General features: G+C 43.9%; 10 protein-coding genes and 3 long non-coding RNA genes across 28 annotated transcripts; 8 read left to right on the top strand and 5 right to left on the bottom strand.

Moving 5' to 3' along the window:
* Positions 1 to 3035: 3035 nt before the first annotated feature.
* Positions 3036 to 27834, top strand: CPB2 (carboxypeptidase B2). Its single transcript, XM_080999237.1, has 11 exons — positions 3036 to 3175; positions 8345 to 8420; positions 11395 to 11519; positions 11943 to 12051; positions 13191 to 13292; positions 15633 to 15737; positions 19518 to 19628; positions 22160 to 22250; positions 24391 to 24593; positions 27347 to 27431; positions 27526 to 27834. The coding sequence occupies exons 1-11, from the start codon at positions 3096 to 3098 to the stop codon at positions 27708 to 27710; spliced, it is 1272 nt and encodes a 423-aa protein (XP_080855363.1). The 5' UTR covers positions 3036 to 3095; the 3' UTR covers positions 27711 to 27834.
* Positions 27835 to 29420: 1586 nt separating this feature from the next.
* ZC3H13 (zinc finger CCCH-type containing 13) lies at positions 29421 to 79008 on the bottom strand. 4 transcript variants are annotated; one of them, XM_080998909.1, is made up of 20 exons: positions 78781 to 79008; positions 66436 to 66561; positions 64700 to 64809; positions 57755 to 57866; positions 53326 to 53434; positions 52244 to 52383; positions 49289 to 49446; positions 47005 to 47205; positions 45442 to 45612; positions 43386 to 43720; positions 41907 to 42374; positions 40605 to 40787; positions 38909 to 39392; positions 38442 to 38545; positions 36499 to 37506; positions 35105 to 35599; positions 33732 to 33881; positions 31881 to 32081; positions 30819 to 30982; positions 29421 to 30043 (listed from the first exon to the last, which is right to left on the bottom strand). In XM_080998909.1, the coding sequence occupies exons 2-20, from the start codon at positions 66550 to 66552 to the stop codon at positions 29876 to 29878; spliced, it is 4878 nt and encodes a 1625-aa protein (XP_080855035.1). In that variant the 5' UTR covers positions 66553 to 66561; positions 78781 to 79008; the 3' UTR covers positions 29421 to 29875. The 4 variants fall into 4 exon arrangements, with proteins under 4 accessions (XP_080855035.1, XP_080855036.1, XP_080855037.1 ...); XM_080998910.1 differs by having other exon boundaries at positions 66436 to 66558; XM_080998911.1 differs by lacking the exons at positions 64700 to 64809; positions 66436 to 66561.
* Positions 79009 to 79109: 101 nt separating this feature from the next.
* On the top strand, positions 79110 to 97786 carry DNAJC18 (DnaJ heat shock protein family (Hsp40) member C18). 3 transcript variants are annotated; one of them, XM_080999253.1, is made up of 8 exons: positions 79110 to 79215; positions 81801 to 81987; positions 85038 to 85183; positions 88109 to 88294; positions 89529 to 89641; positions 91191 to 91300; positions 93071 to 93243; positions 96715 to 97786. In XM_080999253.1, exons 2-8 carry the CDS (start codon positions 81845 to 81847, stop codon positions 96852 to 96854), a joined length of 1011 nt encoding a protein of 336 aa, XP_080855379.1. In that variant the 5' UTR covers positions 79110 to 79215; positions 81801 to 81844; the 3' UTR covers positions 96855 to 97786. The 3 variants fall into 3 exon arrangements, with proteins under 3 accessions (XP_080855379.1, XP_080855377.1, XP_080855378.1); XM_080999251.1 differs by lacking the exon at positions 79110 to 79215 and adding an exon at positions 80096 to 80282; XM_080999252.1 differs by lacking the exon at positions 79110 to 79215 and adding an exon at positions 80096 to 80362.
* Positions 97787 to 101294: 3508 nt separating this feature from the next.
* On the top strand, positions 101295 to 111483 carry SPATA24 (spermatogenesis associated 24). The gene is made up of 6 exons (XM_080999408.1): positions 101295 to 101450; positions 104498 to 104563; positions 105235 to 105365; positions 107533 to 107603; positions 108708 to 108810; positions 109970 to 111483. The coding sequence occupies exons 1-6, from the start codon at positions 101370 to 101372 to the stop codon at positions 110058 to 110060; spliced, it is 543 nt and encodes a 180-aa protein (XP_080855534.1). The 5' UTR covers positions 101295 to 101369; the 3' UTR covers positions 110061 to 111483.
* Positions 111484 to 122721: 11238 nt separating this feature from the next.
* On the top strand, positions 122722 to 128024 carry PROB1 (proline rich basic protein 1). Its single transcript, XM_080999446.1, has one exon. It carries the CDS (start codon positions 123030 to 123032, stop codon positions 127521 to 127523), a length of 4494 nt encoding a protein of 1497 aa, XP_080855572.1. The 5' UTR covers positions 122722 to 123029; the 3' UTR covers positions 127524 to 128024.
* A 1498-nt stretch (positions 128025 to 129522) lies between these two features.
* Positions 129523 to 143318, bottom strand: LOC308473647. 2 transcript variants are annotated; one of them, XR_013984133.1, is made up of 3 exons: positions 143164 to 143318; positions 131523 to 131786; positions 129523 to 129820 (listed from the first exon to the last, which is right to left on the bottom strand). It is a non-coding gene; the product is annotated as an uncharacterized lncRNA (long non-coding RNA). The 2 variants fall into 2 exon arrangements; XR_013984134.1 differs by having other exon boundaries at positions 143116 to 143312.
* A 62-nt stretch (positions 143319 to 143380) lies between these two features.
* LRRC63 (leucine rich repeat containing 63) lies at positions 143381 to 159693 on the top strand. Of its 3 annotated transcripts, none has more exons than XM_080999157.1 (10): positions 143381 to 143479; positions 146341 to 146454; positions 147710 to 148195; positions 151070 to 151216; positions 154907 to 155100; positions 156435 to 156533; positions 156968 to 157104; positions 157684 to 157767; positions 158390 to 158629; positions 159422 to 159693. In XM_080999157.1, exons 1-10 carry the CDS (start codon positions 143404 to 143406, stop codon positions 159621 to 159623), a joined length of 1779 nt encoding a protein of 592 aa, XP_080855283.1. In that variant the 5' UTR covers positions 143381 to 143403; the 3' UTR covers positions 159624 to 159693. The 3 variants fall into 3 exon arrangements, with proteins under 3 accessions (XP_080855283.1, XP_080855285.1, XP_080855284.1); XM_080999158.1 differs by having other exon boundaries at positions 143410 to 143543; XM_080999159.1 differs by lacking the exon at positions 146341 to 146454 and having other exon boundaries at positions 143389 to 143479.
* Positions 159694 to 161614: 1921 nt separating this feature from the next.
* On the bottom strand, positions 161615 to 175765 carry ESD (esterase D). 2 transcript variants are annotated; one of them, XM_080999334.1, is made up of 9 exons: positions 175614 to 175765; positions 172846 to 172921; positions 171666 to 171754; positions 168928 to 169026; positions 167269 to 167393; positions 166449 to 166568; positions 165466 to 165564; positions 163789 to 163956; positions 161615 to 161828 (listed from the first exon to the last, which is right to left on the bottom strand). In XM_080999334.1, the coding sequence occupies exons 2-9, from the start codon at positions 172911 to 172913 to the stop codon at positions 161748 to 161750; spliced, it is 849 nt and encodes a 282-aa protein (XP_080855460.1). In that variant the 5' UTR covers positions 172914 to 172921; positions 175614 to 175765; the 3' UTR covers positions 161615 to 161747. The 2 variants fall into 2 exon arrangements, with proteins under 2 accessions (XP_080855460.1, XP_080855461.1); XM_080999335.1 differs by lacking the exons at positions 171666 to 171754; positions 175614 to 175765.
* A 133-nt stretch (positions 175766 to 175898) lies between these two features.
* NHLRC3 (NHL repeat containing 3) lies at positions 175899 to 192984 on the top strand. Of its 5 annotated transcripts, none has more exons than XM_080999273.1 (8): positions 175899 to 176044; positions 179582 to 179689; positions 180149 to 180295; positions 186011 to 186161; positions 186808 to 187008; positions 188561 to 188652; positions 190128 to 190240; positions 191960 to 192984. In XM_080999273.1, the coding sequence occupies exons 1-8, from the start codon at positions 175937 to 175939 to the stop codon at positions 192186 to 192188; spliced, it is 1149 nt and encodes a 382-aa protein (XP_080855399.1). In that variant the 5' UTR covers positions 175899 to 175936; the 3' UTR covers positions 192189 to 192984. The 5 variants fall into 5 exon arrangements, with proteins under 5 accessions (XP_080855399.1, XP_080855398.1, XP_080855401.1 ...); XM_080999272.1 differs by having other exon boundaries at positions 175899 to 176056; XM_080999275.1 differs by lacking the exon at positions 179582 to 179689.
* LOC308473752 lies at positions 190247 to 267265 on the bottom strand. The gene is made up of 3 exons (XR_013984283.1): positions 266287 to 267265; positions 193417 to 193560; positions 190247 to 190796 (listed from the first exon to the last, which is right to left on the bottom strand). It is a non-coding gene; the product is annotated as an uncharacterized lncRNA (long non-coding RNA).
* LHFPL6 (LHFPL tetraspan subfamily member 6) lies at positions 195448 to 226263 on the bottom strand. 2 transcript variants are annotated; one of them, XR_013984106.1, is made up of 5 exons: positions 226108 to 226263; positions 222828 to 223460; positions 201004 to 201102; positions 196848 to 197992; positions 195448 to 196801 (listed from the first exon to the last, which is right to left on the bottom strand). XR_013984106.1 is itself a non-coding variant. In XM_080999390.1 (4 exons), exons 2-4 carry the CDS (start codon positions 223222 to 223224, stop codon positions 197874 to 197876), a joined length of 615 nt encoding a protein of 204 aa, XP_080855516.1. In that variant the 5' UTR covers positions 223225 to 223460; positions 226108 to 226263; the 3' UTR covers positions 195448 to 197873. The 2 variants fall into 2 exon arrangements, 1 of the variants encoding a protein (XP_080855516.1); XM_080999390.1 differs by having other exon boundaries at positions 195448 to 197992.
* Positions 226763 to 231252, top strand: LOC308473687. The gene is made up of 3 exons (XR_013984198.1): positions 226763 to 226887; positions 227403 to 227595; positions 228849 to 231252. It is a non-coding gene; the product is annotated as an uncharacterized lncRNA (long non-coding RNA).
* COG6 (component of oligomeric golgi complex 6) lies at positions 235772 to 271223 on the top strand. 2 transcript variants are annotated; one of them, XM_080999131.1, is made up of 20 exons: positions 235931 to 236127; positions 237299 to 237442; positions 238862 to 238933; positions 240569 to 240627; positions 242990 to 243101; positions 244231 to 244313; positions 244502 to 244572; positions 246691 to 246784; positions 249580 to 249708; positions 249800 to 249891; positions 250907 to 250971; positions 252209 to 252300; positions 253588 to 253705; positions 257186 to 257317; positions 260512 to 260679; positions 264293 to 264400; positions 265639 to 265692; positions 267273 to 267352; positions 268260 to 268440; positions 271049 to 271223. In XM_080999131.1, the coding sequence occupies exons 1-19, from the start codon at positions 235960 to 235962 to the stop codon at positions 268405 to 268407; spliced, it is 1989 nt and encodes a 662-aa protein (XP_080855257.1). In that variant the 5' UTR covers positions 235931 to 235959; the 3' UTR covers positions 268408 to 268440; positions 271049 to 271223. The 2 variants fall into 2 exon arrangements, with proteins under 2 accessions (XP_080855258.1, XP_080855257.1); XM_080999132.1 differs by lacking the exon at positions 271049 to 271223 and having other exon boundaries at positions 235772 to 236127; positions 268260 to 270110.
* Positions 271224 to 285593: the final 14370 nt, after the last annotated feature.

The following is a 285593-nucleotide window of genomic DNA, read 5'->3' as shown; positions in this document are numbered from 1 at the left end:
GCCCCATTGATATGGTGGACAAACTGCCCCAGAAGGAGCATGATATGTCTGTCTCCCATCAGAGGTACTACCCCTCCCCTGGCACCCATAACCCCCTCTTTGGATGAAGGGTGGCATATAAATTTAATTTGTCATCATCTAGTCTCCAGTGTGGTGTAGTGGTTAAGAGCGGTAGTCTCCTAATCTGGGGAACCGGGTTCGCGTCTCCGCTCTTCCACATGCAGCTGCTGGGTGACCTTGGGCCAGTCACACTTCTTTGAAGTCTCTCAGCCCCACTCACCTCACAGAGTGTTTGTTGTGGGGGAGGAAGGGAAAGGAGAATGTTAGCCGCTTTGAGACTCCTGAAGGGGAGTGAAAGGCGGGATATCAAATCCAAACTCTTCTTCTTCTTCTTCTTCTTCTCCAAAGAAATCATGATGAATGTGAAATAAACAGGTTGTCTAATGGGACGCGGGTGGCACTGTGGTCTAAACCACTAGGCCTCTTGGACCTGCCGTTCGGAAGGTTGGCGGTTCGAATCCGCTCGACGGAGTGAGCTCTCGTTGCTCTGTCCCAGCTCCTGCCAACCTAGCAGTTCGAAAGCACACCAGTGCAAGTAGATAAACAGGTACCGCTCTGGTTCCATCTGTTGCATCAGAAGCAGCTTAGTCATGCTGGCCACATGACCCGGAAAGCTGTCTGTGGACAAATGCCGGCTCCCTCGGCCTGAAAGCGAGATGAGCGCCACAACCCCATAGTCGCCTTTGACTGGACTTATGTGGCCAGGGGTCCTTTACCTTTTACCTTTACCAAACAGGTTGTCTAGAAGCACCCCATGAAAGCATTATGGGTGAAACCCTCTGGGCATGACAACTGAGCTATGTCTTGGTTGGTGCTGCTGCTGTTTGCCTCTTGCCATGCTCTGATCCTCACAGAGTGAAGATCAGGACTCTGCTGTCCTTTTCCGTTATGCTAACTTTTGCTGCCACACAGAGGCACTGTGGAGGAAAAGGCAGGGGAAGTTCTACCAGCAAAACAAGCTTATAAGTTAGAGGAGTTGAGTGCTAGCTGTTGGGAGTTTGTTACCGGGGTGGGGGGAATCGTATTTCTGAAAGGGGTAAACCACAGTTCCCAGAATTTCTTTGTGGGGCAAACTGCTTTAAATGTGCAGTGGCGTGCGGTGAAATTTTTCGTAGGGAAACAGTTAGGGCCAGAGGTGCCACCATGTGAGGGCAATTGTGGGGGGCAGATGACGGGATGTGGGCATTGCAGCTCTCTCCCCAAATTTGGGAAGGAGGTGCCAGGCCTCTGATAGGATGCTTGAGCCCTGCTGCCTCCTTCTTAAAGCAGGGCTAATATGTTATGTGCCAGCCACAGCAGTGGGAGTCACTGGACCTCGCTCGTACCAGGTGGCACTCGAAAACGGACGTTTGTGGCGCCGGCACATAGACCAGCTTAGGCACAGGGTTGGGGACTTGGACACTACCACAGTGCCTCCAACTGCGCTCGTGGCTCCGGAACAGACACTTACAGATGGCGAGGCTCCACCTACACTTCTCTCGCAAACTGCAGGCATGGAGACGAACCAAGCCGCTTCAGAGGGTCTGCCGGACTTCCCACAGACTCAGACCACTGCCATGCCTGACATTCCGCCAACTCCACTCGTGGAGGTTCCACCCACAGCGGCGGATCCAGGGGACTTGGTTTCAACGCCATGTAGGATCGCACCACAGCCTCAGCAAGAATCGGGCGGCCCCCCGGACCTGGGTACCGGTCCCCGGCAGTCTGGCAGAGTTTCCAAGCGCCCAACTTATTTAAAGGACTATGTTGTTGGACATGTAATACTGTCGGTCTAATGGAAGTAGGTGAAATGTAACCGATATGCTTTTGTGCCTAATTGAACCATTACGTGTAGTGCTGTATATAAGGAAACCATTACGATTGTAACTAATGCCTTATCTCAGTGGGGAGGGGTGTTATGTACGGAAGTTCTCACCCTGGGCCAGCAGGGGGATACTGTAGATAGTTTTCGCTCAGGTCCACATATGCAAATAAGGGACTGAAAGTGACGTTCAGTGATTGGATAGTTACAGAAAATGGTTACTATTGCGTTCTAGTGGAGCTCTATATAAGCAGGCTGGCTGAACCCTTCAGTTCAGTTTTGTTCTGGCCTGTGAATAAACAAGAGCTGTTTGAAGAATCACTGTGTCGTCTGATATGTTCACCCACAACTTAACAGAATATATGAGTCCTGGTCTGTACTATGATGTGCTGTACATTTTGTAAAACGCTTTACGAGACGATATCATTGTTAATTGTTTTTCCATCACAAAAAACCCTACTAAGAGGGTATGGAGTTATGCAACCCCCGAGCCAAGGAGATAAGTAACTATAAAACCTTTCAGAGACATCTGAAAGCAACCCTGTTATAGGGAAGGTTTTTAAATGCTGAATGTGTTGTTATATTTTTACACATGTTGGGACCCACCCAGAGTGGCTGGAGCAACTCAGTCAGATAGTCAGGGTATAAATAGTAAAATTATCATCATTATTAAATAGGACACCCCTATTTTCACTGGAGAAATGTTGGAGGGTGTGTGTGTTGTATCCAACATTAGTCATGCTCAGAGTAGACCCATTGAAATGAATGGACAGGGCTTAGATCCTTAGGGCTAACTGGGTATATTTTAAGTAATCATACCCTCCAACATGTCTTGAGTAAACTGTGATTGGATATAACCGTATACATTCCTATATATTAATTTTTACTTATTGTCATCCACCATGGAGGCCTGAAAGATTGCGTGTAAACATTTAAAATAAATGTTTGATTCCAGGCCAAATCAACAAAGCATAACACCTCAACTGGTTGGGGAGTTAAATGAGAACTGGGAATCCCCTTGGCAACTGCTTAGACCCTCACACAGACGATCACTTTACATTTAGAAAATTGTCATTGTAAAGGAATCCACTCTGACTCAGTCACACAGGGGATGGGAGCAGTGAAGATTACTAAGAGCGATAACATTAAATTTTAACCATTCTTTCAACAGAGACTTTAGAAAATCAACAACGCATGTCCTGAACCTCCACTGTCTCGCTCCGTTTCTTTGCAAATGGCGGCTCTGAAGTTTTTCCTTTTAATTTGTATAATATCCACCTTTGGCCAAAAGAAGAATGTTGCTGCTCTTCAAAGGTAAGTATTTGTTTTCTAATGAGAGAGATGGGAAAACTCCACATAGAATAGAAGCATATTGTCCAATGGTTGAACCTAACATGAGACAGATATCCAAATATGCTTATTACTTTTTAACCGAGATATATAGACCAGTGTAGAATGTAGCAAAACGTCTCTTTTGGATTCTTAGCTGTTACTCATTACATGAAGTATTTGGCACGGTCAAATTACAAATGGACTTGTATACTGTAATGTGGCACACTGAGACTAATAGCTAAACCCAAGACCTATACTCAAAGCAAGTCCCATTGAGATCAATGGAACTTACTTCCAAGTAATTGGGCATGGGATTGTGTCCCAAAATAAGGAACCGTTATTTTCATTTTACCAAAATCTTAAAATAATGACTCCCATGTGTAAACAGAACCCATTTCTGTGAGAGCAATGAGTCATTTGGGTTAGGGCTCATTTTGTCTAAGTCTTGTTATGCTTTTCAGAAGCAAAGACAGATATATTTATTTGAGAGCCGAAACATAAAAGAGAGAAACATAAAAAGAGAAACATAAAAAAAATGCCAGGAAAGATTAAACCATACAAATCTTCAGCTCTTTCCAATGTACAAGTTTAGGATAATGTTTTGACACTCCGTGGACTTCAGAAAACTTCATGGACTTTGATAAACTCAAACATTGCATTTCACTAGACTTTGAGGAAAACTGAACATCATCATCATTATTGAATATATACGGTATATTATTATTATTGAATATATATAGCCCAATACCTGAGGGGTCTTAGGGCGGTTCACAGAATAAAATCGAAACACATAATCAAAATAAAAACAACCACCCAATAGCCTCCCCTCCAAAAGTACACATTTTAAAAGGGCATAGGATATATTCTCCCCATAAAAGCAGACAAAATTCTCCCACAAGACAAGTATGCCTCTTCCCCAAGATCGTACAGCACGAGAACGATCATATAATGCACAGACACTAAAATCACAGTCTCATAGGTTTACAGTGCAACGCTGGGCATGTTTACTTGGAAGTCAATCCCACTTCGATGTGAGTTACTCCCAGGTAAGTCAATCTGGGAGGAGGACTCCAGTGTAGCGCTATTGCAATCCCTCAGTCTGAGCAAGCATTTCCCCTCCCCCCCATGTGCTGTTCTGGGGGGGGGTCTCCCACCTCACCCCCTGAGTATGTGGGGGGCAGTGGGGGGCAAGAGGGAGGGGGAGGCCCCATTGAGCCAGCGGGAGTCCTTGTTCAGGCTTCTACTAGTGGGATACAGTTTAATCTGGCTCTGTCCATACTTCAGTTTAATGTGGTTGTGAACCGCTTATGCCTCCTTTAATTTCCTCTTCTCCATGTGGCCTCTTCCTCCAACTACAGTGGTACCTCAGGTTACAGATGCTTCGGGTTACAGACGCTTCAGGTTACAGACTCTGCTAACCCAAAAATAGTATCTCGGGTTAAGAACTTTGCTTCAGGATGAGAACAGAAATCGGGCGGCGGCAGCGGGAAGCCCCATTAGCTAAAGTGGTGTCTCAGGTTAAGAACAATTTCAAGTTAAGAACGGACCTCCGGAATGAATTAAGTTCTTAACCCGAGGTACCACTGTACTGCTGTTCCACACTTTTGCCTCCCTAAATCTGTGGTCTAAACCGCTGAGCCTCTTGGGCTTGCCGATCGGAAGGTCAGCTGTTCGAATCCCCACGAAGGGGTGAGCTCCCGTTGCTCTGTCCCAGCTCCTGCCAACCTAGCAGTTCGAAAGCACACCAGTACAAGTAGATAAATAGGTACCACTGCGGCGGGAAGGTAGACGGCGTTTCCGTGCACTCTGGTTTCCGTCACGGTGTTCTGTTGCACCAGAAGCAGTTTAGTCCTGCTGGCCACATGACCCGGAAAGCTGTCTGTGGACAAACGTTGGCTCCCTCGGCCTGAAAGCAAGATGAACGCCGCAACCCCAGAGTTGCCTTTGACTGGACTTAACCATCCAGGGGTCCTTTACCTTACCTTTACTTACCTTATGCTGTATGTAGTTGATGTAGCTTTCTTATTCAGATTTTCAAAGCGGAGCAAATCTCCACATGGACATGCTGTGGAATTGAAAAAGGCACAATCCGCATTTACCCAAAGTATGGACATGTCCTTAGTCCAATTGGTCCTGGTTTGTAGCAGAGTTGATTTGATTTAAATCACGATTTAAAGCACTAGTCAGTAAGACTTTATTTAAATCTTCTTCTTTTTACATTAAAAAATTGCATTATAAAGGAAAGAATAGACAGAGTAAACGAGAATATTTGGAAGTCTTTTTAAAGTTTATTCTTAGAAATCTTTTTTTTTCTTTTTCTTTCTTTTTACAAAATTGTATTTGTATGAACATAAATGACAATATGTTACTATATTTGTACAGAAGAATTGTATAATATTATGTATTTGCTTTTTCTTTTCTTTTCTTCTTTTTTCCCTTTCCCCCCTTCATTTCAGCTTTTGTATTGAATATTGCTATATATATAGGCTTTTCTTTTTTTAATTGAAACTAATAAAGATTATTTTTTTAAAAAAATTCAGGAAGACTCATACTTGCTGGTATAATCTTAATATTTAAAACCAGATGAAGGTTTCATTTTTGGAATAATACATTTTCAGAGTAGTTTTTACAGTTATATCAAAAATTACTGATTTGGTTATAGTATTAGAAATACATAGACCGATAATTATGGAATTATTGTGAGGTTTAGTAAGTTAACTGTTTATATTTGGACAACTTTTCTGCTGTACTTTATTGGAAGAAGAAAAATAATCATTTCCTTATTAACAATTTAAACAGTTTATTTAACTAAGACAATAACATTATATCATGTGTATCCATGTTCGTTAACTGATGTGGTTAAACAATAAAACAAACAAACTGACTTTAGCATACATGAAAAACTTAAAACAAATCCTTATTTCCTGACGGACTAAAATGTAACTTAAATAGAAAACTGTTTTTAGAAAGATTTTTGCTCCAAAAGCATTTTATTTTTAAAAAAATCCAATTTAAATAAAAAGAATAACAATCTGATATATTTATTTATTTATAATCATTGTTTTTTTATCCACCCTGGTTTCTAATAATCATTTTTAGTTTTGGGCTTTGGGCCTGCTATTCGTGTGTCGGGCTGTGTTTTGCAGTGATTGCCCAAGAGCAAGGTTGGCAGAGTTACTCACTGTGTACTAAATGAGGGACAGAGAGTACAAGGGATTTAAAATTAAAATTAAACCTCCTCCAAGCACTTTTAGAATGGTCTAGCTCACAGGTGTAAGTGACTCACTTCAGGACTGCAGTATCAAACAGCAGCTGGACCTGTGAATAGCTCATTCGCACATCCGAATGCCACAAGCAGAACTTTTCCATCACCTCAAAAGCAGAGCACAAGTTTGTTAAATCCCATCAAAGTCAGTGCACCTTGGCTGTGTAGAAGCAGGCTGGCCTTTTAGCTTCAGTTGATATTCCAATTAAAATCGCCATGCTAACATACCCTCCAACATTTCTCCAATGATAATAGGGACATCCTATTCCATAATAATAACAATAATTTTATTATTTATACCCTGCCCCATCTGAGTGGATTGTCCCAGCCTCTCAGGCTTCCAGCTTATATAAAAACATAATAAAACTATACAGGGCTGGCTTCAGATGTCTTCTGAAGGTAGTTTAGTTACTTATCTCCTAGGCTCAGGGATTGCATAACTCCATACTCTCCAACATTTCTGCTATGAAAATAGGGACATCCTAAGGAAAAGCAGGATGTTCCGGGATCAAATCAGAAACCAGAATGGCTTCTGTAAATCCAGGACTGTCCCTGGAAAATAGGGACACTTGGAGGGTCTGTACTAATTATTATTATTATTTATTAAGTTTCTATACTACCTGTTATGTACTGAAGTTCTCGCCCTGGGCCAGCAGGGGAATACTGTAGATAGTTTTCACTCAGGTCCACATATGCAAATAAGGGATTGAAAGTGACATTCAGTGATTGGATAGTTACAGAAAGTGGTTACAGTTGCTTTGTAGTTTTGCTCTATATAAGCAGGCTGACTGAACCCTTCAGTTCAGTTCTGTTCTGGCCTGTGAATAAACTAGAGCTGTTTGAAGAATCGTTGTGTCGTCTGATATGTTCACCTACAACTTAACACTACCCTTCATCCCAAGATCACAGGGCAGTTTACAATATAAAACCACAAAAATACGTAACAATCAATAACAATATCATCCCACCCCCAGCTTTAAAGATCTTATGTGTTTAGGGCAGGCATAGGCATATTCGGCCCTCCAGATGTTTTGGGACTACAACTCCCATGATTGCTGAACACTGGTCCTGTTAGCGAGGGATAATGGGAATTGTAGTCCCGAAACATCTGGAAGGCCGAGTTTGCCTATGCCTGGTTTAGGGTGTTAAAACACCAGTGCAAGTAGATCAATAGGTACTGCTGTGACGGGAAGGTAAACGGCGTTTCCATGCACTCTGGTTTCCGTCACGGTGTCCCATTGTGCCAGAAGTGGTTTAGTCCTGCTGGCCACATGACCCGGAAAGCTGTCTGTAGACAAACGCCGCCTCCCTCAGCCTGAAAGCGAGATGAGCGCCGCAACCCCATAGTCGCTAAAAAGATAGCATATCAAACAGGCATGTTTTAAGAACCCAGCTTTTGTTGTGCCCTTCTTGCCCCTACCTGGCTAGCGTCGATGCTTGGGCCCACCCGCCTGACAGCCATCACCAGTGTCTGTGGATTGTGAGGCTTCTTGAAAACGCGCTGGGTGGTTTTAAGAACTCATAAAAGCATCGCTGGCACACTTTTTTTTTAGTTCTACTCATATTAGGGGTCTGGTGGTTCCTTTGCATGTCTTCAGTGCTTCTCTACTACCAATACAGTGGTACCTCTGGTTGCGAACGGGATCTGTTCCGGAGCCCGTTCACAACATGAGCAGGTCACAACCCGCGTCTGTGCGGGTCGCGATTTGCCGCTTCTGCGCATGCCTGTGCCGTCATTTTGCGCATTTGCACGAGCGGCAAAACCCGGAAATAACCCTTTCCAGTACTTCCCGGTCGCCACGGGACGTATCCTGAAAGGACGTAATATGAAGCGGACGTAACAAGAGGTATGACTGTAATCCCCTTTCCCCCTCTCTCTCTTCCAGTGATCATGTTTTGTGGGCTCTTCCACATTCGGACAGACATGTTGAGTTCCTTCAGAATTTGACCACTACTTTTAAGGTAACTGCTTCTGGGGGGAAGCCATTGCAATTAGTGGGTGGTGTTATCCAACATTCCTGTTCTGCTCTTGCAAAAGAGACTTCCACAGATCAAAGTGGTAAGGGAGTGTGTGATTCATCCTGTTTCAATTTTTATTTCAAAGAACGCAATTATTTTCACCACTGGGCCTGAATACAAAGGACATCTTAAACCAGGAGTTGCACAATATTGCTTCACGGAGAGCCTGCATTCTACATTCCATGTAATTGTCGTGATAGAGGCATGGTATTCACATGCTGACACAATCATCATGCTGACACAATCTTCCCTACATGCTTCAGGGCTGTCCGTATATTTACTATTGATGTGCCAGTCAGAAGGTCGGCGGTTCAAATCCCTGCGACGGGATGAGCTCCCAGCTCCTGCCAACCTAGCAGTTTGAAAGCACGCCAGCGCGAGTCAATAAATACCGTATTTTCCCGTGTATAAGACGCTCCCGTGTATAAGACGACCCCTATTTTTTTAAACTCAGAGTTAAAAAATTGTTTAGCTTTTGGGGGGATGGGGGAGGTCACTTCTGCCAATCGCTCACCCGCCTGCCTGTCACTGCCAGTCGCTTGCCACAGCCACTGCCGATTGCACACCTCACCGCAGCCACCAATTGTCTGCCCACTTGCTGCAGCCGCCAATTGCCTCCCCAATTGCCGAAGCCACAGCCAGTCACCAGCAGGCCTTGCCGCAGCCGCCAATCACCCGCCCAATCGCCGCTGCCAATCTCCTGCTTGCTTCTGCCATTAATTGCACGTCCCCCCTCCTCTACATTCACTATCTGTGTATAAGACACCCAATTTTTGCCTAACTTTTTTTTAGCAAAAAGCATTGTCTTATACATGGAAAAATACAGTAGGTACCGCTGCGACAGGAAGGTAAACAGTGTTTCCATGCACTCTGGCTTGCGTCACGGTGTTCCGTTGCACCAGAATCGGTTTAGTCATGCTGGCCACATAACCCGGAAAACTGTCTGTGGACAAACGTCGGCTCCCTTGGCCTGAAGCAAGATGAGTGCTGCAACCCCATAGTCGCCTTTGACTGGACTTAACCATCCACGGGTCTTTTATCTGACCTTTTTACCTCATTCAATTAAACAGTATTTGTTGCCATTATATATATCTCAACATCAGCCAGCTGTTTTTGAGGGGTTTTGGGGGGAGTTTTGTTTTTTTTAAATAAATTTTTATTAAAGATTTAAACAAAACATATTATCCAATAATATCACATCCTTAATTTTTCCCCATTTTCCTCCCTTCCCCCACCCTCCCATAAAGGACCCCCCCACCCGACTCCCCTCAGTTCCAGTCTTTGGTTTCTCTGTGAATACTGTTCTCTGCATGTTACAAAATTGTATAAATCCTTAAATTGTCTAACTGATTATTGTCAGTAAAGAGTTTGTGAGTGTTTATTCAAAACCTGCCAAGGAGTCCAATTCACTTTGTTGCATCATCAAATACTTTGTAAAGGTTCCCATTCATCTTTGAAGTCACAGTTGTCCTTGTCCCGTAGCTTATGTGTCAATTTTGCCAGTTCTGCTTAATCCGTCAATTTCTCTTGCCATGATTCTTTAGTTGGGATTTCTTCGTTCTTCCAACCTTGTGCTATTAAAACTCTTGCAGCCGTTGTTGCATACATGAAGATATTTTTCAGCTTTTTTGGCAGGTCTTTTCCCACAATCCCTAACAAAAATGCTTCACATTTTTTTACAAATGTTAGATGGAACATTTTCTTCAATTCATTGTTTAATTAAAAAAAAAATGATTGCATTGCAATCCCACCACATATGATAAAATGTCCCCTCCTTTTCTTTACACTTCCAACATATATTTGAACTAGTTTTGTACATTTTCCCTAACTGCACTGGTGTCAAATACCATCTATACATCATCTTCATATATTTCTCCTTCAATCTGTAAAGGGGGGAGTTAAACAAATTGCACCCAGGGCTACTGGGAGGTGGTGAAATTCATGATGTCAACAACAGGCATCAGCCAATCCGCAAAATGTGCAGCTGACATTTGCTGCAAACATTTCCCTCGGCTCAGCTCAGCTCTGGAGAGCATGGCAGGGGGCAACTGCCTATGCAATGACTCTGAATTCCAGTTGCTCTGAATCACAAGTGGGGAGAGTGGTTTTGTGCGCAGGAGAACCTACTTTCAGGCTTCACGCAGGCATCCAGTTGGCCCTTGTGAGAACAGGATGCTGGACTTGATAGGCCACCAATCCAGTAGAACTCCTCATTAGAGTACAGCGGTACCTCAATTCTCAAACGCCTTGGTACTCAGACAGCTTGGAACGCAAACACTGCAAACCCGGAAGTAAGTGTCCCGGTTTGCGAACCTTTTTCGGAAGCCGAACATGCGCCGTTTCGGGTGTTACGCTTCCGGTTTGAGTGCCACACTTCCATTTTGAGTGTTATCAACTCATTTTTGAGTTTTTGCTATTTTTGCTATTTATTTCGCGGTTCATTTATTTGTTTTGTCTATTTTTGCTATTTATTTCGCGGTTTAGTTTTTGCGGCTCTTTTTTGTTTTGTTTTTGTGACTGTGTGGAACCCAGTTCAGCTACTGATAGATTGGATCACTGCAGTACATTGTTTATTGCTTTCATTTTATGGATCAGTGGTCTCGCTAGATAGTAAAATTAATGTTAAATTGCTGTTTTAGGGGTTGTTTTTAAAAGTCTGGAACGGATTAATCCATTTTGCATTACTTTCTATGGGAAAGCATGCCTCAGTTTTGGAACGCTTTGGTTTTGGAACGGACTTTTGGAACAGATTAAGTTTGAGAACCAAGGTACCACTGTCTTGTTCTTAGACAGTCTGGGGAAACACTTTCAGAAACACAAGAGTTTTTCTACCTGTTACCATTTGCCATTGTGATTCCTTTTAATTAATCCATCATTTATTTCAATTTTGTTTAAATGTTTTTGTAAACGTGAATAGATTGTGCTGTGGCAGCCAGATTCCCCCAGGAACATTATGAAGAGCAAAGAGGTGCATTTCTACGTCAATGTGTCCGATGTCGGCGATGTGAAAGCAGCGCTTAACCAATCAACCGTTCCGTACAAGTAATAATAATAATAATAATAATAATTTATTATTTGTACCCCGCCCATCTGGCTGGGTTTCCCCAGCCACTCTGGGCGGCTTCCAACAAAGATGAAAAATACACTAAAATGTCACATATTGAAAACTTCCCTGAACAGGGCTGCCTTCAGATGTCTTCTGAATGTCAGGTAGTTGTTCTTCTCTTTGACATCTGGTGGGAGGGTGTTCCAGAGGGCGGGCGCCACTACCAAGAAGGCCCTCTGCCTGGTTTCCTGTAACTTGGCTTCTCGCAGTGAGGGAACCGCCAGAAGGCCCTCAGCGCTGGACCTCAGTGTCCGGGCAGAATGATGGGGTGGGAGACTCTTATTTCCTGCTATTCATGCACGAAACAAAAGAGAATCTAACCATTTTGTTAAACGGTACGCTCTCTCTTTCTTGTTCAGAGTTTTGCTGGAAGACGTTCAAAAAATGGTTGAGACACAAACTGTCAACGACACCGTCTCCCCACGGAGCTCTTTATCGTATTATGAACAATATCACTCTCTAAAAGAAGTAAGGCATTCTCGTTGTTTCTCTTCTTTATTATAAATATAGTTCTGTTGATTTCTGATATACATATAACAAACATTTCAGAAAAAGGAAAAAGTAATAATAATAATAATAATTGTTATGTACTGAAGTTCTCACCCTGGGCCAGCAGGGGGATACTGTTGATAGTTCAGGTCCACATATGCAAATAAGGGATCGAAAGTGACGTTCAGTGATTGGATAGTTACAGAAAGTTGTTACAATTACGTTGTTCTGGAGCTCTATATAAGCAGGCTGGCTGAACCCTTCAGTTCAGTTCTGTTCTGGCCTGTGAATAAACAAGAGCTGTTTGCAGAATCGCTGTGTCGTCTGATATGTTCACCCACAACTTAACAATAATAATAAAAAAATTATTTATACCCCGCCCATCTGGCTGGGTTTCCCCAGCCACTCTGGGCGGCTTCCAACAAAATATTAAAATACAATAGTCCTTCAGACATTAAAAGCTTCCCTAAACAGGGAATTCCAACTTATCCTCTCTCCTCAACCACACACTTCTAGGATGGACCAGTTTATTTAAGTTTTCCAAAGTCCAGTCTGTAATTTTCATGGTTGCCATTCTTCAGGGTTATCTGGAAGTATTTTATTGAAAGGTACCATATTTCGACAAAATGGTCTACATCATTTATATAATTCAATGCATTTATTTGTTTGCATTTATATACCATCTTTATCTCCCAAGGATCAAGGTGGTTCTCCTTCTCCCCATTTCGTCCTCACCTAACCTAGAGGTTATCTTAAGAAATGGAGACTGGGTCACCCTGTGAACTTCATGGCTGAGTGGAGATTCGAACCCTGCTCTCCCAAGTCCTAGTCCAACGCTCTAACCATTATGCCACACTGACTCTTCGAACTCATTGTTAATTTTTCTCACACAGCAAAGGCATTCTTATTGTTGCTTGTTATTATTCTGTCCTATCTCAAACAGGCTGGTGGGCTCAGACACTTAACAGAAACTTAAACCTTAAAATATTGCACCTAGCCTGGTCTCAAGAAATGGCCAGTTCTAGGTATGAGAAAGCAAATGGGGTATGCTTTACTTTCATATTTAAAATAGGCATCGATGTTGATTTTTTAAAAAAATTCTACTTATTCCATTTTAGATATACTCCTGGATGTCAGAAATAGCTGCACGACATTCGGATATCCTCCAAAAAATACACATTGGGGATTCTTATGAGAAACGACCGCTCTATATTTTGAAGGTACGCTTTGTCAAGAGCTCCCCACCTGTACCAGAGGCCTTGCGTGGATTCCCTTTTGAACCCTGAGAGAGTTAGAAGAATCTCTGGAGTCAGGCTTGTGGAATTTATCTACCATGAGGCGGAGTGAGGCAGCTGCCTTGGGCGGCAGATACTGAAGAGCAGGGACTAGACAGAGCTGTTTGTGCCATGTGTCCTGGCCTACACTAGCCTTATTGCCCCCATCCTGTTCCATCATCAGTGTAAAGGTAAAGGGTAAAGGGTCCATTAGGTCCAGTCGTGGCCGACTCTGGGGTTGCGTGCTCATCTCGCTTTACTGGCCGAGGGAGCCGGCGTACAGCTTCCGGATCATGTGGCCAGCATGACTAAGCCGCTTCTGGTGAACCAGAGCAGTGCATGGAAACGCCGTTTACCTTCCCGCCAGAGCGGTACCTATTTATCTACTTGCACTTCATGCTTTTGAACTGCTAGGTTGGCAGGAGCAGGGACCGAGCAACGGGAGCTCACCCCGTCGCGGGGATTCGAACCGCCAACCTTCTGATCGGCAAGTCCTAGGCTCTGTGGTTTAACCCACAGTGCCACCCGTGTCCCATCATCAGTGTAGTAAGGTTGAATTCCCAGTCTGACTGTCTTTTGTAAATTGAGTTGGGTGAAGGAAGGAGGAGGTAACAAGAACAAGATTCAGGGACCAGGGTAGCACCTGAGAAATGTGTTTTCAGGATTCGCCGTATTCCGGTGAGTGTAATTTGTCCTGTCCGTCTTCAATGCTGAATTTTAAATTGATGGAATTTGCCCTGGGACCTGACGGTGAAGGGTGAGTATCATTTTGTAGTACAGTGGTACCTCGGGTTAAGAACTTAATTCGTTCTGGAGGTCTGTTCTTAACCTGAAACTGTTCTTAACCTGAGGTACCACTTTAACTAATGGGGCCTACTGCTGCCGCACAATTTCTGTTCTCATCCTGAAGCAAAGTTCTTAACCCAAGGTAATATTTCTGGGTTAGCGGAGTTTGTAACCTGAAGCATCTGTAACCCAAGGTACCACTGTGGTAGTAATATCAAATATTCAGACAGAACTACTTTCTCCACTGAGGTAGGAAAAGTCTGTACAGTATAGGAAAGCACTTTGAGAAAAGGTTGAGAGGATTGTATTATAGTAACATTTTATAAACAGAGACTTGAGGCGGGGGGGATATAGAACACTTTTCACCTTGACAAATGTGCTTTGAATCCTAGAACTGTAGAGGGATCACAAGGGTCATCTAATCCAACCCCCGTCACGCAGGAATCTTTTGCCCAACGTGGGACTCGAACCCGCAACCTTGAGATTAGGAGTCTCATGCTCTACTGACGGAGCTATCCCAGTCGTTTGAAATAACGTTCAATTAGTTCAAATAGAGGGATTTAATATGCTTATGATACGGGGTGGCAGATGTTCTTTAACTATAACTGAACAGTGATCTAGGCTGCAATCATAAGAGAACGCTGACTGGGAAATAAGTCTCATTGAACTCAATAGTGGGGATTCATAGAATTGTGCTACAGGTGTCTCACACACAAGTACCATATTTTTCACTCTATAAGACGCACCAGACCACAAGACGCACCTCGTTTTTGGAGGAGGAAAACAAGAAAAAAAATATTCTGAATCTCAGAAGCCAGAACAGCAAGAGGGATCACTGTGCAGTGAAAGCAGCAATCCCTCTTGCTGTTCTGGCTTCTGTGATAGCTGCGCAGCCTGCATTCGCTCCATAAGACGCACACACATTCCCCCTTACTTTTTAGGAGGGAAAAAGTGAGTCTTATAGAGCAAAAAATACGGTATTTTGACTGTAAAATCGGTGGACAATGCAGATTTTTCACACTGTTGTTATGCATCGTTTTACTTTATTTTTATAGCGTGGAGATTCCAAACTATGCTAGTTGTTGTGAAATGATAACCAGCAGGTGGTGTGATTTTTATGGATGACATTTCCCAGGGATTTCTTTAGAAAATTCTAGATTCAGGTAGGTAGCCGTGTTGGTCTGACGCAGTCGAAATATATATAAAAAATTAAATAAATTGTCCAGTAGCTCCTTAGAGACCAACTAAATTTGTTCTTGGTATAAGCTTTCGTGTGCATGCACACTTCTTCAGATACTTCAGATATCGGAAGAAGTGTGCAAGCACACGAAAGCTTATACCCAGAACAAACGTAGTTGGTCTCTAAGGTGCTACTGGACAATTTATTTTATTTTATTTTTATATTTAGAAAATTCTTCAGGAAAAGGATATGACCAGGAAACTTGGTACCATCTAGAAAACCCTATACAACCGAACTTTCTGTTTCTATTCTCTTACTAGCTTTCTAACAGAGACAGAACTCCAAAGAATGCCATTTGGATTGATTGTGGCATCCATGCCAGAGAATGGGTTGCTCCTGCCTTTTGTCTCTGGTTCATAGGACACGTAAGTACATGTCATATTTCCCCCAAACAGACTTTATTTAGACGTACATGGAACACCCATTCGTGTATATGGTCCCATACAGACTGTCATAGGTAAAATACAAAGAGGCCCTGCTCAGAGGAGGAGCAACCTGACCCTGTACCCGGAGCGGCGCTCGTCCCAGGAGGCGTGGCACGGGTTCCGGGAGCGTGACACGCCGCGCGCCCCAGGAGGTGCCGCCGATCGGGGGTCGGTATTTTGTCCCTCCCCCCTTTGGAATGGCACCTGGGGCAGTCCACCACCCCCCGCCCCTGCCTCAGAACTTCCCTGGCCCTGCTTCCAAAGAGCTTACAGTATAAAATAAATGGAGGGGAGGGGAGGGACAAGGGTAGAATAGGAAGGATGCTGACAAATGAAATTCCACTTACTTAAAACACTTGATTAAGTTATTGATGAGGATTAAGTGGTCAAGCCCAAAGCCTTTGTTAGGGACTTTCTGCCTCTCCTACGGTCTCTCAGTCAAGTGCATGCCTTCTAACATTTCTCTGATAAAAATAAGGTAAAAGGGACCCTCACCATTAGGTCCAGTCGTGACCGACTCTGGGGTTGTGGCGCTCATCTTGCTTTATTGGCAGAGGGAGCCGGCGTATAGCTTCTGGGTCATGTGGCCAGCATGACTAAGCCGCTTCTGGCAAACCAGAGCAGCGCACGGAAATGCCGTTTACCTTCCCGACAGAGTGGTACCTATTTATCTACTTGCACTTTGACGTGCTTTTGAACTGCTAGGTTGGCAGGAGCAGGGACCGAGCAACGGGAGCTCACTCCGTCGTGGAGATTCAAACCGCCGACCTTCTAATCGGCAAGTCCTAGGCTCTGTGGTTTAACCCACAGCCCCACCCGCGTCCCTTAAAAATAGGGACATCCCTAATAATAATAATAATAATAATAATAATAATAATAATAAATCCTTTATACCCTGTCCATCTGGCAGGGTTGCCCCAGCCACTCTGAGCTGCTTCCAACAGATATAAAAACATTAAACATTAAAAAAATACTTCCAGGACTGTCTTCAGATGTTTTCTTTTTTTTTTTTTTTTTTAATAATCTTTATTAAATTTTCAAAAGGTTACAAGAAACAAAACAGAAACACAGAAGAAAACACACACAAAAAGAAACAACATAAAAAATTCCACCTTTTAGATCTCATTTTCAATTACTTCTTTTCAAGACTTCCCCACGCCTCCTCTTATTGTATTCCAACTTCAATTGTTTGTTCAAACAAGTTTTTATCCTTAATGTCCTAATCATAATTTGTTAGTTTACTTAACCATCATTTATTAATATGATTCTTTATAATAAGTTTAGACCTTAATTCATTATTATCCATCAATTTAATTTGTTTAACAGTTTTTAAGATATGTACCTTAATCATATATAAAAAAAGAAAAAAGAAATATAGCAACAAGTAAAAAGATACCTTTCCTAAGATTGTCCCTGGTTCCCATCCACAGATTCCCCATTCTTATAATAATACAAAACATATAAATTTACACTACAAAGTAAAAATCAAACCCCCTTTGGACTCCTAAACCCCACTCTTCTCTTCCCGGTTTCAATCCCAAATCAAAGTCCAATTAGTCCATCTTTTTAGCCTGGTGACCTTACGTCCGAGGCTCTCGAATCTCTCTCAGTCCCTTTCAACCGGCTTCTTCGAAGATCTTTCATATTGGACACCCCAAATCGAAGAGATACCTTCTCAATGCTGACCATATTTCTTCCAGCCAGGCTTACTTGTTTAAAGGTGGAGCTCCAACTCTGTTTCTTAAGTCTATATGTCCCAAATAGTCCAGTTTTCATCTTAGTCACGTTCGAATTCTTCTTAGCAGGTCTCCGGCTCTCTTTCATCTTCTGTAACTTTTCAACCATCCCTTCTTTCTGTTCCTCCTGTTCAGCTGATGTCTTAATCTTTGATTTCTTTTCTTGTCTAGCTGCCTGTGTTTTGAGCATCAAGTCCCTTTCCAGCTCAGTAAATATATTTTCTGTTAACTTCGGTTCTGTAGGACTTGTAGACAAAACATGGCCTTGCTCGATCTTCTCTTGCAGCTTTCCCATGAGAAAGGTAAGCTCTTGCAAATCGGCTCGTATTTCCCGACCTAGCTCCATTCTTGTAATATCCTAGAATCCCCTCTAGAGGGATTCTGGTTACTTAGTATTCTTTTCCCTTCCGATCCAAAAGTCAGATTTGTTTGTAACAGTCTTTCTTTACTTTCAATATTTTGTAGCAATATCACCGGTTAAAATTTAAGCTTTGTTTTTCCTGTCTTTGACAGCTAGTTTGACAGCTGTCAAAAGTTCTCTAAATCCTCGCAGGCTCTTTTCACGGGTTACTCCCGGGCTTGAGAAAGGTGGTACCTAATCCAAACAATTAAACTCTTGTCCTCCGGAACTTTAACTTAGTCCAAATCTGTGGAATTTATATCTTTAATCCAATCACCACAATTCTTCTCACAACCTTAGCTGACAGATCCTTGCTTCAAACTGTTTACAATAAGGGGGAGGCGGACTTCCCTTTTTTTCACCTCCCTCACTCGTACCGAATCCAAAATCAAATTATTTGTAATCCAATTTCCAAATTACTCACAGGTTGTTGTTCTTGATTTTGAGTCCAAATTTTAGTAGGAAGAAGTCAGCGCTCTCCGACAAATGGCATGCGGCTTCGCTCGGCAGGGGAAGCAGAAGACTCACAGCACCACGCCACTCCCCGGCACCCGTTCCGTAGCCTTTAAAAAGGCTCCTTCACGCGTCGGGAGGGCGCTAACGGTGCCCGCCGAGTCACCATGTCCACGAGCTCCTATGCCCGTGGTTTTTGAGGGTCCCCGTGTCGCCGGCACGGCAAGACCCAGCCCCTGTCAAGCCGATTCCCTCCGGAGCTCGGAGGGAATCCGCCATTAGCCGATCGCGCTAACCCGGAAGTGCCCAGATGTTTTCTAAAGGTTGTATAGTTACACATCTCCTTGGCTCAGGGGCTACATAACTCCACACCCTCCAACATTTCTGCTATGAAAACAGGGGCATCCTAAGGAAAAGCAGGATGTTCCAGGATCAAATTTAAAATCGGGACAGCTTTTGTAAACCCGGAATGGCTTATGTAAATCCAGGACTGTCCCTGGAAAATAGGGGCACTTATAGGGTCTGCAAGTGCCCCCCTTGGTGGGCTTATCTGGTAGCAGCAATTGTGCTCTGGGAAGTATTGTGTAGCTTGCTCTACCCACCATTTTAATTTCCCACAATGCTCCTATAATATAGCCTCATTGTGAGGTGGTAAGAATTCGCCTCTACACCACCTTGTTTGTTACCCAGGTGAGGAACAACCACCCTTTGAATAAACCACAGAACCAAGGAAACTATTTTCAAGTCCAGCATCTGGATTAAGGGACCCAGTGTTTATTATATAGCTATTGCAGTAGGACAGAGCTCACTCAACTCAACGTGCCAGTTGAGAAGGCCTGCCCCAAGGCGCTTCAGAAGAAAAGCTTATATACCGTATTTTTCGTCCCATAGGGCGCTCCGGCCCATAGGACGCACCTAGTTTTTTTGGGGTGAAATAAAGGGGGGGGGAATTTCCTTTATTTCCCCCCCCAAAAAAAAAATATAGTCCGGCCCCCCACAAGGTCTGAGGGACAGTGGACCGGCCCCCTGCTGAAAAAGTTTGCTGCCCCCTGACTTAGAGAGCTTGAGTGGGTGGAGGTTTTGTCATATTTCGACACTTCCCATCAAATCTCATTCTTTCGTTCTCTGTAGGCCACTCAGTTTCTACAGCGAGATCAGGCCATGGCAAGACTTCTGCGGCACGTTGATTTCTATGTCATGCCAGTAATGAATGTGGACGGTTATGAGTACACATGGACTACTGTAAGTACACGTTTTATAGAAGAATTGTGGGGTTTGGTTTGGAGCATCGCAAAGCTCAAGAAGACCATGAAATGGCTAGCTCTTCCTAGTCCTTCCACCTGAAAAGATCCAGTGGGGAGCAGGATAAGTTCACAATCTTAACGCAAAATGAAATGCATGCTCTTAAGAATGCTTTCTTCCGCATTGTTGGGTAAACTAACCTTTTATTTAAAAAATATAGAATATAAAATGTACCCTGGTTTCATATAATATCATGTATACATAATTAAGATTAGATTGGCTTTTCTTTCTTTTTTCTAAACTACCGAGCTTTAAATCTGATGGTGACAACCCATAGCGTTGAGGGTGTTCTGACTTCACGGAACCATTCATGTTGTTGTTTAGTCGTGTCTGACTCTTCGTGACCCCATGGACCAGAGCACGCCAGACACTCCTGTCTTCCACGGCCTCCCGCAGTTTGGCCAAACTCATGCTGGTAGCTTCGAGAACACTGTCCAACCATCTCGTCCTCTGTCGTCCCCTTCTTCTTGTGCCCTCCATCTTTCTCAACATCAGGGTCTTTTCCAGGGAGTTTTCTCTTCTTATGAGGTGGCTAAAGTACTGGAGCATTAGCTTCAGGATCTGTCCTTCCAGTGAGCACTCAGGGCTGATTTCCTTAAGAATGGATAGGTTTGATCTTCTTGCAGTCCATGGGACTCTCAAGAGTCTCCTCCAGCACCAGAATTGAAAAGCATCAATTCTTTGGCGATCAGCCTTCTTTATGGTCCAGCTCTCACTTCCATACATCACTACTGGGAAAACCATCGCTTTAACTATATGGACTTTTGTTGGCAAGGTGATGTCTCTGCTTTTTAAGATGGGAACCATTCATAGCCATCTGAAATGTTGGGCATGAGTGATGTTACCCACCCACCCTGTTTCTTGTTCCTTTTCCTCAAGCATTGAGTTGTATCCAGCAGAGCAGACCCATTGAACTTAATGGACCTGAATTAGTCATGTTTGTTAATCTCAATGAATCTATTCAGAGTATGACTAACATTGGCTACAACCCACTGATTTAATCTTCTGCGTATAATTTCTATAGGAATATTGACTGACGTGTTCTGAAGGCCAAAGTATTTTGGACAGGAAAGGTGCACTTGGTTGGCAACCTCTTTCCCCCCCTCCTGGTTATAAAATAATAATGTCTGTCTCATCTAGAAGGATTCCCATCTGTTTTCATCTTTGGCATTCTCCAAGATCAGCCACACTGAATAATTTTAAGTTCTTCGTCTTGTAGCCCTGTGTAGAGAACAGCATGTGCACAGGACAGCTGGAGATCTTTTAGTTGGATAGGCATTCATCCCTCCATTGGAGGACAAACTTTTTCTATCCAGATTTCCTTCCATGCCAAGGGGAAAGGAGGAAACAAGTTTAATTGTTACCACACAAAGTGAGAATCTCCTCAGTGTCTCCCTGCAAAATTCAATAGCATTCTTCTTCTTAACAAGACGTTTCCTTTTCTTGTCATTAAGACGTTGGCTTATTTTCCCACTTATCTCCCTTTGCTTATCAAGTTGATGACCTTTCCTAGTTGGAAAAATAGTTATCGACACAGAGCTCTTTCTAAGAAGCATACTCAGATTGGAAACAAGATTGTAGCCTTGGTTATAGTGTCCAAAGGTCACTCCCGTCTGCGTCCACAAGCAAGATTTGAGCAAGAAGGGTGGATATTATCCATCATAATAATCCATTTATTCATCTCACATCTGCACGGGATTTATGAGGGCATTTTACCTTCTAGGGAGTTATTAAAGTGGATCAAGAGAAAGAGAGTCAGACCTGATCCCCTTTCCAGATGCTGTGATTGGTTTAATAACATACATTAAAGACTGATGGTATCAGCCTTAAAATACTTTTGTTTTTTTGTAAGATATTTATTAAGGCTTTTTGAAATATTACAACAAAAATGAAAAAGAAAAAAGAAAAATACAAAATAAAAACAGTTAAAAACACACATGTTTTCAATTACTTATTTTCCTTAAGCTTATTTCCCGGACCTCCTCGTACCTCCCTATTTTATATTCCACTTCAATTTATTGGTTCAGCAAATCCTTACCATTAGATTTTAACCCATTTATAACCCTTTTTTCATATTCTCTTAAAGCATTACAGCTAGAAACCGCTTAATTACTATCCAACATCATTCTATCATTCATTAATTTTACAATATTTCTGTAAATAGTCTTTAAATTTCTTCCAATCTTCTTCCACCGACTCTTCTCCCTGGTCTCGGATTCTGCCTGTCATTTCTGCCAATTCCATATAGTCCATCACCTTCATCTGCCATTCTTCCAAAGTGGGTAGATCTTGTGTCTTCCAATACTTTGCAATAAGTATTCTTGCTGCTGTTGTAGCATACATAAAAAAAGTTCTGTCCTTCTTTGGCACCAATTGGCCGACAATGCCCAGAAGAAAGGCCTCTGGTTTCTTCAAGAAGAAGCCTTAAAATACTTTTGAATCCTTTTTTAATGGGGTACATTTGTATACAGAATCGAATGTGGAGAAAAAGCCGTTCCTTGCATGGCGACAACAGATGCACTGGTACAGACTTGAACAGAAATTTTGATGCGGGCTGGTGTGGTAAGATGAATTTGTGTGTTTTTTTTAAAGACACCTTTTCTGAATATGTATTTTGTCCTTAAACCAACAATCCTCTCCACCTACCTGGGAGTAAATCCCGCTGAACTCAGTGTGACAAACCTCTGAGTAGATGTGTCTCGTATTTCACTGAATCTTCAGCTGGGGCTGAGTATAAAACCAGATTGGGAAAACATTGCTATGTTTAACCGCCATATGACATGTGAATTCTATATTGATGGTCTAGCTCCATAATAATATATATATTATTTATATGTCAACCCTCCGACTGGGTTGCCCCAGCCACTCTGGGCGGCTCCTAACAAAATATTGAAAACACAATAAAACTTCAAATATTAAAAAACTTCCCTGTACAGAGCTGCCTTCAGATGTGTCGTTGTTTATCTGTTTGACATCTGATGGGAGGGCATTCCACAGGGCAGGCAGGTCTACCGAGAAGACCCTCTGCCTGCTTCCCTGTAACTTCACTTCTCTAAAGATTGCCCTTTCAAGAGTTGCGAAGTTGTGTACTCTAATGGGCACAGATCTCACCAGGTTATACAGGTGAAATAAAGTTTTGTGGATGTGCAAGTTTAATCAGACAAGCCATTAGTAATCTGGATTCCATCATAGTTCCAGTCTGGCATCTATACATTTCTCCTTTATTGTCCTAAAAAGCATACTACTAGAGAACCTTTCTGAGCTGGAAGTATCTAAATAGCTTTGTGAGAAGAAGAAATCAAAAAGGAAATGTTAAGGATTACTCTGGAGGTCGTGAATGAGGAAGATTTCCTTGCCTCGGTGTATTTGGCAGATGTATGAGGCCCATATCTGTACAAGTTTGGAGCTCTCTTTCCACCTATCCTTATCTCCCAGGGTGTTAACTGAAGTTCTCACGGCCTTGATGGCCAAACCTCAAGTCGATTAGGAAAGTATGTCTTTCCAATTATGGGGGAAGTGGATCAAGAAAAGTTTTTTCTCCCTCTCTCGTACCATTAGAACTAGGTTTGGTTGGAGGATTTGGGACAGTCAAAAGAGAGAACTTCTTGATGCAGTACATAAACTACAGAACTTGCTCCCACTGCAGGCAGCGATGGCCATCAGCTTGAATGACTTTGAAAGAGGATTACCGTATTTTTTGCTCTTTAAGACTCACTTTTACCCTCCTAAAAAGTAAGGGGAAATGTGTGTGCATCTTATGGAGCAAATGCAGGCTGCGCAGCTATCCCGGAAGCCAGAACAGCAAGAGGAATCGCTGCTTTCACTGCGCAGCAATCCCTCTTGCTGTTCTGGCTTCTGAGATTCAGAATATTTTTCTTCTTGTTTTCCTCCTCCAAAAACTAGGTGCGTCTTATGGTCTGGTGTGTCTTATAGAGCGAAAAATACAGTATACAAATTCATGGCGGATAGGGTTGTCACTGGCTACAAACCGTGATGATTAGGTTCCACCTCCACTGTTGGAGCCAATGTGCTTCTGAATACCAGTTGCAAGAAACCATCAAAGGGGAGATGGATGTTGCATTCAGATTCTGCTTGTGAGCTTCTATGAGAACAGGATGATTTGCTGATGCCCTGATCCAGGAGATTCTTGTGCCCTCACGTGTTTGCCTACATTTGGATAAGCTGCTCAGCAGATCTTCACCTTTACCCACAATGTTCAAATTGTTATTAAATATACTGGGTGCTGTGAGTTCTCCCAGGTCTATGAGATTCTGGATTAGTAGTTGCCTTTCTGCTTAAAACTTGCATTCCCATAAATCGGCTAAGCAAGATTTCCCATCTATTTATACTACAGGAATATATAAAATGTTATGTATGAAACAGCCACCAGTACTATACAGGTAGAAATATCAAGAGGGTTTTTATAGACTATTGGCAGCTTGCAATCTCTGCATTCCAGTCTTCCTGAAAAAGAAGTCACATATAGGATTGGACCTTTCACATATTATGGTCATATATCCCATTACTGAACAAATAATTGAATAATACTGCAGTAGCAATGTATGAATCCAGTAATGTTTCAATATTTAATTAAGTTTTTGATTTTATAGTATAAATAAAAATACCCCTTATTTGGTTACTCATTGGATTCATACATTTTAAAGGAAATCGTTTTAAATCAGCTCCTTTTGTTTTTTTAAAGGCATAGGTGCATCTGATGATGCCTGTGATGAGACATACTGTGGACCTTATCCTGAGTCTGAACCGGAAGTAAAAGCTGTGGCTAATTTTCTCAGGAAGCATAAGAATCATATTAAGGCATATATAACAATGCACTCTTACTCCCAGATGGTTCTGTTTCCATATTCTTATACAAGAAATAAAACTAAAGATCATGATGAGATGGTAAGTAGCCTACTATTCACGTTTTATGTAGCCCTAGAGACCTGTCAGGGACGCGGGTGGCGCTGTGGGTTAAACCACTGAGCCTAGGACTTGCCGATCAGAAGGTCGGCGGTTCGAATCTCTGTGACGGGGTGAGCTCCCGTTGCTCAGTCCCTGCTCCTGCCAACCTAGCAGTTCGAAAGCACAAAAAGTGCAAGTAGATAAATAGGTACCACTCTGGCGGGAAGGTAAACGGCGTTTCCGTGCGCTGCTCTGGTTCGCCAGAAGCGGCTTAGTCATGCTGGCCACATGACCCGGAAGCTGTACGCCGGCTCCCTCAGCCAATAAAGTGAGGTGAGCACCGCAACCCCAGAGTCGGCCACGACTGGACCTAATGGTCAGGGGTCCCTTTACCTGTTTAGAGACCTGTCATGGTCCTGTTTTTGAACTTGGGATTCCCCACCCCCCAAGAGAGAGATTTCCTTCATAAATTGCTAAACGCTGGCAGTTTCTACTCACAGGCTCGGTTCAAATGTAACGCCAAACAAGGATTTGACATCACGAGAAGGTGCAGCAGAGAGCATCTTCATGTGCTCCCTCCTCCTTCCCATCTAGCTTCCCATTTCATCAAACCATAGTTTGCGTACAAACCAGAATTAACCATTGTTTGGGGATCCTAGATTAAAAACCAACCACTTTCCTGTTTTCAGACAAAATAGCAAATTAGCTGGCAGGAACTTCTGGCGTCCTTTCCCTTGCATGTGGAGGCAGCACGTGACGTTACTCATTCTAAGGACAAGTCATGGTTTGTCATTACATCTGAATTGAGCCACAGTGTCTGAATAGATAAAGCTGCTTTATATTCCGGTTGTCGACTCTTACTAAGGGATCTGAGAGACTCTGACCATTCTGTGCTGTGCATTATTTGAGATCCTTAAGACTCAGAACCACATTTGTGAAGCACAAAATATTCAACGTAAAACAGTATTTTGGAAAAAGCTCAATTCTTGGAAGACTAGAACGCCAGACTATTCCTACGGGTGTAAATAGGTAGGTAGGCATATTGAAGCTTTAAGCCAGGGGTAGGCAAATTAAGGCCCAGGGCCTGGATCCGGCCCAACTGGTTTCTAAATCTGGCCCATGGACAGTCCGGGAATCAGCGTTTTTTTACATGAGTAGAATGTGTCCTTTTATTTAAAATGCATCTCTGGGTTATTTGTGGGGCATAGGAATTTGTTCATTCCTCCTCCCCCCCCCAAAATAGTCCGGCCCCCCACAAGGTCTGAGGGATAGTGGACCGGCCCCCTGCTGAAAAAGTTTGCTGATCCCTGCTTTAAGCCACACTGTGCAATGAATGGAGTATGGCTAGGAGAGATAATCTAGGCCAGTGTTTCCCAAACTGGGGTCTCCAGCTGTTTTAGGACTACAATTCCCATCATCCCTGACCACTGGTCCTTCTACCTAGGGATGATGGGAGTTGTAGTCCAAAAACAGCAGGAGACCTAAGTTTCGGAAACCCTGATCTAGGTGATCTAGGTCCAACATCTGACCGACAACCATTGGCTACCCTGTCTAGAATTACTACTTCCCCACATTCAAGTAGAATTAATTTATGGAAACATGCATAAAATATTATACCTTATATTCAGTATTGAAGTGGTCAGGAACATTTAATTGCACGGATTAGCAAAACTAGAATTATAGCAAATGAAGTCTGAGAGCTGGTTTGCCTTTCCACCATGAAGTTTCTCAACCCATGGGATGAAAAGGAATTAGGGGGACCCAGTAGCAAATATTTGGATTGAATGCTTTTGTCAGTATTTATTTTGTTGTGGATCACTTCAGAATCCAAAGGAGGAAATAAAAAGCTTTCTGGAAAGATAAGCGGATTGGATCACCAGGTTACAAATGCACGGAACTTGAACTTGCTTATAAAAACATCTTGCAGAATTAACTACAGCTGGCCTCTGCCCTTATGGTAATATAAAGGTTCTTCCAAGGATTTGCAGAGAGCACTATCGCTAAAATCTGCTTGCTTAGCTAACATGGCTTTACTGACATAAAGCAAATATAGATTGCTTTTGTATATGTCATACCTAAGAGTGTTTCTCTGTATAATTAAGGAGACTTCATTCTGGATTCTGGAAGTGTTGGGTTTTTTTACAACAAATACATTTAATGTTGTTTTGTTTTCTTCAAACCTGGCAGCATTGAACAGTACTGGCTTTTGATTTAGTCAGGTTTCTTTTCCTTTTAGCTAAAAGAAAGTGTACATAAATTGCTTGTTAGGCTTTAAGGTTTTGTGTTCTAAAACATTATTTCCTTCGCAATATAAGCAAGCACTGATTGAGATGATGGGTGTATAGATGCTCACAAGAACAGAGTGCACCAATTCTGTAGCACATATTTTAAAGAGTAAAGAATGAATATTACTGCATATATAATGGCCAATAAATGGGACAAGAATAGAACAGCATGATTATGACATAACATAGAACTGAGATTTCTATGCAAGTTTTCCTAGAGCATTTTTTTCCTAAGTTTGCTTCTCCTATTTTACTTTATTTTCAAACTGTGCACTAAAGAAGGGTCAGATATTTTTTCTTGTGTTACAACTGTGTGAATGCTTTAGAATCCTTGGCTTAGCCACATCGCTGTATATCTGCTTGTTTAAGTGTCTTAACTATGTCTGTAGCTTAAACATAAATCTACATAAATTAGTGCAATTAACATTTTTTTCTTAGGCTAATTAACGTTTTTCCTTCCTTTTTTAGCAACTTCTGGCAAGCAACGTAGCCAATACCATTAAAAGTAAACATAGAAACCGCTATGTTGCAGGCCCTGGTGCACAAACAATCTGTAAGTACCTAAAATGCTACAGTAAGAACGTAAAGATTTTAGTATCTTTGTGAACAGGACATGAATAATAAGTATTTCTGACTTCTTTCCACAGATTTAGCTCCAGGAGGTTCAGACGACTGGGCTTATGACCTTGGTATAAAGTATTCTTTCACTTTTGAGCTTCGGGACAGAGGAACATATGGATTTTTGCTTCCTCAGAGTTTAATTAAACCAACTTGCTCTGAAGCGCTTACTGGAGTCAAAGTAATAGCTGATCATGTTATTAAAAACATGTGAAACCCCCTGTATTCAATTTGGCACCGCACGGTACAGTATCAGCTAACTTACCTGGCCCATAGGGCAGCCTAATTCAAGTTGCTTGGTATTCTCCTTTCAGTGAAAATTAAACTCTGACCATGTACTTATCCTGTCTTTTATTGCAATACTAATAGCATGCCTAGTACTTGTTAACTTCTCCACATGGCTTTATAAATCAACCAGAAGACAAACTGTCAGGTTCCAAATGCCCATTCTCCAAGGAAAAACGTTAGAAGATGCCAATCTGGAAATGCGTTAATAGCATGTATATTGCTATTCATAGCACATTCATAGAAGATAGCTAAATGTAATCTCCATGTAGAGGCATGTGACCAAGAATGAATCACCGCTATGTTCTCTTTGGAAACATCCAGTCTTCTGGCCAGCCACTACTGGAAATAGAACACTGGGTTAGATGGTAAGAGCTGTTCAATAGTGGAATAGATTCCCTTGGAAGCTGGTGGTTTTTAAGCAGAGATTGGATGGTTATCCACCACAGATGCTTTAGCTGAGATTCCTGCATTGCAGAGGGTTGGACTCGATGACCCTCAAGGTCTCTTCCAAGTGTACAATTCTTTGATCCTCATCTTGTGCAGCAAGGCAGTTTTTATATTACATCAAAAGACAACTCTGAGAATATGCAGGTGTAAGATGAAGAAGTTTATGGGCTTTGTTCCCTGAAGCTCACTTGCATTACATACACTATGCCGTTTTTGGCACAATCCCCTTTTTGTCACAAAATTGGTTCCATCCATTGTCTGGCAATCATATAATGTTGGTAAAGAAAGGTAAAGGGACCCCTGACCATTAGGTCCAGTCATGGCTGACTCGGGTTGCGGCGCTCATCTCGCTTTATAGGCCGAGGGAGCTGGTGTTTGTCCACAGTCAGTTTTTCCGGGTCACGTGGCCAGCATGACTAAGCCGCTTCTGGCGAACCAGAGCAGCGCACAGAAACGCCGTTTACCTTCCCGCCGGAGTGGTACCTATTTATCTACTTGCACTCTGACGTGCTTTCGAACTGCTAGGTTGGCAGAAGCAGGGACCAAGAAATGGGAGCTCACCCCGTCGTGGGGATTCGAACCGCCGACCTTCTGATCAGCAAGTCCTAGGCTCTGTGGTTTAACCCACAGCGCCACCCGCATCCCCATGTTGGTAATGTTGGTATGTACTGCTAAAACCTAAAACATCAGCACTTCAGCCAGCAAAATAGGGAGACGTAGTCATAAGCAACAACTCCGTGTGATTTAACTTAAACCCCACAAGGGAGGTTACATTTGTACTGCACCCTTGATCCCATTTAATCATTCTGAATGTTTCCATTCACTTCAGTAGAACAGGGTTCTCCCTTTTAGACTGTTTTGCGGAGATGTATTTCTATATTTTTAGTATATAAACTAATTTCATTATATGGGAATTGTTATTCTCAGGTTAATCTACATTGTACTTTGAGTATTCTGAAGCAAGGGGTTATTTCTTACTCAACCCTTGTTCCCTGGAACAGGTGTTTCTCCTACTAGTCAAGCAAACAATTTACCTTTGGTTGGGGAAGTGTTTCCACTTAGGAAGACGGAAGCAATGGTTATAAAAGCAATGCATTCATCTGTAAAAAGAGCTATCACATTATTAGCTTCTGTGTTGCTGAAGCTAAATTATGCTAGCCCAAAAATGAAGGTAACAGTACAATGTTCACACATTGAGAAAACAAGATTTTATGTGGTTGTATTTTTGACATGAATGCTACAGACTAAACGAGCTTTGCACTAAATGTAAAAAACCTCATTGATAAGAAAATTTTGCAGAAGAAACTTTGTACACAAGCCTTTTTAAAAAATCTCGTTTTTTCTTAAAAATTTAATAGCAGGTGACAAAACAAGTCTCCAAAAATGGACATCTTCACACACTTAAATACAAGTGAGTTCTTAAATAAGATCTGTAGTTAGATGTACTAAAAACATGCAGTGAACCAAACAGAAAGGTCTTCGAACTGTTGTACAAACAACCTTCTTCGTTATCTCATCTCGTAATGAACACTGTACGTATGGAAAGTGTTTTCCTCTTCTAGCACAAACATACTTCTTCACAGGAATAAAGATGGAAACATCAACTATTATCAAACAGTGAAAAGGCCAGAGACACCGACCAGCTCAGGACATGCAGATTTCTGGGATATACGGTTGTGGAAGCTTAGTGTCCTCTGTCTTTTCTTGTCCAGAAACTTGGCGAACAGTCTTGCGTTTAAACAACCGTAGACTCAACCGCAGTAACTCGTTGTCTACCACTGGAGGATTTGTGTAGGTTTGTTTGGTTGTGCCCTGTTTGAATGGAGAACAATTGCCAAGTTAGTCACAGCTGCATGGTGGGTTCAGACACTGTCACTCTATGAACTTAAAGATGCTACACAACTAGTGCTAATGAACAGTGCCTGGTTTATTGGAAGAACGTTTAGCAGTATGTCTGGAAAATGTTAATTTCCACAGGTATCTAGAATTATTTCAGGGGAGAAGAGCATCTCAAAACAGCCACAAAAGTGAGAAGTCATCAGGTCTTAAAAGCCTCTAGTGTTCAGTCATCAATTACCATATTTTTCGCTCTATAAGATGCAACAGACCATAAGACGCACCCAGTTTTTGGAGGAGGAAAACAAGAAAAAAAAAATTCTGAATCCCAGAAGCCAGAACAGCAAGAGGGATTGCTGCGAAGCAAAAGCAGCGATCCGGCTTGCTGTTCTGGCTTCTGGGACAGCTGCGCAGCCTGCACTCGCTCCATAAGACGCACACACATTTCCCCTTACTTTTTAGGAGGGAAAAAGTGAGTCTTATAGAGCAAAAATACGGTAAATTTCTGCCACTTTTTAAAAGGAAAAAAATTGGTAGCTGGACAAGTACCAAACCCATTTGCAGAAGGAGCCTAACTTAGGTGGCTTACAAAACAAGGGAAGGGTACAGATGCATATAAAGATGGTTGGTTTAGATGCATATAAAGATGATTCCATAGAAACAAGTCTCAAAGTTAAAAGATCAAGTCACTTTGCAATTACTGAGTGTTTAAAATGTGTTTGTGATGCGGTGGCCTTTTAGGTGCACTTGCCTTTTCATTTTTGACTAGCTGCTTGCGGATTGCGGAGTCTCTCCTAAAGCACAGGGCCTTGCAACAGGGACCAAGATTACACAGCAGGCCAGATCGCTCTTCCTTTCGCAGCAGGGCAGCCATGTTCAGGGCCCCAAATTCATGCTCAAATAAGTTCTCGGCATCTACAGAAAAGCAACATAAAGAATATAATATTAAGAAAACGTTGGTAAAATGATGGATAAGACACCAATATACAGCTGTACTATGTCAAGAGAAGAGTGTGTGTAACTAAAGTGAATGATGGAGTACCAAATTTGATTACTAGGGTCATCAGGAGACCACGGTAACTTATGAGTGGCCCACATCCCAAGAGTTTCTCTGATCCTTTATTTCCCCCTCAGCTAAGTGAACGGTGGCTTTTCACTCCTATGCAGAAAATTAAAGTGTTGCACTTGGGGATACTTTACAGTGAGAGTAAATATTACCTTCCATATCGCTTACAAGGATCTTGGATGGTTTGTGTGCAACATTTCAATATTTCAGCGGAGCAGCAACACATACACAAATCCCCTTACGCACGTCATACTTATTGGGCATGTTGCTACTTGAATGGACATTTCAAACGGCTGATTTGATACAGCCTATACAAAACTAAGGATGCGGGTGGCGCTGTGGGTTAAATCACAGAGCCTAAGACTTGCCGATCAGAAGGTCGGTGGTTTGAATCCTCGCAATGGGGTGAGCTCCCGTTGCTTGGTCCCTGCTCCTGCCAACCTAGCAGTTCGAAAGCACGTCAAAGTGCAAGTAGATAAATAGGTACCGCTCTGGCGGGAAGGTAAAGAGCGTTTCCGTGCGCTGCTCTGGTTCGCCAGAAGCGGCTTAGTCATGCTGGCCACATGACCCGGAAGCTGTACACCGGCTCCCTCAGCCAATAAAGCGAGATGAGCGCCGCAACCCCAGAGTCAGTCACAACTGGACCTAATGGTCAGGGGTCCCTTTACCTTTAACTATACAAAACTAACAAAATCCTTGGATGTTTTTCTAGCTTCATTTGGACACATCCAGCAAGCCAATTATTACCTTTAGGCTTCTCTATTGTTCTCTGGCATGTTTCTTTAATTTTGGTGAAGAGTGAAGGGCCGGCGAGTTGTTTGGAAATGCCGACTCTCAACATAACAGCGCCGGGAGTAAATTTCAGAAGAGCAGCTCCGGGCTCTCGCGGCTCTTTGGGCTGCTTTGGCATTAGACTAGACCAGTCTACATCTATTACATCCACAGGATCTGAAAACACACACAAAAAAGAAGTTATTCCTCCGCTCAACAGTACATATAAGGCAGAGCTGAAAAAAATTATGGTCTCTCACTTATTACCATACAATGGATACCACAGTCATTTAAATGGCTAGAATTCTGGAATTCACAGGACATCTATTTCTGAATAAACTACCGTATTTTTCGCTCCATAAGACACACCTTTTTCCTCCTAAAAAGGAAGGGGGAATGTCTGTGCGTCTTATGGAGCGAATGTGTGGTCGATCGCTGGCTCCCTTTCTGGCCCCGGTCCCTTGCCCAGGCCTCCATTGCTGAATGTCCTGCAGGCAGAGGCTGTTTGTTTCCCCAGTGACATGTGACTGGCTGATTAGATTATCTGTCTGGAAACTATAGAAACAGATCCCTTTCCTTTCCTAAAGAACCTGCAGAACTGTGAGTTGAACCCCATAAAAACAGGATTTTTTTCCCTTTGCAAAGGAAGCTCAACAACTTTGAGCTGATCCTCAAAAAATGGGCTTTTCCCCTTTGCAAAAGAAGCTGCACAACTGTGAGCTGCTCCCCCCAAAAACAGGGCTTTCCCACTTTCCTCCTCTAAAAACTAGGTGCGTCTTATGGAGCGAAAAATACGGTAAGTGACAGTTGCCAGCTACTCTCTAGCAAAGGGGGATGGAAGAGGAGAAGAGAGGAATCTCTTGAGTTTCTTCCTTGATGAGAAACATTGAGAGAGACTTTCCTTCATTCTGGCCCTGGCAAGACTTAATAATTGGACAGAAGTTAAACAGTAAAGTTTGGGGTTTTAAAAAAATATCATGGCACATTTTTAACTCTTTCCAAGTCACTTGGCTATTAAGCCTATTTCTTATTATCTTATTGGTTGCATTTATATCCCATCTTTTCTCCAAGGAGCTCAAGGTGGCATACAGAGTTTTACCCCTCATCATCTCTACAGCAACCCTGTGATGCAGATTAGGAGGCGAGGCGGTGACTGGCTCAAGTGGGATGTGGCTGGGTTCAGACATCGCAACCAATGATGGTTTATTAGACTGGGAACAAGTCCTGCATCCATATTTATTCATTACATTCATACACCAGCTTTACCTTCCAAGGATCTCAAGGTGGTCATATGGTTCTCCTCCACATTTGATCCTCGCAACCACCCTATGAGGTAGGAGATGGTCACTGGATCAAAGTCACCCAGTGAGCTTCATGGCAGAGTGGGGATTCAAACCTTGCTCTTAAAGGTCCTAGTCCAATACTCTAACCTCTACGCCACAATGGCTCCTTTCCTTTCCCCTCCCATCATGTTCCCAGCTTTGGTGCTGAAGTCATGACTTCTTAAAACTATGGTTTCCCATGATCTGGACCAGGAAGCTGTACTTTAAGAGCTGTTTACAAACCAGAAACTGATATGTTATTCTGTTATTTGGATGGGATACAAAACTTAAGAGAACAGGAAAATTTCTCTCCCCTTTCCCGTGACTAACAGAAGTGGAATTAAGCAAAATCACAAAATGAAGGCCACTCATTTAATGTGTATAAATTAGGCAGGCTGCAGAGTACAGATTATCTATACATAGAAGCTGTGTAGACATAAAGCAAAAGGGTTGAATTTATTTCAATTCACACAGGCCTGAAATAAAAGGAATTGCTAAAACTCACCTGGCATCTTCTCCTCGTCCTGTTGGTCCTCCCTCTTTTCAGCATCACCGGCCAAAATTTCATCCAGTTCATCATCACTAATTGGCTCATATTCTCCAGCACCAGATCCCATTGACTGCATATCATCTATTTTGACTTCATCATCTCCACCTACAGAAGAACAGTACCAAAAGATATCTATTTGAACTTTCAAGCTCACCTATACCAACATCAATGAAATGCAGACCTTCCATGGCTTGGATTCTAATGTCTGAGAGTCCGGTTCAATTTATCGAAAAGTGATCCCACTAAAGCTGCCTATCTCTCTCTCCCCACCCCCCACAAAATGCTCCAGAGTCTTGGGCCCCTCTTTGAAATGGCATGGGATGTGGGTGGCTGAAGCACAAAGGGCAAAAACCAGAGATCACCCCTCGGTGTGAGCAGATAGCAGTTTTTGGATCCAAACCAAATGTGAGCTGCATATTATATTTGGGAAGACTTTTTAAAACCCATTTGGTTAAGAGTTTTAACAAGAAACTTTCCATACTAAATACACATCTTTGTTGTCATTTTAAGTGCCAACTGAACATGCTGCAGGAGATGAGATTAGGATCCCCTACTGTTCTTGTTAGGGACGCAGGTGGCGCTGTGGATTAAACCACAGAGCCTAGGACTTGCCGATCAGAAGGTCGGCGGTTTGAATCCCCGCGACGGGGTGAGCTCCCGTTGCTCGGTCCCTGCTCCTGCCAACCTAGCAGTTCGAAAGCACATCAAAGTGCAAGTAGATAGATAGGTACCGCTCTGGCGGAAAGGTAAACGGCGTTTCCGTGCGCTGCTCTGGTTTGCCAGAAGTGGCTTAGTCATGCTGGCCACATGACCCGGAAGCTGTACGCCGCTCCCTCGGCCAATAAAGCGAGATGTGCGCCACAACCCCAGAGTTGGTCATGACTGGACCTAATGGTCAGGGGTCCCTTTACCTTTACCTTACTGTTCTTGTTAGCAGGGAAACAGTGTTTGGGGAGAAATATGTTGCAACCTTTTTCTCCTGTCTTTCCCTTGGCATAAACTCCTCAGTGCAATTGGCTCCAGGAGGCAGGGCACAGAGGATGTAGATAATGTCCATGTCCCTCCCCAATCCTATTAGAGCAACTGTGTGTGTGAGAGAGAGAGAATGAATGAGAATGATTTGCATTGGAGGTCATGGAAGAAGAGTCAAACACACTCTTCTAGAGGAATCTACACTGTTCAGGGCTCTGGCTACACTGCTGAGATGGTGTTGTGAAGTGGACCCAAGATCAGAACCCTCAAACAAGAAGATGATGAAACACTCAATTCTCCATCAAGAAGATTCATTCAGGTATTTGGACAGCAAAAACAGACCGATAATACATCACCTTCTAAATGTTCCACTTTCTCAGCTTCAACCCCATCTTCGAATCCTTGCAAAGGTCCCAAGTCTTTATCTAGCCTTTCCTTCTCGAGGGAGGTAGAGTCCAAATAGATCACCTCAAATTCTGGATGCTCCTTGCCCGGTTTTGTTTCACTGTGCTTGGACAACTCTGCTTGAGAGGAAATATTGGCACCTCGATCTCTCTCAGGATTCTCCAGGAGTAGCCTCTCCTTCTCACGATCTGTATCCCTTCGCTTTTCCCGCTGTCTTTCTCGTTCGCGAATTCTGTCCCGCTCTCTGTTCCTTAGCCAGTCTTTGGCTGTATCTCGGTCCCAGTCTCTCTGCCTCGCCTCTCGTCGGTCCCGTTCACGATCGTGCTCATGCCTGTCTCTCTCCTGCACCCTTTCCCTGCTGTCAAAGGACCCAGATCTGGAATGACCTTGACGATCTGATTCAGGAGAACTTCGCCTGGAACTGTGGCTCCTTGAATCCTGTCGATCTGGATAAAAGTGTTAAGCAGATGCATGACTGTGTTGTACATGGACTACACACCTAACAGAGCTTGGCTGAGAATAAACCATGTTCCGCCAGCTCTCTTCTTGCTCTTCCCCTTTGAAGGTGATATTCTGGTTTGTTAGAACACAGTTTCCCCTGATGTCCACGCTAGGAAACTGTGGTTTAAGTGCTGCTTTACAAACTAGGGTATGATCCTATGTTCCCAGACCCCCATCCCTACAATTCACTGTTTCTTTGGCAGACAGGAAAAACTCCCTCAGCAAATGACTCAATCTGGGAAGGGTTCCTGGAAAGCAGAAAGTCTGGATGCTTCTGCTCTGAAGATGCACCGTTACACCTTCCCACATTTTTGTCCAAATGAAATATTGATCCCCAACCAGCAAGGGCAGAATCTATTTGTGATAGTACCGCCTTAGAATACAGGCAAAGGTGACGCTACTAAGGATCTAAGCAGTTGCCATTGAACATCTAAAGATGTTCCACAGTTAGAAAAGGCATCATGGTTTGTTTATTGTTTTATGATGCCATTTTAAACTGAAAGCCGCCACGGGAACTTCTTGAGTCCAAATTCACGCAATTAATGAAGATAATAACGAAGTCTACAAATCAATTTCAAAACTTAAAGAGGGCGTCGCATCAGGAAAATCATAAACCAACAACCAACCTTCAAACAATGAAAGGGAATTGTTTTATGAGGCTAAAGATTATGAAATGCAGACAACACTTGGGTAAGCGGAAGCCAGCAACTTTCCTGATCCTCTCCCCATTGCAGCCTCTCCCTGGTGTTGACTGATGCTTAGCAAAGGTCTGAGGTATTATGAGAATCTGAGGAAAAAGCGGGCAGAGGCAGCTTGTGCAAGCAAAGAACACAAGTGGAACTACCTGAAGAGGTGCTGCGGCTGGGAACCCCTCGTTTTAGTTGATCAATTCTCGACTTGCGCTCTCCGGCAATTTCTAGACACCTCCTCTCTCTCTCTCTGTCGCCGGCGCTGCTATGCAGGATCTTCTTAAGGCCGGTCTGGTCATCTCCGCTACGATGTGCAGAATCATTGGAGGGCGAGCGAAGTCGACTGGAGGTACGGCTCCGATTGCTACAAAGACTGCTGCTTCTCTTCTCTTCCGTAGGTTTATGGTGAGGGGGCTCCTCAACCACGTGAGGAGGCTCCACGGCTTCAGTCCTTGCGCGATGGCTAGTTCTGTGGGGCTCATCAGAACTTCTCTCCAGAATACTTTCCCCACGCTCTGGAACGTCCTCATCCGACCAGTCGCTAAACGTTGTGTCCTCTCTCTTGGGCGCAGCTTCTACGACCACAGATTTCTCAGGCACTGCTTCCACCAGCTCCTCTCTGGTGGTTACCGGTGGTGTCCTTGGGCCTTTTTTCTTTTTCTGGTGTGGGCCGCTGTCCTCATCAGAAGCCTCAGAATCTCCTTTAGATCTTTTGCGCTTCTTTTCAGTGCTCTTCTTTTTCTGCGCTTTCTTGGGAGAAAAGACCTGGGCTTTCTCTGGAGCCGGCTCGCTAACAAAGCGCTCCAGCGCAACGTCATCTTCTTTCTTCTTCTTCGTGGCCTTCTTCTGTATTTTAACTTTTTTCTTATCTTCGTGCGCATGGTCAGCAGCCTCTCGTTCTTCAGAAGCCCGGTTGCTTATGTTTTCTTGCACACGGCTCCTTGAACTTTCGTTGGTCTCCCGCTGCTCTCGCTGTTTGTCCCCAGAAGAGGAACTCCGCTCCTTGAAATCACTTTCCTCATAGTGTCTGGAGCTGTCCTTTCTCTCCGGCTTTCGGTCGCTGTCTTTCCACCGGCTCTGCTTGTCTTCTGAAAGGTGCATAGGACTAAGTGAGCGCGATTCCTGAGGTCGAACAACCTGGCTCAGTAATCTGCGTTTTTCGTCTGTGAAAGATGAAAAATATGTCATGACACTTCTTTTCTCAACAGGCCCTTACATCTGATTGTCTCGCTTAGGTCACAACTAAGTGGCCTGCACATATCCAACATTAAGGGACACAATTCCTTGTACGTCCGTTGCCGGTTACATTTTTAAATGCCCATTTTTTTAAAAATAACAACCACAAGCACATTTGACATGAAAGATGCTCATAAGAAAACCGCCATCAATACATATACTCCGTTTCCTTATCCTATAAATACCACCTGAAAGTAAAGAAGGATACTCTAGAATATCTTTGGCCAGACTGCACATTTAACATCAGTGATGTACTTTTGGTGAAAATGTTTCCGACTTTTTAAACCAGAACATTTCCTGTTTCATAAGCTAATCTGCAAAGAATGGATAACAATTTCAATTACAGCATGAGGAAAGTCTGGCAGTTTCAAAATTATTAGCTTTGTTTACTAAATACAAGTACATTAAACATGGTAAATTAGATTAAGTTCTAATTTTTGGAGTTTTGTGCTCGCACAGCCAACAGTCAAGGAGAACTTGCAGACTGACATGTTAGTCGCCACTGTTAATTAACTCAGCCTTCATTGTTTTTTCAAGTTCCACTCATGTTTTTAGCTAATCTGCAAAAGCTCTGACATTTTCACATCTTTATGATCATGGTAAAGTGCCTCAAAAATGGGCAGGGGAAGGTAAGTATTAGAAATAGGACGGACTTTGAAATGTAAAATGCAAGATAAATGCTTCACTTAAGAAAGCAAATCTCTGCAGGAATGATAGCCTTGCACATACAACTCAGCAATAAAATACTTACAGACATACAAAGGCATATACTTTTAAGTCATCCTTTGCTATCTCAGCTTGCGAAATGAAAGCAGTTACTTCTAATCTGCATCTAGCACGGGGACTGCATGCTTTCACTTACTCTGATCATCTCCACTGTTATAGGCATCGCTATCAGGTGAATGCTCACGGCGGCGCTTAGGTGATTTACGAGGGCTGGGGCTACTTTCATTTCTGTGACGTTTTCTATATCAGGCCAAAAAAACACAATCAAATTTAATGCACTTCTAAGAAATCTCTCATCTTTCACCATAAAAACAAACAGAACTGTAACAAATTGCAGCGAATTGCACTACATGACCTATGGGGGTCCCTTCCAACTATACCATTCTATGAGATAAAATTTTTACAAGGGATCAGTGAAGTGTGCGCTAGTCTTCTTTGAAAAAAAAAAATTTTAACCATATGGCATATGAACCTTCAATGTATCCCCAATCAATTATCCTTTTGCAGGCCTAACCATAGAGGCATTTAGTCCTTTTGCCGTCTGGTGCTGCCAAACTGGCCATTCTAAATATCAGTTCATTTTCTTTTAAAAACCAAACTTACTTTGACTTCCTCTCTTCGCGGCTATCTCGTGTGGCCCTTTCTTCCCGGATGTCTTCTCTTTTGTCTCTGCGTTCTTCTCTTCCTCTCTCCTTGTCCTCCCACTCTCTCTGGCGCTCCCTTTCCTTCTCTCTTTCACGCCCTCTCTCTCGTTCTCGTTCACGCTCTCGTTCCCTTTCCCTTTCTCGCTCCCGTTCTCGCTCCCTCTCTCTTTCCCTCTCCCTCTCCCTTTCTCTGTCGTGATCCCTGTCCCGTTCCCTGTCTTTATTATCCCTTTCTCTCTCGCGTTCTCGCTCACGGGCACGTTCACGTTCAGCTTCTCTCTCGCGCTCCCTTTCTCGCTCGCGTTCGCGCTCTCTCTCCCTCTCCCTCTGTCTTTCATCTCTTCGGTCTTCACCCCTATCTCCCCTTCGCTCTTCTAATCTTTCATCACGTTCGACGTCATCGTTCCTTCCCTGGTGTCGTACTGGCGAGCTTGGTCTCGGATCTGAAATGATAAAACAGGTTTCGTTTCCCTGCGTAAACAGACAGACTTCAACATCCAGCTAATTATTTGTGTATTCCTGCAGAAGGGAACCTCCAGCCCATGAGTCTGGCAGGCTTCCCCACTGGTCACATAAGGGCACTTTGGCCAAGCCAAAGCGCCTTACATCTACCCTACACCTGACACTGGATTTGCAGGCACCACTGATCAGCCAAATGGTGGTGCTTCTAATACTTTGGGCTTCTAATATTGGCCCAAGTTACCAAACTAGTTAACAACTAATATGTTTGCTGAAGTAGCAGGACCACAGTCAGTCCATTTCCTTCCTCCCCCCCCAAAAAAAGTTTTATTAACAATTTTCAAGATAAAATACAGTAAAAATCAAACTAATCTACAGAATAAGAATATTTAAAAAGCCAAAAGATAAAAAAGCAAGAGGAAAGAGGAAAAAAATACTTGTAAGGCCCTTCAGCATATTTCTATCATGTATACCCTGTCATTTATCCACATTTATCCCTTCACGGCCTAGGACCCTCATACCTACAGGACCGCCTCTCCCAGTATGCTCCACGGAGAGCCTCAAGGTCCATAAATAGCAACACCCTAGAAGTCCCGGGCCCTAAGGAAGTTAGATTAGCCTCAACCAGAGCCAGGGCCTTTTCAATACTGGCTCCAGCCTGGTGGTACGCTCTGCCTCATGAGACCAGGGCCCTGCAGGATCTGATTTCTTTCCGCAGGGCCCGTAAGACAAAATTGTTCTGCCTGGCCTTTGGCTTGGAGCCAATTTGATTCCCTCCCCCTCCTTCTTTTTTCTTTTTCCTTTCTCCTCCTGTGATGCATTTTAATATTTTAATGTTTCAATATTTTAATGTTGTATTTTAATCTTGTTTTTAAGTTGTATTCATTCAACTTTTATTATATTATTGCTTGTTAGCCCGGCCTTGGCTGGGGAGGACGGGGTATAAATTATTATTATTATTATTATTATTATTATTATTATTATTATACAGAGGTGATAGACTCTTCCACCTGGGAGCCTACTTCTTCTCTCAGTCTCTCACCCTGGGGAGACGCTTTCTACCTGCGTTTCTTTCAAGCAGGGAGCCCATTTCCCTCTTTATTCAATTGTTAACAGTCACTCTCCCCGCTGCATAACTGTCCTTGGGAAACTGTTCTGCTTTAGCTACTTACTGATAAAGTATAAACAGTACCTACCTCTCTCTCTGTTGTCGCGCTTGTCCCTTTCCCCATGCCTTCTTTCAAAGGAAGAATCCCTCGTGTGCTCACGGTTTTCGTAGCGATCCCTGTCGGGATAACTGCTCCGAGATTCCCAGCTGTCGTGGTAGCTGCTGCTGGTGTTGTGGCTGTCAACCTGAGAGCCCCTTGCTCCTCGACTACCTAATGAAAACAGACATGTAGAAAAGCACAGGGAGGTGGCCTGCTGCCGTGCTGAACGGTTACAGGATCGCTAAAACCTTTTTTTATAATCTAAAAATGTTTGTAATTCGTTTTGACTTAAAAATACATGTACAGTGGTGCCTCGCAAGACGAAATTAATCCGTTCCGCGAGTCTCTTCGTCTAGCGGTTTTTTCGTCTTGCAAAGCAACCCTATTAGCGGCTTAGCGGATTAGCGCTATTAGCGGTTTAGCGGCTATTAAAGGCTTAGCGGCTAAAAGGCTATGAGCGGCTTAGAAAAGGGGGGGGAGCGAAAAAAATCTCAAGACTCGCAAGACATTTTCGTCTTGCGAAGCAAGCCCATAGGGAAATTCGTCCTGCGAAGCGCATCGAAAAACGGAAAACCCTTTCGTCTAGCGGGTTTTTCGTCTTGCGAGGCATTCGTCTTGCGGGGCACCACTGTATGGTGAGAGCCAGTGTTGCGCCGGCGGACTCAGCAGTTACTTCCCCTTCCTCTCCTTTGCACTGTAGCCTCCTGTGACTCTCTAAATATGGTGCAGTGTCTTGCAACCCTCTGAAATGGATCTGGAGTCCGGGACAGGAAAGGAGGGAGGAGACGACAGAGCAAGCCTATTTACATGAGCGGAAGTCTGCTGCACAAGTGAGACAACCTTGTTGAGTTTCACTACCAGACTTTTATTTTCTCAGTAGGTACACTGGTGAATTAAAATTGTATCCCCTAAACTTGATAGTTTACCTGCTGGGTAAGAAATCTGGGGCAATCATGTGAAGCAGAGGTGGAAGGGATCGGAGTGGCGATGTAGAAAAATAAAGTCTAACATTAGATCCCTTAACACATAAAAGCAAATGCTTATTAAAAAGGCAACAATCAAGTGGATCTCTAGCTTCCCATTACCCACCTGCTCCTTAGTATTTCATAACTCTTTGGAATACCCACAAGGTTGCAGATAAATTAAACAGGATGGTGTCTGCAGTTCGTAAATGGGGCAGAAGGCCGACAGGATTTTAATGGTGAAAGGAGATTTAGTGAAGGAAAACAGTTCAACTTTAATGAAATTTGCCTCTGAATCATGCAACAAAAACCCAGCATTTCATTATACCTTTGTCCGATAATTCAGGTCCTCTTCCTCTACTTCTTCCAGAAGTTCTAGATTCATTTCTACTCTCGCTTCTCGAGTCTGTCCTCGTTTCGGAACGAGAGCTCTCTTCTCTGCCATGGGTTCTTCCATAGCTGCGTGATTCCTCCAAATACTGCTCTTCCTTTTTATGGGAGTCTCGGCACTCGCGGTCTCTGTAGTCATGGGTGTCCCGCGCAGAACGCAGGTCCCTCTGATCGCGGCCTTCTTTATTGTCTCTGCTACAGCCCCTTGTGTCCCGCGAGTCCCGGGTGTCTCGAGATTCTCTTAAATCCCTACGGTCTCTGTTATCCCTGGTTTCTCTTCGATCCCGCCCGTCCCGCCCATCCCTCGATTCTCGATCGTCTCTGTGATCGCGGGGAGTGCTCTGTTCTTGGTCGTAGTCACGTTCCTCTTGAGTGTCTCTCTCTCTTCCCCTTTTTCCTCTCGTCTCTGAAAGTGAATTTAGCACACCTGCAGTTGAACAGTCAATTGCACAAACAGTCCTAATATCAAACTGCAATCTATTAAAACTACAAGAAACGCTGGAAGCAGAGTGACATTTTTAAAGGGTGATGGTGGTCCCCATCCAAAGCCTTAAACGAAAAGTCACACAAATGCTCTTCCTCTCTTTTGGAGGGGGCTAATGTGTATTTTGTTCAATACTCCAGGCAAAGCTTGATATATGTCTAATGCAATCAATCAAGCTGTTGTGGCAAAACACATTTTAAACAAACTTAAAAACAAAGAATACTGCATTCCATCTCCCTAATTCTGCAACACACTGAGCTCTGCTCACAGCAGTTTTACATTATGGTTTCCAAAGATTGCTGATTTGTACAAAGTTTTTGTTTTATCATTTTGCACTCATCCTGCTTCTCTTCTGCCATTCTACTCTTCTGCCACTTCAGAGAAGTCATTCTGAATCTGCTCAGGCTTTCACCAGTGTGACTAATTTAGACCCATCAGCCTCCTATCTTTAACCAGTTATCAATAATAAAAAAGTGCTTTCCATTTATGGCATTCCTACTGAATTTCCACAGGCGTTTTTGCATAGACAAGAGTTGCCAAAGGCTTTTGAAAAATCAGGGTATAAAATGTTCACTGATCACATGATTGATAACACCCTCAAATAATTCTAGAAAGGTGATGAGCAGTAACTTCCCTTTGCAGCAGCATATTTGTTTTCTTCCTCAGTAAGCTCTTTTATTCTAAAAGATTTACTAATGGTTTATTATTAACTCCCAGGACAGGAGTTAGATCAACAACCCCATTAACTTTATTCTCAATAAGCTTGATGATGCTAGTAATGCTGTCTTTTGTAGTTAATACAGCAGCCAGCAATGCAATATTTGAGTTTAACAACTCTTGGGAGAAATAATGCCTGGCCTCTTGTAACTTAAAAAAATTGTTCTTACAAACTACAAATAAAAAGTTTGCTTTTATTCTTATCCCTATTCATACCATCCCTCCTTTCGTGGCGTCGATCATGTGACTGTGAAATCCGTTCACGATCGTGCGACTGTGAAATCCGTTCACGATCATGCCGGCTTCTCTCCCGGACTGGTGAACGATGCCTTGAAGGGGTCTGTTTTTGCTGAGAAGGTGAGGTTCGGTGAGGATAAGGAGACGAGGAACGGCCTACATGTGGGGAAGCGGTCCTTTTGTAAGAGGGAGAAGGAGTTCTTTTGTGACGTGGCGAAGGAGAACGTCTCTGAATGGAAGAACCTGACTGAGATGAGGAAGAGTGATGTCTTGAGGACACAGGAGAATGGTGTTGAGTTGGTGGTGAGGCAGACCTGCAGACATAGAAATCGGGGAAAAATCTGTGGAATGAACATCCTGAGCCTTATACAGTGGTACCTCGGGTTACATACACTTCAGGTTACAGACTCCGCTAACCCAGAAATAATACCTCGGGTAAAGAACTTTGCTTCAGGATGAGAACAGAAATCGTGCTCCAGCAGTGCAGTGGCTCCATTAGCTAAAGTGGTGCTTCAGGTTAAGAACAGTTTCAGGTTAGGAACAGACCTCCGGAACGAATTAAGTACTTAACCCGAGGTACCACTGTACAACATTTTTTCAACTGATGAAAATGAATCCAATACAACTAGCCTAAATTTACAAAATATTTCTCTCTGATCACGAAATAATATTTACATATAATTTCATAACAATGCTGCCCGTCAATTTGCAATTAGCTTACACTGCGACCAAAATGGTAATGTTGCGGACTCAGAAAGGCAAGTAATTTTCTGACAATCATTTTATGCAATATGTATTAACATCAATGTGAGATCCAAAAACAACCATAGTATGTAACAATATGATTTCAGATGTGATGTTCTACTTTGATCCTGAGTAACATGACCAATAATGCAGAGACTTAGGATTGATCACTTTAAGCTACTAGCTTCTTGCTAAAATCGCAGCTAATGCATTCAAACAGCTTGCATTATCTAAGTATAGATAGGGATTGCAGTAGAACCTCGGTTTTTGAGCGTCTCAGAGGTCGAATGTTTCAGCTTTCGAATGCCGAAAATCTGGAAGTAATTGCTTCCGTTTTTGAACGCGCCTTGGAAGTCAAACAGCTTCCGAGGCGTGTTTCTCCATTTTCTCAATGGATTCTGAGGACTGTCCATTCAGCCTCCATTGTTGAACGTTTTGGAAGTCGAACGGTCTTCCAGAACGGATAACATTCAACAACCGAGGTACCACTGTATTTTTAATTCTGTCTAGCAATGAGTCTACATGAGAAACAAATTGCAGACTTCTATCTGGAATGGAGTTAATATAACACTTATGGAGTACAGTTAATGTCTAAGCGGGAGAGATGACGCTCCATTTTCTGACCTTTTTAGAAGCGTTTGAAAAGTCTCAGGGTATTATTGTTGTACTAATCCCATGGCTTTTTCTCAGCCTAACTAGCTATTGTAGGAAGGGGGACAGAGGACCTTCAACACCCCATGTTGCAGCAAAAACTTTTTAGATATCATTTTTTCAGGCTTTTCTGCAAATTGGGGTGTCTTGGGCCATTTGAGTATCAAATGTACCACACACTGTGTGTAACAACCATTTTGTTGTACATTTAACATCCCACATATGAAGATGCATATATGTTATTTCTAGACTGTTAACCAGAGCTGAAATTTTTCTAGATTTCAGGTTTCTAGACAGTGTATAGGTATCAATTTTAATATCAATCATCAAGAGTGAGTCAATCCTAAGCACATTCACACATTATTATACAAAGCTACCACTCTGCAAGCAGAGATGTATGTCCCTCGTTGCCACAGGATTTCCCCACAATCCCCTGGTTGAAATTTAAATCAAATATGTGAAAAAGCGGTGGAACGCCTAAGCCCCAGGATTCCAATCTGTTTGGTGGCTTGGTCAGTAAAAGGTAAACATGTCCCAGGTTTAGTAGATGTAAAAGTGTCCCATTTTCAGTAATCAGAGTATCTTGGGCTACACAAGTTCGGTATTTCAACAAACATATCTATATAAGTAATTATTCTACCTGCAAGATGGCGAAATGGAATGCTTATGGCTGCTGGATTTAGCTGGAGCCCAAGATGTCTGCCTTCTCCTTGTGGTAGGAGAATATTCTCTTGAAGGAGAAGAATTACTACCAGACTGTTCTTCTGGACTAGGCGAACGTCTCTGTCTATGAGAACTTTCTGAGGGATCTCTGAGGAATAGACAAACAGCAATAGGTACATGGTATCATCAACAACAACATCACCTTGACATCACCTTGCCAACAAAGGTCCGTATAGTTAAAGCTATGGTTTCCCCAGTAGTGATGTATGGAAGTGAGAGCTGGACCATAAAGAAGGCTGATCGCCGAAGAATTGATGCTTTTGAATTATGGTGCTGGAGGAGACTCTTGAGAGTCCCAGGGACTGCAAGAAGATCAAACCTCTCCATTCTTAAGGAAATCAGCCCTGAGTGCTCACTGGAAGGACAGATCCTGAAGCTGAGGCTCCAATACTTTGGCCACCTCATGAGAAGAGAAGACTCCTTGGAAAAGACCCTGATGTTGGGAAAGATGGAGGGCACAAGGAGAAGGGGACGGCAGAGGACAAGATGGCTGGACAGTGTTCTCGAGGCTACCAGCATGAGTTTGACCAAACTGCGGGAGGCAGTGGAAGACAGGAGTGCCTGGCGTGCTCTGGTCCATGGTGTCACGAAGAGTCAGACACGACTAAACGACTAAACAACAACAACATCATCATCAACAACAACAACGACATGGAGACTGCTTGCGGCTTTGGTCAGCATGTCTTAGGCTAGAGATGAACTTGCACCCTTCTCAGAGCTTTCTTCAGTCCTTCAATAATGCACTGGTGAGAGCTGTTAGACCTGGCAGGTATCTATGGAGTTGCTATCCAGTTTGAGGGATGGCGGCACTAAGTAGCTGCTGGCAACCTCCTGAAAATGTTCTCCCTCTGAGGTCCTCCAAGTTCCACTATGCCAACCACCTGTGGGCCACCCAAGGTTTGATGTCATCAGTACAGTGATGTCCTAGCTGATGAGGTCTGGTATTTTTGCTGCTCTCTCGAAGCAGCCATGGGAGACTATGAACAAGCCAAGTGACGCTCAGTTCCCATCCAACTGTAAATAAAGAAGGGAACCAGGAAGAGATGCCATATGTGCTGCAAATGGTCATCACTTAGCTAAGGTGGACCCTGCTGAAGACTGCCTTCCATTTCTGGATTTCAGGTGTCGTTTGCTCACTTTCAGATCGCAACAAGTAAGTTCCAAAACTTGTAGTGTATCATGTGATCAGGGAAAGGTAAACAGACTACAAATCAAAAGCCTTAAGTGGTGGCAAGCTGGACATAAGCCCTTGAGTGTTTAGGAGTCTACGAGTTACAGATAGGTAGCCGTGTTGGTCTGCCATAGTCAAAATAAAAAAAATCCTTCCAGTAGCACCTTTAAGACCAACTAAGTTAGTTCTTGGTATGAGCTTTCGTGTGCAAGCACACTTCTTCAGATACATAGGAGTAATTCGTAGGAGTCTACGAATTACAGATGTAGCAAAATTAGACAAACAACTATACACAAACATTAAGAATACCTTTGTTTCTCTTTTTTCTCTTTATTGTGTCTTTCAAAGTCACGGCCTCGCTCTTTCACCTCCCTTGGCTTCTCTTCTAACCGCTCTTTCGCTTTGTGTTTCTCCTTATGTTTCTTTCCTTGTGCCGTGTCTTCTTGTATTGGCGGTGGAGGACTAGGCGTACGAGGACCTTTCTTTTTACTGTGGTTAGTTTTGGAACTCCTAAAACAGGTTGAGGAAAGAAGTGTTGGAAGGGTTAATCGCCGTGCCTTTAATCACAAAATGCTACCTGAATTAAGAGCTGCACTCCAGAAGGCTGGGGGAAAGTTACCTAAAGTTTCAAAGCAATTACCACCACCATAATATATTCTCACTCCAAGTCTGCCATAGTCATTGAAAGGGAGGACTGCTGCTCACAATGTGGTTGCCATGCAGAAGCCTCATGCAACTGGCTCTGAATGATGGTTGCTCTACAGCAGTGTTGGGCCTCCAGCTGTTTTTGGACTACAATTCCCATCATCCTTGACCACTGGTCTTGCTAGTGAGGGATGATGGGAGTTGTAGTCCAAAAACAGCTGGAGGCCCAAGGTTGGGGAACACTGCTCTACAGCAAGAGCTGTTTCCCAGCATCAACTTGCTACACGCGATTAAGGCTAATCCATCTGGTGAATCTGAGCACACAAAAGCTTGTCCAGGGCCCCCAAGAGGCTGCTACAGTTGCACAGAGCTGCACTGGCATTGCAGCTAAAAAATGAGCAAAAATGTCATTGGGTCCCCTAATAATGTAAACTGATATTGAGTGATTGTTCCTTTACTGAAGGTACATATTCAAATTGGAACAGAATCAAGTACAGTGGGACCTCTGGTTGCGAATGGGATCCGTTCCGGAGGTCCTGCTGCATCCCAAGGAATCTGCAACCGAAGGACTGCTTCTGCGCATGGCGCATAAAGCGCTTTTGCGCACACGGCGAAACCTGGAAAAATACTTCCGGGTTTGCCGGGTTTGCATCCCGAAGTTTACGTATCCAGAGGGATACGTAAGCAGAGGAACGACAGTACAGAGTAACAAAGTATTATTCCAAAGAATAGAAGCAGAAAGCATACCAGATTTGATATAATAATAATAATAATAATAATAATAATAATAAATTTTATATCCCGCCCATCTGGCTGGGTTTCCCCAGCCACTCTGGGCAGCTTACAACATATATAAAAACACAACAAAACATCAAACTTTTTTAAAAAAAATATCCTATACAAGCATCAAACAAACCAACAGAAACCAATAATAACAGAAACCAATAAATCAACAGAATCCAATAATGATAACAAAAAATAATAAAGTTTACAGTTACACTCAATTAAAATAACCGCCTACCTCAACTAAACATTTAACCAATACCAACCCAACAAAAACAAAACAGGAGCCAAAATTAGAACCATTGAAAACAACATTTTAGACAGTTGCCCCAACCCAAGAGTTGATTATTTACATTTCATCATTGTTCAAAAAGATCATAAAGCAGATTAAGATACAGAAACATCAATCCATTAGATTACATAATTATCCCGTGTCATCTCTAATGTTTTGATTATAATTCCCAACATTTCTTTCCTTTGAAGCCAAGAGAAATTATTTTATTTTTACGAATAATTTTACATTTATTTCTCATGAACTGTTTAAACAACAGTTGACATGAAACTTGGTTTTGTTACTTCATCCTTGGTTAAGAGCAGTGAAACGATCATTTAAACTGCTGAGAGAAATCTCAACCCACTGAGAATCTGCAGGGAGACCTGTCTGCCACCTTGCAAGCAGAAAGGTTAGAGGTGGCGAAGTTGCTTTAGGCATGCTTTGGTTGGTGCAGACAATGAAAATCACACTTCGTGAACACACTGCAAAGCAGGGTTCTGTAGCTTGGTTTGCAGTCAATCTGAATTATGGCTGAGATACCTAGGAATAATTCTTAACTTTGAAATGAACTATGCTTGCATGTTATGTCAGCAAAAGGTCATCCCATTCTATCCACAACATTTACAACAATTCAAGGTATTTATTACTGCAGATGTTATTTGAAGCTTCACAAATTTCAAATAACATAAATGTTATTTATTCATGTCATAAGAATTATCTACCACTTGACTGTAGAAAAAAACACAAAGCATTTCCCCCCCTCTAATACTCAGGGAGCTCTGGCTAGGATAAACAACCAGCACCATCCGTCCCATTCAACAAATTTTAGGCCACACCACCACTCAAGGAATAACACATGTTTTCTTTTACCAAACATGCATATATACTAACCTCTGTTGGTCCAAGAGGGGTGAAGAAACTGCAGAAGTCTTTTTCTCCCTCTTAGCGGTTGAGGAGGAAGATTTGGGGCTTGATCGCAGTTTTGGAGATTTGCTAGATTTTCTGGGTGAAGGTGAGGATAATTTTGACCCAACAGCCTCTGGAGAAATCTTAACAAAGGGAAACAATAAATTTGTTAATGCCCCAATTTGCTTTACATTGCTACGAGTCCAGCAACAAAAAGTCGCAATGTGGAATGCTTCTGTTCAGATTTTCTGCTCCATTTCTTTCTTTCCTCTTCCAGTCAGGCTGTGTTCAGCAAACTTTGGGGTTTAATCTGCAAATACCTTCCTCTTGGGTGGGACACAGGTGGCGCTGTGGGTTAAACCGCAGAGCCTAGGGCTTGCCAATCAGAAGGTCAGCGGTTCGAATCCCCATGACGGGGTGAGCTCCCGTTGCTCGGTCCCTGCTCCTGCCCACCTAGCAGTTCAAAAGCACGTCAAAGTGCAAGTAGATAAATAGGTACTGCTCCAGTGGGAAGGTAAACGGTGTTTCCGTGCGCTGCTCTGGTTTGCCAGAAGCGGCTTAGTCATGCTGGCCACATGACCCAGAAGCTGTACACCGGCTCCCTCGGCCAATAAAGCAAGATGAGCGCTGCAACCCCAGAGTCGGTCACGACTGGACCTAATGGTCAGGGGTCCCTTTACCCTTTACCTTCCTCTTGTTTACGGGTGGGTGTTAGTTTGGGCTACAGGCACTTCATAAACTTATTTGGTATTGGGTCCAAAAAGCAGGGCTGGGCAACTTGTGGTATTCTAGATATTGCTGAACTATATCCCCCATCATCCCTGACCACCAACCAAGCTGGCTAGCGCTGATGTTTCTTGAAATCCAACATCAAGGGGCACAGGTTCCCCACTGCTAATCTAGATCACCCCCAACTACTGGTTTAACAAAGAGAGCTCTGTGTGGTCTGACTGCACCTCATTTCACTCATGTTCCAGTGCGGAGTGCTTGCGGCTCCAGCCACTCAATTTCATTCATTCCCCACTGCCCCATCAAAGAATCAGTCAGTATTCCATGTTCATTAAGTATCTCATTCACCATTTGCCAGTTTTCTTCAACTTTTCTTCATTTGCATCCCACCCTTTTTATTTTGAGGAGGAATGGCCACATGTGTGCTCAATCCCAGCTGCATTAAATTATCATTGTCTCCACAGATGTCTCTGGGCATTTCACGCCTTCATCCCTATGGACATTTAAAAACAGCTTCTCAGTGTGAACTAGAAGTGATATACCCAGGCAGAGAGGTGGTTCTTTATGTACACGTAACTGTTTCTGTCTTCCAAGTCTGTCTTCTAATTCCTGTCCCTTCTAGTTTCCCGCACCCCCTCAATCTCTCAACAACATGCCATTGTTTTGTGCCCCCACCCCTTTCGAGTTCATTCCCCTAAATATTCTTTTGTATTTGTGTCTCAGGGTTACTCCAACTCTGATTCTTGCTCTCTGGCTCACAAGTGCTGTGGTTTTGGCTACGTAAACACAGATACAAAGACAACTTGATTGGGATATACACACATGTTGTGAAGACGTTTATCAAAGGATCGCTGAAGGTTGAGATCACAGAAATCATTCAAAATTATTATTTGTATCAATTATCCACCCTTCAGTGCAAGAACCCAGGGTGGGTTACAGCATTAAAGCACAATATTAAAAACAATTTAATAAAAATGAAGTACGAAATGACAAAAAGGATAAAGAGTGGTGCACTGGTTGCTAATTTGCTACCAGGCCAAATTCAAGGTGTTACTATTAGTAGATAAGGGACGCGGGTGGTGCTGTGGGTTAAACCACAGAGCCTAGGACTTGCCAATCAGAAGGTCGGCGGTTCGAATCCCTGCAACGGGGTGAGCTCCCGTTGCTCGGTCCCTGCTCCTGCCAACTTATCAGTTTGAAAGCACGTCAAAGTGCAAGTAGATAAATAGGTACCGCTCCGGTGGGAAGGTAAACGGCATTTCTGTGCGCTGCTCTGGTTAGCCAGAAGCGGCATAGTCATGCTGGCCACATGACCCAGAAGCTGTATGCCGGCTCCCTCGGCCAATAAAGTGAGATGAGCGCCGCAACCCCAGAGTCGGTCACGACTGGATCCAATGGTCAGGGTCCTTATTAGTAGATAAAGCCCTGAACAACTTGGTTTTATTTACGAAAACTGCCTTACCCCATATGGGCTCACTCAACCACTTTGATTGGCAGAACTATTAACAGGTGCCACACAAAACCCGCTCCTATTTGGTGCCTGCTAAAAATATTTTTTTGACATGTCTACCCTGATGTCTAGAAAGTTGATATGAGCCTTAATCTGTTTTTAGTCTATTATTCTAGCTTTTTTGTCTTATACTATTATTATTTTTTTGTCTTATACTATTATTATAACTTAGTGATAACTTTATTGTTTTTTGTAAACTGCTTTGACTTTTTTCTTTACATTCAAGTGTTTTACACATTTTATGAAATAAATAAAAACAAATTGTTGTGACTCCACATTTATTTGTGGAGCTAAAAGGAAGCTCAAGAGCCCGTAGCACACAGTGTATGCCATTATAAGCAACAAATGCGTCACTAATTACCGTATTTTTTGCTCCATAAGACTCACTTTTTCCCTCCTAAAAAGTAAGGGGAAATGTGTGTGCGTCTTATGGAGCGAATGCAGGCTGCGCAGCTATCCCAGAAGCCAGAACAGCAAGATGGATGGCTGCTTTCACTGCACAGCGATCCCTCTTGCTGTTCTGGCTTCTGAGATTCAGAATATTTTTTTTCTTGTTTTCCTCCTCCAAAAACTAGGTGCGTCTTATGGTCTGGTGCGTCTTATAGAGCGAAAAATACGGTACTATTATCCTGAAGGCTTGTTCAAATCTTAATTCTTAAACTTTTATTGGCTGTGTGGTGTTTTATTTTTGAGATACAAACCTCCTTTTTAATTACTATCTCTTCCCTTTTCTCCATGTTTTCTTCTTCAAGCTTCATTAACTCTCTCTGGATCTTCTGACGCTTCATTTCCAAAGAAAGCTCGTGGTCATAATCGTAGTTAACGTCTCCGTTATCAGAATCTTAATTTATTAGAGCAAACAAAAGAAGTCAGTGAAATGGTGTCCTTGACATTCTCTATATTAAAAACATGTCAACTATAGGATGACTATAATTTAATGCAATCTTGGGTCCCCGGCTGCTATTGGACTACAACATCTCTGACTACTGGTCCTGCTAACTAAGGATGGTGAGAGATATAGTCCAACATCAGCCGGGGAGCCAAGTTGAGGAACACTGATTTAATGGATAAGGATATTAGGGTTCAGGGTGATCAACGTAACATTACTAGGAATCAGGAAGACACTGATTTTTAGAACTGAAATTATTCAGTGATGTCAGTGGCCTAAACTATGTTACCCTGAAAGGTAATTCATTAAATTACCTATTTTTAAATAATGCTTTCCCCAAAGAGTTCCGGGTAGCATAATTGGTTATTCATCTCACTTTTATCCTATGAACAACACTTGTCTTAGTCTAACACAAGGAGATTTAGACAGGGGAAAAGGTGGGCAGAAAAATGTGCCATCACCAATGCTTCTCCACTCCATCAGAACTGCTTTTTCCTGTGCTAAAGGGACCGTTCGACTATTATTAAATGTTCCTTTATATAATACATGGTCTGATCGTTCTGAAAGCCTTATTGTTACATTCATTTCTCTCTCCATTGAACAGCGATTTTTTGCTCTCCATCTGGACTCTGTTATGTAATGCTTCCACAGTACATATTTTTTAATGTATTTTGAAAAGAGAGATTTTAAAACTAGACAAACCAATACACTTTTCTGGCATGCCATGTATCCAATCTTGTCCAGTCTATTTTTTTATTTAAAAACTACTCAGGATTCAAAAGCTACTAAAAGTAATTTTATTTCAGGAGATATATTTATTAAGAATTCAAGTTCTTTGCAGTTCTCTCCATTTTTTATTTTGGCTCCATGAATCTAGTAGGCCATGGCACCTACCGTCTCTGTTTGTTTCCCAGTCGGGATTTTCTTCTTCACTTTCTGGAGTTCTCTCCTTGGTAATTTTAATATCTTCCTTCCCCCTGTGCCTCCCCCTGGAGGACTCTTTCTACAGAGGAAAACAAAACAGGCAAATTCAAACAAAACAGACCTTTAGAACTGTGGGCGTGTGTTGTTTTGTTTCATACTACGTTATGTATTTTTGTGTTTTTATATTATAAGCTGCCCTGTCATCCTTGGATAAAAGGTGGTATAGAAATTCAAATAAATAAATAGTAAGTCAGTTGATTTTTAAAAAGAATAGTTGGAAGCAGGTACATTTAGCGGGGGGGCTGGGGTATTCCCCCCACTTCATGATTCTAATTGTTTTTTTCATGAAAACATTCAAGAAGGGTTTGCTTTTCCCCAGTTCCATATATTAAAAAAAGGTTGAAAACTCAGACTTATAGAACATACTCTTCCCTCTAGTATGCCGTGTGTGTCAAGGAATACCTACAACAAGAACTCAAAAAAGAGAAAGGCTTAGTTCAGATATAACGCTTAGAATTCTAAAAGCAGGCACGGAGCTTGGGGATTGAACAATTAGGAAATAAAACAAGGCTGTTGATATTGGTTCTGAATTAAGAGTTTCCTTAGCATCCAAACTCAGGAAACTGATTGGTTCAAATGTCAGTTTATTCACAAATAAAAATATGGGTGGGATCCAACTAACCAGCCGTGCAAGTGGAAGCCCACAAAAGGACCTCCTCTAGTGTAAACAGGGCTTCCCTCCCCTCACACACACACCCTGAAACCAGCTCAGGAATTTCTGTGCTGTCTCCTGTGGTGGGATTTCAGGTCATCAAAATAGAGCTACTGAACCAGCTGTATGAAAAGCTCACTAGTCATAAGGGTGCAAGTTACTCAGCCAGATGTCTGGAAATGTTAGAGCTTAATTTCCAGTAGGGCTTGTGTGGGAGACAAAATACAGGCCTTAAAACAGAGAGGAGTAGCTACTGGATAGGTAGAAAGCAGGGGTGAGCTGAATCACTAAGGCAGCTCTGCAACGAGGGTGCGGGATGTAGAGATCTTACGGTATATCCACACCATTAAGCCCTTGTGGGCATATAGTAACTGTCCAGGAAAGGGCCCGAGGAAGTTAAGAGGACAGCTGTATCTTCATTTCCAACCCTTAATTTCTAAAACAACTGGAGGCTCCATTTTGCATTTACACATTCACCAGGTGAATGCTATTCACTTTTCAGACCTATGCTTGCTTGCTAATTTATTTAGCAAAGGCCACGTTTGGAAAAATGCCTCAGTGTGATGAACAGCACAGAATCAGCATTAAGATTACATTCATAAAACAAATGCAAGATACTTCAGCAGAACAAATTAATACATGAGCATAGATGGATCGTTCCCTGGCAAATGCTAAGTTTTAAACAACTACCCTATAAGACTGGTGCAAGTATGCAAAAGACCACAATGTTAATCAGGGGGGAAAGCATTGGCTTCAGGGACACAAAAATACTCCAGAGTATATTTTAATTGTATAAACAAGAGGCAAGGTGGGGTGATATATTCCTTTCTTCCATATCAAACAAGAGGTGGTAATCACTCCCCTGCAACCAAGTGGAAGGAGAAGATGCATTTCTGAATATTTAACCTCCCGAAACGCAAAAACTGTGCTCAGCTCCTGGGCAGGAAGGTACAGGTAAGAGATTCCCTTACCTGTCCCCCAAGCATGCTGCATTCATTACTGCAGCAAACTGGACTAGGAGGCTTAATCTGCAAAAGGCTTGTCTCTTTGCCCTTTCTACAACAGTCACCACCTTAAAAAGCCTGGGTCTTCAGGATCCAGAGGGAAGGATCCAGTGTTTGGCTCTGAATGTGATAGGGCCAGAAACTGGGGTGTTGAATGGGGGAAATCAGGGGCGGGGAATATTGCCCATTAACACACACATACACCCCAACAACTTTCTGCATGGCTATGAAATATCGCAGATTGGTTAGGGAGAACGAGTAGGCTGAAAGCCATATAATCATATACTGCCTCTATCTTGTTGGCTGATCAGTACTGTGATGTCAAGCAATATTCATAAACACTAAAACTGCTCAGGATTTGCCATGCATGGTCATGGGTCGACAATCAGATTTTAAAATGCCCCATTTTCAGCTTAGTTACTGACCAGGATGCCTTGGTTTATGTTTGGACCAATTGTCAGAGAACTAATAATTTCAATACCCTCATGGGTTAGTCAGCTCCAAGCATTTTAATATATACAAGTAATGATATAAACAAACCACTCACACGTGGAACCTGAAAATGAAGTTTTCCTTCCGAATCGGCCAGTTATTCCATCCAAAATGCAAGATTTCCCCACACTGCTTCAATTTAGAACTTCTATAAACAATCCAATCAAGTGTTGTTACTTATTTCAGCCATTTCTTTTAAAAAGAAAAGCTGGTTATTGTTATGGGTTTGGGGAGTCTTGACTGGGGCAAATTACTACGATTTTGTCTGACAAAATCTGATGTGAAATTAGGGGACATACTAAAAAGCACTTGGCAGTCCTAGAGTCTCTCACCAGACTTGGAAATGTGAGCTTCATGAGCATTTTAGACATTCATGAGCATTTGACAGTGATGTGGAGCATTTTACATTATTTTCCCTTGGTCAACCATATTTTAGGATCCTGAAAAGTATTTACATTCTGAACCACTCAAGTCTTAGGGTAGCGTCCAATGAAGTTGTCCCACTAGTGCAAGGATATCCACCTCTGCCACAGAACTTCTTCCCCCTGTGCCCACCCACAATCTGTTCCAGGAGTTCCCTCAACAGTGTGGAGCTCATTTGCAGTGGGCGAGTCAGGAAGAGGAAGTCCCATTGTACAGTCCTTGTGTTTTAATGGGATGACTTCACTGGATACAATCCAATATTTGGGGGGATTGAGTTAACCCTTTGAAGAACTCATTTCATTTAAAATAATTAAGGCTGTAAAAAAACAGCTTAAGAAGCCATTAGAAGACTGGTCTCTTAGAGAATCTGAAAGGCAACAGGAGCTTTATATCTCTCTCTTAAGCAATGCACATTCTAACTAGAGCTTTCAGCTACCAACGTTGTCACACGAAGTAAAGATTCCAGGCCCCAGAAATCCATGTCTGTACAGACTGCATAAATATCGCAGTTCTCAATTTTTGTACAAAGAAAGAAAAAAATGGATTTTTGTTCTGGTTTATATCCAATTTAGCACAGAGGAACCTTTCTCAAATAAACTACTATGACTTTCGTCTAGTAGTAAATACCACAGAAAATTTAAGATTGTGTTCTACTGAAACCCTAATGAGTTTAACTTGTATATATGCTGAAGCAATTTTGGCTAGGTTTTAATATAATATTAAACATACCATCTTTTTCAATTGGGCAGAGGTGAAAATCTTAAGGTGAGTTTTCACCACTGTTGTGCAAATGTTCCCTTGCACGAGGCTTTCTCATACCTTCCTCCAATGGAGCTAAAAAAAACTGTCCTGTGGTTTGGGGAATTGCTTGGAAAAGTCTGATGTAGCACACACAAAATTGGCAGAAACTGGGTCCAGGCTTCTTATGCAAGTGAACTTCCAACCCTCAGGAGACGATTGGTTGTCACAGGAGGCAAGCTCAGTGGAGAAGAGAGGTGGAAAAATCCCTGTTATATGCACACACTTCCGCTCATGTATGTGTGGGCCGAATCCATAATCTACATTGAGAAGTTAAGGCCAAGATTAAAAAAAACATTTAAGAAGTCCTGCCTCTGGTGCACCCAATGGCTTGGACTTGCTCAGTGAATTTTTTCCTATGAAGAGGAAAATCTCATGTTATGTCATAAACTGCTTTGCCCTATGTCAAAAGGGGTTTGTTTTCGGCATGGGCCAGGCAGGGCCAGTGTGATGTGGTGGTGTTGTTTGAGAACACAAACACAACCCTGCTTGGGAATACAGAACTAGTTGTTAGGGTCAATGGATCCTGACCAGGGAATTCTAAACACATCTTAGGTAACTGGGGTTAAGTCACATAGAGGAGGGAGAAAGGTTGTTTTCTGCTGCTCCAGAGAAGCGGACACGGAGCAATGGATCCAAACTACAAGAAAGAAGATTCCACCTAAACATTAGGAAGAACTTCCTGACAGTAAGAGCTGTTCGACAGTGGAATTTGCTGCCAAGGAGTGTGGTGGAGTCTCCTTCTTTGGAGGTCTTTAAGCAGAGGCTTGACAACCATATGTCAGGAGTGCTCTGATGGTGTTTCCTGCTTGGCAGGGGGTTGGACTCGATGGCCCTTGTGGTCTCTTCCAACTCTATGATTCTATGATTCTAAGTGCAACACAGTGCTCGGTTTTGTTCCACATTAGGAAATCATGCATCCCAAAACAACTGAAGAAAGCAAGGAGATATATGAACATCCCATGCTCACCCTGACAGGAGAAGATTGCTCTTCTGTATTATGCTTCTGTGGTTCAGCTTCAATTTCTTGACGCTTATTCTTCATTCTTTCCCGAAGATCCCCTGTAGGCCTTTCGGGTGACCTATACAATACAGACAGAAAATATAACTGCTTCTACATCCTTTTTAAAAATACAGTTTACAGGTTTGAGATCTGCAGTTTTATAATACAGTTGTGCTTTGCCATCATGTTTCCTGTCTTCACTCAGCTCCTGCCATGTAATATGCTATACAAGAACGTCCAACCCTAAATAAATTGCCATTAAAGCTACCCAGTATGAAGAAGGCTTGCCTAACCCTTTTAAACAAGTTTAACTGTTGTTCGGGAACCGCACAAAAAGTATGAACTACCATAATCCAAGGAAGTCCCCTGCCCTAGAAAATCATCCCTTACCTAAAGGAAATAAAATTAAAAGTTTGCCTAAAAGTTTCCTTATGTCTTCCAGTGTATATTAGCAATTCACTTTCATGAGACCAAATGCTTGATTAGGCTGAGATGTAAATGTCATTCTACTGCAAACAACTTGATTTTTATGGTCGCCAACCTTTTTGGGCCATTGGGCACACTTGGAATTTTTAGAAAGTGCCGAGGCCACCAGCCACAAGATGGCCACTGAGGGAGGGGGGGTGGCATAACATAAAACGGCTGCAACATCTAAAAGAGCAGCAAAAGAGACAGGACTACACAAATGGTACAGTCATGCCCCCACATCAACCACCCCATCAATGGGCTGGAAAGGCACCTCCATCAGCCCCCACCACATTCACTCACAGAGAAAATCTTGTTATACCTCTCCTCTGTTCAGAACATACGGGAGGAAGGCTAGGTATCCAATCCTAGCATCCAATGAAATGCGAGCATGTTTACTCCATGTAAAAGAGGTCGAACCAGTGCAAACAAGAGCTAAGCAGGACAAGCAAGCTGTCTTTTGTGCACTGTGGACTTTGGATGTGTATTTACTGAGATCAATCACAGGTGCCATAGGAGGCTCTGGTGGGCACACTGGCATCCATGGGCTCTCTCCTGGTAACCCTTTTTGTAGTTTTAAATAATATTTTTTTCAGAAAATACATAACAAGCTAACAATCTCCCAGCCTGCCCCAGGGCAATTCAAAATACATGATATATACAGAACACCAGATCTAACTTAATACAAGTAAACCGCTGAAGGTTAACTCTGAACATAGTAGATCTTACTTGGAACCTTAACAAAATGAAGGAAATTCCAGATTAAAAACAACAACAAAAATCTGTCAGCATGATTCCTGCATACTCTTAGCTGAACTGACATTTTCCCATGACTAGGATATGCCAAACTTTATCCAGTCACTGCTTTCCAACAACCAAATGAGCCATCTTGTAATTATGTGCAATAATGAATTCAGGAGACATTAAGAGATAGTTTAAACTTGTAAGAGGTGCTATAATGCCTTTTAGATCAATCAAAAAGGAGGCACAAAAGCAAGTCAACTATAAACCAAGCACCCTAAAATTTGAGTTATTTTCTGAAGACTATCTTACCAGAAAACTGGAGTTATACAGCACACTACCCCAGTATTCCTATGAAAATCTGAACATGCCTAATGCAGATAAAGTTATGTGCAATATCCAGTTATGTGGAGTGGGGCTGGGACATAAGAAGAAAAGCATGAAATTCCACTGGACTAGTGAAAGCTTTGAGGATGCTTGAAGTAGCTCTTACAATCCTGGTCTGCATTTATTCTTCTACATGACAGAAGAGTATGGTACTCTCTAGGTGTCATTGGAAAATAGAGTTGGGAGTCCAACAATGTCTGCAGGGCACCACAATCAGCTTTTGCTGATTGTTCTACATTTCCCAAAGTTGAAAAAAGTTCTGATTTGAATCTGAAGCAATACAAGGGTCAATATTTCTTCACCCTGTGCTAACTACTCAGCCCAGCTCATTCTAAGTACATGCTCAATTTGAGACGATATATCTAGCTATGAAAATAAAAGAAAATAAAGCAAACATGACTGAATAAGTTGTTAACTTGTGAAGATGAATCTCAAGGGAAGAAACCTTGGCATCTTGCATTTATTTTCATCATATCTTAACTAAAGTTTATAATAAAATATTATCACTCAAAAGACGAAATGGGTTGATTTTGGGGGGAAAGGGAGGAAAATACATCCCATTCTCCTGAGCTTAAATATTTAGTTTATTTAGGAAGTCTTAACTGTAAGGAAACTAGAAACAGGTTTCAAAGAGCTTCCTCTTTGCACATTACTCTTTGCACATTACTCTTTCAGGTGGACACCTCAAGTGCGCACCTAAAAATGTAAACTGTGAATGTGAAAAACAGGTGTTCAAAACTACACATGTAATACGCATACACTCAGGGGAGACCAAGGGTTGGCTATGGCTTCCTGTTGAGCAGATACTCTTGAAGCAAACCTGGGGTGGTGGTTGTGACATAGAAAATATTACTTCCCATTCTTTAAGGTGAATCAGAATGTATTTCTCATTTTAATTTTTTTAGCTAACTCCGCAAGTAATACTGTAAACAAAGGAGGTCACTAATTAAATCTAATATTGGTAACAAATTTACCATGTGATTTTAGGCAAGCCCTTATTCTCTCAGTCCCGTCACCCATCTTAGTAAGAATTATTGTGTTCATGTATAAGAAAGAGCCAGCTACTTTGAATACTGTACTTAAAATATGCTACAAAATGTTGTTTGGATTTAGCTCAGCTTAAAATCCTACAGAGGCAAAGAGAGTCTTAAATCTGAAGAGGCTAAGGATTTAATTCAGCAGAAAATTCTAGAACCTTAGATGTTCCAACAATATTTATGGAAACAAGCTCCATTTCAATGTCCGAATACTTATTTCATCCATAAGTAACAGGTGCCTTCTGATGCTATGTCAAAAGGATTCTTTTTATGGTTTAAGTTCTAATATAAAATATGAAACCAGAAAAACCACATACCTAAAAAATCTTGCTATTCTCCATATTCAATTTTTAACAAATCAAAATTAGAAGTAAAGAGCCTCAGGAATTGAGCTATAAAGGAAGCATATCTGGAGAATCAAAATTCATGAAAAGAAATTCATTTCTACTTCCTCTTTATAAAAAAAATATATTCAAGTAATGTAGGTAAAGGTAAAGGACCCCGGACGGTTAAGTCCAGTCAAATTCGACTATGCAATGAAAGTTTTTCCAGATATCTGTAATTTTAGAAGGTGTTGGATTACTTTAGTACTTTGTGTGAATTGCAAGTATTCAAGAAGGACACATTCTGCAATCCAGAGAATAGTATGTTACTCTTTATATAAAAACTTTACTCTCTTTAAGAACGGGTAGGTAGCCATGTTGGTCTGCCATAGTCAAAACAAAATTAAAAAAATTCCTTCTAGTAGCACCTTAGAGACCAACTAAGTTTGTTATTGGTATGAGCTTTTTTATTTTGTTTCTCTTTATTTTTTTATTTTTTTGTTTCTCTTTAAGAAGTAATTGTTCATTCAAATAGAACCCTTATACAACTGCCTTAGAGCTAGTATGAAACTTGTAATTTGGGGGGGAGGAATGAAAATGAGGACTGTACCCATATTGAAAACTAAGTAATATACAGTACCTGAAAACACTATAAAATAGTCCAACCATCTCCTACATAGACAATGTTCAGTGCTTTCAGAGAGCTTTCTGTATATTTTATATGTTCTGAGAAGCAGGGCTTTTTTTTCAACTGGAACTCAATTCCAGCACCTCTCAAGGTGGGCGCCATTGCCATTATAAGAGAACATGGGAGGCATTCATAGTGAGTTCTGACTCCTCTTTTTCTAGAAAAATAGCACTACTGAAAAGTATATTGTTTCAGCCCCAGGGAAACAGTATTTTATACCTAGAACACACTTGCGTCAGATTTTTACACGTAAGTTAAGCAGTAAACTCCTACTTTGCAGTTACTGGGGGTATTTCAAAAGGCATTGTGCCCATCAGCAATAGTCCCAACAATTTCTTTTATCCAAAAGGAAATCTAGTCATGGCGCAATCCTCCTCAAGAAAGTGATATGAATCCCTTAGTACTTTCCTACATGCAGCCTAATGCTACACACATATCCACACATACACTAAAATCACAAATACGCTCTCAAAGTAACAAGTATCCAGTTTTAATTATTTCTTTAAAGGTTTATGGTTTATTCCAGTTCATACTGGCTTTGGCTATGATTCTAAGAAATACATTTTATTTGACTTGGAAACAGTTTTTCTCGGAAGGAGTGGAACTTCCATGTAAATGGAGAGGTAAATGGATTTAATAAAACATGTGGTTTTTAGTAAGCAGAGTTGTTCAACTGTTCCGTGTTTGAAGGACAACAACTTTCCTTGAATATATTGATGGTTGTGCTCCTCTATGTGCAATTCCCCTTTCCTTATGTCTGCAAAGAACACCACTATAGAAATTTCAACTGTGAACAGACATCCTTGCTCTAACTTGACAAAACACAGTATTTTACAATATTATGCTTCAGGTCTAGAAGGCGAACAAGAGGGAGGAGAATTTGTTCTGGAGAAGGTAGCCTGCAACCCTGCTCCTGATCTCTCAACTGTTGTCAAGAGATCATCTGTGTTACATCTGCACTTGGGATAGGTCCCCTTGCAAGTGTATAGAGAGCACAGAAATCTACTGATTTCAAAGACTCTTCCTCTCCGCTAGTTTAGTAAGCATATTTGTACATGAAATTTATGAGTAACTATTTGGCAAAGCTAGGGACGCGGGCGGCGCTGTGGGTTAAAACCACAGAGCCTAGGACTTGCCGATCAGAAGGTCGGCGGTTCGAATCCCCGTGACGGGGTGAGCTCCCGTTGCTTGGTCCCTGCTCCTGCCAATCTAGCAGTTCGAAAGCACGTCAAAATGCAAGTAGATAAATAGGTACCGCTCCAGCGGGAAGATAAACGGTGTTTCTGTGTGCTGCTTTGGTTCGCCGGAAACGGCTTAGTCATGCTGGCCACATGACCCGGAAGCTGTACACCGGCTCCCTCGGCCAATAAAGCGAGATGAGCACCACAACCCCAGAGTCGGTCATGACTGGACCTAATGGTCAGGGGTCCCTTTACCCTTTATTTGGCAAAGCTACTTTGCGCGCACGCACACACATGCACACACACACAACTTTTTTTAAAAAACCACTGATAAATACACATTTAGGTTATATTTAAAAGAAAATTCAGTTTTATGTTACCAAATCAGAACCAAAACAAAATGTGGCCTGGATTAATTAAACAATTTAGCACCCTACTCAGCCCTATTCTCTTTCCTCTCTCTGCCTGTCACTCCCATTTCAGGACTCTACTTTTTCACTCCCTGCCTCCTATTTCACAGCTCTCACTCATTCTCTGTTCTCTGTCATCTCTCTGCTCTTACTGGTCTTGCTGCCACATAGGAACCTCTGCTCCCATCCTCCTCCTGCATCCTTCCCGTAAGCTGCCTCTCCTTTCGAGCTCTCCTCTGCTCCCTAGGCTCTCTCCCTCCCCCTTCATTTCTTGTTCTTCCATTGCCACTGTCCTCTCGGCTGTCTTCTCTTCTGAGCTCCTGTCATTTCAGCTTAACAGCACCAGGAAGAATTAAATGCCTCTCTGAGTTGCACATGCAATTGCTGTTCATTGCTCCACACCTCTCCCTCGTGTAACTGCAGGCATGCACAATCTTCCTGGGTTTTTTTTTATTTGCGGGGGGAGATTTACCCCCTATGGTTTTGTAAAAATATTTAATGGCGCCTTGGGATTCGCCTGGTGGTCCCACATTGGCTACAAAGCTGAAGGCATGCTACGACGGAGTATATCAGTGATATATCGTCACTATGTATAATCAAGACTAGCAAATGAATTTACACAAAGAAATCTACTGTGGGGTGAGGAAATAATATTTTAATCTTCTGTTTGGTTTCGTTCTCCTTTCATCACTGGTGCCCTGAATCTATAATACCTACAGAGTAGTTGTTTGCTGGCTGAGTACATCTTAACATCTTTTAGTCTGCAATCAACAAAAGCATTTAAAAATGGGAAGCAAGTCCTCATAGCAATTCCATGCTCGTGTGAGAGTAATAAATGTCAATCATAACCTTGTGCTTCACATCACAGCTATCCTTCATTCTGTCTCTTTTATAATAAAAAATAAATGATTCCTAAAAGCATCACGAGACATACAATTTCTCAGCAATCGTTGACGTTGCAATCCTATACATGTCTATGCAACTGTAGGTTCCACTGCATTAAAAAGGCCTTACTCCTAGGTAGCTGTGTATAGGATTATAGCCTAAATCTCCTACAGAAGATCTTTAACTGCACAGTATTAAATCTTAATTGTAAATTAATTCCATATACTAGATATTCAATCTTAAGCATTTTAGCTTTAAAAAATGCTACATAAAGTGAAAACACAGGCAACTGTAGCTCTTCAGGAGTTACAAATCAAAACAATATTTTCACTTACAGCAGTATTTTTAATCCTGCCTTCTGGTGGTAGAGACACAGTTATGAAAGCACAGTTTTGGCACAAAGGTATGCTACATTGTGATTGCACAGTAAACCGTTTTACTGTCTAGCTAATAATAATGATTGTGGTGACGTCATAGGTTGAGATTTTTAGTGTTGTATTAAGCAGCTACAATACAAAATTTGAGCAAATCAGAAGCTGCAGTAACATTATGCAACCATACATTTATTAGGGTTTCCATTCCCATTTGACATCAGGTAAAATTGTTCAAGCAAAAATTAATATGCAACAAGAACATTTTATCAATCTGAAGTTACACTCAAAAGGCAAGGCATAATCACACTTCCAAATTAATTGTATTTTTAATAAAGCCATATTGCTGCATTGTAAGTTTTAAAGAACTACAAGAAAACAGCTTTTGCAAGCATGTGAATATAAAGCTGAGTTCTTCATTTACCTTCTGTAACTGCTGCTAAAGCCTTTACCTCGTGGTGAAGGGCCATGTACGAATCTACATGTGTTCCCATAGAGGCAGTTGCCAGTCTTCAGCCAGTTACGGCACTGTGTCTAAGAGACAGACATTACTGGGTGAATTTCAAACTAATTTTGGAAGTAGTGCTTGTGTGAAAATTCACAAAACAAATAATTCCACATATTATTCCCACCCAACAGTAACTTGATGAAAATCAATAGTCTTAGATCTGATAGTGATCCTTTATGAGACTTTGGATTATCCCAAGACATTTCAAAATGCATTTTCATTAACTACACTGCCTCGCCACATCTCTTCACCAACTAAGGGTCAAAATCGCACTTTACCTTGATACGTAATGCAGGTGAAGACATTTCTTTTCTCCAGGCCCTTAAATGCTTTTCAGCATTTTTAACAACCTTAGTTCATTTTATCAGCCAGTGTTTTAATATTGTTTATTGGTGTTGTTTAATCTGATAGGGATTTCTGCTTTTATATATGTGTCTGTGTGCACACGCACAATTGCAGAGATTTGTTCTTAAGTTGTTGACGTATGTAGTTTAGTCATGATTTTGTACTCCAAAGTTGCTTAGCTGTATGGTGCTTATCTCATCTAAATAGTAGGAGGCCTCATAACAGGCTTTTTAAATAGGTGACTCATAAATTTAATGTGTACTACCTCAGATGTGAAGTGTGCATGTAAACACTTTCTTGTGTGTGTGTGTCTCTTTTTCTGATGACCAATCATCTACTTTAAAAAAAGCAAGTACAATTCATCCATGCACACATCACATCCTACAGGGTATGGGTACATTTTGAACAAAAAAGCAAAAATAAATAAATGGTCCTCAATAATTATAGCACTCAACAGATCTGAGAAACGGCACTGAGAACAAATTGCCGTCTTGCCACACCCCACAGAAGGGTCCTTCAACCGTTAACTCCCTGCATAATTCAGACTATAGGCCACAGGAATAAACAAGGTGCATTACATCAAGGGAACCTGCAGAGGAGGAATGTCTAAATGGTTGCAGCCATGAAGCCAAGCTGCACTAAACAGGGCAAGACAACACCACCACTACCTTAACAAGCCTGTAGCCAATCTCGCTTGGGGGAAATGTCTTCTCTATTCCACACATGGATACCGTATCATGAAATCAAAAGTTATCCACAGATTCTCCCCAGGAAATATCATAAGAGAGCGCAAGCCAATTTGGATTTAGCATTCCTTGCTTAGTAAATCATAATTTATTAAGCCGGGGAAAGCATCAGCTCCACATGGCCATCCGCTCTCATCACATGGTGTTGCAAATGGGGTAGATTCTGGTTTAAGACCCTGATCCTAACATTAAAACCACAGTGCCCATTTTGGATGCAATGAGGATCTGTAAGTTAGTTTAATCAGGGCAGCGGCACCAAAGTTGGCACATGGAGAAATGAGCATGTGGGCCCAACACTCCTTCCCATCTCCCTGAACCGTATTTAGAAAGCCAACAATGTTACTTCGGAACATGGCTCTGTCCATTCCACCCAGCCTCATCTCTGGTTGTGCCATGCTCCAATGCCCCCAGCATAATCATCCACAAGGCATCCAACTGCAATAAGAAAGCCTTCATAAACATAAACTCCCACAACTGAGGGAAGTGAAACACTATTCCCAAACATGTCTGCTCTACGAGAGGAGGGGCTACATTAAATACAAATAATACTTTTCAACTCACCTCTGCAGTACTTCCAGTGCTGGGTCCAAGTCTTTCAAATACACTGGGTCTTCTGGATGTGCTATCAGATATGGTCTTGGTATTTTCCACTGTGACCTTCCTTCTAATTTTTGACATTTTGTACTACTTCAACCAAAAAAAAAAGCAACACTGTAAAATTCTCAAGCTGATCTATTGCAACTGAACTCATAGAAAAAAATCATCTTCAGGAGTTTCTGCAGAAATCAAAGCAACAAATACTGGATTGTATTCAAGATGAATTATTATGATTTTTATTTCATACTAGTTATGACCAGGGCCCATGTTTATGCTATGTTTTGGCTTCTTTACCCTTCCTTCACTATCATCTCAAATAATATCAAGTCTAAGTGGCACCTAAAACAGACTTATAAAGCTAGACTTTTCCCCTTTCCTAAACAATAATTATATCTGTAGCAGCAACCAAAAGTATTGCTGGCATCAGATACCAACATGCCTAGAAAAAATAACGCCAAATAGATCAGTCTTCATGTCACAGTAGTTTTTCTGAATCTGTAAACAATAGCAAACAAATCAATACCAATGTTCGTAATGTAATCCACTGTTCTGGGTGGCTTCTTTCAGAGATAAGATGGGCTGCTTCTCCTTTGAGCTACATGATCCATTACCAGCAAGAGTTCAGGGGGTAAGCATTGGGACAGATGTCAGATCCCAGCCAAAAATACAAACGTGGAACCTACTTGTGCTCAAATGTAAGACCTATTTAGCAGCCAACTGGGATACTAATACAATTTAGACCCATTTGTAAGATGAACTGTGTTCTTGATCTGTGTAATTCAAGCCAAGTGGCACTCATCTTTTTCCAAGTATAATAATCACATCAAAAGTTTGCATATTTTCTCACTATTTAAGTTAAGTTCTGGTGCATGCTAATTTATAGGACTGGTTTTTCCAGGGAAAAGGCTTTCATTTTATAATCTTAATAACTGAAATTGCAAATCCAGCATGCAACCAACACATCTGTTCCACTGATGGGAAAATTGCAGCTCAGGGAGCAGGATGGCAAAGGAGCAACTGTTTTCAAAATGAGAACTCATTAAGTGAATAGCATAAGGAATACTTAACAATAAATTGGAACAATCCCTTTGTCAGGAGGGAAGATGAAATGAACACCAACATTTCAGGCCCAAGATGGCAATTTTCTCACTGAGGTAAGGGGCATCTACTGTGAATGAAGCTTGTCCTCCATGCACACAATATTTGTGTGGGAAGTACCGTAATTGCAGGTGAATGTAGTACAGTGGTACCTCGCAAGAAGAATGCCTCTCAAGACGAAAAACTCGCAAGACGAAAGAGTTTTTGGTTTTTTGAGTTGCTTCGCGAGACGAATTTCCCTATGGGCTTGCTTCGCAAGACGGAAACGTCTTTCAAGTTTGTTTCCTTTTTCTTAAAACCGTTACAGTAATACAGGGTGCATTGCTTGAAGAGGTGCAGTTGCGACTTGACTTCGGGGAGCAACTCATAGCACGTGGTGTGGTAGCCTTTTTTGAGGTTTTTGAAGATTTTTTTGAAAAAATTGAAACCGTGCTTCGCAAGACGAAAAAACTCGCAAGACGAAAAAACTCGCAGAACGAATTAATTTCGTCTTGCGAGGCACCACTGTATTATACAAAGGGCATTGCTATCGGTGAACCTGTTGTTGGATATCATACCATGCCAGTATCAGCACAGCAAATATGTATTCGTCTCTCACAAGTCAATGGCTGTGTTTGCCTCCTGCAACAGTCTCTTGCTACCCCGCTCTCCCATCTTCCTTCCAATGCCTTCTCCAACCAGTGAAACAGAAGCAACCTTGATTACAGAATGTGAGTAGTGAGAAGACAGATTAACCACTGGTCCTGGTTCAGACAACATACTACAGTGGTACCTCTAGTTGCTTTCTGCTCTTGTTACGGACTTTCAGCTTACAAAAGCGGCAACCCCAGAAGTGTTTACTTCTGGGTTCGCCACGCGTGCATGTGCAGAAGCGATCTGCGCACTTCACGCAGGCGCAGAAGCGCTCGATCGTGCCGCACACATGCACGGAAGAGGCACTCTAGTTGCAGACTTTTTGGGGTGCAAACTGCACCCCGAGACGGATTAAGTCCGCAACTAGAGGTACCACTGTACATTCAATTCTTGGCTTACCTGGCCAAAAAAGGACTGGGTAGGAGTAAAGCAACTGCAAGCATAGACCATTCATGCAATCTTGCTAAGCCAAGGTTCAACTCGGTATGTCATGTGAACCAGACCATTTACAGTGGACCCTCTAGTTACGTACCGCTCTGGATACATAACTTTCATTATGATACGAATGCGGCAAACCCGGAAGTGTATACTTCCGGGTTTCACCGAGCAGCATGCACATAAGTGCTCTGCGCGCTTCACGCATTTGCGCAGAAGCGGTGCCTCTGCCTACGTACTTTTTGGGTTGCGGACAGACCACCGGAACGAATACTGGAGGGTATTTATTTTGATAGGCAGTCATTTAAGCCCTATATATACAGAATCTATCACAGTTTGAAATTAGCGGGTGCTAGTCACATTTTGCGACTGGCAACCGGCCTTTTGCGACTTGATGGAGATATCCAGGAGCCACTTTTGACAACTAGCATCTCCACCTGCCTGGCCGGTTGATTCAGGGAGTTTGCAGGGCAGCGTGGCAGCAAAAGACACGTCTTTGTTTTTTGCTGCTGCTGCCACCAGGTGAATCAGCTGTTTGGCGGGGTAAAGCAGAGCAAAAGACTCATCTTTTGCTGCCGCGCTACCCTCCAGACCCTGATTCACTGGGTGAATTCACACTGCTAGGTGAATCAGGCAGACCAGACACCCCTGTGGATATTTTCACCCCCTCCCATTGCAAGAATCTCCTGATGTTTTCAGAAAGGAGGGGGCGGAAACTGCTCTTTGCTTCTTCCGCTCCTGCCTGACTCTGTGTGGAGTCTGAGTGTTATCCCTGTAGAGATTAGATGGCTGAGTGAGAGCTGTAACACTCGTGCAAGCCAGTAGCTCTTTAGTTTTAGTTTGCAATAGCTATTAGAAAATAAAAGAAGTTACGCTTCACAGCTTTCTTCCGTGATGTTCATACTCTGCTGAGTTTGGTGCTCACAACTCACAGTTGTGGGTCCAGTGCACTTAGACCTGATTTCCAGGAGTGAAAGGTCTCTGGAAGTGCTTCAGTTCACCTAGCCCAGTCGGGGCAGATCCAGATATTGAGCCCAGTCGCTGGCATCGGCTCAAAGGTGTACTGACAATCCACCCCCACCTCCGATTCACCCAGCAGCCAATGAATGAAGGAATTGCTGCTGCAGAGCTACTGAGTGAGCAAGATGTTTGTCAGGGTAGAGCAGTAGCAAAAGACCCTGCAGACCCCGATTCACTAAAAATTCACCCAGCAGTAATTTTTTATTGCCGCAGGGCTGCCTGGTCTGGAAGGGGGCGGGGGAGGGGAAGTGCCGTGACATTTTATTTTGGCACCCACAACCTAGGTTCCAGGAGCCGCATGGCCCCTAGCATTCCTATCCCATCCTCTAACACTGGAATCTATAGCAAGATAGCAAATGTGGCCTCCTCCCGATGTTGTTTGGCTATAACGCCCACCATCTATTACCTATGCTAGCTGATGCTGATGGGAGTTGTGGTCAGGGCTTCTTTTTCAGCTGGAACTCACAGGAACATTGCTCTGGCACCTCTCAGGTGGGTGCCATTGCCATTATGAAAGAACAAGGGAGGTGTCTATGGTGAGTTTTGGCACCTCTTTTTCTAGAAAAACAGCACTGGTTGTAGTCCAACATCTGAAGGGCATCACACTGTCTATCCCTCACTCGTAATGTATAGTAGAGGATCTCATTTTAGAACAACAGGGTAGGTTCCAGGTATTTCCCAGAATATACATTTGCCGGAAGATTTTTCAGGGGGGAAATGAAGGCATTCTAGTCATCTTAAAAAATAATAATACACAATATTGATTTTAAATTTGATTTGTATTGTAACCTCTCCTGTTATCTAACCTGACTTTATGCTCATTAAGTTGCTATGCTATTTATGAAATAAATACATGGAGGATACATGGAAAGGTACAGTTTGCTTTCCTATGTCATGATGCATCCTCCAAACGCAGCTTTGACTCAAATGTGCAAAGCAGTAACATAGGCCCCACACTTCAATATTCCAACCACCTTTGCTTGCCCCAAATTTTAATGGTTTGGTGTAGAACAGTCCCATTGTCAGAACTTACTGGGGATCGGTGGGCCTTAAACAATATGTACTCAATTTCAGTGGTCTCTGTGGTCTGAAAATACCATCACCAGCTGTCAAGCCAACACAGGATTCTGGGCATCATCCAGTCAAGTCTCACAAATTCCTACAAGGTTTGGAGCTCCTTCCAAAACAATTTGTTTGCCATCACAGAATTGTAGATTTGGAAGGGAACCTTAGGGTCGCCTAGCTCAACCCCCTGCAATGCAGGAATTTCAATAATCCTAAAATAGTGGCACTTATCTTTTTTAAAAAAATAAAATTGGTCCATCACAACTTCAATAGGCTGCTTATTTTATTTATATCCCAACCTTCAACAAATTATCAAGGCAACTTATAATATGGATGGGGAACCTGGGGCTCTCAGCTTACAGTTTAAATATGCCATTTTCAACAAGATGAAAAATAGAAAGATCACTTCATGAATCAACACTACTTCATTTTCCAACTTTCTGGAGAAATATTATTCTACCCTGGGGCCCTGCAACCAAATGGTGCAGTGGATGTTGGCAGCGTTTCCCCCTCCATTTTTCACCTTTGGATTTTGGGTGAACACACAGGTGACCAGCTACATTAAATTATTTGGATTGTTCAACGATTTATGTGGACACCCGCCCCCCCTTTAATCTCTGGGGACATTTAAGAATACCGGTTGCTTTTCTGTGTGGACCAGAAAGTGACTTACATATACAATAAGATGGTTCTTTCTACCTAATCAAAGTGTGTGTGTGTTTGTAGATACAGTGGACACACAGGTTGCGAACGTGATCTGTGTGGGATGCATGTTAGCAACCCGCAGTATTCGCAACCCGCGATTTAGCGCTTTTGCGCATGCGCCGAAACCCGGAAGTAACCTGTTCCAGGACTTCCGGGTTTCGGTGGTCCATAACCCGAAAAAACGCAACCTGAAGCATCTATAACCCAAGGTATGACTGTAAAGGTAAAGGGACCCCTGACCATTAGGTCCAGTCGTGACCGACTCTGGGGTTGCGGCGCTCATCTTGCTTTATTGGCCGAGGGAGCCGGCGTTTGTTTGCAGACAGCTTCCGGGTCATGTGGCCAGCATGACTAAGCCACTTCTGGCGAACCAGAGCAGCACACGGAAACGCCGTTTACCTTCCCGCTGGAATGGTACCTATTTATCTACTTGCACTTTGATGTGCTTTCGAACTGCTAGGTGGGCAGGAGCTGGGACCGAACAACGGGAGCTCACCCCGTCGCGGGGATTTGAACCACCAACCTTCTGATCGGCAAGTCCTAGGCTCTGTGGTTTAACCCAAAGCGCCACCCGTGTCCCCATGACTGTACAGATATGTAAATAATATAATCTGTCTTACTGTATCAGCAATCTATTTCCCCCTCACTCAGTCAACATTCAATGTTAAGAGGCTGGCAGGCTGGGGAGAGAGGACTATACACCCTTATAATTTTTCCAGCAGATATTTTTGTACTTGTGCATATGTTCGTGGTTACCCCTAAGGTGACAAGCAAGCAAGAGAAGTGCCATCAGTATGGTTCTGGCTGCAAAAGTACAAGTAAGCTTTCATTACTATCAGTATAAGGTTATTAAAAAAAAAACCCAAAAATATGGGATTCTCAAGCAAGTACAGTGGTACCTCGGGTTAAGTACTTAATTCGTTTCGGAGGTCTGTTCTTAACCTGAAACTGTTCTTAACCTGAAGTACCACTTTCGCTAATGGGGCCTCCTGTTGCCGCCGTGCCACAGGAGCACAATTTCTGTTCTTATCCTGAAGAAAAGTTCTTAACCTGAAGCACTATTTCTGGGTTAGCAGAATCTGTAACCTGAAGCGTATGTAACCCGAGGTACCAGTTTTAAAAATTCCTTGGTCTAGAGACCTGAAATTTGTTGGCTGCCAGAAAATAATATTATGTTTCTTGTTTTACTATTGTTTTAACAATAGCTACCTTTTTTCTTGTTTTACTGTTGTTTTAACAATAGCTACCACAGCGCTGTATACTAGTTAGTTCAATTCTGAATACAAGTTCAAACTATGACTGGATAAAATTGATTCCGACTGGACACTGTTCAATGTTCTACAAGTGGACTTCCACTTGCACAACAGAAATTCTTCTTCCATTCCTCCCTTTTCAGCACCCCCTCCCATCTTAATATGCTCAGGGGAATCTCCTAACACTCTGGAACAAATCTGGGGGGCACATGGGGGCTGGCGAATTCATTCTACCAATTGTGTCTTTTCCACTGACAAGACAGACACTGCTGCATATCACCCATTAGGGTTACACACATAAAACATAGAACTGGCAAGTATATCTCACATACAGATTACTTAAAATGTGCCTGTCTGTTTTAAAAAATACTGCTGACATACTTATTTAAACAACTGCTAGAGACAATATCAGATTATTTTCAACTGCATTTTTTCCTTATCTCCCTTTCATCATATCCAAAGACTGTTTCACAAAACTAGGTATTTAATCACCATAACTAATTACAAAACAGCCTCTGCAGACATGAAGAGTACATGTGTATAAAAAAATAGGTCATGTAGTGTTTTTTGCATGCATCCAGCTGGATCGTGGTGCTAGTCTTTGAAGGCAGTTATAGATCTAAATTTTCTCAACACTCTAACGAAAGTACAATTCCCAGAATTATTGGGGGGAGGGGGAACCATAATAGGCAAACATAAAACATAAACTGTGTTGCATATATATGTTCAGAAAGCACCTCTTACATGAGAATTGCATGTAATGCATGGGGCCAGGAGCTTGAAGACAATTTCAAATCCTAGGTCAATATGTAAAATGTACAAAAATATGAAATCCATGGGAGAGGGGAAAATGGGTCCTCTTTTTAGTAGGGGGTGGAAATTTTGGGACTAAATCTATACAATAATTTCTTATCAAACCTAAACTTATTTTACTGTTTTAACACAAAATGCATTGTGTATAACTTAACTGCATCCTTTAGTGTATTTACGAACTACACAGAGCAATCCTATACATGCTTACTCAGCAGTGAGACCCACTCTATATACTGTACCTTACTATTGGGTACGCTTGCATGGTGTGTAAGGATAATTTGTTTCAGGGGAGCAAGGAACTACAACAAGGAAGGGGTTAAGTCAAATGGACTGCAGACATAGGATACATGCATTTAGTATCTCTAAACTAGGGACTCAGCTACAGTGGTAAAGAGAAAACGCTTTATATGCATTATAATACTGTGAAACCAGATGGCGCTGATGTCTTTCGTCAACGGGATTTCTGTTATGAAATTTACAACGTGTTTAACTTAATCACTTTTTTTATGTGTCTAGATCCAACCTAGATCAAAAGTCACCAGAAGAAGGCAAGAAGCAATTCACAAGTAATGAAGGTCCTATATACTCCTCTCATAAAGACGGCAGAATCTTATAGGTGCAGAATGTATCTCAGATTTGAATTTTGTGTATGTTTTCGGTATACACAGGAATTATAAATCTCTGACGCTTTATGCAGATTGTCTGGTGGTGGTGTTTTTTATTTATTAAATTTCTAAACCACCCTTCATCCAAAGACTGAAGGGCAGCATAAAATATAAAAACACAAAAACACATATCATAATAGCAAACAATAGCAATACTCGCCCTCCATCAGTTTCAAAGATCTTTTATGAAAATCTTCATACTACATATTCCAAAAGAAAAAAATATGCAGATGACGGGGTTATCACTATTCCCCCAAAATTCCAGTTATTCTTTCGGGGGGGGGGGGATTTAAGTCTTTGGGAAAGAAACCAATTTTTCCCACCCATAATTTCCCCCCCTTTGCTTTCACAATGCCATCTGGGGCATCAGGATCAAATTTCTAAGAATTTCAGCAACCAAATAGACTCCTCTTTTCTATTTCCACCACCTCGTGGACTCGCCATGTGATAACACTTACTTCCTTTTCTATGAAAAATGCAACAGTCTCACATTCACTGTCCTAGAGAATGGTATTTTCATACTTCCTACCTTAATGGCACACTTCATCCACCTATTTTCTTGTGAGAATTCCCTTCATGTGCAAACAGTTCTAGGGAACACATTTTGGGGTGCATTCCCAGTTCACACAACGCACCTCTAGAAATGCCAACATATATGTTATCAAGGAAAATTGGCATTGGTGGTGGTTGATCTGTATTTCAGGCAATTTGTGCACTAATACTGAACTTCTCACCAAGAAACTTCCAGAGTCTCCTAGGAACACAGTTAGTATTCTTCATACCAGCTTCTACTCAGAGTTTCTACTCACTGATAGGACAAAAACAGGACCAACCTCACATGCTTCAACTGTGGGCTAATACTGTATTTTTCGCTCTATAAGACGCACCAGACCGCAAGACGCACCTAGTTTTTGGAGGAGGAAAACAAGAAAAAAAATATTCTGAATCTCAGAAGCCAGAACAGCAAGAGGGATCGCTGTGCAGTGAAAGCAGCGATCCGCCTTGCTGTTCTGGCTTCTGGTATAGCTGCGCAGCCTGCATTCGCTCCATAAGACGCACACACATTTCCCCTTACTTTTTAGGAGGGAAAAAGTGAGTCTTATAGAGCAAAAAATACGGTATATCCAAAACAGCCAATTCCCTCACACTGCAGTTACATTTTACTGCAATTTTTATTACATTCATAATATTTATTAGACCTATATGCCACCCTTCTTCGTAAGATCTCAGGGCAGTTCAGATAATATGAATGTGAAGGGTACCTTAAAAAAAACCTAACCCTTTGCAACTCCTCTGTATCCTGTTTGTGGTTTTCTATGGATGTTTTAAGGGTAACTATTGAATTTAGCTCTTTTGAAATAAAAGACTGCCAGCAAGATGCATGGTAATAAGGAGCTTTCCTTATTATTATTACAGCCTAAATATTGGGGCAAACCATTTGTATTTGCTTGTTACCAAAGTCAGAACTATGATCCACAGCAACATCTTATAAAAAGAAACATTGTTAACTTTATATCCAAATTTCAGTAGGACTGAGTATGGGTTTTTAGTAAAATTGGATGGTAGAATAGCAGCAACTTAAGAAAGGGAGTTGGTGTAGAACATGCACCAACTGAATAAAGCACTCTTTGAATAGAGTCAAATAACTTAAGACTGCAATTTTACATACTTACCGAGAAGTAAGTCTCACTGAACTAAGTGGGATTTCTGAGTAAGCATACACAAAACTGCAGTTCCATACACTTACCTGGAGTAAACCTCACTTAACACAGTGAGACTTGATTTCAAGAAAACATGTACTAGCTTGTGCTGCACAGTTCTAAATCTTTCTGATAAAGTGATCAGATCGAAAGAAAGCAGGGAATTTCAGCTTCCCACACCAAAATAAAAAACATTATATCTGACAAAATTTCATTTTCTATATAAATATTAAAAGGCATGGAATCCCTGCTATCCTCCTTTGCCTCTGAGCATTCAAAAACAAGGAAATCAGAGGGTAACGAGCAAACATTACATTTAACTTTTTACCACTGCTTAGTCTACAAAGCTAAAAATAAGTACTACTTGATCACAAAACTAATGTTACAGTTCTGTGTACACCGACTTGAAAATATGTCAGAACTGATTTAGTAGTCCTAGCAATATATCTTTACTCAGAGGAGATGAATGCCACTATAGCTATGGTGGAAGAATAGTGGTAGATAAACCTTTTCATAAAAACAGCATCACGTGTTTTCCCAAATATGCATACTCAGAAAAAAGTCCCACTGAAAACAGTGGGGCTTCCTTTCAAGTTCATTTGGTTTAGATCTGTCAGTGTCCTGCTAACGTGTTCCAGCGAACGAACCTCTCAGTGGATTCAATGCTGAAATTGATGGTATATATTTTGGAGTACGGAATCTTTTGGCCCAGAGTGCCAGATTTTTACCTCCCCACACCCCTGTGGGGCAACTTTCACAAGAGGGCATGACCACCACCTGACAGAATGTGACTCACCTGCCTGTCAAAGTAGGCCCTTGGAGTGTGGTGGAAGGAGAATGGCGGGCCAAGACTGGCCCACAGGCCAGAGGTTCCACACCCCTGCTATTCTAACCCTCTTCTAAATAATGCTGTGCCATAAATCCATGAAAACAGATTACAGAGTGCAAAATTAAATGAGGAAAACTGTTTCCTTCATATTCTGTGACCTAGCTGGCCACTGTCAGAGATGCAATGCTGCACAGAAAAACCCACTGAATCAAGCAGGTTTCTTGGGTTCAGGGAGGCAAAGGAACCCATGCCTCTGGGTTCAAAGATCTACTTCAGCGTTCAGTTTTCCACACAGTTTTTTACCTGCCTGCCCATCACCAGATTCAGAGTACAAGTTTATCTTAATTCCCACCCAATATATTTGCAAAAACAAACATATACCCATCACTAAGCATCATGTGATGCAGGGTACCAAATTCTAGAGCACAACTGAACTTTTAAAAAAATTGTTTGCAGTGAATAAACTCTGCACATTCATGGTGTGAGGACTTCAGAGAAGTTATTTAATTTAGGGGTTTATATCCCATCTCTCAACAACTTGTGGCATTCTGGATGAAATGTTCAGAACATAAGGGCTTTCATAACCACTGTAGCCTGCACAGACCACTCCCAATACTATCTCATACTACACTTATGGCAACAAAAGATTTCTTAATGTACTTTAACGTACAATAGTATTGAAAGTGATTTTCAATCTTGTCCCTCCTTTTTCCATTGCTAGAACTTCAGCTGATTATTAGTTTCATGCAAACACCCATATATGCTGCAATTTTCACAGCAGTCAGTGTCAGTCACAGCAGTCACCTGCTTCTCAATTAACACCCAAGACTTCTTTCCCACTCTTGTCTTTTGCTTCCATCTTCACCACTTGTCCTGTGGGCTTATTCAAGGTCAAAATAGCCCCTGTCCTCATGTTGAAGAGGAGTCGGCATTATTTGTCACCTCACTTGGCTGCTATTTCCTTGTCAACTCACAGCAAGATCCTATACTGGTGCTTTGCCACCAGTGTTAGAAACTCAGATATTTAGACTGGATGCCAAATGACTCCTTAAGCCAGGGTTACAGTCGCCAAAATGGGAAGCCTAGTTGTTACTTGGGAGGCCAGATGGCCCGAAAGTCGTATTTTTCCATATGACTTTTTGGTTCCTGAAATTCATTGATTGTGCAGGTCAAACAGTATTCTACAGGATGTGTTGCTAAGTGTGTGAAAACAGTCAAGATCCAAGGATCCCCAGGCACCCCACACCTCCAGACAGGGGAAGACGCCAGGTGCGATCCTGGCACCCACAGGCATCTTCACTTGGTCGCAAGGTGCAAAATGTGCCTGGGGAATTTCAAAAGCTGCTTGCTGCCTCCCCAAGGCGGGATGTGTAAAATTGGCTAAAATAAGTGAATACAGTCATACCTTGGGATACATATGCTTCAGGATAAGTATTTTAGGGTTGCGCTCCGCGGCGACCCAGAAGTAATGGAGCGCATTACTTTCGGGTTTTGCCGCTTGCGCATGCGCAGAGGGTCAAAATGACGCCATGCACGCTCATCTTACGTTCTGTTCAGGATGCGAACGGGGCTCCGGAACGGATCCCGTTCGCATCCCGAGGTACCACCGTACAGTGGAACCTCGGGATGCGAATGGGATCCGTGCGGGAAGCACATTCACAACCCACACTGTTCGCAACCTGCAGCGCTGCATCTGCGCGCGCACGGGTCACGATTTGGCACTTCTGCGCATGCGCAAAGTGCGATTCTACGCATGCGCGAGCGCCGAAACCCGGAAGCAACCCGTTCCGGTACTTCTGGGTTTGGTGTGGTGCACAACCCGAAACTGCGTAACCGGAAGCATCAGTAACCCGAGGTACCACTGTAAATAGAAGTGGACGGGATAACTGCTGGGCGGGGATGATTACTGCTGCTCCTTCATAAGAGTTGGAAGGGACCAACCAGGAACCTTTTGCCCCATATGGGTCTCGAACCCTCGAGATTAAGAGTCTCCTTGCTCTACCAACTGAGTTACCTCAGGCCTACAAAATATAAAAATGAGGGTGAAATAACTGGCCCTCCCCTCCCCCCCCCCCACGGCCCAAACGACTCACCTGCTTCCTCCGCCCCCGACCTGCTCCTCCTCCCCGCCGCCGCCGCCGCCGCACAGGGCGGAGAGGGGGGGAGAGGGCGAGGGGGGAGTCCGTCCTCCCGGGCCTAAGAGCCGCGCCACACGGGGAGGAAAGCGGGGAGCAGGCCTTGCTCCGGCTGCCGCCGCTTCAGCAGCAGCAGCAGCAGCACCACGACGGCGACGGCGGCGCCCTCTTCCCCTTCACGGCCCTGTTCGCCTGAGGGGGGGAAAAAACACCACAGCGCAGGAAGCCCACTGCCGCCCTCCCCCAACGGATTCGTTTCCCCCCTCCCCACTGCGCCTGCGCGACCAACCACGGCCGCTCCTCCTCTCGCGGGGCCTCGCTTCTGCCGCAATGGATACCGGAAACGGAAACCCCTCCCTCCGCCATCGTTTCCCTCAGAGAGCCTAACGGAAGGTGCATTATAGAGGCTTTTCGTTTATTATCGGGTTAGATCTTGAGGCGATTTGCGCAGCAGATAAAAGAAGTCGGCGGATAAGCGAGAGGAACAGGTTCCTCAGCGTCATAACGGCTGACTGCTTTCCGTTATTTTCTTTAAAATTCGAAAGCACTCGAGCTGTACGCCCGGGAGGGTCTTCTCTGACCTCTGGATGACTCCAGTGCCCGTCTATGCGGAATATACGGGAGTCGTAGCCAACCCAAACCCGTTCCTCTCTATGCGTCACACAGCCTCAGCTTCCGGTATTTGATCGGAAGTCGCGGCGCTCTAGGGAACGGCGAGAGGTGCGCCGCTCTAGCCTGCGGAAGCTTCTGTGGCGAAAAGCCTCCGAAGCGCCAGTTAGGCTTTGCAATGGCGATTTCCTAGAAGAAATTCGCGTTAAGATACATTATATGTATATTAAGATACGTTAAGATATATATATATATATATATATATATATATATATATATATATATAAAGATACATATTATATATATATATATATGTATATTAAGGTACATTATATATATATATATATATATACACACACACACACACACACACATTATATATATATTAAGATACATTATACGTTAAGATATATATATATATATGTATATATATATATATAAAGATACTATATATATATATATATATATATATATATATATATAAAGATACATTATATATGAATATTAAGATACATTATATATATATATATATATATATATATATATGTATACACACACACACATTTTATATATATTAAGATACATTATACGTTAAGATACATTATATAAATATTTTTTAAAAAATAATCCCCGTGGTGTAAATTTCTCCTCGCGAGGAGGACGGGTTTATGGGGGGGGGATAGCGAGGTGTAAGGCATCCATTCATATGCGAGGACTACAACACCCAGGTTGCCCTGCGGTGGGGATCCTGCGCCACGTGATCTTTCCGGGGTCGTTCCCCCCCCCCCCGTCCTCCCTCTCCATCAGCTGGAAAATGGCAGTGCTGAGCCCTGGGGAGCGCTGGGCTGAAGGTAACGAACCCTTCAAGCTGGTGGTGCCATCGCCTCAGAGCCTGGGCAGGCTGAGATTCAGGCTGAGAATCGGCCTTAAGGTGGGAGATCGGCATATGGGGCGTGGGATCTCAGATCGCCTCCGCAAAGAAAGCCCGCTGGCCTTTTAAAAAGGGCTGACCAGCGTGAGGGGTTGCTTCCTTTTGCGTGGCAGAAGCTCTCTCCAGATGCATCCCTCAAATGCATGAATTGCCATCCTTAGTTGGTAGAGAGGAAGAGGAAAGTGCTGGAAGAGGTCCAGTAGCTCTGGGGCATTTCTGTGCCAAGCTTAATTGTATATAAAACAGGGGCTTGGGTGCTGCTTGAGCTTTGCACACAAAATGTTCCCCACTCCTTGCAGTATCTTTCCCTGCCCGTGTGTGTGCCTGTGTGCTTAACATGCGTATCTGCTGCATCACACCGCTATGATTTGTTTTTATTCTATATTAAGGTGACTTTCCCTTGTTCTTTTCCCCAGTAGATTAACGCAGCTCCCTGTTTGGTGGTTCTCGGATCATTGAGGGCTGGAGTGAAGGGTAGACCATAGGGTCAAAGGGGGCAACAGGAAGAGGAGATGGGGTGTGAGAATTGAAGTTATCTTCAGTTTGGGGGTTTCAAGGCCAACTATGGAAAGCATAAAGGAAGAAACTAGTGGAGTGAAAACTGGATTTTAGTGGCATACCCTTTTGTTTACCATTCTATGTCAGCATTCTGTGCCATTGTGCAGATTGCAAACATGCTGCCTTCATTTACCACTTTAAATAATGAAGTCCCACACTTACTATTATTATTTCATTTCTATTTATATACCACAAACTCATATAAAGTACATCGGTGGCATAAAATACATCATGGTGGCAACTTATGTATATGAAAGAGCCATCATGGGCCAAGCACCACAGGCAGAAGTTTTGTTCTTTATTCCCCAGAGGAGCCAACAAGATTTTCGGTTCACTTTATGTGAATTGGGCCCTCCAACCCACCCTCAAAAGAGGCACCACATGCTTAGTGTGCTCTTGCAGGTGGAATGGAAGACCCAAAAATAAATGGCCACAAATGTCATAAAATGTGTGACAGATGAAATGTGAATGGGTGAAGCTTTGTTCCTGTGTTACCATACTATTGAAAAACCTATCAAGTTGAATTTCTGCCTGCCACACAATTACTGAAGGCACAATAACCCTGCTTTCCCCCAATTTGAACCCTAAACCCAAATCTAGTCTGCAAGCCTGTATGCACTTGCCTGGGAGCAAACTCCATTAAACACAAGACTTAAACATCTGAGCAGATATGTTTACCATTGTACTGCAATTTAACTATACTGTTCGGTAAATTCTTAATGCTTTTCTGGTCTTTAGCTCCTGCGGAACAGGGACCACACTTAAGCATCTTTGCAAAGTTTTCACATTCTGCATTTGCCATGGGGGTGGGACTCTTTAACATCCACCTTCACTTACTGTGTAGTAGCATTTGAGGAAAATTAACTGTCTTTCTTTGCAGCATTGATTGACGAGCTCAGAAGAAATGCATGTACATCGGAGGAAATGAGAGACAACTTTGATTACTGTGGGTGTAGTGACTGTAAGAGGATAAAAAAGGAACATCTCTGTGACAGTGGCAGGAGTCAGTCAGCGTCTGGGGAAGGGAGCATGACCTACACAAAAGAACAGCTACTTGGGGTACAAAGGTAAATAGAAAACCCTTCTGCCTAAAATACTAGGCTCACAGCCTGTCCATCTAGTTAATGGGTAAATCAATTTAGCTGATCCACAGAAGCCAGATTTATTATGAGAAACTGCTAATAGGTTTTTTTTTAAAGGCTATTTTAATTCTAGTATTTTGCTGTACAAGTCTGTTCCGTCCCATTCTTGCATCAACCTGTAATTAAAAAAAACCCTCATACAAAAACAATGTAAATATGTATTTTATCCAATACATTTGCATTTTTAAATGTATTCCTTTACACATTTTGGTACTTCTTGGAGCCAAAAACCTGATCATAAAATTCAAAGAAATGTGAAATTTGAAGGACACATTGCCATCTGTATATAAACCTGGGAGGTGCAAATTAGGACAGTTTTCTTATAATTCAGACTGAATGGTTTTTTCCGCCATTCAGTAAGTCTTATTCCCAGATAACTATGCATAGGATTGCAGCCTATGCACACTTCCTACCCTGAATACACTGAGACTTAAGCTTGTTTACTTTGATGTTAGGTTTGTGCTATAGGTTGCATTGCCGATCGCATGGTCGGCGGTTCGAATCCCCGCGGCGGGGTGCGCTCCCGTTGTTCGGTCCCAGCGCCTGCCAACCTAGCAGTTCGAAAGCACCCCCAGGTGCAAGTAGATAAATAGGGACCGCTTACCAGCGGGAAGGTAAACGGCGTTTCCGTGTGCTGCGCTGGCTCGCCAGATGCAGCTTGTCACGCTGGCCACGTGACCCAGAAGTGTCTGCGGACAGCGCTGGCTCCCAGCCTCTAGAGTGAGATGAGCGCACAACCCTAGAGTCTCTCAAGACTGGCCCGTACGGGCAGGGGTACCTTTACCTTTACCTTTTATAGGTTGCATTACTGCCTTTGAAACCAACAACAAATTAGTTTGTTACTTACTTATCTCATTAGCCATACAGGCACTATCACAGTAACAGTGTGTTGTGATAGTTGATCAAATGCTTGCCCATGTGCTTTCTTCCTAGATGAAGTGGTGGGTATACATTCTTCCACCAAACTGCCACCTGGCTATCATTTAGCTAGGAATTGTAACAGTGGACACTATGATGTGGTACCCACAGGTGCCATATAGGCAGCTGCTGATCTAAATAAGACATTCCATACACATCAGACTTAACTTTGGCTATTTCTGGTGCCAAATAAAGACTGGTGGACTCATTTTTTCATTACAGACTTCCTTCAATGGTTGTATTAACCATTCTTTCAAAGATCTGTAATATCTTGAAGTCAAACCATCTGGTCCTGGAGATTTACCTAACTGCATGTTCTGAATAGCCCCTTCCACCTCCTGGTCCGTTATTTTGTAATTCAACATTAATTGTTTTTCCTGAGAGATTTTGTGTAGTCCATTTATTTTCAAAAATCGATCAACGTCCATTTCTTTCTGCTTCTCCTGTGTATAAAGTTGTTTAAAGTACCTCTGGAAGCACTTCCTAATCTCCGCTGGGTTCTGTATATTTTTTCCTTCCACTTCCAAATTCGTAATAGTATTGAGTTTTTGTCTTTTCTTCATTTGCCAGGCCAATAATTTCCCACATTTATTTGCCAATTCAAATGTCTTTTGCCTCATCTGTTTAATCTTCCATTTTATTTCCTGATTCATCAGCTTCGCATATTGTACTTGATATAACTTTATCTCTTTCAGAATCTCCTGTGACTTTGGTTTTGCACTCAGTTTCTTCTCTCCTTCCTCTATCTTTCCCAAGATTTTATCCTTTTTTTCATTCTGAGTTCTCTTCTTAATTGCATTCTGTTGTACAGTGGTGCCCCGCAAGACGAATGCCTCGCAAGACGGAAAACCCGCTAGACGAAAGGGTTTTCCGTTTTTGAGTTGCTTCGCAGGACGAATTTCCCTATGGGCTTGCTTCGCAAGACGAAAATGTCTTGCAAGTCTTGAGATTTTTTTTTCGCTTTTCGCCCCCTTTATCTAACCTGCTAAGCCTTTAATAGCCTTTAATAGCCTTTTAGCAGCTAATCCGCTAAGCCTTTAAGCCTTTAATAGCCGCTAAACCGCTAATAGCGCTAATCCGTTAAGCCGCTAATAGGGTTGCTTCGCAAGACGAAAAAACCGCTAGACGAAGACTCTCGCGGAACGGATTAATTTCGTCTTGCGAGGCACCACTGTATTAGGAATCCTCTCATAACCGCTTTGCTTGCATCCCAAATTACTCTTTTTTCCACTGTAGTATTCATGTTTATCTCAAAGTAATCTCTTAGAGTTTTTTGGGCCTTCTTGGTCACCTCTTCATTCCTAAACAAAGTGTCATTCATCATCCATCTAAAGGAGCCCATTGGCATCAGTTTCATTTCCATCTTCACCGCATTATGGTCAGAACAAGTTTTGGGGCAAATCTCCGGTTTGCTGATCTTCAGAGCCAATCCCCTGGTTACCCAGGGGTTACAAGCACTATCACAGTAACAGTGTGTTGTGATAGTTGATCAAATGTTTGCCCATGTGCTTTCTTCCTAGATGAAATGGTGGGTATACATTCTTCCACCAAACTGCCACCTGGCTATCATTTAGCTAGGAATTGTAACAGTGGACCCTATGATGTGGTACCCACAGGTGCTGTATAGGCAGCTGCTGATCGAAATAAGACATTCCATACACATCAGACTTAACTTTGGCTATTTCTGGTGCCAAATAAAGACTGGTGGACTCAGCATCAATGAAACAGATTCATAGTAAAGTATAACTATTCCAATAGAATAGGCTATTGAAATAGCTTCTCCATTGGTGCAGAAGTCTGAAACATGCATCTGCTTCTACTTTTTCTTTACAGTGTTTGAGGTCATGCTTGGGTATCTAGTATACGGTTACCAGATTTTTTTCAATGAATCCGGGGACACTTATTATTCGCTACATACATGTGAATGCTGAGAAAGCTGTAAATCCAAGAACTGTCCCCAGGAAACGGGGACGTCTAGTAACCTTAATCTAGTAAGAAGCTTTCTGTAAGTCCTATGAGGAAAGATCTGTATGTAAAGGGTTGTGCTTCTTTTGTAGAATAAAGAACAGTAAGAATTACTATGAGATTCTAGGTGTTGGGAGAGATGCCAAAGACGAAGAATTGAAAAAAGCATACCGAAAACTTGCCCTGAAATTTCATCCGGACAAGAACTGTGCACCAGGAGCAACAGATGCATTTAAAGGTTTGTAGATCACCACAATAAAGCTGCACCATCACGGCCTAGGACCCTCGTACCTACAGGACCGCCTCTCCTGGTATGCCCCACGGAGAGCCTCAAGGTCCATAAATAGCAACACCCTAGTGGTCCCGGGCCCTAAGGAAGTTAGATTGGCTTCAACCAGAGCCAGGGCCTTTTCAACACTGGCTCCGGCCTGGTGGAACGCTCTGCCTCATGAGACCAGGGCCCTGCAGGATCTGATTTCTTTCCGCAGGGCCTGTAAGACAGAGTTGTTCCACCTGGCCTTTGGCTTGGAGCCAATTTGATTCCTTCCCTCTCTTTCTTTTTTCTTTTCCTTCTCCTCCTGCGATGAGGCTACATTTTAATATTTTAATGTTCCATTATTTTAATGTTGTATTTTATTTTTGTTTTTAAGTTGTAATCATTCATCTTGTTTTTATTATTGCTTGTAAGCCGCTCTGAGCCCGGCCTTGGCTGGGGAGGGCGGGGTATAAGTAAAAAATTATTATTATTATTATTAGTTAATAATGACAGTTATCTATTAGCAGGTGTTGCGTTTTTTTAAATTTGCTAATATATAGCACAAAAGGTTCTGTTGAAACAGCAAACCATAAAGCTCGTAGATGACATGTTTGATTTGTTCCTCTGCATATAATAGATATGTCTAAAAAAAATCTATTTGCTTTAGGTGATTCATATGTTAAATTCATTGCCAAAGGTAAAAGCAGATATTATTTCAGCAAGGATTTCTGCTTAAGCCCATCAAATGCTTTTTCTGCATTGAAGAATATTGCAAAGACATATTCCATTCTTTTACATAATCAGTTATACTTAAGATCCTGCCTATAATAAACAATACATTTTCTTTCAATATAAATCCCATCTAATTAATTGAAATGTATTTTGCTATAATCTTCTGAAGCCTTGTAGCAAATCCTGTGGTTATGATCTTGCAGTTTTAATTAATGAGGTAATAAACAAGGGGGTATAAGAAGTACTCAGATAATGGATCATTTTCTAAAATACATACCATCTTACTAATTTCTGAGGACTCCGCAGGAGAGCAATTAAGGCTCATCAGCTCCTATGTGAGTTTGGGTTTTCTGATATGTTTCATACTAGTATGTTCTGGTTGACATTCTACACTGCCGAAGTGAATGTTCTCTTCTAGTCTTCCATTGCTGTTCCCCCTAAGTTCGATCCAGAGAGTTGTTGGAGAAACTGGACATGTAGGAAGGGGTTAAGGGGTGAGATAAGCCAACTGATGCAGGGTCAGCCAAGCCAGTTGCTATGGCAATGGCCCAGTGCTATTTATATGAATGATTAAGGCACACCAACTCATTAGGTCCAAGGTCTTGTGCTGTATTTCACGCTGAGTTGTGAAATGAGTTAGTCTTTTGATTAGTCAGAGTCTGTGTTACGTCTTAAACTACTGGAACAACAGAAATTCTTTATACAGTGGTACCTTGGGTTACATACGCTTCAGGTTACAGACTCCGCTAACCCAGAAATAGTACCTCAGGTTAAGAACTTTGCTTCAGGATGAGAACAGAAATCGTGCTCCGGCGGCGCGGCGGCAGCAGGAGGCCCCATTAGCTAAAGTGGTGCTTCAGGTTAAGAACGGACCTCCGGAATGAATTAAGTACTTAACCCGAGGTACCACTGTACTTGTCTGTATCTTTATCTGCCAGAGCCAAAGCCTGCAAGCTGTGTTTATCTCCACACAGTGGCGGAGAGCAGGTGGGGGCGTGGCTGGCGTGCGCCCGTGGGGGCGTGGCACGTGTCCCAGAGGCGTGGCACACCATGCCTGTGGGGGCATGGTGCCCAGCGGGGGCGGGGGCGGCAGCCATGATGGTACCCCACTGGGATCACGCCGCTGGGGGCGGTGCGCTCCCCCTGCCCCCCTCTTCCTCCGCCAGTGTATCCACATCCAGAATGTTTTGCTGAGCCTTGTCTTCTACAGCAGTAAACTATTTTGGACCTAGCAGTTTGAAAGCACGTCAAAGTGCAAGTAGATAAATAGGTACCACTCTGGCGGGAAGGTAAACGGCGTTTCCGTGCGCTGCTCTGGTTTGCCAGAAGTGGCTTAGTCATGCTGGCCACATGACCCGGAAGCTGTACGCCGGCTCCCTCGGCCAGTAAAGCGAGATGAGCGCCGCAACCCCAGAGTCGGCCACGACTGGACCTAATGGTCAGGGGTCCCTTTACCTTTTTACCTGCTTCCATGTGGCGACTGCAACTGGGGGCAATTTCCACTGCGTGGGTATCTCACCTCAGATTCCCAGCAAGGGTTCCACAAACTGCTGCAGAAGTTTCCTCAGTTCTGCAAAACAGATTGGGTGGGTGTGCTCAGAGAGGAGAGAAAAGGGAGGTCCAATTGTATGAGGCTTTGAGGCTGTCTCCTTATACTTTATGGGATGCGGGTGGCGCTGTGGGTTAAACTACAGAGCCTAGGACTTGCCGATCAGAAGGTCGGTGGTTTGAATCCCCGCAACGGGGTGAGCTCCCGTTGCTCGGTCCCTGCTCCAGCCAACCTAGCAGTTCGAAAGCACGTCAAAGTGCAAGTAGATAAATAGGTACTGCTCCGGCGGGAAGGTAAACGGTGTTTCCGTGCGCTGCTCTGGTTCACCAGAAGTGGCTTAGTCATGCTGGCCACATGACTGTATGCCGGCTCCCTCGGCCAATAAAACGAGATGAGCGCCGCAACCCCAGAGTCGTCCGCAACTGGACCTAATGGTCAGGGGTCCCTTTACTTTACCTTTACCTTATACTTTAATGAAAAGGTATTTGCCCAGGTAGTTAGTTATATGTTAAAGTGTTTCTAAAACACTTAGCGCATTGCAGTCCTTTGCAAGTTGGGCATTAGGCTAGATTGCAGACATTGTGATAAGTGACAAGAATGCAACATTTTCTTCTTCCATCCTGCAGCAATAGGCACTGCTTTTGCAGTTTTGAGCAACCCTGAAAAGAGATTACAATATGATCAATTTGGAGATGAACAGGAGACTTGTTATACCAATCTTCCCAAGCATTATAACTATTACAGAGAGTTTGAAGCAGACATCACACCAGAAGAAATATTTAATATGTTTTTTGGAGGCAACTTCCCAACAGGTGAGTGCTACAAAAACCATTATTAACTGATGCTTCACAAAACTCCAGGCAGCCGGTAAATAAAAGCCCTGTAACAAAAGTTCAAGTAACTGCATTTTTTGTTCTCCTTTGCCAATGACATTCCAGAAATTCTGCAACTGCAGTCATTTGAGGTGTCCGGTTAATACCTAGACAGATATTACTCTTGAAGATTCTACATATGTTCTTAATAAATAGATTCTTACTTCAGCTCTGAGAAATTTGTATATACCCAGAGATAACCAGACTTTTATGACATAATACCTGGTTTATTTCCAAAACTGGGATTATCTAGAGCAGCCTTTTTCACAACCTTGGGTCCACAGTTGTTAGCTTTTATGGAAATTAAAACTAATACTTCAGAAACTGATCCTTGCTCCCCAAACCCTCATACCTATGGGCCTGGGCCAAGCTAGATCCGTGGTTAGGCAAAGAATCATGGATATAGAGAGACAACAGGACTGTACAAGGGTCCCCGATTATAAAATCATAGAAAACGGGAGCTACGTAGTCGCTCCAGCAGCATATCTCTATTTCCTCACATCCAGAAACGCAAGAAGGGCTTTTACTCTTGCTAGAAGCTCAGCCTGGCCCTCACCAGTTCTGGAAGGCTCCTATAGAAGGGTCCCGTACGCACAGAGACTTTGCGCCTGCCCATTAGGGGAAATAGGAAGCCCCAAACATGTATTTTTTAGATGTCCTTTTTATGTTGAGATTCGTAGAGACACCATTGATCCTTTGCTGAAGAGGCTCGCCGATCTTTCAGACAAGTCTAAACTTAATTCTCTCCTCTCAGGCAAAGATCACAAGACGACCTGGCTGGTAGCCAGATTCTGCGCCCAGATTTGTAGGCACAGATCATCCTCTAGAATAAAATAGATTACTTAGGGAAATGCTGAAGTTGCCCTTTGGGGCACCTCAGGGTCAAATTTTTTTTATGGTAGCCCAAATCTCAGTTGTACAGATATATGTATATATCTCAATTTTAACTCATGAGCTATTGCTGCAATCTGCTCCGATTGTATGTTTTATCTTTATGAACGCTGTTTTCATTGTGTTAAGTGAGCTGGTCTTTGACCGTAATAAATTATCTCACTCTGAAACTCATATTTTTATGACAAGGGCAAGTAGCTATTCTTCTCTCCCATTTAAATAGGACATGCATTACTCTTAAATAAGTAAACAAAGCCCATTGTTTTTTTTTAAAAAACAACAGGAAATATCCACATGTTTTCAAATTCATCAATGGATCCCCCATGTTATCAGCCACGGAACAGGCATGATAGGACTTGGACAGAGGAAGAGGAGGAGGAAGAAACTAGACCACAGGTACTTGGGAGCAGGGAGCCGTTAAGAGCACCCACAAAACACTTCTACCTGTTTCTTTTCCTTAGGAAAGAATCTGGCGTTGCTTTTGATTTCCCGGCATTTAAGAGGAAGTGATACTTACCGTATTTTTCGCCCTATAGGACGCACTTTTCCCCCTCCAAAAATGAAGGGGAAATGTGTGTGCGTCCTATGGGGCAAATGCAGGCTTTCGCTGAAGCCTGGAGAGCGAGAGGGGTTGGCGTGCACCTTCCCGCCGGGCTCCCAAGGCTTGCGGACAGCAGCCTGCAGCCCGAAACCCGGGGAGCGCAGAGGAGCGTGCCCCGGGCTTCGGGCAGATATCCGCAAGCCTGGGGAGACCGCGGGAGTTCCCGCCGGGCTCCCAAGGCTTGCGGATAGCAGCCTGTTCTGGGAACTTGGGTCGGGGGAAGCTCGGGCTTCCCCCGCGCCTGGGGGGGAAATAAAAAAAAAATATTTATTTCCCCCCCAAAAAACTAGGTGCGCCCTATGGGCCGGCGCGCCCTATGGGGCGAAAAATACGGTAATTGTTGCAGTTCTTAATTGTAAGTTGCTCTTCAAGAACATTTGCTGGCAAAGAATTTGAACAGCTTTTGCCAGGAACAGAGAGACAGGGACTCCAATTCCTATGTGGATGCAAATTTCACTTAACAGCATGGGGCACACTTCGGAGAAAAGATAAAACTGAAAATTAACCTTATTTGTGGGCGTTTGGGGAGTGAAATATTAGGTGGGGGAATGTGCAAGGATTGTGTGGCATGAAGTGACAAAGGGCCAAGGTAAGCTTCTCTAGAATGGGAAGAGGTTATGGAGCCAAAAGGCATATTTATTGAGCTGGGGAGTGGGCATATTGACCTCTGTTCGTGAAAAGCACTTTGTTGCAGCAGGAGCTTTGTCTATGCGGGGCTGGGGGGAGAGATTCTGCAAATTCCTCCTTGCTCTGGAGCAGATTTGGGGGTGGGTTCTGCAGGAGGAAGGGGAATGAATCGCTGAAAATTGTTAGGTGAGTGATACTGCTGGGTATAACCCACCTTGACCATCAGGGATTTACTTACAGGAAGGAGGAAACACAGAGAATTACATTGAAGAAAAACAATTGAACACATTTAGGAGAATCCTTGCACCACTAATTTAATAAAGCCATCAAGATCTTCAGCATTAAGTAGAAATGAACATTTACATGACAAAAAGCTAGTCTTAGGCGGTAGTTGTTGTGATGACCTATTTAAGGCAGCATTGTGTATATAAAAATCAAATTAAAAAAAGGAGCAAGCATGTGTTATTTCTTTATAGCCCTCAAAGGAATAAGCAAGCTGCTCTCCCCTTCCCATATTATTTGTATTAAAGAGCCTTGATCGATAGATAGGTGTCTATCAATACTTTACTTGGGCTAATTTAAACCACAACCAGTTTTGCTTAAAAGACTAATAGCTAGCTGTTCTGCCTTATCTGGAGGCTACTTTTTACGCTTATTATTTTGATTTTCTTAAATCCCTTGCTTATATGTTTCACTAATGATGGTTTTCATTTCCAGAATTCATACTCTGCATTTATCCAGTTACTGCCAGTTTTTATTATAATAGTTGTGTCAATAGTAACTCAACTGATGGCAACTAACCCACCCTACAGCCTCTTCTTCAAGTCGTAAGTCCTGATGTTTTTCTTTGCTCTTCTGGGAGAATTGACTTGTCCAATATAGAGATTAACATGTGATCTGTTATCTATTAATACCAGGAAAATTGAGAAGCTGATTAAAGCTTTTTTTGCTGTGGAAAAGGCAGCCCCCACAGCCATATATTCAAGCACAGCCTTTTCAAACAGGGTGATTAATTTCCATCTTGAAAGATATAGGTCATAGCTGTAATGCAACAACTATATATTTCCTTTTAGCACTTTACAGAGAATCAGTTATCCTTTTTATAAATGAGGACTTTATGAAAGCTGAATAAATACTAAATGCACTCCTGAGAGCCACACTGTCAAGAACTACAGTGGTACCTCGGGTTAAGTACTTAATTTGTTCCGGAGGTCCGTACTTACCTGAAACTGTTCTTAACCTGAAGCATCACTTTAGCTAATGGGGCCTCCTGCTGCTGCCGCGCCGCCAGAGCACAATTTCTGTTCTCATCCTGAAGCAAAGTTCTTAACCCAAGGCACTATTTCTGGGTTAGCAGAGTCTGTAACCTGAAGCGTATGTAACCCGAGGTACCACTGTACTTGAAATAAAAGCAAACTGGAACATTCTGATACCGCAGGATAGTTTAAAACCTGTTCATAGTTGCTTGATTTCTTCATCATGTTCATGCCCAGTTTAAATAAAGTTTCAATAAAACCAGTAGAAAAAAGCTTCGGTCTCAACTGGTGAGTTAGACATTACTTGGAAAAATAGAGACTAAGGCATGTGGAAAACTGTTGGCTGTTTTAAAAGCTTGTGTGCTAGATTTTAGACAAAGGAACTAGCATTAAAGGTGGAATTTAATAAATATTTATGGTTGTGTCTAGCATTGCTTGAGGAGAAGGCAAGCTTGTGAAACAGATCTTTCCCCTGTCTCTCCCAACCCACCTTCCCAGTTTTAAGTGGGATGGAGAAGTCTGCAAAACGTGATGGAGTCGGTCCTACAGGGCCGCAATGGAATGGGGAAATTGTTCAAAGGTGGGCAGAGAAATCTTGCAATTAGCTATTGCAAGACACCTCTGCCTTATTTTCAAGTGATTTCCCACCGGCAACAGCTCTGCAGTCCTGTAAGATACAGCTTTATTTTATATTTGGTGGCTGCCTTTTGCCCATGCAACATTCAATACAATTCTTAGCTGATATAACAATAAATAGTGTGAAGAATCGTTTTAATTTACATCACTCAGTCTTCCTTATTGGCAGTATTCAACCAAGTTGTTCTGTTAGCACACGGGCTTCTAATTGTGCAACACAACTTCCCCACCCTCTCCCCTCCCCAAAATCTGTTCTGGGGATTTCTCCAATCCCCCGGAGCAGATTTGGATGTTCTGTTTCACAAATGGAAATCCTTGCACTCAGAGAATTTAGTTGGATGCCACACATTATGTCACATCCTGACAGGTTTGCTTTATTTTTCAGATCCTTCTGTACATTTCAGAAATGAGTTGGTCATAATACTGACCAGTTCAAAGAGCTGCAATTCTTTTGGATTATATTAGCATCTATGTGGATTCTATAATAGCTGGACAGGACTCCAGGAATTACAGGATCCTATAGATGAAAGGATATGCAAAAATTGCATATTCTCAGAACAGAGAAAGAATATGCAATTTACTTTGAGAACATTTCTAGTTTTAGAAGACAGGCAGTTTCAAATACCAATGTTAATATGGCAAAACCGTATTTCCTTTTCTTTTTCAAGTGGTTAAAATGCTTTCATTGTTTGCTTCCTCTTTCAGGAATCTTGGGCACACGATTGTTAGAGAAACACAGAATCTACAGGTGCCTTACTACGTTGACAAAAACTTTGAGCATAACTATAACGCCGAAGAGCTTGAAGAGCTTGAAAAACACATTGAAAAAGATTATATCGATTATATCCAGACTAGCTGCAGGAAAGAAAAACAACAAAGTAGGTTGTGTTTTGTTCATTCTTAAGCACCCCACGTGTGTGCGTTGGTTTAAAATCTCGACAACGAACTCTGACAATGTCAAAGAGCGTTCGTGGTGTGCCAAAGCCAGGTGCACAAAAATGGCTAGCATCCCTAAGGAGAGAAGTGGATCTCAAACTCCACGCTAGTTTAGAGCTGGCTGATAGCATGGAAGCAATACCATTGGAAAATTCTCTACTGTGTCCTGCTGAACTAGCCCACAGTGGTTTCTGTTTTCTCTGTATTCCACTACGTCGTACCGTGTTTTTCGCTCCATAAGGCGCACCTGACCATTAGGCGCACCTAGTTTTTAGAGGGGGGATTCAAGAAAAAAAATTTTTTTTAAGGGAGCGCTGAGCAGAGCCTGTCTGCATCCCAGGCTCTGCTCAGTGCTCCCTTTCACGAGCCGCGTGGAGCGTGTGTGTGCCTCTTGGGGGCTTTTCCCCGAGGAAGGAGACGGGCAGCCCATCACTGACATGCCCCCAAGAGCCACACACACACTCCACGCGGCTCGTGAAAGGGAGCGCGGCTCTGGGGGCTTTTGTGGGACGTGGGGGAAGTGAGAGAGCCTCGCTTCTACGAGGTGGGGGAATTCCCCAACTTCCAGCAAAAGCCCACAGGAGCCACACACCCTTTAAGGAGTGCGCAGCTCCTGCGGGCTTTTCTACGAGGAGGGAGAAGGGACTGACGCGGCCAGTCAGTCCCTTCTCCCTCCTGGGGAAACGCCCGCAAGAGCCGCGCGGAGCTTGTGTGCGGCTCTTGGGGGCTTTTCCCGCCTGCCTCCCCCCCTGCATTCGCTCCATAAGACGCACACACACTTCCCCTTACTTTTTTGGAGGGGAAAAGTGCGTCTTATGGAGCGAAAAATATGGCAATTGGTTGTGCGTGGGTTGGAAGAGGCTGCAGTAGGTATTCAGCAGTGCAGGGCATAAATCAATACAGAATCCAGACCAAATGTTTTGCTCAAGCAGAAGGGTACTTCCCACTTGCACAGAAAGGCTAGCCTCACTCCAGATTTCCCCATCCTGCTGCAGCTCCCCCACCCCACCCAGTGCCCAATTGCACACCATTTTGGAGGGTTCTTTGATCCTCAGGAGTGACTGGAAAAGTCCTCAGGAGTGATTTTTACAACAGAGTTCTGCTCATTTATCCTTGGATCCAACAAAATCAGTGTGAGTGGCAGCCACTCTCAGCTAGTGATGCTGATTCAGTGTTCAGTAAGATCATGCATTCAGTTTTAAGAGTTGTGTATCATGTAACATATTTATATGATTTGGAATTGATCCGAAATTCAGAATACCACCCCACCCCCCATAAAATGGAGTTATACTGCCATTTTTTAAATTTAATCTTTAAAAAAAAAAAACCACCAAAACCGATTTTTATTTTTGTAGTTATTGTTTCCTAAAGGATTTTACACGTGCTCCAGGGTATGTTTAAAGGTAAAGGACCCTCACAGTTAAGTCCAGTCGCGAATGACTCTGGGGTTGTGGCGCTCATCTCGCTTTACTGGCCAAGGGAGCTGGCGTTTTTCCGGGTCATGTGGCCAGCATGACTAAGCTGCTTCTGGCGAAACCAGAGCAGTGCACGGAAACGCTGTTTACCTTCCTGCCAGAGCGGTAGCTATTTATCTACTTGCACTTTTTTGGCATGCTTTTGAACTGCTAGGTTGGCAGGAGCTGGGACCGAGCAACGGGAGCTCACCCCGTTGCTCGAACCGCCGACCTTCCAATCGGCAAGCCCTAGGCTCAGTGGTTTAGACCACAGCGCCACCCACGTCCCTTAGGGTATGTTTAATCAACTTATTAAATATTCTATTGTTCCTCAGTCACTACCAGTATATTTAATTTTGTCTACAAAGTTTATAGCAGACTGCAATCCTATACAGAATTACCCGTATTTTTCGCTCTATAACACCCACCAGACCATCACACGCACGTAGTTTTTAAAGGAGGAAAACAAGAAAAAAAATATTCTAAACGAAACAGTGGATGTATGATTTTTGTGGTTCATGCTGTGGCCACAGACATGTGATCTGACAGTGAGTTTGGAGTAGCCCAATGCAAAAATCCTGAGGATCCATGTGGATCCATGCTTTGTAACCACGTTTTTGCACCACTGCGACCCCAGGCAACAGTGGGTGCATAATTTTTTTTGGTGCAAGATGTAGCCATGGACATGCTATGTGATCTGATGGTGAATTTGGGGTGACCCAGTGCAAAAATCCTGAGGATCCATGTGGATCTGTGCTTTGTAACCACGTTTTAAGTGGGGAGGGAAGGAAAAACACTCAAGGGACAAGGAGCATGCATGGGGTGTGTGGAGAAGGATGCTGCTAATAATGCTATTTAGCGAGCTGAGTGGGGAGGAGAGAGGGACAGAGAGCCTGCTTGCTTTAAAGGAGCCAACCAGACAGGTTGTCCTCTCCCGCTTTGCTCCTTTAAAGCAAGCAGGCTCTCTGTCCCTCTCTCCTCCCCACTCAGCGGCTCTTCTCCCGCTGTGCTGTTTCAAAGTGAGCCATGGAGGAGGGAAGGAAGGGGAACCATGGATCCTCTGCTCACGACTGCAGCAAATCCCCCCACCATCCGTAGGCATTCGCTCCATAACACGCACAGACATTTCCCCTTCCTTTCTAGGAGAAAAAAAGTGAGTGTTATGGTGCAAAAAATACGGTACCTGGGCGTAAGCCACTTAAACTAAATGCTACTTCCTTCTGAGTAGACAGGCTTATGGATGTTTATCTTTATAAAGTAAGGGTTTATAAAAAGTCCATTGGGAAATGGTGTAAAGTTTTATTTTTTAAATCCTGTAGGAAAATTTCTGAATGATACTATAGAGTCCACAGGTGTTTACAAGTCACTCTTATATATCCTACATAGAAAGTGGTACGATCATCAGTGCCACTGACTGAGTTCTTCAGTTTCATAGACATAAATCTCCAATATTAACTATAGTCATATATGTGCACTATAATCATCATCATCAGTTTTTTCTGTATTGGAAGTAGGCATGATGTCATCACATTTAAAATGAAAATTAGTGAATTATCAACTTTGCAAAACTATCCTAAATTGTATGCAGCAGGTTGCATAGGATCTAAGACTTCAGTTATACAGGGTGATTCATAATGATGTATACAGTTGCCATTTATAGTCAATGGAAACTGATATATGCTCCGCCGGGGAGTCAAGTTCCAGTGAGCTTATTTCTCATTGATTGCTCTGAAACATTCCGTAAATATGTTTAAAATGTGTTATTTAGTTGCACCAACAAGTGCACATATTCTTGGTACTGCCGAAACTTAAGCCCTTGTCACCAAAACCGAAAAGCTGAACAGATCTAATGATGTTATGCCATCTTTTGAGTTGTATCTTGTTCTCCCAGTGATCTTCAACACCATTTTTTAAGCCAAAAGTGTTGCTACCCAGGCTGTTCCTTTTCTTTCTTCTTAGAATCTGAGCTATCGAATTTGGCGAAGCTGTACAGAGATGAGCGGCTGAAACAGAAAGCAGAATCTGTGAAACTTGAGAACTGTGAAAAGCTCTCCAATCTCATAGGACTACAAAGGAGTCGTCAGTGGGCAGAGGCATGAAGGGAGCGGCACTAACAGGCCACGTGTGCTACTGCGAGGAATTTCTTCTTGGTTCTGTTTTCCTTTTTAAATGAAGAGGAAAAGCATAACGTAAAGACTTAATACTTAGTATCCTCATCCTCATCATCATCATGTACATGGAGATGAATGAACTGAGCCCCAAGAGGCAACACTTGCTGTAAGATATACAGTATATTTGGTTCCAAGGCCCAGTAGTGTTTCAGTGTTAATGATTCCTTGGCAATTTAATTGCATTCGGCAGCTGTCTTCATCTGATCCTTTGCTGCCATTCGGGGGCCTTGCAGATGTTTCCTGGGAACATACCCCCCTCATTCTCACTGGTGTTGCCATAAGCATAGCGCCCACAAAACCAGATCAGTCACTCCCTGAACGTCTGACATTGTCATTTCCATGTTCCTCTGAAGCTGCTGTTTATCACACTTTCAGCAGAGAAGGGACAAAATTTGGTTTTGATATATATCTACTCTGTTTCAACAGAGCTTGCAGTGAAGGCAGCCTCAAGGATGTAACCCTATTTTTAAACAGTCTCGTAGTAAACAGAAATACCTGGGCTTCATGTTTTGGTCCTCAGGGTGACCTTGGGGCATTCAGATTTGGGGCGCTATGATTTTTGTATGTCCATGGAACAGCTACAATTGCACTCCGCTGAGTTTCATATGCTGGGATCTTGGAATCTTTCATGTAACAGGAGGTGGAAGAGTTAACGATTGATCACAGCAGCTATATTAACAGTTCTATAGAGTTATTTTACACATCCTTCACCAACAGCACTATATAGAAACACCTATATACATGTTCAGATTTGTAGCAGATTGCAGCTGCACTGCGACATACCCTTATTGAAATAACAGTTTCAATTCCTAAGAGGCATTATTAAATAAAAACCGCTTAATTTGTAAAGCTTTTTTAAATACAGGCATGTTTTCTTTATTCTGGAAAGCTATTTCTTATTGGGGTCAAGGTATCTGATCTCAGTCCTGGTACTTAAAACGCCTGTGAAAAGAGATTAAATGAAACTAATGGAATTTGAATTAATTTAAAAGACGTAGACAGCCTATTAACACAAAAAGTTAATTTGGCAGGAGGTTCCTGCTTAATAATTTCGTTTGCTCATGAGCTAAAAGGTACTTGAAGAGGATAACATTTTTTAAGAGTGTGGGCTTTTATCTGTTCTGAATATTCTGGTTACTTGCTAAAGGGATATAATTAAGCCTAGTGCGTTCCAGAAGTTTTGGTCCACAACTCACATCGCTGATCATTGCCCATGATGACTGGGGCTGATGAGAGTTGTAACCCAAAACATCTGCTGGCATGTGCTTATCCAACATCGTGGCTGAGGTTGCAGTCCTACTGGAAATAAGCTTCACTGAAACTCAGTCAGAACTTAGTGGGACTTCTGAGTAGATGTGTACAGCTTAGGGTTGTAGCGGTCATTTATGACAAAGTGGTGCCTCCACTGTTCTCCAATTAAACCAGATTGTTGAATGATACGCATACATTTTGGCATATAGTTTATCCCTTCCCTTTATGTCAGTGATTCACCTAACACCCAGGGACAATTATGTCCTAGCCGTGCTTGCTTGCACAGATTCCCAGGTAACGTGTACCTGGGAATATTTCTAAGTTATATTTTGGAGCTAATGATACTTTTAGGTAGCAAATGACCCCAAAATTTGGCCAGAGTTGCAAAAGGCCTCTGCTTTATTAATACCGTATATACTCGAGTATAAGCCGACTTTTTCGGCACATTTTTTATGTTCTTCCTCCACCGCTGCCGCCACCACCAGGTTTGTGGTGTGGAGAACCAGCTTATACTTGAGTCAATAAGTTTTCCCAAAATTAGGTACCTCCGCATATACTCGGTTCGGCTTATACTCGTGTATATACGGTAATAACATTTTAGAAATGACTTGGTTGGCAAACTGAAAGAAAGCTAACACCCTGATTTATATTGTATACAAATTTAACAGTGCATTATTTGTTTGTCCCTGTTAGGCTACAAGTAAATCTGTAGTCAGTTGTAGCATCAGTTAAAGACTTGGTTTACCCTTATAATTAAATGTACTTCATGTGCATGGTATTTGAAGAGTTTACTGGTTTTTTTTAACTTCACATTGAGCACAATCTTCTATTTATTTATTTATGTATGTATTTATTTGTTGTGGTTTTGGTGAGATTAATTTTTCTGACTGTAAATATGGCAATATGGTAACTGTATATGACTTCATTGAATCTTGATTGTACAGTTCATTTTTCATAAACCATGTAGGTGTGTATTGTACACCAGATGACTAGTAAATAAGGTATGCTTTCCTTTAAGTCCTGAGTGAGAAATCAGGAAATTTATTGGAGTGATTAGTGGATTTGCAGTCAACAGTTTTCTGTTATTTTGGCCTCAGCCCTTGAGCAATTTCACTAGGACTATTGCAGTGTTTGAAGATTTCACCATTAGTTTCGGAAACAAAAATTTCAGTATGTTGTTTTTTTTAATAAAAAAAACCCAAAAAGAAGTAATTTACAAATGTATTGCATTGTTCAGCCATGAAAATGACAACTTCCGCTGTGTTGTATGGAAATAAGAAATGAAATAAAAGATTATGAGTATCAAAGCTCACTTACATGCAGGACATGATCTTTATTTCAAATTGATCTTTGCTTTGATGCACATAGAGAGCTATAAGCCAAGCTAGAGGCCTTGTGCCTACTGTTTCTTTCCAGAATCAGTGTGTTTTTACATGAGTAGAATGTGTTCTTTTATTTAAAATGCATCTCTGGGTTATTTGTGGGGCATAGGAATTCATTCATTATTATTTTTCAAAATATAGTCCGACACCCCACAAGGTCTGAGGGACAGTGGACCGGTCCCCTGCTGAAAAAGTTTGCTGACCCCTGCCCAAGGTTGTAAGCACATTCCTAAGCGTCTACATATGAAAGAAGGCGTACCTTGCTGTTCTGAGATGTACCTTCATCTGTTCCTTTCCCCCTCAGGTAGAAAGGAATGCAAAGAGATCACATGCAGTCGGGGCTGATGAATAGGTAATGAAGGAAAAACCATACATGGTATAATTAGTATTGTGTTGTATCTTTGGAGGAGGTTTATGCATATGTATTGCTTTAATAGATAACAGCTATGTATATTAAGGGATGCGGGTGGTGCTGTGGGTTAAACCACAGAGCCTAGGACTTGCCGATCAGAAGGTCGGTGGTTCAAATCCCCGCGACGGGGTGAGCTCCCGTTGCTCGGTCCCTGCTCCTGCCAACCTAGCAGTTTGAAAGCACGTCAATGTGCAAGTAGATAAATAGGTACCACTCTGGCGGGAAGGTAAACGGCGTTTCTGTGAGCTGCTCTGGTTCGCCAGAAGCGGCTTAGTCCTACTGGCCACATGACCCTGAAGCTGTACGCTGGCTGCCTCAGCCAATAAAGCGAGATGAGCGCTGCAACCCCAGAGTCGGCCACGACTGGACCTAATGGTCAGGGGTCCCTTTACCTTTTTATGTATATTAAGCAGGCCCCACCCTTTCGGGGCTTTGCTCAGCTTTTGGAGAGTGATCCCACTGAGCCTTTGGTTTCAAGTTAGGTAATTAAGGACAACAAACCTATGGCAGATTTCTTTTTAACTTGCTTTGTAACCACAGAAAGTCACAAGAGTGCCGGAAAAAATGAAACGACACATTGTTTATCTCTATGCCAACATAGTGCTTTACCTTATGAGTACCATTTAAAAGTAAAAAAAAAACATGGAGGAGGATCTGAAGAAGACTGTCCCATGGTAGGAGCTGTGCAAGAGATGAATAATTTGGTACTGGAGTTCTGGATAGTTACAGGTCAGCAAGGAAAGCAAAAGTGAAAATTGTTGCAGTAACCAACACTGTATTATCACAAAACATGGTTATTTATTTGGGTTGTGTGTTTTTTTAACCGCCCTTCATCACAAAGCAGATTTTGAACTACAAGTGTGCAGAAACGTCCAGGTGGCTTTTTGCAACATTTGCAAAAGGAGAAGCAAGACAACTTGGCAACTGACAGACTTTTTAATAATTCCTACCTTCCCCAAAGATGACAAGGTAAAAACAAGGCTGGATATACATGATCAGCAGGATGGCAGCTTCGTGGATGAGTGGGGATTTGAACCCTGGTCTCACAGGTCCTACTCCAACGCTCAAACCGTTACACCACACACACTCTCTGTGTGTGTCTTTTTGTGTATGTTTGTCCATCCATCTCTAAGCCTGCATTAGGGGAATTACGGTTTTTTCTCTCTCGGCGCCTGCATTAGGGGAATTACGGTGCTCGCTTTGCGGGCTCTAGATAGAACAGCAGCTCTGGCCCCGCCCCTCCCTTGTTCTGATGCGACTGGGCGAAAGGGGCGGGCGAAGAAGTCTCGCGAGGGCGAAGCTCCCGTGATTCACGTTCGGCGCCGCTGCGTGATTGGCTGGAGGGGGGAAGCGCGCGCGCTTCCAACGGCCGGTGAAGGAGGGGGGGGAAAAAACAAAATGGCGTCGTCCGTGGCCTTCCAGCAGCTGCGAGACCTGATCGAGACGCAGGAGGCTCTGCTGGAGAGGCTGAGGCGACAGGTGGGGCTGGAGGCGCCCGGGGCGGCCGCGCCGTCTCTTCTCCCTCCAGTCAAGGGTTGTGGGAAGGGGCGCGCTGGTTCCCTTCGGCGGTCGCCGGCCACCGAGCTGGGCAGCAGCCTGGGGGAAACGTTGGCGAAAAGCCTCGCGGATGTAGCCCTCTGGGCCTACCCAACACTCTGCGCACACAAATCCCTATTATTAGTATTAGTATTAGTATTTGTATTAGTTTAGACACTGAGCAAGAACACTGCCACTGCTGCACGTCCTGCTTCTCGCCATTAGTCAATGGCATGGTAGTTTCATAAAACCCTATGTGTTCAAAGGCAGTAATTAAAAATTATTATTATTATATTATTATTATATATTAATAATATATTATTATTAGCAGTAGTAGTTTAGACACTGAGCAAGAACACTGCCACTGCTGCACATCCTGCTTCTCGCCATTAGTCAATGGCATGGTAGTTTCATAAAACCCTATGTGTTCAAAGGCAGTAATTAAAAATAATAATAATTATTATATATTAATCATATATTATTATTATTAGCAGTAGTAGTTTAGACACTGAGCAAGAACACTGCCACTGCTGCACGTCCTGCTTCTCGCCATTAGTCAATGGCATGGTAGTTTCATAAAACCCTATGTGTTCAAAGGCAGTAATTACAGTGGTACCTCGGGTTAAGTACTTAATTCGTTCCGGAGGTCCGTTCTTAACCTGAAGCACCACTTTAGCTAATGGGGCCTCCTGCTGCTGCCGCGCTGCCAGAGCCTGATTTCTGTTCTCATCCTGAAGCAAAGTTCTTAACCTGAAGCACTATTTCTAGGTTAGCGGAGTCTAACCTGAAGCGTATGTAACCCGAGGTACCACTGTAATAATAATAATAATACTAAATTTTATTTATCCCCGGCCAGAGCGGGCTCGGGGCGGCTAGCACCAGTAAAATCAGAGTAAAAACATAATAGGAAAAAAAACCAACCAATTTAAAATACAGGTTAAAATGCAATTTAAAATGCTGCCTCATTTTAAAAGTAGCCCATAGATCAGAACCATAAGGGGAGGGAAACATAAGGGTCCGACTGAGTCCAAACCAAAGGCCAGGTGGAACAGCTCTGTCTTGCAGGCCCTGCGGAAAGATGTCAAGTCCCGCAGGGCCCTAGTCTCTTGTGACAGAGCGTTCCACCAAGTCGGGGGCCAGTGCTGAAAAGGCTCTGGCCCTAGCTGAGACCAATCTAAACACCTTGCGACTTGGGACCTCCAAAATGTTGTCATTTGTGGACCTTAAGGTCCTCTGCTTGGCATACCAGGAGAGGCAGTCCCGTGGGTAAGCTGCTGAATACCAGTTTCTGGGAGTGCGAACAATGGAGGATTATTTATTTCGTGCCCTTTCTGCTGAAAACAGGATTCTGGATTAGATAGGAGTTTTAGTCTGATCCAGCAGAACATAGGGAATTAAACATAGTGCGTGTGTTTGTATCTCCAGATAGAACCTCCAGCCTCAAAGGCAGTGTACCTTTAAAGACCAGTTGCTGGAGGGCAGGGATGACCATGTGGGTTTTCTAGCGCCATATAGCTGGCTGCTGTTGGAAACCGGATGGAAGGCTAAATGGACATTTGGTCTAATTCTGCAGGGTTTTTCATTATTCCATGTGTGCCATCATGGCTCTGAAATGGAAGCAATTGCCTCCAAGAACACAATGAGATTATATCTCTGGTTTTATTTAAGGTGGTTGCCAAATTAAGATTTCAGCCAGGACCCTCAACATGATGTAAGGTAAAGGTAAAGAGACCCCTGATCATTAGGTCTAGTCGTGACCGACTCGGGTTGCGGCGCTCATCTCGCTTTATTGGCCAAGGGAGCCGGCATACAGTTTCCGGGTCATGTGGCCAGCATGACTAAGCCGCTTCTGGCGAACCAGAGCAGCGCACAGAAACGCCGTTTACCTTCCTGCCGGAGCAGTACCTATTTATCTACATGCACTTTGACATGCTTTCGAACTGCTCAGTTGGCAGGAGCAGGGACCGAGTAACGGGAGCTCACCCCGTTGTGGGGATTTGAACCGCCAACCTTCTGATCGGCAAGTCCTAGGCTCTGTGGTTTAACCCACAGCGCCACCCGCGTATCTAAAATAAAGCACACCAGTCATATGTGTGTAGTGCTTGTTGTAGGAACCTCAAGGTAAATACTGCAATGCATTCTATGTAAGGCTGCCCTTAGGCCTAGTGTAGAAGCTCCAGCTAGGGCAGACTGCTGCGACTAGGCTTCTGCAGTTGGATGGCCAGCAGCATGTGATACTGCTGTTAAAACATCTACACTGGCTGCCCATATGCTACTGGAGCAGGTTAAGGATTTTGGATTGATACACAGAGCCCTGAACAACTTGGATCCAGGACTGCCAGAGCCTTTATATCCTAGCTTTGCCCAGTTACCAAGAACACCCCTATAGGAGCTCAACTCACTCAGAAGTTGGGCATTTAGTATTGCTGGTCCCATTCTGTGGAACACTCTTCAAGCAGAGATTTGGCAGGCAACCTCACTTTTAAAGACTTTTCTATACCGACAAGCCTATGCAGTTGATTAAAAATTATGAAACTGCATCAGTGGCTGACATATAAGTACTTTTGTAAATAAAATTGTAGTTAGTCGTAAAATGAGCAGAAGCTGTAATGCAATAACCATAAAACAGAGTGAGCCTATCTAGATAAAGATATACCTAGAGAGGTGAAGGTTTGGAAAAACAAACAAATGAAACCGTGCCCCCCCAACCGTTTTTCTGTTTGTTGTTGTTGTTGTTGGTTTGGTTGCTTCCAAAATGGGGACAGAAAAATAGGGTGGGGTGGGTTTTCCACATTTTTTTCTTTTTTCTGCATGCTTTCACATCTCTAGATATGCCTAAGCCCACTGCAATCAGTAGACATAGATTGACCGAACTCAGCATAGGATCAGACTGCAAAAATAACTAATATACATTCAGCATTTCCCCCCCCCCCAAGAGTAATTCTCTTACACAAACAACTAATCTAGAAAATGTAACATTCTTTTAACAGATAGCAATGCAGAAAGAGAACTCTGTAAGCAAGGTGGAATATGAGGCTACTATAAGGAAACTGCAGGTATGTGGCCTTCCTTTAATAATTTATTTCTGATATTTTTACTCTTTCTTTTGTTAAACATAATCAAGGCAGCAGTAGAGATTGCACATTCTCAAAGATTTGTGCAAGTTCCCCTGTAGACTCATGTCTTGTGACAATGTCGATTTTTAATATCAGAAGTTAGTATCTGAATATTTGAGAGTGAGGGGACTCGAGTGGTGCTGTGGTCTAAGCCACTGAGCCTCTTGGGCTTGCTGATCGGAAGGTCAGCGGTTCAAATCGGCGCAACTGGGTGAGCTTCCATTCCTCTGTCCCAGCTTCTGCCAAACTAGCAGTTCAAAAACATACCAATGCTAGTAGATAAATAGATAGTGCTGTAGCGTTTCCATGTGCTCTGGCACTCATCACGGTGTCCCGTTGTGCCAGAAGCGGTTTAGTCATGCTGGCCACATAACCCAGAAAGCTGTCTGTGGACAAACACCGGCTCCTTCGGCCTGAAGCGAGATGAGCACCGCAGCCCATAGTCAAAGTTTGACTGGACTTAACCAGCCGGGGTCCTTTTACTTTACACCAGAGTTGCGGCATATTTTCTTTGCCTACTGATGCAGTTGAATATTTCCTTTTTTATAATGTTGGTTTACCTGTTAGGCAATCTAACAACTTAGATTTTTCAACTGTATTCTAATTTACAGAAGGAAGAGGAAGAACATGCAAAGACAAAGAGTAATCTAGCTATGGAATCCGAACAGCTGGAATTCGCCCTTGGGGAGATTGATGTTCTGTCAAAGCAACTTGAAAGGGAGAAACAAGCTTTTGACACTGCGTATGCTTGTAGATTGGTGTGGGAGTCTCTGTGAAGAGAACAGGCTCAAGTTTTGTTGTCTAAAAAGGGGAGTTGGTGAAAGAGGGAGAGCCAGTGTGGTGTAGTGGTTAAGAGTGGTGGACTCGTAATCTGGGGAACCGGGTTCGAGTCTCCGCTCCTCCACATGCAGCTGCTGGGTGACCTTGGGCCAGTTACACTTCTCTGAAGTCTCTCAGCCCCACTCACCTCACAGAGTGTTTGTTGTGGGGGAGGAAGGGAAAGGAGAATGTTGGCCGCTTTGAGACTCCTGAAGGGGAGTGAAAGGCGGGAAATCAAATCCAAACTCTTCTTCTTCTTCTTCAAATGATAGTTACAGTTCCCCAGAAGACCACTGACTAGCCAGTTCCCAAGGGACCAGCAGCTGCCTCTCCCCCAACCTCTGAACAGCCATGCACGTGCAAGAAAGGAACAGTAGCGGCTCTGGAGAAAGGCAGCTCTGTCTCGTTCTGCTCTTGACCACTTCGGGCAGTTCAGAGGCTGGAAGGAACGAGAAATCTGTATCCTAGCACCTGTTTTAACAACTGACCAGCTGCTCCCTGAGTCTTCATTCTCCATTATAAGCAGGTGCTAAGATTTAGCAACTGCTGGATAAGACCAGAGTATACAGCAGCAGGCTACGTGAGCCAGTAGCCTGACTGAGCTGGAAGTAGGGTTAGTATTGTTGGGCGTGCCAGAATTTTCCAAGCTAAGAGGCTTGTTTGCTGCAATGCTAAGCATGTTTTCTCGTAATTACGCCCTTGTAAACATGCTTAGAATTGCAGTCATACTGCGTGCTAGCCCTAGAGCAGTGTCCTCTACCATGATGTTTCGTTCAGTTCCCGTTTTTTTATTCCCACCACCCAACCCATCAGCATTCTGTGCTCACTGAGAATATTCAAAATAAAATAAAATAAAAATTCCTTCCAGTAGCACCTTAGAGACCAACTACGCTTGTTATTGGTATGAGCTTTCATGTGCATGCTACTGGAAGGAAATTTTTTTACATTTTGTTTTGACTATGGCAGACCAACATGAGAATATTCAGTCCACATTGTACTGTTTGGGGTTTCCCCCCCTTAGGGCTGGCTGTCTATTTTTACTTCTGTAAATGTTAGTACTCCCTCAAGCCTCATGTGTGTGGATGGTTATTTCTGTGATGTTTTGGTTATACAAGGAACGGATCCACACTCTGAGAGTGAGTTCAGTATAAAAGAGAAAGTTTGGATCTTGTGAAGTGGTGTATGTGGATCTTTTCAAGTCACTGCAACAACATAACAGAAGCTTAAAGGGGATCAGTGCAACGTACACACTTAAACGTACAGTGTGACGCGGCAGCTAAAAAAGCCAATGCAATTCTGGGCTGCATCAATAGGAGTATAGCATCTAGATCAAGGGAAGTAATAGTGCCACTGTATTCTGCTCTGGTCAGACCTCACCTGGAGTACTGTGTCCAGTTCTGGGCACCACAGTTCAAGAAGGACACTGACAAACTGGAACATGTCCAGAGGAGGGCAACCAAAATGGTCAAAGGCCTGGAAACGATGCCTTGTGAGGAACGGCTAAGGGAGCTGGGCATGTTTAGCCTGGAGAAGAGGAGGTTAAGGGGTGATATGATAGCCATGTTCAAATATATAAAAGGATGTCACATAGAGGAGGGAGAAAGGTTGTTTTCTGCTGCTCCAGAGAAGCGGACACGGAGCAATGGATCCAAACTACAAGAAAGAAGATTCCACCTAAACATTAGGAAGAACTTCCTGACAGTAAGAGCTGTTCGACAGTGGAATTTGCTGCCAAGGAGTGTGGTGGAGTCTCCTTCTTTGGAGGTCTTTAAGCAGAGGCTTGACAACCATATGTCAGGAGTGCTCTGATGGTGTTCCCTGCTTGGCAGGGGGTTGGACTCGATGGCCCTTGTGGTCTCTTCCAACTCTATGATTCTATGATTCTATGAAATCTGTAGCCTAACTAGCACTGTTTTACAGATCGGTCAGCTCCATAATTACAAAGGTCAAGTTTCCAAAGGTGCATAAGGGGCATGTATGACTTGCTCCTGATCATCTTATCTGACAGATAACAACATTTGAACTACTTATTCCAGCTGTATTTAAAGGTATTGACATGTGTGACTAAAATAATATTCCTTCTGTTGTAGACTTTCTCGGGTAAAAAGCAAAGTGCGGAAGGAATCGATCCAAAAAGACAAGCTGTTGAGCAAATGCGCTGGTAAATTCACGAGATTATTTTATTGTCTCAGACTGAGGATTACTTGAGAAATTAACCCTTTTAGGCACTTAGCCAGTGTGGTGTAGTGGTTAAGAGACTCGTAAGCTGGTGAACCGGGTTCGCGTCTCCGCTCCTCCACATGCAGCTGCTAGCAGGGTGACCTTGGGCCAGTCACACTTCTCTGAAGTCTCTCAGCCCCACTCACCTCACAGAGTGTTTGTTGTGGGGGAGGAAGGGAAAGGAGAATGTGAGCCGCTTTGAGACTCCTTTGGGTAGTGATAAAGCAGGATATCAAATCCAAACTCCTCCTCTTCTTCTTCTTAAAAGGAATGCCTAAAAGCCTAATTCCTCAAGTAAAAATGTATACTTAAAAATGTTGGCAAGCAGGCAAGCTTGAAAACAGGTACACTATAGATAGATACAGTAGTACCTCTGGTTACGTACTTAATTCGTTCCGGAGGTCCGTTCTTAACCTGAAACTGTTCTTAACCTGGAGCACCACTTTAGCTAATGGGGCCTCCTGCTGCCGCGGCACTGCCGGAGCACGATTTCTGTTCTCATCCTGAAGCAAAGTTCTTAACCTGAGGTACTATTTCTGGGTTGGCGGAGTCTGTAACCTGAAGCGTATGTAACCCGAGGTACCACTGTATAGATATAGATATAGATACAGATACAGATATGTTTGGCAGCAGCTCCCTATCGTCCTGCGCTCAGGGGCATAGATGCATTTGCCTCCACTTTCTCTGCACCTTGTGTATTCTGTCAATGTCATGGGCCCCTCAGTAGGTCTGGATCTGGTTAGTGCCTAGATGGGTGACTACCCTCAGGCACTTAAACTGCCTTGGGTTTCATGCTGGAAGAAAGGCAGGATATAAATGTAAGAAAATAAATATGTCTATTTTTTTCATCCTGGGCACAGAATTCAGTTTCTAGAGCATGTAGTACCTATAGCACTACCTATTTGGGTTGACTATAACCGAACCGGGGTAATACAGTTTGAGACTTTGCTGGGAATTCTGTGTACATAGCTTTGTTTTGTGCCCTTTGATTTTGATATTTAGAAAGCAAAAGCACAAATCAGTGATTTCCAAATTCCTCCTACAGAAATTGAGACCCATATTCAAAAACAGGAAGATGTTCTGAACTACAAAGAAAATGAGATCAGGGAGCTGCAGAACTTCATCAACAACCAGAAGCAAACATTAAAGTAAGTATATGTTTTTATCGAAGACACTTTTACTAGATTCTTTGAAAATACGTAGGTAACTGAGTTAACTATTTCCCTTTTATTATTACTATTATTATTATTAAATTTATATATCGCCCTTCAGGAGATCCCAGGGTGGTTCACAAAATGCAATACAAGATAAAACACAAGTAAATAATTAAAACAAAACAAAACAATACCCTCCTTCCCACAGATACATTTAAAGGCTGTAGGATCCAAGTATTTCTTTTCATTTTTAATCACAATTTTCCTCCACCTGATGCTTCCTCAGATCTTGGGGTGTGGTGTGAAATAGAGAATATTGCTTACTGAGACATTTACACCCTTCCTTTGGAATCACTGTCTAAATAGATATTTTTACAGTTATCCTCAAACTTGTTTCGTGCTTGTGGTGTCCCCTCCTTTTTTGTTTGTGTGTATGCTTTCCTCCATTGCTTCTTCAAAGGTCCAGTTTGAATATCCCAATAAAATTCAAGGCAGAAGCTTTCACATCCATTAAAAAAAAATTAATGGTAGTTTAGCATTATGTCTGAACTCTAAACTGTGGTTAATTTTAATTGTGGTTTGTGGAAATAAACCAACTTCATAAGCCAGCTTTGTTGGTTTCTTCCCCTGGGGTATTTTCCTGCTTTCTTAACTGTTCCATTCTTTCTGGGTTGCCGTGCTGCTAGCGATTGCTTAGTACTGTAGCTGTGGTAAATGCTGATTATAGAAACCAGTGATCTGTTTGATAAGGCATGTGTTTCTAATGGAGTAGGTGGAAGCAGTAACTCATTTGAAGACCCCTTGGCAAAGAATGGGTGGTATCTAGCTAAGTTTTACTCAGAGTAGGTTCATTGAAATTAATGAACATTAATCCACCAGTCCATTAATTTCAGTGGGTCTACTATAAATAAATTTCGTTGAATACCACCCGGTGAAATTATCATAGGAAGTCCAACATTCTGTTATTCTTTATCAATTGGTTGTATATTGAAAGGATTGTTCAGGAGTCAGCACACACATAATAGTGTTGCATTTATTTTCCTGATATTTCACACGTGCCACAGATCAGTAAGTACTTAGATGTCTATTTTCACAAAGAAAATTGCATTCTTACAATATGCTTTCTGGTTTTTGTTGTTGTTTTGTTTTGCAGGAAACAAGCATCTGAATTCAAGATACAAAAACAACAGGAAAGTTACATAGCAAAAGTGCTTGGGAGAAAGAACAAGAAGGATTTGAAATAACCGTAGAAGCATTCCCTCAAGTCACTTGATTCTAATCTTACTCTTAGATGTGTTGAAATAAAAAATGAACTTCTAAGTTTTTCCACCAAGAAATTACTCTGCCGGTAATTTAAGTGAGATATTCACCTCTAAATGCCAACTTTCCCTACTTCATTCTGTCCAGTGGGACCAATGTATGAACTACTGTACATCTTTAGGTGGACAAAGACTACTGCATTGGATTCTGTATATTTAAGCATAAGGCACCATCTTTTTCACCCGGATATGAAAGGCAGTCAAGACCCCAATGATCTTTAAAGCATCTGTGGGTTTTAATAAAATCACTACTACATAGTGTAGTAATTCAATAACTATGTATTTATGGTACTTTAATTTGTTGTTCCTGGTGTGGGTGGGACTATGAGGTTACCATTGCAGCCATGTACATGTCTACTCAGAAGTAGGTCACACTGAGTTCAAAAGATGCGAAGGTAAGCGAGTAAAGAATTGCAGGAGCTCATTTCTAAGCTAGCACATGCCATTCAAGGCTGTCTATCATTTCCCCTCTTTAGCTGTTTAGAAACATTTTCAAGGAAAGTGGCAACAAATGGAAGAGAACAACAAATAGCTTCAAACAATTAAAAGGCTGCCACGTGGTATGTCTTCTCAAAGCCACACTCTTCTTTCCCAGTCCTGGTTTTAATTTAAGATGAGGCTGCAGAGGGGGAGTCTTTGCAGATGCAGTTGGAAGCTTACGCCTTAGCTGCAAAGATTCCTCCCAAAAATGGGTCTTGAATTCAGCGCTGAATTTGCAGCAAGGATTGGATGGGAGCTCTAGCCAGTGGAACCAGGAGTAAATTAGGACCCCTATTGCACCTGATGGGGCCAGAGGTAACCCACGTCTGTGCTAGATACTCATTGGCGAGGGAAAGACTCTTGTGTACATGCGCCAGGGCATTTGTATCACATATTCCAGGATTGTGCTGCAGGCTGCAATCCTGAACACCGTTGCTAGGAAATAATTCTTACTGAACTCTCTTGAACATCTGAGTTCCATGCATAAGATTGCACCAATCTTTATCGCTTCTCTTTGGCCCTTTCTGTATGATCTTTTAAAAACATACAGTTGTTAGTTCTTCTTTTATCCCCTTAAACTGGTGCTTCTTTTGTAAAGAACATTTATTTTCCAAACACTAAAGTACAATGTTTTGTACCTGGGATTATACACTGCCAACTCTAGGATTGGTATATATCCTTTGCTGTTGTCCTTGTAAACTTAACCTGTTTATGTGGGTATTGTAGGAACCAATTACTGTGATGTTAAGTGATAAGTAAACTTTTTAGTTTGAAAACTCAACTATGAAACTTAGTGCTGTGTCTGTATTTGTATAGCAAATTCTTACCTTTCCGAAAGCAAAATAAATACCCACTTATCTTCTCTGAAGTACACTGACTGGATTTCTTGTTTTTCTACAACCTTTAAAGCCCTAAACGGCCTAGGTCCAGTATATCTGAAGGAGCGTCTCCACCCCCACCGTTCTACCCGGACACGTGAGGTCCAGCGCCGAGGGCCTTCTGGCGGTTCCCTCGCTGCGAGAAGCCAAGTTACAGGGAACCAGGCAGAGGGCCTTCTCGGTAGTGGCGCCCTCCCTGTGGAATGCCCTCCCACCAGATGTCAAAGAGAAAAATAACTACCAGACTTTTAGAAGACATCTGAAGGCAGCGCTGTTTAGGGAAGCTTTTAATGTTTGATGTATTGCAGTGTTTTAATATATATATATATTTTGGAAGCTGCCCAGAGTGGCTGGGGAAGCCCAGCCAGATGGGCGGGGTATAAATAATAAATTATTATTATTATTATTATTATTATTATTATTATTATTAGAAGAAGAAGAAGATTAAAAAAATAATAGAAGAGAGAGAAAATAGATGAAGTACTGAATTGTATTAGTCCTTCCTTAGCCTGCTAACCACATGTACTTGTATGTTTCAGGATACATTTATTTATTTATCTTTAATACGGTCAATGACCAGCAAGGTTTCAGGATACATTCAAAAACATTTGCAGTGTCTGAAGACCCTCTCATGTAGTTAATTTGAACATATCCAGCTGCCACTCACTTGTGTTCAGTGGGATTCTTGACTTTGTTATCACCCAGTTTGCCTTAAAGGGAAGATTTCTTTTTAAAAATATATTAAATTGTTACTGTTAGGTCACCAACCTGGTGCTAAATAGGAGCTACTGAAGGGCAATTCCCTAAGGCATGTAACTGAAGTCTCAGTAGTCTGTTCTTATTGTTTTTGTCTAGCAGTCAGTAGGAGTAGAGTTCCATACTACTGATTTTGCCAAAAAAATTACAATCTTTGGTTTTAATTTTTGTTTGCTGTTTGATTTTATAGAAAAGATAATAGATTACAGGGGAGCCCATGCAAAAGCAAGACTACGACGTTACCTAATTCATACTGTGGCAGGTGGGATTTCATATGATGGCATTGGTCAGGTGTTGACAGTACTATGTAAAGGATAACGTGATTGAGGTAACACTTTATTCATAAGAGGAATACTGTAGCAGCTACGCTGGGCTATGTGTAAAAAAACAGACATCTAGCCAGACACAAAGATTAGGAACATTAAACTGTTAATTACTTGCAAGAAAGGGGTTTTTCCCCAGCTGTGGACTGAGCTCATCAGTTGTTTTAAGGCTGGGCAGCACTGGCTTTTATTTAAGTAGTTTCTGTACCACCATTTCACACATACAAATTGTATCTCAAACAATACCCTGTTAATTTTCTGGTTCTGGTGGGGCTACCTTGCCTACAACTCCTGGATTTCCTATTTCTTACTGTTGTTGTTGTTTAGTCGTGTCCGACTCTTCGTGACCCCATGGACCAGAGCACGCCAGGCACTCCTGTCTTCCGCTGCCTCCCTCAGTTTGGTCAAATTCATGCTGGTAGCTTCAAGAACACTGTCCAACCATCTCGTTCTCTGCCGTCCCCTTCTCCTTGTGCCCTCCATCTTTCCCAACATCAGGGTCTTCTCCAGGGAGTCTTCTCTTCTCATGAGGTGGCCAAAGTATTGGAGCCTAAGCTTCAGGATCTGTCCTTCCAGTGAGCACTCAGGGCTGATTTCCTAGTGCCCTGTATATTTGCAGAGAAACAGTTTGGTTATGAATGCCTGGTTACTTTTTAACACAGGTTATGGCCCCATACCTGGTGAGGCTATAGAGTCAAAAATTCTCTTAGAAGATGGGTAAATTCAAAACGGGAATGAACTACAGCTGCTTGGTTCAGCCTCCGCTGGCTGATGTCCCAGACCTAGCGAATGCCTGGCATTTGGCACTGACTCCATCTGGAATGCCTACAGTAACGGGGAATCGACCCTCACAATTCATTTGGGTCTTGTACACTTGCACCTTTACGAATATCTGTGTGGGACTTTTCATAGTGTATGTTTTTGAGCCCAGCTTTTGGCAGCATGCCTTGAACAATATAGGCACAAGGTTGTTGGCATCCGTCTGTCTTGGGAATGCATCTTTGGGGCTGAAGTCAAGCTGTTGGAAGGTTGCAGCGCCTGCTGTGGCTGGAGAGACCGATACGGGAGAGACATGTTTCATTGCAAGTGGGACAGATGAAGGCGTTCAGTTTTGCTGCTACAGGTGCACCATGGCGTTCCTTCTCTCTGCATTCCTCCCAGCAGTCATTCCTCCTCTGTCACTGCTGTGGATACACAACCTGAGACTCCAGGCACTATGATCGCCTTGCAAGGGATTCCCACACGGGGTTGATGCTGTCAGCATTCATGTCAAGTTTGCAAACACCTTTGTAACAAATAAATAGCTCACATTTTGCTTTCAGTTTAAAGGGTTAATTGACACGCGACTTTTTCTGATTTTTATTTTTTAAATTCCCAAGACTTTAAATTTAGCTCCATTGGTGAACCGATCTGACCTAGTGTATCCAGTAGCTTACAGTCTTGGCATGCCTCCAGTGGATTAACACCTCCTGCTGTGACTTTGCTGATCTTTTTAAATAAATAAATTGGTTTACTGTAGTTTTCAGCAAGATCAGGTCCTTGCAGCTTATTCTGTACATTTTTGATCTATCTGTAATGTCTTTGTTTGTGCTCCAGTTAAAGAATGGTTTTCTTTTGAACAGAAAAAAAGACAGGGGACTTTATTTATTTGACTTTTTTTTATTTTGTGGATGTGGAATCTGGAAGGTTATTTTAGACTCTTTTAGAATCTAAACACAGCTCATAGCTAAGAATTAAAACAGGTTTGGCACCCTCTTTGGGAACAGACAGACTGGACCCCTCTACTGCGAATCGGCCAGCTCAGTCTGTGTTAGATATACTTCAGCTACCTTGGCAACATTTCAGTTTTGTGATGATGTTTGGGGAGTTGGATCGATGAAGCCTTCTGACATTTAGACACTGAAATATTCACAAGAACGCACGCTGCACTAATAGTAGGAGTGCTTCCAATGGTAATTTTAACCTTAATTTAGCAGCTGCTTGTCAATAAAGAGGTTTTGTTGTTGGTGCTGTTGGAGTAAACTTCAACGCTCGGGAGTTATTTCGGTTGGCCCTGAAATAAATAGGTGCTTTACGTGCATAGTATGAGCTACTTGAGACAATGGGAAATGAAAAATTAAATGATGCAAGGAAAGCACCTTTTTTTTAAAAAAAATAATATTTATTAATTTTTCAACAGTTTAAACACAACACTACAGAAAACCAAAAAAAAACAATACAACAATACAATACAATACAAAAAACACCACAAAACACTAACACAAACAACTAACAAAACAAAACAAAAACCATTTAAAACACAATCCAATTTCAATATCTTATCTTTCATTCACTTATTTCCACGACCTCCTCACACCTCCCTTTTTGTATTCCACTTCTATTAATTGTTTCAGCAATTCCTTTCCATCTTCCTCTGTTTTCTATCCTATAATTATCTTAACACATTCTAACCTTATTTTTCCCTTTAATACTCTATTAATCTATCTATACTTAATTCCTTATAACATTTCTACTAAAGCCATATAACTTCATTCCAACATTTTTCTAACATTCATTAATTTTACAGTATTTCTGTAAATAGTCTTTAAACTTTTTCCAGTCTTCTTCCACCGATTCTTCTCCCTGGTCTCGGATTCTGCCAGTCATTTCTGCCAGTTCCATATAGTCCATCAACTTCATCTGCCATTCTTCCCGGGTGGGTAAATCTTGTGTCTTCGCGATGAGTATTCTTGCTGCTGTTGTTGCATACATAAAAAAAGTTCTATCCTTCTTTGGCACCAGTTGGCCGACCATGCAAGGAAAGCATCTTTTTAAAGTGTGTTTAGTGGAGCTTACTTGGGCTCATGGGACTTGCTAGGGCTGGTGGAATTTGTAAATCAGCAACATCTGGAGGGACAAAGGTTCCCCACTCCTTTATATAATGAGATTATGGAAGTCTCCAGAACTGAGCTCTAAAAGTCTGCATTCATTTAGGGCTGAGGGCTTTCGAAACCTTAAGTCATTGAGATCCATTTCACACACACACACACACAGAAAAACAATTTAAAACACATCTGAATATTTGGTCTGCAATGCAGTTTGATTTAGTCCACGCTGGTCTATTTAACAGAGGAAGATATGCAATGATAGAAAAGGAGAAATGAGGCAGTTCACAAAGATAAGAATTTTATGTGGGGCAAAAGTCAAGTTCAGCTTTGATACCACAGCAGTACTCTCACTCCTTGTGAAATGTGCAAAGATTATTCTCTAGGGACAGGCTTTCCAGCTCCAAAATCTACCAGCTGATGTAGTGGCAGCTAGTGGGGGCAGGGAGGAAGGCAAATAAGCTGAACATATTGATGGAAGTCATGAAAGCAGAGAGATAAAGAGCCACCTGATATTCAAGCACAGCAGTTGACCTCAGAAATACACATTTTAGGTGCCCAGATATTTTCCCAACGGGACCTGCTTGATTTGCAGGCAGTGATTACTTAAAGAACCCATTTATTTCAACGTAATCTTCTGCCATGCAAGTATGTTTAGGATAGTAAGGTAAAGGTAAAGGGACCCCTGAGCATTAGGTCCAGTCGTGGCCGACTCTGGAGTTTCGGCGCTCATCTCGCTTTATTGGCTGAGGGAGCCAGCATATAGCTTCCAGGTCATGTGGCCAGCATGACTAAGCCTCTTCTGGCGAACCAGAGCAGCGCACGGAAACGCCGTTTACCTTCCCGCTGGAGCGGTACCTATTTATCTACTTGCACTTGGACGTGCTTTCGAACTGCTAGGTTGGCAGGAGCTAGGTTAGGATTGTAGCCTGTGCATTAAAAAAATACATCCCAAGGGTGCATACCCACAGAGCATCAGAACTGCTCATGAGTTAAGTCCTCCAATCAGCTTTGTGAGGAGGCATGCTGAGCTCACTCTTATGAGTAGAGATCTGGTGGTAAGTACTTTTCTGTGGCTTGAAATTGAGCCCTCATCACACTAGATTTCGTGCACATTCAATGAAGCTGAATGTTCAGGACAGATAAGGTACATATTCGTGCAGTGCATAGTTCAGGAGGCAGTGAATCCTCTTTAAAAGAGGATTAGACAAATTCATTGTGACGAGGGCTATCAATGGCTACTAAGCCATGGCGGTTGTTATGTACTGAAGTTCTCACCCTGGGCCAGCAGGGGGATACTGTAGATAGTTTTCACTCAGGTCCACATATGCAAATAAGGAACTGAAAGTGACATTCAGTGACTGGATAGTTACAGAAAGTTGTTACTGTTGCATTGTAGTGGAGCTCTATATAAGCAGGCTGGCTGAACCCTTCAGTTTGAAGAATCGCTGTGTCGTCTGATATGTTCACCCACAACTTAACACTTGTCTGCCTCCACAGTTGGAGGCAACAGTGCTTTCGGATACCAGTTGCTGGAAACCACGCTTGTGTTCGTGTTTCGCTTGCAGCGTTTCCCACAGGCTTCCGGTACTGATCCCTTACTTTTGAGGCTGCTGGTCCCTTATTTTCAAATCTGTAAGTTGACAGCTATGCTGAGAAGAGGAAGCTGGACTAGATGGGCAGATAAAGATGTTGGACTTTTTGGAGCTGGCCGACCTTACCGGAAGAATCCGCGATCAGAAAGAGGAGAAAAATCAAGAAGATTGGAAGAAATTTAAGGAATATCCAGCTAAATATTATAATATAAGTGGAAATACCTGCAAGTATTAAATTGGCTTAGGATTAAAGTATGTTGAATTGTATAATACTATGGATCGAGATTATGATGAAAAGAAAGGAAGTTAGTAATTTGAACTAGTTAATTATATTAGAAAGTGAATATTGGGAAATTGCTAAAATGAGACTTAATGAAAATCAGTTAGGAAGGATTCAAGGAAGTCACTTAAAAATGGAAATTAATTTGGATTCTGATTGGAAGAAATTTTATATATTTGTTTGTTTTCTTTTTATATGTTTTGTTTTTTGTGTTGTGTTGTTTTTGTTATAAATTTGGAAAATTAATAAAAAAATTGAAATAGTAGTAGTAATAATAATAATAATAATAATAATAATAATAAAGATGGGCCATTTATTGGCCTGCTCCTGCAGGCTTGTTTTATGCTCTTATGAGGTTCTGTGCCAGCCTTTCAGATGCATCCACTGCCATCGCACCTAGCCTGAATGGCAGATTATCTGGGATTATGTGGGGGAGTTTTGTAGCATAAAACATCTGGATGGCACTAAACTGGAGAAGGGTACTTCAAAATAACTTGAAAGACTGGTTAGGCATCATTTCAGGGGGAAGAGGACTCATTGTTTTTTGAGCAGCAGAGTGTAGTCCACTTGACTTGGCCACCTTGTCTCGGGAGAATAATTAAAATTAACTATTATTTTTAACAAGTATACTCGATGGTAAAAAACAGTAAAGGTAAAGGACCCCGACAGTTAAGTCCAGTCGCGAACGACTCTGGGGTTGTGGCACTCATCTCGCTTTATTGGCTGAGGGAGCTGGCATTTGTCCGCAAACAGTTTTTCCGGGTCATGTGGCCAGCATGACTAAGCCGCTTCTGGAAACCAGAGCAGTGCATGGAAACGCCGTTTACCTTGCCGTTGCGGGGATTTGAACCGCCGGCCTTCTGAACAGCAGGCCCAAGAGGCTCAGTGGTTTAGACCACAGCGCCACCCGCGTCCCTGTATACTAGATTAAGGTGACCAGATTTTTTTCAATGAATCCGGGGACACTTTTCAATTTCAATAGGAATGATAGGGTTTTGTCAGAGGACTGATTTGTAAATCCGGGGACTGTCTCCGGGAAACAGGGACGTCTGGTAACCTTATACTAGGTGGTATGGGTGGATAAATACACTATTTCTTAGAATGGCTTGAATTAGCTAGGATTGGTCGCAATTCCTGTTGTTTTACCCTCCATGAACACTGCATGGCATCCAGGGAATTAGGGTTGCTAGCCAGCCCTTATTTCACGATTTCAAACAATAAAGCCATATTGCAGTAGGTAATCATGACTGGGGGCTGAAAAGCCAGTAAGTTTCAGCACTAACACAATAAAGAGGCTTTTTCGTGTGTGTCCTATTTGGCTGTACCCATGTTTGCCATGCCAAATTTCCTCCTAGTCTGACTGATTAGTTAGGCCTGTATTTCTGAAATTGATAACTGCAGTTTTGTGAGAGACGGAGCAGCAGCAGGGGTAAAAACTCACTCCAAATTAAGTAATTATGTTTCATAGAACTGAGGTATTCTGGAGTAGGAGACAACTTTTATAAGATAAAACCCCATCGGAAATAAGATATTCTGGCCATCCTCCTAACAGGCACACTATTCCCACCACATAATTGTTTCAGAGTTGAACCCTGGGAAAAAACCCCACTGTTAAACTCAGTTTCCAGGCAGTGTTGGCTCAAATTAAACCCTAGTAGGAAAAGGAGAGAGAAACTGCAGGAGGTTGCTGTTTCAAACAATTGATAGTCTGTAATTTTTGTATGTTTCAAGGGTGAGCTTCAAGTTTGGGAAGATGCTACTTGCAAGCATTTTGGTCCCTGCTTTGATAAGTCACTTTCGTTTGGAAGGATGCTTGCTGTGTATATAAAGGTAAAGGGACCCCTGGTCATTAGGTCCAGTCGTGACCGACTCTGGGGTTGCGGCGCTCATCTCGCTTTATTGGCCGAGGGAGCCGGCGTACAGCTTCCGGGTCATGTGGCCAGCATGACTAAGCCACTTTTGGTGAACCAGAGCAGTGCACGGAAACACCGTTTACCTTCCCGCCGGAGCGGTACCTATTTATCTACTTGCACTTTGATGTGCTTTCGAACTGCTAGGTTGGCAGGAGCAGGGACCGAGTAACGGGAACTCACCCCGTTGCGGGGATTCGAACCGCCAACCTTCTAATCGGCAAGTCCTAGGTTCTGTGGTTTAACCCACAGTGAACACAGTAAATAAAAGCCAGAATCAAGAATTTTAAAAATCAATAAAAAGAGATGAGAAAAACAAACAATAAAACTGAGGTTTTAAAAGCCATTAAATTAATAATAACATTATCACCAAATCAGGGCATCACTGTCACAATTACGTTAATATGTGTCGTATATATATTAGTATTAATCACTGTGAAGAAGAAACAGCCATTTTTCCCTCTCCTGTGCATTCTTTTTTTCTTTTCTGTTTTTTTGCAGCTAGTGACAGTTGTAATACATTCAGAAGAGACAAATTTGGAGCTATGAGAATATGAAATCATTAGGCGACTAGGACCTTAATAAAATTTGACCTTGATTTGTTGGCAGTTCATGCAATTCAAAATGAGCTTTTTCCTCATAGGAAAGTTAGAAAATGTCCCTCTAGGGCTGGACTAATCCTAAGAATATTACACTGACATCTAGAGATCTTAAAGATTTAGCCCTGTGTTGGAGGGCTTTGTGGGATAATGACAGCACCTTGAATGGTGCACAGAAGGTTACAGGAAGTCAGTAAAAATATAGCGGTGCTTATATAATGCTGTTGTCAGGCAGACAGCTGCATTTTGTGCCAAGCCTGGGCTCTGAGCAGTCCCAAAGGGCAGATCATGTAGACCACACTGCAAGTGTCTATCGCCAAGGTTGTAATTATGTGAACGATTTTCGCAAGATCCATATCTGCAAACTAGCCAAAGCCTTCCCAGAGAAGATACCGTGTGTGAAAAGCTCTGTCGCCCATCTCCGTTATTTCAGTCTAAGGGGCAGCTATGGATTAAGTGGGACACCAATCCTAAAAGGGGGCTGGCTGTATGACTTGTCTGCAATTCATCTCAGACCCCTTATCTATCTAGTTTTGTTAAGTTGTGGGTGAACATATCAGACTACACAGCGATTCTTCAAACAGCTCTTGTTTATTCACAGGCCAGGCCAGAACTGAACTGAACTGAAGGGTTTCAGTCAGCCTGCTTATATAGAGCTCCAGAACAACGTAACTGTAACAATTTTCTAAAACTATCCAATCACTGAACGTCACTTTCGATCCCTTATATGCATAACTATCTACAGTATCCCCCTGCTGGCCCAGGGTGAGAACTTCAGTACATAACAAGTTTGTCTTTCAATTAGCAGATTGCTTCCCTTGATTAGAAGTGCAACCCAAAATAATTTTCCAGTGGTATCCTGACTTACCCCACAAAAGCTAAACAAGTTCTGCAGGGCAAATGTGTGCGGTGATTGGAAATGCAAAATGATAGGTGCAAACTTCATTCCTATTGGGTTACACCTCAAGAACAGAGCTATTGAAAACTGCTCCTAGGACCACACAGTCCCTTCGCACTTCAATCAGTTAGAGGTAAATGGGAAGGGGTGGAGAGATTTTCCAGCAGCAAATGGCCAGTTTCTGCTGTTGTTATTATTATTATATATTAAATTTCTATACCACCCTTCATCCGAAGATCACAGAGCAGTTTATAATATAAAAACACATAATCACATACCATAATAACAAACGAAAACAGTAATCCCTCCACACACAGTATTGTTGTGCTATCAGCTTCAGGCTTTGAAAGGAGACAGAGTTAAGGAGTAGAGATGAATGGAGGAGACAGAAATGGAAGTCCGAAGCAAGCAGCAATAATCACCACTGCAATAATAATAATAATAATAATAATAATAATAATAATAATAATTTATTTATACCCGCCCATCTGGCTGGGTTTTCCCAGCCACTCTGGGTGGCTTCCAACAGAACACTAAAATACAATAACCTATTAAACATTAAAAGCTTCCCTAAACAGGGCTGCCTTCAGATGTCTTCTAAAGGTTTGGTAGTTATTTTTCTCTTTGACATCTGGTAGGAGGGCGTTCCACAGGGCGGGTGCCACTACCGAGAAGGCCCTCTGCCTGGTTCCCTGTAACTTGGCTTCTCGTAGCAAGGGTACCGCCAGAAGGCCCTCGGCGATGGACCTCAGTGTCTGGGCAGAACGATGGAAGTGGAGACGCTCCTTCAGGTATACAGGACTGAGGCCATTCAGGGCTTTCAAGGTCAGCACCAACACTTTGAATTGCACTCAGAAACGTACTGGGAGCCAGTGTAGGTCTTTCAAGACCGGTGTTATATGGTCTCAGCGGCCGCTCCCAGTCGCCAGTCTAGCTAGAAGACTGGAGGCACAGCAAACATCCCAACCACTCCGGAAGCAGTAGATGTTGCCAGTCCAGCTATGCTGCCGTGCAAGCAAAGGTATTAAATCAAGGGTAGCCAACATGGTGCCTTCTATTTGTTGAACTACAAATCCCATCATCCCTGACCATTGGCCATGCTGCCTGGCACTCATGGGAATTGCAGTCTAACAACACCTGGCAGGCAATGCATTGGTTGTCCTTGGTCTAAGTCAGGGTTTCCCAAACTTGGGTTGCCAGCTGATTTTGGACTACAATTCCCATCATCCCTGACCACTGTTCCTGCTAGCTAGGGATGGTGGGAATTGTAGTCCAAAAAACAGCTGAAGACCCAAGTTTGGGAAACCCTGGTCTGAGTGAAAGCTGTTGCCTTAAAGTGGGAATGTTGCGTTGCTTTTGAACCCCTCCGTCAACAGTATTAACAACTGTTAGAACTGCAGCCTTTAATCGAATACGTGGGAAACTCTTGCTTTAATTAATGTTAAATTATTTTAAGTTACAAGTAGGTAGCTGTGCTGGTCTGCCGTAGTCGAAACAAAATAAAAAAAATCCTTCCAGTAGCACCTTAGAGACCAACTAAGTTTGTTATTAGTATGAGCTTTCGTGTGCATGCACACTTCTTCAGATACCATGTTTAAATTATTTTAAATATGTGTACTTATAGAAGTTGCAGAGGGCAAGAAATCCCAGAATATGCTTTCCTCCTCCTCTCTCACATAGGAAGAAATGTGCCTTCTAAGATGGCACTAGCCCCAGCATAGACATGTCCTACCTAATTTCCTTCAAGATCGGTGTATTACGCATATGCAATTGTATTTGTTTTTAAGTGATGAATTTATTCAGCCATTTAGGTGATTAAAGGACTAAAAATTATTTTATCAGACGACAGCTGTAGCAACCATGCTAACACGCTTGGATTTTTAATCTTTATTTTTATTTCTCTAATGTCGCTGGTGCCTCCTGGAGTACTTTGTTCTGCAAGCCATAACGCATTTTGAAACTAGCTGCTCTGTATCTCAACTTCTGGCTGAGTTGCTCTGGAGAGAAGGAAAGCAAATATAGCCCTGATATTTTGTTTTCTGTTTACTGATGCTTGTGTTTTTATAGCACGCTGCATGTGTGTGTTTCTATTTTCTTCGGCATGCCTCCCTCAAACAGGCACATGACATAACCAGAGGTTTCGCTTTTTTATCATGACTGGATTAAACAGGGAGAGGATGGAATATGAGCTTCTCCCAGAAGATCAAGTTCGCAAGTGTGAGTGGGAACAGACCCAGCTGCAACATCGATAAAACAGGATCCAGACTCCCATTGTTCCAGCTCAGATCTGAATGGTTTATGCAGCATAAAAATGTTCCCCTGCGTGACGAGAAACAGTCAACTTTCTCCTGAACCTGATGGTCCGGACGGAGAACAAATCAACAACTACAGCTGCAGACTCCATTCTCCTCCAGAGAAAGACTGCCACGTTCCGAGCAATTCCAAAGGAGACCGCACCTCAGACACGTCTAGTTCTTCTTACCGTTCAGCGCCGGGTTCAGAGGAAGCGGAGAGTTTCAAGGACTGTGTCGAATTCTTTGAAGAAGCCGGAGATTGTCTTGAGGAGTGCACTTACTGCGACTCAGAACATGAGCAAGGAAGCGTAACAGCAACGCCAGTCCTTCCTGCAGCTCAGACAAGCCCTGCTGATAGGATTTCCAAGGTTACAGCCAGCCAACTCCATGGGACTTTGAATAGTTCCAGCGACGTCTTACGAGAGGGCCTGTGCGGCACAAAAGGGAATACTTATGCCGCTACATCTGGAGGATCTCGATCCCGTTTTCCTTTACGCAGGAGCGAGACATTTGGGGAGTCGCTGCCAGTCCAAGAGGCGAGAGCACCGAGCCTGCAGGCAGACCCCAAGGGTACTATAAAAGATCAAACCTGCAGAGACAAACTCTGCTCCAGTGGGAAGGAAAAGCAACAGGTTCAGATGTCAATCAAAGCTAAGAATAGCTTAGACCCAGTGTGCAGTGGTAGAATGGGGCTAGTCACACGGAGGCTGCAGCCAGGAGACAGCAGAACGAAGTATTTGGATCATCCTGCACAATTCAGTTCCGACAAATCCAAGGAAATGTTACCCAGTGCACGCAAGCCGAAGAAAAGCAGCCTTGGCAGCCGAGTGCATGATCCTGTAAGTAGCAAACCAGCATGCCCCAAATATTTTGTTGAAAATCCCTGTGTTTTGAGTGACTCTGATGAGGCTGATAACGAAGTAGAGAAGCTTACTGCTCTGTCCTTCCAGAGTCTCTCATGCCCACAAGGCAGCTACCTAGATATGTATAGTTCCAGTAACAGGACATCCTCCAGCCTGTCCAATTCCTTGCCAGAAGATAGTAATGGAATGAACAGGTGGCCATTATGCAGTGATCAGAGGAAAACAGTGGTGGTCGGCCACGCGAAAGGAAGCTGGCTATTCCCAACAGCCAGCAAAGCCCCAGATGCAGGACTGCTCAGTGGCGTCTTGGGGAAGGAGCACGCTGAGTGCATCGATGTCGCCCTAGAGAATGCTGATGGCAAAAAGAGCCTCTCTAAAAAGAGAATGGTGCCCAAGCGTCAGATCCAGTTAAGACGGAAGGAGAAGAAGGAGGCAGGTTTCTGTGCTGCTGGGGACTGTGCTGCCCTCCAGCCATTCACACAACCACGAAAAGAGTCGTGTGTGAAAGCGAGAAACATCAGCGATGAGTTTAGGCTGAATTATAAGCAATTTCTGAAAGCCGCCTCTTTGAACAATGCTTACAGCAAAACGAGGATGGCTTCCAGCCTGGTGAAAAACGTTTTGGCTAAAAAAATGCAGTACGAACACAGGATTAAAATGGAACAAGCGTCTGTCCGGGGGAGCTCAACCTCTTCTGTCCCTTCGTCCATAAGCACTGACCTCCCAGGGGACAGTTTAGAAGGCAAGTCAAGTTCTCTGTCTAAGTCGGACTGCAGTTTTTCAACGGAGGATGTTCAGAGCCATTCCACCAGTGAGAGGTCAGAGCCCATCACAGTGAATAAAGACGGCGTGGACGCCTTGAGGCCAACGAAAGGAGTTGTGCTCAACGAGCAACTAAGGGAGAATGTCTGCAAACTGAAAGATACATTTAACGAGCTGAACGAGAGACTGAAGTATCAAGAAGTCACTCAGCTGAAAAGACTCCCCATTTTGGCAGATGGGTGTGTGAATGTAATAGAGTCAAGCAACACCAGGAAGCAGGCCGCTGGGGTAAGGAAAGAATACAGGAGAGCCCGGGCTGTGTTTGAGTCCATGGAGGCTGATACGGAAAGCTTGGCTGCAGTTCCGAAATTTGCAAAGCCACAAAAGCCATGGCCAAATCTGAAGCAGCGAGCCATTCGTCAGAGCAAGCACACACAGTCAAAGGAAGAAAAATTCCCCCTGAAACCGAAAAGCCTTGTGGTACCCAAAGATACTCCCAGTAACATCTTCACATCCAAAACCAAAGAAATGAAACTCATCCCTCAGATCAAGAATGAGCATAATGTTCCAAATGCTTCTAGGCACAAATCTTTGGACAGAGTTTCCAATGAGCGGAGGCTGCCTACATTTCAGAGCATGAAACTTTCATCTGTGGCTTTTCCAGCTTCTGTCAAATCACACAGTGGTGAAAAATCAAATCCCCCCAAAACACCTCACACAGGGGAGACAATTCAAACGGAAAGCAAAGAGAAGGCCAGAATACATCAGCCCAGAGGTGTAAGGAAATTAGTGAAGGACACATATACTCTTGGCTTTAAATCTTCAGACAGCTCCAGTGTAGACCAGGCACCCTATTCTGAAAGCAAAAGTGAGAACAGCTTAATTGTGCTACCAAAGGAGCCCCCAGCTGTTTCACCTCTGTTCATACGCTGCACATCAATATGTCGGAAAGATGATATGCAAACAGCAAACAATGCACAGGAGAATAAGCAAGACCAAATGGGGGACATTGATGTGTCAACGCTTTCTCTACGTGATCAGAGCACAAGGAGCAAGGAGTCCACTGATAATTCTAATCCCACAGTACAGACACACGAAAATGTACCTGTATGTCATCCAGAAAGCAAATGTTCTTCAGTGGGTGAACCTGCAGTGCACATTACTACAATTCAGTCCAAGAAACTTGTTGAAAATAAAGAATTTCCGATGCAAGTTGAAAACAAACAAGTGCCTTATGAGCGGAGTGAATTAAATGTCAGGCCTTCGTCTACAACTGCCAAGAAAGAATCTCAGCTTAATATTAAAGTCAATAGTTCTCTCTCCAAACAGTCACACAAAACTGAAACTGACTATTTTCCAGCTTCTAGTTGCTCCAGACTGGATGAAAGGACCATGAAAGATTCAGTGCCACAGTCTAAACATAGTTTGTTGAGAGAAAGCCGAGATGCTGCTTCATCAGAGTCTCTTAGGATCCCATCTTCTACCTATGTACGGGAAATCACAAGGAGAGATAATGGCTGTGGAACCACAAGCTATATTAATGACCCTTACAAAACCCAGGAAGCTGAGTTGCCCTATCAGAAACATTTATCCAGCGAGTTCTTCTCAGTGGCTTCCAATAACCTTCTGAAAGATGAAAATATGTTTCCAGAATCTGGATCATCTCATGGAAGCTGTAGGTACCCACAAGCCATCAGGCCTCCAGTGACAAGCACCCAAAATATTCACACACAGACTCAAGAAAATAGTAATTTTACAGATGGTAGATATGACTCTACAGTACAGGAAGACACCAGACCCTTGGACAAGCACAACAGAATACAGTCTGATTGTGTGATTTCAAACAGTCCACTAGCACCAACAGAGTACACTGAAGGAATCAAGGTGATATCAAACTCCTCTTTTACTCCATCAACCTCTTATGGAAAGCTCCACGACCCAGGGTGTGACTACTCCAACAAACATCAGGCAACAAATGAACAGTATTTTTCAGCTACCCAGGCTGACAACACAAATTACTTAACGATTCCTGTGAAAACCCATCAATCTGAAGCAACCGTTAAACACCCAGTGCCTTTGAACACGGACAACAACTCTTTCACCTCCAATGTCTCCTTCCAGCCGAGTGGAGAAGCATCGGGAAATAAAATAAGCCACGAACTTTTCCCACCAAAACAAATGGAGACGAAGGCACCCTCCGACAACGTGCTATACAGTCACCCAAGCCATGGGCAACTCCCCCTAAGACTTGAAGAGTCTCCTAGCTTCACAAGAAGAAATGAAGGAATTTCGCCATCTGGTAAGAGTGCCCCAAGCCCAACAAGGCACTTTCATCCTGCTGCTGCTGCTGCTGCAGCTCCTCCTCCTCTACAGGGACACAGAAAAATGTTGGTTGATCCAGAGAGTGGGAAATGCTACTATGTGGAACCGCCGAGGCAGCCTCAATTAAAGATGCTTTATGACCCAGAAACAGGGCAGTATATTGAGGTCCTGATACCCCCAGTCCCACTATCGTCACACAGCGGGCTTTACCAGTCTCCTTTCTCACCAGTGGTCATGAATCCAGGAGGTTATGGACCACCTTATATGTCATACTCTGGGTTTCCTGGGTTCCCCCCTCCCCCTCCAGCAATGCCCCCCGCCAACCTGGATCTTCAAGACCAACAACCCGCTCAAGAAAATGCAAACCTCAACGAAAATTACAGCCATTTTTCGAAGAGCGACGTTCCTCCAGCTACCCAAACCGCCGATGGCAACTACATGGAGAGTTTGTACTATATTCCCACTGGAATGAATTCAAGTCCTAATCCAAACCAAACTTTATTTTCCCCACCTTCAAGTTCTGGTCCTTCTGGAACTGAAAAGGGGCCCTTCCTTAGGATGTGAAGGGCAGCGTGACAAGGGCAACTGGGAAAACTGTTTTTGTATTTCAGATAATTCTGTTCTTTTTTTTTTTTTAAAAAAAAAGGTCAAACCCAACCTCCTTTCCTGGAATCTGTGAAAAAGGAATGAAAGGGAGAGGGAAAGCTTGGTTTCTTTTAGTTCAGTTTATTCTGCTGTTTGGGCTCTGAAGGACCCAAAAGAGATAATGGGGCTCCAAAAGTTTACAGTGCACCTCACTGGCGTAGTAAATTTGATTTTAATGTAAACATCCCTGGCAGTAAAGGGCCATATTCTGGTGCTAATTGAAGCCAATGGGAGTTAGGTGTTGACTTCAACGGGACCAGGATTCAGCCTGTGAGGTTGTCCTCCTCTGCAACTATCAAGTTTGTTCCTTAAGGCGTGCTATAAGGTATATGATTGTAATGCTAAGTCTATTTCCTGAGGAGTCCGGTTAGCCAAAGCTCTTGACTCTTCTGTAGAAATTAAATGTTCATCCAAACTTTTTGAGATTTGATACTTTTGTATATTTATGCACGAATCATGAATTCAGGCTTCCTTAAATTTTCATGGTACCTCACTTCACTTTTGCCATCAGAGCCCAGTCGACACTAGCATGTTTCTATCAGCGTAAATGTTTTGAAGATGAGGGGGTGGAGATATGTGTAGGCAGCTGGGAACGGCAGACATGGCTTGTCCTCAGAGCTTCACATTTTGCTAGAGCTGTGCGCTGAAGAGGCTGGCTGCATCCTTGGCTTGGTAAGTGTCAAAACAAAACAAAACATATTTGCTAGCCGTCAAGTGGGCCAGATGGAAAAGGAAGACAGCATTTTTAAATATTTGTCTCGAAGAGGGCATTTCAGCAGGTGCCGATTGTCATGCAAGCTACACCTTCTGAAATTCCCTCTTCTGCACAGCTATTAAAAATGGCCTCTTTGGGGCCACATCCATTTAAAGCACCATTGTACCTCTTTAGCTTCTCCCAAAGAATCCTGGGTTTGTTATGGGTGCAGGCAAATGTCTCTTTGTGAGGGGTCTCCTAGCAGCTCCAAGCACCCTTAAACAACAGTTTCTGTAGTTCTTTGGTGGAAGCAAAGTGCTTTAAATGCATGTGGAGATGCGACATTTGTATATGACCAGCCTTGTCACCCTCAGTACTCAGAAGGCAAGCTAGGCCCTTCCATGCAATATATGAGAGTGTTTAATGGAACAGAAGAAGGGAGCAGGAGCACACAGAGTGTTTCACTGTCAACCATGGTTGACAGACTAAAATATATATTTTGTGGACGAACCTGCGTACACCCTCTCAAAGTGTCTGGTGAGTGCCTGGATGGGAGATGTATGGAAAATTTATATGTGCATCTTGAGTTACTTCGTGGGAGAAAGGTGAAATAAAAGTGTAATCTATTCTTTAAAAGTAAAAAAGTTCAGCACATTTAATTCCTAAACCTAATTTATCAAATACTGGTTTAGTCAGTGTGAGTAAGTCAGTGAATAAGTGTGCAAGCCAGAGCAAAAATCACTGCTGCTTTGCTCCTTCCCTGGTCCTGTTGCTACGGCACTACCTAGAGGTAAGCTATGGTTTAGCTTAGCATTATTGGGAAACCTGAGCTTGTTATTTGTCTCTTCCAGAAAATCCATGAATGGTAAGCCAAGGAGAAAACCTTGGTTACAGTTTGTGGTTTTCTAGGAACGAGGCAAACCGTGAGCTCTGGTTTGTGCGTAACCCTAAGCCAAACCGTGGCTTAGCTTCAGGGAGCACAGCAGCAAGGGGACTGAGGGAGGTGAGACGCAGTCGTGATTTTCACTCCGGATACCCACACACTTCCTTATTCACACTAAAGCCATAGTTTGGCTTAGCATTAAATCCGAACTGGACCCTCGTCAAGAAGACTCCGCTGAGGAGCAAGCTGTTGATGTCTGTTTGGTATTAGTCTGCTAATTTGCACAACTGAAAAGTATTTCACAAGTTAACCACAATTGTTCCAGAGACTTCAGAAAAGAGTTTGGGATTATTAATGCTTTCATTGTCAAGTTACATCCGGGAAAGTGATGGCTTTGAAATGGAGTTAGACAAAGGCTAGCAGTGGCTACTAGGGGCTACCATCTGGTTGGCCACTGGGAGAATAGGTAGTTGGATGGGATGGACCATTGGCCGGTCTTGTCTTACGTTTTTGTAAAGGGTCCCTGGGGTGAGCTGCATGATTGTGAAGCCACAAGCCTACAGGCTACTGTTTTCGTTCTCTCTGCAGGTGCTGCTGTCTGTTCTTGCTGTTATCTCCTGCCCAAAACAGGGAACCAAGCTGCAAAAATTAGGGTAGGGTCCAATTAGGATCAGGATTTCGCTTGCTTTCCTCCCTATGTGGTAGATCCAGCGGGCCTGTATTTTTCACTCCATAAGACACACTTTTTTCCTCCTAAAAAGTAAGGGGAAATGTCTGTGCATCTTATGGAGCAAATGTGTGGTCCCTGGAGCCGAATTACCCAGGGGCAAAAAGTAGATCATGCTTTTTTTTTTTTTTTTAGAAAGAAGGAAGGGGGTGTTGAAACAAAGCCGCTGAGCAGCTGATCAGCAAGCGATCGGAGGGAGATTAGGGAGGCTAGCGATAAAGGAGGCTGCCTGGGAGGGGGGAGGTAAAAGCACATGGATCCTCAGGATTTTTGCATTGGGTCACCCCAAATTCACCATCAGATCACATAGCATGTCCATGGCTACAGCCGGCACCAAAAAACCCACGCATCCACTGTTTCGTGGGGCCGCAATGGCGCAAAAACGTGGTTACAAAGCACGGATCCACATGGCTGCTCAGGATTTTTGCATTGGGTCAACCCAAATTCATCATCAGATCACGTAGCATGTCTGTGGCCACAGCATGAACCACAAAAATCAAACATCCACTGCTCAGAATATTTTTTTCTTGTTTTCCTCCTCTATAAACTAGGTGTCTTATGGTCAGGTGCATCTTATGGAGCAAAAAATACTGTAACCTCTCTCCCCTCTTTGCTGCTTAGGGGTTTCCAAGTCCCAACGCTGACAGCATCCTTGTGCTTTTAAGAGACTTTCACGAGGTCTGGCTTCTCTAATTCTAACACAGCAGCAATGGCAGAAACTCTACAATGAGCAGGGTTTTTCCTGCTCTGCGCCTCTTTTATGCAGAGCTCCCTCACCTATGCAGTTGTCACCTTGTGTTCCACGCCTGCTCCTTTTGCTTTTACCTGCATTATGAAATTCATTTCTTTGTGTCTTTGGGGTAGGGGTGGGGCAGACATTTGATGCAGTTCACATTTCAAGGCAAATTGACCCAGATCACGCTTTCCAAAACAATATGCAAACGGAAATACAGCCGTCCTTCGAAATTCGCAGCAGTGCAGTTCAGTTCTCCAGCTAAGTAATGTGTAAAGGTAAAGGTAAAGGGACCCCTGACCATTAGGTCCAGTCGTGGCTGACTCTGGGGTTGCGGCGCTCATCTCGCTTTATTGGCCGAGGGAGCCAGCATGACTAAGCCGCTTCTGGCAAACCAGAGCAGCGCAGGGAAACGCCGTTTACCTTCCCGCCAGAGCGGTACCTATTTATCTACTTGCACTGGTGTGCTTTCAAACTGCTAGGTTGGCAGGAGCAGGGACAGAGCAACGGGAGCTCACCCCGTTGCGGGGATTCGAACCGCCGACCTTCTGATCGGCAAGTCCTAGGCTCTGTGGTTTAACCCACAGCGCCACCCGCGTCCCCCAAGTAATGTGTACAGCAGTGCATATACTGAGGTAACACGTGCGTAAATATGCACATATTTGCCAAAATAAAAAATTGCATTGCATTCAGGAAAATATAAATATTGGCACTAATATGCTGATGAATTTTCATAGATCCAAAGAATTGTAGGACTGGAAGGGACCAGGAGCATCACCACGATGACTTCTTAGATAACAAAAACACAGAACCAATGTGGGAATTTGGGGAACTGAGCTTAAGAATGGGGAAATGAGAAACTGAGAGAAACCAAAACTTACAGATGCAGCTGCCCCAAGTTAAGGGGCATGTGAGCAGAGCCAGGCAGAAAGTGGCAACCCTCCTTGTCCATCCACATGCTTCCTCCCTCACGCAAAGACACTCTACCGATGGCTCAGTTTCTTTCTCGCACGGCTTTATGACTCTCAAAACTGCAGGGTGGGCAGGAATGTAACAGCTGAAGCTCTTCCCAGCATCAACGGTGACCGCGGTGAGGGGGAAACGGCAGCTGTTATGTTTCTGCCAGTCATGAAGACACGAGAGACCTGCCAAAAGAAAAAAAACGAGAATCTCTTACCCTTGTTGAACTTTGTTGCTTTTTTGCATTGCCTGTTCTTTGTTCCTCTATGTGACTCCATTATCGCTCATTCCTCCTTTAAGTCCTTGCATAGGAACCAACTCCTAGGGGCTGAGGTACCTTCTCCCCCCCCCCACCAATAAAACATCTGAGGGGGGTCCCCAAACGTGATGGTGTTGTAAACAAAAATTGCCCTTTTCCCTTATGGGGTATCCAAGAGGCCATATAGAGTCCTTACGTAGGTTCCCTATTGGTAGGAGAAAATAACAGAGGCCAACCAGAGAATATTGAGAAGCAAAGCTGCTAGTAAGCTTGATCTTTGTTGATCTGTTGCAACAGGGTGCTCCTCTCACCCGCAGGAAAGGAGGAGGAACCCAGAACAGTGGTGCACAAGGCCTTATAAAGACTTTTGAAATTGCCACCCTGTAGCCTAAGACCACCCCCCAGATACATCATACCTACATCACAGAAAAGGTGGTCTAAAACAGAAATTTGAATGTTGTTTTTCCTGTTTGCCAGGTTATCTGATTGCCTTTCCTGATAGTATGTCACCCATTAAAATGCTGATTACTCATTTCCTGAGACAATGGGAAGGCTCCCTGACTCCCCCCTCCCTCCTTCCAGGGAAAACAATTGGTCAGTTTGGGAATCAAAATGGTTTCAGGTTGGTCTTCCTGTGCTGATCTATGTACGTGCTTGGTTGGTACGCTTATGAACATTACCATATATCTAAGACCTCAAAATTCCTATCACAATGGGCGTTGCCATTCAAATGACGTATGTGCACTGTGTAATGTGATCGATTATGCGAAGCGGGGCCCCATATTTTATTCAAGTTGGCACTGTTGGGTCCTTATTTCTCCTCCTATTTCCTACTCAGTCCTGTTTGCTCCTTCAGCATCTCTGGCCTCCAGTACAGGAAAGGATAACCTGTGCCCCAGCCCTCCATATATTGTTGGACTACAACTCCCATCATTCCTTTCCCTTGGCCATATTGACTGAGGTTGATGAGAGTTGGAGTCCATCTGCTTCTGGTGTCATGGCAAGGAAAATGCTGCCGGTTGTGTGGTTTCCCAAATGCAATGGCAGGGAAAGCTGCGCCTGACAGAACTTCCACTTCTATAAACTATTTTGCTTTTTTCCACAACACCCCTGTGAGGCGGGCTGTTATGTCTCACACCATTATAGGTGTTGTGGGGAGACTGAGGCCGGGTGAGAGGGCTGCCTTTGGCCCCGTATTTACTGTATTGGCCCAAATATAAGCCGCACATGAATATAATCCACACCTTTGAAATTCAAGTCGGAAAAAGAGAAAAAGACAATAACCGAATATAAACCGCTCCCTTAAAATTCCGCAGGCACTCACACCCGTTCCGTTTTACTGTATGTCTGTTTCAGCAGTGATACCATAAAAGCCAATTTTTGTAAGGTCGAGAATTTAAGCTGCACTTTAACTATTCATAGTCAGAATTTGGGGGAATAATGTGAGGCTTATATTCCGGCCAATACAGTATTTAAGACATTTTAGCACCACCCTTCAGTTTTAACAAAAGTCCTAGGGTTCTTTGCTCAGTTATAAAAACAGTATCAAGGTGTTTGGGTGAGAGGGATGTGCTTAAATATATAAAATGTAGCAGAACAGAAAAATCTGATCAGTGGTTTAGAAAACAAATCAGCAAAACCATCATAACTGATCAGATTTAAAGCCAGTTTAAGATGGCATGCTGGGGGAATTTGACCCAAAATTCAAATTCACTTCAAAAATCCAGTGCACTTCTTACTTGGAATAGAAGGGCTGGACAGGGGGCAGTGTGTTTTTGTGTGCAAGTAAGTAATCCTAGTTGGATTTAATGAACAAGCATGCCTTAAAAATTGGATGGGGTGTGTTAAGTCTGCATTTCTTTACTGGCTTCTCTAGAGCATGGACTGGGTTCCCACAGCTGCACAGCTTGCATGTGAAGTTTTGTCTGAGGAGGTTTATTCAGGGAGTAAGACTTCTTAGATACATGCATGACAATTTAAAATACATGAATCCAGGTCATACTATTGCCAGGTGAAGCCTAATTCTCTGAGATGACTGGCCAATGTTCAGTTTGGGGGCTTTAAAAAAGGTAAAGGTAAAGGTACCCCTGCCTGTACGGGCCAGTCGTGTCCGACTCTGGGGTTGTGCGCCCATCTCACTTAAGAGGCCGGGGGCCAGCACTGTCTGAAGACGCTTCCGGGACACGTGGCCAGCGTGACAAGCTGCATCTGGCGAGCCAGCGCAGCACACGGAAACGCCGTTTACCTTCCCGCTAGTAAGCGGTCCCTATTTATCTACTTGCACCCGAGGGTGCTTTCGAACTGCTAGTTTGGCAGGCGCTGGGACCGAGCAATGGGAGCGCACCCTGCCACGGGGATTCGAACCGCCGACCTGACGATCGGCAAGTCCTAGGTGCTGAGGTTTTACCCACAGCGCCACCCGCGTCCCCTTGGGGGCTTTACTTCCAGGTAAATGCAGGAAAGGTAGAGGAAATTCAGCTCTGCAGCGAGGGAAAGCCTTCGTTACAAAGCAAATCCTATGAATGGCTGCTCAGAAAAGCACACTTATTTTAATGGGACCTACTCTCAGGTAAGGGTGGCGCTGTGGGTTAAACCACAGAGCCTAGGACTTGCCGATCAGAAGGTCGGCAGTTCGAATCCCCGCAACGGGGTGAGCTCCTGTTGCTCGGTCCCTGCTCCTGCCAACCTAGCAGTTCGAAAGCATGTCAAAGTGCAAGTAGATAAATAGGTACCACTCCGGCGGGAAGGTAAACGGCATTTCCGTGCGCTGCTCTGGTTTGCCAGAAGCGGCTTAGTCATGCTGGCCACATGACTCGGAAGCTGTATGCCAGCTCTCTTGGCCAATAAAGCGAGATCAGCGCCGCAACCCCAGAGTCAGTCACGACCGAACCTTAATGGTCAGGGGTCCCTTTACCTTTTTACTCTCAGGTAACTATGCACAGGACGACATCTTTAATAGTTCAGTGTGGATTTGGAAGTGTAGACATTTAGTTGGTTTTTGAAAAAAGAATTGTAAAATGGAAAGACTTCACAAACTAAAAGAGCGGGGGTGGAACATTTTGTTTCGGAACTACAGGTATATGTTGCTTCCGTGTGTGAGAAGCTATGGAGTTTCTTCAAACTTCATTATCCATCAAAGGGGCAAAAAGAACAGCTACCACCCATATTATGTTCTGAGAATGGTGAAACCTCCTCAGAAATCCTGTTGATTTTGATTTCAGGCAAGTTGACATTAAGAGGCACAGAGAGGTGAATTAGAGCTGCAGAGAAGGTGAATTAAAGCGAGGAGAGTAAAAAGAGGAGACAGAAAGGCAATACCAGCAGGTACAAAGGAAGCAGAAGGTGAGAAGAAGAAAGGCTAGAAATGTTTGAGAAGGTAAAGAGAATATGGAAGAAGACATGAGGAAAGGGGCAATAGGCTGGTGATAGAAAGGATAGCAAAAGAAAATGAGATGAGAGCAAGTACTGTAACAACGGAAAAAAGAACTGAGAATTTTGCAGCGAAGCAAAGAGAAGGCAGGAGGCCAGAAATCAAAGAGAGGATGCAATTATTAAACAGGTTAAAACATGTTTGACAAACAAAATAAATGAAATATGACTTCACTTGTACTGGAAAAAAAATAGCACACTAATATTTTAGTGTGTGACAGGTGGTGAGGTGCTAGCACTATTATGCAGAAATTAAATGGATCCCAAACTAATGAGCCAAGGTCAAAGGTGGGGTTTTTTTTAATCCTCTTTCCTTAGCCCCTTCGCCTCCATTCTTTCTCTTCCCCAGCGGTCATCTCGAAATTCATCAGCACTAGATTAACACCAGAGGTGGCATTAGAAGCTGAATGTCACTTAATAACAATTATTTGTCCTTAATAACAAGTAAAAATTAGATAATAATTTAAAACAGCCTTCTGAGATGTAAGAGTGCAACTACTGCATATATCAGGCTTGCTAATAATAATAATAATTTATTATTTATACCCCACCCATCTGGCTGGGTCCCCCCAGCCACTCTGGGCGGCTTCCAACAAAACACTAAAATACAATAACCTATTAAACATTAAAAGCTTCCCTAAACAGGGCTGCCTTCAGATGTCTTCTAAAAGTCGGGTAGTTGTTGTTGTCTTTGACATCTGGTGGGAGGGCGTTCCACAGGGCGGGTGCCACTACCGAGAAGGCCCTCTGCCTGGTTCCCTGTAACTTGGCTTCTCGCAGCGAGGGAACAGCCAGAAGGCCCTCAGCGCTGGACCTCAGTGTCCAGGCAGAATGATGGAGGTGGAGACACTCCTTCAGGTAAACTGGACTGAGGCTGTTTAGGGCACCAACACTTTGAATTGTGCTCAGAAACGTACTGGGAGCCAGTGTAGGTCTTTCAAGACTGGTGTTATATGGTCTCGGCGGCCACTCCCAGTCACCAGTCTAGCTGCCGCATTCTAGATTAATTGTAGTTTCTGGGTCACCTTCAAAGGTAGCCCCACATAGAGCGCATTGCAGTAGTCCAAGCGAGAGATAACCAGAGCATGCACCACTCTGGCGAGACAGTCCGCGGGCAGATAGGGTCTCAGCCTGTGTACCAGATGGAGCTGATAAACAGCTGCCCTGGACACAGAACTGACCTGCGCCTCCATGGACAGCTGCAAGTCAAAAATGACTCCCAGGCTGTGCACCTGGTCCTTCAGGGGCACAGTTACCCCATTCAGGACCAGGGAGTCCTCCACACCATCCCACCCCCTGTCCCCCAAAAACAGTACTTCTATCTTGTCAGGATTCAACCTCAATCTGTTAGCTGCCATCCATCCTCCAACCGCCTCCTTGCGGACTAAGCGAATGGAAATATTAAGTGTTTTTGCAACCCCAAAAGGAGCCAGAGAAGGGAGGAAAACCCAAACCCCACCCCAAAATGACCAGGCTTGATCTTAAGGAAAGTTAGATGGCTTGGAGCCAAAGTAGGTACCATTCACACCATTAGCAACTGGTGTGAATGGCTCTTCAACAGGAAATAGTCAGAGAAGGACCCCCCCCCCATGGGAAGGAGGCAGCCTTAACCCTTTGTCCCCTATTGTAGTCCTGATCCATTTGCTTATTGGCACTGGAATAAAAGCTCTCATGTACCCTAATGGATGGTCTGTTTTTCATGCAACTCAAGTAGTGAAGGTGGCTCAGAGGTGCCACTGGGAGCTATCTTCTGTATCTCACTGCCCATACACAATCTCCTGTTGATTCAGGATTCATGGATACTAAACCTGCATGGGGAATGGGCAGCAAGCTCCCCTCTCCTGCCCCTCTGCAAGAGGCGAACTTTGGTAATAGGGTGCCCAGAGCACATGCAACATTTGGTGCACCCCCTAAATATTTATTATTTTCACAATAATTCCTTTTGGTACAGTTGCTTTTCATGGATATTCTTGGTAGGTACCATATAAATATAGGTATTATTATTATTATTATTCACCCCCTTGGCTCATTACCCTGTGCAGGAGAATCGTCCGCGCCCCCCAAAATCTGGTGCTGCCCCAGCCATCTACACAAATTCCTTGGAAAGTCTGTAAAGGACCCCAAGTGCATACAACTTTATGCATGGAACGCTCAGTGCACAACACGATGAGGAAACTTGCCTTCCTGTATTGACAGTTGTGTGTGCAAAACCCCTTTGTTTGTATGCTTGCATGCTGCAGGGAGCAACCTTCCACAGAGAGTAGGTCAGAGATGTATCTATGGATACTGGAAGGACTGAGAGGGGCTAATGTTATTCTCCAGGAGGCTGGGGGAAACCTGCCAAGGCCTGCATATCAGTTGGCTGAAGAAGGCAGAAGAGCAAGCCAGGCTAGGTTTTGTTTCCTTGTTTTTATTTTTCCAGACCAGCTGGCAGCCCTGAGGTAGGAGGCACAGTCCGTTCAACTCGCTTTAGAACAAGTAGCAGAATCTCTGGGAACTTCGTGTTCTGCGTAGTTAAGTCAATGGGGTGTTTTAGAGCTCTGGAGTGCATTGTGCTGTCAGCATGGACCCGAAAACAGCATGAGGGTGCATGGCGGCGCCGGCTTCGCACTGCAGGCTGTGTGTTGGATGGTTCCTTAATGAGGATAAATACTTGCAACCTGCTCTTCAGTCCCCAGGAATTCCAGAGCAGCTTATGGTTAGGTAAAAGTAAAGGGACCCCTGACCATTAGGTCCAGTCGTGGCCGACTCTGGGGTTGCAGCGCTCATCTTGCTTTATTGGCCGAGGGAGCAGGCGTACAGCTTCCGGGTCATGTGGCCAGCATGACTAAGCCGCTTCCGGCGAACTAGAGCAGCGCACGGAAACGCCGTTTACCTTCCCGCCAGAGCAGTACTTATTTATCTACTTGCACTTTGACGTGCTTTCAAACTGCTAGGCTGGCAGAAGCAGGGACCGAACAACGGGAGCTCCCGCCGTAGCAGGGATTCGAACCCCCAACCTTCTGATCGGCAAGTCCTAGGCTCTGTGGTTTAACCCACAGCGCCACCCGCATCCCTAGATTGAGGCATACTAATAATCAGTTAATTGTTATCCCGTTCTTCTGCTAAAAGTAAGCAGAGCAGTATAAGGCATGATCATAAAACTAGGTAGAATAACCAGTAAAATTGCTGATAACAATCCTTTATCCAAGATAGCTGGATGAATTTTTCTCAATTCTTTCATGGACTAAGACAGTAATAGAAAATATATGCAGGATCAAACCAAGAGCTAAGATTAAATTAGGCAGAGGGAGCCCATAAATTGGGAGTGGGAGGCGTCACAAGAGCAATTTCAGGGATAATCCGACAAATAGGTCTGGCTGCTGTTATGGTCCGAGAAAAGAAAGCAGTGCAACACATTTTCCAGGTCCCAACAGCTAAGTGACTGTCTCTCTTGCTGTGTCCTGGAAGTTGAGCTTTGCCAAGATGCTAATATACATGGATTGCTATTGAGTATAAGAGGGAGTAAGGAAACCTAGCCCTGATCTTCTAGTTTAACCTTTCTGTAATAATTCTTACATGCCCGCCAACATTTCTCTAATAAAAATAGCAGCGTCCTATTCCATCATTCATCATCATTTTACTATATATACCCTCCCATTTCACTAGGTTGCCCCAGCCACTCTGGGCGGAGTCCAACATATATAAAAACATTTAAAAAGGAACATTTAAAAACTTCCCTATACAGGGCTGTCTTCAGATGGTTTGGGGGTCAGGTAACTCCATACCCACCAACATTTCTCCGATGAAAATAGGGACATCCTAAGGCAAAGCAGGACATTCTGGGATCAAATCAGAAACCAAGACAGTTTCTGTAAATCCAGGACAGTCCCTGGAAAATAGGGACACTTGTAGGGTTTGTTATTAGCTGTGTATTCTCAGTACAGTTGAGATATGTTTTGAATGTATTTTCTACTTTACTATGGGCTTCCTTCAGCCCCCAACCACTAGTTTAGCTAAACACTGAATGGAACATGCTAAGTTTCTCAAATGTTACAGGCTGCATCTCTTTCTTTGCAATGCCTTTTAGCATCACTCTTTACATTTCTTCTGTATCGCTCTCTGTGTATACACAGATACATATGCATGTATAATTCTGCCAACTAAGAACATACTTTATGCATCTGATGGACTCTAGTCCACAAAAGCTAATACACTGCTGTAAGAAATCTATTAAGCTGCAGTCCTAACCCTACTTACCTGTGAGTAAGCCCCACCTAATTCAATGGGACTTACTTTTCTAACTAGATATGGTTAGGATTGTGCCGTTGGTCTTTCATGTGCTGCAAGAGTCTTATTTGTACTTTCTCAAGTGTTAATTGAACCTATTTATTTATATTTTGTTTGCGGTGCAGAAACCATTTTTTAAAAATTGTTACAGATATTTTTGGTAGGTTTTGAATGGGGTCATGTACTTTGGGAAGTGGAGCTGGGATACCGACTGTGAAGAACAGGAAAGTGAATAAAGCATATCATTTTGTAGTACTGTATTTAAATGATAGGCCCTCATAGTTTTTTGGGATAGCATCTAATGGAATTCGTTCTTCCTCTTAAGTGTTTTACTGCATGGCTGAACAGTAGCAGGTTGTTTTACAATGCTGGGATATAATTAACAAGCTCAGTGTTTGTTCGGAGGATTGTCATATCTGTGATATGCAAAAAATATATATTGTAGTGACATGCAACGTTTATAAGATTTCTTATGTTTCTACATCTTTTATTTGTCCTGGATAAAGGTCATAAGACCCAAAGTAAAGCAGGTATTTTATATAAAAACAGAAAAGTCTATTTTTAAGCTTGAATGGAGACTGTAGTCTGACAATAAAGAATTTATATTGTTTTAGGCTACCAACTCAGCTGTTTTCTATGGACAAAAAAAATCATGCTTGGAGCCTATGTGAACTTAGGGTTGTGCCACAAGCATTCACCACTTTCAATTATTAGGTCAAAATAAATAATTGTAGTTTTCCGTCTATAAGACGCCCCCATGTATAAGACGCCTCCTATTTTTGGGGACTCCGATTTAAGAAAATGGGGGGAGATGGCCAAGAGTTGACCTTTTTTTTTTTGGAGTGGATTGCCCACAATTTTTGAGCTTTTTTTTGGGGGGGGATTGTCAAAAATCGCTCACCTGCAGCCATCAATCGACCACGCTATTGCCACAGAGCCAGTCTATCGCAAACAGCCCTTCACACAGCCACCAATCACCTGCCCCATTGCTGCTGAAAATCTTGTGGCTGCAACCAGTCACCCAATCCCCCTCTGCACTACCCATGTATAAGACGAGGGCAAATTTTAAAGCTAATTTTTAAAGAAAAAACCCTAGTCTTATACGCGGAAAAGTACGGTATTTTCTACCCAAATACACCAGCAGTACAATCCTATACGTGTCTACTCAGAAGTCTAATGGAGTTCAATTGAACTTTCTCCCAAGTAAGTAAATATATAGGCATTGTAGCCACAGTAACCTGAAAGACAAAAATGGGGGTTTGAGAAGGGACAGTTGCAGGGGAGTGAGAAATATCCCTATTTTCACCTGAGGATGTTGGAGGGTGTGCTGTCAGTTAATGTGACCTGGTTGCTCTTTCACAGATTTGAACAAGGGAAAAGGAAAGTCGCGTGTAGAATCCAGGCCATGTTTGCTTGTTATACACGATGGAGCTGAGAAGAGCACTTCTTTAAGACCTAACCACTAATAAACCTAAAAATGACTGCAGCAGCAAACTTTGTGCTTGTGCCAGAATTAACAAAACTGCACATATCTGGCGCAAGGGTTGTGCTTGCTGATGGGTTGGGTTTACAACCTGCATTCCTATGCTGATGTCTGTCCTAAGATCAGATGCTCCTGGCCTTGATAGATCTGATTAATGGAATAAGCAGCAGGAGGGAGGACCAAGCCACCCATTTACTATAAATACGTCTTTCAGTTCTGTGCTTGGGATTTTGCACAACTAAAAGCAGCCTCGCACCACACCCCGCCCAAAATGCAGTGAAATCAAGCAGGGCAGAAGAGGGGTTTAACCTTTTTGCACCAGGCTGGTCTCCAGCTGAAAATCATGCTAGCCAGTTATTTGCTCCGAAAGATGCCAATACAGTGGTACCTTGGGTTAAATACTTAATTCGTTCCGGAGGTCCGTACTTAACCTGAAACTGTTCTTAACCTGAAGCACCATGTTAGCTAATGGGGCCTCCTGCTGCTGCTGTGCCGCCAGAGCACAATTTCTGTTCTCATCCTGAAGCAAAGTTCTTAACCTGAAGCACTATTTCTGGGTTAGCGGAGTCTGTAACCTGAAGCGTATGTAACCTGAAACGTATGTAACCCGAGGTACCACTGTAACAGCAAACTGTGTGTGTGTGTGTTTGTGTGTAGCCAGGACTTTTGCTGGGGGGCGTGCAGACATTTTGGGGGGGGGGGCAGAATCTCAGTTAGCTATGCATTTTATTGATTTTTATTTATTGGGGCTGCCCCCCCCCCCCCGCTACGCCCATGTGTGTGAGTTAATTTTCAGCAGGGAAAGTTGTGTGTTTGGATTAGGACCACTGTGACAGTTTTGGAAAAAGGGGCTTTAAAATGCATTTAAAGTAACGTAGTTTGAGTATCTGGCTCCTCCACACCCTCTACTGTCCTGAGTCCCCTTACTGCATATGAAACATAATATTTGTACTACTAAACTTGGCTGTGCATTTATTTACTCTCTCTCTCTCTCTCTCTCTCTCTCTCTCTCTCTCTCTCCCTCCCCTGTCATGCATGATTCATTCCCAGACTGAAATGAAGAAGGAAGATAGATCTCAGGGTGTGGGAGAGGCTGGGTATAAATAAATTCAATTAGCCTTGTTCAAATGTTATGTAGGGTTAAGGCATATGAGTAAGGGAACTTTGGAGCCGAAGGTTCACTGTAGCTGCTATTGTGTTGGCTGCCGTCCCTCTGGAAAGAAGTGTTCAATGAGCTTTCAGTCCGGCAAATTTGTTGGAATAAATGCAAGTTTCTTTAAATACTTAAAGAATAAACTCATGAGAAGGGAACCAGACTGAAGTTTTTCAGAAGTGATATTTAAAACTATGTCATCATCCAGCCTTGTAGATGAACCCACAAAAACTACTACCCTGGGAGCGGGGGAATGGTTGGCAGAGGACGGATAGAGAATTCTGTCCCATCTGCAGTAAACCACGGCATTTCTATAGCAGACACAAAGGAAGAATCGAGCTCTGCTGCACCTTCACCAGTAAAGGTACCCCTGACCATTAGGTCCAGTCGCGGACGACTCTGGGGTTGCGGCGCTCATCTCGCTTTATTGGCCGAGGGAGCCGGCATACAGCTTCCGGGTCATGTGGCCAGCATGACTAAGCCGCTTCTGGCGAACCAGAGCAGCACACGGAAACACCGTTTACCTTCCCGCTGGAGCGGTACCTATTTATCTACTTGCACTTTGATGTGCTTCCGAACTGCTAGGTTAGCAGGAGCAGGGACCGAGCAACGGGAGCTCACCCCACCGCGGGGATTCGAACCGCCAACCTTCTTATCGGCAAACCCTAGGCTCTGTGGTTTAACCCACAGTGCCACCCGCGTCCCTACCTTCACCAGTAGGGTTGGACAAACCTGCCAAAACATTCAGTTTTCCCAACTGTAAGTTCAGTTTTCTACACCAGCTGGCAATTCATTTATTTTCTTTAAGGCCAGTGGTAGTTGTGTTTACTATGGCAGGCTGTGACCTCTTGTGAGAAACATGCTTCCCTCTGCCACAGTTTGTCGCTCCTACAAATTGTACTGGCTGTTCGCTTCGCTTACCCAATCCCTGGGGTGTGTCGGTACACATGCACATTCTCTGTAACTTGCCTTCTCTGTACCACAGGTTGTCCAAGTTTCAGCCAGTGGCCCCATCAAATCTCTTGACTGCTAATGAACCCCAGCTGTGCCATCTCTTACATGTAGTGGCAAACGATTCCTCAGCATAGAATGGTTCCTCCATCAATTGTATTGATTCCTCCCCTTGTAGTCCTTTGTAGAATGGAATGGTCATTCTCTAGCCAATCAGAAGGTGGCTCCCACCTTGTTTGTTAGGACTCGTCTCCAAGGATGCCAAGCGACCTTCCTCAGGTGTTGTCTCTGACAGGTCCAGTGAGTCCAGCAAAACATCTATGTCTTGGCCATGGTAGGAAAAACAAAAATGGCGGCCGAGAGGTCATTAACAAGTTATTAATTACATGAGCAGCTGTGTAAGTTACTATTCTTACAGTTGGAAAAGCTTGAAACAGACTTGTTGTTGTTGTTATTGTTGTTTAGTCATTTAGTCATGTCCAACTCTTCGTGACCCCATGGACCAGAGCACACCAAGCACTCCTGTCTTCCACTGCCTCCCGCAGTTTGGTCAAACTCATGCTGGTAGCTTCGAGAACACTGTCCAACCATCTTGTCCTCTGTCATCCCCTTCTCCTTGTGCCCTCCATCTTTCCCAACATCAGGGTCTTTTCCAGGGAGTCTTCTCTTCTCATGAGGTGGCCAAAGTATTGGAGCCTCAGCTTCAGGATCTGTCCTTCCAGTGAGCATTCAGGGCTGATTTCCTTAAGAATGGAGAGGTTTGATCTTCTTGCAGTCCATGGGACTCTCAAGAGCCTCCTCCAGCACCATAATTCAAAAGCATCAATTCTTCGGCGATCAGCCTTCTTTAAGGTCCAGCTCTCACTTCCATACATCACTACTGGGAAAACCATAGCTTTAACTATACGGACCTTGATCGGCAAGATGATGTCTCTGCTTTTTTCCATCACCACAAAAAGCAGAGACTAGTTGTATAGGCTTCCTAAGGCAAGGTAGCATTATGAGGCAGTTTTCTGCCAGCTGTAGGTTGATGTACAATATCAACTTAGGGCAAATTATTATGAGTTGACTTACACATTGGTTGACCACCACGCACAATAAAAAAAATGAGAATTTGTAACCAAATTGATTATTCAGAATATCAGCCTGCCAAGCAGCCTTTACAAAGCCTGAATGGAGAACTTATGGACTTTCAGATGCCATTGGACTACATAATCTCTAGCCACTGGTCATGCTTGCTGAGTTGGAGTCCAGTGGCAGCTGAAGAACCACAGGTTACATATTGCTGTTTTACAGAGACACACTAAACATAATGAACCTACTAGGCACATCCAAATGTACAGATGTACGGAAGCGTTTCTCAGCAGAACTGCCTCAAAACTTGAATGGATTTTCTTTGGATGGGTATGTGCTCTGAAATAGATGGATATATAAAAGCTAACCTGCACTTAGCATCTGTGATGAGCTGCTAATTCGAGCAATAGGGAATCTAGAGTCTTCTCCAAACATATGCAAACATTACAATCTTCTCACTGCAAAACCTGCATTGCTAACACAAGCCGAGGAACGACCAGCTGTGACAATCAGCCCATTTCATTTTCAAATTACATCCTTTGGTCCATTAATTAATCCTGAACTCTGGGAGCTAAGGATTTACAGGTGAAACTCAGAAATTTAGAATATCGTGGAAAAGTTCATTTATTTCAGTAATTCAACTTAAAAGGTGAAACTAATGTATGAGATAGACTCATGTCATGCAAAGCGAGATATGTCAAGCCTTTATTTGTTATAATTGTGATGATCATGGCGTACAGTTGATGAAAACCCCAAATTAACAATCTTAGATAATTAGAATATTAAATGAAATCAGCAAAACAAGGATTGCAAATAGAGCAATATTGGACCTCTGAGAAGTAGAAGCATGCATATGTACTCAGTACTTGGTTTGGGCCCCTTTTGCATCAATTACTGTTTCAATGCAGTGTGGCATGGATGCTATCAGCCTGTGGCACTGCTGAGGTGTTATGGAAGACCAGGATGCTTCAATAGCAGCCTTCAGCTCTTCTGCATTGCTCGGTCTCATGTCTGTCATCTTTCTCTTGGCAATGCCCCATAGATTCTCTATGGGGTTCAGGTCAGGCGAGTTTGCTGGCCAATCAAGCACAGTAATCCCATGGGCATTGAACCGGGTTTGGGTACTTTTGGCAGTGTGGGCAGGTGCCGAAGTCCTGCTGGAAAATGAAGTCAGCATCCCCATAAAGATCGTCTGCGGAAGGAAGCATGAAGTGCTTCAAAATCTCCTGGTAGACGGCAGCATTGACCCTGGACTTAATGAAGCACAGTGGACCAACACCAGCTGATGACATGGCTCCCCAAATCTTTTCCGATGAGAGCAGCTTTTGCATCTCATTTGGAAACCAAGGACCCAGATTCTGGAGGAAGAATGGGGAGGCACACAATGCCAGATGCTTGAAGTCCAGTGTGAAGTTTCCACAATCTGTGTTGATTTGGGGAGCCATGTCGTCAGCTGACACTACAGTAAAATGGAACTCGCATGCCTACAATGAGACGTGCAACTGCCGCAGGGATTTTTTTTTTTAAAGAAGGTAACAAGTTTGCAGCTGCAGTTCAAAGCATTTTACAATATATTTGCCAATGTAACATCCATGCTGCACGCACTGGGGTTACTTCTAAAGGATAGACTGGTTGTTCACACTGGGAAAATGAAATTGGGGAACATATTCTGCCAGTTCAGGGTGGAGGAATGAAAACACCAGTGGCACAAGGGATCAGCACACCTGGCTGGTAACTAGAAGATTGGTGGTTCGAGTCCACCCAGGGCAGGATCCCTTCCAACTCTAGTGTTTGATGATTTTACATTCTCTCACACACAGAGAGAGGGATGGAAAATCAATTATTTTAAACCAATCTAAAGTTTCACCCCAATTTTTCTGTGTAAGTGCTGCAGGGATGTGGATGCAGCGGCATCAAAGAGTGTCCACATAGCAGATAGTTTATGCTAAGGTTGTTTTTAAAAAATAATAATTTGGTGCTAGGTTGAAAGTTGTGGACATGTGTCCTATAAGGAAGAAAATCTGGAGCGGTACTGAGTACAGAATGTTTGAAGAAAGCTAAGCTTTTGCGTCTCTGCATTCTCATTTTTAAGAACAAAGTACACTCACGTTTCTCACGCAGTTTTACAACAGGATTATAAATCCAGGTCCATGTCTGAACCTAAGTTGCTTCGGAGACCTTTGTCCCCAAAGGGGAAGACTGAACGGGCTGGACCAAGCAGAAAAGGCCGTAAAGGTAATGTGGCACAATGGGTAACCTAGGATTGGGCATACCATTGATTAACCATGGTCTATTCAATGGTTTGAGGGACGCGGGTGGCGCTGTGGGTTAAACCACAGAGCCTAGGACTTGCCGATCAGAAGGTCGGCAGTTCGAATCCCCGCGACGGGGTGAGCTCCCGTTGCTCGGTCCCTGCTCCTGCCAACCTAGCAGTTCGAAAGCATGTCAAAGTGCAAGTAGATAAATAGGTACCGCTCTGGCGGGAAGGTAAACGGTATTTCCGTGCGCTGCTCTGATTCGCCAGAAGCGGCTTAGTCATGCTGGCCACATGACCTGGAAGCTGTATACCGACTCCCTCGGCCAGTAAAGCGAGATGAGCGCTGCAACCCCAGGGGCGGCCACGACTGGACCTAATGGTCAGGGGTCCCTTTACCTTTTATTCACTGGTTTACAACTTGAAACTTGGGAAGTGCTCTTCTGGGCATCTATGCCAAGAATGAGTCCACTGTGATCAGTGGAGCTCATTTCTTAGTATGGAAGGAGGGGTGTCTGAGAAGAGAGTTCTCCCACCACTATAGTGCCTTCTCTCCAAAAACACTCAAGGAAGGCACAAAGCACATACTGCTCAACTGTCCTGATTTAAGTGGGACATCCCGGAATTACAGAAGCCATCCCTGCTTCTGACTGAATCCTAGAATGTCCCATTTTTGGGTTCAGCACTCTGGTGCAAGTTAGCGGGCTCGTGCCAGAGCACTGAACCCAAAAGTGCTCATTTTCTGGTCTTGCGCCACAGCACTGGACAAAAATGAAAATGTTTGTTTTCTGGTCTCATGCTCCGGTCCAAGCTTGCCGGCTCCTGTGACAGCTTGGGACCGAAAAAATTAAGTGTCCCAATTTGGATCAGCCAGATGTTGGAGGATATAAAAGCAGGACTGAAGAGAGTGGCTTGAGCCCCGACAGAGGCCTAGACGGTTGCATTTGGGCCCATGAGCCTGATATTCCCTATCTATGCTTTAACCCAGCACTCTTAACAAACTGCAATTTCCCAGAGAGTGCCATTTTCTGGTTTGCCTCAGGCAGCAAAATGTCTTGGGCCAGCCCTGCTTTTCACTTCTTCAAAAGGCATTGCAAATTACTGTCTTTTATTAATAAGGAAGCAAAATTCCCTCTCCACACCCAAGGCTGAGTTAATTCTATTTAGGAAACATTAGTTTGCACTTTAAATAGCCTGACTTTTCTTTTTGTGTACATCTGTCCTATTTCATTACAGGTGCTCATGAGGAAGATACAAAATTCAAAGGAAAACATGGCACTGATTATGGCCAGCTTCATTTGCCTGAGAAGAGCCAAGCAATTTGTTTGAGTTTTCCGGACTTTGGTTCTGAAATCCAAGTTCCAGCGAATATTGAGAGAACCTTTATTATTCCTTCACACCCTAGTGGTCCTCCTAGCTTCCCATTGCAAAAACGTCGTGTACCCTTAAGGATGCAAATGCCATTTCTAGGAGATTACCGGCTGCTTTTACGAAGAGATTTTATATTGAAAGGTCTGGCTATAGTCGCCACTCTTCATGTCAAATGCTTGGACGTTGAAACTACAAGGCCAATTATTTCTCGACTTAACTATGAAGCACTCACGAGTGAGCTGATTGCTAGGGAAAGGAGAGGCCCAAGAGAACTCCATTCTATACTTCTCACAAATGCAGATCTGCCTTTTCCTGAACCACCAAGAAAATCTGAGAGACAAATGGAATTAGGTACAGTACTGTATGCTACAGTTTTATGAATTCTGGCTTGTTTTACACACTCACATTTCTGCATATTCTTTCTCTGCTGTTTTCAATTAATGCCATCCCCAAAGGTCTGTTTCTGTTCTCCAATGCATAGCTGAAAATTTGAGTGGCAACACTGAATTTTACTCTAAGAGAATGTCAGAACTGATATTTTTTTAAAAAAGTGAAAAGGAAAACTCTGTACATTTTCATGCTTACATTGGATTTGATCAGGACTTTCAGGGCCTTCAAATCTCCCACTTACCCACTTAGTCTCTCTCTCTCTCTCTCTCTCTCTCTCTCTCTCTCTCTCTCTATATTCCTGTTTAAATCTTTCCCACACACAATTCAGACTGCATTTTAGCACAAAACTCTGCTGTTTTTCAGCATGGTAACGAACGATACAAGCTTGTTGTAGTAATGAAAACTCTAATCAGTTAGGTGTGTAAGAGATCTCCTGCTTGGAGATTTCTTACAGTGCAGCCCTAAGGAGTCTGGAAAGTACCGTAAATCCCATTAGGTTCAAAATGGGACTTTCTGGAATGGTAAAAGCGAACATTTTTAAGTAATCATAGGTTGTATGAGGTCTGTTTAATTGTAAATCAACATTGTAAGCGACTATAGCATGCGCTTTCGTAACGTGTAACGTGCCAGGGGAAAACTTGATTTTTGGATCAGTGATGTAAATCAGTTGTGAAAAGGAAGCAGAGATAGTTTCACACCTCTGTAAATCCGTGGAAGAACCTCCACCGGCAATAAACGAGGCCAGGTTGGAGGTCATGCCTCTCCTCAAAATGTGCAGAGATAAAGCAGAAATGCTGAGCCGAAGGCATGCCAGGACTTTTAGTGGCACAGTGGAACTTCCCCACCTTCTCCTATCCCCATGGGACCCATAAATCTGCTAGGTGGGGAATCAGAAAGAGGAAAACTGAGAGCAGCCAGAGAGCAAAGAGGAGAAGATGAATTGTCAGAACGCTTTCCGTCCTGCTTGGAAAATGAGCTGTTGAAGGGGGTAGAGATAAGAGCGTGCTGCCCTTTTAAGGCAGCATCAAAACAAAGAGTGGGGGCCCCTCACACTTATAGCAAATAGGAAAGGAACAAAAAAATTAGAGACATTGGAATCAGAGTCTGCAAGGGCGGGGAGACATAGTAGCAAGTCTGTATCAAGAGTTTGGTGGAACAGAAGGGTGTAAGGAAAGTAGGGGTGGGAATCAGGATGAAGGGAGGGGGGTTATTGTTTTGCTGGTTTGATTTACTTATTTACTTCTTTTTATCCTGTATTTTAGGGACGCGGGTGGCGCTGTGGGTAAAACCTCAGTGCCTAGGACTTGCTGATCGTAAGGTCGGCAGTTCGAATCCCCGCGACGGGGTGAGCTCCCGTCGTTCGGTCCCAGCTCCTGCCAACCTAGCAGTTCGAAAGCACCCCTAAGTGCAAGTAGATAAATAGGGACCGCTTTATAGCGGGAAGGTAAACGGCGTTTCCATGTGCGGCGCTGGTGCTGGCTCGCCAGATGCAGCTTCGTCACGCTGGCCACGTGACCCAGAAGTGTCTTCGGACAGTGCCGGCTCCCGGCCTCTTGAGCGAGATGAGTGCGCAACCCTAGAGTCGGTCACGACTGGCCCTGACGGGCAGGGGTACCTTTACCTTTATCCTGTATTTTATTCTGTGAACCGCCCTGAGCTCTTATGATGATAGGCAGTACATAAATCTAATTAATAATAATACCAATAATAATAGATAAGCTCTGATGAGAAGGGTGTCTGAGCTCTTGTAGCAACTGTTCCACTGAAGTAAAAGTATTAGTGCTCTGAGGATTCTCTACGAACAGTCAATAAAATATTAGGCTGGATCTACACAGATATAAAAAATGCTTTGAAAATGCTTTAAAAAAAATTTGCACGCTCACCAGTGCCATCTAGTGTCACATTTGTATAATGCACTTAAAATGCACTTAAAATGTTATAGCTGAGTCCTCAATCTGCTTTCCTGATGATTTAAATTAACCTGCCCTGTAGCAGAATATAGAAGGGTACATACATTCAGTTTGGTACACAGAGAGCAGGATTTCAGACCTTCCAAGTGTCCCTATTTTCCAGGGACAGTCCTGGATTTACAGAAGATGTCCCAGTTTCTGATTTGATCCCCAAATGTCCTGCTTTTCCATAAGATGTCTGTTATAGGAATTCTAAGGTCTTATATATATAAAATAAATGTACATAAATGTACGGGACGCAGGTGGTGATGTGGGTTAAACCACAGAGCCTAGGACTTGCCGATCAGAGGGTCAGCGGTTCGAATCCCTGCAACAGGGTGAGCTCCCGTTGCTCGGTCCCTGCTCCTGCCAACCTAGCAGTTTGAAAGCACGTGAAAGTGCAAGTAGATAAATAGGTAGATAAGTGGCTTAGTCATGCTGGCCACATGACCCGGAAGCTGTACACCAGCTCCCTCGGCCTGTAAAGCAAGATGAGCACCGCAACCCCAGAGTCGGCCACAACTGGACCTAACCTTTACCTAGGATGTCCCTATTTTCATTGGAGGAATGTTGGAGGATATGGGATTCAGTTTAAACCTTGGACAAGGGCTTCCACTTGCGCCATAATAGAGTTTGCCCCCCACCCAAGCTTCCTAAAGATAGACCCCAGAACAGCATGTGGTAGGGGGGATAATTCCATGTGGGAACCAGACAGAACATTTGTAATAGTGCAACACTGAAGTCCACCCCCCAAGTGTTTTAAAAGCCTAAACAACAACCAACACACACATCCCAAGAGACATTGTTGTTTTGCAAGGGAAGATCTGAAGATATTTATCTCCATATAAACGGAATCCACTCTAACTTGACTCACGATGTTTTTCAGAAAGGTTACTGGAGGAGAGACTGGCGGAGAGACTGGGAGAAAGACTGGGGGAAAGACTGGAAGAAAGACTGTCTCTCCCTGCAGAGGAAAAAGAATTGCTCATTGAGGAGGTAAAACAGAAAAAAAAGAAAAGAGTGACTTATGCAGGTAGAAACCATTTTTATATACTCGTGTGTATGTGTGTGTGTCCTTTAAAAAGAACCGTTACTGTTATTAATCTAAAAGCCTTGATGCAGCACACACACAAATATAAAATAAGGGAATAAACAAGCTTTACTGGAAACAGTTGATGATAGAAGTGATCAGTGCATAGCTGTCAACTTTCAGATTTGAAAATAAGGGATCAGCAGCCTCGAAAATAAGGGATAAGCAGCCTCACCTGTCCTGGGGACAGTCTACGGGATATCTAACAATCTGGGATAGCAGCGGGAAGCAGCGGGAAACGGCGCTAGAATAAGGGAATTTCCAGCAAAAAAGGGAAGGTTGACAGCTATGGATCAGTGAGCTGTCTTAATCAAATTTTAAACATCATGACAATTCATTAGTTCAGAATCTACAAGCATTTTACTAAAGGTTGCAGCTGCTGCTGCAAACAAGACAGAATTATATGCCATCTAGCAAATAAGCTACTTTCAAATATATGCTGTGTGTCCTTGCATTCTTATGTAATGTGAGATGCAAATCTTTAATTTGGGGGTGAATGTTCTAGGCAATCCAATTAGTAGGGAAGTAAACTTTCCATCACAAGCCCTCTGTAAAGACACAATACTTTTTTCTACTAAGTCCAGGCATCCACAACCATACTCGTCGGCTTACATTCTGCATATTTATTTCATTAAACATAGCATACACAATTGTATTAATGAAATAAATCATGAGCTTTATGTTGCTAAAGCAGTAAAATAATGAGGTTTGGTAAGAAAGTAAGTTTCCCATATATTTCAGTTCCTTTCCAAATTTCCACATGTTTTTCCCCTGAGGGGAAACCCAGGATGAGAACAATGGCTTCAAAATGCCCAGAATACAGAGCCTAGGACTTATCAATCAGAAGGTCGGTGGTTCGAATCCCCGCGACGGGGTGAGCTCCCATTGCTCGGTCCCTGCTCCTGCCAACCTAGCAGTTCGAAAGCACGTCAAAGTGCAAGTAGATAAATAGGTACCGCTCCGGCGGGAAGGTAAACAGCGTTTCCGTGCGCTGCTCTGGTTCGCCAGAAGTGGCTTAGTCATGCTGGCCACATGACCCGGAAGCTGTACGCCGGCTCCCTTGGCTAATAAAGCGAGATGAGCGCCGCAACCCCAGAGTCGGTCACGACTGGACCTAATGGTCAGGGGTCCCTTTACCTTTAATTCAGTCTCTCACATGATTAGGAAATCACTCCTTGGCCACTTTCCCCTTGCCTGGTGCTGCTGTGCCCCACTTGTTGGAGTGGAAGATCTGCTATAAATCCTGCAGGGAGTTTCATATGAAGAGCAGGCTCCCTGCTTCAGATCCTTTACCCCAATAGACTGACAGTGGCAGAACCAAGCATTGAGGACATGATGGAGTAGATGCACAAGTCTAATCGTTATGAGACTGAACCCCCAAACATGCCTTACTGCTTAGTCAATGCTGTAAAAAGGTAAAGATAAAGGACCCCTGACAGTTAAGTCCAGTCGAAGACTACTCTGGGGTTGCGGCGCTCATCTCGCTTTACAGGCCAAGAGAGCCGTTGTTTGTCCACAGGCAGTTTTTCTGGGTCATGGGGCCAGCATGACTAAGCTGCTTCTGGCGCAACGGAGCACTGAAACCAGAGCAGCGCACGGAAACGCCATTTACCTTCCCACCAGAGCAGTACCTATTTATCTACTTGCACTTTTTGGCGTGCTTTCAAACTGCTATGTTGGCAGGAGCTGGGACCGAGCAACGGGAGCTCACTCCGTCGCAGGGATTCAAACCGCCGACCTTCTGATCGGCAAGCCCAAGAGGCTCAGTGGTTTAGACCACAGCGCCACCCGCATCCCTAGTCAATGCTGTACATCTACATCTCATGAATGGGGTGTTATCACATTCATTGCTTTTTCAGCTGATTAGTACCAAATGCCACACTTCTGATAGCATAAACAGAAGCTGGTCAGCCCAGTCAGCTAGTCGCAAGGCACAACTTTGGCCGACCCAGGTATTGCTAAACTGTGTGCTGGATTACTAAGAGATCAGCCTGTTATCAGGGGTGGGTTAAGGAAAAAACAGCTTGAAGTGAAGAAGCGGCAAAGACCATTAAGAGAGCAGAGGAGTTGGGTTCAACTAAGTCCTATTCAGAGTAGACCTGTTGAAATTAATGGATGGAGGTTAGACATGTCCATTAACTTCAGTGAATCTGCTCTCAGCAGGGCTAGTGTTGAATATCACCCAAAATGATTTAATCTGTGCTATATATAGGGCTGTAACATGCTATGACTGAAAGCTGGAGGAGCAAATGACAGCATTTGTTATTTCTTATGCTATCTAATGCCTGTTACATTGTTCACAATCTAGTCATCCTGGACAATTGGCCATGCTGCCTGATGCTGATGGGATGTGTACTCCTACCAGAACAGTTGCTTTAAAGAGATGCTACTGTCCTTCTCATGGGACGTGGGTGGCGCTGTGGGTTAAACCACAGAGCCTAGGACTTGCCGATCAGAAGGTCGGCAGTTCGAATCCCCGCCACAGGGTGAGCTCCCGTTGCTCGGTCCCTGCTCCTGCCAACCTAGCAGTTCGAAAGCACATCAAAGTGCAAGTAGATAAATAGGTACCACTCTGGCGGGAAGGTAAATGGCATTTCCCTGCGCTGATCTGGTTCGCCAGAAGCGGCTTAGTCATGCTGGCCATATGACTGGCTCCCTCAGCCAATAAAGCGAGATGAGTGCCGCAACTCCAGAGTTGGTCACTACTGGACCTAGTGGTCAGGGGTCCCTTTACCTTTTTACTGTCCTTCTCACTTAACAACCTGCACAATGTTTATTGCATTCTCTTTTTTTCAATTGAATTTGTATACCAAATTACAATCTTGATTCGCTGAATATCAGATATTTAAATACTTCAACTATAACGAAGATTGAGAAGCTAGAGCAGGGGTCACCAACCTAAGGCGCATGGGCCGGAACCGGCCCGTGGAGATTGTCTGACCATCCCATGAGCTGCCCCCGAACTGAGCACACTGCACTAAACCAGCGCAGCGCAGCATGGTGACTCACTTCCACGGCGCCAGAAACTGTGTCTACACACACACAGTCGCCGAAAATCGCGTCTGTGCAGACGCAGAAAATCGCAGGCACACGCATGATCTGGCCCACGGAGGGATCTCCACGGGACCGATCCAGCCCAGGCAAGATAAACCTTGCTGACCCCTGAGCTAGAGGGTTATATGAAGATCCTTCCCTGTCAATATGTTCAAAAAAGGTAAATGAATCTGATTCAGAATTCTGAGATTTAGCCTTTCCTTAGACCACACGTCTGTGTCTGGTCAAGTGTTTTGACAAAGCGGTGTTTCAGACATTGCTGAACCAACAAATGTATCCCTATCGTGTTTTATGACTTCCCTGATGTGAGCTGGAACTGGTCTGTGACCGAAATAATAAATGCATTCATTGCTGAACCATGTCTCACACATTAAAGTGTAAGAAGACTTTCAATAACGGGCAATAACTAATCTGGCGGCCACTAGTAACATTAAGGCTATGTTTTTGCACGTGACTGAGGGGTTGACATCGTTATCTAAAGAGAGAAGAGCCAAAGAGGAGCCAGAAACATGTTTTGTCCAGTGATATTTGATATTAAACACCCAGGTTAACCATTTTGCATTCCCACCACATATGCAGGAGCGAGATTTATTCCAGAACTAGAACCTGAGCTGGATTATGAACCTGAGCTGGATTATGATGACTCACTTATCTCCGGTATGGGAAGCGAGCCAAAATTAAATCTAGAAGAGGAAGAGACTGAATCGATGTCAGCAGCTTACATGGCGGTACTCTCTTGCCTAATGCATAGAAGAACTGGGCTTAGTCTTAAGGTAATTTCCCTAAAAGTATGGCTGTGTTGCCTTTGACAGTCTTTTCTCTGAGGCACTTACTGGGGCCTCCAGTGGGATTTCCATTTTATCACCATAACAGTCCAAGAGAGGTTAAGCCAAAGGTCACCTTGGGAGCTCTATGGTACACTGAGGATTTGAGTCTTCCCAATCAACCACAAATTTATAGGCTACAAAGAGCTACAGAGTGATTTGCTAGACTTCTTTACCCTGTTCTTTATAGAAAGACTGAGAGTAAAAGTGCTGTTCACACAAAACTCCCAAGTCTGTAGAGCGGAGGTAGGGACCTGGTGCCATCCAGATGTTGCCGAACTCCAGATCCCATCAGTCCTGCCAAAAAGACCAGTGCTCAGGGAAGAAGGGAGCTGTAGTCCAACAACATCTGGAGGGCTAAACGGTCCCCATCCCTATTGTAGAGACTGTGTGAAGTAGTGTGTGCAAGACTATGGGTGCCTGTCTTATCTCTGAAACCACTTCAGATCAACGTTTTACATTCAGTAACAGGGTTGGCCCTATATGAGTAGTCAAATGTGCATGATCACATTGTCAGTTTGAACATGGTTTCCACCGATAAGGAAGGTCTAATCCCTGGTAGATAGTACATCCATAGGCTGCATTCCAGCATATCTTTTAAAGCATTGTTGTTGTTGTTTAGTCGTTTAGTCGTGTCCGACTCTTCGTGACCCCATGGACCAGAGCACGCCAGGCACTCCTGTCTTTCACTGCCTCCCGCAGTTTGGTCAAACTCATGCTGGTAGCTTCGAGAACACTGTCCAGCCATCTCGTCCTCTGTCGTCCCCTTCTCCTTGTGCCCTCCATCTTTCCCAACATCAGGGTCTTTTCCAGGGAGTCTTCTCTTCTCATGAGGTGGCCAAAGTACTGGAGTCGCAGCTTCAGGATCTGTCCTTCCAGTGAGCACTCAGGGCTGATTTCCTTCAGAATGGATAGGTTGGATCTTCGTGCAGTCCATGGGACTCTCAAGAGTCTCCTCCAGCACCATAATTCAAAAGCATCAATTCTTCAGCGATCAGCCTTCTTTATGGTCCAGCTCTCATTTCCATACATCGCTACTGGGAAAACCATAGCTTTTAAAGCATAGGTGTATATTATTTTGAATCAAATATGCTGCAGATACCTCCAAAACTGTTCCATCCAATGTATGGAGCGGTTTCCAAGGATGGAAATAGACATGTATTAGTCTGTTCCCTGTTGCTGCTGTAAGCTGCTGTAAGAAAGCAGCTCTTTCTTACAGCAGATTATTTATAGAAAATATAAATCTCATGTGGGTTCCCTGCCCCTTTCTGTTTTCTCCATAGGCATTTTTTCTGTTTCAACTTCCAGACCTCTCACCTTTGGCCGGCTTTTTGCTGTACCTTAACCTGTCGTTTAACTACTTGTACTTCTTTCCTACAGAGGTAAGTGTGACGGTGGGACATAACAAACAAGCAAACAAACAAAATCCTGCCTTGTTTTTATGCAAGTAGCAGGGAAGACATGGCTGCATGCATTATGTGGTGGTTTGACGGGAGATTGCAACTATCTGAGAGGGTTCTAATCCCATTTCGGCTCATTTTCTGACAGCAGCAGCAACAGGAGAGAAGCTATGCACCTGCAATTTTATCAACATGCCCCAGCATACTGAACGTTCACAAAGAACCAGAGTTTATTTGTGACATGCAACCCAAGGTTATTTATCTTTCCTCCTAAGCTGTCCGTTCCCCAGTCACTCTTCAAGTCTCTCAACGCCTTTGCTCTCCACTTAGAAGATCAAGCACCCAGCCTTGGCTTTGTCCCCAGTTTTCTTCATTTTATTACATTTGCCCATTCAATTTTCTTTTTGATCCCACAGGTATTTTATCTTAAACACTTAGAAGTGCTAAAGCTCCGAAACAACCCCATCAAATTCATCCCAGAAGATATCTGCCGAATGAAGAATCTTAAATTATTGGTTATGTCCTTCAATTTGCTGACTACTCTTCCAGCTGGGTACAGTAGTAGTGCTTTTAATATCACAAAAAGCACAAAAATCACCTGAAAAATACAGCGGTGTGATTCATAAACACCAGCACACTTAGGGCACTCTGTGACATCACAGAGACTACTCCAGTAATTTTTAAAACTCTATTCTCCTTAACCCCTTCACATACTGACTCGCATTTGACTGCAAATCTTCCACACTAAAGTCCACTTCTTCACATGTAACCACGTGCATCAGTCTATTTGCACCTAAAGTAGACTATCGTCCACAAAAGCTTTCACCATAACAAAATTATTTGAGGTGCCACCAGTCTTTGCTTTTATTTACCGCTCCCCCACTTAAAAAAACAACAACTGCCCATTTCTAGGAACTATAATCTTTATCACATTTTTTGTGTGCAAAACAATCCGTCTTTACAATAGTGACAAATTGGAGGACAAAGAAAGTAGTCTCTTGGTTTTGTGAGGCTTTCTGTGGCAATTTTAGGTCTCCTGAATTACTCAGCATGTATTAGCAGCTGAATAGGTTAGTGATGTGCTGAGTTTCATATGCCTTTGATATGGTGTGTATTTGCTTTCTTTCTATAGGCTGTTTTCATTGCCCAATCTGCAGGGCCTCGATGTTTCCTACAATGAACTTGAATGCATCCCTAATGAAATTGGAAAACTGAGGTATATATTTCAGTCTCCAACTGATTTCTACTGTTTTAGTGTCAACTGTCTGGGGTTTCCTGATCAGATTTTCAAAGCACAAACACTTGTACCAGCTCTTATTGCAGTGGGACACATTCCATTCTGGGCAAAGCTCTAGGGGCCACATTCCTGTGGTGAGCAGAGCCAGAATCAAAAGTGGGTAGAGCAACAAATGTGACTTTTACCTTCGTACAGTAGGCTAGTTTTACCCTCACTCACACACCCATTGTCAGGGACTGGTTGGACTCAGAGGAATGTTGTGAGGAACCAGCTGGGGATGCCAACTGCTTGGTGTAGTGTGGTGTAGTGGTTAAGAACGATAGACTCGTAATCTGGGGAACCAGGTACACGTCTCCGCTCCTCCACATGCAGCTGCTGGGTGACCTTGGGCCAGTCACACTTCTTTGAAGTCTCTCAGCCCCACTCACCTCACAGAGTGTTTGTTGTGGGGGAGGAAGGGAAAGGAGAATGTTAGCCACTTTGAGACTCCTTCGGGTAGTGATAAAGTGGGATATCAAATCCAGACTCTTCTTCTTCTTCTAAAGTTGATGAGACATATGTAAGTGACCTGTGGGGTGTCTTTTGGTCTGTGATCCTTTAGAAACCTAACATATCTGAACGTAGAAGGGAATCTACTGTACGTCTTGCCTTGCGGGCTGCTGAAGCTCAAGCTGAGCTGCCTTAAGGTGGAAAACAACTTCTTGCACACCTACTTCTGGGATGAAATCTGCCGCCTTGAGCCACAACGACTCACTGACATGGCCGCCTTTTGTTTTGCCAAACACAACCTTTGGAGAGTGTATCGCAAGATCCCAAGGGACATTCATGAAATATTGCTCAAGTAAGTAAGGCGGGGACCTCCATCACAACCACAGGTTTTAAGGGAAACTTTTGATGCAATAGCAGTCAGGCCCCAACCACTGCAATAACTATGTGACCAAAAAGGTTTCCGTAGGGATTCTCACAGCCCTGTGATAGAATAGCACCCACTGGTCCAAAAAGGTTGGCATCCCCTGTATAAAGATAAGTGGGGGTAAGGTACATGCAATGTCTTGAACAGGTGCGCCAACTCCATGGGGATGAGGCCTCTACAGCCCCCCACAATGTCTGCTGGAATGGGGCTCAGTCCCCCAAATCTTGAGAGGGCAGAGGAGACCTGGCAGAATGTCACCCTAGGCAGTGCAGTCAGAAGACTCCACGTGGACCAGTGGGGCTTAGCGGGCAACCCTGGTCGGCCTCTCCCAAAGCCACAGTCATCATGCATGCCACGTGCAACATGTGTGACATCACGTGCATGCACATCACACGTGTGGCGTCAGCCCCCGCAATGTCGGGCGCGACTCAGTGTTTCTGAATGTTCAAGACCACAGGCACCATCTAAATGCTACTTATTAATAAAAGTAGAATATTTCTAATGGGTTTCAAGCGCAAGCTCTGCTCTATAGGTAGACAACATGGTGCTGGCCAGATGTTTTGGACTACAACTCCCATCATCCTTGGTAATTTGCCATGCTGGCTAGAGGTGCTGGGGTTGTAGTTCCACATTGGCCAGCCCTGCTGTCCATTCTTTTCTCAGTACGTTAAATGTAAAGAACACCTAACATTTCTCTCTCTCTCTCTCTCCACATTTTAGCTTTAAAGCCTGCGACTGCTGCACAGGACCCTTGTATGGAAAAGGCCTTCAGTTCCCTCGCATTTTTAGGAATGTCTATGGGCTTAGGCTTCCTTATCTTTTTAGTGCCTGCTCGCCAACCTGCTATTCAAATTATGTTGCTGAAGCTGTTGCAGCTGCTGAAGCTGCGGCAGCTACAGATGCTGCAGCTTCAGTGCAATAGATGTCAATATTTTAACTGACTGAAGCTGAACTGGCAGTCTGTCGAATAAAGTGCCAAGCACTGCACTGTACACAGGTCTGTGTCCTGGCCTGATGATTCCTTTTTTTATTTGTTTATACACTTTTCCATTTCCATTTTATACTTCATACAGTGTTTTTGTCTCACATTTTCCCATGTAGACTTCCCAACTTATCCCTTACCGGCATTCAGGATTTGGCTGCAACTCATTTAGTTCCTCCCTACTTCACTCCTATCATTTTTTCTTCTTTTTCTTTTCTTTTGTTAACTGTTGTTCAAAAATTCATCCCTACTTGCAAAGCAGTTTTAATGTCACATCTTTTAAAATATTCACTAAGATATTCCCACTCACCCTTTATTTTCCTCTCATCCAAATTTCTTATTTTAGCTGTCATAGTGGCAAGCTCTGAAAATTCTATCAACTTGTACAGCCATTGATCTTTTGTTGGGATGACCTCTTCTTTCCAATATTTTTGCGTAATCTATTCCTGCAGTTGCTGCTGCATATAAAAACAGATTGTGAGCTTCCTTTGGTAACTCCTCACCTATAATAGCCAATAAAAATGCTTCAGGTTTTTTTGGGAAATGTAAATTTAAACATTTTCTTAAGTTCTTCATAAATAATCTCCCAGTAATTTTTTGCCCGCTTGTGATGCCACCACATGTGTATCGAGGATCCTTCCATTTCTGAACTGGCCTCATGATTCCAATGTAGCTGCTTTGAGTGCAAAAATTAGTTACAGAATAGCCAGTACTTTATCTTTCTGCACTAATGCTTCCAGTAAAAACTACTACACCATATTTTGCTTCATAATCCTGATGAATATTTACACTGTATACAGAGTGCTTTGCAGTTCACATTGACCACATAAAAACTGCAAATGCAACTGAACCGCACAGAGCAACTGTGCATGTATGATTTTAACCTTAGGAGAATCCATACTTCCATCATTAATGAAGGACACCATATCTACGCTTTTAACATCCTGATTCAAAGTACAATGGGGTAGTGAAAAAGAGCTAAGAAACTTAGATTCTGTGTCTGACATCAGCCCAGTTTAGTGGAAGGACATGTGTAAAACGGCAGTTGTTAAATAAAAATGAATAAAGTTGAATGGTGCACAGTAAAACTGAGTGACATGTATTCAGATTCTTGTTCAATGGTGTTATCTTGCAGCTACTTTTAAGGAGACTAAACTATGGGCAGCCAGCAGCTCTCTCACATATATAGAATCATGGATTTGTAGAGTTGGAAGGGACCCCGAAGGTCAGTTACTCCAATGCCCTGCAATGCACACATCTCAACACGCGGTCCCCCATCCAGTTGGAAACCATGCTTAGCTTTGCAAATGTGCTAGCAGTTTTATTGCTGTAGTAAATGTATGTTAAACCATAGCCACCCTCACAAGGCTTCCCCAGCACCCTTACTGTGCCAGGGCAAAGCTGTTTGTGTGCTGTCAGTGGGTACACTGAAGGTTACTTATTGTAGGATGACTATGATAGGACATCACGTATACGCAGCCCAGGATGAAGACATTACTGCTGTGGGGGCAACCACATATTTGAAACGGCAGTGGGGAGAAAGGGAGGGTAGAATTGGGGGGGGGGGAGGTTAAGGCACTACTGTTCCTCACTACTGTATTCAGCAAGCCTCTCACATACTTTACAAGCTAAAAATCGGGGGGGGGGGGGGGGTTGATTCTGTGTGTTCTACCAGGCAGCCTAAATTCTAGTTTTGAATGCAGGATCCAAAATACCACTTTCAAAATATCTTTTCCCCCTGTTACAAGCAGGCTTGCGTTGACACACACAACCATGAGCAAGCCTCACACAAACAGTGGAAGATGTTTGCCAGTTCTATAGTTTGGATAAAGCAGTGTAGCTATAATATAACTAGAAATGCTTTCAGCTTAGAATGGTAGCTTTACAGTGATATTCCCAAATGTGATTAAATTAATTCACATCAGACAAGGCATATTCCAAGTGTTTATTCTGAGGAACAAAATCAGGACTTCATTTCAATACACTGATTATTCACGTACTTTTTCGTTGTTAATTTCCACTGATTATCTTCCAATTGTTTTATACTGTCAGGAGATACTCAAGTCAAGCATTGAGGTATTTTGCGTGGTGCCTGATATGGTCGTTAATGAATGTTGCTATAAAGTAGTAACTGTGATCATAGCCCTGGGAAGGGGAAAAAGAAATCAAATGGTCAAATCCGTAGCCAACATGTCTTCAAAAGCATTGTTTTTTACAGCACTATTCAGAGGCAGTAGTACTCAAGAACCAAGTAGCTGGAAAATTCACCTTGGGTTCAGCATACGCATTCAGTGTAATAAATTATCTAACCATCGTCTATCTCTCTGTTGACAGAGGAAGGTATCATCTACCTTTAAAGGAAACTTGCCAGAACAACTTAAGAATGTGCCCTTGTAGACCGACAGAGGGATATAAGTGTACATATTGCACAGTACTGCAATCCTTTGGTACGTTAAAGTAAAGGTAAAGGGACCCCTGACCATTAGGTCCAGTTGTGACCGACTCTGGGGTTGCAGCGCTCATTTCACTTTATTGGCTGAGAGAGCCAGCCTACAGCTTCCAGGTCATGTGGCCAGCATGACTAAGCCGCTTCCGGCGAGCCAGAGCAGCGCACGGAAACGCCGTTTACCTTCCCGCCGAAGTGGTACCTATTTATCTACTTGCACTTTGACATGCTTTCGAACTGCTAGGTTGGCAGGAGCTGGGACCGGGTAACGGGAGCTCACCCCGTCGTGGGGATTCGAACCACCGACTTTCCGATCAGCAAGTCCTAGGCTCTGTGGTTTAACCCACAGCACCACCCGCGTCCCTTCAACACAATTCAAGAAAAAAGGTTCATCTTGTTCAGTAATGTCTACACTGGCTGGGCTCCAGGGCTTCAGAAAAGGGAAGGTTCCCAACCCTACCTGGAGAAGCCGGGGATTGAAATTGGGACCTTCTGCATGCAGAGCGGAACACAGGAACTCAGGAAGCTGCCTTATCCTGAATTACATCACTGACCAATTTACAGCAGCTCTCCGGGGTTTCAGAAATGGGATCATGCCAGGTTCAAGGTTCTTGTATTAATTTACAAAGCCCTGAGCAACTTGGGTCCAGGGTACCTCAGGGATTGGCTGAAACCTTGTACCTCAGCTCAGTCAGGAGCACTGGTTTTCATTTCCCAAGCTGGTGAGGCTCGTTGGAGGACAGTGAGAAACTGAACCTTTAATGCCATCAACCCAGTCCTATGAACACCCAGAAGGTAGTGGGTGGCGCTGTGGCCTAAACAGCTGAGCCTCTTGGGCTTGCTGATCGGAAGGCCAGCGGTTCGAATCCACTTGAAAGGTTGAGCTCCTGTTGCTCTGTCCCAGCTCCTGCCAACCTAGCAGCTTGAAAGCACACCAGTGCAAGTAGATAAACAGGTACTGCTGTGGCGGGAAGGTAAATGGCGTTTCCGAGTGCTCTGGTTTCTGTCACGGTGTCCCGTTGTGCCAGAAGCGGTTTAGTCATGCTGGCCACATGACCCGGAAGCTGTCTGTGGACAAACGCCGGCTTCCTCTGCCTGAAAGCGAGATGAGCGCCGCAACCCCAAAGTCACCTTTGACTGGACTTAACTGTCCAGGGGTCCTTTACCTTTTTTTACATATGAACACCCACTCAAGCGAGATTCAGCAGGCACCTTCTTAGCCAACTACAAATGCCTGCTGAAAATGTTTCTATTACACAAGGCCTATGCAGGTTCCCTACAGGTTCTAATGGGGGCCTTTTCAACTACTGTTCATGGACCCTCTTCCATGAGGAAAGGCTGTTTTTATTTTGTCAAGCCGTCAGCAATTAACAAGTAGCATTTGTTTGTTTGTTTACTGTTTGCTCTTTATTTGTTTGAAAGTGTTTTGCGTTGTTTTGCTGATTTATTTTTAATTCTTTAAAAGAATGAATGTACTATTCTTTAAACTGGTGTAGTGGGGGGTTTTTGGGATGTGTGTGAGTGAATGAGAGAGGGGAGCAGACAATATCTAAATAAACCTGAAAATGATAATAATACTGCCTCAGGAGGCAAAGAGAAGCATCATCAACCTTTACTACTGAAAATTTAACACAAGACACAAAACGTTTAGGACATTACCTGCTGCATTCTGAAGACCACTGGGATTTTGCGCTCTGTGCAGGCAGCAATGAAATTATCAGGCAGCAATTGCCCTGCTGTAAGGAACTGGTCGTCTTTGCCTTGATCAATCAGAATGTCCAAAGAGGGGCCTTTGTAGGACTTCACAGTATGTGTAGCATCGTAAGCCTGCAACGGATATAGATACATTCACTTCTAAAAACTGCAGCATCCAGACAAGAGGTTATCCATATTGACCTTTCCTCCACACTTTCCAGGCGTAATCTGCACTTTAAAGCTCTGTGTCTGATTGCTCTCTGTAGGCTTCAGAGCTTTCCCTGCAAAAACTGCTTTTCAAAGCGAAAGCAATCCACAGAAAATTCAAATTGCCGTTCATTGCACTTCAGCTTAAAGAGTGGGTTTTCGCACAGAAACCGGGGGTGGTGGGGTGGTGGTGCTTGGACATGCAGCTTTAAAGCATGAGCCTGTGCCTGAAAACAGCAGGGCAAAAGGTAAATCTGGATAAGCCCAAGATCTCACAATACTGGAAAAACAATGACCAACAGAAGGAGTCACAATTCCTATCCAATTTACAGTCAATTCCAAATTAAAATGCAACGCTGACCAGGCTCACATTCAGTATTCATAACAAAATAAAATAATATAAAATTAAAAAATTAAAAAATCCTTCCAGTAGCACCTTAGAGACCAACTAAGTTAGTTATTGGTATGAGCTCATACCAATAACTAACTTAGTTGGTCTCCAAGGTACCAACATGGCTACCTGCCTGTCTTCAGTATTCATATAACGCACAGATTTATTTTGCAGTGGACATAACAAATAGAAAGTCAACAGCAGATAAAACGATTTATGCTGATGGGTGGAGTTTCGGACATTCCTTGGTAACAATGACATCACTGTGAGCAAGAAAGTGGACTTTTAAGTGTAACAGCAGCAGCCAAAGAGGCAGATTTGCTGTAGAGTGAATGTGTTCAGGAGCCCGTTTGCCCTTCCCCATGAAAACTTAACTCTGCCACTATTTCCTAGCCTGTCTTGGAAAATGTTCTGCACCAGAGATTGGGAGCAGCCAAGGAAAGTAACACAATTCTGGCTTGCTTGTTCTTTATGAGCTACCCCATTTTCTTATTTTTCAACTCCAACACGGGAGAATGCTGGAAACATTTCTGCCAGGAGCCACCATTCCTCTCGCACTCCAGAAGGCTTTACAGTGTTACAACCACAAGAATGAAATGTACAGGAGTAAGCAATGCCAGCAAGGGCGCTTCCTTGGGGGAGTTGGGGGGCTAAGGCCCTCCCATATCTAAGGAGAGGGCCGGGCCCCCTCAAAATTCCATGGCGACTATGCACACATGCCATGCAATGTGCTCACCTCACTTGCACACGCCGTATGACATACTTGCCTCATGCACGCAAGCTGCACCATGTTAAATAAATCATGGCGTTTACCTAATTTTAAGACCTGGTAAGGAACAGACTATTGTTAATATGTCCTGATATGTAAAACCACAGAATCCAAAGAGGGTGCGCTTTCTTTTTCCCATGACTGTATAATTTTATACCCCTTTTCAAGACTGCACCCAACCTGCCTTGCCTTTTTAAAAAAATCTATATTGATGAAGTAGTTTGATGGCGCTTCTGTGGTTATTCTACACCATGCTGATATTTCCAGTACATACCTCCCATTTGGTTACATCCGACCCCAGGTATCCACTAAAAGCTTTCTTCCCCCACGGGCACTGAATTGGGTTGCAGATTGGCGCAAAGGCTGAAACAGACTAGTTAAGATTCAAGAAAAACAAAGTGACTGTGTTAATATCTGAATCTAGATTTTCCCCAGCAACTCTGAATTTTTAAAAACTGCATTTGTAAAGTTGTAGAAAACAGCATGGTTCTAGAAAACAGCTGCTCATTTTCACCTTTTGTCATGTGTAGGAAAGGACAGTGCAAACCCATCTTGTCCTGGTGTACGGACATGTATAGACATAACACAATTTTTATTTACTTTATTTGTTTCTGTCCCCATTTATCAATATATTTTCAAAGGATTGTGCCATACTTCAATTTGCACCGCCTATTAATTGTAAACATCCAGAATGCCAATCTACTATATACAGTGGTACCTCAGTTTTCAAGCATCTTGGAAGCTGAACGTTTCGTTTTTCTAACGCCAAAAACCCAGAAGTAATTGCTTCCATTTTCGAACACTTTTCGTAAGTTGAACAGCTTTCGCTGAGTTTCCACCCAATTTCCCCCATTTAAATTGCAGACTGCCCTTTGCGCCTCAGTTTTTGAACGTTTCGAAAGTCGAACGGTCTTCCGGAACAGATTACGTTTGAAAACTGATGCACCACTGTATTTTGGAAAGTTGTTTGATATGTATTTGGACATCTCTTAAAATAGCATAACTAAATTTTACATGATGGTTCCTGATATCAAGGAGCAGGTTTTTGTCTATGTTTGGATACAACCAGACTGCAAGATGGTGCACTGACCCTTTCAAAACTGCACTGAATTTGACCACTGATTTAAAAACCGCACTGATCAAGGTGATTGCATCTCTTACTTTTTCAGGGTAAATTTTCTTAACATTATCTCTCTTTGCATCATTATCTAATTCCTTTACTTTATTCGATATACATTAAAGAATTCAGAATCTTACCTTGTATTTTCCGGGATTCTTCAGAGCGAGGATTAGAGCACCATGACCCCCCATTGAATGGCCGGAAATAGAAATCCTCCCAGAGTCAACTGGGAAATTGGCATTTATCAGATTAGGTAACTGGAAGACATCAATGGGAAGGAAATAGATGTGAGTATATTAACATTTTGACCTACACTTTATCAAACCTTTGCCTTTGTCCAACACATTATCAAACAGCAGCACACATGCTGCCCAATAAGCTTTCTGTGGGATATATTGGCTACAAAAAAACAGGGAGACTATCAGTAAACTACTCAACTTGAGGAGATTTTACTATAACAGTTTCAGGGGTCCTTGCAAGTATATGAAGGCAGAGCAAGTTTAAAGAAGCAATGCTATTGCCTGCACACTTAAAGAGACACCAGGCCTTTCGCTTGCCTTTGGTGATGTTGGGCAAAGTTAGGGAAGATGGTAAGAGTTCATAAGGAATTACAGGGTACCATATTACAGAATTTCTCAGAGCAGAAAATTAGACCCTCAGAGCTTGAGTGCAGGTGAGAAAATGCGTGAGAGGAAATGCAGGACAAATTTACAGGTGTCTTATTTTCTCAGAGATAAAGCGCAAGTACCAATGCCAGATATTGCCAATACGGACACAGTTGGGTGTCAGATTTTTCTTTCTGAGTCCAGAAGGATACTCATATGTATCTGACCATCAGACTTACAGTAGAAGGATGGGGGAGAAAAAGTTGGGGAACCTACACCTTGTATTATATCCCATTCTATATTTACATCAAGAGAATTGTACACAGGCACAATTAACCAAGCCAAAAGTCACCTCATCCTTTATGTACGAGTACATGCGATAATTCGTTTTCCACGGATCTTCAGTGGCATCCACGTAAAAACCAGCTCCAGTGCCAAAATCCCAGCTCTCATCTTCTCCTTTAATATTGCATCCACCTACCATGGAAAGAAAGTCTATGCTGATAATCACCATTCACAGCAGAGGAGTGGCACTTTTCCTTTATGTTCAAGGGGCTTTATGTGCATGCCTCTCTTTGTTTGGCAAAGGGTTGCCAGGCAGAACAGTCTACCTGGTAACGAGGAAGACCTTGCACACTTAGATGTACTTTACTAGATGAAGAGCTAAAAGCGCATGCCACTGTCTAGCCAATTGTGGGGAAATAAAAGGCAGATCTTTAGTGTGTGCTGTTCCCCACCCCACCGCCCAGGAGGAAGATGCATTTACAGGAAAATCCGCTTATCAATACTGTATGTGTGCTGATCTGGCAACTACTGGAACTGCACAGGAAAACATCTGTTGGTTAGGAAGGCCCAACAGAGACTCCATTTCCTCAGGGTCTTAAGAAAGTACAATGTCAAGCAAGAATTGATGATCTCCTTCTACCGGGCCACAATAGAAAGTGTCCTTTCATACTGTATAACATTGTGGTACGCTGGTTTGACAGCCACAGACAGGAAGTCCCTACAGAGGGTGGCGAATACAGCACATGACATCATAGGCTGTCCTCGGAGTTTGCTAGATGACATCGCAGGAGACCGCTGCCTCAGGGAGCGAGGGAAATTCTTAGGGATGACGCACACCCTGGCCAGCACTTCTTTAATCTCCTACCTTTGGACAGGAGATACAGAAGTATAGTCAGCCACACCAACAGGTTAAAGAACAGTTTTTATCAGTGGGCTGTTGGGCTGCTGAATGGGAAAAAATAGTGGTGTACAGTGGCAACTTGGGTTAAGAACTTAATTCGTTCTGGAGGTCCGTTCTTAACCTGAAACTGTTCTTAACCTGAAGCACCACTTTAGCTAATGGGACCTCCCATTGCCGCTGCGCTGCTGGAGCACAATTTCTGTTCTCATCCTGAAGCAAAGTTCTTAACCCGAGGTACTGTTTCTGGGTTAGCAGAGTCTGTAACCTGAAGCGTCTGTAACCTGAAGCGTATGTAACCTGAGGTACCACTGTAATTGACTTCCGACAAGCACACACAGCGCAAACAAGATTGAGTGTATGTGGGGGGGGATCGTTTAATTTCACTGCACACAGGTGGTGTAGTGACAATAAAGGATTACAGTGGTACCTCAGGTTAAGTACTTAATTCGTTCCAGAGGTCTGTTCTTAACCTGAAACTGTTCTTAACCTGAAGCCCCACTTTAGCTAATGGGGCCTCCTGCTGCTGTCATGCCACCGGAGCACGATTTCTGTTCTCATCCCGAAGTGAAGTTCTTAACCTGAAGCACTATTTCTGGGTTAGCGGAGACTGTAACCTGAAGCGTATGTAACCTGAAGCGTATGTAACCTGAGGTACCACTGTATTATTATTAATAATAATAATAATAATAATAATAATATTGATACAAATGGACAAGATTCTAGGATTGTATACAAAGTTTGGCTTAACTTACTAGTAATACGCACAGCTACGTAACAGCAATAATTAAAAGCAATTAATTTGATGTTCATTGGCCTAGCACTTACGTGGGCTGGTATCTGGGGCAACCACAACCAGGCCTTGTTCAGCTGCAGCTTGATGGAAACCTGCTTTCGTTATGAAATTTTGTTCTGTGCACGTTAATCCTGAAAAGACAGAAGAGCATTGTAATGGCAAGAGCACTGCCAATAGGGTTCTGGCTCAGAAGCTATCCAAGTGAGCGTGTTTTAGCCCAAAAGTAAGAGGATGCACTTTCCACTTTGAACCATTGTTTATATCTTTTGATATTGCTGGGCCTAAGTGTCTAAATTGATTAGCCTCAAAGTATAACTTCAAAAAAACGAATTCCCCCATCCTCCCAGTGATAGATGTTTATATAACAGGGCTTTTTGTTGTTGTTGTTCCAGGTTTTTTCTTTCAGAAAGATTCCAAACATTTTTGCCACTCATTTAGCTATTCCCCTAGCTAAATGTCTCCCCTAGGAAGAACTGGAAAAGATAAGTAAACCTAGGAACAACAATAGTTTTAATTGCTGTTATACAACCAATTAATGACAGCTTCTCCCCTTTAATTTTCAGAATTTCCTTCCATAAAGGGCACATAACTTGCCACTATCAGCCTGTTTGTTTGTTTGTTTGTTTGTTTATAATCTGGATTCTCAGATATATAAATTGCATGTGGCAAAGTGGTATATTCAAACCACTTGATTATTTCTCTTCTGTTCTTTCGGTGGAATATGATGGAATAAAATATCTGATTTTTTTACAATTTACTTGTAATTCTGCCACCATGCAAAAGTTATTCAATTACTGTTTAATTGCAAATAAATTTTCTTCATTACATTTTTATTAATGTACCAGTAGACAAAGAAAACAAAAAAGACATTGTGTTGACAGTGAATATTTTTTTATTACACATAAGTTCTCATTCATTGTTGAAGAGTAAAGAAAGTTCCACTAGACCTGAAATGCTACCATGTTTAAATTAATCCTAATAATACCAGTAGCAGGAAGCGAAGAATTTCTACAGGCACATATAAGAAGGGAAAACAGATTTTTATGAAAAGGTCTTTCTTTGCAATCACACTAATGAATTTACTGCCAGTTTTCCTGACTGTGAAGTTTGCCAGTTTTTGGAGTGTCCTCCTTGAGTGGCAGATTTGAAAAGAGCCTACCAATTTTTAGCAATCTTCATAAGGGCAGTTCCTACCAAAAAGTAGGACATGGCAGATAATGCTATGAGGGCTGCTAGTTAGGGAGAGCAGTGCCAAAGTTGGAACAGGGTGTGCAATCCATTGGACTATTACAAATATTCTGTCAAACATCTTAGACAGAATAAACATCTGGCACTAATGCACAATCCCACCACATATGGGTGAGTGACCGTCTATTCTTTGTTAATTATGTGGTTATAAACACCTTAAAGGGCTATGTGACACCTCATTAGTCATACAGCACTGTTCTCACTGGAGCAAGATGCCACCTGGGTGTGAACTTCAACACTGATTCTCTAAATTCTGGCTGAAGCAGTTGTAAGGAAGCTTTCTAATTTAACACTAAAGCTTGAGTCACTTAGGGTGTCAGATTTTGTCCAGCGCCTAACAGCATCTTGCAGAAAGAGATGTGCCACAAATTATCTTATCTATAAGCCTTTATTGAGGCTCAGCTGACAGCAAAAGCAAGGCAGTCTGGCTTTATCACTGAATCACAAATGTATCTAGATCAGGGAAGTCCAGCTTTTCATACCAAGTGGACCACAACAGCACTCAGACATGGAACCTGCGGACCGCAAACTGTTTTGCCACATGGAGCAAGGGGAGCAAGTCAAAATTGACACTCCGCTGCCAGTCCTTGTGCTGCCTTCCAAAAAACAAAACAAAAAAACCCCGAATAAGCAAGGTGTTGGGCTTTGGGAAGGAGGTATGAGGCTCTGGCAAGGGACGTGGGTGGCGCTGTGGGTTAAACCACAGAGCCTAGGACTTGCCGATCAGAAGGTCGGCGGTTTGAATCCCCGCGACGGGGTGAGTTCCCGTTGCTCGGTCCCTGCTCCTGCCAACCTAGCAGTTCCAAAGCACGTCAAAGTGCAAGTAGATAAATAGGTACCGCTCTGGTGGGAAGGTAAACGACGTTTCCGTGCGCTGCTCTGGTTCGCCAGAAGCGGCTTAGTCAGCTTTGCTTACTCAGCTTTGGGAAGGAGGTACGAGGGCTGGAGGGGGGGCATAAAATGGTGCAGAGGGCTGCCAAAAAAGGCATTGAGGGCTGCGAGTTGGACCAACCTGATCTAGATGATAATCTACAAAAACACTTTGCAATCTTATCTGGGCTATAAGATTGGGGGAGGGGGGCCTTCTTGCTGTCTCCCTGGCAGGTGCTGCTCCCTGTGTAGGGATGCAATATAAGGCTCCCTTGGTATGAAAACTCCCTTTTCCTAGTGGTACTGACAACATTTTTGGTAAGCTTCTGTCACTACCTTAAGACACTTTTGTTTCCCCAGGCTTCAGACTTATGGTTGGCCCATTTAGCTTGCTGTGATCTACAGAGTTTTAATGCTGCACTGTTTCATAGAATTTATGTTTTCATTTCTTTTAAATATATTTTATTATTTTATTTGTTGTTTGATTTCTTCCTGGAGACCACTTTGTGATAATGTTTTGATGAAAAGTAGTATATTAATCTCTGAAACAACTATCAGAAGAAGCCTACTGAAATCACACCTACAACATGTTTGAATTAATTTTAACCCCCTTTGGCTATATCTTTTTCAAGGGCCACTTCAGATTACTCACCTGAGAGCCAGTACAATACAGGGCATTTCTCAGTTTCTGCTTTGGGTGGCAGATAAACCCCAAACTTCATTTTGCATTTCAGCTCAACGCTGTTGACAACAAAATGCAGTTAACATGGACTAACGAAACTCGACAAAAATAATGTCGCTTATAAGAAACCGCAACCTCCAATCAGAGTTGCCAGAGGCTAATACTCAAGCCGCATGCTTTATTTAACTACTTAAGAGTGTTTTTGTTCCCCCACAGAAATCAGAGCAACTAATTCAGTCAAGGCAAGTAGAGGCAGCAGACAATTGGAGCTGCCACAAGAAGGGACATGATGCAGATTATCAAAGAGGGTCTACCTGAGCATCCAAGAATGCAAAAGGAGACACACGAGGGACTGAGCATAGAGACTGAAAGGACAGAGTGGAGTACAGTGGGGTGGGTGTGGCTAATCTGTGACCCTCCAGATATTGTACTACAGCTCCCAGCATCCCTGCCCACTGACCATGCTGGTTAGGGCTGATGGGAGCTGGAGTTCAACAGCATCCGGAGGGAGATAGGTTTCCCACCCCTGCAATGGACAACTGGACGTTCACTGAAAAAGCAAGGAAGATGTAGTGATGGTTAAGCTACTAAAAATGTGATTAAAATTGAAGAACAAAAGGATGCTTTCTCAGTACTTTGGTATGACACCAAAGCCTAAATATCAACAGAACTGCTATATGCAAAATTGTTGTCTGCCAAAAAAAAATCAGGAAGGGGCAAAAATGAATATGCATTTGTTTAGTAATTAGCTGTTGTCCAGCCCCAAACACATAGGGACAAATTTTCTAAACTTTGGTGGCTATGGGGTATAGGTAGTGGGTAGGTTGCACCCAAAGGCTTCTGCTGTGGCACAGGGCAGGTGCAGGAGGAGAGGGGGGAAACCCCCTTGCACTAGTGCTAATCCTTGCACTAGCGTTTTTAATTAATATTTTTATTTATACTGACCTATGGGTATAGGCCTGCAGCATAAAGGTGCTATTCAGTGTTATTCCCACTCAAGAATAGGTCAATTCAAGTTAATGGACATGGCTAACTTAGGTTCATTCATTTCAGTGGGTCTACTCAACTAAGTAGGACTTAGCTGAATATAACCCTAACCCCAGGGTTGCAAAATATCCTTTAAAAAAAATTACATGAATAAAACATTTACCTGTCATGCTCAAACACTTTCTGAAAACCACCGAAGCATTTATTGCTAGAAATTTCTTTCAATGCCATGATCTCCGCTGGAAACAAAGACGGGAAACTGTTTTAGAGTTGTACTTATTTATTAAATTTGTAAAACACACTTCACTACATCTTATGGTACTGAACTCCATAGCTGAATTTTCAGCAGCCTCATAACAAGAAGATAATTCAGGCTGAAAATATATACACTTACCTGGGAGTAAGTTGCATTAAACTCAGGAGGGCTTACGTAGGAGTAAGCATGCATGTAAATGCACCATAAAGCTTCTACAACAGATAAAGGATTTTTCCTACCAACCTACAGTTTTTCTTCACAATGCCATCACCCCTAGTTATTCATAACACACACAGAGAGACATTCATCAATATATAGATTCAGATTTCAAAAGGCAAAAAACTGAGACATAACTGTGCTGTATTTGGGAAGTTTGCCTTTGTTTTCCTGATTTTACAAGCCTGTTGGCAGAGCCTAGAAAACAGGGTTTCCTTTCTTGGTTCCCAAACTGGTGCCCAGACTTGGTGCCCAGTCTAAGGTCAGTGGTCAGTTTGATCCAATAAGATCTTTCTCCCTTAATCCAAGGTGCAGCTGGAGGTGGCTGTGCCACTGAAGAGAATTCCAGGACTCAACTTTTACTATTCTATCACATGTTCCTAGCATGGGAGGGGATCTGGAACTGAGCCTGCCAAACTCAAATCGTTCAATTAACCTTTGGCCAGGTTGGAAAAGATTTTGCAAGGATAGGAGTTGTAGTAAATCTGTTTGAGAAGTTGCTGCCAGGGAGTTGAAATCGTGCTATTTGAGGGCAGGGGAGCATTTTACTGCTTGTGCTCTTTCAAACCTTTTTATTGCTACATATGGTCAGTGCTATCTTTAGGCCAACCAGATAGCCACCTACGGTGCAAACCTCCTTTGAGGGGCACAGTTTTATACAGCTTAGCTTATAAATTTCCGACAATATTTTATTTTAAGTTTTTATTTTGAAGAAGTTTATCATTTCTACAAGATGTTCATTTTTGAAAATTGCAGTGAGCAATTTTTGGTGTGTGTGCAAGTCGATAGCCTTGCCAAGGGCATAAAATAGCCTGGCAGTGGGCACTGGGTACGGTAAAGGTAAAGGTAAAGGTAAAGGGACCCCTGACCATTAGGTCCAGTCGTGGCCGACTCTGGGGTTGCGGCGCTCATCTCGCTTTATTGGCGGAGGGAGCCGGCGTACAGCTTCCGGGTTATGTGGCCAGCATGACTAAGCCGCTTCTGGAGAACCAGAGCAGTGCACAGAAACGCTGTTTACCTTCCCCCCGGAGCGGTACCTATTTATCTACTTGCACGTTGACGTGCTTTCGAACAGCTAGGTTGGCAGGAGCAGGGACCGAGTAACGGGAGCTCGCCCCGCTGCAGGGATTCAAACCGCCGACCTTCTGATCGGCAAGTCCTAGGCACTGTGGTTTAACCCACAGCGCCACCAGCGTCCCCACTGGGAATGGTAATGTACTGTTAAACCTGCATTTTAAAATGTTTGTGATTTTTTTATTGTCCGTGGGTTTTGTTTTGACTTTGGTTGTAAATCCTTGAAACGAACCAATACCTCTCCCACTCCCACAAACCCAAAGGTCTGGTGGTTCGAGACCCCCCTGGGGACAGCTGTGGGCAAAAGATTCCTGCATTTGCAAGGGGCTGGACTAGATGGCCCTTAGGGATCCCTTCCAACACTACAATTCTCTTAAGTATATAGGGAAGTGTAAATGGAATAAACCTAAACTTTGCCTGGCCAGCAGTGGACAAACTGGTTCTGTTAAGTTGTGGGTGAACATATCAGATGACACAGTGATTCTTCAGACAGCTCTTGTTTATTCAAAGACCCAGAACAGAACTGAACTGAAGGGTTCAGCCAACCTGCTTATATAGAGCTCAACTACAAAGCAACAGTAACAACTATCTGCAACTATCCAATCACTGAATGCCACTTTCAATTCCTTATTTGCATACGTGGACCTGAGTGAAAACTATCTACAGTATCCCCCTGCTGGCCCAGGGTGAGAACTTCAGTACATAACAGGTTCCTTTATTAATTCCCCAAAACTGTTTATATACTTTTTTTCCCTTTATAGTTTTTTTTCTTTTTCTTTTTTTATTTATATTCTTTTTTCTTTTCGTTTTATTCTTTTTCTTTTACTATTGTTAACTCTTTTTTTTTGTTATGTTTATGTATGAAAAATAATAAATATTATTGTGGGGGGGAAAGATTAAATAAATAAGAAAATGTACGATAAGAAAAGTTAGGAAATATGATTATGACTGTGATATGGCTTTATGAAATAATGATATTGGAAACTGCTATATATAATCACTAAGAAATTCAGATGGAAGAGACTAGAGGAAGTCAAGTAATATGTTTATGAAGATGGATTTTAATTAATTAAATTTTAGTTTATGTGGTGATTTGATGTATTTTATGTTTTATATTCTTTCTTTTTTTCTTTTCGTTTTATTCTTTTTCTTAACTCTCTTTTTTTGTTATGTTTATGTATGAAAAATAATAAATATTATTGGGGGGGGGGGGGAATTAATTCCCCAAAACTGACCGACACACAACACACCCACACACAAAAGCAAGCTTTGCAAAACCGCCTCAGCCACAGGCTGCGTCTGCCTGTCGAAGTGAAACCGGCACCAGGGAAAGCAATGGCGGTGTGTGGAAAAGAGGGAGCTATCCTTTCCCTGGAGGCACTTACCGTCCTCCCCAGCTGCCTTTCTGAGCTCCGCGGGCGGGTCAAGCGACACCAAACTCCCCTCCAAAAGTTGGCCTTGCCTCTCTCGACGAGGGTCCGTTTGCTTTTACCTCACACACGCGCGCGCGCGCTCTCTTTCGCTGGCGCCGCGGGGCTTCATGGGAATTGTAGTCCCTCCGCCATGTTCTTCGCCTTGCTCTGAGCGACGGGGGGACTCCACCTCCCAAGGAGCTTTGCTCCGTCCCGAACGTGCGCGCCTGCCTCCCTCGCTCGCTCGCGTGGCGCGTGGCGGCGGCTCGGCTCGCGCCCGCGGAGGCTCCTCCTCGATGGCCGCCCGCCGCTATCCCCGGCTCTGCCGCCTTTTGGCGGGCCTCGGAGGGGCCGCCTCGCTCGTGCTGCTGATCAGCCTGTACACGGCGGGGTCTGAGGTGCAGGTGGGTTGGCAGGTACAGAGCGGACCGCCCTCCGCTCCCGCGCTTAGCAGGGTCCCTTGTGTCACAACAGCCCTGTGAGGTGGGCCAGGCTGAGGGAGCGACGCCCAGGGTCGGGGGGGGGGCGGCCCTTTTCCCTTCACAGCTGTGTGAATATGCACACATCTGTGAGGAACTAATCCAAGGTTTCGCAAACTTGGGTCTCTAGCTGTTGTTGTTTTGGACTACAACTCCCATCATCCCTAGCTATTATAATAATAATAATAATAATAATAATAATAATAATTGCTCAAGGACCCCTCTTTCAAGACTTGTACAGTGGTACCTCGGGTTACAAACGCTTCAGGTTACAGACTCCACTAACCCAGAAATAGTACCTCGGGTTAAGAACTTTGCTTCAGGATGAGAACAGAAATCGAGCGGCGGAGGCGGGAGGCCCCATTAGCTAAAGTGGTACCTCAGCTTAAGAACAGTTTCAGCTTAAAAACGGACCTCCAGAACGAATTAAGTTCTTAACCCGAGGTACCACTGTATTCCTGTCAGTGGTGACGTCAACCTTGAGCCGGGGGCTTTCTCCATCAATAATAATAATAATAATAATAATAATAATAATAATTTAGTATTTATACCCTGCCCATCTGGCTGGGTTCCCCCAGCCACTCTGGGTGGCTTCCAACCGAATATTAAAATACAGTGGTCTGTTAAACATTAAAAGCTTCCCTAAACAGGGCTGCCTTCAGATGTCTTCTAAAAGTCTGGAAGTTGTTCTTCTCTTTGACATCTGGTGGGAGAGAGTTCCACAGGGCGGGTGCCACTACCGAGAAGGCCCTCTGGCTGGTTCCCTGTAACCTCACTTCCCACAATGAGGGAACCGCCAGAAGGTCCTTGGTGCTGGACCTCAATGTCCGGGCAGAACGATGGGAGTGGAGACGCTCCTTGAGGTATACTGGACTGAGGCCGTTTAGGGCTTTAAAGGTCAGCACCAACACTTTGAATTGTGCTCGGAAACGTAGGTCTTTCAAGACTGGTGTTATGTGGTCTCGGCGGCTGCCCCCAGTCACCAGTCTAGCTGCTGCATTCTGGATTAGTTGTAGTTTCCGGGTCACCTTCAAAGGTAGCCCACATAGAGCGCATTGCAGCGGGAGATTACCAGAGCATGCACCACTCTGGCCAGACAGTCTGTGGGCAGGTAGGGTCTCAGCCTGCGTACCAGATGGAGCTGGTAAACAGCTGCCCTGGACACAGAATTGACCTGTGCTTCCATGAACAGCTGTGAGTCCAAAATGACTCCCAGGCTGTGCACCTGGTCCTTCAAGGGCACAGTCTCCCCATTCAGTACCAGGGAGTCCTCCACACCAGCCCGTCTTGTCAGGATTCAACCTCAATCCATTAGCCGCCATCCATCCTCCAACCGCCTCCAGGCAGTCACACAGGACCTTCACCGCCTTCACTGGTTCTGATTTGAAAGAGAGGTAGAGCTGGGTATCATCTGCATATTGATGGATACCCGGTCCAAACCCCCTGATGATCTCTCCCAGCGGCTTCATATAGATGTTAAAAAGCATGGGGGAGAGGACGGAACCCTGAGGCACCCCACAAGTGAGGGCCCAGGGGTCTGAACACTCATCCCCCCCCACCACTTTCTGAACACGGCCCAGGAGGAAGGAAGGAAGAAAGCTAGCAAGGAAACTAGCTAGCAAGACCAGTGCTCAGGGATGATGGGAATGGTAGTCCAAAAACAGCTGGAGACCCAACTTTGGGAAACCCTGTGACCTAATCGAGTACGATTTCTTTAATGGGGAGGCAGCTTGGATGAAAAGTATTTGGGGTGTGGGATCGTATCACAGCTGTCCATGGAGGCGCAGGTTAATTCTGTGTCCAGGGCGGCTGTCTACCCAGCTCCACCTGGTACGCAGGCTGAGACCCTACCTGCCCGCAGACTGTCTCGCCAGAGTGGTGCATGCTCTAGTTATCTCTCACTTGGACTACTGCAATGCGCTCTACGTGGGGCTACCTTTGAAGGTGACCTGGAAACTGCAATTAATCCAGAATGCGGCAGCTAGACTGGTGACTGGGAGTGGCTGCCGAGACCACATAACACTGGTCCTGAGAGATATGCATTGGCTCCCAGTACATTTCCGAGCACAATTCAAAGTGTTGGTGCTGACCTTTAAAGCCATAAATGGCCCAGTAGACCTGAAGGAGCGTCTCCACCCCCATCGTTCAGCCCAGACACTGAGATCCAGCGCCGAGGACCTTCTGGCGGTTCCCTCATTGTGGGAAGTGAGGTTACAGGGAACCAGACAGAGGGCCTTCTCAGTAGTGGCGTCCGCCCTGTGGAACGCCCTCCCTTCAGATGTGAAAGAAATAAGCAGCTATCTTCTCTTTAAAAGACATCTGAAGGCAGCCCTGTTTAGGGAAGTTTTTAATATTTAATGCTGTATTGTTTTTAACACTTGATTCGAAGCCGCCCAGAGTGGCTGGGGGAACTGAGCCAGATGGGCGGGGTATAAATAATAAATTATTATTATTATTATTATTATCCAAGTCCATGGGAAACCAAGCCATGTTTGGAGGATATTTGTTCTGTCTGAACCGGCCCTGAGACGAACCACAAAAAGGGCATCTCAGTCCGCACTAGGGAACAAGGGGTGAGTGAAGATTTACATCAGGAACAAGGGGCGGGGCATAAAGATCTACATTGGGATCTGTTGCCCCTGTGGATCCTGCCACCTAAGGCAGTCACCTCACCTTGCCTCATGGGTGGGCTGGCCCTGCAGACTATACAATAGTCCGTATTACTGAAAAAAAATGTGTTTTTAGTTGGCTGTTAAATGATCAATCTGTGGGACGTAATACTTCAGGATACATATTAGTATTTATATCATTCCCCCCCCCCCCTCACGTTACATGAGAACTGCACTGTGAGAATGGACTGTTGGTTTGGAAGGGTCATGAGGCTACCAAAACAAACTTGCACTTTCTGAATTTGTAAATAAAAACAAAACTAAGGGCCTTTTAAAAAAGAAAAAGCTCTAAAAGGGCCTAACAAGAACCGGTGAGTTTTCTGGAGGTATGGAAAGCTGCTTATGGCAGTTGAACTGAGAAAAAGGAACAGAAATTGTTTACTGTATCACACCTCAGCCACTAGGTTTGTATGGCTAAGAACAGTTGAAGGGTGGAATTTGGAGTGCTGGTTGAAAACAAACAAAAATAGAAAGGAAAATGGAGGGTAGGGTGAAGAGAGGGGTTTGACCTACTCAAGTCCCCGACAGCTTAGCTGTTAAAATATTCATGTTTTAGACTGGCAGCCCTCTAATGCAGTATGGTATGTCAGAGGAGGGCTGGATGTAGGGGGAAGGAAAAATATGTATTTTATCATTTCCCCATTCCTGAAACTTCTTCTTCCCTTTTGAGGCCAGGGGAGCATTGCCATCTACGCAAAACTTGTAAATGAAATTATCTAGGGATTTGGGATGTGGTGTCATCATCAGTACATTGGTGATGACCAGTTCTGCTTCTCTTCTTCATTAAATCTAGATGAAATTATGGAACCAATGTCTGGAATCAGTAATGGAGTGGGTAAGGGCCAGTAAACTGAAGATCAATCCAGGCAAGATGGAGGTTCTGTTGATGCATGGCAATGAGGTTTGCAGTTTGGAGTTTTACTTCTGACCTCACCTTTGGAGGCCTAAATGGTTTCTGTAGCTTGAAGCACATTTCACCAGCTTGACTGGTTTGCCAGCTGCAACCCACTCCTAACCACAATAGCCTGGACATGATTATCCATGCTCCAAAGAACGCAAGTGCCCTGTTTAGTCCATCCTATTTCCCACAGTGGCCAACCATAGGCCTGTGAAAAGTCTACAAGCAAGACATGAGGACAGTCTCACTCTCCAGGGGCTGATGCTCAGAGACATGGTGCCTCGGATCGCTGTTTGTCAGCCTAGCCTACCTCACAGGGTTGCGATGAGAACAAAAATGGGAAAACCTCAGGCATGCAGTGCTTAGAACAAGAATGAGATAAAAATGTGATAGATAAACGTTAAATACTGCTCTCTGGAGATGGCTCATTTAACAGTAATTTTTTTGCCGTTTATTTTTAAGGTGTTAAGTGAGTTGACTTTCTTCCCTCTCTGGAGAAGGGAGAAGCCACTCTACAAGCTTGATGTAAACTGGCCTTTGATTCCTTTTGCTGGTCAGACGTTTTGTGTTGCTGTGGATGACGTCAATGGATTAGTATACGTGGGACAGGTAAGAAAAGACATTCTTCTGACCCCCAGAGTTGTCCAGTGTGTAGCTTTGATTGTTAGCAGTTCCTGTTTTTACAGCAACCAGACTAGGAACTCTTGCACAGAATACTGGGTGGAGGCTCATCCTTCAATGTCAGAAAAGTTCACATTTCTCTTTATATTTTCCCTTGCTGAATGCATGTGGACCTGTAAGGAAGCAGACATGCTTTCCGGTGTTGAGGAGAGCTTTGTGAGAAGCAGACATTCACATGACTTTTTTCCAGTGTGGGTGAACTTTTTCCATACTGAAAAAAAAAATGCCAAAAAAAAAAAGTGTAGTGGCAAGAGCTACCTAAAGGAGTAAATCAATTCTGTTGCTTCTTTCGCTATAAAATACCGTATTTTCTTCAAAAAGTTCCATCACTTGGCATGCTATTTTAACATTCATATCATGTTTACTCTGGAGCTTAGAAGCCGAATGCTAGAATAGGGAGCTAATTGTCATTCATCTCCTACATTTCCCCTTTACACTCCACTTTTCAGTCTTTATGGTTGACTAAGATTGTTCATTATAACAGTGCCAGTGAAGAAAGCCACAATTATTTTAAGTAGATGACATCAGCAAGGATATCTCCATTAATGACCATTTTCTTTCCAGTGTAGGAAATGCTGGGCAGTGTCTTTGTACTAGAAATTGTGCTTTTATTCTCATCGCATTATGTTTCGCAAAGCTCTAAATGGATTCAGAGGCTGAGAGTTCAGCTTTCCTTTTTCTGTAGATCTGGCTGCAAAATCAAGAAAGGCTTTTAAATGTGCCACAGTTCCTCTATACTTGCCCTGCCTATCTGCTGCACATTAGTTCTATTCCATAAGGTGGCTGCATTCTGTCAGACCCTTCCCTCTGCCTTTCTGCCAGTTCTTTGTCCAGTTTCTCACACCCAGACTCTGCTTGATCTCTTGTATCCCTGATCTTCCTAGAAACCTTCTCTTCTAGCCTGCATATCCTGTCTCTTTGCTTTCTTAAAAAAACACACACACACACACACAAAAATCGCAGCATCTTTTCCTCAACAGTACCTTAGATCAGGGATTGCCAACCCGATGAGCCGGCAAAAGCCTTCATTGGTGCCCCCAGGGAGGGGCCCCAGACTCTGAGCTGTCATTTTAAAAAAGTAAGTTTCTTGCCCTCTTAAAAAGAAAACTCTGAAGCAAAATGGGAAGATAACTGTCTAAGTGATTTCTGTGAAATAATCAAGCCTGGCTCCTCCTGCCTGTCAGTGGTTTTAGCCAATAAGTGAAGTCAGAGCTGCAACTGATGAGTGAGTTGTTTGATGGGCAGGCAATAGGGTCCTAAAGAACTTCTGTTTCCCCTTGTCTTTAATGCACTTTTCTTTGTTGTGTCTTGTTTTCCAGGCAGAATTTCAACAGGTTATGCCTTTTCTCGTATGGAAGTACGATTATGGGGAAAGCTTCACTGTGATTGTACACTGTCCACTTTTGTGTTATGCCATGACCATCTAGATTAAACACTTTTACTCCATTCTTTAGTCAAAAAGGTTATGAGAGTGGCTTTACAAAGATCTTTAGGCTTATAATCTACAATACATGGCACACAAGGAAAAACAGATGGAGAGGGAGAGGAAGGAAATGAAGTCCATGCATCATTTCTTACAGTTCTTATAATGATCTTTTTTTAAAAAAAATAATAATATTTATTGATAATTTCAGAATTACAAGAAAGAGAAAAAATAAAAAACAACACTACAATACAAAAAAAGAAAACAATAAAAAAGGAGAAAAGCACAAAATATAAAAACCAATACGACAATACAGCAAAAGAAAGTAAAAAAAAACCACAAATCCCAAATTGCATATCCATAATTTCCATTTGCTTGTTTCATTGACCTCCTCACTGTCAGTATCTTCATCTCACAGGCAGAGGTACCTGGCCTCCCCCGAGGCAATTGAGTGAGATACTCTGTGTTTACCGTCCGTCTGCGACCCCGGCAGGCTAGGTAAACAAACCGGCGATCCTCCTCAAACGTGAGAAGAACACACCCTCTGCTTCTTTGCTTCTCTCTCCCTCCCTGCATTCTCCCAGGGAGGAGAAATGAGACAGACAGGAGTCCTTTCTACATGTTTTATTCCTGTCACTCAACAGTACATAGAAATGTGACTGTTCCCTTCAGACTCCATCAGAAGAGACACAACTCCACCCCTGTACTTCCAGTACAGGTCATATGACACACTGAGCTAACATCCGGTGCTCAGTACAGAGAATAGGCTCCACCTTTTCTCCAACAGTACATCTGCACTGTTTTGCATTCCAGCCATCTGGAGCTGGCTTTTGCCTTGGTGCTTTTTCCCAACACTCACACCTCCGTTTTTGTGTTCTAGTTTAGTAATTATTTCAGCAAATTCTTTCCATTTTTCTCAATTTTTGTTATAAAATTTATCTTAACAATTTAACCTAATAATTAACTCAACAAATCCTTACCATCTTTCCCCATATTCTGTTATTCAGATTAACTTAATTTATTTAACCTTATCTTACCCCTAACTACCTTAAGACTTAAATCTTAGTTTTCAAATATACATAGCTCCTGATATCATTTCTGCTAGAGTCGTATAGTTTCATTCCCACATTTTCCCTAATATTAGCTGATTCTAAAATAAAAAATTTACATTATAAATTCTCTTCCAATCATCATCCAGCGTCTCTTCTTCCTGGTCTCGGGTCATGTCAGTCCTTATTGTCCATTCCATCTAGTCCATCAACCTGGAAGCCTTATGTCCGAGGCCCTTAAATCTCTTCCATGTCCCTTCTGCAATTCTTCTTCATCTTGTTTGTACTTGCCCTTTTCCTTGTCTTTTGTTGGTCTCTGTCTTAGTTTCTTTCCTTTCTCATTGAGGAGTAGGTCTCTGGGGGATTCCAACCCAAAATTGTCTCCATCACCCTTCATCCAGCTCGCCCATTCCCCACAGTCCCACTCCCCACAGTCCTCGATATAATCCAAAATGTATTTAAAATCAAATTTCAAGGTCTCTCCAAAGCTAGGAACCTCCTCATCTCCAGACTCCCCTTGGCCCACTCCAACTTCAATCTTCAATAACAGCGGTTTATGCTCCTGTAGGGCCTCGGGTCTCTCCATTTGTACTATTTGAGGTGCAGCCGCATCCTTCTCCATTGTCATCTGCACTTGCCCAGTCAGTACAGATTGATAGGTTGGTTCTTGGATGATTTCTGTATCAATGTTATTAACCACAACAGTCAAATCCATTTTCTCATTCATCAAGTCCATCTTCTCATGCATCTGTTCCAGCAAAGCATTTGTCTTGCATAAAGCAAGCACCCAGTCTTTCTCCCAGCTCATCTTTGTTCAAGGTCAGAAAAGACTGTTCCCACAGTCTTAATCTCACAGATGTTGGGTCTCAAATATGCTGCAGCAACAATTTAGCAAGCTCCCTCTAGAGGAGACAATCTACTTGTATCCTTTTTTTCTTTTTTTTTTGAAGACAAAGGAAAGTTACTTTCATTTTTCAGATATTTCAGATGTTTTTCAGGTATTTTGTTTCTTTAAAATGCAAAAGGCAACATTAGAATCAACTTGTTTCTCTTCATTAGCTATCTGTCAAAGTGTTACGTTCACAGTCAATGAACCTCTCCAACAGTTTCTGTCTCTGACACCCCGTTCCCAGGTTAGAGACGGTGGAAACTTATCCTTCTTCACTCCCTCTCCTGCTGGGGTTAAACAGAGTCCCCCCCACCTTTTCTCCTGCTTCCAAGGGGGGTTTCAGTGATTCTAAATGTAGGAAATTTAGTCTTTTTTAACAGCTTCCCGGCTTTAGCTTGCAAATTTTTTTTTTAGTCTATATACAAAAAAGCGGAAGGCGGACTTCCTGTTTGCACCTTCCCACTTCGATACCAAATTAAAGCAATTTCTTGATGCAATTTTCCGTTTCTACTCACGGGTGCTTGTTATAAGTCCAATTGTCCACAGGAAAAAGTCAGCGCTCTCTGGCAATGGCTGTTCGGCTTCACTCCGTGAAAGTAGCAGTCAGTTCGTAGCACCGCGCTTCTCACCCCACTTCGCTCCGGAGCCCCTAGATGGGATTCCCCGCGAGTAGGGGGGCGTTTCTGGTGCCCTGCCGAACCCCACGTTCCCAGGCTTCCTCTGCCTGGGATTTCTAGCAGGTCCCCACCTTCGCTGCGGCGGGAAGACCCAGTTTCCACGGAGCCCGTTCCTCCGGTCGGAGGAACTCCGCCATTCACCAATGGCGCTGACCCGGAAGTTCCTTATAATGGTCTTTGGGACGGAGGCAATTCACATAGCCTGAAGGACTAACGCCTTTTACTAGGTGACAGTTGAGGAAGAGCCAAAAGGTGACTGGTTCCTCAGCAAAAGTTGTGGAGTTGCTTTGTTTCTCTTTCTCTCTATTCTGCCACCTGATAGAATGGCTGCTGCTTGGTGAGAGAGGGCAGCTGTTGGGTTGCAGTATAGGGAAACTAAATCCTTCGAAGACAGAGGTCCTGTGGCTGGGTCGGGATGGCATGGGGATGAGGGACCAACTCCCTTCTCTTGCAGGGGCCCAATTAGTGCCATTGCCTTCCGTTAAGAGTTTGGGTGTAATCCCTTCCCTCCCTTTCCCTCCCTTTCCATGGAGGCGCAAGTTACAGCAAAACCCACGCAACGTTTTTCCACCTTTGCCGCATCAAGCAGTTGGTCCCTTACCTTTCCCACCCCAACCTGGCCACAGTGATCCATGCGATGGTCACCTCCAGGCTTGACTACTGTAATTCGCTCTATGTTGAGCTGCCCTTGAAGCTGTCCCAGAAACTCCAGCGTGTGCAGAATGCTGTAGCGAGGCTCCTCACGGGGTCTCTGCCATGGGAGCATATTCACCCAGTGCTTTTCCAGCTGCACTGGCTCCCGGTGGAGTACAGGGTCAGATTTAAGGTGCTGGTTTTGACCTTTAAAGCCCTTCACAGCCTAGGACCCTCGTACCTACGGGACCGCCTCTCCCGGTATGCCCCACGGAGAGCCTCAAGGTCCATAAATAGCAACACCCTAGTGGTCCCGGGCCCTAAGGAAGTTAGATTAGCTTCAACCAGAGCCAGGGCCTTTTCAGCTTTTCGTGGTATAAACGCTCTGCCTCATGAGACCAGGGCCCTGCAGGATCTGATTTCTTTCTGCAGGGACTGTAAGACAGAGTTGTTCCGCCTGGCTTGGAGCCAATTTGATTCCCTCCCCCTCTTTCTTTTTTCTTTTCCTTTCTCCTCCTGCGATGAGGCTACATTTTAATATTCTAATGTTTCAATATTTTAATGTTGTATTTTAATTTTGTTTTTAAGTTGTATTCATTCAACTTGTTTTTATTATTGCTTGTTAGCCGCCCTGAGCCTGGCCTTGGCTGGGGAGGGCGGGGTATAAATAAAAATTATTATTATTATTATTATTATTATTATTATTATTATATGCTGAGGACAAAAATCCACTATCCTTTTGTACCTCTGCATTAAGATTCAGTGAAAGGAAGCCACTGATCAGCTTTTTCCTTGCATGTGAACCAGACATAACAATACTTGGTGGAGCTAATAAGATTTGTGAGAATATATGTATATGTATATGCATATGTATATGTACGTATATGCAATAAGGAAATGTTATGAAAAAATTCTTTAATTTCATTCTGCAAGATCTGATTGGTTCTCTGTTATCTTTATACACTTTTACAGAGAGGTGATGAAAATGTGCCTAAGGTTGTAGTTTATACTGAGGATGGCTATTTCTTACAAGCATGGAATGCTTCCATTGAAATGCCTCATGGTATCTTTGTGCTGAACACACCCAATGCAACTTCAGTGTGGATCACAGATGTTGGAACTGGTATGTGGAATGATTATTGCTAAATAACACTAGAGTGAAACAAAACAGTGTGCTTATGATGTTTTAAGTTAGACGTAAATTTTAGAGGCTCCCTTTCCACAAAAGAACTTGTCTCCATGCTGCCTCATGATATAAAACATGAAAAAAATAACACAACAGTCCATTCTAAGACACAAAGGTGAAGCGAGACAGATTGAAATAACCAGACCGTTCATGTGCCTCTCCTTGCAGTTCCTTCCTTCAGCAGTTTGCTCTTGTTATGTTCTTGGGCCTGATATCCAACTGAGTGTTCAATTTAACTACAGTACAGCCCACACAAAGCGCCTAGTACCACCAGGCCATCATCCTAAAAGATACAGCTCTGCATCTGTGCAAATCTTGCAGCTTGTACAAGTTCAGGTGATTAAAAAAGGGAGGAAGATGTTTATTTCCTGGGCGTTCAGTAGGCTGAGGAACAAGGACAGGTTCATGGTGGAAGACCAAGGGCAGTTCACACAGCACAGAGGTTCCACACTTGGAGAGCAGTAAATCCAGTTAATGTCCCATCCAGTTTTTGCCCAATTCTTCACAACCTCACTCCTTTTAAAATTATGGTGTTCACAGAGAAAATATGATCTTACTGAAAAATGTCTATTCCTTCATATAGGCGAATATGGACACACAATTAAACAGTATAGTCCTTCAGGTGAACTTCTTCAAGTCATAGGTACTGCAGGTAGAGCAGGTTCTGGTACAAATCCCTTGCAGTTTGACCAGCCAGCAGAGATTTTTGTGGAAGAAAGCGGAGACATCTACATTGTAGATGGTGATGGAGGACTGAACAACCGTTTGGTCAAATTGACGCCAGGTAAGTGAATGGACGTGAATGGCCTATACGCGCAACATTCAGAATTGCTTTGATGTACAGCAATAGGGAACCTCCAGCCACCAGACCTAATCAGCCTCAGCTTGTTTGGCCCCCAAGCCGGTTTACAACAAGCCCTCCCCACCTGCCATCACATGTGATGTCAGGTGTGCGGCACATAAAAGACTCAGGTGCCAAGGAACAATTGGGAGTTTAAAATGCTCTCCCAGTTGTTCCTTGGCAAGTGGGGCTTCTGAATAGCAAGTCCCTTTGAAGTCCATTTGCAGGTGTGGTTTGGATCCAAACCACACCTGCAAATTGACATATTTTCCTCTGTGGGCCTGCAGAGCTAGTATGCAGAGGGGAAATGTCTTTTTGCAGGTACAATGCCTGCAAATGGGCCAAGCAAGGCCTGCTGTCAGTGCCAGTCAGCTGGGCAGCCTGTTTGAAATTGTGAGCTGGTTTCATAATGACATACTAGACAAGTAGGTGTCTCCACCCACATGTCAAAATAGCCTCCAGGGGGTGGGGAATTTCCCAGTGCCTGCGCTAGTGGTTTGTTTTTGTTTTTGCTATGTTCTCCTAATTTATGTGACTATCATTTCTGTATTTCTTGAGGTCTTTTGTCTCTCCCATATGGGTTTACGCTTTAAGGGCTCTGTTAATTGCAGCATTTGAAATTTCGGTAGAACTTCCACAGTCAGACTATGATAGAAGGAAATGTGTTTTTTTGTTTTTGTTTATTAAATGTAGGAGAAGGCCCAAATCCTTACTGGATAGTTTTTAGTTTTACAGTATTTAGAATATGTTCCCCCACTCTGTTTTTAGGAAGAGGACAGAAAGTTACCCTGTTTTTGAAATCACTAAAGAATTAGAAAGCTGTCAGCTGACCTTTAAAGCCCTATGCGGCCTAGGACCCTTGTACTTATGGGACCGCCTCTCCTGGTATGTCCCGCAGAGGGCCCTAAGGAAGCCAGACTATCCTCCACCAGGGCTAGGGCTTTATCAGTGACGGCTCCAACCTGGTGGAATGCTCTGTGTCCCACGAGACTAGGGCCCTGCAAGACTTGATCTCCTTCCGCAGGGCCTGTAAGACAGAGCTATTCCGCCTGGCCTTCAGTTTGAATTAGCCTGATCCTCTATATCCTTTTCCCTTTCCTCTTCTATGAAGAAACCCTTTCTGGGACCCCACATTTAAATTCTTATCCACATACCTCCTTGCTGGCCCTAGTAGGACCAACTTGGCCAGTTAGCCCAGGTGATCATTCGATGTCTATTGACTGGGGTATTTTCCCCCCAAAAATGACCCCTGAATTTTTGGATTTTATTGATATTGATGCTGCATTTTATGCTGTCTTCTGTGCTGTTTTATGCTGCTTTTTAAGTTGCATTTTAATCAATGTTTTATATTTGCTGTTAGCCGCCCTGAGCCCGGTTTTTAAACCGGGAAGGGCGTGGTATAAATAAAAATAAATTTATTTATTTATTATGATGTAAAGCAGATGTTTTATTATAAAATGCACAGCAATATATGGTGCTTCCTTTCTACCTGCAGACTTTAAGACTCTATGGCTGCATGGAGAAAATGGTTCTGGGACTGCACAGTTCAATATCCCACACAGTGTAACGGTGGATGCTGTCGGACGGGTAAAGTAGCCGTGATCGCTGTAATATAGTTTTATAAATAGCCATCATGACAAGGGCTTGAAATTTTCTCACTTGAATTTAAACTTCCAGTAATTTACTTGCGTAGGGACGCGGATGGCACTGTGGGTTAAACCACAGAACCTAGGACTTGCCGATCAGAAGGTCGGCGGTTCGAATACCCACGATGAGGTGAGCTCCCGTCGCTCAGTCCCTGCTCCTGCCAACCTAGCAGTTCGAAAGCATGTCAAAGTGCAAGTAGATAAATAGGTACCACTCCAGCGGGAAGATAAACGGCGTTTCCGTTTGCTGCTCTGGTTCGCCAGAAGTGACTTAGTCATGCTGGCCACATGACCCGGAAGCTGTACGCCGGCTCCCTCGGCCAGTAAAGCAAGATGAGCACCACAACCCCAGAGTCGGTCACAACTAGACCTAATGGTCAGGGGTCCCTTTACCTTTACCTTTAATTTACTTGCAGCTTTCAAGGAAGTGTTGAGGACTGGTGCTTTAAAGTTTTGGGGCTTTCTCCAATCTTTTATGGCATGTTTCTCTCCCCCGCCCCTTCCTTGTCTGTGAATGAAACATTCCATGCTATTTTTCATCAACGAGTTTTAATTAAACCAAGAAACGAGTGATTCCATGTTAGTATATTTTTTAAAAATAATTTTTTTTTACAACATAACACAAACCCCCCAACACAGAAATCCACCCCCATCAGACACAAGCATAACAAACAACAAGCATAATATACAACAATACAAACAAATAAAAGACTTCCTTTATCCTGTTTCTGGCATCCTTATTTACTTCTTATAAGCTGTTTCCTTTATGAATAATTATTAAGATTTTTCTAATTATACCTTAAATATCCACAAAGTCTCCTGCAGACGTTAATCGAAACAAGTCCAGGTATGAATTTTTAGGGCACTGTTTCGTGAAGTATTCTCTGCATTTCCCCCGATTCCATGTTAGTATTGTAGAGATGTACTGGACCAACGTTTTAACTGAAAAACTTGCATTTTTCATGTAGAAGGAAAACATGTCTATGATTTTCCTTTGTTTTCTAAACTTAGAAACAAATAATAATCTGAAACAAATGTTCGCTTCCTATGAACAAGCTCTGCCTGCCTCTGGGAAAAAGAAACCCGGAGGCTTGGCTTGATAGTACCTGCAGACCCACATTAGTGGTTTGCTGCTCTTCTTCCAACCGCAATCAAAAGCCGCTCTTCCTGCCTTAACACTCGTGTCACACAGGTATGTTTAGCAGGAAGCTAGGATTAAAGAGTGCATGCTGTGCTGCAGGTATGGATTCTTCCCTAAAGTGAGTTCAGTAATGTTGGCGAGATCCTATACCAGCCTGCTCAGAATGGCAACATGTAGATCCCCATTTCATGTGATATTAAACATCATAGAGCATATGCAGGATCGCTGAGGTGGTGTTTAAAAATGGCTGTGAACAGATTTTGTATTTTCAGTAGGTATGGGTTGCTGACAGAGCCAACTGGAGAATCCAGGCTTTTCAGAAAACCACAGGGGAATGGTTGGGCTGTTGGAATAGCTGCTTTACACAAGATGGCCCTTCTTCTGTCAGGTATAGTATCTGTAGCTTGCATGCAAATCTGGGCGGTGGGTGGAAGGGGAGACTTTTCAACTGAGCAGGGCTCATGTTGATTATGGAGAATGCCTTTGTTTGTAAGGTGATGAAGAGCTCCAGTGCCAGTGTTAGAGCCATTTTACGTGGCACTGTGGGTGTACCAGTGTTTGAGCTACAGTACTGTGTTCACTGGAGATATATCTCTTCCTAACAGTGAGATGAAAATGCCAGTGTGTTTGGTGGTGCCGTAAAACTTTTACACTGGCTTTCCTTAATGTATCCATCTGGCTCGAAAGACGAGAGGTGGCTCATTAGTGCATCCATCCAGATAATTTTGCATGTTGTATTTCCACGAATATCAGATGCTAGACAGATGGTAGATGTTGCCTTTTTTGCGGCCCTTTTATTATCGGAAGGGTTATGGCATGCAAAAGCTTGATTCGGCTGCCAAAGCCTTAAATTAGCCTTTCTAATGGGTGCCTGACTTCTGTTTGGATCAGATCCAGCAATTCTGTAAGTGGAATTCTGCTCAAGAAGAAGAAGCTCCTGGCATCTGCAAATAGAAGAGGAAAAGTGATTTTCACAGTACCCCTTGGAAATCTACTCTGCAGAGGAGTGGGTGCTGGCATTTGTGCAGGGGGGTAGCTACGTGCAAGATGAGGAATACGTGAAAAATAATTATTATCATTTATTAAATTTCTGTACCACCCTTCATCCAAGGATCACTGAGCAGTTTAAAACCACAAAAATACATACCATATAAAAACCACAAAATACAATATAAAAACCACAAAAATACATACCACAGTAACAAACGAAAACAATGCCCCCCACAGTTTAAAAGGCCATTGATTGATTAAGGCTTATGAGAAAAGGAATGTCCTCCCCACTTGCTCAAAGGCCTTTCTGTGAATTGAAGAACTCCTTCCGTGAAAAGAAGGGCACCTTTACATCCTGCTGATTGGGCATTTCCACCATATTTGAACGGTCTGCAGCCGTTCGAATTTTACCCCACACAAGCATAATATTGGTTCTGTTCACTTGCACTCGCAGCTGTGTGGAAGCTGCTTCCCCAAGGGGTAATTCCATGCTACTTTGGAAATATAGGAATGAGGCTCTCACATAAGTGTGGTCTTTTCCTTTCATTCATTGGGATATGTGTTCATAGAAATGACTGTGGGTCTAATGATTTCTGATTAATGGTGGATTGTGCCCATCTAATCTCTTGTGTAAAAGTCTTATCTTGCAGGTTGTGCAAAAACATTTTTTGTTGTTAACTAAGAATGTTGAGATTTGAGTTTAGTGCCAAAGAACCTGATGAGTGGAAGGGGCTGCCATTCATGGAGGGTAGGATTATGACACCCCCCCTCTTTTTAAAAAAATAAGTCTTAATAGGTTTTCAAGAATAAAATATGCTGATGCACTTCACAAACTACAGTTTCCCGTTCTGTCTGAACCCTGTTTCCCTGGCCAAAAACTGACTCAGAAGGGTCACAAAATCCTCCAGATGACACCAGTAGGATGAATTTGGGATTATCAGATCAACTTTTTGGGTGGCATGAGGGATGTGCAAACAGAAGGTAACCCCCCCCCCCAAATGTGTGCAAAAGTGCATTATGTTCATACTGCAGGATTTTAAATAGGATTTAAAGGATTCTCTTTAAATAGTCTCTCTCTCCCCTTCTCTCTCTCTCTCTCCCTCCCTTCCTCCTGTAGATTAACTCCAGATCAAAGGTATATGATCGTCGCACATATAAATATTGACAGGGTGTCAATCTTGGCTGCCCCACCAGTAGGATCAATTGAGGACTGTGTAGTGATGGACACAATTCAGCTTGCAAGCGAAGTTAAGCCCCATCTTGTGGATGTCAGCAAGAAAACTGGAGCAATTTATGTAGCAGAAATTGGAGCCCAGCAAGTACAGAAGTACGTGCCTTTATACTGACAGCATCTTTCACACGGCACAAGGGACTTCCAGAATATTTCCTCTGTTGGATTGCTGTCGGCTGTGTAACACAAGAACTTTTGGATTAACTTTGTTCATTTGAAGTGCACGTTTGTTTCACTTTTTGTGCCTATCTCAGGGATTTTAAGTGGTGGCCATTTTTGTGTTAGCTGGTTTTTATAGACTTGTTTGTTTTTTTAAGTCAGTGTCACCAGCACTGCTAATTTTAAATCATACAAAAGTAAATTTACCACCGCACAAACTGCTAGAAATACTAGTTTAATGCAGCTTCCATGAGTCATCCCGTGATTGGGAAAATTTTCTTCTTCATGGAGTCAGAATTTTCCGTTTATTTGTAGCAGATTATCTCAGCTAAGGAGCCTGATTGCTTCTTTCCTGTGAATGGAGGAAAAAGAGGCTGGTCTGGTCTGTATGGGAAGATCCTATAAGATGACTGTGCAGCAAAACAGTCTTGGCTATGCTTATCTCTGGAAATGTCTCCTCCAAGTATGAAAATGCAAGGTCTTTTAGCAATCCTCTTCTCTAGGGAGCCTCAGTTAGCTTTCCACCAGAGTGGTATCTTTTAAAACTCTCTTGGGACTTCTGAAGCTTTGTGAATGACCAAAAAATTCAAGTTTGTTTACTCCTAAAGCAAACTGTCATGTTGTGACTACTCTTACTGTTTGGGGTACTCTTTACATTCCCACTTTTGCATGTATGCTTTGTTGTGTGAGCCCGGTTTGGCCGGGGAGGGTGGGGTATAAATAAAAATTTATTATTATTATTACTTACGAAATTTGCAGAATCTAAAAATACCTTTCTTCCATTTTCCTGGAATTGTTTTTTATTATTTGTAAAGCACCCAGTTCAGACTAGTGCTGTAAACATTTGAAGAGGCCCCTCTGCGTTTTAAGGGCTGCTTCATCCTCTATTCAAATTCTTTGGTGTCCCACCTAAAGACTATTCCTCAAAAGCTTATGTGAATGCATATATCAACTGGAGAACAGAGATTTGACTGCACCACCTTGTTTCCTTTCCCCCCCCCTTTTCTGCCTTACGCCCACTTCAATTATATGGCAGAAAAAGTGGGATTGGTAGCAAGTGTGTACATGGCACTTCAGTTTAACCTCTGCATAGGTTGCCTGAGCCTGTGGACTGCCCTCAACCCTTTTGGCTAATGTTGCCCCACCTTTGAGATCCTACATTTAACAGAGCAAGTTGGACTTACTGTGAAGTGTTCTTCTGGTCAGCAGAGAGTGGAGCATGCAGGAAAGAGTTAACTCCTCCTGGAAAGAGTTAACTCCTCCTGGAGGTAGAGTTAGCACTGATTGACATGATTTGGTCTTGCTTGAGCATCAGGAAGGGGAACTAACTTCCTTGCAACCGATCCAACACCCAGTATTAACAATACTGAGAACAGTTCTGTTACAGTAGGACTGAACTGGCCCCAGGCATTGAGGAACTTAACGTAACAGAGAGAATGAGGGAGGTCTCTGGGAGTTCCTGTTCTAGGCTGATCAGAGGAACGAGACCCAAGGAGCCTTAAGGTCTGATCTGGGTGGAGCTGCTTGCTACACTACCCCATTCATCCTGAGTGGGTATGGACTTAGGCTACTCCATCCAAAGGCTGCATTGGCAGAGGCATATCTGTTCATCTTGAGTGTCAACGTGGAAGGGAATCCTTCTCTAGGACTGCACTTCTGTGGACCGCAGTATGGTGGCTGCCCCTTGATGGAGTGGGCAGTGATACTCCTTGGGAGAACTCTAGCTTTTGAGGTTGAATCCTGATGAGACAGATTGAGGTTGAATCCTGACAAGACAGAAGTACTGTTTTGGGGGGACAGGAGGCGGGCGGGCGGGTGTAGAAGACTCCCTGGTCCTGAATGGGGTAACTGTGCCCCTGAAGCACCAGGTGCGCAGCCTGGGAGTCATTTTGGACTCACAGCTGTCCATGGAGGTGCAGGTCAATTCTGTGTCCAGGGCAGCTGTTTACCAGCTCCATCTGGTACGCAGGCTGAGACCCTACCTGCCCGCGGACTGTCTCGCCAGAGTGGTGCATGCTCTAGTTATCTCTCGCTTGGATTACTGCAATGCGCTCTATGTGGGGCTACCTTTGAAGGTGACCCGGAAACTACAACTAATCCAGAATGCGGCAGCTAGACTGGTGACTAGGAGCAGCCGCCGAGACCATATAACACCGGTTTTGAAAGACCTACACTGGCTCCCAGTACGTTTCCGAGCACAATTCAAAGTGTTGGTGCTGACCTTTAAAAAGCCCTAAACAGCCTCCGTCTAGTATACCTGAAGGAGCGTCCCCAGCTCCATTGTTCTTCCTGGACACTGAGGTCCAGCGCCAAGGGCCTTCTGGCGGTTCCCTCGCTATGAGAAGCCAAGTTACAGGGAACCAGGCAGAGGGACTTCTCGGTAGTGGCACCCGCCCTGTGGAACGCCCTCCCATCAGATGTCAAAGAGAAAAATAACTACCAAACTTTTAGAAGACATCTGAAGGCAGCCCTGTTTAGGGAAGCTTTTAATGTTTAATAGGTTATTGTATTTTAGTGTTTTGTTGGAAGCTGCCCAGAGTGGCTGGGGGGACCCAGCCAGATGGGCGGGGTATAAATAATAAATAATAATTATTATTATTATTATTGATGGAGAAAGCCCCCGGCTCAAGGTTGACGTCACCACTGACAGGAATACAGTGGTACCTCGGGTTAAGAACTTAATTCGTTCTGGAGGTCCGTTTTTAAGCTGAAACTGTTCTTAAGCTGAGGTACCACTTTAGCTAATGGGGCCTCCCGCCTCCGCCGCTCGATTTCTGTTCTCATCCTGAAGCAAAGTTCTTAACCCGAGGTACTATTTCTGGGTTAGCGGAGTCTGTAACCTGAAGCGTTTGTAACCCGAGGTACCACTGTACAAGTCTTGAAAGAGGGGTCCTTGAGCAGGATGCATCCTTTCCTTTGCTGTCAGGCTTTCAGGCAACAGCAGATCAGCATGAACATGGCAAACCTCTCATGTATGGGGCCTTGTGGGAGTTCTTCAAACACTTTACTTTTCCAGAAAATGAATGTTAGTCAGTGTCAGTCCTACCCCGTTTGGTTTGGCAGCCTTTGCAAATGGATATCCTACTTTCAAGGTACAGGCTGACATTTACACTCATCCTGTAAAGCCACAGCTATTAAAGATAGATGAGTATATAAATTTAGTAAGTAATAATAAAAAATAAAGGAGGAAGGGAAACTCAACCAGACGGCTGAAGTATCATAGAGAAGACATTTATTTACAGATTCTAAAATACAAACGATATCGTACATTTCATATTATATTACAAAGATGAATATTAAAATAAACAATACAGCACAATACGTCAATAAGTACCTAGCTATTAGTAACAAAAGTTGGAAGATGTTTGTTGTTGCTCTTGCATAAGTCATAATAGTCTACTGTGCCACACCCACAATTCTCACTGGACAGAACTGTCTTCTTCCTGCCCTTCATAGAACATCCCTATCTAAAAGGCTACATACGCTGAGTAAAATATTGCATTTTGGTAAGAAACTTGGAAAAACATTGAGGTTAATAAAATGTATATAGGTCTGAAAAGGCCATTAATAAAACATGAGAACACGTGTACACAGATTATATAAAATACTGGGAAAAATGGCCCTTTAGTCCATTAGGGTTTTTGTTTTAGTTTAAAACGTGGTATAATACTGAAATTCGTATGATCTAGAGCAGAGCAAAACAAAAGAGAAGTGCAAGGAGTATTGATCGCAATTGCTCTGCTCCACAGTGATTTTCTGCGAGTGGCTCATCGCCCGAAGCAGTAATGAAAGTAGTGGTCTCGAAACAAAACTATCCAAGTAAACAAAGAAAGACTTGTCCTCTCTTGCTATTTCTTGGTCTTGTGCGACATCGAGACGCACTCTCTGTGCCAAGGAGAATGCAGATCTTGCAGCGGGCAATGCCCGCATCTCCCTTTCACATGAAAACTACTAGAGCAGAAGCAAGTCGCTTGCATTTCCTTTGTTGCTACTTTTGATGAACATCTCAAGCTGTGCAGCGAAAGAAGGAAGCAGGAGAGGACATACTGGTCTTCGTTGCTTCTCTATGGAGCGAATGCAATGAATCAACAGGACGAAAGCGTTAAAAAGCATGCCTGAAGAGGCAGTGTATATAAATGGGGTCTGTGAATGTATATGTGCTGTGCTTTGAGGTATGTGTGCATGAATTAACATGGAGGAAGGTGGGGCGGAACAGGCAATCCGTGAGCATTTCCATCTGTGAACGAAGAGAAACCTATGTTGCATAGGTGCGATACTGTGTGAGAAGAACGTGCACGCCAAATGTTCACTTTACAAAATGTCTGCAATAGAGTAACGCCCCTTTTTTGCATCGTGGAATTGTGATGGTGGGATGGAACTACGCTCAATTCTCCCCACCCGCCGTGCCAAAAAAGACTCTACTCACGACCACAATCCGTTCCTGAGCCCGGCTGGAAGTCGAAACGGGTCGCTGGGAGAGGCGCCGTTGTGCGCGGGTGGCAATTGCCTGCTCCTGCGCATATGCGAACGGCAATCGCCGCTCCTGCGCATGCACAAACGGCGGTAAACCTGCCGGTTACTTCTGGGTTTGCAGCGGACATTGGGCGAAACGGACGCGAGCGGAGGCGGATATAAGAAGAGGTTTGACTGTACACACAAATACCTGTAAAAACATATGCAATGTGTACTTTGGCCATATTTCTGCAGGTTATGTGAAAGTAAAGGAGCGAGTTAGCATGTGCATTTGTGAAAGGAGAGAAATGACTTGATGTGGATCTCTGTGCTTTTTTTTTTTTTTTTTTAATAACAAAGAAAACCCCTTGGCTGCTTTGCCTGAGTATCAGAGCCTTCCGCAACTACTACTACAAACTGCTTAATGGTACGCAGACAGGCAAACTAGTCCAATTGGCTGGAGCCTGGTACATTGTAAAAAAAAAAATCTCCACATAATCTGCAGTTAGGTGCCGTGTGAAGGAAAAAGTGTCTGTGCAAAAGTAGGCAGATGTGCTTTACAGGAGTCACGTAACAAGTTTCATAGTTAAGTTCACAAAATTAAAACTCCGCATCAGATTGGCTAATACTTTTAAGGCCTCAAAATAGATGCCATCCACACACACACAAGGCAGGTGCTGTAGCTGTGAGCCGACACGGCTGATCACGTCAGAGAAATCTGGTTACTCACACCGTGAGAGTAACAAAACCGTGAAGAAATGCCCCCTTTATGTCCAATCCCCTGTCATGTTAAATAATATTTTATAAGGCTACATCCTTGTCTTCCAGCACGTTGTTTTTTCAACCCTTTCAACTGAAGCACTGCTTAAAAACCCTTAATTTCCTCCTCTCTACACACAAGAAAGTGAATGCTTCCTGCATTTTCTACTACACCACAATAGGCTAGGAATAAAGTGGTTAAGCTCCATGAAATTCCTGGTTTATACCCCTAAGTTACAGAAAACCCCACTGTTCATTCAGTGTCAAACGTCACTGAGTCTTGTTTGTATTGATCTGGCTACAGTGAAGAACAGATTGCACCTTTCCAAGAAAGGCTGACATGCACATTTATTTTCCTCTCTCTCTCCCCCCACCCCCACCCCACTCCAAATCCCTAAACTGGTTCTCTTTGTGCTGCGTCTTTCTGGTCTCAGTAAGGGTACTGTTTCTGCTTCTTGCCAGAGAAGCAGGCCAGCCAAGTGCAGATCAACACCGCAGCAGCAGCTCCTCCTCCAGTACAATAGTAAGCCCAGCCAATTTCACAGGTGCCTACAGGTAAACAAAACACAAAGGACAATATTAGATGGGTTTCACCATTATTATATTTCTTTTCCCCCCCTTTTAAATTAAAAATGCAAACGGCAATTAATTCAAGGAAACACTGCAAAGAACACATAAGAGGTGCATTTTTGTTACAAAGCATGTCGTTATTTTGGGTGCGCGAATATTAAAACGGGACTTTTCTATCCCAATAACGTCAAGACGGAGAATTATGCACAACTTCCCATTTCAGTGTGGGGGACTTGGGTGCCTCGCTTGGGCTGCAATGTCCACATTGTCTACAAGCTGGTGTCTTGTCACTAGGGATGACCCAAAAGCTAGAATTGCCAGATGATGAATGCTAGTTTTAGGAAGAAGACGCTATGTATTCCTTAGAAATAGGGATGCGGGTGGCACTGTTTTTATACAGCAGGACTGCTCCTGGTTCAGCTACAATCACCTGTTCAATCCTAACCTGAGAAAACAGATTGACACAAACATTAGTTATGCAGAAATCTTTCACATCCCATTATGAAGACAACGTCTATGTTGTCTTCAAAAGGGACGCGGGTGTCGCTATGTGTTAAACCACAGAGCCTAGGACTTGCCGATCAGAAGGTCGGCGGTTTGAATCCCCGCGAGGGGTGAGCTCCCATTGCTTGGTCCCTGCTCCTGCCAACCTAGCAGTTCGAAAGCATGTCAAAGTGCAAGTAGATAAATAGGTACCACTCCGGCGGGAAGGTAAACGGTGTTTCCGTGTGCTGCTCTGGTTCGCCAGAAGCGGCTTTTTCATGCTGGCCACATGACCCGGAAGCTGTACGCCGGCTCCCTCGGCCAATAAAGCAAGATGAGCGCCGCAACCCCAGAGTCGGCCACGACTGGACCTAATGGTCAGGGGTCCCTTTACCTGTACTTTATTCCTTAGAAATAATAGGCAAAAATTGCATGTCGTCTTATTCACGGAAAGCAGAGGGTGATTGGTGGCAGCAGCCAGCAGGAGATTATCAGCGGTGATTGGTTGCTGCAGTGAGGCCTGCTGACAATTGGCTGCAGCAATTGGTTGGTTGATTTACGGCAGTGGGAAGGCGTGCATGCAATTGGCTGTGGTTGCGTCGAGTGGGAAGGTCGAGTGATTGGGGTTGGTGACCACCCCCCAAAAGAAGAAGAGGAGTTTGGATTTGATATCCCGCTTTATCACTACCCTAAGAAGTCTGAAATGGGACACGGGTGGCGCTGTGGGTTAAACCACAGAGCCTAGGGCTTGTCGATCAGAAGGCCGGCGGTTCAAATCCCCGCGACGGGGTGAGCTCCTGTTGCTCGGTCCCTGCTCCTGCCAACCTAACAGTTCAAAAGCACAAAGTGCAAGTAGATATATAGGTACCGCTCCGGCGGGAAGGTAAATGGTGTTTCCGTGTGCTGCTCTGGTTCGCCAGAAGCGGCTTAGTCATGCTGGCCACATGACCCGGAAGCTGTACGCGGGCTCCCTCGGCCAGTAAAGTGAGATGAGCACCGCAACCCCAGAATCGTCTGCAACTGGACCTAACAGGGGTCCCTTTACCTTTACCTTTAAGGAGTCTCAAAGCAGCTAACAATCTCCTTCCCTTCCTCCCACACAGCAAACACTCTGTGAGGTGAGTGAGGCTGAGAGACTTCAAAGAAGTGTGACTGGCCGAAGGTCACCCAGCAGGTGCATGTGGAGGAGTGGGGAAGCGAACCCAGTTCACCAGATTACAATTCCGCTGCTCTTAACCACTACAACACACTGGCTCTCAACAACTCTGGGCAATCTCCCCCCCCCCAAAAAAAAAGCTCAACAATTTCCCCCTAATATTTTTTTTTGTTGCAGTCCCATACATGAGGGCATGTTATACAAGGAAAAATACAGTACTTCTGCCCCAGCTGAGTTTGCTTAGGATCTCCAGACAAGGGATCCAAGTTGCTCATTGCTCAACTGTCTCCCCAAACCCCTTTGGGCACATTGCCTCGAGGCAACTCTCTGCTACTGGATTGCTTATTCATTCAACTGGGCAGGCTTTGGCCACCCTCTGTTGCTTTGCAGCGCTTGGGAGAGCGACATGGGGAGTGCCACCATGACTCCAAGTCATGAGCTCGAGAGTTTAAGTGACACGAACGGCCCACTCTGAAGCAGATGGAAGCATCAGGTCCTTGGATACAATGCAGCAGGCAGATCCCTCTCCGCCTCTTTCCCTAGCACTTTGCGCATGCCTCATGATGACAACTGGGAGACATGCTATACAGTCATACCTCGGGTTACAGCCGCTTCAGGTTGCGTTTTTTCGAGTTGCGGACTGTTGAAACCCAGAAATACCAGAACGGGTTACTTCCGGGTTTCGGCAATTGCGCTTTGCGCATGCACAGAAGCGCCGAATCGCAACCCATGTGTGCGCAGATGCAGGTTGTGAATGCTGTGGGTTGCGAACGTGCATCTTGCACGGATCACGTTCGCAACCCGAGTGTCCACTGTATACAGTGGTACCTCAGGTTACAAACACCTCGGGTTACAAACACTTCAGGTTACAAACTCCGCTAACCCGGAAGTAGTACCTCGGGTTGAGAACTTTACCTCAGGATGAGAACGGAAATCGAGGCCCCATTAGCAAAAGCACACCTCAGGTTTAGAACAGTTTCAGGTTAAGAACGGACCTCCGGAACGAATTAAGTTCTTAACCCGAGGTACCACTGTACTACAATCCCAAATCACCCATCTGCAGCCTCATGGTGTTCCTGCAGACCTCCCAAGCTACTAGTGGGAGGAGACAGATAGCATACCGCAAATCAAATACAATAAAATCTTGGCAGTTTCTCAAGAGTAGACAGCAGGCAGACCTTTCCCTCTGTAACAGGAGGGCTGGTGGCAACTGTCCTAACTTTGGTGGCGGCGGAATTTCAGTGGTCAGGGCGACAGAAAGGCTTAAGCAGATCATGCAAAGTGCTTCAGCAGAGTCAGTCAAAACCGTTAACTTTATTTAAACCTGCTCCATTGGCAGCCACTTACTTACCCAGCTCAAACTGGTTGGAAAGGTAACCACAGGTCTGCCGGACTTCTTCACTGTCCCAGCCCAGAGGATAAAGAGCACAGCCAGAACCAATTAACAAGCCTGCAGACCAAAAGAAAATGGAGGTCAGGGAGAAGGCAGCAAGAGGTCTTCAGAGAATTGCAAATCAGGGAAGTTAAGCCTTTACAAAGCTGATTTTTCATAAACAGCAAGCTGAGTGGATACCTTGCTAGCTGCTCATCTTTGAAGAAGCCAGGTGGAGCTTCTGTTACAAATTATTCTAATTATTATCTATTGTATTTACAACTCTAGCTAGAGGTTCCCAGGGCAGTAAATGTTGCCCAGAGTATCATGTATTAAGTATACTAGGGTATGTTGTGCCAAAGAGTATAGCTTTTTTCAGTCTGTGGCAATAATGTTCAACCAGCCTTGGAAGAATACCAATTCATTTTTTGGCCAGTTCACTTGCATATGCAGATTCTTTCCTGACTCAATGCACACATATTTTATTTATACTCCGCTCGCACAACTATGACGTGGCTTGCCCTTTAAGTCTTCAGCCAGGGCTTTGGAAAAACATGAGGAATGAGGTATGCTTCTGGATGTGACAGTAGGATTCCTGACTCTCTCCCTGCACAATTAGGAATAATCTGTTTACCAGACTGGCCTTCCTTGTCAGTGCAATTATTTACAAGCTGGTGGATGTCTGCCCATGAAAGGCTCATAAATCACAAAGCAACAGACTGGAAAATACCAAGCACATATTTTGCTGGGAATAAAACAAAGGCAAGAAACACAAAAATCCCTGAGGGAGTTCCTAAAGTCCGCTTCGGAGGAGGGAAATGTTATTGGAATTTCATTTTTAGCTTAACCAAGCAAGATCTGGAAGGTAAAGGTCCACATTTAGAATGAAAATAAGCAAAAACTTGGCATGTGTCACTCACGGCTATGCATGTTTACTTGGAACTGAGCGTCACTGTTTTCAGCAGGGATCTATTCTCAAGTGTGTGCCTCACATACGAATGCTTAACACTGTGCCGGGCATTTGCTTAAAAAGCAAGCTGTGTTACAACAATGGTCCCTTATTGAGGGGCCAAGGAAGGTAGACTGCTTGGATGGGTTTTCAAGGTGTAAGCTTAAAATGAGGGAAAAAACATATGTATCCCACTTTGATGAGAATTCCATGCACAATTCCTCACTGGAGATGGCTGCGCATAAGGAATGACCTTTAAAAATCTGGCAGTTCTAGGAATATCCCCCCCCCCCGGCTCTTAGGCTTCCAAGCAAATTTGCAAGATACTTATATTTTGGGAGTGCTGCCTGGAAACTGCTTCCATCACGGTTCCAGCTGCTCAGTCCCACTCCTCTCACTCGGAGGAACTTGGAGGGAGCTGTTGCCTGGCAATGGCCTATGAGAAAACTTGAAGACAGTTCCCATCTTGTTTGGAGTGAGATCCAGAAGCTCAGGCCCATTCCTTTGCCTCAGAGAAGTTTGGAGAGAGCTCCTGTCTTCCAACTAAGGCCATCGGAAAGGGCAGGAAATGTTGCCTGAATAATCCTAGGTCCCTGTGGAGACCACGGGTCGCACCCAACCAAGTCATCCTCTTCGCACAAGGACTTCCATTTGCGCAACGGGACTTCCCGTCCCTCTCCTATCCTTGCGTGAGAGGCAGAGAGAGATTTTACTTTCTTGGGCTTCATGATCACTGCAGATGGTGACAGCAGTCACGAAATTAAAAGACGTCTGCTTCTTGGGAGAAAAGCAATGACAAACCTAGACAGCATCTTAAAAAGCAGAGGCATCACCTTGCCAACAAAGGTTCGTATAGTTAAAGCTATGATTTCCCCAGTAGTGATGTACGGAAGTGAGAGCTGGACCATAAAGAAGGCTGATCGCCGAAGAATTGATGCTTTTGAATTATGGTGCTGGAGGAGACTCTTGAGAGTCCCATGGACTGCAAGAAGATCAAACCGATCCATTCTGAAGGATATCAGCCCTGAGTGCTCACTGGAAGGACAGATCCTAAAGCTTAGGCTCCAATACATTGGCCACCTCATGAGAAGAGAAGACTCCCTGGAAAAGACCCTGATGTTGGGAAAGATGGAGGGCACAAGGAGAAGGGGACGGCAGAGGACGAGATGGTTGAACAGTGTTCTCGAAGCTACCAACATGAGTTTGACCAAACTGCGGGAGGCAGTGGAAGACAGGAGCGCCTGGCGTGCTCTGGTCCATGGGGTCACGAAGAGTCGGACACAACTAAACAACTAAACAACAACAAAGATGGGAAAGCATCAAATTTTTGTGGAACTGCACACAATATATTTCGAAAAAAATCCCTTGCCTGCGGAGAGAAGTGACTAATCTACTATCTGATCCTCTGCCTAGAAGCAGCTATAGGTATCAGATCACAACTCTTTATTATTGAATCAATTATTTCTGAACAGCAGGGAAGCAGGAATTAATTTAGTAATATACATTCATGAATTGCAAAGAACGCAAACAACTCCATATGAGGATAAAAGGCCATGCCAGTAACTGCTGAATTGATTTTTTTTTAAGCCCCACTGGCACCAAAGCTACCATTAAATTGAGTTTTTCTTTCTGCAAAACGAATGTCAGGACTCTATAAAACCCTTTGCTTGTTGGATATCAAAGTGGTGATTAAAGATTCTGCAAACACTAATAATTGCTTCCCAAGTGACCATAGTTCATAAAGATGTCTTATAATGAGTATTCACCGCAGAGTGTTCAGTGCTCTAAATTCGTAATAAAGGTTACATTTAATACCCAGCTCTTCTCAAATTGCATTCAAGAGTTGTTAATTAATACCTCTCAAATGCAGTAAAAATGGACAAAAAGCCAACACTCCTCTGGTAATATAACAGAACATTCACAGCAGAGTCAAATCGTTAAAAGTATTTTAAAAGAAGGGGGGGGGGAGAAACACTGGGCTCCATTTGGAAGCAATTCCGCAAAATTAAGGCTGCTAAAAAGAAGATCCCACTTCACATCCTAGGGCAGTCAGTATTTCTGGAACTTGGGTCTCCATCTGTTTTGGGACTAATAATACATAATAATAATAATAATAATAATAATAATAATAAAATAATAAAATTTTATTTATATCCCGCCCTCCCCAGCCGAAGCCGAGCTCAGAGTGGCTAACAACAGTAAAATAATACAACATTCTAAAATCATTTCATTATAAAATTAATTCAAATCAAATTAATGGCAACCATTGGGCTAGAGTTCTGTGAGGATTACCAAAGGAGGGGGTCAGACTGTGCCTTGGCCAAAGGCCTGGTGGAACAGCTCCGTCTTGCAGGCCCTGCGGAAAGATGTCAAGTCCCGCAGGGCCCTAGTCTCTTGTGGCAGAGCGTTCCACCAGATCAGGGCCACGGCTGAAAAAGCCCTGGCTCTGGTTGAGGCCAGCCTAACCTCTCTGTGGCCTGGGACCTTCAAGATGTTTTGTTTGAAGACCGTAAGGTCCTCTGTGGGACATACCAGGAGAGGCGGTCCCATAGGTACGAGGGTCCTAGGTTGTATAGGGCTTTAAAGGTTAAAACCAGCACCTTAAACCTGATCCTGTACTCCACCGGGAGCCAGTGCAGCTGGTATAGCACTGGGTGAATATGATCTCGCAGCGAGGACCCCATAAGGAGTCTCACCGCGGCATTCTGCACCCGCTGGAGTTTCTGGGTCAGTCTCAAGGGCAGCCCCACGTAGAGCGAGTTACAATAATCCAGTCTGGAGGTGACCGTCTCGTGGATCACAGTGGCTAGGTCAGGGCAAGAGAGGTAAGGAGCCAACTGCTTAGCTTGGCGGAGATGAAAAAATGCCGCCTTTGTTATAGCTGCAATCTGCGCCTCCATGGAAAGGGAGGGGTTGAAGATTACACCCAAACTCTTAACGGACGGTGCTGGCACTAATTGTGCCCCCGCAAGACATGGGAGTTGCCCCCCCAATCCCATACCATCCCGACCCAGCCAAAGGACCTCTGTCTTTGAAGGATTTAACTTCACCCGGCTCCCACATAACCATCCAGCCACAGCTTCCAAACATCTGATCAGTGTGTCTGGGGCTGAGTCAGGATGGCCATCCATCAACAGATATTTGGGTGTCATCAGCATGACTACAACTCCCATCATCCCTAGCAAGCAAGATCAGTTGTCAGGGATGATGGGAATTGTAGTCTGAAAAACAGCTGGAGACCCAATTTCAGTAGAACACTGCCCTAGTACAAGGGTGGGAAACTGTCATGGAGAGGTTAAAGGTAAAGGGACCCCTGACCATTAGGCCCAGTCGCAGACGACTCTGGAGTTGCGGCGCTCATCTCGCTTTATTGGCCGAGGGAGCCGGTGTACAGCTTCCAGGTCATGTGGCCAGCATGACTAAGCCGCTTCTGGCGAACCAGAGCAGCGCACGGAAACGCCGTTTACCTTCCCGCCGGAGCGATACCTATTTATCTACTTGAACTTTGTGCTTTCGAACTGCTAGGTTGGCAGGAGCAGGGACCGAGCAACGGGAGCTCACCCTGTCTCGGGGATTCAAACCGCCGACCTTCTGATCGGCAAGTCCTAGGCTCTGTGGTTTAACCCACAGCGCTACCCACGTCCCATGGAGAGGTTGGACACAGAGAAATGGTGGGAGGAACCAGCTGGGGAACCCCCCAAGAAGACTCAGAGGCTGGGGGGTGGTGGTGGGACAACAATGAGTAGTTAGAGGGAGAAGACTGGGAAGAGGAGGTATCGGAAGCTGAGGGGGGTAACAGGGATGAGTGGGCTTAGAGATGTCCAGAGGCAGAAGCCGAAGAAGGACAGTGGAGGAACGAGGCCAAGAGGCAGAGACGAGTCAGGCCGGTGAAGAGACACGAGTGTCTCCCCCTCCTGCTGCAACAAGCACTCATCCTCCCTGGTCTCCCAGAACCCGAAGAGGGATAAAGAGGGCTCCCAGTACGTTTCCGAGCACAATTCAAAGTGTTGGTGCTGACCTTTAAAGCCCTAAACGGCCTCGGTCCAGTATACCTGAAGGAGCGTCTCCAACTCCATCGTTCTGCCCGGACACTGAGGTCCAGCGCTGAGGGCTTTCTGGCGGTTCCCTCGCTGCGAGAAGCCAAGTTACAGGGAACCAGGCAGAGGGCCTTCTCGGTGGTGGCGCCCGCCCTGTGGAACACCCTCCCACCAGATGTCAAAGAGAAAAACAGCTACCAAACTTTTAGAAGACATCTGAAGGCAGCCCTGTTTAGGGAAGCTTTTAATGTTTAATAGATTATTGTATTTTAATATTCTGTTGAAAGCCTCCCAGAGTGGCTGGGGAAACCCAGCCAGATGGGCGGGGTATAAATAAATTATTATTATTATTATTATTATTATTATTATTATTATTTACTGCTGGCTTGCTCCCGACAGGAATGTTAGGCCCTCCTAACTGGACTACAATTCCCATTATCCCTGACCACTGGCAATGCGGGCTGAGGCTGATGGGAGTTGGAGTCCCAACAACATCCAGAGGTCCACAGGCTGCCTTTCCACTCTGCCCTGGTACATGCGGACAGCGTTTGAAGCAAGGCCTCGTGGAACATTTTAATCAGAGTCAAGACATTCCTTGAGAGCACCAGATTCCAAGGCACTTTGGCTGCCATAGATCAACAGCAGCCCCTCGGGCTGTGTCTGGAAGTGGGTAGCCCGTGTCGTTGTTGTGTAACAGCTTTTATTTGCTCCTGCCAGCCCTCTCTCATCAGGACACGGGCCACTGCGTTCTGCGCTAGAACTCCTCAAGGGCAGCGTCATGTCGGGCTGATTGCATACATTCATCATGTGCAGCAGACAGATAAAACCCCATCACGCGCACAGGGAGAATGCCATGTCTGTTTCCTGACTCCTGGGCAGATGTGCATGATTTCTGAAAGTATACGACTAGTGCATTTATTTATTTTTGCCACCATGCAATCCCTCCCCCACCCAAGTGAATTTCGAGGAACAACAGACCGCTTTCCTTCCGTCAAAGAAACATCCAGCTCTGGCTGCCTCGTGGCTTGCGCGCCTGAGCAGCGCTCTCTGATGCTGGGAGCATATGGGCCGAATGCATGCGCAATGCTTGCCCGAGGCTGGCTTCAGTGGAGAGGCAGATTATTCTGATCTCCTGATTTAGTTCTGCAAGGATAGGAATCTCCTCCGTCAGCAGTTAGGCACAGTGGATGACTCCATGCGTGCAGAGTGATGTACACACACACACACACACACACACACACACAATTGTTAAATATGTCATTGCTTCTCAGGGAACTCATTGCAATATTCCTAGTCACATGCCAAGCACCACTGCCCAAGGACTTCCCTTCTGTCCACCGCTGAAGGCTCCTCCCCACCTGACCTGCTATAGGGTACTTTTTAACTACTGTTATCTGAATGTAATGCGCACCTTTTTTGCCAAATTACATCACAAAAACTAGGGTGTGCATTAGATTCGATGGCGCATTAAAGGTAAAGGTAAAGGGACCCCTGACCGTTAGCTTTTGAACTGCTAGGTTGGCAGGAGCAGGGACCGAGCAACGGGAGCTCACCCCGTCGCAGGGATTCGAACCGCTGACCTTCTGATCGGCAAGTCCTAGGTTCTGTGGTTTAACCCACAGCGCCACCCATGTCCCTCGATGGCGCATTACATTTGGGTAAATACGGTAACTCTGCAGAAACTCTTAACACTCTGCAAAAAGGGTGTTAGTTCTTTGGGATAAAGAAAAACATAATTGCCCTATGTGAAAAATGAGCTTCAGCAGCTGAGATGTCTTAAATGGCAGGATTTGCACTACCCTGTGCCTCAGGGTTCACGCTGATGTGCTTGTGCACCAGAGACACAAGTTGCATCTGCCCTCTCACACAGAGATTTAACTTCTATAAAGAAACTGAAGGTACATTCTTTCACCTTTGGTGGACGTGCCCAAGGATTAAGGCTTTCTGGGAGATGATTTATAATGAAATAAAAAAGGTATTTAAATATACCTTTCTGAAGAAACCAGAGGCCTTTCTTCTGGGCATTGTTGGCCAATTGGTGCCAAAGAAGGACAGAACTTTTTTTATGTATGCCACAACAGCAGCAAGAATACTCATTGCAAAGTATTGGAAGACACAAGATTTACCCACCCTGGAAGAATGGCAGATGAAGGTGATTGACTACATGGAATTAGCAGAAATGACTGGCAGAATCCGAGACCAGGGAGAAGAGTCGGTGAAAGAAGATTGGAAGAAATTTAAAGACTATTTACAGAAATATTGTAAAATTAATGAATCTTAGAAGGATGTTAGATAGAAACTAAGTGGTTTCCAGCTGCAATGCTTTAAGAGATATGAAAAAAGGTTTACAAATGGGTAAAAGCTTAATGGTAAGGATTTGCTGAACTAACAAACCAAACTGGAATACAAAAAAGGGAGGTTCGAGGAGGTCCAGGGAAATAAGGCTAGGGAAGGTATATTATGGAAAGTCAATGTGTTTTTAACTGTATCTTGTATGTTTTCCTTTATTTTTCCTTTTCTTGTTATATTTTAAAAATCTTATTCTTTTTTCTGTATTTTGTACTTTCTTGTATTTTTATTTTTATTTTTTTGTTTTTGTATTCGTTGAAACTTTAATAAATATCATTTTTTTAAAAAAAGAGATTTAACTTCTAGACCAGCCTTCCCCAATCTTAGGAGTCTCTAGATGTTGTTGGACTATAATTTCCATCATCCCTGAACTTACTGACTAGGGATGATGGGAGTTGTAGTCTAATGAAATCTAGGGACTCAAAGGGACTCAAAGATGGTGTTCTAGAGAGTCTGGGGAAGAGGGCTGAAACTTGAAGAATGGCAAACCCTAGCAATTCATAGCAACATTTTTTTCACGGCACCCCTGTAATCTCTCCCCAAGGCAAAATAAGGACAGCATTTACCTGGGACAGATACCATAAGATCAGGCCTGTAGCTCAAACAGAAACCACTGGAGGAAACGAAATTTAAGAACTTAAGGCAGTTATAGCGTACCCTTCCTAGGTAATTGCCACAATGGCGTCTTAATGATATATCTGAAAGCGTAAATGGGAGACATGATAGAGCGAAGTCAAGCTGCTACACTTCAAAGAGGAAGCACAGCTCACTTGTTCTTCCAGGTTATGTGCTTCCACATAACATACGAAATCAGCCAGGTGCAGAGCTGCAGAAATGTGGGGGAAATATGCAATTTTCCTTTAACACACTTTCTGCTGATCTTTTTTTGGCTCAGACCACAATCTGTAAAGGTAAAGGTAAAGGGACCCCTGACCATTAGGTCCATTCGTGACCGACTCGGGTAGCGACGCTCACCTCGCTTTATTGGCCAAGGGAGCCGGCGTACAGCTTCCGGGTCATGTGGCCAGCATGACTAAGCCGCTTCTGGCGAACCAGAGCAGCACACGGAACGCCGTTTACCTTCCCACTGGAGCGGTACCTATTTATCTACTTGCCCTCTGACGTGCTTTCAAACTGCTAGGTGGGCAGGAGCTGGGACTGAGCAACAGGAGCTCACCCTGTCGCCGGGATTCGAACCGCCGACCTTCAGATCAGCAAGTCCTAGGCTCTGTGGTTTAACCCACAGCGCCACCACAATCTGTATCCAACCCCAAAGAGATCTGCATTGCATCTCTGACAACACAATATCCTCTGTGCGTCACGGCACAGAACCTCCAAGTCTCCTGAGGCCTTCACCTTGCGAACAAGGCCCCCTCTTTCCACTCAACCTCCCATCTGGGTAGTTTGCAGAGTAGCAGCTGGGCACGGTTGATTAGTGCCAAGAGGGTTACAGGCTTCCGTAAATCCTTTTATACACCTGTGAATGCGCGATGCCTCCTAGGGCAACTGGCAGCCATGGGAGCCACACCTGAGGCTGAGTTGATGCTTTGCAGCAAGAATCCAAGTATAAACTGTCAAGAAGGGTAAGAAGGAAGAACAGCTGACATACAGGTTCATCAGCAGCTTCCTGGAATATATACATGTTCATCATCCCATAGCCTGGACTGAGACAACAAGCTGGAAAGTTATTTGGCATTCTGTCTTACAATCAAAGTGTAGAGAACCCAGGCTTGATCGTTTTATGATTTACAAACAAATCTGGGGAAATGGCACTCAGATGAGCCAAAAACATTTCTGAAATTGTGACAGCCTATGTCTACATCGACTTATGCTATAGGGGGAACATCTGATATTGTCTACACAGACTTCCATCATAATTAGGTAATCCGCTGCAATTTGCTTACTGGAGGAAAAACAAGAGGACCATTAAGTACAGTGGTACCTCGGGTTACATACGCTTCAGGTTACACACTCTGCTAACCCAGAAATAGTACCTCGGGTTAAGAACTTTGCTTCAGGATAAGAACAGAAATCGTGTTCCGGCGGCGTGGCAGCAGCAGGAGGCCCCATTAGCTAAAGTGGTGCTTCAGGTTAAGAACAGTTTCAGGTTAAGAACGGACCTCCGGAACGAATTAAGTACTTAACCCGAGGTACCACTGTACACTTTTTCTAAAAAGGACTGACAATAAAAAATAAAAATTTGAGCAACATTTTCCGAGCTGCACACATAGCATATTAAATAATACATATTTCATAAACTCGCATCTAATAGCTTCAAAAATTCAACTGGTGTGGTTTCGTTGCCTTTCCATGCAGGAAACACTACAAGTTGAATATCTGCCAGGCAGCCATTAAAACCATTGCTGGAGAAATACAAGCTGAGCTAGAATGTACAGTGGTGCCTCGCAAGACGAAAAGAATCCGTTCTGTGAGTCTCTTCGTCTAGCGGTTTTTTCATCTTGCGAAGCAAGCCCATTGACGGATTAGTGGATTAGCGCTATTAGCGCTATTAGCGGCTTTTAGCAGCTTATCAGCTTATCGGATAAGCAGATAAGCGGCTTAGCGGCTTAGAAAAAGGGGGGGGAAAGGGAAAAAAAACCGCAGGAACTCGCAAGACATTTTCGTCTTGCGAAGCAAGCCCATAGGAGATTCGTTTTGCGAAGCACCTCCAAAACGGAAAACTCTTTCGTCTAGCGAGTTTTCCGTCTTGCGAGGCATTCGTCTTGCGGGGCACCACTGTATATCACAGATCAGCGTCAAGAAGATGCCAGCGTGGTTAATGAACAGAGTCAAAGAAGCTGTTAGTAGCAAGAAGTCTCGCTTTTAAAAATTGAAGTATTGTCCAAATGATAATAACAAGTTAACATAAACTTTGGCAAAAGAAAGGCAAGTAGCAATAAGGAATGGGAAAAAGAACGCATTGCTAAAACATTAAGACTAATAATACCGCCCCCCAAAAAAAACCCTATTCAAATACATTAGCAGCCCGAGGTCGGCTAAGGAAGCAGTTGGACTTTTTTGGACAAGGGACTCAAAGGTATGCTAATGGAAGAAAATAGTTTTAAATCAGGGATCAGCAAACTTTTACAGCAGGGGGCCGGTAAACTGTCCCTCAGACCTTGTGGGGGGCCGGACCATATTGTGAAGGAAAAACAATGAATGAATTCCTATGCCCCACATATAACCCAGAGGTGCATTTTAAATAAAAGCACACATTCTACTCATGTAAAAACACACTGATTCACAGACCGTCCGTGGGCCAGATTTAAGAGGCGATTGGGCCAGATCCGGCCCCTGGGCCTTAGCTTGCCTACCCATGCGCTAAATAAAATCTTTGCATCTGTCTTCACAGCAGAAGATGTAGGGCAGATCCTTCGGCCTGAACTAATTCTCACAGAAAGTGAGTCTGAGGAACTTAGGCAAATAGTAGGGACAGCAAGCAAAGTTCTAGGCTTTTTTGACAAAATAGTGGGTCTGGATAACATCCACCCAGGAATTCTTAAATAACTCAAATGTGAAACTGCTGATCTACTAGCCAAAACATGCAACTTGTCCCTAAAATCAGCCCCTGTCTCTGAAAACGGGGGGAGCCAATGTAAAACACCCATTTTTTTAAAAAGGGATTCAGAGAGGGGATCTGGGAAATTACAGGAAAGTTAGCTTAATGTATTTTCTGGGAAAACTGGTGGGAATCACTATTAAATATAGAAGAACAAGCCCTGTTGAAGCAGAACCAGGAAGGATATTGCAGAGGTGTAAAAGGTTCAGAAAAGGGCAACCAAAATGACCAAGAGTTTGCAGAAACTGGGGGGGGGGGGGGCGGCGGCGACTGCCATATGTCCAGGTTTTCGAAAATTCAATTTTTGTTTGGGGGGCAAACTTGTGGAAGTTGTGATTAACAATGACTGTGCTGCCACCAATTTACCTGTTCAACTTCTTTTTTTAGTTGCTATTTTGAAAATAATGATTTATATATCGTATTTGTTTTATTGATGATTTAAAAATATCTTTAAAAAAATATTTTAAATGGCTTATGCTGCATTTGTGGTATTCTGCTGTTTTTCAGTAGATTATGGTTATTTATTGTTTGTAAGCTGCTTTGAGATTCAGCTGAACAAAAAGCAGCATAGATATACAATAAATCAAATCCAATTTAGAGGCAGGGCTTTTCTTACATTCTTAAAAGCTGATTTCTCCTGTACGCTGGGATACAGCTTTCCATATTCTACGCGTGTGCCATCCATCCCATAATAGATGCCAGGAGCCCATGCAGAGACAATCTGGCCATTCTCACACCATTTCCAATCCCAGAAGATAAGTGGTGTTACTCTGCTGCAGCAAAAATAATGACGAGTCCTGTGGTGCTGGAAAAGTGCTACCCTGAGAACGGCAAGACCTGAGGGATGGGAGATAAATTCCTAAACAAAATAAAAAAATGAAAGAGACTAAAACGTTTAGTATGAGTATGGCATGAGCTTTTGTAGGCTAGAGACCCTACTTCATAGGTGGGGGTTAGATATATAAATAAAGAGGCTGTGACTCATTCGTGGCTAATAATACAGTGGTACCTTGGGATGCAAACGGGATCCGCTCTGGAGCCCCGTTCGCATCCTGAATGGAACACAAGACGCGATGGCGCATCTGCGCGTGTCGCGTTTCGCCACTACCGCGCATGCGCGGGACGCCATTTTGGGTGTCTGCGCATGCGCGAGCGGCGAAACCTGGAAGTAACGCACTCCATTACTTCCGGGTTGCTGCGGAGTGCAACTCGAACGCGCTCAACCTGAAGTGCATTCAACTCGAGGTATGACTGTAATAATAATACAGTGGTACCTCGGATTAAGTACTTAATTCGTTCTGGAGGTCCGTACTTAACCTGAAACTGTTCTTAACCTGAAGCACCACTGTAGCTAATGGGGCCTCCTGCTGCTGCCGCGCCGCAGGAGCACAATTTCTATTCTCAACCTGAAGCAATATTTCTGGGTTAGCGGAGTCTGTAACCTGAAGCGTATGTAACCAGAAGCGTATGTGACCCGAGGTACCACTGTAATTGCAGCAAGAAGACATGAACTGCACCCTAAAGTGGTTGAGGTACTGGGCATAGGACATTGGTCATAACATTATGTTTGCTGACTGGGAATGGTTGTGGAACACCGGTATAAAATTTACGGCATGTAATGCCTTAAAGGAAAATATTATGAAAATGATCTACAGGTGGTACATGACCCCAGTCAAGCTAGCAAAAATTTATCATTTGCCTGATAATAAGTGTTGGAAGTGTAAAGAAACTGAAGGTACTTTCTATCACCTTTGGTGGACGTGCCCGAAGATTAAGGCTTTCTGGGAAATGATATATAATGAAATGAAAAAGGTACTTAAATGTACTTTCCCGAAGAAACCAGAAGCCTTTCTCTTGGGCATTGCCGGCCAATTGGTGTTAAAGAAAGATAGAACCTTTTTTATGTATGCTACGACAGCAGCAAGAATACTCATCGCAAAGTATTGGAAGACAGAAGAACTACCCACCTTGGAAGAGTGGCAGATGAAGGTGATAGACTATATGACATTGGCTGAGATGACTGGCAGAATCCGTGAGCAGGGGAAAGAGACGGCGGAAGAAGATTGGAAGAATTTTAAAATTTATCTTAAGAACTATTATAAAATTGAGGAATGTTAAAATGTCGAGGTTTGGAGAAAGAAAAGGAGATTACAGCGACATAAGATTAAGCTGAAGAAAAGAATAAGAAAAAATATATTTGATAAAATTATTTAGAATTTGCTGAAATAATTTTGGAAATTGGGATGTAGGAAGGGGAGGTTTGGGGGAGTCCGAGAAGAGAGGGATATGAAAAAAAGGTTATGAAATTATACATGTTTGTATGTCTTTTTATTTGTTTGTATTGTTTAAAACTTTTCTGTAAAATCAATTAAAAAATTAAAAAAATAAATAAAAAAAAAATAAAGTGGTTGAGGTACTCCAATGCTAGCCAGAACTCTGAAAATCTATACACATGCATCTTCTGAAGTACACCAGATTACTAGGGAAGATGGGGCATTTTTACATCTAGGATTCAACATCCGTCGCACAAATTTTATCCGGCCCCAGATATTATCAGCCAAAGAATGAGAAGCTAGTGCAACTCGTACAGCGCGCTGGCGACAAATCTTCACACAGTGGTTCAAAAATAATTTTACGCCATTTATCAAATATGTGAGAAAGAGACAATTACTTACAAAGTGCCACGGAAACTTACAAACTACCTAAAATAAAGTGAACTTGCAATATCAGATTTTACTAGGTTCTCACAAATTCTTGACTCAGTTTTTCGTTTTTTCGTTTTTTTTTATAAGTTCAAGAAGATTCAAGAAAAGGGTAAGTTCAACGTTGTTATTATATGAAGTAATGAGGAAGTCGGGGTGTCAGCGCTCTATCCCCGTTTCGCCCTATTTGTCGCCAACGAGTTGCACTATCTTTATTAATGGCACAGGTTGCATTTTTCTAGCAAAGAATGAGAAGCTGGCAGGAATATCCCTCCTCTGCCTGCTCCTTCCTCAAAATAACACTGTTCCAATGGTCAGTTGTCCTGCAAGCACAGATGTGAAAGGAAGGTCTCATGCAGGAAAATTAGAAAAATTAGTTGCATATCCCTGCTTACGAATATATGAAACTGCCTTATACCAAATCAGATCAGGGAAGTTTTTAATGTGTGACATTTTAATGTACAGTGGTACCTCGGGTTACATACACTTCAGGTTACAGACTCTGCTAACCCAGAAATATTACCTTGGGTTAAGAACTTTGTTTCGGGATGAGAACAGAAATTGTGCTCCGGCGGCACAGCGGCAGTGGGAAGCCCCATTAGCTAAAGTGGTGCTTCAGGTTAAGAGCAGTTTCAGGTTAAGAACGGACCTCCGGAACGAATTAAGTACTTAACCCGAGGTACCACTGTATTTTTAATCTTTGTTGGAAGCCGCCCAGAGTGGCTGGGGAAGCCCAGCCAGATGGGTGGGGTACAAATAATAAATTATTATTATATTATTATTATTATTGGTCCATCCTAGCCCAATGCTGTCTACTCTGACTGGCAGTCTCAGGCTATTTGCCCCATCAGCTCCTTCTGATTCCTTTTATTTGGATATGCCAGGAATTGAACCTGGAAAAGCACGGGCTCCATTTGCGCTGAGCGGCAGTCCCTCCCCAACACACCTCTTTGTTCTGGCACTGACATGTTGATCTCCCTTTTCTTTCTTTTCGCTCCAGCTCCCTTCCCTTCCCCTTCTGTTGTCTTGTCTTTTTGAGTTTGTAAGCCCGAGGGCGGGGCCTCCTTCTTCTTTTCATTTATGTACCCTGCCTGTCTGGGCACTGTGTGCTGAATTTTAATTGCGGCGAGATGCTTTGAGAGATTTCTTTTTTTGTCTGAAAAGCAGAATAAAAATATAATAAGGGAGAGAGGGAGAGAAAGAGAGAGAAAGGAAGGAAGGAAGGGAGAGATGTCTCATAACAGAGGCAAACACTCCAACACAGAGCAAACAAAACCACATATGGACGACACATTGGGCTGTGAGCGTTCCTCTGCCCTTCAAGCACTGTAATGAGCCTTCAGGGGATTTTCCAATATGTGCATCTACAATGCTTGCAGAATAAAAAGCTGCTATTAGTAGCTTTGCTATGGAAAGCTGCTCAGGACTGGCTGGCTTGCTCATGTACTCCCATGGGCCGGATCCGGCCCAATCGCCTTCTAAATCCGGCCCGTAGATGGTCTGGGAATCAGCGTGTTTTTACATGAGTAGAATGTGTGCTTTTATTTAAAATGCATCTCTGGGTTATTTGTGGGGCATAGGAATTTGTTCATTTTTTATTTTTCAAAATGTAGTCCGGCCCATCACATGGTCTGAGGGATGGTGGACCGGCCCCCGGCTGAAAATGGTTGCTGACCCCTGGATTAAAGCTTCACCTGATGAGACGCAGCCCTGAAATTTGGTACACGGGTAGCCGAAAGCGCTCCGACAATTAAAGAAATGTGTGCAAACTTATAATAATAATAAATTTTATTTATACCCCGCCCTCCCCAGGCTCAGGGAGGCTAACACCAAATATAAAAACAATTGATTGAAATACAACTTAAAAACAAGATTAAAATACAACATGAAAATGCAGCCTCATTTCAGTAGGAACTCAAATCAAAAACTTTTTGGGGGATGAAAATGTCAAGTCTTTTATTTATTTTACACGAAGCACCCAACATTTGGGGCGTCTCCAGTGGGGAGGCAAGCAAATTGGACCAAGATGTTTGGAGCCTGGGGTTTTTGTTACCTCTTTTCGACTTGAATTTGCAGGCGGAGGAGCGCTTGAAGTGTCCCTCCACACATGCAAAGCCTGCTTTCTGCAAAGGCACTTGGACCTGCCTCCTTCCCTCATGCAAATCCTGAACTTTTTATCGTGTTCCCCACGAGCTACAGCTCTGAAATGTGCTTCAGAGAGTCCAAGACTACCAACTCCTCCTTTCAGGTAGCCTTGAGGTGGGAGACATTTTTGGGGGAAAGGAATGGTGGACGGCACTAGGAAAGTGTTTGGAAATAGGAAGAAATTTGAGGAAGAGGGAAACTAGAAGCCACATTTGTTCACCTTAGAGAGGGAGGGATTAGCTCAGGGGTTAGCAAACTTTTTCAGCCGGGGGCCGGTCCACTGTCCCTCAGACCTTGTGGGGGGCCGGACTATAATTTTTGGGGAGGGAAATGAACAAATTCCTATGCCCCACAAATAACCCAGAGATGCATTTTAAATAAAAGGACACATTCTACTCATGCAAAAACACACTGATTCCCGGACCATCCGTGGCCCGGATTTAGAAGGCGATTGGGCCGCATCTATCTACATCAGCCTATGCTCTATCTTTGTCACCAAACTCTGAGTATAAATCGCACACTGTATTAATTGACATTGTTTTTTGAGATATTAGTGGCCATGTGATTTGAGCTTATGAATTTTATTGTTTAATGTCTTGATTTGTATATTGGGGTACTTTTATAGCTCTGTTTAGAGTACGTAATGTTTGGATAATATAAATGTTTTAAGTCTTTTGTATCAATCCAGTATATTTTCTTTTAATTGTCGAATGATTCTGTTGCCTACCCATGGATTAGTTGATATGCGAGAGAGATATGAAAAAGCCAATCTAGAGAATGAGGGAAAGGGAATGGAAAAGCTTGCTAGGGAGGCTTCATAAAGGAAACGACTTTTAAAGTCTCTCCTCTTACAACTTGCTACGTGAGCAGTATCAAAAACAAGAGAGATCTGTTGCTTTGGCTCTCCAAATTTAGCAGTGCAGCAGCCTGCGCAGGAAATAGCATTTATACCCCCTTTCTCTCTCTCTGAACCCATCCTCCTCCCGGCCTCAGCCAACTTTGCATCAGAGGCATCCCTGAGTGACTCTCTCTGGTCTCAATATCAAGCCCTACAGTGAACTGCCTGTCCCACGCTAGGGAGGGCAAGAGAGAGCAATGGCCCACAAGGGGCACGGATGTGGGTTGCCATGGGAGCAAGCCACCCCTGTTATTTTTCACGCAGGCCGCAGCACTGCCACCGCCGCACGTGTGAGCGTTGAAGAATGGCAGCACAGCCAAGCAAATCTGCTCCACAAAATGGAGCGAGCGCCTGAGTTTGCACCACCTTGTTTTCAAGCGAAACCAGCAACCTCTGGAATGCGTGAGCCCATGCAGGAGAAGACTACACAGCCAAATATTTCCTTTTCGCAATACCTCGCAGATTTCTATTCTCCAAATCTCTCACTCGACCCCAGAGTGTATCCAACCAAGTATGGTTTTCACTTGCGAAACCACATGCCGTAATAAGTAAGTCTGTGTTACAGGCTCTTGATTTTTAAAATTTTATTTATTTTTGCTAATATTAAGTAATAATGCTATTCTTCTAGAAGTGGGCTGGTAGTTCGGAAGTTATTAATAAGGATTAGACTAAATCCAGATGAAATAAAAAACCCTTAGGTTAAATATTTTTAAAGGAGCTTAAAGGAATGACTGTTGCATAACTATTTAAAGCATGCATTGTATTTCAACATCAGTAGAACTGGAAGAGAAAAACTTCATTCTCCTATCTTAACGCCACTGTTTTTTCTCCTGTGTCAGCCTTTTCATGAGAAGCACAATTTCTCTTTCATGAGATGTTAAAGAGACCCTCCTAACTTTCCCCTCTCAAATTCCTCTTTTTAGATGTCATGTATGTATAATTGGACTTGTATGAGGTATTTGGATACACATTTCTGAGGGCTTCTCCTCGTTTTTGAAAATACGCAAGCATTTGAACTCATGGCTCCCAAATTCTGCCATGTTCCCCCATTCCACACACACCCCACTGAGCTACAGGTTGAGAACATCAGGTAGGGAAGGCCTTTTGCTCCCAATTCCCTGGGCATCGCCTAACGGATGGAGGAGCAAGGGGTTATCATTAACCAGGGTTGCCTTCCTCACAAGACTATTGATTGGTGCTTTTCATTCAGGGGTGTTGTCTGTGGATGATGTTGTGACTGGAGGGGGTGGTCTCTGGGTGGCTGCCATAGTTGCTGCAATTGTCATGCTTGTGGCATAGCTAGTCTTCGGACAAGGAAGCCTAGGATACTTGCTAATCTGCACAGGTGCAACTTCCACCTTAGTGTGTTGTAGAGTAGGGTTGCTTATCAGTTTAGCTTATGTCCCCAGATTTGCAAATCTGTCCCCGGGAAACGTGGCAGCGGCAGCCTCAGCAGCCGGGAGCCAGCCTGGTAACACGGTTGGCTCTGGCTGGCTTCAGGATCTGCTTGCTGCCGCTGCCACTGCTGAGGGGAAAGCAGGGACATCCGGCGGTACAGATCTCCTGCCCCCTTCTCCCTTTGTTTTGACAGATCAGGGGAGGCTCAGGAGTTGCAGGCGGGTGGCCATTGTCCAGGAAGGGCGCAAGGCGCGCGGTTTCTCTGCCAGGCAAGGTGCAAAGCCCTTCTTTCACACCCTGTGAAACATAAATGTGCAGAGTTTTTTAAAAACTGGGAAACCCTGCAACTCCCAAGATCAGTCAAAACAAAGGGGGAAGGGGGAAGGAGATTGGGGGAGGCTCGGGAGTCACGGGCAGGTGCCGTTGCCCAGTTTTTTAAAAACTCAGAGCATTTATGTTTCACAGGTTGCGAAAGAAGGGCTTTGCACCTTTATACAATATGCATGTGTGCTTGGGCCCAGGGTCTTTTGCCTCACCATCCCACTACTGACTCCCTGCTGCTACTCAGCTTCCAAAAAAAAAAAAGGGGGTTCCCAGATTCATTGAAAAAAATCTGGTAACCAAAATGGTGAAATGTGAAGAGATACCCATTATAACATGCAGAAGCCCTAAAACAAACCGGAGGGTGTGAGGTACATATCCTGAATTCATGTCAGACCTTTCAGATGAACAGGCCTGGAGACCTCTCATTGCTAGAGATGCAAAACTAATTATATAACAAGATTATTTGGTGACAGATTTAAAGCACTGGGGTCCGGTAGCTTCTTTTGAATTTTAGTGCCTTAAACCACAGAAACAGAGATTGAGAGAGAGAGAGAAAAGAGGAGAGAAGAATCTTCCTGTTTGTCCAGATAAACTTCAAACTGCTAAGCTTGCACATGAGGGTACAGCGCTGCGTCACTCTCCAAAAAACAGCATGCCTACAACAACATTCTGACTGTGTAACCATTGTGTAGGACAGGCTAAATGACAATCACAGGAATGCAAAGCATTGTTAGATACTGTTCAATTAACAGAAAAAGTTAACTGGCCACACATAGCCCAAGACAAGGCAGTCTGGAAATCAGACACTTTCGCAGCTTGCAGTCAAAACTCAGGACATGGAATTTATCTTACAACTGAGGGCAATGCTCAGTGCAAGTAAAGCCATACACAAAACAGAAATATTCAACTGCGGATGTGGCATTCATTGCCTCTTCACCAGTGTAAGGGGGCTCCTGGTGGGTTTTTCCACTGCCCTAAATCGAATAGAGATCTAATTTAACCGCCTTTTTTCAACTTAAATTTTGTAAACAAAGTTAAAAATGCATGCCGTCTTGAATTTTATATACTGTGATACTATCTGAAGCAATACCCCAAAGCCAAAAGTAGCTGAAAGGAAATACTGGGGGTGGGGTGTGCAATAAAATGCACTTAGCGTGGTTTGAATATTATGAAATTTGAAGATTTGCTTGGAAACTATTTTTAGAATTACTTGTAAATATTTCAAGACACAGCAACTAATAGCACACACTTCCCTGACATTATTTAGATTTTAAGAGGGAAAGTGACAGCACTGAAAACCACTGCCGGTAACTGCTGGAGAAGCTGTAGACATAAATATAGGTACGTCCTCTAGACAGTTACCAAAAAAACTGAACTACAACTTTGATTTTAGATTTGATTAGTTCTGCACCCATTCCAGTTGTCCATCTTGACTTATACCGTGTTCATTTTCTTAATGTCACTAAGGAAATGCTACCGCTATCTACCAGTGCATTTCGAAATAATAAAAAATGGGGGCAGATTACAGAAAAATAAAAGTAGGGGGGATTATGCAGAAAATGTTCTGCCTCCAACCATCCCCCACGACTACTTTGCATACACTTTAATCAGGCTTGGATTGGTGAAGAAAATGAACCACCAGTAGCAGCCAGAAACATGTCTCTGTACTTTTGAGAATGCAATTCTCATTTGTTAGTACTCTCTGGCCTGGTTCATCCCGTGCTCAAATTGCAACCCAGAGTTTTCTGTAAAGATAGGTATCTTCAAGAATGCTAGCTAAGGTGGAAGCAATGCAGCTGTTAGGAAGCCAGAATCACTCTTCTCCATTGCAGGATCACAAGTTTACCACAAACACAAAAACTACATCGTAAGAACAGGGGAAATTGGAGTTTTTGATCCAAGTTTTTCCTTCCACAACAGCAGCTGCAGAGGTTGGAATTAGAAGCAGTTGTGGAGTGGAAGGAACACAAAGAAGTAGGGAGTGCTGTTGCCACAAAAAAAGAGAGGAAAAGCGAAAATTAAAACCATATGGTCAGAAAGAGTAAAACCGAGTATCCAAGACCCTTTTTAAAAAAAATAAAAAGGAGAGGGAAAATATGCAGGATCTACCTACTAAACATGATATGAGCTGCAATCCAATATGTGTTTACCAGTAAGGAAGTCTGCAATTCTACACATGAACCTGACTGAGAGCAAAAAGTCCTAATAAAACACAGAGGACCTTATTTCCCAGTAAAATGTGGCTACAATCATGCTGCTTGCTTGCCTCGTTAAAATCAATAGGGCTTTCTTCCAAACAAACATTAGGACTGGGCGACCAGTCAAATATCCTTTTCCTGTACGTACTGTAATGGCGGAAAAAAGGAATCTGCCGCTTCATGAGCCGTAGCTTAGGACTAGCTCTGAAACAGCTCCGTTCTTCCATATTGTAAAAAATAAATAAATACAGTACTGTAAAAGCAGCACACTTGCTCGTTTGAATGTTTAGAAATCGAGATGTGCTGAGAGCAGCCTTTCCCATTCCTAACCGAGTGCAAATGTCGGATCCGGCAGAAAACTTAGCGTACAAATATATTCAAGCCGCAAAGACAATTCCGCAAGGAGAACAACATAGGCACTTGTCAGGGGTTCAGGAGCAGAGGCAAGGGCAAGGGAGGAAACAGAGAGCGAGGGGGAGGAGGCAGAAGAAAAGATGAGTGATGACGACGACCCGAGATCTCCGAGTCTTTCCAGTGAATCAGAAGATTCACAGAAAGGAGCACCAGTGGCCAGGGCAAGGGGGGAGCCTAGGGGGACACCCCAGGAAGATAGAGCCAGAGGGGACTCAGAGGGGAGCAGTTGGGAATCGGGACCAGCGTCACCGCCAGAGAGCAGGGAAGAGGAAGGGCGCCAGGGATCAAGCGCTGGCAGCTCACAACAGGGGGGAGGGCACGAGTCAGGAGTGGCCACACCTCCATCGGGGAGCGAAGAAACGGTCAGACGGAAGGTGGAAGGTTGGGCGCGCGCGCCAAGTTCAAATGCACAGGAAGGTGGCGCAGTAGGCAGGCCGGAAAGGGAGCCAGGTCCTAAAGCCCGCCGAAAGGAGGGAGAAGAGTCAGGGGGGTCAGCGTCAGCGTCAGAGGAATCCCGGAAGGAAGAGACCCCGGGGGGCAGAGGGACCCAGAGAAGAACAGTCAGGCGGAAAAGGTGGAGCAAGGCTAGGATATTAAGTTGGTGTACAAGGGGCGGAGACTCAGATGGAGCTTCGCCGATCTAACCATTAGACGTAGGGTTGCACGCAGCAGCTTGAGAATGGAAACTGTAACTCAATAAAGACTTTTATTTAATGATCGCTGGCTAGCGTGATCCTCTGTGAGCTAGGATCTGGAAGCAACTCTGACAGCACTGTTTTCTGTACTGGCGGAAAGGCGGGTTCCGTGGTCAAAAGTTCACTGTTACTCACCGCCCAAGAACTGGAGTCCTCCAGCTACCCTGCCCACAGTCCTGGAGATAAGCTCTGACACGCAGCATCCCGCGAGTGCCGTGAGGGCCACCAGGAGGAGGAGACCGCAGCCCAGACCTGTCACCACCGTGCAGATCCTCCACTCCACACTTGGGATGGCCTGGAAGGATGCATAGCGTCCACACTGTTCCACCATCACCGTGATCTGGAGGTTCTCGTCTCGTACTGGATAGGAGCATCTCCGGAAAGTGCCAAAGGACACCGATTTCTCCAGCTGAGAGCCCAGAAGCCAGTAAGGCATGAAGAAGCCCACGCAGGAGACTCCGGCACAGAGGAAGGAGAAAAAAGCCCATACTACCCCAGTACAAGTAAGGCTAGATGCCATTTTCCCAGTCATAGCTCCCCGCCCCGCACAGCCGTGTCAAAAAAAGGAGGCCGGGGACACGATTTTGCCGTGAGGGTTAGGAGGACATTTGCGCAAGTAACCCAAAGGCCTCTAGTCTCGGTAACGTTGCGGTCCAACAGAATCTTCCGGAGCAGCCATCGTATTTGGTTCTTTTATCATCCAGAGTCACCTTCCTGGTGCGGTGGAAAGTTTTCTCACTCTTCTCAATGCGTTCTGCCCTGTATTAGCTGTGGTGGTTGTAATAAGAAGCAGTCAGGGAGTGGGGGGGAGGGAAGGAAAGGACAAAGGGAAAAAAATATTATCAGCAAATAACATCAACTTGCTCCTGCAACAAAGGAATGGGGAAAGGAGGGAAAGGATACTGGGATGGGAGTGGAATTTTTCAGCATGCGGGTGGCACTGTGGGTAAAACCTCAGTGCCTAGGGCTTGCTGATCGCATGGTCGGCGGTTCGAATCCCCGCGGCGGGGTGAGCTCCCGTCTTTCGGTCCCGGCTCCTGCCCACCTAGCAGTTCGAAAGCACCCCTAAGTGCAAATAGATAAATAGGTACCACTTTATAGCGGGAAGGTAAACGGCGTTTCCGTGTGCTGCGCTGGTGCCGGTTCGCCAGAGCAGCTTCGTCACACTGGCCACGTGACCCGGAAGTGTCTCCGGACAGCGCTGGCCCCCGGCCTCTTAAGTGAGATGGGCGCACAACCCTAGAGTCGGACACGACTGGCCCGTACGGGCAGGGGTACCTTACCAATTCCAGTTCTGTGTGCTGCTGTTTTCAAAGCAGAGGGGTAGGGGGTTGTGTGAATAATAATAATAATAAAATTTATTTATATCCCACCCTCCCCATCCGAAGCAGGGCTCAGAGCAGCTAACAACAGTAAAATAATACAACATTCTAAAATCATTTCATTATAAAATCAGTTCAAATCAAATTAATGGCAACTATTGGGCAGAGTTCTGTGAGGAATGCCAAAGGAGGGGGTCAGAACAAAATAAAATTTTATTAATTTTATTTATTTTTATTTACAGAATCAATCAGCAGGCTCTCTGCCTGCTCTGCAACAGCTCAGTCAGCCGTCCATCCAGGGCAGCAAACAGACAGACAGACAGACAGACACACACACACACACACACACACACACGGAGACCTGTGCTTTTGACAGCATTGTGATGTGCAGAAATCAGTAGGGGAAGCCTTTCACATAGGACAGACTTCATCACCTGCTAATATCTGCACATCTGGTGGCTGTGGAAGGCAGAGTTAGAGAGGCCAGGTGAAAAGTTGGCAACCCCCCCCCGCACCCGCCTCCTGTAAGACAGGGCTCAGAATCAGTGTTTAATTGCATGGCAATCAACAATAGAATAGCAAGGTGATGTCATTTCTCAGAGAACAACTGGGGTACTTAGGAAATAAATCAAAAGAAGGTGGTCTATATGACTGCCTTTTCCCTGCTGCTCATGGATGAGCAGAGGGCCAGGTGGGGCCTTTTTGGGTCCTAAACAAAAATCTGCCCTTGCTTTTCTTCACAAATGTAGAGGGGGGGGAAATCTGTTACCAGGGCAGAATAAACAAGAGGGGCTTAATTATATTGACTGTACTTCAAAGTGGTGAAAAACAGGCAGGAGAATGAAAGGGTGGGCTTGATGGAATTTGGCAACCTTGTGGAGAAAACTTGGCTGATGCCCCTTCCCACAAAAGCGAAGCAAATTAAGACCCAAGGCATACAGTGGAGCCTTCTTTAAACACGCCCAGATCCACCCCACCCCTCCTTTTGTTTTTGAAGCATCTACTTTGGTGGTTGGGACGAGGGTGGCGCTGTGGGTTAAACCACAGAGCATAGGACTTGCCGATCAGAAGGTCAGCGGTTCGAATCCCCGCGACGGGGTGAGCTCTTATTGCTCAGTCCCTGCTCCTGCCAACCTAGCAGTTCGAAAGCACATCAATAGATCAGTAGATCACACCAGTAGATAAATAGGTACCGCTCTGGCGGGAAGGTAAACGGCGTTACCGTGCGCTGCTCTGGTTCGCCAGAAGCGGCTTAGTCATGCTGGCCACATGACCCGGAAGCTGTACGCCGGCTCCCTTGACCAATAAAGCGAGATGAGCGCCGCAACCCCAGAGTCGGTCACGACTGGACCCAATGGTCAGGGGTCCCTTTACCTTACTTTGGTGGCTGCCTAATTTCAAAAAGGCTGTAATGGTCAGAAATCCCCAGGGCTTAGACGACGCAGGGTATTTCACGAGCATTCGTTGGCGGGGACTTTAGACGACGTCGCCTCCAAGTTCCGCTGCGATCCTCCCCCCCCCCCCCGCCACTTTCCTTACGGCAAGAAATCCCATCTTCGGGGAAACTTCCCATTGCGCAACCCGACTTCGCCGGCACGCTTTCCAATCCCACCCCCAAAACCTGGAAGCGCCCCTTTCTCGGAAGAATGCGCGAGGGAGACAACCAGAGCAGAGCCGCCTTTGGCAAAGCCTTCAAAGGCGGAGGGGGCGGTGGGGACACCCCCAAAGCCACCAAGCCGTGGCTTTTATCGCAACGCCAACGTGGGTGCAAGCAGCAGCAGCGCCCAGTGCCCAACTGGACTTGCTGGGAAGTTTGATCCCGCCTGTCCCTAGCACGTTGGGGAATGGATCCAGGCCCTGGGATTGAGGGGTGGGGGTCGGGAGCCTGTGGGGTGGGGGTCGGGGTGGGAGCCCGCCCTCCCCCCTTTGGAAAAACCAGCAGCGCGCCCCCTCCCAGCTTTGCGCAGCAGCCCTTCTCCCCGGCCGCTGTGCGCCCTGCCAGCCCGAGGCGTTGGCGAGGGTCGTGGGGGGCTTTGGGGGGGTCTCCGTCTCCTGCCCGCCCCCCCACCCGGCCAACGCGACTCGTCACTAACCTGCCGTCCCCAACACGGGCCCGCATGGACGCTGCCAAGTGCGGCCTTTCTGGGCACCCGAGGAGGTGGAGGAAGCGGTGCCGCCGTCGCCGCTCCTCCGGCGATGCTACTTTCGCTGCCGTCGCCGGGCAGGGCTCTAAGAGGCGTGGGCGGGCCGGGGCAGGGTCCCTAAATCCCGGAGCGCGGAGCTCCGCCCCCTGCCATCCCGAGAGGGAGGGAGGGAGGGAGGGGGAGAGGGAGAAAGGGGAGGGGGATGCCTGGCGCGCAGCCTTGTAAGGCGAAGAAGGACGGGGAAGCGAGACGCGCGCCCTCGAGGAGGCGGGAAGGCAGGGGCGCATCTCCAGCAGCGCGCCAGCTTATGGGGGGGGGAGATCGCGTTGAAGAATATTGGGGGGGGTGTCAATCACCACCAACAAATAGTTACCCCGCCGAAAAAAGCGACGGACGGACGGACGGGGGGGGTGAAGCATGATGACCTCGCGGTGGGTCGATGCTTTCCCATTTTGCAGAAACGCATTGCGCGCTCCATCGTGGAACGAGTCGGCTGGAATGAATGGCCGGGGGGCGCGCTGGGGTTTGGAAACGTTGTTCCTGGCTGCTGCTGCTGCTGCTGCTGCTGCTGCTGCTGCTGCTGGCAAAGGGGTACCCAAGGATGGTGGGAATAAATTCTGCCAACCTTCCCCCCCCTCCCACACCAACTTCATTAAGAAGGGGACCCCGACATTGGGGACCCCCTCCAAAGCTGCGCCGGAGTTCCGCAGTCGTTTTGCAGCGCTCTGGGTAATTGAGGGGTTCGTAGTGGACACCCACAAGTCTAACCTTGTCCAAGTAGCTTCAAACCGGTGCCAAAGTTTGGCAGAGAAAACCCCATGTTTTGCAGCGACCTACACACTGAGTATTTGATAGGTATCGCCCTAAAACCCAACATTGTCCGATTCATTTCTGGACATGGGTGTAGCCAGGATATATTGGGGGTGCAGGACCAAGATATTGCTCACGCAATTGGTCAGTTAAGCATTTTTATTTATTTACTTTATGGGGGGCAGCTGCACCCCCTGGCTGTGCCCATGGACCCCCCCTTTTAGAAACTAATGGTTTGAAAGATCGGTTAATAACAATTAATAATGCATTTTATCTTAATTTAGTAAACAATGAAGGCGCTGTGAGATTTTTCAACATACCCATTTAGCATGCCCGAAGAGCTGTGCGGATAAATATGTGTTTACTATAGACCTGGAAAAAATGGAATTGCAGCTTTGATTGTTCATTTAACACGGATGTTGTGTTCATTCCAGTTGTCATGGACTTACCTTGAAGACCAGGGATTGAATCCCATCACTCAATCAGCCGCGAAACTCAATGGGCAATCTTGGGCCGTCCACCATCTCTTAGCCTCACCTACGTCAAAGGGTTGTTGTGAAGAGGAAATGGAGAGGAGGAAAAGAACCTTGTACACCAGCTTGAGCTTCTTGGAAGAAAAAGAGCATGGTATATAAATGTAATAAATAAATAATAGTCAAATCTAAAATGTCATTCACATTTTTCAGAGGACTGTTCATAGGAAGAACATATATTTATGTACCTCTAGCATGCTCAAATTGGTACAGGTTTTCAGCGCCTTCCCATTTTTATTTCTATTTTGAAGCAATGTAAGGGAAGTTCAGAGGGACATGGGTGGCACTGTGGGTTAAACCACAGGGCCTAGGGCTTGCCGATCAGAAGGTCGGCAGTTCGAATCCCCACGACGGGGTGAGAAACTGTTGCTTGTTCCCAGCTCCTGCCAACCCAGCAGTTTGAAAGCACGTCAAAGTGCAAGTAGATAAATAGGAACCGCTCTGGCGGGAAGGTAAACGGCATTTCTGTGCGCTGCTCTGGTTCACCAGAAGCGGCTTAGTCATGCTGGCCACATGACCCGGAAGCTGTATGCCGGCTCCTTCGGCCAGTAAAGCGAGATGAGCGCCGCAACCCCAGAGTCGGTCACGACTGGACCTAATGGTCAGGGGTCCCTTTACCTTTTTAAGGGAAGTTCATGGTATTAGTTGTCACATCTTAAAATGTAAAATAAAGTATGTCCAAGTAATTTTTAAAATTTGTTTGAAATTAACATATAAACCACATTAAGTATGCTTTCTATAAGTTGGCCCTAATTAAATATTTTAGTTCATCTACATTGGCTAATGGGAGGAGGGGTCAGAAATACTGCATATAAAATTAACATGGCACTTGTTTAGTTTTTAGTTTTTTTAGTTTATTAAAATTAAGTCAAGCATGCTACATCAGATCTCTCATCAATTTAGAGTGGAGATTAAAATTCCAGGGGGGGGAAATCCTCGGTTTTCTTTTTTTCATTCAAAATGTTTCAGGAAACACACACGGTGCCTCCCAGGCCAAGCAAAATGACAGGTTTGACCTGCCTCTTTGGCATCCCATATGTAGGTTTGTTAGTTAACACAAAAACCCTGTTGAGCGTGAAGTTACCAGCATGGATTCTGTGCGTGTTTCTACATGCCAAGTTTTAAAACAGGTGTAGGAGGGCACACATGCACTTGAAACACAGTACAATATGCTGCCTTGAATATGCATACCAACTTTTAAGTCTGATATCACTCTCAGCCTTCAAATCTCATTGTTCCATATTTGGACATCTTGCCTGGCCCCTTTTGGATGTGGGTTTTGGGGATGACACCTTGAGAGTAGTCCAGCAGGCATGTTTACGTTTAAAACATCAATCTACGTTTTAGGTATGTATGGAAGTGAGAGCTGGACCATCAAGAAGGCTGATCGCCGGAGAATTGATGCTTTTGAATTATGGTGCTGGAGGAGATTCAAACCTATCCATTCTTGAGGAAATCAGCCGTGAGTGCTCACTGGAAGGACAGATCCTGAAGCTGAGGCTCTAAGACTTTGGCCACCTCATGAGAAGAGAAGACTCCCTGGAAAAGACCCTGATGTTGGGAAAGATGGAGGGCACAAGGAGAAGGGGACGACAGAGGACAAGATGGTTGGACAGTGTTCTTGAAGCTACCAACATGAGTTTGACCAAACTGCGGGAGGCAGTGGAAGACAGGAGTGCCTGGCGTGCTCTGGTCCATGGGGTCATGAAGCGTCGGACACGATTAAACAACAACCAGCTTGAATCCCAAATCCATTTTCAAAAACAGGAGAGAGAAATGTAAAACAGGTGGTAAACGCAGCAATTGAAGTGAGACCTCTTCTTGGATAGTGTTTTTTCCTAGCACATTGAAGCCCACGGTTGATGAGGCAGTTCTGCTGGCCAACCCCACTGACATTTCATTGTGCCTGAGGTAAATTCTCAGCTGACAGCTGCATTAAATGGGAGTCAAAACCTGCCACCTGAGCTGGTATTTTTAGCTTGTTTTGGGGTAAGATCATCTTTGACTTGGGATCAAATCTGGGGAGGGGTATATGCTGGACTTTTTTTCAGCCGGAACTCTCCAGAACTCAGTTCCGGCATCTCTCAGATGGGTGCCATTGCCATTATAAGAGAACGAGGGTGAGTTCCAACACCTCTTTTTCTGATCGAGTGCTCCTGCCTGCTGGCCTGGAAGATAGCTAGGGTGGGCTCTCTCTGACTTGTCTATTTCTCTTTGAGCGCAAATGTACAAGTAGCAGCTAGAAAAAGGAGCTCCTCAGGGCGTTACCACATTATCTATTTGCTGAGCATTCACCCTGATTTGTTTGCCGGGAGCTTAGGTGACTGGGCTATTTAATGAGCGATCCACCTGATTTGTTTGCGAGGAGACTAAGTGTTAGCCCATGCTTCGCACTGCATTTCCCTGATTGCAAAAAGCCTGGTCTTTTGTTTGTTACACAAGAGTTCCCAATCAATTATAATTGTGTGACTTGAAATTGCAGGAATATGTGATTGAATCCCACCTGAAAATAGCCATCTGTCTGGAAGCGGCCTCACATCCTTTTGCTAAAAAACAAAAACAAAATAGGAGAAAGGAGAAAGATGCCTACTGAAAATGTCAGTATCACTTCACCCCAATTGACAGGTTCTTATGCTCAGCCACCGGATACACACAGCTTTGTTTGCTGAGATCTCAATCATTCATCAGCCCAACAGATAGGTGGTCTTGTGTGTGTGATCATCCAAGAAAGCGGAGTGAGTTTAGGAAAGCAAACATTTGAAAAACACTCCACTCTAAATGCGCTCTCACAAGGAAGTGTCAGGGGACTCATTTTCCGCATGGCAACGTTCACAATGTGAACTGCGGAAAGTAGTTTGTCCCATAACTTTTCTGCGTACCATCAACATTGTACACACACGCACACAAAAAACGCTTCCGGAAGAGCGACAACTTTGGTTGTTTCCACACTCGAGCTCTTGAGGGACTGCTTTTCTACAATTAGAAATGATGTGCTGTTCTTCAGTTCTTCGTGATGCCAAGGTGAGACATTTGCCATAAGGGTTGTTGGTGTGACTACACTCGCAAGGGTGACGAGATCATTAAAAGTGATGAGATAGGTGACACTTCTTCACACATCAGAGCACAAGAGAAAGCCTTTGAGCACGGATGTGAAAGGAACAATTATTTGAGGCTGAACAGATGTCTGCACAAATTATGTTAGTTGTTTATGCATACACCATTTTCTGGAGTTCTATAATCCACGCTGAAAGACATGATGAAAAAGCAGCTTGCTTGAAGAATCAGGTTTTGCCAGTCAAACTCTGTAAGTGGCCTGGTATATTCTGATGAGGTGTCTCTTCAACTGGATTTTAAATTTGCCCCTTTGGTAGAGAAAGTGTTCGGGAAGCAGCTATCGTTTTGCATCGCCATATTGTAGGTAGGCAGTTTCAAAGATTCTGTGAAACTCTCATGCTCAGCACCCACTAACATTATTGTGCCTGACTGACAGTATTGAACTGCTGGATTATGCTGTTTTTGATATACATCTTTTGGGCAACAACTCTTGAATGCTCCTAACAGTACAAAGCAACATGGCTGATTCATAGCTCAGGATATGTGCATTACATGAGTGGTGACTGGAAGGCACCAAAGTGTGGTCAAGAATGAGGAAAATGTACAAGTGACCAGCTCTGAGAACACCTTCTATGACAATGATGCTGATGACAATTGGATCTGCCCTGCAGGTGAATAGTCACAAAAGCATGACTTTTGATACTGACTTGAGCCAGCAAACCAAAGCCTAAGTTATTGTTACTGTATTTTTTGCTCTATAAGACTCACTTTTTCCCTCCTAAAAAGTAAGGGGAAGTGTGTGTGTGTGTCTTATGGAGCGAATGCAGGCTGCGCAGCTATCACAGAAGCCAGAACAGCAAGAGAGATTGCTGCTTTCACTGCATAGCGATCCCTCTTCCTGTTGTGGCTTCTGAGATTCAGAATATTTTTTTTCTTGTTTTCGTCCTCCAAAAACTAGGTGCATCTTGTGCGTCTTATAGAGTGAAAAATACGGTAATTGTTTAAGATGTAAAGTTACATTCATATTATCATGTTTTATGTTTATTGTGGCATTATTGGGGAAATAGCAACCTTACCCCCAATGTTTTTGGCTCTTTGTACGTATGATGGACAGGCAGGGACATGGGTGGTGCTGTGGTCTAAACCACAGAGCCTAGGGCTTGTCAATCAGAAGGTCGGCAGTTCGAATCCCCGCAATGGGGTGAGCTCCCTGCTCCTGCCAACCTAGCAGTTCAAAAGCACATCGAAGTGCAAGTAGATAAATAGGTATCACTCCGGCAGGAAGGTAAATGGCGTTTCCGTGTGCTGCTCTGGTTCACCAGAAGCGGCTTAGTCATGCTGGCCACATGTCCTGGAAGCTGTCTGCGGACAAACGCCGGCTTCCTTGGCCAGTAAAGCAAGATGAGCACTGCAACCCCCGAGCTGTTCGTGACTAGACCTAACGGTCAGGGGTCCCTTTACCTTTACATAAGATGGTCATACCTCTACAGTAGACATTAACTGACAGAAAGCAATTGCCAAGTTGCTAAAAGATTTCAAATTGTTAGGGCTTAAACCGGGGCCAGCCCAAGACATTTTTGTCCTTGAGGCGAACAACGAAATGGCTCTCCCCTGCCACCAGGGAAGAAGGGGTGAGTGTATATGTACATCAGGATGAAGGAGTGGATAAATATATCCATTGGGAACAGGAGTGGGGATCAAATCAATCTTAATCAATGGTTGAAGTGGGAATCAAAGATTGTTGTGGGATTTAAAGGGGCCCACCCTGAATCACATTGGGTGAGTGCAAAGTCCAGGAGACACCAGAGGGCAGTCCCTAGGGGTGAGAGGAAGAAGAAGAAGAGTTTGGATTTGATATCCCGCTTTATCACTACCCGAAGGAGTATAAAAGCGGCTGACATTCTCCTTTCCCTTCCTCCCCCACAACAAACACTCTGTGAGGTGAGTGGGGCTGAGAGACTTCAGAGAAGTGTGACTGGCCCAAGGTCACCCAGCAGCTGCAGGTGGAGGAGCAGAGACGCGAACCCGGTTCACCAGATTACGAATCTACCGCTCTTAACCACTACACCACACTGACCAGCAGCACCTCTTATTTCCTGAGAGGCCACCGCAGAGGCAGCATGGATGTTGCTGAAAGGAGGTGCGAGATATGGCCTCAAAGGACAGCTCTACAGCTATCTGTGAAACTCTCCTGCCCAGCACCCACAAACAATTTGAAATCCCTATTTTCATCAGAGAAATGTTGGAGGGTCCATACCTTTTAGTGTCACAAGCTGTCACAAGAGATTGATTAGGATGTCTCTGGTCTGAATTGTGCTTTTGGTATGAACTTATTAGTTAGCTTTAGGCAAGGCCCTCAAAACCCCACTCCCAGTGCAAGGATAATAATACAGATCTATTTCACAGGGTTAAGGTAAGAATTACTATATAATACATGTGGAGTGCTTTGTATACTCCAGAGCACTATATAAATGCTAATTCTTCTAGAGAGGTAGCTGTGTCAGTACGCTGCAGCAGAAGCAAATCTTACTTTGAGCACCGTAATAACTGGCAAATTTATGGTGGCAGAACCTTTCATGACCCACTTTGAGCCCACTTTGTCTAGAGTGAAACAAGTCTCTTAATTAAGACTTCATAAAAAAACAGATATCACATAATGCGCAACACAATATGCCACTACAAATAATATATAACCCAGAGAAAAAAATATACTATTAATACAGGCCGTTCCTAACAATGAATATACATGTGTGTGTGTGTGTGTTCTGTTCGGTTTTATTTTAGTAATTATTGTTCCATAAAATGATGAAGAGAGTCTGTTTTTCTTTACATTTATTGGCTTGAGGACTGCAAATTATTGAATGCAAAGTATGTTAACTATGGAGACAGCAATTTACCAGATTTTTCTAATTTAATCTCTGGATTTCCAGGAGAATGCAACATCTCTCTTAACCAAGAGATGTTGTTTGCAGATGATGTGGCCTTGACAGTGCACTCTGAGAAAGCTCTACTAAGACTCATCAAATGTCTTGCGCAAGCCTCCATAGAGTTTGGCCCCGCCATTAGCCTGTCAAAGAGCAACATCCTAGGTCAGGACATCATCAGAACTCCATGCATCAGCATTGGAGAGAAGTGTATTGGCAAGGAAAATATGATGCTAACCATCAATACAAAGATGAAGGTCTATGATCATAACTGTACAGAACAATCTTAAATTTGCAGAGGAGTATATCCTTTGGAATTATATACTCAAGACATGGAATCTAACAAAGGGACAATATGCATGGACTTTTCGTGTCCTTACTATGGCAAGAAGACGGGTATTGATGAACTGGGAAAATAAAAACGCAGCTCTCTTTAATGATTGGATTAAAGATACGGTATGTACAAACTCACTACACATGAACAAGTTGTGCACAAACATAGACTTGCCATGGACAAATTTAACGATTTTTGGAATTCATTTTTGTAAATACCATATTAGATTAAGGTCTGGTTAATTACAATAACAACTCCCCTTTTTGTAATGTACACAGTATCTTTTATTGTTCTGTTTTGTTTTCTACATGGGTACTATTTCTTCCATATGTGCTGTGTAAGAAAGATCAGGAGTGTTACATGGCAGGACAGCCTCAGAGATGTGCTCTCCCAAGCCCACATTCCCAGCAAGTCCAGTCAAAGGCGACTATGGGGTGTGGTGCTCATCTAATTTTCAGGCTGAGGCAGCTGGCGTTTATCCACAGACAGATTTCTGGGTCATGTGGTCAGCGTGACTAAACTGCTTCTGGCACAACGGAACACAGTGACAAGTGCCAGAGAGCATGGAAATGCCGTTTACCTTCCCGCTGCAGCGGTACCTATTTATCTACTTGCGCTGGTATGCTTTCAAACTGCTAGGTTGGAAGAAGCTGGGACAGAGCAATGGGAGTTCACCCCGCTGTGGGGATTTGAACTGCCAACATTCCAATCAGCAAGCCCAAGAGCAGGGGTCAGCAAACTTTTTCAGCAAGGGGCCGGTCCATTGTCCCTCAGACCTCGGGGTGGACGGCGGACTATATTTTTGGGGGGGGGGGGAGAAAGAATTCCTATGCCCCACAAATAACCCAGAGATGCATTTTAAATACAGTTGACGCTCAGGCTGCAAATGTAATCCGTGCGGGATGCACGTTCGCAACCCGCAGTGGCGCTTCTGCGCATGCGCAAAGCGCGATTTAACCATAGCTGTCAACTTTCAGATTTGAAAATAAGGGATCGGCAGCCTCGAAAATAAGGGATCAGCAGCCTCACCTGTCCCGGGGACAGTCTACGGGATATCTAACAATCCGGGATAGCAGTGGGAAACGGCGCTGGAATAAGGGAATTTCCCGCAAAAAAGGGGAAGGTTGACAGCTATGGATTTAGCGCTTCTGCGCATGCGCGACCCCCGAAACCCGGAAGTAACCTGTTCTGGTACTTCCGGGTTTCGGCGGGTCCGTAACCTGAAAAAACACAACCTGAAACGTCTGTAACCCGAGGTATGACTGTAAAAGGACACATTCAACTCATGTAAAAACACACTGATTCCTGGACCGTCCGCGGGCCAGATTTAGAAGGCGATTGGGCCGGATCCGGCCCACGGGCCTTAGTTTGCCTACCCATGCCCAAGAGGCTCAGTGCTTTGACCACAGCGCCACCCGCCTCCCTCATACAGTGGTACCTCTAGATACGAACGGGATCCGTTCCGGAGCCCCGTTTGCATCTAGAAGCAAACGCAACTAGCGATGGCACGTCTGCGCACACGCGCGTCGCTATTCGCTGCTTCTGCGCATGCGCGTGACGTCGTTTTGAGCGTCTGCGCATGTGCAAGCGGCGAAACTTGGAAGTAACGCGCTCCGTTACTTCCGGGTTGCCACAGAGTGCAACTCAAAAGCGCTCAACTCGAAGCGCATTCAACCCGAGGTATGACTGTACAGTGGTACCTCGGGTTACATACGCTTCAGGTTACATACGCTTCAGGTTACAGACTCTGCTAACCCAGAAATAGTACCTCGGGTTAAGAACTTTGCTTCAGGATGAGAACAGAAATTGTGCTTCGGCGGCACGGCAGCAGCTGGAGGCCCCATTAGCTAAAGTGGTGCTTCAGGTTAAGAACAGTTTCAGGTTAAGAACGGACCTCTGGAACGAATTAAGTACTTAACCCGAGGTACCACTGTACCCAGCTTTCCTTGTGGGACTACAACTCCCAGCATCCTTAGCTACCAGGACCAACAGCAGCGGGAGACCCGAGTTTGAGAAACACTGCAGGGCGGAACTCTTTGTCTCCGGCCGCGGGGAGGTGGAGGGAACCGGTGCAGCGACGCTCCCGGTCCGGGTGACGGCGCCGCCTCCGCCACGGCGGCCTCAGGGCAGGAGGGAGAGAGCAAAGATGGCGGCGGCGGCTGAAGACCAGCAGCGGCCGCTGCAGCCGTTCGCGGCCGGGGCTGCCGCTTCGTCGGCGGGCGCTTCCTCCTCCTCGCAAGGGTCGTCTGGAGGGTCCAACCCTCTCTCTCGCAAGCTCCGCAAAGTGCTGGAGACGCGCCTGGAGACGGACAAGGTTGTCAGTCCTGCCGTATCTGAGAAATAGGCACCGGTTTTGCGAATCAGAGCCATAGGGAAGGCGTCGTTCGTGTGGTTTCTTTTCTCCAGGGTGGTTCTTTAAAAATGACTGGCTTAGTTGACGGATTCCCCTTTTCTAGCTGGTTAGTGAACAACAGCCCAAGCCCTAACCAGGTCTACTCAGAAGTAAGCCCCGTTGGGGCTCACTCGCAGGCAATTGATTAAATTATAAATGAGACTTTTTTTTTTTTTTTTAAGACTAGACACCACCATTGAAAAGGCAGGGAAGTGTAATGAAGTAGAGAGGGATCCTTTTCCCCCACATGTGGTAGTCCTGTAAAGGAATCAGGGAGTTCTGGGAAGTAATTTACAATGGATTAAAAAGATATTTTTTTTAAAAAAAAACAACCCCAGCCCAAGACAACCCTTTTGGGAATGGTAACAATAGAAGTCCCTAAAAAACAAAATTATTATATGCCACCACTGTGGCTAGAATCTTATTGGCATGGAGAATGAATACAGTACCCACCAAGGAAGAGTGGCAGTTTAAAATGCTTGAATGAGCTGAATTGACTGAATACATCAGCGGTGTCCAGACTTTTTTCAAAGAGGGCCAGATTTGATGAAGTGAACATGCGTGAGGGCCGACCAAAGAAGTTGTTGACCTTTTTTTAGGATTAAAGTTATTGAGCTTTTTTTTAGGATTTTACCCCAGGAAATAAACTGCCAGGGGCAGGATTAAACCAACCAGCGGGCCAGATTAGGCCCCCCCAAACAACAGACTTGAATGCGTGGAATACATCTTTTGCAGATAGGAATGAGCATTCCCATCTGGAACCCCTAGCTGAATGCAACTCAAGCTGGACTGGTGCCCTAGAATTGGTCTTCACAATACAGGACAGAGTTTAGCTTTACTTGCAAGTAATTAGTTGATTGAGTTGACTATGGCATAATTATATCAAGTTGATGTTTATATTCAAAAATATGTTGAGTATTTAATCTATATATTTGCTATTGTAAACTATATTGTAAAGATAGTTTAGCGTTGTTAAAATGTGATTTATCTGGAAAACTGAAGATGTTTTCTGTGTCTTCTGATGTGTGTCCTTTTTTTAAAAAAGTTCATTTTGTATATGAACTGTCAACATGATCTTTATATATTTTTATAGGAGATGTTAGAAGCGCTCAAGGCTCTTTCAGTCTTTTTTGTAGAAAATAGCCTGCGTACTAGAAGAAATTTACGTGGAGATATGGAACATCGCAGCTTAGCTATAAATGAAGAATTTGTTCACATTTTCAAACAAGTGAAAGAGGTATGCCATTTTTATTCATTAATTCTCTAAATGTCCAGCAGGAAGCTGACAGTCAAGGGCCTCTGTAAACCCTGAGGCAAATGACTGGCTGGTAATTCCATTGCTTGGTTCTGTTCCCCTCTACTGTACCTGTCTAATTTGTGGAGAGATGAAAGAAGCACACAAGATATCACGGGGAAACTGGATTAGACTTGGTTGTGGCTAAATATGTTCATGTTCAGAAAGCAAAAAACAACCACATTGGCCAAACAGGGAACTTGTGAAGATAATCTTGTTAAGAGTAAGATGAGAAGTAGAGTGTCTTGTTTCATGAATACATGTTGGGTTGTAGAAAAAATGCGGACAGCTATCCTTTTCCTCCACTTTTCTCTATCAATGGGTGCCTCTCTCACTGGGCACTCTCATATATATATATATATATATATATATATATATGTGTATATATATATATATATATATATATATATGTATATATGTATATATTTATATGTATATATATATATATGTATATATATATATATATATGTATTATTGATTTTAACATATAAATTATAAAATGTACCACAAAATTTATCACTTATACAATCTTTTGAGACTTCCATCAGCACCTCTGATGATCCACCGTTTTAACCACTTCTTCCAATAATACTCCTCACAAAACTTCTTGCAAACCTACAAATGTCATCTGATCTTCACAAATACTTTTCAAATAGTCCGTAAATTTACTCCAGTCTTCTGTGAATTTCTGGTCCCGCCGGTTTCGAATCCTTCCTGTTAGTTTATCTAATTCTGCATAGTCCATTAACTTCATCCTCCATTCTTCAATCGTCGGTAATTCTTCTTGCTTCCATTTTTGGGCCAATAATATTCTTGCTGCTGTTATTCTCTCACTGGGCACTCTCATTGGCCACAGTTCAACAGCCCCTATGAGTATGTTCACAAAATCTATATAAAATACTACCAGATCTCCATTTGCCACCACAAATTTTCTTTAGATATTACTATTGCTGCCTGCTATCCTGTACAGACTTACCTGGGAGACAGCTTCATTAAAGTCAATGAGTCTTACTCCTGAGTAGACATGTATAGAGCAACACCGTTAGTTGTATCTCTGGAGCTATCCAGCACTTGTTGGGAAGCACGAATGCTAAAAGTATGTAATGCTTTCTTATACTGCTGCGCATCCAGTTTCTCCAACGCTGAAAAACCAAATCTGGAGCTTCAGGGAGGAAAAATCATTGGATATTCGTATCAGTGATTGTATCATACAACAGTGAAGATTATGCTTGTTAGGGAAACTGTCCAATAGTTCTGGTGTTTCAGAAAATTGGTGGGGGGGGGGAGAGAAATGTGGAAAAAGCAAATTTCAATATGAGTGCTAGTGTTTTAGGCTACTTGTCTGTTTCTGTGCTCTTTCAGGAACTTGAAAGCATAAATGAAGATGTGAAGTTTATGAGCGACTGCTGCCAGGAGATGACCAATCACTTGAAGGTAAAGAATGGATTTGTGTGCAGATGTAGTAATTTCTGGCACACTGGGACTTGGTAGTTTCAACAGCACAGTACTTTCCCCCAGTACAACACATAGAGATCACTTTTGATCCCAGTGTGAAGATTTCTTTTTTTACAGCCATGGGAATTCTAAGGCACAAAAGGACCCCCTGCATGAAAAGAGGTCCCCATTAATTTCTATGGTCTGTTTTTGGAGCCTTTCACTGTTCAGGAATCGACTCCATCTAGTGAAATCAAAAGGGCATTTTGCATGCATAAGAACTCTCTGTGCACATTATTCTGAGCTTGTGTGTATGTAAATCACCCAGGTTACGTTTCTAAAACATATTTCCTATGAATCATTAGGATCAGTTTCCTATGAATCATTATGATCAGATCATCAATATTGTTGTCAGGTTAACGGGGTGGATATGTTCTTGTTACATTTGCCACCTGTCATGGATGCTTTTAAGTGAGATTCCTACATTTCAGGGGGTTGGGCTAGATGACCATTGGGATCCCTTCCAACTGAACAACTCTATGATTTTTATCCCACCCTTCCTTTAATGGGTTCCCTTTTTATCCACACAAGTATCCTGTGAGGTAGATTAGGCTCGGAAAGGGTGACTGATCCAAGTTCATGTCTTCAGTGAGAAGTTGAACCTGCATCTCCACAAACCCAAACCAGCACTCTTTTATACTTGCTACACTTCTGTATTGCACTGGGCCCTAGTTCTAGTACAGTGGTACCTCGGGTTATATACGCTTCAGGTTCAACACTCCGCTAACCCAGAAATAGTGCTTCAGGTTAAGAACTTTGCTTCAGAATAAGAACAGAAATCGTGCCCTGGCGGCAGCAGGAGGCCCCATTAGCTAAAGTGGTGCTTCAGGTTAAGAACAGTTTCAGGTTAAGAATGGACCTCCGGAACGAATTAAGTACTTAACCTGAGGTACCACTGTATTAGGAAGACAGTACAGTAGACCTGCAACTTAAGCAGATTTATTTTGTGCACATTTACCTGTTTGGAAAGAAAGGGGGGGGTGAAAGGGCATCCGAGAAAAGAAACTTTGGCAATCCCACCCACCATTGCACCCAGTGTGTTTTGACTATACACAATTTTGCCTTTATGTGCTATTTCTGGAATGAAACCACTGTGTATGTTGCGGGTCTACTGTAATAACAGGGGTCAGCAAACTTTTTCAGCCGGGGGCCAGTCCACTGTCCCTCAGACCTTGTGGGGGACCAGACTATATATTTTGGGGGGGGGGAAATGAATGAATTCCTGTGCTCCACAAATAACCCAGAGATGCATTTGAAATAAAAGCATGCATTCTCCTCATGTAAAAACACGCTGATTCCCGGGTGGTCTGGATTTAGAAGGCGATTGGGCCAGATCCAGCCCCCAGGCCTTAGTTTGTCTACCCATAGTATATAAATACAGAAAATGCATATATTGGGTTCTGCCTTTAAGAAAAATGTAGCTTTATTTGTTTCTGAAGCTTAACTGCCTTTCTGTTCACTGTTCTACTGTGCTTAAATGACTTATAATTTGGTTGAAACAGCAAATGAAAAAGTAGAAATATACCGTAAGACCTTAGTGGGGTTTAACTGTAATTATTCTGGTCTGTACTCCAGGCAACCAAGGAGCAAACCCAGGATTTAATAGAAAAGACAACTAAGCTTCAAGCAGAGAAGTATGTATTTGCCCCTTTTGTTATATTTATGTCAAATTAGAATGCTTTTCTGGATTCTCCCACATTTGTACTGAATGAAGTCACCTTAGGGCTGTTTCCAGTGGTCATTTTTATTAAACTGTTCTTCAGAGATTTGCCACGGGATATGCATCTTTCCCTTTTTCTAATTGCAGAATTTTCAGAATGAGAGAATTTCGCGTTAACTCACTTTGCATAATATTGTGTGAGCATTGAAAGGTCCTCTGAGTATAGTTTCTGAACTTTAAAGAAGTATGGTTCTTGGACTTTTCAGTTTCTCAATAAGAATGGATATCTATTCATTACTATTTAAAGTAGACACGATAAGTATCAGGCTATGTTCAGTAAACTCAGTTATGCGATGTAATTTAAAACAAATTAGCTCAATAATTGAAATTGCCAAGAATGCAAAGGAGGGTAGCAAGTCATTTTTTTTTGTTAGCGGCCCAACATCTAGCTTTTACTCACTGAGTAAAGGTAAAGGGACCCCTGACCATTAGGTCCAGTCATGGCCGACTCTGGGGTTGCGGCGCTCTTCTCGCTTTATTGGCTGAGGGAGCCGGCGTACAGCTTCCAGGTCATGTGGCCAGCATGACTAAGTCCCTTCTGGCGAACCAGAGCAGTGCACGGAAACGCCATTTACCTTCCCGCCGGAGCGGTACCTATTTATCTACTTGCACTTTGACGTGCTTTCGAACTGCTAGGTTGGCAGGAGCAGGGACCGGGGATTCGAACCACCGACCTTCTGATCGGCAAGTCCTAGGTTCTGTGGTTTAACCCACAGCGCCACCCGCGTCCCACTCACTGAGTACTGATATGTAAATATAAAGCTGGTTGAATGACACTCAAGTAGCAGTTTCTTAATATGCTTAATTTATTAAGTGGGTATTATTTTCCTGCTTGTTGTATCATTATATTGTTGGATGATTCAATGTAAATCACCGGGGCTATGTATTTAATACACTGAAGTGGCATAGATTGCTGGATGTCTTTCTTCAGTGGATTAAAATCCTATTTCCAGGGTGCTCTCTCCCCCCCCCACCCCCCAGTGTAAAAAGGTAAAGGTAAAGGACCACTGACAGTTAAGTCCAGTCGCGAACGACTCTGGGGTTGCAGCACTCATCTCGCTTTATTGGCCGAGGTAGCCGACGTTTGTCCGCAGACAGTTTTTCCGGCTAGCATGACTAAGCCGCTTTTGGTGAAACGAGCAGCGCACAGAAACGCCGTTTACCTTCCCACTGGAGCGGTACCTATTTATCTACTTGCACTTTGATGTGCTTTCGAACTGCAAGGTTGGCAGGAGCTGGGACCAAGCAACGGGAGCTCACCCTGTCACGGGATTCGAACCGCCAACCTTCCAATCGGCAAGCCCAAGGCTCAGTGGTTTAGACCACAGCACCACCTGCATCCCTCCCCCCCCAGTGTAATTTGTATAAAAAGCCAGTTGTACCATTTATCTGATCTTACCGCATTTATCATAATATCTGAAACTGATTCTGCTTTCTGGGTCGGATCCAGATCTATGCTCATTGGAGATCTGCTTATGCTGGAAGAAGGGGCCAGGGATGCACTGTTCACTTATTCCTCCTTCCCCCAGTGCCCCCCTGAAAATCTATGCACATGGTTGGGGCACCCTGGAGGGCTGCTGCAGGAAGGGAAAACTGGTGAATATTGCCTTCCCACTACCTTCCTGCAATGAAGAACCTCCATTGGATCATGGTGTCCTCTGTGGACAGACGTAGCTGTTCCTTTCACAGACTGGACGATCTGGTTCCAACCTATTAATAAATTTCTTTTGTTATTTCACTTCAAATATAGTTTCATTTACACTTCAACCTCTATTTTTTCGTTCTATCTACATATTCCGGGACGAGGGTGGCGCTGTGGGTTACACTACAGAGCCTAGGATTTGCCAATCAGAAGGTCGGCGGTTCGAATCCCCACGGCGGGGTGAACTCCTGTTGCTCGGTCCCTGCTCCTGCCAACCTAGCAGTTTGAAAGCACGTCAAAGTGCAAGTAGATAAATAGATACCGCTCTGGTTTGAAGATAAACGGCGTTTCCATGCGCTGCTCTGCGGCTTAGTCATGCTGGCCACATGACCCGGAAGCTGTACGCCGGCTCCCTCGGCCAATAAAGCAAGATGAGCGCCGCAACCCCAGAGTCAGCCACAAATGGACCTAATAGTCAGGGGTCCCTTTACCTTTACCTGATGTATAAGGCTCATTCAAGACAGTTTCTGGGAGTATACCCCATAGAACTCATTGGGACTTACTTCTGAGTCAACACACATATATGACTGTGCTAGAAGTATCCCATTTTCAAATTTCAACCTTTTAATTGCAGCCAAAGGTTAGAACTGAAAGCACAGATAGCAGATGCTTTCATAGCAGAATTCCAGCTTTCTCCAGAAGAAATGAATGTCCTTCGAAGCACAAGAGATGGGCCTGTTACAGAGGTAAGTACCATGAGCATGCACACCGATAATATTCTAGCTTTAGCAGTTGAGGTGGAACCTTTCTGTTCCATTTACCTTGTTCCTTTCATATTGTGCGTTCCCTATAGCTCCTAATGTATCATAAAGAGTTGTTAATATGATCAAAACCGAGTATTTAACCCAGACATTCACCAGCACTTTCGTACTAAAACTCATGGGCTAAGCATATTAATGCTAGAATCTGTAAGTTAAGCATATTTTTTACTGAAGACTTGTGTTCATCAGTTATATATTTAAAAAGCCTGTCAAGCATTCTCTATATGCTAAGCCTTACTTCTTCGTTTTGAGTTATAGGTTATGAGTTTTTAACTGCTTATAGGTATATTTTTTGTGTTAGTCCCATAATTTTGTGTCTGCATGATTCCCTGGTCTACCTATAAAAAAATCAAAATACTATTAGCCATTTACACACTCTTTTACAACGTGCATGTACACACACACACACACATACATACTCTTCTAGTCTTACAAATAAAAAGGAAGAAATAAATCTTCAAAAAGTGAAAATCCTGGCACACAAAGGTTGTTGAGGTTTTTGACAAAGTTGTTGAGCTTTCTTTAGTTTTGCCCACAGTTGTTGCACTTTTTTTGGTAAAATCTAAAAAAAGAGTGTGTTTTTGAGCTATTTTTAAATGAAATTTGCCAAAATCTGCTCTATTGGCATGGGCTGCCATATGCCCAATTTTTCCTGGACATTTCAGTGATTTCCACCTGGACACTGTTTGCAAGGGCTGAGTACTGGCTGTGTTCGCAAAATTGCGTTATGTATGGCAAACCTGCTTCCTTGAAAGGATACAATATGACTTAACTCATAGACCATGCCTAGTGGTTTTCTTTAAATGTAGGCAAAAACATACCTTGATGCGTATTTGGAGAAATTATGTTTGGGATGGTGGTTGTGAAATAAAACTCTTGTTTTAGTATTAATAATAGTATTCCATTGTTTAGCATTGAGATCTTGTCTATCCTCCCACTAGAAATTCCTTTAACTGCAAAGTTTGTGGCCTATAGTATAACGATCTGGGAATATTTCTGTGTGGACAGTTTGCTTTAATAAAATACCAGTGACTTTCAATCTTGCGTTTCCTAGGACTTTTTTAAGGTATTGGGGAGAGTAAAACAAATTCACAACGATGTCAAGATTCTTCTACGCACAAACCAGCAGAGATCAGGGTGAGTTCTCACCGAAGAACTACAAAGCAATGGCTGAAGTAGTAGTCATCATTCAGTTTAAGCTGTATAAAGTGGGCTGTGAATATATTTGGAACAGGGAAATAGCTCTAAAGATTATTATGTGTTTAAAGATTTTTTTATTTTCATAAAACACTTATTAAAAGCATTTAATTGTTTTAAATTTGCAGCCTAGAAATTATGGAACAGATGGCTTTGCTTCAAGAGACTGCTTATGAGCAGCTTTACCGATGGGCTCAAGGTACCTTAGTTTTTTTGGATAATCCTTTTTCTTGAAAAGATGCTTATTTAAAGAATGTTAGCAGTGCTTGATATTAACCACAAGGTGGCAGTCTTGGAACACCTACCAAATTCTATAGCCTCAACTTATTCATTATACTCATGTTTAATCCTGGGATATATATATTTTGTTAATGTGTAAGATTAGCCAGTACTATTTGGTGCACCAAAATCATTATGGTTTATAGAAACATTTATTTTACTGTATTTATATATTTTTTTTCCAGGAGGACCTTGCATGCATATAATTACATAAAATTATTAAAACAATAAGCACCAACAACTACACAATAAAACAAAACAGACAAATGGGAGGTCTTCGCTGCAGGTCACATTCACCCAGTGCTATACCAGCTGCACTGGCTCCCGGTGGAGTACAGGATCAGGTTTAAGGTCCTGGTTTTAACCTTTAAAGCCCTATACGGCCTAGGACCCTCGTACCTACAGGACCGCCTCTCGTGGTATGTCCCACGGAGGACCTTACGGTCTTCAAACAAAAACATCTTGGAGGTCCCAGGCCACAGGGAGGTTAGGCTGGCCTCAACCAGAGCCAGGGCTTTTTCGGCTGTGGCTCCGATCTGGTGGAACGCTCTGTCACATGAGACTAGGCCCTGCGGGACTTGACATCTTTCCGCAGGGCCTGCAAGACGGAGCTGTTCCACCAGGCCTTTGGCCAGGGCACAGCCTGACCCCCTCCTTTGGTAATCCTCACAGAACCCTAGCCCAATGGTTGCCTTTGAGCTGATTTTAGAATGAAATGATTTTAGAATGTTGTATATTTTATTTTTGTTAGCCACTCTGAGCCCTGCTTTTGCTGGGGAGGGCGGGCTATAAATAAAATTTTATTGTTGTTGTTGTTATTATTATTATTATTATTAAATGTTTGCAGTCAGCCTAGCAATACCAACTGCATCAGCATTATCTCTTCTCGTTCTCCTATCTTTCAGCCACCCACCCCACTACAGGAGTAGGTTAATTTTATAACAGGAATGTTTTAATAATAATAAAATTTATTACAGTCCCAGACCAGATTCACATACCGTACTACGCAAACATAAAACACAATAGAATAAAGTTTGAATTGACAATCGAATATGACAATAAACAATACGAATATGACAGCCTTTAGAAATGTGGTTTAGGTTTTAGTCTCTAAAATATTATCTAGAGTTTGCATCTGAGGTCTTAGTCTTTGTAATAGCACAGCTTGTTCCCTGAGTTTTATGGCAGCTGGAATGTTGGAATGTTTTAATGTTCTAATATTTTAAGCTCCCTTATTAGCCCCTAGGCATCCTGATTCAAGACCTGCTGATTTGGAAATAACCACATATGACTCAAAATGACAGCCCTGGGCAGGACTTAGGAGTTTAGTCTCCTAGGCCTTGAGATGAGGAACTTTTAAAATACTGTATTTTTCGCTCTATAAGACGCACCCGTCCATAAAACGCACCTAGTTTTAGAGGAGGAAACAAGAAAAAAACGTTCTCTCCCTCTTCAGCGAAGTGGCAGGAGAAACGGAAGGGGCTCTTTGCTGAAGGGGTGCTGCGCAGCTTTCCCTCTCTACACAGAGCCTTTTCAGCACTGAAGAGGTGCTGCGCAGAGAGGGAAAGCTGCGCAGCGCCTCTCCAGCAGAGCAAAGTCGGAACAGCAAGAGGGATCGCTGCGCAGCGAAAGCAGTGATCCGTCTTTCTGTTCTGGCTTCTGGGATAGCCGTGCCAAGCCTCTTCAGGCTCTTTGCAATGCAAAGCCTCTTGAGCGCAGCGGGAGGAGTGCTCCAACTGCGCTCAGGAGGCTTTGCGTGGCTATTGCTGAAGCCAGGAGAACAAGAGGGATCGGTGTACACCGATCCCTCTTACTCTCCTGGCTTCAGCGAAAGCTGTGCAGCCTGCATTCGCTCCATAAGACACACACACATTTCCCCTTACTTTTTAGGAGGGGGAAAGTGCGTCTTATAGAGCGAAAAATACGGTAAGCGTTTTAGTTACAAATAGGATTTCAACAACTTTCGTTTATTATTTTTAGAAGGCTGTAAAGATTAGAAACATTGCTTACGATTGGCCTGATCTTTTCTTCTTTGCAGGCGAATGCAGAACTTTAACCCAAGAATCCTGTGACATTTCTCCAGTTCTAGCTCAAGCAATGGAAGCTTTGCAGGACAGGGCTGTTCTCTATAAGTATGTTGCCTATCTTAGTCGCAGAACATAATGTCACCAAGATTAATATTCTGGGGGCTTCATCCTTCTGACCACAAGCTAGCTTAAAAAGTTCATTCATTGTGGAATTGAATATTTCAAGGCGTGGGACTTTCACTCCACTCTACATCTTTTGTGCTAAAGATTTGGGATAACTACCTATCAAATCATAACAGGGAACATGTTATGTTATGTTATGTTATGTTATGTTATGTTATGTTATGATGTTATGTTATGTTATGTTATGTTATGTTATGTTATGATGTTATGACTTTCCTTTTTTCAGCAGCAGTTGACTGATTTTTAAGGAATGTTAGCAGTGCTTGATATTAACCAAAAGGTGACAGTCTTGGAACACCTACCAAATTCTATAGCGGGCGTAGGCAAACTCGGCCCTCTAGATGTTTTGGGACTACAACTCCCATCATCCTTAGCTAGCAGGACCAGTGGTCAGGGATGATGGGAGTTGTAGTCCCAAAACATCTAGAGGGCCGAGTTTGCCTATGCCTGTTCTATAGCATCAACTTTCTTTTCGTTTAATGAAATGCCTTGCTGAAATACATCCTAATATTATTTCTACATTTTTATGTCTTTATAACACAAAGGCACAGTTCACATGTAACATCAGACTCTGATTTAGTGCTAGTTGGATGAACTTCAGCAAGCTGAAGCAGAACATCAGATTCATGTACTCCCTTTGCCTTCTCTACCCCCCCTTGCCCCCCGCCCCCCAAATAAAATAGCTGGGAGGAGAATCTCTGGAAAGTTTGGTTTCACTTTCAAGAATCCGAACTTAGCATTACATTCAAGGGATCCTGGTTTAAAGAATAATATAGTGGTACCTCTGGTTACATACTTAATTCGTTCCGGTGGTCTGTTCTTAACCTGAAACTGTTCTTAACCTGAAGCACCACTTTAGCTAATGGGGCCTCCTGCTGCTGCCACTGCGCCGCCAGAGCACGATTTCTGTTCTCATCCTGAAGCAAAGTTCTTAACCCGAGGTACTATTTCTGGGTTAGCGGAGTCTGTATCCTGAAGCGTATGTAACCTGAAGCGTATGTAACCCGAGGTACCACTGTAGAATCATAGCGCTGGAAGGGGCCCTGACGATCATCTGGTCCAACCCCTTGCAATGCAGGAATATGCAGCTGTCTGTTACGGGGAACAAACCTGCAACTTTGGCATTATCAGCACCACACCCTGACCAACTGCGCTATACCCCTGTTAGCAAACTTATTTTCATAATAAACCAGCTTCAAACCATGGGTTTAAACAAGGATCCCTGATTCAAACCTAATGCTAAACTGGTGTCAGGCAGGCTTAATTCGGCCCATGTGTTCCAGGCCCCCCTCTTAAAAAAACCCTCTGCCACCAATATAATACAGTGGTACCTTGATTTACAAACTTAATCCATTCCGAAATTCCATTCTTAAACCAAAGCATTCTTAAACTAAGGCATGTTTTTCTATAACAGCAGGGGGACTCAATTTACAAATGGAACACACTCAGCAGGAAGCGGAACATGTTCTGCTTCCAAGGCAAAGTTCACAAACCAAAACACCTACTTCTTGGTTTGCAGCGTTCTTAATCCAAGTTGTTCATAAACTAAGCTGTTCTTAAACCAAAGTACCACTGTAGTTGCTTATATTCCCGTATTTTCTAGCTTAGGTGGTCATTTCCCATCTGGAACCGCAGATGATTAGCTCATCCACACAGAATTTATTCAGGGAACCTATTGTCTTTTGAAACAAACCACCAGTTCCTGTGTTGGGAGGCTGAGGCATGGTACCGACCAATTTCCCGCCGTGAAAAGTATTCTCAGCGCTCAAGTGGTGAATTATTCAGACAGCTTATTTCTGTGCATAGCATACTTACCATATTTTTCGCTCCATAAGACACACTTTTTTCTTCCTAAAAAGTAAGGGGAAATGTCTGTGCGTCTTATGGAGCTAATGTGTGGTTCCTGGAGCCGAATTGCCCCGGGGGGAAAAGCAGATCATGCTTTTTTTTTAAAAAAAAAAAGAGGGAAGTGGGTGTTGAAACAAAACCACTGATCGTTTGCCGATCGGGGAGATAGATAAGGGACACTAGAGATAAAGGAAGCTGCCTGGGAGGGGGGAGGTAAAGACAGCAGACTTGCAAAGGAGGGAAACAGGAAGACTAAAGCAATAAGGAGAGAAATTAGAAGAAAAGGAGGAGCAAAAAAACTGCTCCAGCTAAGGAAAAGACACTTAAGGCAAACAAGAGGGAAGGGAGTGTTGAAAGGAAGCAGCTGATCAGTGGGATCGGAAGAGAGATAAGGGACTCTAGCGGAGGCTGCCTGGAAGGGGGCGAGGTAAAAGCCCATGGATCCTCAGGATTTTTACATTGGGTCACCCCAGATTCACCATCAGATCACGTAGCATGTCCATGGCTAGTCTGCACCAAAAAAATCACACATCCACTGTTTCCTGGGGCTGCAATGGAGCAAAAATGTGGTTACAAAGCACGGATCCACATGGATCCTCAGGATTTTTGCATTGGGTCACCCCAAATTCACCATCAGATCACACGTCTGTGGCCACAGCAAGAACCACAAAAATCATACATCCACTGTTTCGTTCAAAATATTTTTTTTCTTGTTTTCCTCCTCTAAAAACTAGGTGCGTCTTATGGTAAGGTGCGTCTTATGGAGCAAAAAATGCGGTACATTCCCATAAAGCAAGGCACCTTAATGATTGTAATGGCAGTATAAAGCACATGCATTTTAATAAAGTGCCCCTTCATTTCCACTGCAGATACACTCTTGATGAGTTTGCAACAGCCAGAAGAAGTGCTGTGGTCCGTGGTTTTATCGATGCTCTTACTAGAGGAGGTCCAGGAGGAACCCCCCGGCCTATCGAAATGCATTCCCACGATCCTCTGAGGTACAGCAGTCACGGAAGCGTACACTGCATGGTGGTTTTGCTGCCAGAATAACCATTTAATGCAGCAGGATGTTTTGGTTTTTGGTTTTAGATATGTAGGAGACATGTTGGCTTGGCTGCATCAGGCTACTGCTTCAGAAAAAGAGCATCTGGAAGCCCTGTTAAAACATATCACTACTGAAGGTATTGCTCAATTTCAGGAAATGTGTGTTTTAAATCAGTTTTTATTAGTTCTCATACATATATCACACATTATTCAACTTAACCAAACAATTGTTTTGTAAATTCCCCTCTCCCCCTTGGCTTCCCTCCATTTCCATTTCTGGTTTGTTAAACCGCTTGTTGCATTCTGCTGCATATATATAGTAGTATATTATCACGTTGTTGTCTTTCTTGTTCTCTCTAATTACATTATATATGTTTATTTAAACCCTGCCATAGAGTCCATACTTTTACTTTGTTTCTGCGAGTATGTTACAAAAGGTTCCCATTCTTTTCCAAAGTCACCATTATCTTTTTCACGCAGTTTATCTGTCAATTTTGCTAATTCTGCATATTCCATCAACTTTTCATGCCATTGTTCTTTGGATGGTATTTCTCCCATCTTCCAGTTTCGTGCTATTAAAATTCTTGCTGCTGTTGTCGCATACGTAAATAGTGTCCTCAATTCTTTCTTCACATCTTGTCCTAAAATACCCAGCAGAAAAGCTTCTGGTTTCTTTACAAATGTTATTTTAAACCTTTTTTTCAATTCGTTATAGATCATTTCCCAATAATTTTTTACAATCTTACATTCCCACCACATAGGAAATGTGTATTTGGAATCTCCAGGGAAAGATGTAGGTGGCGATAAACATCTGCCAGTGTACTTCAGCAGACATTTGTTCTGTGTAACTGGGGTATGGGGGCATGGAGGATTGTAAAAAAAGCATTGGCAAGTCCAAGGTGCGCACAGAGAAATGTGGAAAGTAAATGAGTTGGATTTGGGCGGTTTTACATACATAATCATTTTATTTGTGTATTGACTTTCCATAATTATAACCATGCTCAAGGCAGCTTATAGCATGAGGGGAAAATATACACAATTCTCACAAAATCTGTGATGTGTTAGGTGTTCCTTTTTTCAAGGGAGCGTGTGGTAATGGGAAGCATGGTTGCTGAAATACCTCTGAATAACTCTTGCTGTGTTTCCTTTCAGGAGTGGAAAAAAATATGCAAGAAGTGATTGGACACATCACAGAAGGCGTTTGCCGGCCCCTGAAGGTGGGTGGAGTATGTTGGTTTATGTGTGCCCTTGGAATAGGTAAAGGTAAAGGGACCCCTGACCATTAGGTCCAGTCGTGGCCTACTCTGGGGTTGCGGCGCTCATCTCGCTTTATTGGCCGAGGGAGCCGGCATACTTCCGGGTCATGTGGGTCATGTGGCCAGCATGACTAAGTCGCTTCTGGCGAACCAGAGCAGCGCACGGAAACGCCGTTTACCTTCCCTCCAGAGTGGTACCTATTTATCTACTTGCACTTCATGCTTTCGAGCTGCTGGGTTGGCAGGAGCAGGGACCGAGCAACGGGAGCTCACCCCGTTGTGGGGATTTGAACCGCCGACCTTCTGATCGGCAAGTCCTAGGTTCTGTGGTTTAACCCACAGTGCCACCCGCGTCCCCATTGGTTCATTTTCCCATATAGTCCTATAAACAAAGAGTGGGAAAAGCAAGAAAAAGCAGGACAAAACTTGTTGGAAACTTGTCCGTTGTTTTCGTTATATATTTCATCAAAACAATACTGGCTTCTTATTTCCCTAAATTATTTCGTCATGATGAATTTTCCAACCTCATTTGAAGCAAAACTTTTATCGTTTCGTGCCTCAAGTTACTGGTCCCAGAAAAACAGGCATGATTAATGGGAGGGCCAAGACTGCAGCCCTGGTTTCCTGCTGCTGAATACTGGGATGGGGCAGGGGCAGGATGAGGGCATCAGCAGAACCAATCCAGCAGTTCTGCTGCCGCACCCATACCTCCCAACCCCCACCCCACCCCTAATGTCTTACCTGCTTGAAGACAACATAAAAAAGGTAAAGGGACCCCTGACCATTAGGTCCAGTCGTGGCCAACTCTGGGGTTGCGGCGCTCATCTCGCTTTATTGGCCGAGGGAGCCAGCGTACAGTGTCCGGGTCATGTGGCCAGCATGACTAAGCTGCTTCTGGAGAACCAGAGCAACGCACGGAAACGCCGTTTACCTTCCCGCTGGAGCGGTACCTATTTATCTACTTGCACTTTGACATGCTTTCGAACTGCTAGGTTGGCAGGAGCAGGGACCGAGCAATGGGAGCTCACCCCGTCGCGGGGATTCGAACCGCCGACCTTCTGATCGGCAAGTCCTAGGCTCTGTGGTTTAACACATAGCGACACCCGCGTCCCTTTTGAAGACAACATGGACATTGTCTTCATAATGGGATGTGAAAGATTTCTGCATAACTAATGTTTGTGTCAATCTGTTTTCTCAGGTTAGGATTGAACAGGTGATCGTAGCTGAACCAGGAGCAGTCCTGTTGTATAAAATTTCTAATCTTCTCAAATTTTACCACCACACCATCAGGTAAACGGAAACAAAAGAGAAAAGCAAATTCCTTGCTTTGCATTACAGTGTTTAGAATTTAGAGTTGGTTTTGCGTTGAGGAGGAAAATAACAAAGTCCTAGTACTGCTTTTAGTAAGTAAGAAATCTTAATTTTATTAAAAAGATAATCTCTATACTATTTATAACTTCTATTTGGAAAAAAATATTCTGATGTTATCACAACAAAACCCTTTCGATGTGCTTTCAGTTCATTTTGCTCCTTGTTTAAAATTACACCCCTGGGCTCCTGCCCTCTTCAAGCAATGATAGTACCATGATGCTCAGCTTCCGAGGCAACTAGTCGGACCATAATTGGCCATTAGAAGAAGCATCCTTTTGCAAAACACTCAGCTTTGAAGTTGTCCTGTTTTTCCAGTTTTCCCTCAGAATTTCCAAAAGGAGAATAGAATCACGTCAGTTCACTTTACTTCAAAGCCATGTATTCATTGATGAGAGCAAGTACATGTTCCACATCGTAAAGGACATTAAACCAGCTGTTGTACATAAGGGATATAAGTTATGGAACTCAATAATATCAGCATCTAGCAGAGCCATAGGAAGCCTCGGGCCCTCCCTATGTTGTAAGATTACATCTCCATTCAGCTCCAAGCAACATAGCCAGTAGTCAGGGATGATAGTAATAATCCAACAACATTTGGAAGGCCACACGCTTCCCACTCCTCAGAGTTTCATGGCCTCTTGCCTTTAAAGGTAAACTGACCCCTGACTGTTAGGTCCAGTTGCGGATGACCCTGGGGTTGCAGCGCTCATCTTGCTTTATTGGCCGAGGGAGCTGGCGTACAGCTTCCAGGTCATGTGGCCAGCATGACTAAGCAGTGCACGGAAATGCCGTTTACCTTCCCGCTGGAGCGGTACCTATTTATCTACTTGCACTTTGACGTGCTTTCGAACTGCTAGGTTGGCAGGAGCAGGGACCGAGCAACGGGAGCTCCCTCCGTCGCAGGGATTCGAACTGCCGACCTTCTGATCGGCAAGCCCTAGGCTCTGTGGTTTAGACCACAGCGCCACCCGTGTCTCCTCTTGCTTTTAGAGAACGCCTAAAAGCACCAGGCAATATATAGGTTTCCTTTACTTACTTTTTCAGAAGGCATTTTGTAGCATTTTTAAGTATCATTTTGTGATACTTTTTCAGAAGACATTTTGTAGCATTTTATTGGGCTAAATAGCTGGACTTTGATATACAGTATGTCTGCTTTGGTTATGGTGAAATTTCTTACTGCCTCTCTTTCTCTCTCCCAATTTCCAGTAATATTGTGGGGAACACCGCAGCCATGCTGTTAACTACAATGGAAGAGATGCATGTCTTGAGTAAAAAGATATTCTTCAACAGTTTGAGCCTTCATGCAAGCAAACTGATGGATAAGGTCTGTTTCAGGGGTTAGTCAACTCTCTCTCCCTTCCCTACTTCTGCAGTTGTAGGTTCTGTAGCATTGTCAGTGGATCCTCTGTGCAGGTATCAAGCTTGGAAGTCCAGGTTCTGTACTATCGAAGTGATCGCCAACCCTGCTGTTGGCTTTTGCATTTCATCTGTGCACCGTTGCCTTCTTAGCACCATGTGAAACTCCGTTGTCCATCAGCACCCTTCGCCGCCAAGTCCCGCCTATGCTGCTCACCAGACTTCTCTGCCCTTTCCTCGTTCTTCACCTTCCCCCTCCCACTGACCAATGCCGTTTACTTCAGTGCCACCTCAAATCTGGCGCTTAAAGCCTTTTGCACTAAAAGAAGTGGAATGAGGCCACTGAGTGTCAAACTTAGTATACTTTGCTAAGGAACACCTACCTGAAATGAAAGCAGGTCAACAAATCAGTAAACTCGCACTGCATTTATTTGCATTGGGACACGAAAGAGAAAAGGTTGCCAGTTATTATTCTCTAACTGTTACTACTCAGAGTTCATACATTCTGGTGTAGTCTGTCACTGCTACGCCATGTTGACACTTGGGATCATAGTTGCTGTTACCACCATTGCTGGTCCACAGTGGTCACTATGAAAATCCAGCAAGGTTTTTACAGCAGTGGTCTAGCGTGCAAGGTGTTTCTCAGTTCTGTCCTGGTGCGAGCACCAGAAATCAAGGCAGGAGGTAGGGAGAATCCTTCACCCTTTCGTAGTCCTCTGTTTTTGGCCCTGATACGCAAAAGAAAGCTGAGTCAGTGTACTGGATTTCTTGCTACTTGCCCTCGTCCCTGCATGCACTCCCTGGCACCTGCTCCCTTTTTGAGGCATAACTACCGTATTTTTTTGCTCCATAAGACGCTCCTAGTTTTTAGAGGAGGAAAGGGGGAAAGCCCCACTTTTTTGAAGATCAGCTCAAAGTTGTGCAGCTTCTTTTGCAAAGGGGAAAAATCCTGTTTTTATGGGGTTCAACTCACAGTTCTGCAGCTTCTTTAGGAAAGGAAAGGGAGCCGTTTCTACAGTTTCCAGACAGATAATCTAATCAGCCAGTCACATGTCGCTGGGGAAACAAACAGCCTCTGCCTGCAGAACATTCAACAATGGAGGCCTGGGCAAGGGACTTGGGCCAGAAAGGGAGCCTGCGATTGACCACACATTCGCTCCATAAGGCACACAGACATTTCCCCTTTTTACGAGGAAAAAAGTGTGTCTTATGGAGCGAAAAATACAGTACATTTCAGATGGTTCAGTTGTCAGCTGCTTCTAGTTGCTGAGGGTCCTGGTGACCACCCACGAGCTTCTCAGAGTACATAGGGAGTCTCACGGCAGATCAGCCAATTTTAAGGAACAGTTTTAGGCTTGCAGTAGACACGTGTGTGGTGCACAATTCCACCAGGACAATTCCCCACATTAAAACATTGGCCAAGTGTGGCTCTTCAGCAGTTTCAATTTCATTCTTCATGGGACAATGACAATAAAGATATCGTATATCATTCACGTGCATCTCCTCAGCTAAGAAATTCACACAGATTTTGTTGATGGACTGTTCAGGATAACAGAGCAGTTCTCATATGCACTGTGGACAGAGAGCTGTGGTTTTCACTCACCCAGCATCTGAAAGTAAGGTTGAACAAACACCTGGCCCACACGTCAGAACGAGACCTTGGCTGGAAAAAAAGAGAAGAGGATCTTTGCTGGTGGTAAACAATGCAAAGGGATTAGGTTGTAACGGAGCTATGGAAGGCAGAGGAGCTGGATGTGGCTCTCACCCCCTTGAAGGGATGCCACCATGGGATGGACAGACGTCTGATACATGGTATAGTACACTGATGTGCTTCCTGTATGTTGTCAGGCCCACAACATGCCCTTGATATAGGGAGTTTCCAAGCTCTTTACATAGCAAGGTTCATGATGCTCAATCAATCATCCATAATAATAATAATAATAATAATTTATTATTTATACCCCGCCCATCTGGCTGGGTTTCCCCAGCCACTCTGGGCAGCTTCCAACAAAACACTAAATTCAATAACCTATTAAACATTAAAAGCTTCCCTAAACAGGGCTGCCTTTAGATGTTTTCTAAAAGTTTGGTAGTTATTTTTCTCTTTGACATCTGGTGGGAGGGCGTTCCACAGGGCGGGTGCCACTACCGAGAAGGCCCTCTGCCTGGTTCCCTGTAACTTGGCTTCTCGCAGCGAGGGAACCGCCAGAAGGCCCTCAGCGCTGGACCTCAGTGTCCGGGCAGAATGATGCCCCAGACACAACTGCATCCATTTGGTTAGGACTTTCGTGTGCATGCACACTTCTTCAGATACACTGAAACAGAAGTCACCAGACCCTTATCTGTAGTGGGAGGGTGGGGTTGGGTTTTTCTCAGACGGGTAGTAGGAGATGGGTGATTGACTCAATGGGTATGGTAAACCTGTTGACGACTGTTAACGACTTCATTAGCCCTACAGGAAAAAGCAAGGAATAGTATGCAGATGACCAAAAATAGCTTTAGCGTATGTAATGAGACAAGAATCCAATATCTCTATTCAGACCAGGTCTCTCCATAGTTATCATAGACTCATAGAATCATAGAGTTGGAAGAGACCACAAGGGCCATCGAGTCCAACCCCCTGCCAAGCAGGAAACACCATCAGAGCACTCCTGACATATGGTTGTCAAGCCTCTGCTTAAAGACCTCCAAAGAAGGAGACTCCACCACAGTCCTTGGCAGCAAATTCCACTGTTGAACAGCTCTTACTGTCAGGAAGTTCTTCCTAATGTTTAGGTGGAATCTTCTTTCTTGTAGTTTGGATCCATTGCTCCGTGTCCGCTTCTCTGGAGCAGCAGAAAACAACCTTTCTCCCTCCTCTATGTGACATCCTTTTATATATTTGAACATGGCTATCATATCACCCCTTAACCTCCTCTTCTCCAGGCTAAACATGCCCAGCTCCCTTAGCCGTTCCTCACAAGGCATCGTTTCCAGGCCTTTGACCATTTTGGTTGCCCTCCTCTGGACACGTTCCAGTTTGTCAGTGTCCTTCTTGAACTGTGGTGCCCAGAACTGGACACAGTACTCCAGGTGAGGTCTGACCAGAGCAGAATACAGTGGCACTATTACTTCCCTTGATCTAGATGCTATACTCCTATTGATGCAGCCCAGAATTGCATTGGCTTTTTTAGCTGCCGCGTCACACTGTTGGCTCATGTCAAGTTTGTGGTCAACCAAGACTCCTAGATCCTTTTCACATGTACTGCTCTCAAGCCAGGTGTCCCCCATCTTGTATTTGTGCCTCTCATTATTTTTTTTTGCCCAAGTGCAATACTTTACATTTCTCCCTGTTAAAATTCATCTTGTTTGTTTTGGCCCAGTTCTCTAATCTGTCAAGGTCGTTTTGAAGTGTGATCCTGTCCTCTGGGGTGTTCAGTTTAGTAATAAGTTGTCATTTGTTTTGTAGGTTGAACTGCCGCCTGCGGATCTTGGCCCAAGCTCTGCACTGACTCAGACCCTGGCTCTGCTGCGGGAGGTTCTAGCATCGCACGACTCTTGCGTCATTCCTTTGGATACCCGCCAAGCTGACTTTGGGCAGGTAAATTTGGTTGAAATTGCAAGGAGCCACAGCAACTTGAGGGAAGGGCTTTGGGGGGATGGGATGACAGAAACCGTGATTCGGACAATTAAATTCCACGCTAGGTTTCCCAATGGAAAAAGAGGAGAAACACTGCTGGATCCGTGGCAGTTTCTAATTATAGCAGAAGTGGAATTATTTTGCGTAGATCAGGATCAAGAATAGACAGTGGTGAGCAGCTCCTGCAGTTGTGTCTGGGGCTCTCCTGCGAGAGAAAACATTGTTTTATGTTTGGCAGCAGAGATGTCTAACAATGTCACATGGGTAGATCATGTGACCTAGCCCCCACCTCACCTCATTGAGTGCTGAAGACTCCTCCTCTCTCAATTATTCTCTGTTTTTGCACAGGGAAGGTCTTCTCCTTGCTGGCTATCCCTTGACCTCAGGCCTTACCTTTTCCTGTTTACCTCATTTTAAGCGCCATCTTCGCTGTTTCTCTCTTTTTTTTAAAAAAAGATATTTATTGAGATTTTCAAAATATTACAAAAAAGAGTAAAAATAAAATAGAGGCAGAAGAGAGTACAAAGGATAAAAATAATTGACAAAATAGAAAAAAACAGAAAAAAACCAACCCCTTCCCACCATATACGAAAAAATTCCAAATGAGAAAAAATGACAGAAAAAAAGAAAAATGCAAAAATCACAAAACTTTAAAAACATTTAAAAACAAATTCATTATTTTCAAATCCTTAACTGTCATTACCTTCTTTCTTAGACCTCCTCCTCCTCCCTTTCTTTGTATCCTAGTTATTAATTATCCCAGCAAATCCTTGACCTTATTTTTCTATAATAAAATAAACCTTAACACTTAAAACTTAAATCTTATCCTTACCAACTTCTCATAATCATAATATTCTTTCATAATTCTTTAAACATCTTTGCTAAAGCCAAGTATTTTCATTCCAACATTTTCCTATCATTCATCAATTTTATAAAACAGTTCTAATAGTAGAAAAAAGAGGTATAAACAGATCCAATCTTCATCCAGCGTCCCTTCCTCCTGGTTCCGGGTTTTGTCAGTCCTTATTCCCGTCATTCTAGCCCATTAACCTGGCAACCTTATGTCCGAGGCCCTCAAGTCTCTTCCATGACCCTTCCGCGGCTCTTTTTCATATTTGTAACTGTATTTTCCCTTGTCTCCTGCTCGTGGTAACTCCAGCTTGACAATGTTTTTAACCCTTCTCAACAGATCAGCCCCTTTTCCATGTTCAACAATGAATTCCATGTAGTATTTAAAAGCATGTTTCAAAGGCCCTCCAAAATTGAGAGCCCCCACAGTCCCAAACATCTCACGGCCCGTTGCCATATTTGAAAAGTCCAAACATCCCAGCATAGGGGGGTCAATCCAGCCCCCCATTTCCAAACCAAGCCAAACTTTTCCTTTCCAGATATGGCTTTTTCCAAGTTCATTTGTCAAATCCAAAAAATCATATTCCTGTTGGGCCTGTTCTGTCAAAACACACTCCTGATTTAATGTCAAAAACTCCTGTTCTGTCAAGACACACTCCTGATTTAAATCCTGAGTGGGCTCCACGTATTTTCCCACTGTCTGTTCAAAGTTTCCCACTGCCTGTTCAAAATTTCTAGTCGAAGTTGCCATCCAATTCACCTTCTCGTGTAATTGTTCCAGTAGGTCGTTTGTTTTATAGAGAGCATACAACAAGGCTTCTGAATACATTATCCTACAAGGTCAGATACTTGTTCCCACGGTTGTAATCTGTAACAGCTGTCGACTCCCTGGAGTTAGTTACAGTTTCACAGTTACAATTTCACAGACTCCCTCTAGGGGGAAGACTTCTATTCATTCTTGCAACAAAGTTTCCTTTTTTAAGATACTTTGTCCATATATAATCCTTTAAAATGCGAAAGGGAACAGTGGAATCACTAGGTTTCTCTTCTTTTAGCCATCTGTCAAAAACACTTGTCTTTGGTTAATGAACTTCACACGTCAGTCCTGACAGCCCGCTCCAGGATCAGGACGGAGGAAAGTTACTTCACTTTAAAGTCACTTTAAACAGTCCAAAAAGATCCCCCCCTTCTCCTGCTGTCGAAGGGGGGTTCCACAATTTTAAATGGTGAAATCCAATCTTTTAAAAGCGATTTCCTGAGCTCTAATTTAAATTGCCTTTGCTTTATTCTGTTTACAGAAGAACGGAAGGATGACTTCCTGTTTAGACCTTCCCGTTCCGTACCAAATTCAAGTAAATTTTTAAAGTCCTGATTCTTTCCTACTCGCAAGTCCTTATTTGATGTCCAATTGTTCAAAGTCTAAGTACTCATGGGTGCTTATTTTAAAGTCCAAATTGTCCCAGGAAAAAGGCAGCGCTCTCCGGCAACAGCTATGCGGCTTTGCTCCACGGAAATAGCAGTTGACTCACAGCACCGCGCCACTTCCCCCTCTTCACTTCGGAGCCCGTTAGTGGGTTCCTTAGCGGGTTGGGGGGGCGCTAAAGGTGCCCGCCGAGTCCCATGGTCACAGGCTTCATCCGCCTGTGATTTTTAAGTGGGTCCCCGCTTCGCCGTAGCGGAAAAGACCTGTTTTCCGCGGAGCTAGTCCCTCCAGTTCAGAGGGAGTCCGCCATTGCCGGTGGCGCCACCCCGGAAGTCTCATCTTCGCTGTTTCTCTTCTGAGCAGTCTCAGCTTTATTCTGTGGCCCTGTGACGTGACCCTGAGCTTGGATGTCCACTACGCAAGGCACCCCAGACAGTTGCTTGTTGCGTGTTGCATTGAAAACCAGGGAGCTGCAGCCTGCCTTGTTGCTGTGCTTCTCCTGATAGGAAGCTGTTGGAACGTTTGGTTTAAATATCCATCTTCCTTGTAATTCGAACCTGCCTTTTTCTCAGAGCAAGGTTTGGACATCATAAGCAAGTATCACCAATTGCCTAAGCTGTTGCATCTGCATCGGGGTGGCAATGACTTGCGCAACTTCCCTGTGCAACATCCTTTTCAGACTTTTAACAAGCCAGCTGACTGTGCGGTAGACAGCGCAAGTGGCTGGCAATGCTTCTTTGTAGCGCCTGAAGCTCCTTTCGGAGGCAAATGCTGTTCCCCCTGTTTCAGCCTCATTACTCCGCTTTGGGAGATGTAGAGAAAGGGGAATGGATAAGAATTCTCACCAGTTACAGCATTTTTTGCACGCTCTTCTTCCTCTTAGGTTCTCTCTTGTGTGCTGGATCCCCTGTTGCAGATGTGTACTGTGTCTGCCAGTAACTTGGGGTCTGCTGACATGGCAACTTTCATGGTGAATTCGCTTCATATGATGAAGACAACGCTGGCTCTGTTTGAATTCACAGATAAACGGCTAGAAATGTTACAGTACCAGGTAAACGTCCAGTCAACCTCCCGATGTTTCCTTTGCTATTAAACATTAACAGGGAATGCCGTATGTTTCTGTGTACAGTGGTACCTCAGGTTAAGAACTTAATTCGTTCTGGAGGTCTGTTCTTAACCTGAAACTGTTCTTAACCTGAAGCACCACTTTAGCTAATGGGGCCTCCCTCTGCCACCATGCAATTTCTGTTCTCATCCATAACAAAGTTCTTAACCCGAGGTAATATTTCTAGGTTAGCGGAGTCTGTAAGCTGAAGCGTATGTAACCTGAGGTACCACTGTATTAGACAAGGATTTTTTGACTCAAAGATCATGTAAGAAAACTGGGATTGTCCAATACACAGATAGTGGCATGGGGGTGGGGGAGAAGCGGCGCGCTTGCCGGCCAGCCAGTTGGCGGGAGCGCAACTTCCCCTGATGCCGCAGCGAGCGGGAAACACTCCCTAGATTGTTTCCCGCACGCAGCAGCATGGAGGAAGTTGCGCTCTCACCAACTGGCTGGCTGGGGGGAGCGCAACTTCCCCTGACCTAGGTAGCGTTTCCTGCCCGCGGAGGTGGGGGGAAAAGCTCAACAACTTTGGTCCATCTCCCCTCATTTTCTTAAAATTGAGTCTCTAAAAATAAGGGGGGGGGTCCATATACCTGGGAGTGTCTTATAGATGGAAAAATACGGTAAATGTGAAACAAGCTCCTCAAAATGTGTATATCTTCACAGCTTTGTATGTAAAGTCAACATACAGATGTGTACAACCACAGAAACGTAATTTACGGGAAGCTACAACAAAACAGAGGGACGCGGGTGGCGCTGTGGTCTAAACCACTGAGCCTTGGGCTTGACGATCGGAAAGTTGGCAGTTCGAATCCCCGCGACGGCGTGAGCTCCTGTTGCTTGGTCCCTGCTCCTGCCAACCTAGCGGTTTGAAAGCACGTCAAAGTGCAAGTAGATAAATAGGTACCGCTCTGGTGGGAAGGAAAACGGTGTTTCCGTGCCCTGCTCTGGTTCACCAGAAGCGGCTTAGTCATGCTGGCCACATGATCTGGAAGCTGTATGCCGGCTCCCTCGGCCAATAAAGCGAGATGAGCGCCGCAACCCCAGAGTCGGCCACGACTGGACCTAATGGTCAGGGGTCACTTTACCTTTACCTAAGACAAAACAGCAGTAGTGAAGCAGGTAAATGCTTCACCCATGCCTTGCAACACAAGCTCCTTTTTTTTCTTTGCATGAAGGAAAGACAACACATACAAACTACGTATATTTTTCCTCTGTGTTAGAATCGTTATTTTTAAATGCCCTCCCTCTTAATGTTAGGGTTAGCTGATTTTTTGCATTTCCTAGTTTTTTCTGATAAAGTCCTGATGAGGCAGGGATCCAGTGGAGCTTAGCAAAATGATAGACAGGTACAATCAGGCATCATTGTACAGGGTTGAGAAGTGATGCTTGAGATGCAGAGTTCACCAGACTATCTTCTCCATGCATTTAAATTTGCCAAATCCTATTTATAGCAGCTGCCCCTCCTAGAGCCTTGATACGCTTTGTTTCGATGGGCAATGCATATTATGTATGAACAAACGGAGTGAGACGCCGTTCTCCAAATGCACCCTTATTGCGAAAGTGGATTGGATGGATTAGTCTCAGTTGTTGTTCTTTAGTCGTTTAGTCGTGTCCGACTCTTCGTGACCCCCTGGATCAGAGCACACCAGGCACTCCTGTCTTCCACTGCCTCCCGCATTTTGGTCAAACTCATGCTGGTAGCTTCGAGAACACTATCCAACCATCTCGTCCTCTGTCGTCCCCTTCTCCTTGTGCCCTCCATCTTTCCCAACATCAGGGTCTTTTCCAGGGAGTCTTCTCTTCTCATGAGGTGGCCAAAGTATTGGAGCCTCAGCTTCAGGATCTGTCCTTCCAGTGAGCACTCAGGGCTGATTTCCTTCAGAATGGATAGGTCTCAGTACTGTTCCCAAATTCCATCCTTTTTGGGAGATGGTACTCCTGTTCAAAATCTGAGTGAGGTTATTTTTATTTATTTAATTAAATTCGTACAGTACTTGATTGTAAAATAAAAATAAAAATCTCAAAAGCAGTTTACAAAAGATAAAACAAGAAAATCAAGAAATATTTACTATCGTACTTTGAAAAGTTAAAATGCGAAAACAGATTGAAATTATCAAATGGGTATGTATGGTTCTGGAGGTGGATTATGCCCATATGGGAGGGGGGAAAGGTGATGTATGTGCCAGTCCTCCATCTGTTTGCAACTCATCACAAAATAAATCCTATTTGGCCTACTTTGCATATAACAGTAAGCCAAAACATGGCTTAGCAGCAAGGGTCAGCAAACGTTTTCAGCAGGGGGCCGGTCCACTGTCCCTCAGACCTTGTGGGGGGCCAGACTATATTTTTTTGGGGGGGAAATGAACGAATTCCTATTCCCCACATATAACCCAGAGATGCATTTTTTTTAAAAGCACACATTCTACTCATGTAAAAACATGCTGATTCCCGGATCGTCCGCGGACGGCAGTTAGAAGGCAATTGGACCAGATCCAGCCCCCGGGCCTTAGTTTGCCTACCAATGGCTTAGCACAACAAGCATGGGCTCCATGTGAGGAGATTGCAGCCTCTTTAACTCCTCCCTGGTCATTTTGAAACCATGCTACCCTGAGCCTAAAACCATGGTTTGGCTTGGATTTTCATCCAGATCAGGGCTCATGGCTTGACTCTTTCCAGACAAACCGTGAGCTGTATCCAAGCTTTACCATATGGTTGACAACCTGTGGTTTGTCCGGGAGAGCTGAATCATGAGTCCGGGGGGGGGGGTTGTTTGGCTTTTTGCCTTGGGGCCAGTCTAAACCCCTGGGCAGCAATGGCAGAACTTAATGGAGCATCACAGCCCTGCCAATTGCACTAACCAGGTTGGGAGGGTGGGTGGGTGTGGCAACGCATCTTTACTATGCTGGTTTCAGATCCAGGACCTTTCTCTTCCCACCCCATTTTCCCTCCAGCAGTAGCTTCCATCCACCTGTTGGTTGTGAATATGCATTGGAGCGTTCACTGCTCTGACTCCCCAATGGGCAGCAGCCACTCAGACCAGCCAATGAAAGCTGGTTCATCTGCTGTGTAGGGGCAGATGGAGGGAAACCTCTGTTTCTTCCAAATCTTTAGTATGGTGGATCAAGTTACAGTGGACCCTCCGGATACGAACTTAATTCGTTCCGGGAGTCCTTACGTACCCCGAAAAGTCCCCAACACGAGGCGCCGCTTCTGCGCACGTGTGTGGCGTAATAGAGCGCTTCTATGCGCAGCCCGCAGAGTGCTTCTGTGCATGCACGCACGGCGAAACTCGGAGGTATACACACTTCCGGGTTTGACGCGTTCACAACCCGAAAGTTACGTTATCTGAAGGTAACATAACCCAAGGGACTACTGTATTATTTTTATTATTATTGGCCCATATGTAATGCGCTTTGAATGCACTTAATTTCGTAACATAGTCAAAATGCTTCCATTGCATTCAGTGACTTTTCTTCCGAATTGCTTTTGTCAACAAGCTGTTTCTTCAGTTACCATTCCGATAAGTAAGAAATGTCTTCCTTCCGTCTTTTAGATTGAAGCGCACTTGGATACCCTTATAAATGAGCAAGCTTCCTATGTATTGAATAGAGTGGGCCTGACTTACATCTATAACATTGTACAGCAGCACAAACCAGAGCAGGTAAGCAATAATTTTGGGGAGAAATGCGTATAGTCCACTTTTGTTCCAAACGGTGAGTAAATAAAACTGTTGTGGTGCAGTTAAGATGTAATCTGACTTATGTGTCAAGGGTAGTGATGTTAAATTCTCGACAATAATCTTTTGGAGAATATTCTCGATTAATGAGAATATTAGAGAATTTTCATTTAAAATAGAATATTCCTTTTAATGCATTGGAAATGATATAATTTGTTAATATACATGTTTATTCATGGGTAAACTTGTTCAGATGACAACCAAAAACTGTACAGATACTTTTATTCAACGGGGCAATGCAGTGAGTTCACATCTTTGATTTTTTGCACCAAGCTTGAAATTGAAAATTCAACGTGAATGACTCACGTTAATCACTAAGCCTGCCGCTAACCGTATATTTACCATCAACTTTGAATTCTAATTATGTTGAGTATGTATGAAATGTAGCTTTTAAAGGAATGTAAAAACAACCTCAGGTCCGCTACATGAGTACGTTCTTTAATAAGCATATCTACAATGAGAATAAGGTCACACCAAAATAGAAAAAAGGCTATTACATATAGTTCAAATACATACGAATTCAAATGTTCATCAAATTAAATGAATAGCATTTTTTAAACTTAAAAAAAAAAATTCTGTAGCTCACATTTCAGAACTGGCAATGGTGAATGACACAATGCCCAGTAATGTAACTGGATCAAAAAAATCATTATTCATTACTTACACTGGCAATATCACAGCTTGACTTATTATTTACTAGATTTTTTAAATGTGGGTTGTAAAACTGATTCTTACATTAGAATTTACAGTTTGTGGAGAGAATTCTCCGGAGAATTTTCTAGCAGAAAATATTCTCGAGAATATTCTCATGCTTAATTTTTAGGGAGAGAGAGTGTGTCTAATGTAAACACTCATGCACACAAAATCAGTACAAGATACATCACATGGGTACGCTGATCAACTGATCAAATACGTTGAATTGCAAATACACATTTACTGTATCTGGATGAGAACCAAAGTGCTACTTTGGGCTTTGGGGCATCATTTTCCTCCCCAAGCCCTTTGAACAGCAGAAAAGCTACTATTGAAAGCCCCCTCAGTTTCAAAAGGGGCTTGCTGTTTGGCACAGAGGTGCCTTTTTTTTGAGATACACATACCAACGGCACTCATTAACAGTGATGGTTAAATATTTATTTATTTGCTTATCATTGCTGTGTTTTTAGGGTCCCTTGGCAAATGTACCCAGTATGGATTCCATGTCATTAAAAGCTGCAATGGTAAGATACTGGAATTTAATTTGTAGCTGTATTTATTTTTTTTAGGTGGGGGGAAGTAATTATTAAATAGAAACCAGGGCAAGAGGAGGTGGGGGTAAACAAGGAAGCAATGTATCCTTTTTTCCAATGACATGTGCTTTGGCTCAGTTAGGGTATGGGGATGATAGGGGTATCTTCATAGTCTCAAGAAAGTTTAGAACTGAATGACTTGCCTCTCTTCTAGCTGTTCCACTCCAAATCAATAAATGGGGCTGTGAATGAACCTTGAAGTATGCCCTCCTTATTATTTTTTTGCAAAAGTTGAGCCAAATTGTGCATTCGCTTTGGTTTTATTTTGATGTTTTTCAGAACAATATTTTCGTTGTGCTAAGAGGCCTGATACACAGCAACATTGCATGAAAATTAAACTATCCCATAAAGTTTTAATGAGACACCACGTTGGTGCAGATAACCGAAAAGAATGTTGGCTGTTTATTTGTGTGGTCTTTTTGACACAAACCCTTAGCACAGAAAATTGCTTTGACTAAAGCGAGCATATTCAGTGGTATCTTATGTATCTTATGTATCTTATGTAAGGCCATGTAAGAAAGATACCGTATTTTTTGATCTATAAGACGCACCAGACCATAAGACGCACCTAGTTTTTGGAGGAGGAAAACAAGAAAAAAAATATTCTGAATCTCAGAAGCCAGAACAACAAGAGGGATCGTTGCACAGCGATCCCTCTTGCTGTTCTGGCTTCTGGAATAGCTGCGCAGCCTGCATTCACTCCATAAGACGCACACACATTCCCCCTTACTTTTTAGGAGGGAAAAAGTGAGTCTTATAGAGCAAAAAATACGGTACTCAGCAAATTCTATTCTGGTGTAAGGTTCTGTTGTATCATTTTGAAATATGTCCAAAAGTTGTTTCTAGTAATTGATAACGGTGGCATTGGTTTAATTTGAGCAGCTGAAATAGATCAGGCTTCCTCAACCTCAGCCCTCCAGATGTTGTAGGCCAACATGATCCCTAGATAGCAGAACCAGTGGTCAGGGATGATGGGAATTGTAGTCTCAAAACATCTGGCGGGCCGAGGTTGAGGAAGCCTCTAAATAGATGATAGACTTGCACACATGGGCATTAAGAGTTAGGGTTAAGGAGCAGGGGAGAAGCAGACACAAGGAAGAGGGGCTCCTGACAGGGAGGACAGGCTAGGATACACAACCCTGCTTCCCATCCTCTTGTGCATGACTAGCCCTCAAACTCAGACCTCCATCATAGATGGAAATCAAGTGGAGCAGGTAGCCGTCTCCAGCTGCCCATAGTCCCATCCTCTTTGCTTCCCTTCTCCTTTGGTGCCAAATTTAGACACGGAGCTCAACGCATCACTCTGAAACACCTCAGGGCTTCTCCCAACCCCTGTAAATAAAGGTTTGTGGTGGGGTCTGGTTTTCATAAGGATCACAGCAGGCAGGGAGGAGAAGGTCAACCACCCCAGCCACAGCCATTAGTTCCACTATGAAGCTTCTCTTTTGATTCCAGAAAAATTGGGTGAGATGCTTAGTGCCTAATGCCTGTTCTTCTTCTGTTTGCGTTAGGTCCAGTTTGATCGTTATTTGTCGGCTCCCGATGGGCTGCTAATGCCACAGATAAACTTTCTTCTAAGTACTACTGTGAAGTAAGCGTTTTGGCTTTGGGTTTGATTCTTCGGTTGTAGTTTCTGATCCAAATCAGTTGGTCCCTTACCTTTCCCGCCCCGACAAGGCCACAGTGATCCATGCGACGGTCACCTCCAGGCTTGACTACTGTAATTCGCTCTACGTGGGGCTGCCCTTGAAGCTGTCCCAGAAACTCCAGCGGGTGCAGAATGCTGCAGCGAGGCTCCTCACGGGGTCTCTGCCATGGGAGCATATTCACCCAGTTCTTTTCTTGCTGCACTGGCTCCCGGTGGAGTACAGGGTCAGATTTAAGGTGCTGGTTTTGACCTTTAAAGCCCTTCACGGCCTAGGACCCTCGTACCTACAGGACCGCCTCTCCTGGTATGCCCCACGGAGGACCTTAAGGTCCATAAATAGCAACACCCTAGTGGTCCTGGGCCTTAAAGAAGTTAGATTAGCCTCAACCAGAGCCAGGGCTTTTTCGACACTGGCTCCAGCCTGGTGGAACACTCTGCCTCATGAGACCAGGACCCTGCAGGATCTGATTTCTTTCTGCAGGGCCTGTAAGACAGAGTTATTCCGCCTGGCCTTTGGCTTAGAATCAATTTGATTCCCTCTCCTTCTTTCTTTTTTTCCTTTCTCCTCCTGTGATGAGGCTGCATTTTAATGTTTTAATGTTTGACAACCGAGGCATGGCTTGCAATTGGTTGCAGGAGCTTCCTGCACTCAGCGGAAGCTGCATCAGACGTTCAGCTTCCAAAAAACATTCAAAAACCGGAACACTTACTTCCGGATTTGCGGCATTCGGGAGCCAAAAAGTTCTGAAATGGAGGCGTTCGGGATCCGAGGTTTGACTGTACTAATTTCTGCAAAGGTGCAGAAGTATGCAAATTTTGTTCTCAACACTGTGTTTTTGTTTTGTTTTAGACAGCAGATAATAAAACTGTCCACGGAACTAGTCTGCAGAGCCTATAGCGAAGTATATTCAGCTGTAATGAATCCAGACAATGGCTATAAAGATCCAGAAACAATATTGCCCAGATCTCCTCATCAGGTTCAAGCACTTCTCTCCTAACCTTAGCCAAAATGGAGTTTCTCACTGTTTAAGGTCAGAATATTTTCATGCAAGTACAAGATAGGCAATGGCTATTTCTTTCTGTTCTTGAAATCTTGGTGGAAGTTTGGGTGGATGTATGCTTGGGCTACAGCTGTGTACAAAGTTAGTCTGATGAGATCCCATTGACTTGAATGGGATTTCTGCTGCCTTACTATGTGCAGTACTGTAGACATAATGGTAGACAGAGACAAGAGGAATTTTCAGATACTAAATTATTTTCATGTTGTTATAAACATGAAAAGGGCTTCTTTGGGAAAGAAAGAAAATCCTCGTTAATTATTTTTTTTATGATAAATTCTGTACACCCAAAAAGTTTCCAAGTTCTAGTGACTTAGTCAATATTGGGTTTTGTTCCACCATTCTTCCGCTAACAGTTTGGAGGAAGAGATACCAGCGTTGCGAACAAAGGGAGACGGTTTGGATTGGATAAGGGACGAATGTGTGGGTGCTTCGATGCATTGCTTTCTGTCATGGATACTCTTAGCAAAAATAAAAACCCAAGTCTAATCTTTGAAGATGTAATTTATATCACTGGCTAAATACTATTAATGTATCCGTTACCCAGTTGATGGTTGCCTGGGAGTAAGTCCTGTTGAACGCAGTGGAACTCACTGCACTGTTAATAATGTAAGCAAGCCATGCTCCATCAGATCCACATTGGTCTGTGACACCTCATGATATCCACATTGGTGACTATTGCACCGTGGAGAATCAGGAAAGTGTGTATACAAACCTGACTTTAAGAAACCTGAAACTTAACCTGCCTGGTAAATACCATTCCCCTGAGGCTACGTGTCTTTTTAGTTTGGTGTTTGTACTGATTGGAAAAAGTGAATAAAAACAACAACACCATTCCCCTGAGGGTCTTTCATTGATCATTTTATAGAATCATAGATTTGTAGAGTTGGAAGGGACCCCAAGAGTAATCTAGTCCAGCCCCCTGCAATAATTATTCTTGATCCTCTTGGTTGTAGTCAGAGCCGTCTTTCCCATAGGGCTTAGTGGTGCGTTGCGCCAGGGCGCCGGCCTCTCAGGGGCACCCCAGCCAGTGGGGGAGCTGCGCAGCTTTGCCGGCGGCTTCCCCTTTCCCTGCACGCCTGCCAGCTGCGCCCTGTCAACCATATGGCTGGCAGGCATGCAACTTGCCTCCCAAGCCTCAGCGGGAGGAGAGCGATCCCTGCAGAGGCTTAGGATGGAAGCTGCGCCCTGCCAACTATATGACTGGCAGGCACGCAGTTTCCCTCCCAAGCCTCTGTGGGGATTGCTGTCTTGCAGAGGCATGGGGGAGAGTTGTGGCCCCCCCATGGCCGGCAGTGCGCAGCTTCGCGCCCCCCCCATCTGTGGTAATTTGGGGCGCTGGGCGGATATTTGCACCCCAGCGCCGCATCTGCTAAAGATGGCTCTAGTTGCAGTCCTGTACACAATTACCTGGGGGTATGGTCCTGCTGAACTCATTGGGGCTTGCTTCAAAGTAGCCATGCATAGAATTGTACTGTTAATATCAATTACGTTTCTAGGGTTGTTGAACACAGAGAAATCTGCAGTTGGTATTTTAATTTAATTTATGGGTTGGGTATTTCCAGTTGTCTTTAAACCTGATCAAATGAACTAACAAATGTTTCATTCACCGGATCAATGATTAAAGTAAATAAAACACATAACCGTGTGTCTAATATGTCTGGAAAAACTATAAAAAAAACCTTAGGAAGGTAACCTGGTAAGTGCTAGTTTAGGTACCTGTGGGAAAACACACATGGGTAGCTTCAAAATTTAGAATGTCAAGAAATTCACTTTAATAAGTAATGCTGCTTAAAAGTAAAAAATACAATTTCTCCCACTTGTTGCCGGTACACCTAGAGCTGGTTGGTTCCAGATATTTGTTCCAAAAGGCATATGAACATTTGCTGCTTCATGGAATCCATTCCAATTTTTAAAAAAATTAGTTTTGATTGGGGTGAACTCCCTTATCTCCTATTGCTCCCAGGATGGGCTCACAAGGAACAAGGTGCATTTTCACTATCAAAACACGACTGTGGGGTTATGTGGACACTGTTTTAAGTTAATAGTGCCACCCAACTGGCATCAATGCACCGTTTGGGTACTGTCGCCACTTCTAATTCATTGGATCTTTCCGCTCATTTTGCAGTGCACAGAGTACCAGTTTAATTTAATATCAGTGCCGTAGACCTGATCAGCTTCACTTTCGTAAGCCAATGAATAGCTTTTAATCTGGTGAGGTCAGGAGGATGATAATAACGATGACGATAAAATTAATAATAGACTTCAGGGGAAATAAAGAATGTTTCCTCCACTTTCTTTGGTTTATATGTGTTTCCGTACAGGGCCTCCCAGCTGTTGGAACAGTGGAAGTTTTGCCTTTGTCCGCTGTAGGATGTTGTAAATAAAATGTTTTTCTGAACTTTGAATACCAGCAGTGGGCATAAAGAATTTCTAAAGAGGCACTGACGTTACTGGAAGCAGATTTGGCACTACTAGTGCAAAGCTTATCAGCGTTCGAGGGGCCCTCTAAATACATTTGTAAATGACTAGCATATATGGAAGTGAGCAATTTCCTGTAAATCAATGTACTTTGCTTTAGACTTTGACTTCACAACACGACTACCCTTGAAAACAAACGACACACTCATTATTTTTGACCTCAGCATGAAGAATCGTATGCTGCTCTCCCCTCTCCCATCTTGTACTAAGAGGAAATTTCAATTAAACTTCAATTAGACTAAATAAATGGTATAAATGGAATACCTGAAAATATAAGCCCTGGACAAAATAAGTCTTTGGATGCCTTAATTAATAGCTAAAGAACAAATGCTTTTAAAGGTAAGTCAGAAATTAAGAGCTGTGTGGTTGCTTTTGACTCTTCTGTTCCACTCCTGCTCTTTGAGTTTCAACAGGGGCTTATTCTGTCCATTAGGGGAAGGAAAATGCAGTCAGCGTACGGCTATAAACATCCAGCAATAAAATGAAGAGCCAAAGCCTATTAGCTTTCCTGAGAGCAGGCTAGGGTTCTTTTCCGGTAGAGGTACACTGCTAGATACTGTTCCCATATAGTTCAGGAAGTCAGTGGTTACGTCAGCTTGCATGGATAATAGGAGTTCAAATAAAGACCTCGGCATTTTTCATCCATTTAATTTGTTTATTTTAATGCCATCCCAGAAGGCTGGGGCTGGCGAATGGAAAAAGCATTGAAACCTGCGAACAATATAAACAAAATCCGTTTTCGGGCACTAAAATTACATGAAAATTCACTAACCTGTCATCAGCTTATCCCTGACCCACACAAGCCAGCACAAAGAGATAAGCTTCTGAAATATGCTCTGGCCTGGAAAGCAGCCAGTTTTCCTGGAAGTGGGTGTTCCATAAACAGAAGATACCTCTCGGTGCATTTTCGCTGTTTGAACATGGAATCGTTACAGGGGCAGCTTCGATCACCCTGGGATTGTGAAGGAGCCTAGGTAATGGTCCCGAAAGCGTCTAGACTGCTTTAGGGCTTTAGAAGATCAACAACAGAGCCTTGAATTGGATAAGAAATGCAACAGGAGCGCATGTGTAATATGCCCTCAGCTTCCCTCCTCTTTTAGGAGACAAAGAACCTCACTGTGTACTGATTGAAGCTTCTAAGCAGCCTATGATGACCAGATAACAAATATTAAAATGACCAGATGCATGTCTTTAAGTTGCCAGGTAAAAAATGGTAGCCTACTCAGGAGATTGAAGTCAGAGAAAGATGCTTCAGGCCATCACCCAACCCAGGCATTGCGGATTGGGCAATTAATCTTGGAGCTAAAAGGTAAAGGGACCCCTGACCATTAGGTCCAGTAGTGGCCAACTCCGGGGTTGCGGCGCTCATCTTGCTTTATTGGCCGAGGGAGCCAGTGTACAGCTTCCGGGTCATGTGGCCAGCATGACCAAGCCGCTTCTGGCGAACCAGAGCAGCGCACGGAAACGCCGTTTACCTTCCCGCCGGAGCCGTACCTATTTATCTACTTGCACTTTGACGTGCTTTCGAGTTGCTAGGTTGGCAGGAGAATCTTGGAGCCAGCCGAGACTATTGGCTTAAGTGTGGTGTAGTGGTTAAGAGCGGTGGACTCGTCATCTGGTGAACCGGGTTCGCATCTCCGCTCCTCCACATGCAGCTGCTGGGTGACCTTGGGCCAGTCACACTTCTCTGAAGTCTCTCAGCCCCACTCACCTCACAGAGTGTCTGTTGTGGGGGAGGAAGGGAAAGGAGAATGTTAGCCGCTTTGAGACTCCTTTGGGTAGTGATAAAGCGGGATATCAAATCCAAACTCTTCCAAACTCTCTTCTTCTATCAATCACCGCCATCCCAACCATGCCACACACACATCGTCTGTCAGTCATCATGACCCTGTGTCTCCAAGCACCTGCTGTCAGGTGACACTTACCCAGCTTTCAACTATGACCTGCAAGTGAGATAAAGAGCATGCTGCTCACATGACATTTATTTGTGAGGGAATGCCCAATTTTTTAAAATAAATAAATAAAGATTTTCTTGGTTTACAAAACTACATGCCTTGTCTCTCTTTTCAAGTTGTACAGTGTTTTTTGCAGATCAGTTACATTTGTTATGAGACATTAGTGTTGAGTATAGATGCGGGTGGGATGCGGGTGGCGCTGTGGGTTAAACCACAGAGCCTAGGAGTTGGCGATCTGAAGGTCGGCAGTTCGAATCCCCGCGATGGAGTGAGCTCCCGTTTCTCGGTCCCTGCTCCTGCCAACCTAGCAGTTCGAAAGCACGTCAAAGTGCAAGTAGATAAATAGGTAGCGCTCCAGCGGGAAGATAAACGGCGTTTCTGTGCGCTGCTCTGGTTCACCGGAAGCGGCTTAGTCATGCTGGCCACATGACCCAGAAGCTGTACGCCGGCTCCCTCGGCCAATAAAGCGAGATGAGCGCCGCAACCCCAGAGTCGGTCACGACTGGACCTAATGGTCAGGGGTCCCTTTACCTTTACCTTATACAGTGTAAGGTCAGGAAGAAGAGGGGGGCAAAGGAGGGGTGGTAGTGAAATTTATATTTTTTGCAGTGTGCGTGTGGGGTTTTGTGTCGGCTAGATAGGTTCTTTTTCTGTTTGCTTGTTACGTTTCCTTGGTAGTGAGAAAGGTTGGGGGCCCAGGGTGTGGTTGGTTGTCTGGTTGGCTACAATGGGATTTCTTTGGATTTGTGAGGCGGGGAGGGCTTGTTGGGTCAGGTAAGCCCGATGGATTCGTATGCTCTCGGTGGGTTCTTGTTGTCTTGTTGGGCTATGTATGTGATAAATGGGAGCCATATTGGGGTGAAGGCGTCCTCTTCTATTTGTCCCCATGTCAGTTTCAGTTTATTGGTTAGTGTCAGGGAACTGCCATCAGCTCAGAGGTGACAGGTGGAAGGGCAGTTGGGTTACAGGGAGCCTCCAAAGATTGTGAGAAGCAGCACTTCCTCCGCGGAAGAGGGAAGTGGGGAAGGGGTGCATGGCTCGGAGGATGCAAGGGAGAGCCACAGCACCGAGCAGGAGCAAAGCGGGGGGGAGGCAGGTCCCCCTTTGCCCACGCCCTCCTTGCGCAGTAGGTTTACGCAGAGAGGGGAGGCGTAGGATGGGGTCAAGAGACTACTCTTCTGGGGAAAGATTAAGGACCACCCACTCCCAGATTCTGCTAGTGACTGAGCAAGACATGGAATTGAGACGTCCTGCATTGTGAATGTTTTTGCACCGATAATAAAACCTTTGAAAAGACCAGTGGGGGTCTAGCCTGTTCGCTCTCAAGCAACCACGCTGGCACACATAACAGTTATCTTTTCTACTAAGGTGGTTTCCCAAATGATTTGGTACCACTGGTCCATGTTCATCCCTGACAGGTCTGGCTATGAGGCTTCTGGCTGCTGAGAGGGAATGCCTAATTAAAATACATGCTGATGGGGATCGATGAATGCGTTTTGGTTTCTCTCACCTTTCTTGTTCCATTCACAAGTTCACCACTTGCCCACATTGGTTTGCAGTTTCAGTTTTAGAAAGTCTCCGCAGAAATTCATCCGCATCTTCGTGTGAATTTCTCCAAATCGACGCTTTTATTTGCATGCAATTTCCCCTAATGTATTTATATGTGACTTTCATTACTGTACACGTTCTACACACTCTTTCCCCTAATATCCACATTTTTGCCCCCCCCCTTTTTGTTGTGGAACTGCATCACAAAATTCAGAGAAGTCCGAATTTCGAAGGAGAGCTGCGTTTCAGATTACGTATTGCATTAGGAGTTGCAAATCAGGCAGGTTAACATTAAAATGCAAACTATTCACATGAAAATGCAAACCATTTCTGCCCCATCCCTTGGTGGTAACTGCTTTGCTTTTTTTAAAAAAAAAAAAAAAAACCACCACCAGTTGACTGACATAATTGTCCATCTTATTACCAGTTTTTAACCTAACTAGGTCAGTGTTAGGTCTGGTTAATGCCTAAATGAGATGCATTACATATAACAGGTAGGAATCAGCTAACAAGGCCTGCTAGTGGAAGCCTGTGCAAGGACTCCTGCTAGCACAACAGGGCTTCCCCCCCCCTTTTCAAGCTCCCCCCCCAATTGGATTTGGGAGAGTCAGGAGAATCTTCAGAACAGCACACAGCTGGGAGGAAAAGGGGGTATTCCACTTGTCATGCTGAAATGCTTGGCTAATGGAATGATTGCCTAGTGCTATGGCGAATTCTCTCCCCCGTATTCCTATAGCAACTCTCAGTTCTGACCGCTAGTTTGGATGCCCATGGTTGGAAAAGTTTGCTTTCAGACCTCTCTTGCCCTCGTGATCCTGGCAAGGAAAGCACACCGCTCTTGGCTCACCCTCCTGATAACCTTTCCCCTTGTTCTCGAGCAGCCAAGAAGAGAAGGAACTTTAAATTGCAGGGTGTTTGCTTCCGTCTCCTCCTCAACGTCTTGGCTGCTTTCCCCTGCTACTGACTTTGCAGGTGGCGATATGTGGAATTGCAGGGAGGGTGGGGTGTGCCCTTGATCTGGGGCATGGAAATTGTGTGCAACCAGCAAAGCAGAACGAGACGTCTCTCCAAGTAGCATTCATCATCACTTTGGGAGAGTCTGAATTATTTCCTTGGGTGAGAATCGTGGAATTCCCCAGCTTTGCACAGCTGCTGTTTACAGCAGCCCAGAGAACAACGATCTGTTTAATTTCAACCATATTGGATTAAGAATGTCTGCCTGTCTTCACCCTGAAGTGTGGTAGAAGTAGATTTGACACATACTCGCTGCCTTCCATGTCATTTGTTTCCAGAGTTTTGTGTAGAGATGGGGCGGGAGACATTCTGCTCCACTCCTGAATTTCTGTCTTTGTCTCTTACCATTATTGATCTGTACTAACGTTTTGTCGCTGTGCTATACGTAAAGGCACCAACATCACCATTTCATTGCAGAGAAAATACAGTTCGTGATCTGGCTGCATATACTGTATATAATTGCCACGATTTCTACAATCGTGTAATTTGAGCTTTGTCAAGAAATCACTTCGGTGGGGAACCTTATCCCCTCCAGATTTTGCCAAACTATTGCTACACAGGACCTCCATGCACATTGCCCAGGCTTATGCCCCAGAAAGATCACTTTGGCACTGCTGACACAGCACAAACAATGCAGGAAGCAGCAGTTATGAGTTACCGGTCTCTGCGGCCACAGCAGGCGCTGTGATTCTCCAGCGGTTAGACTTTCTTCCATTGTCTCTTGAGACAGATGGACTTTGCTCCATTGTCTCTTGAGACAGATGGATGCCAACAACCAGGAGTCATCATTCCTCGCAAGCAGGGCCAACGTTCAGGGTTTATGAGAGTTGTAGTTCAACAACATCCGAAGAGCCACATGTTCCCCACTCCGGCCATGACACATCAGAGAAATGTAGCTAAATTACATCATCATCTCACCCAAAGAACAACCGAGAGGGAAAAGAAAAAACAGCTTCAAATTTAACAAAAGCATAGCAATATGTTAAAGATACCCTGTGCTAAGATATTTCCAGTGCTGTTTACAAATGGATCATCAGTAAATTCAGTTTCCCGCAGCATTTGCATCTACCAAAACTTGACTCCACCCTGCTGAGTGTAGCAAAGGCTACTTTGGCTGGAGAGAGATCGGCCGTACAAGAGAGCTATCTGTTTACCCAGCTACAACCAGAAGTAGCTCTCCTCATCCCAGTCACAATCTTCAAACACTCTTTCCTTATCTCTACATGGAGCTGGACATTTGTCACCACCCCTGTGAAAAGTTCTTGTGTATCTTACTCCATGAAGATTGTGTTGCCTTCGGAAAGTTGCACGGTGGTGTCTCAGATCAGCACTGTACCAGATGTTTGGCCGTGTTTGTCAACCAGGTGAGTAGGGTGATCGTTTTCAGAACAAAAATCATTCAGTGTAGCTGTACTCGTCCATATGTGTCACGGAGCTGAAGTGGTTTGAGGAACAGTTAGTCTTACTTTCAGCCTGTCACTAGATGGTGCCAAAAATCTGTATTGGAACAAAGTATGTCAAATTTCAGCTCTGCATCAACTCGAATGGCGTGGAAAAGGGCTGTCCCCCAGGAGATCGCTGCAGGAGGCATTAATCTCCCTATTCTTTGCAATGTGGTCAGTTTTCCGGAAAAGAATTGCCTGAGTTCTGTCTCAGCCAACGCGTTCTGTCTGCACCTTCTCTGGCTTTCATCACGAGTTCTAACTGTAACATGGGAACTTGAGAATACTCTACTCACTGTACTATAGTAAAATGGGGTGGGACCACTAGTGAGTGGGGTGCTTTCTCAATTTGTTACCAGGCGGGTGAAGTTTACACATAAGAGAATCTACCCTCCTTTCTACCCCAATAATTTGGATGATAGTCTTTCATTTTCTGCCCTTAAAGCCCACCAACTTCTACCTGTTGAAAGTGGGATTTATTTCATTGCTGCAGTGATATTTTCTAAGTAACAGCCTTTATTTGGCAACATGCCCTTTGTGGATTCATCTTTTCTTTTCTTTTTTGTATTATATCTCCAGGGTCAGATAGAATCAGGATGTCTGGAATGTCTGTGCCTGTTGCCACAAGTTTCCTTCCTTATTTCCCCAAAGCAGCCATCCTTCCAATGATTCCCTGATTTGCCCTGCTGTTCGTATGTGGCTGAAGGAATTAGACCGGTGTTTCCGAAACCTGTTTTTCCAACTTTTTTTCAGACTACAATTCCCATCATCCCTGACCACCGATCTTGCTAGCTAGGGGTGATGGGAGTTGTAGTCCAAAAACAGCCAGAGACCCAAGTTTGGGAAACACTGAATTGGGCCAATGCTGTGCTGAAAAAGGAACAAATCTCATTTCCATGCACTGCTGTCTACAGAGTGCTGTCACAGATGGCTGAGGGGTGGACATGTTTTTCACCTTTCTTGGGCTAACGCTTCTTGAATTAATGAAAACATCTTGGTGTCTATTTGCATGAAGTAGCCATCGCAACTTGACAGTGATGTGGCGTGGAGGGAGGAGGGAGGCTTCTGTGTGAACCACATCAGCACGGAGGCCAGAGACCGTCTTCAGAATTGGGGAGGTACCTGCAGTAAGCAGCCAAGCAATATGGCACCTGAACACACTCGCTGGGTTCCGCCCAACTTTTGGGGAGCTCAGCGCATGCATGTGACATACTTCCGAGTAGGGTTGAAAATAAGTCGCAATGGGGATCAATTTGGGGCTCCCACAACCAGCTTTACACAAGGCTTTCAAATAATTGGCCAGCCCTCTCTACAAAGTGTTTGGATTTCTGAAAGTTCCTTTCATTTATGCACCAGACCAAAAGACGCACCTAGCTTTTGGAGGAGGAAAACATGAAAAAAATATTCTGAATCCCAGAAGCCAGAACAGCAAGAGGGATCGCTGCACAGCAATCCCTCTTGCTGTTCTGGCTTCAGCAATAGCTGCGCAACCTGCATTCGTTCCAAAAGACGCACACACATTTCCCCTTTTTAGGAGGGAAAAAGTGTGTCTTATAGAGCGAAAAATACGGTATGTTCTGCCTCTCAGACTATGCCAGGCCCATAAAGCGGATCACAGAGCCACCGCCGAAAACGCAATGAAATTAGCAACGTTAAAATCCGTTCGTCACAGAGAGTTAAGGAGGGCCGGATACAAACATAAGCCATAAAATAAATACATATATAAGATTTACATGTGATCCTCGGTTAGGCAATCAAACAGCTTTAAGCAGTCCTGGCAAACACATTGCATTCAGCAGTCATGCTTTAAATGCAATGTGAAGAAAAAGCAGAGTCTAGCCTGTTCCATTCTGCAAGCAGGGGAGAGATACAGGCATGGGGTTACCATGTAGTAACCACACAGCCTGTTAATGTATTTCTGATATGATTACAACTCAACAAATAACTTCGCAGTGGAGCAAGAAGCAAGTCACACCCACAACTCTAGTATAAACAAATCCTCAGGGGACAAACGTATGTTGTATTTAAACAGGAATTCAAGGGGCAGGAGACCTAAACTTTGATCCTGCAATGTTGAGCAACGCGGGTTTGGAATGCTCCCTCCCCGCGCCCCCATTCCGTTTCAATTTGTTTTTGAAGCTGATCTCCGTTTCTTGAAGGCCGCCGTGTCCTGAAGGCACATTGTATAGGCACCCAGAAGAAGGAGGTAGCGGCTTAGGGCGCAAGCAGTGGGAATATGTTGCAGAAATGCAATGCAAAGCGAGGCTACCAGCGGCTAGCGAGAAAAGCAAACAATGTGTTTTGGCAACGCACTGCAGCCTCCCTGCTTAAGACACTGGAAAAAAGGTCACAAGTGCATTATTTTTTTTAGCCATTGTGCAAAAGCAACGATCCAGTGAAAATTGCCTGTTACCATGTGACGTTGGAGAGGGCAGCACTGCTGCTATTGGGCCATTTAAAGTTTTGCAACAAGATAAATATCTGGCTTTCCTTGGAGCGCCCTGCTCCTTCTCAGGAATTGTACAGCAGGGCAGGGCAGCGCCTCCAAATTCTTAAAATGAAACAGCAACACTAAATTAACAAGATTTGCAGAAATCAGAACAGGCATGGAGGCATCAATCATTAATTGAATTGCAACGAAAAGCCCGGTTTTGCCTTTGATTCCTGTTCAGCCACGTCCTATACAGCAGCCGTGTTTACAGTATAATGTAAGGACAGAATATTGTATTCAGCTGTGCAGATCAGAGTTTTACATTATTTGTGAAAGACAGGCTGTTCCTTCCTACGCAAATAGCCATAGACTGAGCAGTGCGGGATCTCACTGATCATATGCAAGGAGTATTTACATTTCGTAAAGCTAGTTGACAGTTCGCAGTTTCATCATCTTCCTCTGCAGAATGTCAACAAATCTCTAGTCTGAGTAATCTGGAATCTATGTGCTGCCGCCTGGTCAGGGGCCAGGATACCACAAGGACTGCCTTTTCCTATATAAGAACTAGGTCATCTTCTGGGGCCCTCTGCCATCTGAGGGCACCACAGGTCAGGGACTTTTCTAGGTTGGCACCTAAGTTGCAGTATTCTCTTCCTAGGGAAATGTTCTTAGCTCCTCTCAGCAAAGGAGTTCAAGCTGCAGATTGTTGTTGTTTAGTCGTTTAGTCGTGTCCGACTCTTCGTGACCCCCTGGACCAGAGCACACCAGGCACTCCTGTCTTCCACTGCCTCCCAGTTTGGTCAAACTCATGTTGGTAGCTTCGAAAACACTGTCCCACTATCTCGTCCTCTGTCGTCCCCTTCTCCTTGTGCCCTCCATCTTTCCCAACATCAGGGTCTTTTCCAGGGAGTCTTCTCTTCTCATGAGGTGGCCAAAGTATTGGAGCCTCAGCTTCACGATCTGTCCTTCCAGTGAGCACTCAGGGCTGATTTCCTTCAGAATGGATCGGTTTGATCTTCTTGCAGTCCATGGGATTCTCAAGAGTCTCCTCCAGCACCATAATTCAAAAGCATCAATTCTTCGGCGATCAGCCTTCTTTATGGTCCTTCTTTATGGAAGTGAGAGCTGGACCATAAAGGCTGCAGATTAAGGCCCTGCTATTTCAAAGCACATTTGGAGGCAGCACGCCATTGGTTTTCCTGATGCTGTGTCTGGCTTTGACATACTTAAGTGTTCTGTTTGATTTTTAATTGTATTGTAGAGCCTAGTGGAATTGCAATATAGAAATACAGGTGTCTCCCCCCACTTAACATGCAATAGACTCGTGCGCAACTGCTTATCTGCGTGGTGCTGGAAAATAAATAACTAATTTAATTCAGCCCCAGAAATGGCGAGAGAGAGCTGCAGCCGCGTCCCTGCATGTCCTTCGACCTCCAGCAGGCCCCAGAGTTTCAACTCCAGATATTTTGGTCTGGATTGGGGAGAGTGTGGGAGAGAGAGCTAGAGAGCAGGAAAAAACCATGGGTGTTTGAAGGCTTTTTAGAGGGTGTTCCCCACTTTGCACAATTTCAGTTATGCATGCGGGCGCCCAGAACGTAACCCAATTTGTATTTCAAATTTTAAAATAAAAGGCATTAGTTATATCTTCGCCGGTGGCATACTATGTTCTGGATGCAGGAAGTGATCGGACCTATATATGTTTAAATCAGAGTAGATGGAATACTATGGCTAATGTCAGCTGGCAATTTTTGTTGTTGCTCCTTCCTTCCTTCCTTCCTTCTCTTTTCTTCCAATAAAAAATTGAGGGGGAAATCAGACCAGGCTGCAAACTTCGGAACCTTTTTTCAGTTCCATGGCTCAAACCTGAAACATGGGCCTTGCTTCACCATTGCAGAACCACTTTGCGAAAGGACAGCCATTGAAAGTTCGTCCTATCAATTTTTATAAAACCTCCCCTTGAGACCATACACATTTCTTTTTAGAAACTGACTTTATTAAGGGCCATGCCCTCAAGGTAACAGAGTGGGCGACAGTGACCTTGCCAGCCTGAGCTTTTTTTGATCCTGTGACCCTTGTGTTGAAGTCATAGTTGATGGAAATGTTTCTGGCACATTCTAAATTCCCGGGTTGTTTGTAAATATTGCTGACTGTACCGGATCAAGTTGTTCTGAGAGTTTAGCCACATTTCCTAGTTTGTCTGGACTGGCTACTTTAGGTTAGTAGACTTGTTCCTTCACATTTCAATGATAGTGTGCTTGCTGCCCATTTGAAATGCAGAGGTTTTCCTGCTTTTCCTCTGCACCACATAGAAGCACAAAACGAAACTGATTCTGTCAATTTTGGTTTCTCCCAGTTCAGTCTGCCCCAATTCTGCGTCAGTTTGCATTTTTTAAAATCCACATGGAAGTTTATGATAATTTTAGTGTGTGTTACCCATATTTTATGGGACACGGGTGGCGCTGTGGTCTAAACCTCTGAGCCTAGGGCTTGCCAATCAGAAGGTCAGTAGTTCGAAACCCCACAACAGGGTGAGCTCCCATTGCTCGGTCCTAGCTCCTGCCAACCTAGCAGTTCAAAAGCACGTCAAAGTGCAAGTAGATAAATAGGTACCCCTCTGGCGGGAAGGTAAACGGTGCTTCCGTGCGCTGCTCTGGTTCATGCTGGCCACATGAGCGCCGCAACCCCAGAGTCATCCGCGACTGGACCTAACGGTCAGGGGTCCCTTTACCTTTACCCACACTTTGTTATGAATTGCCTAATACTCACATTTCTGCAAGCATTTCACCCCAGTATAATGTAATTTGTAAGTTAATTTCTTACTAAACTACTAGATAGCTCAGTCGGTAGAACGACATGACTCTTAATCTCAAGGTTGTGGCTTTGAGCCCCACATTGGACAAGAGATTCTTGCATTACAGGGGGGTTGGACTAGTCGAGGCATAGGCAAACTCAGCCCTCTACATGTTTTGGGACTACAACCCCCATGATCCCTAGCTAAGAGGACCAGCGGTCAAGGATGATGGGAATTGTAGTCCCAAAACATCTGGAGGGCCGTGTTTGCCTATGCCTGGACTAGAGGATTCTCTTGGTCCCCTTCAGTGCTGTGATTCTATGAGCATCAGGAGCAATGTGACCAAGTTAGAAGCACTTATTTATTTACATAATATGGCAAATTTCTTTCTGTGGTTTTCAGTACTTACTGGCAGTGGCAGCAAAGGTTAGATGGTTGAAACTACAGTGGTACCTCAGGTTACAGACGCTGCAGGTTACAGACTCCGCTAACCCAGAAATATTACCTTGGGTTAAGAACTTTGCTTCAGGATGAGAACAGAAATTGGACAGCTGCGGCAGCAGGACGCCCCATTACCTAAAGTGGTGCTTCAGATTAAGAACAGTTTCAGGTTAAGAACGGACCTCCAGAACGAATTAAGTTTTTAACCCGAGGTACCACTGTACCGCGGAGCTCAGCCTCTCTTTGAAAGATTCAATGTCTTTTGTTTCTTTTGCATGATTTATAACCCACTCTTCATTAAAACCAATCCAGGAGCAAAATGGTTTATTTACACTGTAGCTCGCAACAAGCAGCAGATTCATGACCCAAGGATCTGGGAGTACCACACTGTAGCAGGATAATATATGCACTTGTGGATTTCCTGAGAAAGTGGACGGCTCTGAAAATAGTCTAGCCCTATGTCTCTTTCAGGGACGCGGGTGGCGCTGTGGGTTAAACCACTGAGCCTAGGACTTGCCAATCAGAGGGTCAGCGGTTCGAATCTCCGCGACAGGGTGAGCTCCCGTTGCTCGGTCCCTGCTCCTGCCAACCTAGCAGTTTGAAAGCACGTCAAAGTGCAAGTAGATAAATAGGTACCGCTCCGGCGGGAAGTCAAACGGTGTTTCCGTGCGCTGCTCTGGTTCGCCAGAAGCGGCTTAGTCCTGCTGGCCACATGACCCGGAAGCTGTACGCCGGCTCTCTCACCCAGTAAAGCGGGATGAGTACCACAACCCCAGAGTCGGCCACGACTGGACCTAATGGTCAGGGGTCCCTTTACCTTTACCTTATGTCTCTTTCAGTGAATGAACTCAGAAGGCATCACTGTAGTGGGTGGATTTTTGGTTCTCAAATTTCAGTGGTGCACTCTGTGACACGCACACACACACGCCGCCGCCTCTTGTACTCTGTTCTGCATTGTTGTTGTGGTGCCCCCTGTAGGGCCAGTGCTCAGAGCGGCCGATCCAGCCGCACTACCCTAAAACTGCCTCTGAAAGAGGAGGCCCTCTAATGTACAAAGAAAAAATACGATAGTAGTTTCATTGGTAGATACAGTGGTGCCCCACAAGACGAATGCCTCGCAAGACGGAAAACCCGCTAGACGAAAGGGTTTTCCGTTTTTGAGTTGCTTCGCAGGACGAATTTCCCTATGGGCTTGCTTCGCAAGACAAAAATGTCTTGCGAGTCTAGAGATTTTTTTTTCGCTTTTCCCCCCCTTTATCTAAGCCGCTAAGCCTTTAATAGCCTTTTAGCAGCTAATCCGCTAAGCCGATAAGCCTTTAATAGCCGCTAAACCGCTAATAGCGCTAAGCCGCTAAGCCGCTAATAGGGTTGCTTCGCAAGACGAAAAAACCGCTAGACGAAGACACGCGGAACGGATTAATTTCATCTTGCGAGGCACCACTGTATAAACATTGCCACACAAATGACGTGACCCTTAATGGCGAGAAGCAAATGTTCCTTTATTTCTAGCAAGGTAAACAAGGTGTTTCAAGACGCCCTGCACCTGACCCATGTAGATAACAGCAGATAATAGTTTAACCGATTACAGAAGCACTGGTTGCTGCTTGCATAGGCCAGGATTCCCCTTGGCGTTCACAGCAGAGGCAGTAAGGCTCCCATATGTCCGGATTTTCCCATACATTACCAGGATTTCAAAGGCGGATTTGGCATCCGGGGGGAATTTCCAAAATAATAATAATAATAATAATAATAATAATAATAATAATTATTATTATTATTATTATTTATACCCCGCCCATCTGGCTGAGTTTCCCCAGCCACTCTGGGCGGCTCCCAATCAAGTGTTAAAAGCAATACAGCATTAAATATTAAAAACTTCCCTAAACAGGGCTGCCTTCAGATGTCTTTTAAAGATAGGATAACATCTTATTTCCTTCACATCTGATGGGAGGGTGTTCTACAGGGTGGGCGCCACTACCGAGAAGGCCCTCTGTCTGGTTCCCTGTAACCTCACTTCTCGCAATGAGGGAACCGCCAGAAGGCCCTCGGCACTGGACCTCAGTGTCCGGGCAGAACGATGGGGGTGGAGACGCTCCTTCAGGTATACAGGACCGAGGCCATTTAGGGCTTTAAAGGTCAGCACCAGTACTTTGAATTGTGCTCAGAAACGTACTGGGAGCCAATGCAGATCTCTCAGGACCGGTGTTATGTGGTCCCGGCGGCCACTCCCCGTCACCAGTCTAGCTGCCGCATTCTGGATTAATTGCAGTTTCCGGGTCACCTTCAAAAGTAGCCCCACGTAGAGCGCACTGCAGTAAGGTGGTGGTGCTTTGTCCTGGATCTTAGACACGTCAATCAAAAAATCGTGTTTTTGTAAAAAAACAGAAACACAAACAACAACAACAACTTTTTTAAAAACCTTCATAAAAAAAGCTCAACAATTTTTGAAATATGGCAACCCTAAGAGGCAGGAACCTTTCAGCAACCAACTTAAATGAAGACTACAAGCCCGAAGGATCATTCCCTAATGGTTCAGCCTAGATGACTGTTTCTCAGACAGTGAGTCAGACTCCCATCAGTGGTCCTTGGACCACTTTCAGGTTATCCTCAGTGCCCCAGCCTGCCCTGTGCCTCCTCCCTTGCCTGCCACTCCCCATAGACATGCCATAGCCTTTTGGGCTGGACAGATGCCATCACTAGCAACTCCTTGCATGCTGAGTAAAGGTGGCTGGAAGGCAGACGAGTTAGCAGGGGAAGCAGGCAGGCAGGAAATCTGAAAGTGAGTAGTATGAATAATAAGCTGTTGCTCTATAAACTGGGACTAGAAAGGAAGGGGATGTGAGAGGAATGTTAGAGAAAGAAGTGAGTTAAAAGGAGAGATGAAACTGGCAGTGTGAAGGGGAATAGTACAAGGTCAGAGTAAAAGGAGAAGGGGAGAAGGAATTACAGGCGATGGGTAAAAAAATAATACAGTGGTACCTCGGGTTACATACGCTTCAGGTTACAGACTCCGCTAACCCAGA

Source organism: Podarcis pityusensis (genome assembly GCF_964106645.2).
Source record: "Podarcis pityusensis genome assembly, chromosome: 3".
In the NCBI taxonomy this organism is placed as follows: domain Eukaryota; kingdom Metazoa; phylum Chordata; class Lepidosauria; order Squamata; family Lacertidae; genus Podarcis; species Podarcis pityusensis.
The sequence above is the reverse complement of the archived record's forward strand: the minus strand, read 5'-3'. Positions and strand labels throughout refer to the sequence as shown.

Bases quoted from the DNA above. Each gene is read 5' to 3' on its own strand.
- CPB2 (XM_080999237.1), top strand. From the start codon at position 3,096: ATGGCGGCTCTGAAGTTTTTCCTTTTAATTTGTATAATATCCACCTTT. The intron at 8,421-11,394 runs GTAACTGCTTCT...AAACGTGAATAG, and splicing joins ATTTGACCACTACTTTTAAG to ATTGTGCTGTGGCAGCCAGA. The intron at 27,432-27,525 runs GTAAGTACCTAA...TTCTTTCCACAG, and splicing joins CCCTGGTGCACAAACAATCT to ATTTAGCTCCAGGAGGTTCA.
- ZC3H13 (XM_080998909.1), bottom strand. From the start codon at position 66,552: ATGTCAAAAATTAGAAGGAAGGTCACAGTGGAAAATACCAAGACCATA. The intron at 43,721-45,441 runs GTAGAATAATTA...CTATGTCTGCAG, and splicing joins TCCATTTCGCCATCTTGCAG to GTCTGCCTCACCACCAACTC. The intron at 30,983-31,880 runs GTAATAATTGGC...GCTTTTCTGTAG, and splicing joins AACAATAGAGAAGCCTAAAG to ATGCCGAGAACTTATTTGAG.
- DNAJC18 (XM_080999251.1), top strand. From the start codon at position 80,138: ATGCGAGGACTACAACACCCAGGTTGCCCTGCGGTGGGGATCCTGCGC. The intron at 85,184-88,108 runs GTTTGTAGATCA...TCCATCCTGCAG, and splicing joins AGCAACAGATGCATTTAAAG to CAATAGGCACTGCTTTTGCA. The intron at 91,301-93,070 runs GTAAGTCCTGAT...TTCCTCTTTCAG, and splicing joins TACAGCCTCTTCTTCAAGTC to GAATCTTGGGCACACGATTG.
- SPATA24 (XM_080999408.1), top strand. From the start codon at position 101,370: ATGGCGTCGTCCGTGGCCTTCCAGCAGCTGCGAGACCTGATCGAGACG. The intron at 105,366-107,532 runs GTATGCTTGTAG...CTTCTGTTGTAG, and splicing joins AAACAAGCTTTTGACACTGC to ACTTTCTCGGGTAAAAAGCA. The intron at 107,604-108,707 runs GTAAATTCACGA...TTCCTCCTACAG, and splicing joins GCTGTTGAGCAAATGCGCTG to AAATTGAGACCCATATTCAA.
- PROB1 (XM_080999446.1), top strand. From the start codon at position 123,030: ATGTTCCCCTGCGTGACGAGAAACAGTCAACTTTCTCCTGAACCTGAT.
- LRRC63 (XM_080999157.1), top strand. From the start codon at position 143,404: ATGCCAAGCGACCTTCCTCAGGTGTTGTCTCTGACAGGTCCAGTGAGT. The intron at 148,196-151,069 runs GTACAGTACTGT...GATGTTTTTCAG, and splicing joins TGAGAGACAAATGGAATTAG to AAAGGTTACTGGAGGAGAGA. The intron at 158,630-159,421 runs GTAAGTAAGGCG...TCCACATTTTAG, and splicing joins ATTCATGAAATATTGCTCAA to CTTTAAAGCCTGCGACTGCT.
- ESD (XM_080999334.1), bottom strand. From the start codon at position 172,913: ATGGCATTGAAAGAAATTTCTAGCAATAAATGCTTCGGTGGTTTTCAG. The intron at 169,027-171,665 runs GTGAGTAATCTG...CTGTCTTTTCAG, and splicing joins TGTATTGTACTGGCTCTCAG to GATTAACGTGCACAGAACAA. The intron at 161,829-163,788 runs GTAATGTCCTAA...TCCCCTTCCCAG, and splicing joins TGGTCTTCAGAATGCAGCAG to GGCTATGATCACAGTTACTA.
- NHLRC3 (XM_080999272.1), top strand. From the start codon at position 175,937: ATGGCCGCCCGCCGCTATCCCCGGCTCTGCCGCCTTTTGGCGGGCCTC. The intron at 176,057-179,581 runs GTACAGAGCGGA...CATTAAATCTAG, and splicing joins AGGTGCAGGTGGGTTGGCAG to ATGAAATTATGGAACCAATG. The intron at 188,653-190,127 runs GTAAAGTAGCCG...TATTTTCAGTAG, and splicing joins CGGTGGATGCTGTCGGACGG to GTATGGGTTGCTGACAGAGC.
- LHFPL6 (XM_080999390.1), bottom strand. From the start codon at position 223,224: ATGACTGGGAAAATGGCATCTAGCCTTACTTGTACTGGGGTAGTATGG. The intron at 201,103-222,827 runs GTGAGTAACAGT...TTTGGTCTGCAG, and splicing joins AGGACTCCAGTTCTTGGGCG to GCTTGTTAATTGGTTCTGGC. The intron at 197,993-201,003 runs GTAAGTAAGTGG...GTTTACCTGTAG, and splicing joins TTCCAACCAGTTTGAGCTGG to GCACCTGTGAAATTGGCTGG.
- COG6 (XM_080999131.1), top strand. From the start codon at position 235,960: ATGGCGGCGGCGGCTGAAGACCAGCAGCGGCCGCTGCAGCCGTTCGCG. The intron at 249,709-249,799 runs GTACAGCAGTCA...TTTTGGTTTTAG, and splicing joins CATTCCCACGATCCTCTGAG to ATATGTAGGAGACATGTTGG. The intron at 257,318-260,511 runs GTAAATTTGGTT...TCTTCCTCTTAG, and splicing joins GCCAAGCTGACTTTGGGCAG to GTTCTCTCTTGTGTGCTGGA.